The following is a 288,358-nucleotide window of genomic DNA, read 5'->3' as shown; positions in this document are numbered from 1 at the left end:
TCTACAGGTAGGCACTTCGCAAAAAACACCTCTGTTTTTTTCCAAAATTTAGGATGTGTCCACGTTGCGCTTTGGGGTGTTTCCTGTCGCCGGCGCTAGGCCTACCCACGCAAGTGAGGTATCATTTTTATCGGGAGACTTGGGGGAACGCTGGGTGGAAGGAAATTTGTAGCTCCTCTCAGATTCCAGAACTTTCTGCCACAGAAATGTGAGGGACATGTGTTTTTTTAGCCAAATTTTGAGGTTTGCAAAGGATTCTGGGTAACAGAACCTGGTCCGAGCCCCGCAAGTCACCCCTCCTTGGATTCCCCTAGGTCTCTAGTTTTCAGAAATGCACAGGTTTGGTAGGTTTCCCTAGGTGCCGGCTGAGCTAGAGGCCAAAATCTACAGGTAGGCACTTCGCAAAAAACACCTCTGTTTTTTTCCAAAATTTAGGATGTGTCCACGTTGCGCTTTGGGGTGTTTCCTGTCGCCGGCGCTAGGCCTACCCACGCAAGTGAGGTATCATTTTTATCGGGAGACTTGGGGGAACGCTGGGTAGAAGGAAATTTGTGGCTCCTCTCAGATTCCAGAACTTTCTGCCACAGAAATGTGAGTAACATGTGTATTTTTAGCCAAATTTTGAGGTTTGCAAAGGATTCTGGGTAACAGAACCTGGTCCGAGCCCCACAAGTCACCCCTCCTTGGATTCCCCTAGGTCTCTAGTTTTCAGAAATGCACAGGTTTGGTAGGTTTCCCTAGGTGCCGGCTGAGCTAGAGGCCAAAATCTACAGGTAGGCACTTCGCAAAAAACACCTCTGTTTTTTTCCAAAATTTAGGATGTGTCCACGTTGCGCTTTGGGGTGTTTCCTGTTGCCGGCGCTAGGCCTACCCACGCAAGTGAGGTATCATTTTTATCGGGAGACTTGGGGGAACGCTGGGTGGAAGGAAATTTGTAGCTCCTCTCAGATTCCAGAACTTTCTGCCACAGAAATGTGAGGGACATGTGTTTTTTTAGCCAAATTTTGAGGTTTGCAAAGGATTCTGGGTAACAGAACCTGGTCCGAGCCACACAAGTCACCCCTCCTTGGATTCCCCTAGGTCTCTAGTTTTCAGAAATGTACAGGTTTGGTAGGTTTCCCTAGGTGGCGGCTGAGCTAGAGGCCAAAATCTCCAGGTAGTCACTTTGCTAAAAACAGCTCTGTTTTCTGTGATGTGTCCACGTTGTGTTTTGGGGCATATCCTGCCGCGGGCGCTAGGCCTACCCACACAAGTGAGGTATCATTTTTATCGGGAGACGTGGGGGAACGCTGGGTGGAAGGAAATTTGTGGCTCCTCTCAGATTCCAGAACTTTCTGCCACAGAAATGTGAGGAACATGTGTTTTTTTAGCCAAATTTTGAGGTTTGCAAAGGATTCTGGGTAACAGAACCTGGTCCGAGCCACACAAGTCACCCCTCCTTGGATTCCCCTAGGTCTCTAGTTTTCAGAAATGCACAGGTTTGGTAGGTTTCCCTAGGTGGCGGCTGAGCTAGAGGCCAAAATCTACAGGTAGTCACTTTGCTAAAAACAGCTCTGTTTTCTGTGATATGTCCACGTTGTGTTTTGGGGCATATCCTGTCGCGGGCGCTAGGCCTACCCACACAAGTGAGGTATCATTTTTATCGGGAGACGTGGGGGAACGCTGGGTGGAAGGAAATTTGTGGCTCCTCTCAGATTCCAGAACTTTCTGCCACAGAAATGTGAGGAACATGTGTTTTTTTAGCCAAATTTTGAGATTTGCAAAGGATTCTGGGTAACAGAACCTGGTCCGAGCCCCGCAAGTCACCCCTCCTTGGATTCCCCTAGGTCTCTAGTTTTCAGAAATGCACAGGTTTGGTAGGTTTCCCTAGGTGGCGGCTGAGCTAGAGGCCAAAATCTACAGGTAGTCACTTTGCTAAAAACAGCTCTGTTTTCTGTGATATGTCCACGTTGTGTTTTGGGGCATATCCTGTCGCGGGCGCTAGGCCTACCCACACAAGTGAGGTATCATTTTTATCGGGAGACGTGGGGGAACGCTGGGTGGAAGGAAATTTGTGGCTCCTCTCAGATTCCAGAACTTTCTGCCACAGAAATGTGAGGAACATGTGTTTTTTTAGCCAAATTTTGAGGTTTGCAAAGGATTCTGGGTAACAGAACCTGGTCCGAGCCACACAAGTCACCCCTCCTTGGATTCCCCTAGGTCTCTAGTTTTCAGAAATGCACAGGTTTGGTAGGTTTCCCTAGGTGGCGGCTGAGCTAGAGGCCAAAATCTACAGGTAGTCACTTTGCTAAAAACAGCTCTGTTTTCTGTGATATGTCCACGTTGTGTTTTGGGGCATATCCTGTCGCGGGCGCTAGGCCTACCCACACAAGTGAGGTATCATATTTATCGGGAGACGTGGGGGAACGCTGGGTGGAAGGAAATTTGTGGCTCCTCTCAGATTCCAGAACTTTCTGCCACAGAAATGTGAGGAACATGTGTTTTTTTAGCCAAATTTTGAGATTTGCAAAGGATTCTGGGTAACAGAACCTGGTCCGAGCCCCGCAAGTCACCCCTCCTTGGATTCCCCTAGGTCTCTAGTTTTCAGAAATGCACAGGTTTGGTAGGTTTCCCTAGGTGGCGGCTGAGCTAGAGGCCAAAATCTACAGGTAGTCACTTTGCTAAAAACAGCTCTGTTTTCTGTGATATGTCCACGTTGTGTTTTGGGGCATATCCTGTCGCGGGCGCTAGGCCTACCCACACAAGTGAGGTATCATTTTTATCGGGAGACGTGGGGGAACGCTGGGTGGAAGGAAATTTGTGGCTCCTCTCAGATTCCAGAACTTTCTGCCACAGAAATGTGAGGAACATGTGTTTTTTTAGCCAAATTTTGAGGTTTGCAAAGGATTCTGGGTAACAGAACCTGGTCCGAGCCCCGCAAGTCACCCCTCCTTGGATTCCCCTAGGTCTCTAGTTTTCAGAAATGCACAGGTTTGGTAGGTTTCCCTAGGTGGCGGCTGAGCTAGAGGCCAAAATCTACAGGTAGTCACTTTGCTAAAAACAGCTCTGTTTTCTGTGATATGTCCACGTTGTGTTTTGGGGCATATCCTGTCGCGGGCGCTAGGCCTACCCACACAAGTGAGGTATCATTTTTATCGGGAGACGTGGGGGAACGCTGGGTGGAAGGAAATTTGTGGCTCCTCTCAGATTCCAGAACTTTCTGCCACAGAAATGTGAGGAACATGTGTTTTTTTAGCCAAATTTTGAGATTTGCAAAGGATTCTGGGTAACAGAACCTGGTCCGAGCCCCGCAAGTCACCCCTCCTTGGATTCCCCTAGGTCTCTAGTTTTCAGAAATGCACAGGTTTGGTAGGTTTCCCTAGGTGGCGGCTGAGCTAGAGGCCAAAATCTACAGGTAGTCACTTTGCTAAAAACAGCTCTGTTTTCTGTGATATGTCCACGTTGTGTTTTGGGGCATATCCTGTCGCGGGCGCCAGGCCTACCCACACAAGTGAGGTATCATTTTTATCGGGAGACGTGGGGGAACGCTGGGTGGAAGGAAATTTGTGGCTCCTCTCAGATTCCAGAACTTTCTGCCACAGAAATGTGAGGAACATGTGTTTTTTTAGCCAAATTTTGAGGTTTGCAAAGGATTCTGGGTAACAGAACCTGGTCCGAGCCACACAAGTCACCCCTCCTTGGATTCCCCTAGGTCTCTAGTTTTCAGAAATGCACAGGTTTGGTAGGTTTCCCTAGGTGGCGGCTGAGCTAGAGGCCAAAATCTACAGGTAGTCACTTTGCTAAAAACAGCTCTGTTTTCTGTGATATGTCCACGTTGTGTTTTGGGGCATATCCTGTCGCGGGCGCCAGGCCTACCCACACAAGTGAGGTATCATTTTTATCGGGAGACGTGGGGGAACGCTGGGTGGAAGGAAATTTGTGGCTCCTCTCAGATTCCAGAACTTTCTGCCACAGAAATGTGAGGAACATGTGTTTTTTTAGTCAAATTTTGAGATTTGCAAAGGATTCTGGGTAACAGAACCTGGTCCGAGCCCCGCAAGTCACCCCTCCTTGGATTCCCCTAGGTCTCTAGTTTTCAGAAATGCACAGGTTTGGTAGGTTTCCCTAGGTGGCGGCTGAGCTAGAGGCCAAAATCTACAGGTAGTCACTTTGCTAAAAACAGCTCTGTTTTCTGTGATATGTCCACGTTGTGTTTTGGGGCATATCCTGTCGCGGGCGCCAGGCCTACCCACACAAGTGAGGTATCATTTTTATCGGGAGACGTGGGGGAACGCTGGGTGGAAGGAAATTTGTGGCTCCTCTCAGATTCCAGAACTTTCTGCCACAGAAATGTGAGGAACATGTGTTTTTTTAGTCAAATTTTGAGATTTGCAAAGGATTCTGGGTAACAGAACCTGGTCCGAGCCCCGCAAGTCACCCCTCCTTGGATTCCCCTAGGTCTCTAGTTTTCAGAAATGCACAGGTTTGGTAGGTTTCCCTAGGTGGCGGCTGAGCTAGAGGCCAAAATCTACAGGTAGTCACTTTGCTAAAAACAGCTCTGTTTTCTGTGATATGTCCACGTTGTGTTTTGGGGCATATCCTGTCGCGGGCGCTAGGCCTACCCACACAAGTGAGGTATCATTTTTATCGGGAGACGTGGGGGAACGCTGGGTGGAAGGAAATTTGTGGCTCCTCTCAGATTCCAGAACTTTCTGCCACAGAAATGTGAGGAACATGTGTTTTTTTAGCCAAATTTTGAGGTTTGCAAAGGATTCTGGGTAACAGAACCTGGTCCGAGCCCCGCAAGTCACCCCTCCTTGGATTCCCCTAGGTCTCTAGTTTTCAGAAATGCACAGGTTTGGTAGGTTTCCCTAGGTGGCGGCTGAGCTAGAGGCCAAAATCTACAGGTAGTCACTTTGCTAAAAACAGCTCTGTTTTCTGTGATATGTCCACGTTGTGTTTTGGGGCATATCCTGTCGCGGGCGCTAGGCCTACCCACACAAGTGAGGTATCATTTTTATCGGGAGACGTGGGGGAACGCTGGGTGGAAGGACATTTGTGGCTCCTCTCAGATTCCAGAACTTTCTGCCACAGAAATGTGAGGAACATGTGTTTTTTTAGCCAAATTTTGAGATTTGCAAAGGATTCTGGGTAACAGAACCTGGTCCGAGCCCCGCAAGTCACCCCTCCTTGGATTCCCCTAGGTCTCTAGTTTTCAGAAATGCACAGGTTTGGTAGGTTTCCCTAGGTGGCGGCTGAGCTAGAGGCCAAAATCTACAGGTAGTCACTTTGCTAAAAACAGCTCTGTTTTCTGTGATATGTCCACGTTGTGTTTTGGGGCATATCCTGTCGCGGGCGCGAGGCCTACCCACACAAGTGAGGTATCATTTTTATCGGGAGACGTGGGGGAACGCTGGGTGGAAGGAAATTTGTGGCTCCTCTCAGATTCCAGAACTTTCTGCCACAGAAATGTGAGGAACATGTGTTTTTTTAGCCAAATTTTGAGGTTTGCAAAGGATTCTGGGTAACAGAACCTGGTCCGAGCCACACAAGTCACCCCTCCTTGGATTCCCCTAGGTCTCTAGTTTTCAGAAATGCACAGGTTTGGTAGGTTTCCCTAGGTGGCGGCTGAGCTAGAGGCCAAAATCTACAGGTAGTCACTTTGCTAAAAACAGCTCTGTTTTCTGTGATATGTCCACGTTGTGTTTTGGGGCATATCCTGTCGCGGGCGCCAGGCCTACCCACACAAGTGAGGTATCATTTTTATCGGGAGACGTGGGGGAACGCTGGGTGGAAGGAAATTTGTGGCTCCTCTCAGATTCCAGAACTTTCTGCCACAGAAATGTGAGGAACATGTGTTTTTTTAGTCAAATTTTGAGGTTTGCAAAGGATTCTGGGTAACAGAACCTGGTCCGAGCCACACAAGTCACCCCTCCTTGGATTCCCCTAGGTCTCTAGTTTTCAGAAATGCACAGGTTTGGTAGGTTTCCCTAGGTGGCGGCTGAGCTAGAGGCCAAAATCTACAGGTAGTCACTTTGCTAAAAACAGCTCTGTTTTCTGTGATGTGTCCACGTTGTGTTTTGGGGCATATCCTGTCGCGGGTGCTAGGCCTACCCACACAAGTGAGGTATAATTTTTATCGGGAGACGTGGGGGAACGCTGGGTGGAAGGAAATTTGTGGCTCCTCTCAGATTCCAGAACTTTCTGCCACAGAAATGTGAGGAACATGTGTTTTTTTAGCCAAATTTTGAGGTTTGCAAAGGATTCTGGGTAACAGAACCTGGTCCGAGCCACACAAGTCACCCCTCCTTGGATTCCCCTAGGTCTCTAGTGTTCAGAAATGCACAGGTTTGGTAGGTTTCCCTAGGTGGCGGCTGAGCTAGAGGCCAAAATCTACAGGTAGTCACTTTGCTAAAAACAGCTCTGTTTTCTGTGATGTGTCCACGTTGTGTTTTGGGGCATATCCTGTCGCGGGTGCTAGGCCTACCCACACAAGTGAGGTACCATTTTTATCGGGAGACTTGGGGGAACATAGATTAGCAAAACAAGTACTATTGCCCCTTGTCTTTCTCTACATTTTTTCCTTCCAAATATAGGAGTGTGTGTAAAAAAGACATCTATTTGAGAAATTCCCTGTAATTCACGTGCTACTATGGTCACCCCGGAATTCAGAGATGTGCAAATAACCACTGCTCCTCAACACCTTATCTTGTGCCCTTTTTGGAAATGCAAAGGTTTTCTTGATAGCAATTTTTTACTCCTTATATTTCAGCAAATGAATTGCTGTATACCCGGTATAGAATGAAAACGCACTGCAGGGTGCAGCTCATTTATTGGCTCTGGGTTCCTCGGGTTCTTGATGAACCTACAAACCCTATATATCCCCGCAACCAGAGGAGTCCAGCAGACGTAACGGTATATTGCTTTCGATAATCTGACATTGCAGGGAAAAGTTACAGAGTAAAACGTAGAGAAAAATTGATGTTTTTTTCACCTCAATTTCAATATTTTTCTTTTTCAGCTGTTATTTTTTGTAGGAAACCCTTGTAGGATCTACACAAATGACCCCTTGCTGAATTCAGAATTTTGTCTACTTTTCAGAAATGTTTCGGTTTCTGGGATCCAGCATTGGTTTCATGACCATTCCTGTCACTGACTGGAAGGAGGCTGAAAGCACAAAAAATTGCACAAATGGGGTATGCCCTAGTAAAATGCCAAAATTGTGTTGAAAAATTGGGTTTTCTGATTCAAGTCTGCCTGTTCCTGAAAGCTGGGAAGCTGCTGAGTTTAGCACCGCAAACCCTTTGTTGATGCCATTTTCAGGGGAAAAACCACAAGCCTTCTTCTTCAGCCACTTTTTCCAATTTTCTTTGAAAAAAACGAAATTTTCACTGTATTTTGGCCAATTTCTTGGCCTCCTTCAGGGGAACCCACAAAGTCTGGGTACCTCTAGAATCCCTAGGATGTTGGAAAAAAAGGACGCAAATTTGGCTTGGTTAGCTTATGTGGACAAAAAGTTATGAGGGCCTAAGCGCGAACTGCCCCAAATAGGCAAAAAAAGGCACAGGAGGGGGAAAAGGCCTGGCAGCGAAGGGGTTAAGACTCGCAGGGTCAGTTTATGAACAGAAAATACAGTTTGAATAACCACAAGTTCTTTACCATTAACAACATGTGCACAACATAACATCTAAAAGTTTGCGCTGCATTCTAACATTTATTAGCAGACGTAAATGTACAACACAGGGTTACTGGTTTTGTTGTTTTTCTTGGCTGCTATTTATTAAAGCAAGAAAAGAAGGCATAATATGAGCCTCTGGTCTTGTAATAAAATCTCGAGTCACTGGTGGTATCATAGAATTATAACCATTAACTTTGGTCTGCAAAGTGCTTTCAGGCCTCAACAAGAGGTACAAAATCACTATACAGGGAGTGCAGAATTATTAGGCAAATGAGTATTTTGACCACATCATCCTCTTTATGCATGTTGTCTTACTCCAAGCTGTATAGGCTCGAAAGCCTACTACCAATTAAGCATATTAGGTGATGTGCATCTCTGTAATGAGAAGGGGTGTGGTCTAATGACATCAACACCCTATATCAGGTGTGCATAATTATTAGGCAACTTCCTTTCCTTTGGCAAAATGGGTCAAAAGAAGGACTTGACAGGCTCAGAAAAGTCAAAAATAGTGAGATATCTTGCAGAGGGATGCAGCACTCTTAAAATTGCAAAGCTTCTGAAGCGTGATGATCGAACAATCAAGCGTTTCATTCAAAATAGTCAACAGGGTCGCAAGAAGCGTGTGGAAAAACCAAGGCGCAAAATAACTGCCCATGAACTGAGAAAAGTCAAGCGTGCAGCTGCCACGATGCCACTTGCCACCAGTTTGGCCATATTTCAGAGCTGCAACATCACTGGAGTGCCCAAAAGCACAAGGTGTGCAATACTCAGAGACATGGCCAAGGTAAGAAAGGCTGAAAGACGACCACCACTGAACAAGACACACAAGCTGAAACGTCAAGACTGGGCCAAGAAATATCTCAAGAATGATTTTTCTAAGGTTTTATGGACTGATGAAATGAGAGTGAGTCTTGATGGGCCAGATGGATGGGCCCGTGGCTGGATTGGTAAAGGGCAGAGAGCTCCAGTCCGACTCAGACGCCAGCAAGGTGGAGGTGGAGTACTGGTTTGGGCTGGTATCATCAAAGATGAGCTTGTGGGGCCTTTTCGGGTTGAGGATGGAGTCAAGCTCAACTCCCAGTCCTACTGCCAGTTCCTGGAAGACACCTTCTTCAAGCAGTGGTACAGGAAGAAGTCTGCATCCTTCAAGAAAAACATGATTCTCATGCAGGACAATGCTCCATCACACGCGTCCAAGTACTCCACAGCGTGGCTGGCAAGAAAGGGTATAAAAGAAGGAAATCTAATGACATGGCCTCCTTGTTCACCTGATCAGAACCCCATTGAGAACCTGTGGTCCATCATCAAATGTGAGATTTACAAGGAGGGAAAACAGTACACCTCTCTGAACAGTGTCTGGGAGGCTGTGGTTGCTGCTGCACGCAATGTTGATGGTGAACAGATCAAAACACTGACAGAATCCATGGATGGCAGGCTTTTGAGTGTCCTTGCAAAGAAAGGTGGCTATATTGGTCACTGATTTGTTTTTGTTTTGTTTTTGAATGTCAGAAATGTATATTTGTGAATGTTGAGATGTTATATTGGTTTCACTGGTAATAATAAATAATTGAAATGGGTATATATTTTTTTTTGTTAAGTTGCCTAATAATTATGCACAGTAATAGTCACCTGCACACACAGATATCCCCCTAACATAGCTAAAACTAAAAACCAACTAAAAACTACTTCCAAAAATATTCAGCTTTGATATTAATGAGTTTTTTGGGTTCATTGAGAACATGGTTGTTGTTCAATAATAAAATTAATCCTCAAAAATACAACTTGCCTAATAATTCTGCACTCCCTGTATAATTGCTGCAATCCAATAAATACAGTATTCACCTTCTAAAAAATCAACATGCCTCCGTACCGTTGAATAGGGTCGCCTTGTTTGCAAACCTGCTGTAACATGATCCTAAACCGGTTTAGCATTCATGCACTGTATTAAGATCACTTTAATAAATACCAGACTTCACCCTCATTCTAAGGTAGGACCGGAGGCTCACATTATGCTTCTCTTTCTTTTCTACTCAAATTTACAGCAGCCAATCAAAACACAGAAAATACGTAACTACATTTCCCATCATGCTTTATACACCATGTCCACCAATCACATGCCTCCCACCCTATTAGAGTCCATAACACTAAGTAGAACTCCTCTTTCTTTGCTGCTCATCGGCAAGATAAGTGCTCACTTTCGTTTGGGTTATCCTTGTGGTTGCTAATTCGTCCATTGGGATTCCTGAAGAGGGATCTTTGATTGGGCTGCTCGGGTGACGTACTGTTGCTGCGGCGCCCTTAGTGTTTTGGTTCGTGTCTATTTTTTGACAGTTTCTCTTCACAGGTTTCACGATCGGGCGGGGTCGCCTTGTCCGCTTGACACGACTGCTTTCGCCGTCCTTACAGGTAGGCTCTTTCTCTTTTTCTTGGGGTTCTGGCCCTTGGGGGTCATTTTGCCCTGTCCTGGTGGTGCTTTTGCACTTGCCCGGTGCCTCCCCTTGTGCGGCCCGGCGCGGAGAGCGGAGTTGGAGCACGTAGCCCAAATCCCAAATCCTACCAGAAACAACTGATTGAGCTACGGGCATTCCGTTGTCAGTTTCTCCTCCTCCCGGCGGTTGACAGCACATCAGAATCACGCATTTTTTGCATTCCTGACGTGCCTTCATCTGAGTAGACGCCAAGCTCTGGCTGAAAGAACGGAGCAAGCCCTGCAATTTAGCGGTGTGCACGCCTGGTGGAATATATATATTTGACGCTGTTGGAGGCTCTCCTTGATGCCCTCAGAATCCATTTGGGGGCTGCAATAATTTTCAACAGCTGTGGCTGAGGAGCCCTGTTAAGGACTTTTTCTCTTGCACCTGGGTGGCCCCCCCTTTTTTAGTCCAGTGTCCGACTGGGTTATTCTATAGCTGTTTACTCAGTAGAATATATGACTTAGTGGATGCCCTTTGAGGAGGAGGAGTTTGGGCAAGGTTATGAGGAGGCCCTCGGTCCTCAGTTGGGAGAAGGTCTGTCTGAGGTTATTAATGCCTCAGTGCAGCAGTCTCTCAGCAGGGTGTTGGTGGTTTCCAGATCAATCAAGCTGTGTTGGCAGCCTTGAAGCACCTCATGCAGCAATTTGAGTGTTTTTTCTCAAAAAACAAGGGTTGTTTCCCTTAGCAGACGATAAGTGACGGAGGAAGTTCCTTCGGTTGCGGCTAAACCAAAACCTCAAGCTCCCTCGTGGCCTCATGATGGAGCCATGTTGGCCTTGACCCAGTCTTCTGCTTTGGGTCATGTGTATTGCTCCCTTCCTTCTACTTCTAAAGGGTCCCCTGTGGAGGTTGAAATTTCATCTGTCTCGTACTCAGCCGCTTCCGACTCCTCTCATTCCAGTGGCTCCTTGCGTAAGCGCAAGAGGGCAAGGAAGTCAGGTTCTTCCCACATGAAGGAGAGGTCCAAGTCTCCTCCCAAACTGATTCAGTTTAACCCGGAGGATATAATACATCCTCGTTCAGCGGATTGGGCCCCGGCGCAAGCCGTAGCGGATTATTTACATGATAAGTTACCGAAGGGTTTTGACAAGGAGGTGCGTAATAGGTTGCGGACTGAGTGTCCTAGGCCAGAAATTCCTAATAAAGTGGCGGAGATGCCGGACATTGATCCTAGTATGCTCACCTTCCTCAAGAAGTTCGCCAAAGATCCTAAAAAAGGCATTGATAGGGCTTGGCGTTCACGCCAAGACAAACTATTGGACCTTTCGGGCCCTTTGGCTAAGATTTTGGAAATGGCCTTAAGGGCTAAGGAAACTGGCGCTCCTATTGATCCGCATATCCTGGACGCAGAGGGCGATGTGCTTGTAACGCTAACTGTGCCATATCTACGGAAAGACGGAAGTCTCTCCTTATGAGAATAGACACCACCTTGACTGAGCTAGCGGCGGCGGACGCAGGTCCCCTTGCGGAAGGTCGTCTCTTTGGCGACAAGTTTGTTAAGGATATCCCCAAGTATGTGACCACACTTAGGCCCATATTTATACTTTATGACGCACAACTGCACCAACGCAGTTGTGCGTCAAAACTTTTACCGCCGGCTAACGCCATTGCAAAGCGCCATGCGGGCGCCTTATTTATTGAATGATGTTAGCCGGCGCTGCGGACTGGTGTGCGTCAAAAAAAATGACTCACACCAGGCAGCGCCGGCGTAGGGGAAAATGGAGGTTGGGCGTCAAAAAATGGTGAAAGTCAGGTCTGAGGCAAAATTCAGGCCTCAACCCGATTTGAGCCATTTATTTTGACGCCCAACCTCCATTGACATGACTCCTGTCTTAGCAAAGACAGGAGTCATGCCCCCTTGCCCAATGGCCATGCCCAGGGGACTTATGTCCCCTGGGCATGGTCATTGGGCATAGTGGCATGTAGGGGGGCCCAAATCTGCCCCCCCTATGCCACAAAAAAAAAACGGGAAAAAATACTTACCCCAACTAACCTCAACTTCCCTGGGATGGGTCCCTCCATCCTTGGGTGTCCTCCTGGGGTGGGCAAGGGTGGGAGGGGGTGTCCCTGGGGGCATGGGAGGGCACCTCTGGGCTCCTTCTGAGCCCACAGGTCCCTTAACGCCTGCCCTGACCCAGGCGTTAAAAAACGGCGCCCATCAGGCTGGGCGCCGTTTTTTAAGGCCTGCCCCCTCCTGTGCGTCAAAATGACGTCAGAGTATAAATATGGGGCACAGGCCTTAAAGTCATTTTTTGGAAGGGAACGCCTACCTTGCATATAATTAACGCAAGGCTGGTTCCCCCCTCCAAACAGTGACACACATGGTGGAACTTTGACGCCCGCGGGGTCGGACGTCAAAGTATAAATATGGGGCAGGGTTTGCGCTGATTGTGCGTCAAAAATGTTGACGCACATTCGGCGCAAACAGAGTATAAATATGCCCCTTACTACTTTAGACAAAGCGCAGGCGAACTTAAAAAGGTATTCCATTCGGGCCTTTTTGGACGGGCGAGGCAAGGGCCTCTCGTCAGGCCGTTCGAATTTCCAAGGCTCCCAGAGGGGCTCCTTTAGCCAAGGCCAGGATTATGCCAGATGAGGCGCTTTTTTCTCCTCCTGCCCCCGCTTCCTTCGTCGACATGGACAGAGAGGTGGTTCAAGAGCCAACATCCAGTCCAATTTGTCCACAGGTGAGACTTACAAATTGCTCTCTCATTCAGTTGGGGGATCGTGTGCAGTATTTTCTCCACAACTGGTGTCATTTGACTCAAGATGCATGGGTGTTGCAGACTGTTCAGGGTTTTCGTTTGGAGTTTTATCCGACCCCACAGCAGGGGAGTCTTCCTCCTCCTCTCAATTGTTCCCTACAAGACGCCAGTGTGATCGATTCAGGCTTTATTCCAGAAAAGAGCAATTGCTTTCTGCGAACCCCATCCTTCCGGGTTCTGCAGCAACATTTTTCTGGTACAAAAAAGGGGAGGAGGGGATCGGTTGGTTTTAAACCTCTGAGAGTTCAACTCCTTCATCGTTTACAGGCATTTCAAAATGGAGGGTCTTCATCTGTTTCAACACAAAAGGATGATGGACCGAGTGCTTACAATGCAAACACTCATCCCCAGTCACAGATCTGGGTTTAATCCATTGTTCTTCTGCTCACCATGCCACCCCAGTTTGGACCCAGCCATATGCAAATCAGTCTTGACCCTGTTCCTCATGGGAACAGTCCAGCCCGAACTGCCAGGCCAGGTCCTCCCTGGACCAGTAACATGCGTCCTGGGACGGTTTCAGGTTGGATTAAACCCAGATCTGTGACTGGGGGTGAGTTTTTGCATTGTTCAGCACTCCATCCATCATCTTCTTGGGTCTTCATCTGTTGCCAGATCTTCTTCAGACGGGAGACTGGTTGATGTGATTGGACCTCAAGGATGCATATCTGACTATTCCCATTTGGCATCCTCACAGGCGATTCCTCCAGTTCAGGTGGAGGGGCAGTTGGATGGAGTATATGGTTCTGCCTTTCGGGCTTTCCTCAGTGCCTTGGTACTTCACCAAGCTGCTCAAGCCAGTGGTTCCGCATCTGAGCGAGAAAGGGACCCACCTGATCATATATTTGGACGATATACTGATCATGGCGCAATCCCAGGAGTTGCTCAAACAACAGTTTCACGACGATCTCCCTTCTCCAGGATCTGGGGTTTGTCATAAACTAGACAAATTGGAGGCTTATGACCTCCAGGAATGTAGAATTCTTAGGTTTTGTGATCAATTCAGAGAGGTCCCTATTGGTCCTTCCCAAGCCCAAGCTTCGGGACATCAAGAAAGAGCTTTGGGTAGCATTAGCCCAAACCTTGTTGTCCCTGAGAAATATTGCACGTATTGTGGGCCTGCTGGCCTCATCAATTCAGGCGATTTTTCCGGGGCCCTTTCACTACAGGGCCTTACAGAGGTTCAAAATCTGCCATCTTCAGAGAGGCCTGACTTATTCCGGTTTGGTTCCTCTGACGGACGAAGTTCGGTCGGAGCTCAATTGGTGGTTGACGCAAGTCGATGCATGGAATGGCAGGGCTATATTCAGCTCCCAGCTGGAGACTGTGATAGAATCAGATGTAAGCCGATGGGACTGGGGAGCGAGATGCAGGAACATCTTGACAGGGGGGAGATGGTCACAACAGGAACTTCAGTTACACATCAATTTGCCTGGAGCTGTTAGCAGGGTCCTTTGCAATAAAGACTCTGCCTCCCAAGAAGGTTTTGTGTTCCATTCTTCTGCAGATGGACAATATCTCTGCAGTCAGATACATCAACGAGTTGGGGGGCACCAGGTCGTCTGCCCTGGCCGAGATAGCCAAATATTTTTGGCATTACTGTTTGAAACACAAACTTCTGGTGGTGGCGGAATATCTTTTGGGTCAGGTCAATGTGGTAGCGAATTAGAACCCCAGGTATCTTCAGGTACCTCAGGGATTACAGCGACTAGAAGCTTCTGCCTCAATTATTCCATTTGACTCAACAGCTGTGGGGCAGTGCAAGATAGATCTATTTGCCTCTCGTTTAAACAGGCAGATAGAGGATTTTTTCAGCTGGAGGCCGCATCCGCTGGCGAGGGCAATGGATGCTTTCCTTCAGGATTGAGCAGGGTCCCTCCATTATGCCTTTCCCCCTTTCACCATGATTCCGAGTGTGGCGACTCAGATCAAGCTGCAGAGAGCATAGGTAGTACTGATTACTCCGATTTGGAGAGCTCAGCCTTGGTTCCCGTTACTTCTGGAGCTGGCGTGCGACTCTCCTCTATATATTCCTTAGTCTCCAGACATGCTATTGGGTCCGCAGGGCGAGAGACATCCTCTGGTACTGGAGGGACAGTTGCAGCTGATGGCTTGGAGGCTTTCAGGCAACAGTGGCAATGCCAGGCATTTCAGGATCAGCTGCAGAATTTATCAATAGAGCATGGGCACTGTCTACTAGAAAGAGGTATTCCTCCGCTTGGAGAGTTTGGAGAGGTTGGTGCCTGGAACGGCATTTGGATCCCGTGGCAGCTGGGATTGCCCAAATTGTGATTTTTTTGTATCAGAAAGCTGAGGAAGTATTGTCATACAGGTCAGTAAATCATATTCGTTCAGCCATTTCAGCTGGCCATGTCAAGGTCGATAGCGTTGCAGCAGGCATGCACCCTGTGGTGACTAAGCTTCTTAAGGGTGTGAGAGTTTCCAATACTCCTGCTCCTAAGTATACGTTTATTTGGGATGTGAATTTAGTTCTTGTTTGAGAACTGGCCAGACAATTCAGTTTTGTCAAGGAAGCAATTGTCAGCCACGTTAGCAATGCTTTTATGCTTGGCAGCCTGTCGAAGATCTTTGGAAGTGAAGGCTCTGGATCTTGCAGGTAGAGATTTTACACCAGAAGGTGTTTCTTTTTCTATCTTTAGGAGGACTAAGACAATGTCTACGAGTATTGAGTATTTTACATTTCCTTTTTCTAAAAAGTTGTGTGTTGTCGATTGCTTAAAAGTGTATGAATAGGGTACTAGATCGCTCAGGTCTGATCTGACAGGTCAATTGCTGATTTAATTGCTTAAGCCTTATAAGCCTGTTTCCGCAGCGACCATTGCTAGATGGTTGCACGTTGTAATGGTCGAAGCGGGCATTGATATGCACTTATTTGGAGCGCACTCGGTTAGGGGTGCGATAGCATCAAAATCTGTGAATTTGGGGGTGTCTGTGCAAGATATTATGAAATCAGCTGATTGGTCCTCGGACTCTACTTTTAAACAGTTTTATTACAAACCAATGGGTGATTTTGCATTTAGGGTTTTTCATGCAGCTTTGAACTAGCATAATCTGAGACTCCGGTCCTGCCGGAATTATAAAATTTGATAGCATTCGCGCCAAGATTTTTCAATTCTATTAAAGACACAGAGGCGAGGATTATCCCGCCCAGGGTATTTATTTGCTGGGTCATATGATAATCGCAGGCTATGTTTTAATGTGCCCTCCCGAGTTATGAAGTTGGTGTATAGGATTGCCATGCTATTATTATTTTTCAGTTTCTTTCTTAGGATATGAACAGAAGTCGCAATAACAGGAAAGTATTTTCCAGCAAAGAACGGTGGGATATGTTATCTACGGTGAATGTTTGCCTTCAAGCAGTTGAATTTCCTTTGTCGATGTTTTTCAAGTTCTTGGTTTAACAGTTCATCGTGTTGCAGTTCAGTGGAGCAATGAAAAAGGAGTTCTACTTGGTGTTATGGACTCTAATAGGGACGGGAGGCATGTGATTGGTGGACATATATAAAAATGTACTTACGTTTTTTTGTGTGTTTTGATTGGCTGCTATAAATTTGAGTATTAAAGAAAGAGAAGCAGAATCCTCGCCTCGTGTCCTTAATAGAAATGAAAATTCTTGGTGCGAATGCGAGCAAATTTTACATTCACATGCCAACAGGTTGACTGGTTCAGCTTCACATTTTGCAGCTTTAAAGGGTAGTTCTGAGCTCTTAGAAATCTTTCTTCTGTTTTGTGGAGGAGTCTTTCTTTGATGTTTGAGGGGCATCCTTTGCGATACTGAAGGAATTATTTTTATGTCCATGACCTCGAAGTTCGTCATCGTTCTATTGCTTGTATATTTCATCAGGTGAGCGCACTGTGCCGCATTGCCTGAACGAGGTTAGCTGCTGTGTCCGAGTCCGCCCACGCTTTATTGCCTCACGCCTCGTTTTAAAGTATTCATCTATTGCAGGAGTCCATATCGAATTGCAGCATATTCCCCAATCCATGATGGCTGAACATGGGTGGCATTTCCTTGCTGTTGATCCACGCCTCTTTTTTCAGAAATTGATTTCGCAGCTGTACATTGGTCGGCTGTCAGAAATACCCCGCCCCTCCGTGAATGGGGACGTCCAGGGGGCGTGGCTGCGCATGGGTGTTGCTGATGTGGCTCTATCGTGCGGGGTTGCTGTGTTGGTGACTGATGGCTTCTCCGGCGACCTCACCTGGTGTCCTCCGTCCCGGATCTCCGGCTCCTCCGCTGCCTGCCCACATCTTCGGTCCCGAGGACGAGGCGTCAGATGGCAGTAGCTCGGAGGGCGAGGGGGATGGGCCTGGGGGAGGTGAACCCGACCTCAGTTCCAAGGTATTGGAGGGGGAGGGGCATTCGGGGGAGCAGATGTGAGAAATACGAGGGGAAGTTGATAAAATGGGGGCGTTGGAGAAAGTCGTGGAATAGCACTAATGTGGGTAAGTTGATAGGAGAGAGAGTGCCGTAGAGAGAAGTTATGAGGGGATACAGATCAGGGACCTGTTCTGCGCTCCAGGGCATGGAGGAGGGAATGTGTGTGGAAAGTAAAGAGGGGGAAATCATAGCAGGGTAAATGGAAAGTTCTGAGAGGAAAGTAATGGTACCAGAAGAGAGGTGGGGACGGTGCAGCAAAAGTTTTAATAGAGGTGCTGGCTAGAGGGAGAAAGGTTGATGTGAAGCAAGTTTATCTTTAAGGGAAGGAGGAGAGAGATTCAAAGTTAGCCTGCGATCCAAGTGTGCATCTCTGCAGCCGAGAGAAAACACTAGGAACAGACTGGAAAGACCAATGGGGAGATAAGGGTGTAAACTGAGAACATAAACCCCACTGTGCGTGGCTCTCACATGTAGTGCCGTTGGCAATTAGTAAAACAGGAGCCGAAATGGTTAAATCTGTGCGGCAACAGTGCACCAGCATCCCGTAGTTTTGATAAAATGGGCCCTTTCGGAGTCGTCAACTGCTTCACATAAGCAAGGCAAGAGAACCGAGGACAGCTGGAAGGAAACCACGTGGAATGGAGCATTGGTGCTTGAAAGTTTGCAAGCTGTGACAGGTTAATCAGATGTATGGGTTTTGTAAGGATGCACAGCACTGGAAGTTGAAACTATAGTTACGCACGTGCCTGCGTGCAAATGTAATCTGAAGTACCACTTGTGGAATGGTTCAAACATGGGAAACAGGTGCATTAGAAACTTAACTGCAGACTTTACAGGCTTGCCTCTGATCTCTTAGGCGGAATTGGAAGCCTTGACATTTTTAATTTTTCCATGGCTACAACACGTGGAGTTCTCACAATTGTTATGCACATTCGTCAATTGCATGTGGAACTTGCAACACTGTCGGCACGTCCTGGGGTGCACATACAGCATATGCTGTACTTGTTCGATGCAGGCCGCTTCACAGTGGTGTTAAAAGCTTGACTCCTAGATTGACCTTACTTCTAGGCCGAGGATGGGCTTAGAAAGAGGGGGTGATAGGTCATTATTTTTACCTTCTCTGTGTCTTCAGACATGTCTAACTACTGCGTCTCCCATTGTTCTGGTAAATAACTTCTTTTGTTTCCCTGTATTGTTGTCCCCCGGGATGATAAGGTTAACCCACTAGGGGTGAGATGCGGCATTTCCATTTGAATAGCTACCTCTGCCTTCTCATCCACCAGGCTGTTAACCCACATTTGCCTACAAGAACAAGCGTTGGCAAAGCCAATCGGTCTCAGGAATCCGAGAGCTATAGGCATTGTCAATGTTAATGTTTTTTAGCTATGTGTTTGATATTTCTCAAGTTGTGTTTACATTTTTGGTGGCCGAAAAGCAAGAGCTGGCGAATTTGAACGAGGAACTAGGTTCTGGTACCCATTCTTGGCACAACATCCTGTGATTATGACCAAATCACTTCATATGTATAAATATATATGAGTTAGTAACCTGGTGCTCATGTAAAACATTCTAATTCCTTACGTTCGTGGCACACAAAACTGCTAAAAAAAAAAAAGCCTAGCATTTAGACACAAGTCAACAGGAAAATAAGATTGCAGGTGTCTGCCAAAAAAAACAGTGGCCACGGTAGCCTGCTCGCAATACGTTTATAACTGTGCTGGAGTCCCACCAACCCTATAGTGATGACATGGGGCACCTCAAGCTGTGTTGGCCACTCTCCAGCGGCGATGTATCTGAAGTTCGCATTCTCCCTGATCCCCAGTTCTTTGCACACACTAGAGTAAGGACTTCGAGAGACCCAGTAAAACTCCTCCCACACATAGTCCATAGACCAAGAAGAAAGACAATCTACTCCATATAGGACTACCATCTTTTACTGGTGCTAATGTCTTGAAACAAAACACCAGTGACTATACTTTACAATTCAATAACCAAAGCGTTTTTAATCAGTCATTCTGAAATTTGAAATATTATTTAAATTGGCAAAAAAACTGTACTTTAGAGTCCTACGGTGTATCATTGTGTTGTGTTTATTTATTTTTTATTTTTTTATTTATTTTTACTACAAAAATATGTGTTTAAATAAAAAATCTAAAATGGCTATTTAAATAATTAACTTATTTGGGAAAGACAGTATAAGCGTTTTAGGTTTACCCAGGAATCGTTAGTTGTCTGGTAAACAAACTAACTACAAGAAGCAATCATGTGATAAAACAGTCCCTGCATGACCAAAAGAGGAGTGCTTTTCTTTATCTTTGTTTTTTATTTTTTTATTTTAAAAGTCCCGCAATCTTGTCAGAAGTGTAGGTTTTCTTCAGTTGCTTTAAACATCATTGCTTTATTTCTGTTGTTTTTGGAAGTTAACAATTTTCCATTAAAACAGTTGGTAACCTGCTGACAATTAGGTCGGCAAAGCCATTAGAAAAAACAGAACTCTGCATGGTTATTTAATGACAGTTAACTGTGCAGTGCAATTGGGAAAAGCAGGCTGTGTGGTTACTTAAGGACAACGCACAGAAAAGGACTCGGCAGGGAAAGAAAAGAGCAAGGCCTTTTGTAGGGAAGAACAATCCGCTTGGAGGGAGAAGCAACATCATTTCCCTCCCTCACCACAGGCTGAGGAGGATCTTGAAGCCTATGTTTTCTACACTAATGCTGAACACTTTGTGTGGGAGCAGTGAAACTAGCACGTTAAATGAGGAGCAGAGGCGTTGCAGCTGTGGAGCAGTGCGTTTAGCAGTGATTAGTCGATCTGCGTTTTGTTTATTTTCTTTCATGATGGAACGGGCACTTGTGTTTAGTGCTCTTTAACAAAGAAAAAAAGTAGTTCCTGAAACATATCCTAAAATGTGAGCAGTGGAGGGATAGTATAATTGGTCCATGGTTTTGGGGAGGGCTAAACACAGGAAGAGGCTGACAAATGCATGCCATGGAAAATAGGGAGAAAGAATATGAGAGTGACGATGGAGCCAGCAAATCAGAAGCAAATGGGCGGGCCGAAGCCCACAAAGTATATACAGCATGTTTCTTCGAGAGACCGCGCATGCTAGCCGAGACCTAAAAAAGGCAGAAGGCCAGAACTCCATTTTGTATTGCTTCTCGCAAACTTGTCCCTTGGCCCATGACAAGGATATAACCATTTTTCTTTTGTTGTGTTTTTGCATGTTGCATTATGGGGCCTGTAGTTTTGTTTTATACAGTTCCATAATGGGTTCAGAACCCCAGTATACAAAGTGGTGTTGGCTAAAATTATGGGCACTAAAATTATGATTTTCTGCAGCCTTTTTTTTTTAAATACATGATTTGCCGCATTTTCTGCATAAGCCATAATAAGCTGAAATAACTGCAGATTTTAGCATGATGATTGTAGAAAGAGGCACAGTGAAGAAAAGTAATTGCATAGGGTCACGCTGTTTGGTAATGGTTGGAAGCCAGAATGCAAACAACAATTCCTGATTAGACATTGTGCAATGCATATCCTGGATGGATATGGCATTATTTACCTCTTCTGCCCTGTTCACAATTTTATTAGTGACTGAAGAGGCACGTCAGTTGTCTTGTGCTGTCTATACAAGAGCTTTATTGTTGTTCTAGATGGAGAAACATTACAGTCTATTAAAACAATATACAAGAGAGGCTAATATACAGTGCACACCCTGATCGGAATTATTTCAAGGTGCTCTCAAATTAGATAATTACAGAAAAGGAGGCAGAAGGAAGAAAAATGATTTTCCAGGGTTACACAATTTGGTTAAGTAGGAAAGCTGTGATTGAATCTAGGGTCTATGGGTATGCCTGGGCAAATTATGCAAGTACATTCAAACATCCCTTGTCATAGAAGAGGTACGCCTTTGGTAGAAACAGTACAAGTTCCCAAATTCACATGACCGGTACAAATTTTGCAGCAGCAATGCACGTTTTATGTCCCCACAGAAGAGAGACAGAATGGCAATAGCAAACCAAGCTTCCCTTTCTCACAAAGGCAATATGTACAGTATCCAATTCTCCACAGAACAGATCCAGAAGGGCAGACTATAGCTTTAATCTCTGACAGAGCATGAACAGTTAAGGTATGAGTTACATGTAGGTTACAAACGGGTATCTTGAGTGGGTATTTAACTCACTGAGACGAATGTACAGCAGGGTGAGTGACGGAATACGCAAGTTCTGACACCATTCTCGCTTAGGTGATATTCCGAGTCAGCATCTGGAGAATCTTGCTGCTGTCACTTGCAGATCTTCAGTCTATGTTGATTCTTCTGTGTTCCACGTAAGGAGAAGTAGCTGTCACTTAGTAGGGTCAGCCTTATTTGGAGCAGCCTCATCACAGGTAACTAACTATACTGTAGAAAGGTAGACAGGTGCCAACCTTTTTAAAGAGATTTTGAAAGCACCCACGCAGAGTGCTGTACAATGTCCGCTATGGTGTTGCACTTATTCAAAATATTGAGGTCCCCCAATGATTTCCAAGTGAAGTTAGCTAGTAGAACTTGAATTTTGATTTATTGTGTCATTTGAGCTTTGAGGCAAAATGTACTCACAGGCGTGTAAATTGGTAGCATGTTAAACATAACCTGTCGCTCTGTAAGGCTCCGTAAGTGTCCTCATATTGTACGTGAGTGGAATTTTCAATATAAAGTTGTTTTCCTGTCATACATGTAACTGCAGTATAACTTTGCACTCTTGTACGTGGTGCTGTTTGTTGCTTGCCTAGACTACATTTTGAAGAAATACATGTATTTGTGGACTTCACATAAGTATGCATATCAGATCTGATACACGTGCAAGACCGATAATATGGTAGCACACCTCTGGCATACGGAACTAAATAATAAATAGGGCTACCGGTTTTATTGTATTTTATTTCTTGGCAGTTCCATCTGTTTTTGTCAAGATTTATTTTGAGTTTTGTGAAAAGAATTGAGCTAAAACCATTTAAATTACGTATCTATTTAGCCGACAAAAATAAACTCAGACTTTAATGCTTGACAAACTTTAAGAATATGCATATTCATAATTGATAAATACGTGCATTTAAACAGGTGCACATTTTATATGCATCCTTGTGCGCATCTGCAGCTGCTTAGACCTTTGGAAACTTTTTCCGTTTTTTTCTTTTTAACTTCCGCACCTGTCGGCACAGCATTGTCATGACAGACAGCATTTGATATCAGTTATAAAAAAACGAATTTACGGTTTTATCTATATTTAAAAATGATTACTGGCAGAAAACATAGATGGTTTTCTGTATGTATTTCCGAAAATCAGTAAAAAGACAAAACTGGTAGCTTGATACATTTTATTTGTACACGTCTTTTTTTTTTAATTTATTTTTTTGCTTTTGGAAATAGCATAAGGTACTCCTCTGCGGATCCTTATGTGCAACTAATATTATGAAGTGCACGTCTGGATGTGGTGCTTTGTAAATGTTAATATAATTGTACACTTAATTGTGGACCTGGCACGTTTGCAGCTCGCATTATAAGTGGGGGGGGGGGGTTCCTGTTCATAGATGTCGCTTATGTAACTCCTGTTATGGAGTTGTGAGCTTGTTTCTGAATATTGCGTGTGAAACATTAAATTGTACATCTATCCAGAGATTTGTTTGTTACATGTGTAACTGGCATAATGCTGTACACACGTGTTTGTCATACGAGGACTTTGTGATATAAATGTGTACACATCTGTGGCTCTGTTGCATGCAGAACTATATTCTAGAAAGAGTTTTCAATTCTGTGCATGTGTTGTGCTTATGAAACTCTTGTGATGCATACACATTTGACCGAAGCAACATCTGCACATCCCACAGTCTGTCTGCAATTTGTTTGTTTGCGTTTCTAGTTCCCCTCCCGTCACACACATTGGTGCAGACCTAAGAAGAGCTCCCCACATGCTGGGCGTGACTTTGCCACCCTCTGTGCTAATCTAACACTAGGTCTTCAGCATTTGGGTATGTCGAGTAATGATGTGTGGAGATAGACTGCCCTGTCCCAGGTGGTACTTTAGTAGAGACCAGTGGGTTTGACTGAGAATATTCAACGGCGTTGGAGACGTTGTTGATCTCGCCTGGGCCTAAACCGTCTAGACAGACTGCTGCTTGTATGGGCCTGGCTCTTTACAAAAGGCCTCACTTGCAACTGAAGCCAGAACACTGATCTCGCATACTCTTCATTTGGTTGTGGTCTCTCACTGCAGCACACGTCTTATCTCCTTGCCAGCTCTGTGGCTCAGACTGGGTGTGGTGTCTTGTTAGACCACTGAAGCCGGTTTGCTGAGACCCATAGTTATCGTTAGAATCCCACACGGGTAGCAGACCTCATCTTTTCCTGAGTCCTTTGACTTGAAAACCAGCTGTGTTGGTTTCTCGGATGGTGGGTAAGTCACGCCAGTACTGTACAGCAGAAGTGTAGAAGTGGCCAGGAAGAAGGGACTACAGATGCAGAAGAGAATACAAAACAAATGGACGTGTAATGTTAGTTGTTTTTGTTGTCCTTACTCTGCTTTTGGGTAGCTTTGATGAGGTGAAACTTGTAGCATTTGAGGTAACTAGGGAGTACCACTGAAACTAGCATGGGTGCAGAGACTTAAGCATGTCCTATGGTCTGGATGGCCACAACAAGCTTGCCCTCAAATGAGACAGAGAACTACTATTACTGGCATATAGGATGATGGTCGTAGTAACCCGTATTTTAAGGATCAGTAGTGTGACCAGACCTTTTTATTTGTATCACTGGAGTGGAAGACTTCTGTCCTCGCCTGTAAAGTTCTGCTTCTGTGCGCTTGCTCAGTCCCTTGTGTTAACATCCCAAATGTATGTTTAGTGTGTTGGTTTGTGTTGCCTCTGTGCTAGATGCTTAGCGTTGGTGAGACAGTGTGTATAATCGTGGCCAGTGGAATCCATTTTGGATGCCCCGGCCTGGCCTTGCCCAAGATGGAGGCCGGGGGCTGTGCTCCTGGAAAGTGAAAGTGTATTGCTCACATCCTCTACACAAAAAGGAGGGTACCAGACAGCCAAGTGAGGGGAGCAGAGACAGGACCCTTAGATATTCTATGGGGCTTTTAGTTAGCAAGGATCTGCTGATCAGTCTTCCTGAACCCTGCCATTTGGTGGATAGTAGGAGTGAAGCAGTGAGACTTAAGACTTTGTGTGAAAGGTGAGGAAGCCGTTAGGTGAGGCCTGCCCTTCTGTCCTTTGCTTATTAGTCCTTCAGATGGGCTGATGACAGCCAATGGAGATACCTCACACCTCTTTGCTTCTCTCTTGTGGGTGCTCGAAGATGAGAATGACCCTGGAGATGGAGATGACCCTATGCTGAAAAGCATCACTACACACACAGGCTGTGTCTGGATAACAGCCTGGAAAGAACATTTGAAAGAAGGGCCATCCTAATCCAGATCTACAGTGTGAGACAGTGGATCCTTATTGTCTGGGTGGCAGTTGTGTGTAAATGTGAGATCCCAACTACCCCACTTTATTCCCATTCCATGTCCTCTATGACCAAGGAAGAGTGATCAGGAGGGTACTTGGATGGCTGCTGTGCAACCGGATCTAGTGTCTGCCTGACAGCCAGTCTTCTTTAGGTGGGGGTGACATAAGCTGAAGTCTCTGTGTCTAGCAGGAGAAGCTGTGTTCTGTTCTAAAGCATCTACAAGGAGAGAGAGAAGAGAGAGAAAAGAAAGCAAGACTGTCGAGAGATCCTGGAGTGCGGGGGTTGCAAGTTTCACAGGCCCCTTTAACCCCACCCCTTGGGGTCTCTTAACTGTTTCAAGGTGGAATTACAAAACTGTGACTGCCGAGTTGTGGTTGAGGGTCTGCTTGCGTCTTGCTAACTGGCCAGTGTGGGGCTGCATCTGCAGAATCAGTGACTAGCCTGTACATGGCTGTAACTACCCAAGTGTCAGCGGACCTTTCTGGGGCTATACCTATAGTCCAGTCGGCATCTGCTGAGTATGAGGACCCCATAGGTCTACACTTACTAATATTCTGAGCAGGACCACAACATTGCAGATGTTTGGCTGTCTGTTAAGAAGCAGAGTGTCTGTTCCACTGAAAACAGCCGTTCACTTTAGATGAAGGATAAAAGCCTGCCGGTGTGGCACTCTTCTCACGAGTGTACAGGCGCCTTTTCTGAGCAGCGGTCAGGCTGATAGCGACCCTGAGAGGACTGACTCGTTCTGTAAAGGGGTAAGAGACCTGAAACTGAGTCCACATACACATTGAAGTGTATGGAACAGCACTTATGCCATATTGACACTACTCCCATATACCCCTAGAGAGAGGGCAGAAGGTCAGCAATGACAGCCTGGGGACAATGGAGAGGGAGCAGGGTGGGTGTAGAACTTCCATAGTAGCACCCAGAAAACTAACTTGTTTTGATTATTGTAGTATTGAGTGCAACTGTGTGATTAAAGGTATGCACTGGGCTGGTCATTCACTTTATTGGTTCTGTTGATTGATTGTTGAGCTGTGATCTCGAGCAACCCTACATTCCCTCCGTGAGAAGCCTTTCACTGCTCACCCTTGCTATCCTGAGACTGAAGTTTTGAAAGGCGTTGTACTAAAACTGCTAATAGCTCTAACTCGGAGAAATGCGAGACCCGTTGCAATGTAAATGCTTGTTTTGTTTGCAACTTGTGCTGGAAATTTGCCTGTCAAAGTTTTCCCAGTGCTTTCGTTTCTCATTGGCTTGTGTTTTGTATCGCGCACTGTCAGAACTACCAGGACAGTACTTCCTATTACAGTAGCTTTCAGGTCTTGTAGAAGTATTGCTTGTTTTCATATTATTATTATTATTATTTTTTTTTATAAATACCGATACCGCTTCTGCCCACCTGTTTTTTGTAAACAGTACTCAATAGGTTGAAGCATGAGAGCTGCTGCTAAGCTTGGCCAGGCAGTCTTGTTCACCAGTACCTTGACTGATATAATATGCTATCATTCCCCCATTCTGCTTCTGTTTTTGATGGTATCCAAATAGTCCGGGACCGGGCACTGCTCACTTCTTAGCTAACAGAAATGCACTTGCTTCTAGACGCTTCAGCACTCTCTCTTAGTGTCTAATGTTTATGGCTAAAGGTTTAGCCCAAGCTGCCCTCACTTGGGCAAACTGTGTTTGTTTGTTTTTTTGTTTTTTGTTTAATAAAAAAAAAATATCAAATTATATTTAATCACAGCATAACTCGGATTTGCTCAGACAAAATTGGGAGCACTTCGCTGCTGAAGAGCGGTATTGATGATATAATGTCAGCATATATGTGTGACGGATACAAAGTTAAATATAGTTGAGTCTTTACATGATATTACCGCTTTTTACATCACATCAAAATATGCTAATGTCGATGGTTTCTACTGCTGATATTTTAATACACTGATCTGTTATTTAAAGACAGTACTGATTTCCCACAGAGGAGTAGCTCCTCCTTTGTGCTCCCCCCCCCCGCCACACCCTCGTTGTGTTTCCTTTTTTTTTTCTTCCCCTATTGGGGCTCACCAAGCTCTGGCTATTTTGCTCCTTTACAGCTAGTCCTTGTGAGCCCCAGCGGTGAGCAGTATGACAGTCTCCTTCGGCAGCTCCGTGATCGGATGGACGAGGGACGGGGAGAAACCATCTATGTCCTGGGCCAGGGATCTGGTTAGTCATTCCGTTTCTTCACATTTCTGCAAAGGCCTAAAAATTGTCTAAAACGAAATTCCTGTTGACCACAAAAGGGATTGCCTTGTTTGATAAGTGTGTTGGTTCCCCTTCCCTTTCTGCCTGTTTCTGTTTCTAGCTGTGGAAGTTGTTTCCTGCACAGAGTACTGTCTGGAATCAGCAGGATTGGCAGCCTAGAGTGGATTTCCAATCATGATCCTAAATGCTTAACACAGAATTCAGGATCCTTGCCACCTAATTGAAGAGCAGGCATCCATACTTTCACTTCTGTGGTTGCCAACAGTTCTGAATTGTGCCTGCTAAAATACTTAACAATCATACGGGCGGCTGTGTAGTAACACTTTCAGGTACCAATGAAACATTGCCTTTTTTAGTCTTGACCTTTCAACCGGGTTTCACTATCAAAAATGGCATGCCAATGGGGAGTGAACTGATGAGCAGATTGACTACACTTTTACCCTACTTTGCTTACATGGTTGTGTGTGTGTGAGTACAGAACATTTGCACCTGACAAAATAACAACAGTAAGCATTTCCTTTATTATCCCAATGTGTACCTTTCCTTAGAGTTTGAAGATATTTTGAAGACTGGAGATCTTGAAAATACTAAATCTTTTAATTGGGATAGAGCTGGCTGGTTAAAAGTGAAGGGGCTGAATTCTCCCTCCTGTGTTAATTTGTGATTGTGTACAAGAGGGGCTTGGACTACCAGACACTTAAGGCTTTGGTGAAAGAACAGCTTGGTTCCTTGGGACTGGTCTGACTCATTATTATTTTTTTTCCTCGGACCTTCCCTACCCCCAACTGCGCAGATGGGACCGAGTACGGACTCAATGAAGCAGACATGGAGGCCTCCATTGCCACAGTGACCAGCATGGCTCAGCAGATAGGGGCAGACCTGATCTTGCTCCGGGAACACCAGGAAGCGGGGGGCAAGGTGCAAGACTACCTTGTTCGCAAGCACGTCGGTGAGAATGACTTCTTGGAAGTCAGGTGAGGAGCAGTGAGGGCAATGAAGGAGTACTGACATTCTTTTAGAATGTTACCACATTCTTTGAGGTGCTTTTATTTAAAGTAAGTAATAGTGTTTGGAAAATGTTTATAACTTATAACCAGCAAATTATGAGCTGGGGAGTACTAATTTCACACCCTTTTTTCCCTTGCTAATCACCAAGAGTAAATGTGAAGATTATGAGTATCAAATTCATTTACGGCTCATACTTTGTCTTTAGTACATTGCACTCACTAAGCTGTCAATTTTCTGCACCACAGGGGTTGTGAGTATTGCATGCTTTAGTATATCAGCAGATCCTTATCCTTCCGTTGTCTTAAATCATCCACTTTAAATCTTCAAAGCAGCTTTCAGGCACTTGCAATCTGCCTGGCAGCCTTCCACTGGGAAACTGTTTACTGTATAACTAGGCAGTGTCTCTGTTTGTGCAGGGTGGCAGTGGTGGGCAATGTGGATGCTGGCAAAAGCACCCTGCTGGGGGTCCTAACCCATGGTGAGCTGGACAACGGCCGGGGCTTCGCCCGGCAGAAACTTTTCCGTCACAAGCATGAGATTGAGTCTGGCCGTACCAGTAGTGTGGGCAATGACATCCTTGGCTTTGACAATGCCGGCCACGTGGTGAACAAGCCAGACAGCCATGGTGGCAACATGGAGTGGACCAAGATCTGCGAGAAATCCTCCAAGATCATCACCTTCATTGACCTGGCTGGCCATGAGAAGTATTTAAAGACAACGGTGTTTGGCATGACGGGCCACCTCCCTGACTTCTGTATGCTGATGGTGAGCTCTCCTGTGTCATTGTCTACTAGGGCAGGGGTGTCCCCAGGGGTCCAGCATGGCATTGTGCAAGATTTTCCAGATATCAAAAGCAGTTATATTTACATGGAACTAATCTAGCCATTTGTTGGACATCGCTATCTTAAGGCCTTTTGGATGTCCCATTCAGTGATATTAATGATGGGAGTTATAAGGGTGAGCCAGTCCATAAGAGTATTTGTCCAAGGATGTAATTTTAGCTATGTGGTAATTTTCCCAGGTAAAAAATGCTTTCTACTGTCTCGGGCTGTCCATCTCTATAGAAGTAGTCCTCATCTATAACATCAAATATATTACCCCATATATACAACTTATTTAACAACTGTAAGACCATTTCTTAGTAAAGATAATTTTACACAAGTCCTTCTTTTTCTTACCCATGAAAGTTGTTCTAATAAGGCTTTTCCGCAAATCCCTGAGCTTAACACAGCCTCTCATTCCCTTTGGCATTTACAAGATCTCTCTCCTTGTGTATTTTGACAGGTTGGTAGTAATGCTGGGATAGTCGGCATGACGAAAGAGCACCTAGGGCTGGCTCTGGCTCTCAATGTCCCAGTGTTCGTGGTGGTTACCAAGATAGACATGTGTCCCGCAAACATCCTGCAAGGTGAGGATGATAATGGATCATAACGTTTTCGAGGTGACCTGTGACCTCAGAGGGTGGGAGTTTGAGAATCAAAGTGTATTCTGTGTCAGTTCAGTGGAACCATTCCTCCTTGAAACATGATGCATACCACAAAGCAAATGGCTGTGACTGGGCACTAGCACTGGCTAATTCCGACACTTTTGTTTTTTTGGAAGAAACTTTGAAGCTGCTGCAGCGGTTACTAAAATCCCCAGGTTGTCGCAAGATCCCCGTTTTGGTTCAAAACAAAGATGATGTAATTGTTACAGCCTCCAATTTCAGCTCTGAAAGGTAAGGTGAAGGAGATGTGAGGGCAGTAGCCTGAGATTCCTGGTTCTAGAACATACTGATTTGCGCAGTCAAGAGTGTCCTCAGCTTTGATGTACAGGTGTCATTAAGTCAATTGAGAACACTGAATTACTTCTTTCTTGCTGGTTTCCCTTCAAACTTCTTTATGGAGCTGTTGGGTTCCTTGCTTGCATGAGTCGGGCTGTTCAGCTAGCAGATTTATTTTACCATGTACTTTGGAGCTATTCTGTGATTTCTGCTGAGGTGGGTGGGGCTTGGTGTCAGTGTTTGAATCCTGATTAGGTTTGTTGCTGCAATGCTGAGTTTTGGGGGAGTAGGACATTGCTTGTCTTAGCAGGTTATCTTTTTTAGTCCTGTGGCATTGTGAAAACTCCCTGGTGGCAGCAGTGGGATCCCGACACTGAATTTTAATGCTTGGACAGACTCCTATTCAAGGCAGAAGCTGGATCTAACACTGTCTGGTCCTGTATAATGCTGGAGAGTGCTCATATTGGTAGTAAAGGTGGGATCTGATACTGTGATGGAAGAAGTGAACTCTGGCACTGTTCTGTTTTAAGTAGGATAGTGTCCATAATGGTGTCCGAGATGCAATGTTGCTGCTGTTTGGTAGTCTAATATATTGGGGTCGTGTTAAGTTGAATGCAGAAGCGCATACTGCAATGTCTAGGACTATATTATTACACTTATGAGTCTTCATATTTGTGTGCTGAAGATAAACATAATACTGCCTGGTTCTGTGTTAATGATGGCAGTGTTTTTTTCTTAAATGTGGTGTCATCACATGAGGACCGATTCACAAAGGGCCTCCACACTTATGGCAGACTCCCCACAGTCATCAATGGACTTACGCAGTGCAGTTTCTCATTGCAGAGCTCCCACCACAAGTGCGAGCCCCGCGCCACAACTGCTGGGCCTCTGCCACAAGTGAGGAGGCCCTTTGTGAATTGGGCCCTTAGTGTGGCTGTGTAATATTGAGGCGAGCATGTAGGGTGTAATCATTATGCTAGGTGGCACTAATTTCTGAGAAGTGCTCCAAGTGGTAGCTCATTTCGAATTCTGTGAAAGAACATCTGGAATGAGGTCAGCTTGATATTGTTCTGCCTCACCTGCTCCTGCTTGCAGGATGTGTCCCATCTTCCAGATCTCCAATGTGACGGGTGAAAACCTGGAGCTGCTGAAGATGTTTTTAAACCTCTTGTCACCGCGGACCAGTTCCCGGGAAGAAGAGCCTGCTGAGTTCCAGATAGATGACACCTATTCAGTCCCAGTGCGTACCTCTGTCTCTTATCAGCTTAGGGGCCATCTGTGGGTGGCTGGGGTAAGGTACACTTGAGGGAAGCTCTTTCTAGACTGCCACCCCATGTGTTTCTATGGGTGGATAGTTGGTGGGGAGGGGGACTGATAAATTATTTGAGCTACAGCTTGTTTCACCCATTTCTCTGAAGCACTCGCACCAAAAAGGCTGTCTCTTTCATATTCACAGCCCGGTTGACAAGATCAGAATTTGACCAGAGAAATGCTTGGAGTGCTGACGCTCATTCATAATTAGCACAATGCTTTCTGTATGTTTCTTTTTTTTAATTTCTTTATTGGCATTTACTCTTAATTCGGTACTCATGTACAAAATCATAGATCATGGGCCTTTAAACATAAACAGCATCACTATCTCCCTTCGGTTGCATCAGATAAGTGTTGATATGTCAGAAAGCCAAAATATAGTGTGAGGGATGAATTTGCATGGTGCATCTGGATACTCGACGGATAAGCCAATAGTTTATATTATTCAATACAGCAAATCAACAATGCAATAGTCTTCCAACCATGAAAAAAAGCTGTCTGGATGGTGTGATTTTTAGCAGGTGTTTCATGTCCTTGTGGATTCAAGACGGTGGGGAGGCAGGGAGCCCTGGGTGCGGGCTGTGGTGTCCGTTGGTCGAGCCCCCTTTGAGACGGGAGGAAGGGGAAGGGCAACAAACAGACCCCAACGCCCATTTGTTCGTATGTTTTGTAGGTAGAGGGTGGGTTCCCCGTTGAGGACATGCAATATATCAGGCCTGTACAAGGAGGAAGGAACGGACCGTTCACAGTGTATCCCTTCAGGCCTATTATTCATCCGGCAAGGGGTGCATTTTATCAAACAGTTTAAGGATATAGTTGTCGCATGTCGAAGCCACATTGTTTCCCCCCATGGGACCTTATGTCGTTTACATGGCTTCCGCTTAGGCTCATTTGTAGGATACCCGAAGCCAACAGTCCACCTTGGGTGGATGGGGTGCTTTCCAATTGATGGCGATCCGTTGTTTGTCGAGGACTGTTGACAGGTCCACTAATTCTAGGGCCATTGCCCACTGGTTTGGGGGCGAGTTCTGCGCCGAAACAGTTGTCCCATTTCAGTTTGCTCCTAATCAGGGGGGCGCCCTTGCCCTTTTTGCAGTTTTGTGTAAAGAGTCAATACTGCCTCATGACCAAGGCCATGTGTCAGAATGCACTACAGACCTTAATGTATGGGTGGGGCGGGGTGTTTTCCCCCATCCTCAAAGGCCATTTATTCGCAATTGTTACCCTGATAGTGGTGTAAGAGAAGGAGAATCCCGCCCCAATATCAAATTGTTCTTGCTGACCCAGAAAGGAGAGCAGGGTCCCATCTCTATATAAGTCGCCTAGGTGGGTGAGTTCAGCTTCACTCCATAGGGTGGGATCAAATGCCCTTAGCAGTCTCTTCATGACTGGTAGTCCCCAGGTGTAATTGTGGTGTATATGGGGTTGGTGTGTACCTAGGGTGAATATATCAAGCCCACGTGAGTTTGGATGAACGCATGAGATTCTCCGTTCCACTGCCTGGTTTGTCTGGGGAGAAAAGCCACTCTAAGAGATCTATGTCCCCAAGTCATCCTGCACTAGGCAACCCTCCATCGTATTATCTCCAGCTAGCCAACGCATGGGCCATTGTAACTCTGCGCTGCAAAATACAGTTCCAGGTCTGGGACCCTAAGTCTCCCTTCCAAGGGAGTGCGTTGCAGGACTGGTAATTGTAATCCGCTTAGGCGCAGATCCCCACATCAGGTATGATTCCAGACTTCGCAATGCATGAAAAAAGGATTTGTCCGGGACCACTGGTAGGTTTACAAATTAATACAACAGTCGCGGGAGAAACATTTTGGCTACAGCCGCCCTACCCATTGGCGACAGGAGTAAGCGTATCCAAAAGTGCATGGATTGGCGAAGTGAGGTTAAGGCTTTCCCATGGTTACCATCTAGTAAATCTTTGTCCGTGTGGTAAATATTCATCCCGAGATATCAGTCTCGAAGGACCAGCGAAGTCTGCCTTCATCTAGCTAGTTCCTGCGTTCATGTTCAGTCTGACGCAGCCGGAATACACAGGACTTACCCCATTTAACCCTGAGGCCTGCCAAGTCTCCAAAGCGTGCAAAGAGGGCATAGAGGGCTGGCAGGGTAGAGACATGGTTCCTCAAATATCAGGACCTTATCTGCCTATAATGATATAATATGCCAAGCTTGCCCCATCTTTACTCCCCACTATGCCCCCTTGGTGCGAAGTACTGCCGCCAGTGGCTTGATGGGTAGGACAAACAGTACCCCGGATAGGTAACAGCCCTGGCAGGTTCCTCTCTCTGTAGGGAAGGAATGTTAAATTTGTTGCCCGGTGTGGACCTGCACCCTTGGGGCAGTGTAGAGGAGGTTAACCCATCCCAGGAAGTTAGGGCCCATCCCAAATGCTGTCAGTATCTGCAGTACTTAGGACCAGCTCAGTGTGTCAAATGCTTCTCACAGTTCAAGGAGGTGACCAGCTCAGTGTGTCAAATGCTTCTCAAAGTTCAAGGAGGTGGTGAGTCGACCTCTTTGTCCAGTGCATCCATAATATGACACAAGTGCCGGATATTGAAATGTGTTGCTCTTTTGGTTACAAAGCCACATTGGTTGGGATGGACAATACCACCCATGATCGGGAGCAGTCTGTTGGCAAGGACTTTGCTCAGGATTTTGTAATCAAAGCTTAACATTGACAGTGCCCTATAAGAGGTCACCTCCAGGAAATCCCTACCGGGTTTCCGGAGAACATCTATGAGGGCCCCACATAGGGATTCCGGGAGAGCACCTTGACGGTGAGCTTCCTGGTAAACCTCAAGTAAATGAGGAGTAAGAATGGCGCGTAATACTCCACTGGGAACCCTTTAGTGGCTGGCTTTTTGCCCTGTACCGTTGGCCATATCGCTAGAGTATTTTCCTCTATTTGAAGAGGCTGTTCTAGATCTTGCAGGTGCAGGGGGTCACGGTGGAAAGAATTCTTTCTTGCTGGTAGTCCCAAATTTGCGGGGGGTTCCACGGGGGGAGAGTGCAATCGTTCATAGTATTTGGCGAATACCTCATTAATGTCTGACTTGGTGTTTTTGGTGTCTCCAGTAGTATCAAGTATGTCACCCACTAAAGTTCTAGGGGGTCTCTGATCTCAGTAGCCATGCTAATGTGCGTCCTGGTTTATCGGCGTTTTGGCGGGCTATAAAAGACTTATAATTCAAGTCCTCCAGTCTTTTCAGTTCCTTCCAGTAGTGGCGACGCAAGGGCGCCAGTTATGGGCGTGCTGCTGGGTTTATCGTCTCTAGTTCTAGTAAGCAGATCTGTTCTTCAAGTTTCAATACACTACGGGTGAGAGTTGTCCGGGTTCCTCATACTGTGGCGATTCAGTGCCCCTGCATTACAACCTTCATGGCTTCCCATTCTGTTCCACAAGATCCAGTTATTCCTGTATTTTCAGCGAAATTAGTGGAAATCTGCATTGCCAGTGTATCTCTATATGCTGTGTTTTGTGGGGCTTCTGTGTAAAAACACCAAGAGGGAATGGGGGGGGGGGGGGGGTAATTAAAGTCACCTCCCCATATTCACGACATTTGTGGTGCGAGTAACAGAGTTGGTGAGAGGGCATCTAAAAAAACGCCTTGGGCATTATTGGGTGCATAGAGGGCTATCAAGTAGAAGGGACGCCCATCTAGGGCGCCCTCCACTATTACATACCGTCCTTCAGTGTCAATCAAGACCCTCAATTTCACAAAGGGAACCTCTGGGGCGATCCAAAAAAAGGACTCCTTACACATAGGCTGAGTACCCTGTACCGTACACATGCCCACCCCACTTTCTGTTAACTTTGTCCAGCTGTCCTATAGTGAGGTGGGTCTCTTGGGACATGCAAACTGAATATGCTGACTTCTGAGGTAGGCATAGATCTTATGTCTCCAAGCTGGGGTGGCTATACCGCAGATATTCCACTTAAGCACATTAAATGTGGTGGACACTTAAGTTATTTACCCTGCTCCACCCCCTCTAGACCCCCTGCTCCGGATACCTTCATCCCATGCAGCTTACTATAGTGTGAGGTAGTGAACTCCTATGGATCCCAACCCCCCTATTGCTGTCTTGCCCTCTGTCGGAAGGCACCTCCGTACATCTGCAGAACGTGGAGTGATTTTTGGAGCCGGTTGGGCCCTGGCATTAGAGTGAACTACTGGAGTCCGGTCCGGATCCTGATAGCTACTCAGGGCATAGGGCTGCAAAGGAGTTTGTGCTGTGGAGAGAGGCCTCCGAGGCTGCCCTGGCCTGCTCAGCTGCCACCTGGTCTTTAGTTGGTTTTGCCGTGAGAGATCTCTTCTTAATCCGCTTTGGGTGTTAACCAGCTTTCAGTCTCCGAGGTCTCTGCCTGTGTTCATAATAGGTTCTTAACATGAAGCCAGGTCAATGCATCCTCTGGCAAATGGAAGAAGTGCACCATGTCGCCATCAGTTACTCATAGCTTCACCGGAAACAGCAGGGCATATTTCAGATTCAGTTCGCGGAGGTGCTGTTTGACTTTGGCATAGGAGTTCCTTTGACGTTGGACCACCATAGTGAAGTCTGGATAAGCTGTAATCATTGCATTCTCATATTGCCAAGAGCCTTTGATGCAAACCCGCAAAAGCAGTATGTCCTGGTCCCGGTAATTAAGTAGTTTGGCTATTATTTGATGTGGCAGGGCACCTGGCAGAGGCGGCCTGCCTGGTGTGCCATGGGCCCTCTCAATGGAAAATAATTTTTTTACTGTATCATCCAAAACTGTTTTTGTGAGCCAGTTCTTGAGGAATAATTCCATGCTAGGGCCTTCAACATGCTCAGGGAAGCCCAAAAAGCAGACGTTGTTACGTCTCAAGCATTCCTCCGCATCCTCTGCTCTGCTGTGTAGAGTGACAACTTTGGTTTCTACCTGTTTCAGTCGATCCTGTAAGTCCTGTACTATCGGTCTCACTGTGGCGAGAGTGGATTCTGCTTTCTCCACACAGTCAACCAGGTGACGGTTATCAGCTCTTAACAGATTCACATCCAAGGATACAGTGTTGATTAAATTTTCTAGAGGGGTTTTAGTGTCCATGATGGCTTGGAGAACCTTGTCGAATTGAGTAGAGTGCGCCTGGAGGGTCGTTTTAAGGTGCTGAAGGTTGTTGAGTGTTTTGTCTAAGGGTGTGGAGAACATTGGTGCTCTGCCCGTGCCTGTAACACTTGTCTTCAGAGTTCTGCGCTTCCCAATCATTGTAGCCGAACACAGGCAGGTTGAAGGAAACGCAATGGAGCTTGGAGCAAACAGATCGGCAATAGTGTTAAAGAGCTTCAGCCCAAACAGTCAAGGCCTGGGGGCAAAAATTATCAGTGGAGGCCAATGCACACCACACAATGTTCACAAATACAGATGTTTTACTTCAGGGTGAGCAAAGTCACCTTTATTGGGCGCTGAGTTTGTTGTGTGCAGAAAGCAATTTGTGGAGCACAGATGGTGGCAAAGGCTCAGTGTGGGGCACCTTTTCTCATCAGGCGGCAGAGCAGATCAGGCCTTCATCCCTCATTGAATGTTCACAGGTCCCCTCTTGTTATTAGCATAGCAGTTTGGTCTCAAAAAGCCACTATCCCAGTGTAAGCAGAGGCAAGCGGTCAAGTGATGAGTGTTGCAGCTTACAGTTTCCTAGGGGTCCATTTCATGGCTTACTTGAGCCGGTTTATAGGTATTCAAAGCAAATGACTGAGACCTAGAGGGCCCCCAGGGCAGAGCATGCCCACCTTGAGTCATAGGTTCCCAACTGTGGATGCGGGGTCCATCGGCAGCTGATTTGTGAAAGCGTGGTCTCCCCGCATGCCAAACAGGCCCCCATGTGACTGCACAGGTTGCAGGGCTCTTACTCCCCCAGGTCTGCCCTCACCGCATGTGTGGCAACGGTGGAACTCAGGTCGCCTGCAAAAACCACACCCTGTGCCGACCAAAATGAGAGAGCCGGGCCGTGTCCATCTAGGTCCATTGTGGCGCCGATGCCCAGTAGAAGCCATGCCTCACAGCAAACACCACAGGGCTGGGGGAGAACCCACAGGCACCAGCACAGGCGAGGTCTCCAACTCTGGGAGCCCCAGGGCCTTCTGGAGCGGGTGCACCCGCAGCTGTAGTCCAAATGGGGACGTTCAGCCCTGTACTTCTGGCCCCTGGTGGCCCAGTTGCTCCTTCGCTGCCTCTCACTGCCGTCCTTCAGTCTCTGCTGCACTCTTTGTCAAATTATCTGCCCCACAGTCAGGACGGGTCAGAAATGTGCATTCCTGGGCTGGATGCTGCCGATTTTATTGTAGGATAATTGTTAGGCTCACACAGAGCACTGCTATTGATCGTCTAGTTCGGCCACCATCTTGGCCACATCCTACCCGCCTTCTATATGTTTGTTATTGTGTTTGCATCTGTAGGAAGTTGGAATGTGTGTGGTGGGTACCTAAGGTACTTGCACCTTATACCAGGTCCAGGTATCCCCTATTAGTGTTGTGTAGGCATTACCTAGACGCCAGGCTCTCTAGCTGTGGATGAACAGTCAAGGCTTATCTAGGAGACACGCAGAGTTCATGCAATACCACTGTAGTCACACAGCAGTTGCACACATGAAAGAAAACACTCTGTGTTACAAAAATAAGGTACTTTTATTTTAGTGACACAATTACCAAAAAGTACTAGAGGCAACCCTCCAATAGGAGGTAAGTAACACACTAGATACGTACGCTAGTAATCAGAAATAGGCATAGGAAAGCAGTGTAAATAGCAGTAGCCAAAAGTAACCCTATGGGGAGCCCAATCCATATGCTAAAGAAAATGGAATGCGAATGCAGGACCCCCACCTAGGTAGGCAGAGTGTGTAGAGGGGGGGAGATGGGGGAACTAGGAAACCCCAAAGGTAAGTACCACAGTATTCCCCCCCCCTCCCCACCCCCAGTGACCAGGAAGAAAGGAGTAAGTTACTAGATTTTCCCCAAACCACCCAAAAGGATTAAAAGGAAGAAAATGCAACACCAAGACAAGACTGCAAGAAACCAGCGGGGGATTCCTGAAGAGGAAGACATGTGAAAGAAGGGGACCAAGTCCAGAAGTCGCAGGAGTGTCCGGTGGTGGCAGGAGCCAAAACTCACCAGTCTGTGGTTGCAGAAGTTGATCGCTGCTAGGACGAAGACAGTCAGCAATGCTGGAGAAGAGTTGATGGAGGATGCAGTCGACGTCCCACGCCGGATGGGAGATTGCCGTCAGTCAGTGGCGTGGAAAGGCCACCAACAAGCCTTGGCAAAGGCAGAAGTCGCAGAGAAACACAAGTGGAGCTGCCAGGGATCAGCAAGGTCCAGAAGGACTCCACCCACGAGGGGAGTCCTGGGCGGGTCCCTCCAGTAAGGCCACAGAAGAAAAGGCAGCCCTCACAGGAGACGCACTGGAAGAGGAACCAGGAGTCTCAGAGGAGCCCACACAGCACAACTAGAGAAGGGTCCCACGCTGCAGAGGAAGCATACAGAGGGCTGTGCGTAGCAGGAAGGAGTGCTGGCGGCTGGGGCTACACAGAGCCTGAAGATCCCTTGGAGGAGATGCCCTTCAGGGGAGTGACTCCTTCACTCCAGGGGACATTTCTTCTTCCTTCTTGTGCAGACTGAAGACTTGCCGCCCTCAGAGGATACAAAGCTGGGGAAATGTTGCAGAAGCGTGAAGGAGCTGTGGAAATATGTTGTTGTTGTGGATGCAGATTGTCTGTCCTGTAGGGTCCAGTCGCAGTTCCAGTGGCTAGAAGTCGAAGTTGAGGTTGCAGAGGATTCCTGCTGGAATCTTGCAAGCTGAATCTGAGGACCCACCCCAGAGAAAGACCTTAAAAAGCCCTGAAAGGGGAAACAGTCACCTAGCCAGGTGACCACCTATCAGGAGGGGACTCTGACGTCACCTGCCTGACCCCGCCACTCAGATGCTCCCAGAGGCCTCTGACTACCCTGGATTCAAGATGACAGAATCAAGAGACCCTCTGGAGGAGCTATGTGCACCACCCATGGGGTGGTGATGGACAGGTGCGCGGTCTCTCCCCTTTCCTTTGTTCTACCTTACTGGGCTTTAGCAGCCCGGAAAACCGAGTAGGAGCAATGCTGCTGGTCCTCTAACTAGCCACCAGAGTGCATGGAATCATACAACTAATACTGGCAACAGTATTGGGGTATGATTCCGACAGGTTTGATACCAAACATGCCAAGGTTCGGAATTACCATTATGTAGCTGGACAAATGTAGTGACCTATGTCCAGCACATGCGTAAAATGGCATCCCCGTACTCACAAAGTCCATGAAAATGGAGCTGGACTTTTTGGAGGCACCTCTGCTCATGCAGGGGCTCCCCCAGACACAGGTACTTGCACCCTCGCGTCTGGGCTAGGAGGGCCTACCATAAGGGTGACTTAGAGTGAGCTGGTGCTGTGACCTGTAATGAAAAGGGTGCATGCACCCTTTCACGCAGGCTGCAATGGCAGGCCTGAGATACACTTTGTATGGGCTCCCCATGGGTGGCATAATACATAATGCAGCCAATGGGGGATCCCCTGGTACCCCAATGCCCTGGGTACCATATACTAGGGACTTGCATGGGGCACCAGTGTGCCAAATGTGGGGTGCACTTTGGCACACTGACAACAGGCAGAAAATGGGGGTAACCATGCCAAGTAAGAGGATACTTTCCTACAGCATCACAACACGCAAAGAAAATATCTGGTCCAAATTGTTAACTCCTCGGTATTTATAGTGTGCAAGTCATACACTTTAACAATCATAAATGTGTGAGCAATTCCATTACAATGGGCAGTGCTTTTCCCAGAGATTTAAAGTAAGCTTGCCAACAGATCTGAATAGACGTATGTGAGTGAGTGGGGATTGGGGTAAATAATTATGGGTTAGGCCGGCCTAGCAGTGTTTGGTCATACAACTAATCATTTCTTCCCCTGCCTGCAGGGTGTGGGCACTGTGGTGTCGGGCACAACTCTCCGGGGCCTGATCCGCCTGAATGACACACTGCTGCTGGGGCCCGACCCTCTGGGTAGCTTTATGCCTCTGGCTGTCAAGTCCATCCACCGCAAGCGCATGCCTGTTAAGGAAGTGCGAGGTGGGCAAACGGCCTCCTTCGCTCTTAAGAAGGTCAGTGGGCCCTTCCATGTGTCATATTCTCATCTCTTGGTTTGTGTTTTATGATTCGCTGTTAAATGATTCACTGTTTACGTCCTTGCAGATTAAACGGTCATCCATCCGCAAGGGCATGGTGATGGTGTCTCCGCGGCTCAGTCCTCAGGCATCCTGGGAATTTGAGGCAGAGATTCTGGTGCTGCACCACCCAACCACCATCAGCCCCCGCTACCAGGCCATGGGTAAGTCATGACTCCTAAAGGATGGTCATAGTCACTGGTACAAGGGAAGCTTCGGAGGTGTAAAATGTATCGTCTTCTTTCTTTGGTAACTTAAAATCTTCATTAAGCTTTGGTAGTATTCAAGGCACCTAGCTTTTTGGTTTAGGCTTCCTTGGGTGTAGGAGAACTGTATACTGAAACCACATTTTTGCCCAGTTTCATTATGCTGTTACACTTAATTCAGTGTGCCAGGGCCGGCGTCCTGTGTGGAACCCAAAGGGCTTGATGAGACTCAATGTTTTATAGATGATTGTTTCCTTAGACCTGCATCACAGTTTCTAGCTTCTATCATAGTTTGGCTGATAGGTGTGTCTGTAGAACCAAAGTCTCTGCTAACCCATAAGCCAAAGCAATACAGTAATTAGCTACTGTCACTGTTGAAGTACTTGCTGTATCACTGCTGTAAACCTTCTGTTGAAAGTTATAACCAACAGTCTCTCCAATCAATTTGTGCATTTCACAGTACACTGTGGCAGTATCCGCCAGACAGCAACCATCCTGAGCATGAGCAAGGACTGCCTGAGGACAGGTGACAAGGCCACTGTGCACTTCCGCTTCATTAAAACACCAGAGTATCTCCACATCGACCAGCGACTTGTCTTCCGGGAGGGACGTACGAAAGCCGTGGGGACCATCACCAAGGTCGGGATGCAAAGTGTGTCATTTGGGTCAGGTCGCACAAAAGCTGCTTGAAAGTCATTGGGTCAGGACACATGAAAGCTGTCTGGGTACAATCATTTGGGTCAGGAAGCAGAAAAGTCTTTGGGCATAATTGCTTGGGACACGATGTGTATAAGCCGTGCGGGACAGTCTGCTGAGACAGGATGCGCGAAAGCTAAATAAGGTCAGGATGTGCCCTTGCTCAGAAAACAACCACGTATGCCAGGAAACAAGCAGAGGATTTGGTCAGGATGCCTGAAGGTGGGTGGGGAGGAGTCACTAACTTTGGTCATGATATGCACAAAAATATTGCATGTCACTTTGGTCAAAGTAAACTAAAGACAGGGACCCTCGCATGGGTGGGGTCTCACAGATGCCGTGGAGACCATCATTAATGTAAGAATAGACATAATCCTTGCAGAACAACACTTAGTTCAGGAGAGCCAAAGCCATGGGGACATTTATTGGCATGGAGCTAAACTCTAATTGATGTAGTTATCTGAACAATCCACAGACAAGGCTGGAGTTTGAACATATATATCTTAGAGTGGGATAGCTGTTAAAGTTTTTGTGTTCAACCACCACAGTTCCTGTGTATCCTGTCCAATCTCTCACCCTAGTTTACTTTTCCTTTAGTGTATAAACTTACTTGCAGCTTGTTTTTTTTCGTTCTGCAGCTTTTACAGACCACAAATCACTTGCCACAAAACTCGAAACCTCAGCAGATCAAGATGCAGTCGACCAAAAAAAGCCTCCAGACAAAAAAAGATGAGGTGGCAGCAGCGGTGGAGGAGGTGCCGCCACAAGTTGCTGCTGCTTGTGCCTTACAACAGCAGGTAATAGCGCAGCATTCGTGCTTCAGTGCCGCGCACTGACCCATCCTGTTATCTTATTTGTTGAACTCCAACAATTAATTGCTGGTGCCTTCATTCACTCCTTGATGCTGCCTTTGTGTTCTTTTTGCTGATCTAAACAATGCTTCTCCAGTTCCCCTGGACTCTATGTGCCTCTTTTATGTCTTTGTTTTTACTATTTTCATCTTTGATTCCTCCTTCTTTGTGGTGTGGATTTCATTTTCTTATCTTTGTTACTTTCATCTCCGTGGAAGTGTTAACAATATGTCTTTACTCCCTGGTTGGCCACTGTGTTGACGGTGCCTCCATTATATTCCTGCTCCACGAATTGATCTTGGCAGTACCTCTGGTTATTTCATATCAGTCAGTGTTGTGATCTGCATTTTTGAGGGCTTCACACATCTATAATAAGATGATACAAAGCTGATGTGTAAAAACCGTGCGTGGCCATCTCCCAGGTTGATTTTCAGCCCTGGGTGTGGTCAATTTTTCACAAGGGGCAGGGCTGCGTGGCCCCCGGGGCCTAGCCTTATTAAAGAAAAAGATCCTTGTACCAAAGCCACCTGGCCCAAGTCTGGCCATTGAGAATCACATATGCCTTGTGATAACTTCCTTTGGATCAGCTTTTGTATTGTGTAATGGATAGGAAAGCATGGCAAAGGTTCAAAGTAGACCCTGCACCACTCCTTAAATGATGATCTTGAGAAATGCAAGGATTAAAAACTATTTGTATTCTCTGTTCTTGCTGGAAAAAGATTTAAAAAGATTAATGTTCAGTGATCCCCATGAGTCAAACACCTGGTTCGTAACCTCCTGCATCACTTCTCATTTGTGACAGGAAGATGAAAGACCATATAAAAGATCCACTGTCATTTGCTTCTTTCCAGAAGAGCTGGTGACTGTCCTGTGTGTCTACAGCCCGATGCCATTGCTCTGTCCAACTCTGTCAAACCTACGCCACCCTCCTTTTTCAGGTAGCATATCACACTCTTTCAGCTCAGGAAGAAAAACCCCAATGCCTCCCAAATAAAATCCCCTGCAGAGGAGAGACCCATAATCTTGGGATGACAATGAATCATGTAAAGCTGTCATTCAAAGTAGTGTAAATGAAGACTACCACCATTGTAGGTCTGTGAATAGTAGTAGGATCAAGGGCAGTCAGCCCCTTTCTGATGTCTGTAGTACTGGATGTGTTGTTGTGGAAGGCACCATTGTAATGGTCTCCTCATTAAGTGTGTTTCAAGAACCAAAGAGGTGCAAGTGATCACCATCCCTAAAGGGATAGAACCGCACTAGTTGTGCAAAAAGGGGACATATTACATTTTTAAATCATGTTTACACTTGTCAGTCTCTCTGGATGTGGGTATGCTCACAGTTGTTGAGTACCCAGAATCATACCTATGGACTGAGGACTTTGGCTTGAGACCAGCCATGACCTGTAGCAGGGGAACTCCATAGCAGCAGAGGAACGGAAGAAGCTTATGGAAGTCTGTTGTCTGGGTTTAGGCAGACAAAATGATCCCGACAGTGAAGAGGAGATACCAACACTTCAACCATCACCCCAAAAACTTGGAGTTTAACCCTGTTAAAAAGGCTGAACCACAAAGTGATACCATTGGTCTCTAGTTTCATGAGCAGATAAGTGAAAGTATGCATCCTGGAAGCCCACAGAAATCAAGTTGTCCTGCAGAGCATGTAGAACTTGCTGAATAGTCAGCATCTTGAGTTTCTCCTTGAGTGTAGAGTTCATTTGTGTTTAATTCTGCAATCAAAGTTGTTTTCTACGTGGCATGAAGTAAGTGGACTTGCAGGAGACATGCTTCATGAAATCTGATGATTTGATCTGATGTAAAACATTTTTAGTTTAAGCTCCGATCGCATGGAAGAGGGCGCATGTGAAAAGTGCTCAAGTGATCGCAGTTACACTGATTACTTCTGAAAATATGAATGTCTGGGCGTGATGTGCTAGCTAGCAGCAGGCCTATTCAAATTCTGCCTTTTCAAGAAAAATCCTTGACAGGCAAGCCACAAGACTAACTATTGCAACAGTACGTGGAGCAGCATCCCTTCCTTCATGGCCTCTAATCAGGATGCAGACCCATGAGATACAGTAACTGTGGAAGCCAGCAAAAGAGAACACCCCCTCTTCTTTGCTACCAGTAACCCACTGGACTGCAGATACTACAGTACACCTGTTGTGTAATTAGATGGATTAACAAGTCTAGTGGTTCTTAACCTTTTGAGTTCTGTGTACCCCCACCGAATCACTACCTGAATCCATGGATCCCCCCTGAGTCATTATTGAAAGTCGGGGACACCCGGCCTAAGCTATTTCTATGATTTTGAACCATAAAACAACACACAAAAATGATACGCCAAACAAATGCTCAAATATTGAAATAGTTTGTTTAATTCACAATCAAAAATAGAAAAAGTTATCATATTTTCAAATTTGTTCCTTTAATTGTATATACTATATGAATTTTAATATTTAATTTTGTAAAACAGTTGCGGAGCCTCTGAATAGGCCTCAAGGGACCCCCTACGGGTCCTCAGACCACAGGTTAAGAACTACTGAACTAAGAAATATGAACATTAAGTGATGTGAAATAGCCCTGTGGCAGTCCGCAGCTGACATGGAACTGTGACTACTGGCTAACCAAAGTCTACTTATTACTGACAACCTTGTAACCGGATGTCTGTAAAATTACCTGTAGACTCAACTACTTCCTGCCACTTTATCTTTCTTAACCTCCTGCCAATGCCAACCCACGTTAGTATTCCAACTCACCTACATATGCTTGAGTGTCTGACAGGTGATGCCTTGACATGATAGTAATTATAAGTAATCACAGTTTTTGGGGTGTCCTGTTCTCTCTGCAACTAAGTGGGTCTTCTTCAATTACTCCCATTGCGCGAGCTCTTGTCATCATTGCCCACCCTCAGTCTTTGCACAGTCGCGCCTTTGTTGTCCATGCCTTCCTTTAACATTACTATCCTATTTCTCCTGTAATCACTATGTTTAGAAGGTGCCACGTTGTCTGTTCTTTCTCAACTGTGAGCTCTTTGGAAGTACCTCCATTGCATCTTATGCCGCCCCCCATAAGATGCATGTACCCAGTTGGGGTGGGCTCCAGTGCTTCATTTATTTCCCTCTTACTGCACACTGTATTCTTGCTTCTGTTTTGTCACTGCACCTCAGAATTTCTGGTTTAATGTGATTGTATGGCCTGCTCTTGTTATGTTCTGGTCTGTTTGCTGCCTGGCATGCACTTTGTGACCATACTGTGTGTGATCGCCCACATCTGCTTTCTTCATCCACTATTTCCCTGTCTCGCTGAGCCTTTCTCCTAGGTGGGGATAGCACTTGCTGTCCAAATAGTCACTTCTATATACTTTTTTGCCCTTCATTCGTTCAGGCACGTCTGTCTACCTGGCTAGCTCACTGTCCCATCTACTGATTGCCCTTCGGTCTTTTCTTTCTCAAGGCAGGATGCCTGCCTACGATGTTCACTCCCTATTCATCAGATCAGCTTCCCTTCTACGGCCAGTGGGCAGACTGCTTGCTTGCCTGGTTCGCTCCCTCCCAGTCATCTCCATTTCACCACTGGCCCCTTTTTTTCATCTTTCAGATATTTCTTAGCAAAAAGCTGCCTGCCCACCTGACTCTCGCTTCCTCCTCGCTGTTCTCACTTTATTTTCTCTCTCCTTTCTGCTGCTTGGGCCCCAGCCTGCATCTGCCGCTGACGATGAAACCCTATCTAAGGAGGGAAAGAAAGAGAATAAGGTATTCCCAAAACTGCAGTGCCAGTTTGGTGAGAGAAGAAAGTAGGCATGTGCCCTTTATCACATGGGTTGTCTGTTATTGTTCCTTTTAAAAAAATTTTTTTATTAACACTGCCACGACTCCAGTGACTACTCCTGAAAAGTGTTCTGAAGGGCTAGAAATGTGCTCTGTGTGGAGCCCTGCTGGCAATGCGTCCAATTATGCTATTATCGGAGAAATCAACTGCATCCATACTCCTTAACCCAAAACCAGATGCATTGTATTGTAGAGCTTCATGTATGTAGTGCTTACTTACACTATGTGTTGGGCGCTGAAACATACACCATGGGCATTAGCAAGTTAGGACTGATTGTGGAACTTGGGACTGATATATTTTCTTAAATTGTTGTAGTTTGAGTTACTGCCTCTCCCAGGTGTAAGAAAAGCCTAATTTCATACTAAGCTGCAAAACTGAAGGAGTTTAAAACAATGTCTAGCTTTGACAAGTTAATTCTCCAACCACTTGTTGAAAATATTTTATACATACATCTTTTTAAAGTACAGGGATTGGCAAAGACTGAATTAAACATTCTGTGATTTTACTACTAAGAAAATGCATTCTTCTGAGTAAAGATGAGGCGGGGTAGACCCAAGACAATCATTTTGTCTTCCTAAGTCTTGTTCCTGGAAGTTACTTTGGCAATTTGGCAATGGTTGCTGTACAGTAGTGATGGGGATAAGAGCTGGTTATTTTGCTCTTCTCATGGTTTTCTTCTCTCCCCTTCAATCCCTCTGCAGGTTAAGGTCGGAGGTGGAGGCCGCCGCAGAGGAGGCCAAAGGCATAAAGTAAAGTCACAAGCGGTCTGCATGGCGCCTTCGAGCGGCTGTTGAGTCCGTTGATCTCCTGTCTTTATGAAATAGACTGCGTTGTCATGAACGCCACATCGGGTTTGTGATTGGCTCCTGTCCCCTCCACAGTCAGAAATGTGACTATGTTTCAGAAGCACTCTTTTCACTCCATATCAGACAAGATGTCGCCTGTACTTCATTTCCAGGTTGCCAAAGGGGCTGCGACCATGGGCATAAGTTACTGTGAATCTGTAACAGTCTTAATTTGGGGGCTAGGGCCTCCTTTTATGTTGGCACATTTCACATGTGCAGGAAGAAGCATGACTCAAGTCCAGCAAATTACATTCTTTTCTTTTTTTTATGTGGTAAAGACTGCTGGCCCATAGAATTTCGTCAGGCCACATGTATAAATTAACTGCAGAAGACAACTGCATTTATCTCTAAATATGATATCCACATGGTACTGTTTTAGGGGTTTTTGTGGGGTTGGGGGCGGGAGGCTGTTGGGATGCTGGTGTATATTTCTGACAGGTTCCCGCTCCCCTCCTTGGGTCCAAAACAATCCGCAAAATCTATACTTTTCAAAACAGGTTTTTATGGTTTTCAAGACTTTCTCTGGCAGCTTGATCAAGAAGCGTTATGGCAACAATATATATATTTTTTTGATTCTTAAGTCTGGAAATGCGTACCAAGTACTAAACGATTGAAGTATGGCGACAGTCTTGTCAGTGGTACAGATCTTGGGGTTGAGGTGGAATATCCATCCAACAACGTGGTCCTTGGTGAGAAACACCAGTGCTACCAGAGCATTCTTGAGGGAGGAGAGATAGTATCCGGTAGGATAAATCCTGCAACCTGCGAGAGACGAGAGGAGGTGTGACCTATTAAAAATGTGGGTGAAAACAAGGTGTCTATTCAGGGAGGTGGGGATCACTTGGTGAAGTTGTGACCCTCCCTGCCCTTGCATCCAGGGTGTTTGGGAGAGCTCCGTTACCTCTAGGTTCTATCTGCTCTGCGGTGCAGAGAAAACACTTTTTGGAAGTGTGATTTTTTTGATGTGGAAATTGGAGCGGGCCTCTGCAGAAATTGAGTGAGAAGGAAAAAAAGAAGCTCCAGGCTGCATTAAGCCTCATTTATGGATAGAAGCACGCATAGTTTTATTCGTTTGATTTCTGGTTTTTGGTTCTGATCAGAATACTTTTTAATTTTGAATTTCAGTTTTAAGTGTGAGTAAATGTGCATGCCGGCCTTCGGTCCAGTGTGGAGAACAAAACATGAGTCACGAAGGATAGCCATATGTTTGTATTAAAACAGACCACTTCCGTTTTTAAAAAATTTCTCCAGCTCCGTATTTTTTAGGGCAAACATCCAACAATGAAGTTTTCAGTCTTGATGTTTATTTTCTACAATTGATAGATCCTATTTTGAAATTTGTCCTTATTAACTGGCGAAATGGCAGTTAGGATCAGCAGCTGTTCTGCAATGAAAAGTGGGTTTACTTCTAAAGAGTTTCAGTGTGTCTTCTAAAGAGAACTGTTAGCGTCCTGGGTAATTGTGCGATTTAGTTGCCTGTAAAACATGGAGGCCCAAATTCCAGCTTCCCCACTAGTCTAAATAGTGACCGCTTTGCCTTACCTAGCGAACATTGGGAGCGTTTTGAAACTCTGATATTGGCCTAGAAATCGGTGTTATTTAACAACCTGGTATTTACCTAGGAAGTGCATTGCTTGTACTCGCCGTGTTAGGGTACAGTAGAGAGATCGCTTTGTCTGCCCAGATCCTGAAAGTTTAAGCTGATAGACCACATCCCATCTAGGGGAATTGGTATTTATATATCTGAAGGCAGCCTGTGTTCTTACTGAAATTAAACTATACCACCCAGGGATTCAGCTGTGGCTAATTGAAATGGCTGACAGGACAGTGGTAGTTTTCACTGCAAGCCTCGAGTTGAAGGCTCCAGAAAAGGCAGTGTGTTGTGGAGGGATATTCTTGTATTAAATAGACATGAGATCTTGTATTATTTCTGTTTCCAGCTGGTAGTCTCAGGAGCAGCCACTTGGTCTTCTTCATGCACCCACCCCCGCCCTTCACTTTCTTTAAAGTGACTCAATGGAAGATGAAACCAATTGATCCTGAAAGTATGAACCTGTTCTTTATATTTAAAAGCCATTTGAGAATATTGAAAGATGGTATCTGCCGTTCCCACATTCCCATGATGAAAACAGCGTTTAACGTCTTTTAAATCATACTCCTTTAATCTTCATTCCATGTCCATGTTTCTGGCTGATGTAAAATGCATGCATTCTCCACAGTCTGTGTTGAACATGCAGTGGATCCCCTACAGATGAGGGTGCCTGGAGTCTGGGTTAGTAAAGGGAGTAAGATTTATTTCCCTACAGTGTCCACAATTAACTACTTAGCAGAATGTTCCTTAAATACGTGGGAACCAGAGAAAGGAGGTTGGACTGAAATAAGATCATCTATTTTAGTTAGCATGGTTGGTTCAAGAACATGATGGTGTTTTGCTCAGCAGCTCTTGTGGACTGGAAAAGAGTTTGCAGTCTCATGCATTCATTTTATGTAAAATCTGCATTTCACGAAAGTTGTCTCCCGGTCAAAACACGAATTTGGGAGATGCTGTTCTTTTTGTGTTAAGTATATAGCAGTGTCTCAAAGGGATTAGGTTGCATGTAAGTGTCTGTGTTGATTTAAGATGGTTTATGGACGTTTGCTTTTCCAGCTGAATAAATTTAGACAGGCAATGTTGGCTTAACATTTCAAGTTGACACACATTTCATTGCTAAGCAAAACTCCAGGATGTTACCTTAAATTGAACTCTTGAGTGCCCTGTTTGGGGATAATTCCTGCTGCAGTCCCAACTTCAGACCTAACAGGAGAATACATTGAATTTATAAGATTCGTGGTGGGAGAGACCACTTCTCAAGAGTCGAGGGGAAGGCACTGTGAGCCCCAGTAGATTTGAGGGGCAGGCACAACGAGACCCAGTACGTATGGTTACCACATGTGTTAATGTGACTCCTAAATCTGTTTATCAAAGAAGGTTGTGGGGAAGTGTGTTCCCTGGTTAGGATTTTCTGAGAATTTGTACCTGCCCAGAATAAAAAAAAAAAAGATTTACTTTACAGTAATTGGAGTTTTTGCCATTGTTTAAAATAAATGAAATTAAATTCCTACTAAGAAGACTGGGATTTGTTTGTTCAGATGCTGAACTCAAAGGGATGCAGCGATACAGCTTTATGGCGAAGACAACTAGCTTCTCTGCTCAATCATTTTATGGCTCAGAATGGCAGAAAAATGGGCAAAACTTTGGTCCTATGTCTGTACGTGTTGTGCTGAACAAAGGAACTGATGGTTAACAGAAAGGGTGGTAATAAACTTGCAAGAAAGGGGCCAAGTTGACTAGAGACAAATAGTTTGAGGAAAGGCATATATGTTAAACAAACAGTATCTACAAGGCCATTAGGCTGGTGTGTTTTTATACTTTCACAAGTATCATCTTTACTTTCAAAAGCAGCCAACATTTATTTATTCTTGAGTTAACAACCTAACCTATATAATTGCGCGGATAATAAACCTTAGTTTGAACTATCTTTTAAACTGCTGAGGAAAAAAACTAGACTGAGGGAATATTTGCACTTTATTTTATTCCTAGAAGTTTCCATTCAAATTTGTGACGTGCTATACCATTTTCCTTTAAATTCACATTTTATCAACTCCTTACAGTCCAATAAATGCAGGCAAACAAGGTTTATTAAGGTGATGTCTTTTGGAAGAAATTTAGATTCTCCTCTTTGGTAGATTTACCTTCCCTTTTGTATTTTCCGGTGTATGTCTGGAGATATGGATGTTTCTTATTTTAACACAATCTTATTTTCTGCTGCATCCAGTTTTAAAACTTATTCACCTTTAAATGTTCTCATTTAAAAAAATCACAACCTCGATTTAGAGGGGGTATGTAGAAAAGAGTCAGCAGCTTTAAATGTGGCAGAGGGAAGATGTCGGATGGATGATTGCACCTTGAAATGATGGCCTCCTCGAGGTCAATGCAATGTATTGCACTACAGGTTTTGCTCCTTGTAGTTATAATTTTTCTCTTGAACAGTGGCTTATGTGATGCAGTGTATGTTTTTTGTTTTTTTGTTTTTTAGCCTTTCCCTAAGCCTCTAACAAAGGTCAAATTAATAGTGTCTGTTTCGAATATACGACCTGGCACATAGGTTAGCTGGTAAGTTTATTATTAGCAAACTTCTAGCTATCAAATGGTAATTTGTATATTTTGATCTGCGAAGATTGCTTTTCCTCTCGGAACTCTTGCCACAAATCTCGTACCAGCAGTTACCTGGACCAGTCATGCTGTACTATAATAAAGGTCGTTCTTCTGTACTTATGATGTGCACCACATAGTTGGTATGGTTCCTGCAAAGCTCTTATGAAAGCCATTTCTGATAACACCACTAGGTTGTCTGCACAGATCGATGAGATCGAAAACGCAGTAGACTAAGTCTGAGTCACTTAAAAAAAAAAAAAAAAAAATGTATGCCCCAGACCAGAAAAGTAACTTAACTTCGGTAACAATTTTTCTGGTGAACACAATTTCTACCTGCAGATCCTCACCTCTTGATTCTCCTCCAGATGCTAGACTAGAGCTGGAAACTTGAAATAGATCTCTTAGACCACCACATTGCATTTAATTGTTTATATAGTTGCAGCTGTTTTGTCCTGGTAGAGGCTTGTAGTGCCAGGAGACCATTATGGCGATAGTGCGCTCTATAAATGTTTTAAATAAATATGTGGCACAATGTCTACTTAGAGGCCTATTCTCCAGCCCCCCGCTCCCCCCCAAAACCGGACATCATGCAGCCATATATGTTGCTTCCCCAGTGCACTATTTGTTTGCTCTTCATGCCCTTAGTAGTGGAGACAAGTCTGATGAGAAGGACAGTCCTTGCAGTGTACCCAAACGGGCCCTTATTAATAATCACACAGGCGCTCCTCAGAATGGGTAGGCAGGTGTAGTATCCACCAGAAGGATACTTCTGCCTCCAGATTCTTCACCTCTTGAATCACTACCTAAGCAGCACCCCCAGGTTGGTGGGGTCGGAAGAAATGGCCTGACTAAAAAGTCCTGCCACACAGATTAGGCACAATGGCAATTCTTAAAGACTTTAGTGCTGAGGCAGTAATGCCTGTTAATGTGTGGACCGAATATCACGTTTCAGCCCGGCAGTAATCTGGGACTGAAACACCCCTGGATTTTGCTGAAGAAGCATCCTTCACCCTGGTGGAATGTGACTTGTTGCCCTCAGGAGGCTCTTTATTCAGAAGACGTACCAGCTCTTGATACACAGGACACTATGTTCCTCTTTTGAATAGTCTTGCCTTTCTTGGAACTAGCAGAGCCAAGGAAACACGCATACATGCCAACATTTGAAAAGTGGGAGACTTTGGGGGGAAAAAAAAATACAAAATCAGGGGCTTGTATTTTCCCCATTGACGAATATTGAGGTGGAGGTGATTTCAGAGCCCTAAAATTAATCAGGAGCCTTCTGTCTGAATCTGGTCTGTTGGCATTTATGAAAGCTAATCCTAAGTCTGGTACTTGCGGGTCCTGTAAATGTAAAAACTAAGGCTCCTGCAAGGATCCAGGAGGTGCAGTCACTCTGCTTTGGTAGGATATGAGGCAGGTGGAGTGTTGTAGAGTGATGCCTGTCTCACTTGAAACTGGTCCTATGAATCTTGACTGGGAAAATGTCGACACAGTATTTACAGTGCACAGCCCCCAAAGTCCATACACACAAAGTCTACATCCATCAAAACATGAGCAGCGAGGTAAGGCCCCACTAAGGCATGACAAAGAGAGAAGGAGAAAAAAAATTGAGTTACCGCTTCAGGAAGCACGTTAACTATAGAAAGACGTACACAAGAACAGCTGGTCTGGTAAACAAAAAGTCAAAATGTCCAGCAAATAGCCCTTAAAAGTGCTCACAGTTAACTTTTCTGGGCCACAGAAAGTACAAAGCACAGCACATCAGCAAAAGGCTCCGTGAGGGGGGAAAATTCTGTCTGTGCACACCAAAAGACAAAATTGGGATCAAAGCCCAGAGTAAACGCTCAGTCTGTGGCCGAAGGGTACAGAGAGAGGCGGAGAAGATCAGAGTACCACGCTTTTTGTGGCCAATCAGATGCAAATAAGATCATCTGTGCATGGTCTTGATACAGCTTCCATAGAGCGCAAGGAATTCGTGGATGAGATGAAATGCATATTGAAGCAGATAGATAGCATGACCCACAATTACCAACATCACCTTTTGTGAAGAATAGTTTGCTGATATTAGACCTAACTGGAGTACTGCAAATGGATGGTGAGTGGAGCCCACCACAAAACAAGTACATCCTGTGCAACTGCAGCACCAGAAAATGCAAGTACGCATCACCACGTAGCGAGACATCATCTAGCCTTTTAGTTTCAGAGCCAAAAGCACCAGTCTGAGGCAAAACAATTTGATTTCTGAGGATCAGATTTAGAATATGAAGGTCTAAAATAGGTCAGAGGCCACAATATTTCTTAGGAATAAGAAAATAACAGGAAAAGCATCCCGCCTGATCTCTTTCTTTAGGAAAAATTATACAACCATCTTGCTCAATAGAGAGAACCTAGTTCTGGGGTATGCAGGTATCGTCATTGGAGGTGACATATGGAACAGAAGAAATGGGATGTGGCATCTCCTGGAAGAGAGGTGCATAGCCGACTTTGGCAAATCTATAACTTCAGACCCATGGGTTCACCAAATTGTCAGTGTTCCAGGTTAAACAATACTCTCCACTCCTACACGCCATTAATGATCCCTCAAAGGCGGATTAAAGCAATGTTGTGGGAGGTGCTAGGGATGAGGAATAGTACTGCTACTGCTTTTTCAACGGCCGGTGGAGCCACCATGTCCCAGTAGCTACAAAAGAACTTGCTGAGCTGCAGCTCTGGCTGTGAGTGCTGGTGCTTCCAAAAAAGGACCCTCAAGAATATTCCCTGCACATCCTGGACTGCTCATTAAACTAGTGAGCAGGGGAAGCCAGCCCAACCTTAAAATGCTCCAGCACTAAATCTGATTTCTCACTAAAGGGGTGCGCTTCAATGAAGGGCATCTGTAAGACTCACCTGGCAACACCCCAAAAGGCTAGCGGAAAACAACTTTGGGTTGTGCAAGCTCATGGACTGTGTCCAAGCCAGAGAAAAAAAATCTTCTTGGCTGCATTATGCCCATCATCCATTTTTTGCATAGAGGTCATGCAGATGATCTGAGCTTTTTGGGACAACAGTTTGTGCCACCTCCAACAGGGCAAGAGAGTAATGGGCCAGGGTGTAGGTTGCCATTGTTGACTGAATGGCAAAGTTACCCAAAGAGAAAACTTTCTACCTCATTGCCTTTATCCTTTTCGATTTCCTTTCAGTGGGAGTCAAAGGAAAGGAGTCGGGGTTTTGTGTTGAGGAAGAAGCCTGAGTTGAAAGAAGGGTAAACAGTAAAACAATATGTATCCTCAGGGGTTGAGCGGTGGGGGCAACTTGGCGGTTCACTTCAGGTGCAGACAGTGGTTTGCGCCATGCAGTCAAAATGGGGTCCACCTATGCCTCATTGAAGAGGAGTCCCGATTTAACCAATGAGGATGCTGGCTGTTGAATTTCTATGAGGAGATTAGGAGTTTAGCCATGTTTACCTCTGCAGGCAAAGTTTCCTCAGTGACTTGTGAAGAACCCCATAAATGAGGCAGTCTCCTCAGTGGGAAGCTTCAGAGGTCACTCCAGGTCCACCTCAGGGGAGGTATCTAAGTCACTGTCATTCTCAAGGGCCTTGAACTCGCCACAATCCACATTCGTCTTAGTGGAGGTAGTCTCAATGTTATCTTTGTCATGGTAGCTATTGCTTGACATCTGAATGGGGTCTGACTCAGAGCCAAACAACCACTCCAACCAGCCAAAATCTGCATAGGGAGAAGACCTTTAACGAGGCCTCCTCCTCGCCAACTGTTGTGCTTTGCATCCGGTTCTGACCAAAATGTCTTCCATCTTCAGAGACTTGAATGTGTTATATTAAGGATCTAAAGTCTGTACTGGTGGTGCTGGAGATCATGACAGAGCAACCAGCAAACCCTTCATCAAGTAGCGGTGTTGACCTGTGCTGGAGCAGCATCCGGAACAGCAAGAGTTGGGTTGATTGGCATTGCAATGGAGCAGTAAAGGCCAAGATGACTTCTTGGGGCCTAGAGGCATGTCTGAGATGAAGAGGGACAGCAGATGCCTGTGTGAAAGCAAAACTATACCAAGAGCTGAAGGCTCTGAATCCGAAGCTAAGCATAATCAGGTACTGGGGTCCTTGACCAAAATAGGCTCAGAGGATGGTGGCAGGGAATTTTGCTGCTGACTAAGACCTACCCCTTGAGGAAAAGCAACATCTGCTTCTCCCGAGAGGACCTGTACTTGTCCTCTTTGAGGACTTGCTGGTTGAAACAGCTTAATGTTCGTCCTGGGTCCTTGTTATCAAGAGTTTGGTCTTTTGGCCTTGATGGCCTTTGCCTGTAGGAGACCACACTTTGTAAATGGCTTTGAGTTGTGCTTCGGTCTCAGACGCCAGACTAACATTAAGGGGTGGTGTGAGAGTAAGATCTTGTTTTGGCAAAGAAAACAAAGTTTAAACCCTAAATTATTGAGGGGGATATCTGAAACACTACAGAAACACATTTATGGAGCAATTTTCCAAGGAAAGCAACTCTGGCTCTGCTTAGAAGGGTGGAAGAAAGGAAGGAACTGCAATCATTGTGTCACGCCATATGATTCTCTGATGGCATGTCTGGGGTTCGGTACCAGAGTTTGAGACAGCCATGGTGGCCATTTTAAACGTTTATATAGCACCTATTAGCACAGGTCGAGCTGTCTCAGATTTCTAACACCTGGAGATTTAAGAGATGAGGAGTCCGTAGGTAGATGTATCCCATCAGGATAATTGTTTTAAAATAATAGTTTATATTTGATGGAGTTCACCATAGGTTTATGGTAAAAATGCCTCATCCCCTTTGAATGTGTATTTTATTTTCGAATGAATGGATGTTGGTTCCTCTGCAGATTCCTAGCTTAAACCCTGTCCCAGCAGCCTGGAGCTGGGAAATGTCTAAAGCATCACCATTCTTGCCTTGAGCACCTGGTCTTAATCATGAATTGTTCTGAGGTCTATGCTGTAGCATGCTGTAAAGATGACCAAAATCGCTGCTGTTAGTGGCATTGTTGGGGTCCTCTTCTACTGCTTCTTCAAACATTAAAGCTTATGTAAGACAGGCAACAAAGGATTTAGTAAGGATGGGTGGGGATTGTCTTTTTGCATTATAACCAGTGAACACACTGCATGATCCCTTTTGCCCTAACCACAGAGCACCCTTTTCAATAATGTCCACATTTATGTGAACAGCTTCTGAATTTAATTTTGTCATAAACTGCTATTTTTCAGTTTATTTCTCGTATTTGTGTTTGGGTGAAGCGACTATTCAATAGTTTTCTTCTCATATACAAAGTGAATCTGACAAAACCATTTCTTGTCTGATATCATATGTTACCCAGGTTCTGAGGGATACAGGGTTACCCCATAGTTGATAACAGCCAGGTTGAGAGATAAGCCCAGTGTCTGGAGAAGTATCCAGGCCACTGGTATCTTACAGCCCATCATACTCGTCATCTACATAGGGTTGAGCAAATGTGTCTCTGTCATTATAGTGGCTGTTATCAAAGCCTTTGCTAAAACCTTTGTGGATGATCTGGGCCTTTCCTTGAGGCAAGGACAAAGTATCTTTAGTACAAATGTTTATCTGATTGCTGTGGTCCAGTGGGATCAGGGCATGGCTTCAGTCAATGTCAGCTCAGAGTTGAAGAGCACTATAGGCTGCTCTTGGTCATCCAGCATCAATACCCCATGGTCTGGCATGGGTTGTGGAACAAAGACTGACAGCTGTGCCAAAGCTGATGCAGGGCTCGTAATCGTTCCAGAGGTTTGAGCTGGCACTGAGGGTGGATCCAACAACAGGGCCCCGGGAGAAAGTCCTTGCAGTTCTTTGGAGCTCAGAGGTGTGCCAGAAAGAGCTGGTAGCATACAGGAAGAAGACACACAAAAGTTCACAGAATCTGTGGCATTGCTGCAGGGTTTGCTGAGACCCAAAAAGTTGGGTTGCTCTTGGAGGAGAGTCTAAATCAGCTCTGAAGGACATCAAATTTGGGGGCTAGACAGTGGCACGTTTACACACTCGTGCCTTCTCAGGAGTAAGAGTGGTGGGAAGGATCCAAGCCTTGCTTGGAATTCTTGTGCTTCTTTTTCTTCTTACTCAAGTGATTTGACCATGACAAAGATTTGCTGCAGAAGTGACATTTGGAACAGGACCTTCCTTTTGAGTGGTAGGGACATGGTGTCGTCTGGTACTTGGTGACATACAGCTTCACTTCAGGGTCCTAAATAGCCTTCAGATTTATCAAAACATATTTGTTTCATGTCTTGCTGTTGTAGTCTGACACCAAAGGCCAATTTGATGGGGATCTGTCACAGACATTTGTTTGCAACAGTCCCTATACATTTTGAAATCTGTAGTTGTAAAGGGCGACGTTTCCATTGCACACTGATAGTTTCAAGTAGATTTTGAAAAAAAGAGACTGGTGAGGAGAAGAGGAGTAGCTCTGGATTTGTATCTGGTGGCATGGAAAGAAAGGAATTGACATGCATGACTGGTGCTTGTATGCAGCTCTGTATGTCATTCCTTGAGTGGTAAGATGCTGCATGATTCCACCAACAGCGCACAGTTGTACTGCTAAAGATTTTTTGGACACACAGAAGGAGATCAGAGGAATGTTTCCAATAAGTCTAACCACTGGCAATCGACCTATTGTTCTTTTGCCCACCATGCCACCCCAGTTTGGACCCAAACATATGCAAATAAGTCCTAACCCTAATCCAATCAGAACAGTCCAATCCAAACTGCCATTCCAATGAACGGAAACACAAGCAACCCTGTACCTTGCTGACAAGCCCTAATTAGGGCAAAACTAGTCCTGGGTTGCTGGAGTTTCGGTTCAGGGAGGACCTGGCCTAGCATTTAAAGCTACACTATTCCCATTGGAGCAGGTGAAGACTGATTTGCGTATGGCTGGGCCCAAAGGTGACATGGTGTGAAAAATGAAGATAGACTGGGATGTGGCCAAGAGTGATTACCAGTGGCTGAGATATCGTCAAGCATTTCATCCTTTATTGTGTTGTCGTAGCAGGACAGGTATGCCCAGACGTGGGTCCTGTGAACACTCTTATTAAAACCAAGCTATACCTTGCAAATAAGTCCTAACTAGGGTGAAACCAGTCCTGGTTTGCTTGTGTTTGGTGTGCAAAATAACAATGGACTGAGAGGTGGCCCAGAGTAATTACCAGTGGCAAAGATTCATTGAAGCATTCCATCCATCACATTTTGTATACTTTAGTCTGTTGCCCTAAGTGTGATGGGTATGCCCAGACATGGGTCCTGTGCACACTGTCACTAGAACCAAGCTATACCTATCTGATGAGCCGTAACTAGGGCAAAAGCATTCCTGGGTTGCTTGTTTTCTGGTTCAAGGAGGACCTGGCTTGGATCTTCAGGCTGGTCTTTTCCCATTGGAAAAGCGTCCCAAATGATTTGCATATGACTGGATCCAAACTGAGGTGGCATGGTGTGCAAAGTAATGATGGACTGGGATGCAGCTCTTAGTAATTACCAGTGGCTAATATTAGTTCCAGCATTACACCCGTCACTTTTTCTATATATTAGTGTCCCCGTGAGTGGAATGGGTATGCCCAGACGGTGGCCCCATGCACACTGTGACACTGGAACCAAGCTATACCTGGCTGATGAGCCCTTAACTAGGGTAAAACTGGTCATGGACTGCTTGTGTTTTGGCTTAGGAGGACCTGTCCTAGCAGTTTGGCCATGACTGTTCCCACTGGAGCAGAGCAAGACTGATATACATATGCTGGGTTCAAACTGAGGTAGCATGGTGTGTAAAATAACGAAGGACTGAGATGTAGCCCAAGTAATTGAGTGGTAGATGTAATTCTAGAATTAATCTCAATCACTTTTTCTAATACATTAAAGATTTTTGCAGAGCCAGTCTGATGCCTGGGAAATATCCTAAAAAAGGAGGAAATGTCATGGGGAGAGGATGTAGCAATATGGCCAGAGCTACTGATTTTAGAACTGGGGAACCAGGTTCAAGTCTGAGTTGGATTAACAGCGTGTAAAGACTCTGGGCAAATCACTGGATCTCCCTGTGCCTAAAAAACAAACTAAGCCAAACAATGAATATGGCCTTGTATACTGTTGCTTCTAAAACGCTTCAATACCTTAAGGTCCAGTTTACACTATTTAACAAATCTGCAACAACAACAAAAATGCAGTAATGGCAGCTTATTTACGAAGAGTGTATACTGTGGTGTAACAGTATCTAAATGGTTTGAACAAATTTCCACTCCAAATCTTTTGTTAAAGAACTCGAGTTCTATAGTCACCTTTTGCATGACAGTTTTTCTGAATGGTAGGAATTCATTTTAGGTTGTAGCTAGATAGATTTCATTATAGGTTGTAGCTAGGTAGATTTGTCATATTGGGTTGATTGTGAAAACCAGCGTTTAAGGGTCTTTCCTCAATTAGTGTTTTGAGAATTCAGAATACTACCTTTTTTAATTGGAAGGACCCAGGTTATCCAACACAAGAGACATTGAGACTCTTGGACCCGAAGGCTTTCTACATCTTATATGTGCCTATAGGCTCCACTACAGATAAAATGTCTTCACGGTGCTTTACACCTTCATTGGATCCAATATTATGGTGACTTGAAAGGCAGGATCCTTCTGAGCTGTAATGTGATTAAAAACTTGCATTGGTGAAAAAACTCAAATCTTCTGGAGGATAAGAATTTTCAACCACTGTATCCAGATCTGATGGTAGTAACCAATGCCTCACTTCAATGGAGTTGGGTAGATTTGGAAGGCCCTATGGACTCACTGGGACAGTTTGTTACACACCAGCCTTCCCGAACTGAGAGCAATATAGCTAGCTTCTACAGTTTTACTTCCTGCGCTGCAAGCCCCAATCTAATCCTTCAAGCTACTGCTGTGTGTTGTCTGAATAACACTATGAGAGTGGGGTCCCACTGCCTCTGCAAAGAGACAATGAAGCTCTGACAGTGAGTGGTAAGCCTAGCAATTCTTCTGTCAGCAGCTCATCTAGCACAGAACTCGAACAAAACAGGCTCTGCTAAACAAACCATGTGTGGTAGCTACTTTGGAATGCGACTCTCATGACTTTTCATATTTGGGGCTTTCCAAAGGTGGATTTCTTTGCCACTCAAAAGATCAGTGTGTGCCAGTGTTCGTGCTCTCAGTTAGGTCCGTGTGTTGGACTCTGGGAGATGCTATCTGGAATGGAATTACAACATCCATTATGCATTTCCTCCCGTACCACCTCTAATGTAGAGATTAATTCACAATATTAGAGCCTCATGTGCTTGTGATTTGTCATTTCCTCAGAGTGCCCCTGTGGTATCTGGTCACTCTGCTTCTCCTTTGTGCACCTCTGACATCGTCGTGTGATAGAAGACCTTTTCACAAAGTACAGATTTTTTTTTATCAGCCTTCATGCCAGGAACGTGATCCCCGCCTCATCGCTCCCATCTATAAAAATCTATTGTAGCAAAATGGCTGTGTTTGGGTTTAGATTTTCTGCACAATCTGTTGTGATCCTGTTTATGCTCAAACGGTACATATTTTACAATTTCTTTCCATTGCAGAAAAAAGGCCTTAATGGAGACACAGTAATGGATTATTTGGCATTTATTTCAGCCTCTGCATTTTCTCCTGCACAAGACTCTTTAGTCAGATTGCCTGCAGTAGACTTGCAGAAAAAGTTTCATCAAATGCCATGGGCCCTCAATCTGTTTCTTTTTTAAATTTTTAAGTGTCCCCATTTGAACCACTGTTTTCCTCTTATGTCAAGTTCCTTTCTTGCAAAGTAGCCTTTTGGTGGCAATTACATCTGATAGAAGGTTAAGAGTGCTTTACACTCTCATCAGTGTCCTTTACTAATTTCTATAAGGACAAGATGTGTTTTCAGGGGGGAAACCATCTTTCCTTGCAAGGCTGGTATCAGACTTTCATATCTCAGTCTCTTTACCACCTTTCGTTTCTCCTCTGTCGAAGAACGAAATCCCTAGAAAATTTAGGAAAGAGGACAACCTCTTTGGTTCCTTTCAGAATCTTAGACTAGACATAAAGGTTAAGAAACAAACCACTTTTCATGTAGTTGCACCATCAGCTACTTTGAGAGGATTTCAGTACAGTCAGTTTGTAACAATGCTACTTGGTCATCAGTTCATTTTTTATGAAACTTTACTGGTAGACAGTCATGCTTATTACAATTTGGCAGAGCAGTTTTACAGTCTTTCTTTCTACGAGGAGTGCTTATATCCTCCAAAAACCTCCTGGTTGTACTCTGGGAATGTTCACGTAAGGAGTATTGAGGAGCTTTCAGACATTAGAAAGGCAAGTTACTTACCTTTGATAATGTTGTGTATAACCAATATGACAACTCCTGTAGATTCCTCCTTGTATTATGAGCATATGGGCCCTTAAATGTGTAGGTATAAGGAAAATGGATGGAACTGACATCACTGGTGCAAGTGGCACCATATACAGTAATCAACTGAGCTAGAAGTCACATCAGTTAACTCCACATGATGCTGGTGAATAGAGATCACAGCAGCAAATTTTCCAGGTCCAGTGTTGAGCCTTAGAAGTTTTTCAAATGCAGAATCTATACAAGTCATATCAATCAGAAGTAATGCTATCATTAGTAAGTTGTGCTTTAGAACATTGACCTTTTGTATAAGTTCAGGAAGCTATAAAATGGACAAAGTCCCAAGGTATGTAGTAGAAATCTAAAGACTGCTTCTATAAAAAAAAATAAAAAAAATACTGCCACACAAAAGTCATTTACACTCATGAAGTGTTTGCTACACATTATGATACTCCAAAACTAGTTGCAGAGCAAGCAGATTTGCAGGACAACAATTTATCTTTGCCTAGTGATGCAAAGTACTTTATAAGCAAGACTAGGCAAGGCAAAATAAAAAAGTGGGAAAGTAGCATTATAATATTATAACGAAACAGCAACCATTTAGAGCGTGAGGGATGCTCCTTCCCATTCTTTGTAAGCCAAGTAGTTGCATGGTTCATTTCGGGGTTTAATGAATAGCATTCTTTACTTACTGTCTATTTCAAGAATGGTTCGATCTCCCAGTTGATTGTCTGTAGCAAATATTGATATACAGTTGGTTGCATACATAGTTGCACAGCTAATGACATCTGTGCCACCAGAGAAATTGCTCTCTTAAATAAGCATTTCTGTCTGCTGAGATTGATAAACAGTTTGACAGACAAGTGTCTCAGCTCAAAGTAAAGTTTAAAAAAAGGAAAACTGCAGCACATGACCCATTCTGGAATCTTCTAGAATTTCATAAGGGTCCATTCTGTACGGTTCATGGTCAGTTGAGCTCCTGACCATAGACACACACAAAGATTTCAGATCACTGCAATGGATCCAAATTCGAAAACCCATATGATAACAGGTGTACAGTAAGGGTACTTATTATTCTGCAAAACAAAAGCCTGCACCAAACTGGTTGCTTTTATAGCTGAAAGGGAAGGCCAACAATGGTGGTATAAGAGGAATGAGAAGATCTTTTCTGCTCACTTATCCTATGAAATGGCTTGGGTTTGCAACCCTTGGAAAACTTTGACAGTGCATCTGATATCTTAAGCGAGGCAACGGAAAGTTTAGCTTCCCATTCTCTGCTGGACTTTAGGTGCACCCACACATTATATATGTAAAGATGCTTCCGTACACAGCTCTTAGTTGAAAAGTGATTTATCGAAGCAGATTCTGACCCGACAGGAAAGGGTGTGACAGACACCATACAGCAGAACAGCTTCCCTCGATCTGCTCCAACATTCCATGCACAACCCTTAAGTACCCATTTGTTTTGCTTTTCGCTAATGACCGAGCTGAAACACTCATGCACTGTCAGAAATCTCTGGAATGCGCTTATTAGTCCAAAGAAGACATTTATTATTTCTCTGCTCAAGGTTCCTAAAAGGAGATTAGCATGTTGAAAGCACGTTTAAAAACGGTCACAGAAATGAAATGAAAACATAGATAAATGATTCTCCACTGCAATATACACAGCAAATATATGTATCTATATTACAATGCAAAGCAAATAAAGGGCCTGTCAGGTGCTTCATGTTTCTCCTGCCAGCAAGCCGATGACCCTGTTCGACTATGAGAAAGAGAGATCTCTACCCTTATGGAAAATATATCAGGCATTTGACGTCTAGTATCCTGATTGAGGTCTCTGATCTCCTACTGTTGATCTGGGTCTCTTTTATATTTAAAAAAAAAAAAAAACGAAGAAGGAGCTTTCTGGAAAAACACCTCTTGCTTGGGCAAGAAGTATTCAAGAATGCTGGATAGTTTAGGTGAGCTTTGAAAATAACCCGTTGGGATTTGGCCACAATCCCAAGTTGTCAAGTCAAAGCAAGGCCGTTCCCTGCCGTCTGAGTACATTCTTATCAACCAAAGCCCTTGGTGGGAAGAAGTACGAAAACAAGACTGAATGGAAAATCACTTGCAGCTTTTAACATGGCAGTGTCTAATGCGAAGATAAAGTCAAAAGGCAGAATGTAGCTAAGGCTAATCTGAATACAAGATGGAGTCTCTAACAGGTGAACACTGAAAAGCTAAGCCAGGTGCAAAGTGGTGCAACACGAAATCAGTGGTCAAAACACACATTTCAGTACACCGTTCCATGGTGACCTCATACCAATTCACATTCCAAACTATCCACATCACAACATGTCTTCCCAATTTACAAAATTAACTAATTTAAATACTAATGATGAATTACATTCTATAGTGAGAAATAAAAACACAACGCATTTACACAAATAAAGCCCTATGCAATCTGATAAAGACAAGTAATAACACAATGTTAATAAAAGTGTATTATGTACATAGAAAACCTTTGAATCTCAAAGGCTGTTGGTTTTTTGCTGCCAAATGTCCCAGTTTTAACATTTACAGGGTCCTGAATGTGTTCTTCAGACCTTCTTTCTCTTTCTCTCCGATTGCACTCCCGAGATACTTTTGGTCTATTCATGTTTCCCCCATTTTCATACAAATCTTCACACAGCCAGTCTTTATTGTTATATTCTATACCATTGTATGTCAAAGGTAGAGTAATAGACCAATGCTTGCTTTTGCCTCTGTAAAGTGATACTTAAATACAATACTTTTCCATCCTCCAACAAAACACAATTGCAAAACAACTTTGCTACTCTTCAAGATCATAGAACCTGCCTTCACCCTTCTTGTCTATGCCTGGTTTCTTTATCCTTAACAAATCTCCCACCTTCACATGAATCTATTTACACCTGTGTTTCCGATCATAAATTGTTTTATACTTTTCTTTCGCCTTTTCCAAATTGCATGAAACAATATTTGGTGTTCATTCACTCAACATGGCTTTGCTCATCCACCCCACATTGTCCTTTCTCAATGGAAATCTTCCTCTCATGAGTTCCAACGGCTGAACCCTGTAGCCAAACAAGGTACAACTCTGTGTGCCCAGAATGTTTTTCATAGCTTTTTTACCCAACACTTCCCAGCACTCTTGTTCAGTTGCATACTACCTTTTATGACACTATTAAAACACTCCACTGCACCATTCCCAGCAGGAGATATTTAGCCGTTTTGTTGTGAACAATGGCATTTTCTATGCGAATACTTTTCAAAAACGTCTCCAACGAATTGTGGATCATTGTCTCTAATGATACATTTAGGCACACCTTCTCTTAAGAATATGCGATCTGTAAAACTCACTATGCTACTGACATTTTGGTGACTACTTCCGCCTCTGCCCATTTAGCAAAATGATCATAACACACTAGTATGTACTTCTCTTTGGTGTAGTCTGATGCCGATATTGGTCCTACTATGTCTAACCCCACCAACTACCAAGGCATTTCAGGAGTTGTAATGGCACCAGGGTAGGTTTGTGTGTAATTAATGTTTTTCAGAATCATTGCACAATTCACACTCCCTTACTTTCTTCTCTATTGCCACATCAATGCCTGACCACCAATAACACTCTTTTACTCTCCTTTTGTTTTTTGTAATACCAAAATGGCCTTCGTGGCATATTTCCATTACCTCATCTCTTCGGGCATTAGGTGGAATCATCCTACCATCGCAAAATCACACAGCATTCATGATCGTTCATTTTCAATTCCCCAAACACACGTGTCCTCATCCATCTTATTTTTCTCAAACCAGCCACATGTGTTTCATTCACACATTTTTTGCAGGACAGAATCTTTTCCTATGGCTTCCCGCTAGTCATCCTTCATCACACCTCTCACCTCCTCACAAATATCAGCTACACAGAAATCTTCAATTCCTCATCATTACTTAACTTCCCCTCAGAGGTTTTTTCCATTATTGGCATACGACTTAGAAAATCAGCCATTTTAGTCTTGATACCATGGACATATTTGACAATATAGTTGTAAACTAACAACTCTACTGACATCTGTGCTAATTGAGGAGAAGCTTTATATAGATCCTTGCTAGTTAGTACCTTTGTGAGTGGCTTGTGATCATGATCTAATTCTACTTGTGATCCCCAAATGAAGGGTCTGAAATGATGTACGCTCCAAACTTATGCCATTGATTCTCGTTCTATCACAGGTGGAGATAAAGAACGTGAAGCAATTGCAATTAATCATTCAAACCTTGTGAATCATTCTGAGTGACCACAGCTCCCAATCTCTTGCTACTTGCATCTGTAGTAACTACGCTTTGTAAACTTGGATCAAAGCCTTGTATTGAGGGGCACTGGCTATATCACCTTTAATGGATATAAACGCTTCATTAAATTTGTTTGACCACAAAAATTCCCTTTTTGCTTTAAGAAGCTGCCTGATGGGATACATCTTGCTTGAGAAATTTCGAACATATTTTGAGTAGAACTCGGCTAGGCCAAAGAATGCTCTGACAACTTCCTTGCTAGTGTGAGAGGGAGCATCCAGTATTGCCTTTACCAAGGAAGCTTTCGATACAATCCATCTACTGCTGATTTCATAACCTAGATATCTTCTGTCTTAGCTATTTTGCACTTGCTATACTCCACTGTTAATCCTTTTTCCTTCAATTTGTCCAACACCTCAATCAATCTGGTATCAAGTACCTTCTTATCTCGCCCCATTATCAAAATGTCATCCTGAAAGACCAACACATTTTCCAGGTCTTTAAATAATAAATACATGAGGCACTGAAACTTGACAGCAGCAGACCCTAGCCCAAAGGGAACCCTGATGGAAGGGAAGCATCCGAAGGGTGTAATAAAAGCTGTGAGCCTACAACTGCTCTCATGAAGTGGACTAATCAAAGGTGATACTCAATCTGAAGATTCAACAGATTCTATTATTCCAGCTTTTTTCAGCTTGTCCAGTTCAGAATTTACTTAATCTCTGATGATTGAGGGGAATGTCTAACTTTATGCCCACATGGTACTATTCTTGAGAATGATTTGTGTTAGAACTCCTTTAAACACCGCAATTTATCAGAAAATACCTTGGGGTATGCCAAAACCAAATTGTAATTATTTTGCAGCATCAAGTCACTTATAACCAATACTGACTCAAAACTGTTAGGATCTAGAATGATGCAGAGATCTCCTTCATCCCTCCACCCTCAAAACAGAGGGCTCAATTTTCGACACATAAAGCTTACACAATGCTTCTCTCTCTTTAAAAACAAAAGGAAGTTCTCTGTAACCTAATATATCAATGGAATCCCCCGTAAAGCTCTTAGGAGCAATGTCTGTTGGTAAAAGTTCATTCCCTAACACAGGCATATATTTCTTGTCCCAGATACTCTTGTTTATAAACGTATATGGAGAACTAGAATCAGCTGCTATTAACAGTTCGCATTTGGGCTTGTTCCTTTTTGCCTTGGTCATCCCACTGGGTTCCACACTCAAAACACACGTTAAATTTTCATCCTCATTACTGGAGTGTGACTCTTGACTAGAATCCTTTTCTAATAATTTTATCCGCCCACTCTTGACTTTATTGCAAACTTTTTTTTAAATGACCCACAAAGCCACATGCAGCACAACGTTGATTTCTAGCAGGACACTTTTGTCATTGGCAAAATGCCTCGAGAATCCACACCTGAAACATTTCACATTGCCTTTGTTAATAGTTTTCTATTTTATTCCTAAAAAACATTTTTCCCTTTTTGATCCATAAAAACATTTTTCGTAGGCACTCTCTTTGTTTCTTATTTTGTTTGATAACGTGCATGACTTCCGGAGACTTGGCTAATTTGTCCTCATTGTGATCCTTGCTACCCTCAGCAAGGACCACTTTGGCGCACCTACCTGTAAGCTCAGCACTTTCTTGAAAAGGTGATTTGCCCTTGTCCCACAAATGTTCTTGAATAGAAGGATTTGCAGATTGCATGACGATCTGATCACGTATCAGTTCATCACCAAAACAACATGTTAAGTGCTACATTTAAAAAAATGCTACATAGTCGTCAATCGATTCACCTTACCTTTGTTTCCTGTGAAAACATATGTATCTGTTTACACCTACACAAACACTCGGAGTGAAATACTTATCTAGAGCCTCTAAAGAGTTAGCAAATACATCTGTTAGTGCTGATCTTTTTTTCAATTACATTGTATATTTTTAGTCCAGAAGGACCTAGACAATGTAATAACATTTTTTTTTTTTCCTTTTCTGGTGTAAATTCTTCATAGTCTGACGTGGATGTATAGTTTATGAAGTATTCGTGCCATTCTTGCCATTTCAGTGAGCAGTAACCAGTTTTAGGAATAAAAGGTTGAGGTGGCATTAGATTCAGAGGATTATTGTAAGCCAACTTCAAAAATCGTAGAGTTAAATACAAGTGACTGTTTAAAATGCCTAGTACATGTAAATAACCTCCTTTTTTCTTTAAAAAAAAGTATATTAGAACTTCACCTGCCATAATGAAGATTGAAGCATTCCTTTAGTTACCATGCAGTGTATAGTGTTTTGTATGTCAAAACACACAAAACAGGCTTTGCAACTTGAAGCACTGAGTATGTAAACGTGCGTATCACAGGTTGTAGGTTAGAGAATGTCCGCACCATGACCCATTCAGTAACGCACAAGAGAAGAATCACTGTTTAAGCATGCGGATCGCTGCATAAGCGTGTGCGATGCTAGAGAATCTGAGACGCACTATGGAGCAGAGGCGTGTTCCTTGTTGTGCACTGCAAGGCCCCAAGTGTGCTGCTTCACAGTAGAGTGTGAGCGGCTGTTATCATGCGTGTTGTTTCTACGCCTGACGTGGAAAATGCTGGTGCTGATGTCTGTAAACCAGTTGTTGCTATGCTTAACATCAAAGGGATTGCTATACGCGTTTAGTATACTGGATGCGTGTGGAAGTGCAACAGTTATCAGCTGGCCGGCTTGCTTTAGGGCAATGAAGACCAGTTAAATCATGTAACAAAAAGTACTCACAGTTACTCGTCAGAATGTGAGAGCCAGTTCCTGGCAATCTAGGCAGATAAACGTTTTGACAGCGTCGTGGAGATGAAAGCTCCGTATGGTTGTCCAATAATGACACACAGCGAGGGCTTGGCGTTAGGGCCAAGTCGTCACCAAAAAGTGATTTTTTGAAGCAGATTCTGACCAGACAGGAAAGGGTGTGGCAGGCATCACACAGCAGAACAGCTTCCCTTGATCTGCCCCAAAATTCCAGGAAAACCCTTAAATACCCATTCCATGCTGACCTCACACCCATTCACATTCCAAACTATTGACATCTCGACAATATACTTAATATGATGGCATTTAAAGTGAGAGGCCCAAATAACAAAGACATTACTCACATTTGTTTTCAACACCTTCTACAAGCCAGGAATTTTGAATTCTTTGGGCGGAAACATAGGCCCAGATTTACAAGAAATGACAACGCTGCGTTGCGGAACCGATGCGTCAAAAAAAGTTGCACCTTAGTAAGACAGAATCCTATGCCATGGATGCATCATATTTACAAAACGGCGCACCATGGCGTAAGGTTTCTGCCTTCGCCAACACAAATGAAGCATCCCAGTGCGTCATGTTGTTAACATTTCCGACGCATCTGCTGCAAAAGTGGCACAGGCTCAACTTGTGGCACATAAAGTGATGCAAATGGACCCTGTGTCACTTTTGTCTGTTAAATGCAACAACAAAAAGTATAAAACTGATGCATACGCAAATGGAACTTTTCAAAAACACTTCAGAAGACAGAAATGGAGCCGTCAGTAGCAGCAGACACACCAGCCAAGATGTTCAGGCAGAGTCACAGGGGAAGAGAAAGTGTTACTTCAGTGATGAGGAGAATAAACTATTGATCACGGAGGTGACACAGCACCAACATCAGCTATTTGTTCGGAGCCGAAAAACTCCTCATATACAGAGGAACAAGGACTTTTGAAAAAAAATGAGAGAAAGCCATAAAACCTCTGAAGAAGAGCCTGACATTGAACCCATTTTACAAATTATGGATGAGAGACAATCTAGAATACACATCCATAAAGAGACAAGAAGAATTGTCACTGCACCGCCTTTAAAAACAAAAAGAAAGCTGGCTTTCCAAGAAGAACTGGACTCAGTACAGCCACCAGCGAAGGTGCAAAAACAAAAGGAGAAGCCAATACCTCTTCACACTTCTCCTCATTCTCCACAATTATCTGTCTCACCTCACACCAGCCCACCACCAATACCTTCTCAAACACATTCACTATATTCACAGGGATATACAGCAGACCCATAGGATCTTTATTACCCTGATCTCATCCCAGATAATGACCCAGATACGTACTCTTCAAAACCATCTCCACCAGAAGATACCACTGCATACAACCAGGTCATATAATGGGGTAACCATGCATTCAGAGCCTTTAGAAGAAGATTTTTTTATTTAATACACTATCTTCTACACATTCCAAGTACCAATGTCTCCCAATGTTACCAGGCATGGTAAAACAAGCAGACCACATTTTTAGCGAGCCTGTTAAAGCTAGAATTATCACACCCAGAATCGATAAAAAAGTATAAGCCTGCACCCTCTGACCCAGATTACATTACTCACCAGGTCCCTCCAGATTCAGTGGTGGTCAGTGCAGCAAGAAAGAGGGCAAATAGCCAGTCTTCAGGAGATGCACCTCCTCCTGATAAAGAGAGCAGAAAATTTGACGCAGCAGGAAAAAGGGTTGCTATAGAGGCAGCAAATCAGTGGAGAATTGCAAATTCTCAAGCACTTCTATTTCACTATGATAGTGCCCATTGGGATGAAATACAGTATGTTATACAGCATCTCCCAAAAGAGGGCACAGCAAGTAGTAGAAGAGGGACAAGCCATTAGTAATAATCAAATAAGAGCTGCTCTTGATGCTGCTGATACAGCTGCAAGGAGCGTAAATACTGCCATCACAATTAGAAGACATGCATGCCTGCGCTCCTCTGGTTTTAAACCAGAAATTCAACAGGCTGCCCTTAACATGCCTTTTGATAAAAAGCACCTCTTTGGCCCAGAAGTGGACACAACTATTGAAAAACTGAGAAAGGACTGAGATACTGCGAAAGCAATGGGCGCTTTGTATATCACCCCATATAGAGGTTCATTTCGCAGGCCACAGTTTTGAGGAGATTTTAAGCCACAATCCTCAGAGGCTTCCACCTCCCGAACAAAGCAACCACAACAAACCCAGTATCAACGAGGTGGGTGTAGAGGATCCTATAGGGGTCAATACTTTAGAAATAGAGGTAAATTCCAAACCTTTAAACAAGCCTCAACACAACCTAAACAGTGACTTCCTTCTCTCCCTTCCAGTCTACACATTTCCTGTGGGGGGAAGACTACAGCAGTTCCACTATCATTGGCAGAATATCTCCACAGACAACTGGGTATTAATGGCTATTGCCTAGAATTGATAACCACCCCTCTAAACATTCCGACAAAATATCACAAATTGTCCTCCGGACATACAGTTCTCTTACAACAAGAGGTACTATCTCTACTGTTCAAACGAGCAATAGAATTAGTTCCACAGTCCCAACAAGGATCAGGAGTATACTCACTATACTTCCTAATTCCCAAAAAAAGATGGCACCTTCAGGCCCATATTAGACTTCAGGCCCCTCAATCTACACATCTTGTCAGAGCATTTTCACATGGTAACTCTGCAAGATGTTATTCCACTACTGCAAAAACAAGATTTTGTGACTGCTCTAGACCTCAAGGATGCATATTTCCACATACCCATCCACCCAGCTCACAGAAAATAACTCAGGTTTGTCATAGCAGGAAAACACTACCAGTTCAAAGTGTTGCCATTTGGCATAACAACAGCTCCAAGGGTGTTCACAAACTGTCTAGCAGTAGTAGCGGCATACTTAAGACGACAACACATCCATGTCTTTCCATATCTCGACGTTTGGCTAATACAATCAAGCAATCTTACACAATGCCAAAAACATGCTTGTTTGTGATAGAAACTCTGCACACATTAGGGTTTTCTATAAACTACCAAAAGTCACACCTTCAACCAGCACAAGTACAACCGTATCTAGGTGCTATCCTAAATACTCAAGTACTTCTAGCTTATCCAAATATACAAATGATACAAGCTTTTCAAAAATTAATACCACTCATACAGCCAAATCATCAATACACTGTAAGATTTATCATGAAGATTCTAGGAATGATGGCATCTTGCATAGCAGTAGTCCCACATGCAAGATTAAACATTAGGCCCTTACAACAGTGCCTTGCACAACAATGGTCACAAGCACACTGTCAACTTCAAGATCTAGTGTTGATAGATCGCCAAACATGCATGTCTCTTCTGTGGTGGAATTCCACAAATCTAAGCAAAGGGCGCCAATTTCAAGACCCTGTGCATCAGACCATAATTACAACAGATGCATCAATGATTGTTTGGGGAGCTCACCTAAACAATCAGACAATTCGAGGGCAATGGAATGTCAAAAAGAAACAGCTACACATAAACCACTTAGAATTATTAGCTGTGTTCCTTGCCCTAAAAGCATTTCAACCTCTTCTCAAACAGAAGAATATTCTAATAAAAACAGACAACATGACAACCATGTATTATCTCAACAAACAGGGAGGGACACATTCATCTCAGCTGTCCCTTCTAGCACAAACAATTTGGAAATGGGCAATTCACAATCAAATTCATCTACTAGCACACTATATTCCTGGAATAGACAATCAGTTGGCAGATCTCCTCAGCAGAAATCACCAACAGACACACAAATGGGAAATTCACTCCCAAGTACTTCAAAAATACTTTAAAAAGGTGGGGAACACCAGACATAGATCTATTCGCAACAAGTGAAAACACAAAATGCCAAAATTTCGCATCCCGACACCCACATCCCCTATCCAAGGGCAATGCTCTATAGATCAGTTGGTCAGGGATATTTGCTTATGCTTTTCCCCCTCTCCCACTCCTTCCATTTCCAGTCAACAAATTGCGTCAAACGTCACTCAACATGATACTCATAGCACCAACATGGGCACGTCAGCCTTGGTACACAACACTATTAGACCTATCTGTAGTACCGCACTCCAAACTCCCAAACAGACCAGATTTGTTAACACAAAACAAAGGTCAAATCAGGCCTCCAAACCCCAATGCTCTCAATCTAGCGATTTGGCTCCTGAAGTCAGAGAATTTGGTTATTTAAATCTTCCATCTGAATGTATGGAAGTAATTAAACAAGCATGAAAACCTACTACTAGACAGTGCTATGCAAACAAATGGAAAAGTTTTGTATATTACGGTCAATCTAAACATATTGACCCTCTTAACGCATCAATACAAGATATTGTATGCTATTTACTTCATTTACAAAAATCAACTGTAGCATTCTCTTCCATTAAAATTCATCTTACTGCAATTTCAGCATATTTACAAAATATACAACACAGCTCCTTATTTAGAGTTCCTGTTATTAAAGCTTTCATGGAAGGTTTAAAACGCATCATTCCACCCAGGACACCTCCAGTCCCCTCTTGGAATTTAAACATAGTGCTTACACGACTTATGGGCCCACCATTTGAACCCATTCACTCGTGTCAAATGCAGTTTTTAACATGGAAGGTTGCCTTCCTAGTGGCAATTACGTCTTTAAGAAGAGTAGGTGAAATTCAAGCCTTCACTATTGAAGAACCGTTCTTCCAGGTACACAAGCATAAAGTTGTACTAAGAACAAACCCCATATATTTGTTCCAAAGGTCGCATCGCCTTTTCATATAAATCAAACAGTGGAACTACCAGTCTTCTTCCCACAGCCAGATTCTGTGGCAGAAAGAGCTCTACATACATTAGACATTAAAAGAGCTTTAATGTACTATATAGACAGAACGAAACCATTCAGAAAGACTAAACAAGTGTTTGTAGCCTTCCAGAAACCTCATACAGGAAACCCCATTTCAAAACAAGGGTTAGCAAGATGGATTGTAAGATGCATCCAAACATGCTACGTTAAAGCCAAAAGACAACTCTTAGTTACTCCTAAAGCACATTCTATAAGGAAAACGGTGCTACAATGGCTTTTTTAGGTAACATACCAATGGCTGAAACATGCAAAGCAGCTACTTGGTCAACACCACATACATTCACTAAACACAACAGTGTAGATGTTTTATCAAGACAACAAGCCACAGTAGGCCAAGGTGTACTCAGAACATTATTTCAAACAACTTCAACTCCTACAGGCTGACCACCGCTATATTTATGGGAGGACAAACTGCATTGTAGTCTATGCACAGCATGTGTATCTGCAGCTACACATGCCACCGAATGGAAAATGTCACTTACCGAGTGTACATCTGTTTGTGGCGTGTTCCACTGCAGATTCACATGCACCCTCCACCCTCCCACCTCCCTGGGAGCCTGTAGTCGTTTAAGTTAAAAAAACATTTGTACATATGTATATATAGATTTGCAGTAGCATGGACATCTCTTTCCTTTTACCTATATACTCTATCACTCCTACCATACCCTTTGCGGGAAAACAATCTAACAATGGAGTCGATGCCCATGCGCAATGGAACCGAAGAGGAGGAGTCACTCGATCTCGTGATTCGAAAACACTTCTTCGAAGAAAAACAACTTGTAACACTCCGAGCCCAACACTAGATGGCAGAAGTAATGCACAGCATGTGAATCTGCAGCGGAACATGCCACGAACAGATTACACTGGGTAAGTGACATTTTCCATATATATATATTTATGTTCGATGGCATGTGTAGCTGCAGATACACATGCTGTGCACAGTCCGCCATCTGGTGTTGGGCTCGGAGTGTTACAAGTTGTTTTTCTTCGAAGAAGTCTTTTCGAGTCACGAGACCGAGGGACTCCTTCCATTTCGAGTCCATTGCGCATGGGCGTCGACTCCATCTTAGATTGTTTTTTTTCCCGCCATCGGGTTCGGACGTGTTCCTTTTCGCTCCGTGTTTCGGGTCGGAAAGTTAGTTAGAATCTCGGAAAAAAACGTCGGTATTGTTTGCGTTCGGTATCGGGTTAGTTAGAACAAATCGACACCGAATTCTGAAGAGCTCCGGTGGCCCTTCGGGGTTTTTTCGATCCCCCGTCGGGGCCTGGTCGGCCCGGCCACGTGCGACTTCAAGGCTCATGGAACGGACCCCATTCCGCTTCTGCCCAAAATGCCATCACAAGTATCCGTATACGGATCACCATCTGGTCTGTAACTTGTGCTTGTCCCCCGAGCACAAGGAGGATACTTGTGAAGCCTGTCAAGCGTTTCGGTCGAGGAAGACGCTGAGAGACCGAAGAGCCAGGAGACTGCAAATGGCGTCCACGCCGACAGGTCAAGAACGCTTCTAGGAGGAAGAAGAAGCTTTCTCCATCCGCGAGTCGGATTCTGAAGAACTCGACGCCGAAGAAACACACCAAACCGTGAGTAAGACGTCAAAAATCAAGACTCCCGAGAAGTCTACAAAAGCCCAGGGGACGCCACCGCCAACAGGCCATGGCTTAACCCGAAAACTAGGTGACCCATCCAAGGCATCGAAAAAGGGCATGCTAGTGTCGAAGTCATCCGACTCCGGTCGAGATACCGCCACACAGCAACCTCGGAGCCGAGACAGCGGCTCCGAGAAACTTCGGCACAGAGACAGCGGCACCGAAGAATTTCGGCACCGAGACACCACGCCGAAAACAAAGAAGGTTTCGTCTGAGCCTAAAAAGACTTCCGAAAAGGTTTCGGTTCCGAAACAGTCAGCCTCGGAGCCGAAAACTAGTTCCTATACAGAGGAACAAGGATTAACCTCCCAATTACACAGATTTGGAGAGGAGCTTCAAGCTGTAGAGCCTGACTACACGCAAAGAAGGCTTCATATTCATGAGGACACAGGGAAGATAACCACTCTTCCCCCAATCAGAATAAAAAGGAAACTTGCCTTTCAACAAAAGGACAAGCAACCACAAGCAAAGGTGGCAAGGAAAACAACCCCACCACCGTCTCCACCACCATCAATACATGCATCACCAGCAACAACTCCACCACTGATGCACTCACCAGCTCATACCACAATGAGTCAGGATGATCCCGATGCATGGGACCTCTACGATGCTCCAGTGTCTGACAATAGCCCAGACTCTTATCCTACAAAACCATCACCACCTGAGGACAGTACATCCTATACACAGGTGGTCGCAAGGGCAGCCGAGTTTCACAATGTCTCCTTATATTCGGAACCAATTGAGGATGACTTTCTCTTTAACCCCCTATCCTCCACCCATAGCCAGTATCAGTGCCTTCCCATGCTCCCAGGAATGCTAAAACATTCAAAACTAATTTTTCAGGATCCAGTTAAAGGCAGAGCCATAACTCCAAGGGTGGAGAAAAAATATAAGCCACCGCCCACAGATCCAATATATATCACAACACAACTAACAACGGACTCAGTAGTTGTGGGGGCAGCTCGTAAGAGAGCCAACTCTCATACCTCAGGCGACGCACCAGCTCCAGACAAGGAGAGCCGCAAATTTGATGCTGCGGGAAAAAGGGTTGCAGCACAAGCAGCAAATCAGTGGCGTATTGCCAATTCACAAGCACTTTTGGCAAGATACGACAGGGCTCACTGGGATGAAATGCAACATTTCATCGAACACTTACCCAAGGAGTTCCAAAAAAGAGCGCAACAGGTGGTGGAAGAGAGACAAAGTATCTCAAATAATCAGATACGGTCTTCCATGGATGCAGCAGATACAGCTGCAAGGACAATAAACACTGCAGTCACAATACAAAGGCACGCATGGCTGCGCACTTCGGGGTTCAAACCGGAAATCCAGCAGGCTGTGCTCAATATGCCGTTTAATGAACAGCAATTGTTGGGCCGGAGGTAGACACTGCCATCGAAAAACTCAAAAAGGACACCGATACAGCCAAAGCCATGGGCGCACTCTACTCCCCGCAGAGCAGTGGCACATTTCGGAAAACACCTTTTAGGGGAGGGTTTCGAGGTCAACCCACAGAAACCACAACCTCACAAACAAGGCCTAGCTACCAGGGTCAATATCAAAGGGGAGGTTTTCGGGGGCAATTTAGAGGGGGCCAATTCCCCCAAAATAGAGGAAAATTCCAAGGCCCCAAAACCCCTCAAAATAAGCAGTGACTCACAAGTCACACACCCCCATCACATAACACCTGTGGGGGGAAGACTAAGCCAATTTTACAAACTTTGGGAGTTAATAACAACAGACACTTGGGTCTTAGCAATTATCCAGCATGGTTATTGCATAGAATTTTGCCAATTCCCTCCAAACGTCCCACCGAAAACACACAATATGTCAAAACAACATATAGATCTTCTAGGACTAGAAGTTCAAGCATTGCTACAAAAGGACGCAATAGAATTAGTTCCAATTCCACAGAAAAACACAGGAGTTTACTCACTGTACTTTCTAATACCCAAAAAGGACAAAACTCTGAGACCAATACTAGATCTCAGAACACTAAATACCTACATCAAATCAGACCACTTTCACATGGTCACGTTACAAGACGTAATCCCACTGCTCAAACAGCAAGACTACATGACAACATTAGATCTAAAAGATGCGTATTTCCATATACCAATACATCCTTCACACAGGAAATACCTAAGGTTCGTATTCCAAGGAATACATTACCAATTCAAAGTGTTGCCATTCGGAATAACAACTGCGCCAAGTGTTTTTACAAAATGCCTGGCAGTAGTAGCTGAACATATCAGAAGGCAGCAAATACATGTGTTCCCGTACTTAGACGACTGGTTAATCAAAACCAACACGCTAAGACAATGTTCACAGCACACAAACTACGTCATACAGACCCTTCACAGGCTAGGTTTCTCGATCAACTACGCGAAGTCACACCTTTTGCCGTGTCAAACACAGCAATACTTAGGAGCGACAATCAACACAGCAAAAGGGATTGCCACTCCAAGTCCTCAAAGGGTTCAAACATTTCACAAGGTAATACAGGCCATGTATCCAACACAAAAGATACAAGTCAAAATGGTAATGAAACTCCTAGGCATGATGTCTTCATGCATAGCCATTGTCCCAAACGCAAGATTGCACATGCGGCCCTTACAACAGTGCCTAGCATCACAATGGTCACAAGCACAGGGTCAACTTCTAGATCTGGTGTTGATAGACCGCCAAATATACATCTCCCTTCTATGGTGGAACAATACAAATTTAAACCGAGGGCGGCCTTTCCAAGACCCAGTGCCACAATACGTCATAACGACGGATGCTTCCATGACAGGGTGGGGAGCACACCTCAATCAACACAGCATCCAAGGACAATGGGACATACATCAGAGGCAGTTTCACATAAATCACTTAGAACTGTTAGCAGTATTTCTAGCGCTGAAAGCATTTCAACCCATAATAACCCAAAAATACATTCTTGTCAAAACAGACAACATGACAACAATGTATTATCTAAACAAACAAGGAGGGACACACTCGACACAGTTGTGCCCTATGCCCGACGCCCAGGACATCTTGTTTGGGGTCAAAGGCAACAAGTTTTTATGTTTATTTTGTCCTTGGGACAAGTAGGCCCAACCCTCTGCAGCACAAACCCTTTGGCTGCCTGTTTACAGAGAGTGGAACTCTCTGCAGTTGAGATAATGTGTTTCCAAAAGATAATGCTGTTCGAACTTGTATTTATGGTTCATTATTTGAAAGCTTTCATTATTAGGGTGAGTGCTGTAAATAAATGTTTTAAGGTCACACTTCACTACTGATGTTGGTTCCGGTACCAAAAAAAAAAAAAAGTGTATACACATGTTTGAAAAGTTTAGGCTATGAGGCTAAGTATAATGCTCCCAGAATGCTCTCTGATTAGATGCAAATGAAGTGTCATTTAGTAAAATGTGTTGATGCATGCTAGTATTTCCCAAAAATATTTCGAATGGAAAATCAGTGTAACCATTTTCAACACGATTATGGGAAGCATGAAAATAAACAAACACTGACAAAGCCAACTGATCTGACATATTTTTATAAGTCTTTTAGTTTCATCAATGCGTGTCTTGTTTTGACATGGCTTGTGTAACACTTTATTGTTGTGGGAGCTACCAGGCCCTCAACATTGTAACAAACACTGGCAAAAAAAAAAAAAAGTTTTGGAACTCTAAAAGCACACATTGCCACCAGTGGCATAACAAAGGCCCCGCAGCCGCCCTCCAGGGGGCCCCTTCCGCACAGCACCTGCCCTGAGTGAGTCTGGAGAGGGGGCTCCTCCATGTTCTTTGCAAAGGGGCACCCTCCAGTTTCGTTACGTCACTGATTGCCACTGTAGTTCCTGACACTGAACAAAACTACTCTGTGTGCCAGTATGCTCCTTGTGGAAGAGCAGAATGCGATCACTCACAGTAAAGCCAGCCGAAAAAGAGAGAAATAGAAGTTTAATAAAAACAAAATGTCTTTGTTAACACCAGACCTAATTAGGGACCAAGACCCACATGTAGGTAGCTTTTTGCATGTCGTAACCTGGTTACCGAATCACAAAACGGGTTTGCGACTCGCAATTAGGAAGGGGAGTTCCCTTCCTAATTGTGACTCGCAGTGCAATGTAGGATTGTTTTGTGACTGCAGGCGCAAACCAATCGCAGTTTGCACCCATTTCAAATGGGTGCTAACACTTTCGCAAAAAGGGAAGGGGTCCCCATAGGACCCCTTCCCCATTATGAATGTCACTGTAAAAAAAAATTCAGAGCAGGCAGTGGTCCAGCGGACCACTGCCTGCTCTGAAAAAATGAAACAAAAACGTTTAATTTTTCGTTTTTGTAATGCATCTCGTTTTCCTTTAAGGAAAACGGGCTGCATTACATTAAAAAAAAACAAAAAAAACTGCTTTATTGAAAAGCAGTCACAGACATGGTGGTCTGCTGTCTCCAGCAGGCCACCATCCCTGTGAGGGCCGCCATTCGCAAGGGGGTCGCAAATTGCGACCCACCTCATGATTATTCATGAGGTGGGCATTTGCGAAGCCCTTGCGAATCACAGATGGTGTCAGGGGCACCATCCTACATTCGGATTTGAGACTCGCAAATTGCGAGTCGCTCTGACTCGCAATTTGCGGGTCGCAAATCTGAACCTACCTACATGTGGCCCCAAATTCTTAAAGAAAGTCACAAAAGTGCACCCCTATAAAATATTTGTGAACTGTATTTTAGCATGGGTAAATACGCATGTGTAGATTTGCTCATGTGAAGATCTATTGAGCATTTGCAAGTTCATTTTCCCTCCAGCCACTTTCTTCCCAACCCTGGAAGAAGTTCTAATTCTGCCATTGTCAGGAGTAAATGTCCAACCTTTCTTATTATGGGAAAATATTAGAGAGAAGCTGGTGAAGATCTTTAAAACATGCAGGTTAGTAGGTTTGCAGACTCAAAGGCATTCCAGCCCTGGAACTATTGCTTACTGCTTCCTCCAGCCCCAGTATGCAGATCTGCAGAAAGGTGTCAAAATAAGGAAATTGCTACAGTAGGGATTGAAACTGCAAGTATTCAAGCCCTACTATGGTAGTAGCCCTGGCATAAATAGAGAGGCTATTATCAGAGCTCTTACATAATGAGATTGCTGACATAATTTGTCGCCACACTACATGGCACCAAATGGACAAGTAGATCTTTTTACAGGACAAGTAGATTTGAGAAGCAACCTGTCCCCTGGACAAGTAGATATTTTAATAAATTCCACACCCCTGCTCCTAACACAAAAAATATGGCATTGGGCGATTCACAACCACATTCGCCTAATAGCACAATTTATTCCAGGGATTCAGAACCAGTTGGCAGACAATCTCTCTCGAGATCACCAACAAACCCACGAATGGGAAATTCACCCCCAAATACTAAACAATTACTTTCAAATTTGGGGAACACCTCAAATAGATCTATTTGCAACAAAAGAAAACTCAAAATCCCAAAACTTCGCATCCAGGTACCCACAAGATCAATCCCAAGGCAATGCTCTATGGATGAACTGGTCAGGGATATTTGCGTACGCTTTTCCCCCTCTCCTTCCATATCTAGTAAACAGGTTGAGTCAAAACAAACTCAAACTCATACTAATAGCACCAACATGGGCAAGGCAACCTTGGTACACAACACTACTAGACCTATCAGTAGTACCTCATGTCAAACTACCCAACAGACCAGATCTGTTAACACAACACAAACAACAGATCAGACAACCAAATCCAGCATCGTTGAATCTAGCAATTTGGCTCCTGAAATCCTAGAATTCGGGCACTTAGACCTCACACAGGAATGTATGGAGGTCATAAAACAAGCTAGAAAACCTACCACTAGACACTGCTATGCAAATAAGTGGAAAAGATTTGTTTATTACTGCCATAATAATCAAATTCAACCTTTACACGCATCTGCAAAAGAAATAGTAGGATACTTACTACATTTGCAAAAATCTAACCTAGCTTTCTCTTCCATTAAAATACATCTTATGGCAATTTCTGCTTACCTACAAATTACGCACTCAATCTAATTGTTTAGGATACCAGTCATAAAGGCATTTATGGAAGGCCTAAAGAGAATTATACCACCAAGAACACCACCAGTTCCTTCATGGAACCTCAACATTGTCCTAACACGACTCATGGGACCACCTTTTGAGCCCATGCACTCTTGTGAAATGCAATACTTAACGTGGAAAGTTGCATTTTTAATTGCCATCACATCTCTAAGAAGAGTGAGTGAGATTCAAGCCTTTACCATTCAAGAACCATTTATTCAAATACACAAAAATAGAGTTGTTCTACGGACCAATCCTAAATTTTTACCAAAAGTAATTTCACCGTTCCACCTAAATCAAACGGTAGAATTACCAGTGTTCTTCCCACAACCAGATTCTGTAGCCGAAAGAGCACTACATACATTAGACATCAAAAGAGCACTAATGTACTACATTGACAGAACAAAACTAATTCGAAAGACAAAACAATTATTTGTCGCCTTTCAAAAACCTCATACAGGAAATCCAATTTCAAAACAAGGCATTGCTAGATGGATAGTTAGGTGCATTCAAACCTGCTATCTTAAAGCTAAAAGAGAACTGCCTATTACACCAAAGGCACACTCAACCAGAAAGAAAGGTGCTACCATGGCCTTTCTAGGAAATATTCCAATGAACGAAATATGTAAGGCAGCAACATGGTCTACGCCTCATACATTTACCAAGCACTATTGTGTAGATGTGCTAACTGCACAACAAGCAACAGTAGGTCAAGCTGTATTAAGAACATTATTTCAAACTACTTCAACTCCTACAGGCTGAACCACTGCTTTTGGGGAGATAACTGCTTACTAGTCTATGCACAGCATGTGTATCTGCAGCTACACATGCCATCGAACGGAAAATGTCACTTACCCAGTGTACATCTGTTCGTGGTATTAGTCGCTGCAGATTCACATGCGCCCACCCGCCTCCCCGGGAGCCTGTAGCCGTTTAGAAGTAGATCTTAAACATTTGTACTTTTGTAAATATATTACTTAAAACTTTATTATGTACATACGCATTCACTCCATTGCATGGGCACTATTACTAGCATACACAACTCCTACCTCACCCTCTGCGGGCAAAACAATCTAAGATGGAGTCGACGCCCATGCGCAATGGACTCGAAATGGGAGGAGTCCCTCGGTCTCGTGACTCGAAAAGACTTCTTCGAAGAAAAACAACTTGTAACACTCCGACCCAACACCAGACGGCGGACTGTGCACAGCATGTGAATCTGCAGCGACTAATGCCACGAACAGATGTACACTGGGTAAGTGACATTTTCCATGTGAAAAATGTAATTTAACCCAGTGTACATCTGTTTGTGGCATGTGTAGCTGCAGATTCACATGCTATGTATAGCTCTTCCGACATTTAGTGTTGGGCTCGAAGTGTTACAAGTTGTTTTCTACGAAGAAGTCTTTTCGGAGTCACGGGATCGAGTGACTCCTCCTCTCGGTTACACTGCGCATGGGCATCGACTCCATTGTTAGATTGTTTTCCCGCAAAGGGTGAAGGAAGGAGCAATAGAGTAAAGAATATAAATAGATGTCCATGCAAATATATCTACTTATGTACAAAAGATAAAATGTCAACGACTACAGGCTTCCGGGGAGGAGGGAGAGTGTATGTGAATCTGCAGCACTACATGCCATGAACAGATGTACACTGGGAAAGTGACATTTTCCATTCAATGGCATGTGTAGCTGCAGATACACACTCTATGCATAGACTACAAAGCAGTTAAACCTCACAAAAAATAGCAGTGGCTAGCCTGTAGGAGTTGAAGTTGTTTGAAAGTGTTCTTAAGACAGTCTGGCCAACATTGGCTTGTTGCTTTGAAAATACATCTACACAATAATGTTTTGTAAAAGTATGAGGAGTAGACCATGTGGCAGCTTTACATATATCAGCAATTGGTATGTTTCCTAAGAATGCCATAGACACACCTTTCTTTCTTGTAGAATGTGCTCTAGGTGTGATGAAAAGTTGTCTTTTTGCATTAATGTAACATGTTTGTATGCATCTAACAATCCATCTTACTAATCCTTGTTTAGAGATAGGATTGCCTTTAAATGGTTGCTGAAAAGCAACGAAAAGTGGTTTTGTTTTCCTAAAATCTTTAGTTGTATCAATATAGTACCTAAGAGCTCTTTTGAGATCAGGAGTATGAAGGGCTCTTTCTGCAACTGAGTCTGGCAGTGGAAAAAATAATGACAATTCCACTGTTTGGTTTATGTGAAAAGGAGATACTACTTTTGGAAGAAATTTGGAGTTTGTCCGAAGTACAACTTTGTCTGTGGACTTGAAAAAGGTTCTTCAAGAATGAATGCTTGTATTTCACTAACTTTTTGCAATGAAGTAATAGCGACTAGGAAGGCAACCTTCCATGTCAAAAATGAAATCTGACAAGAATGCATGGGTTTAAAAGGTGGGCCCATGAGTCTGGTAAGAATGATATTTAGATTTTAAGTAGGAACAGGTGGTGTTCTAGGTGGAATAATGCGTTTTAATCCTTCCATGAAGGCTTTTATAACTGGAACTCTGAATAAAGAACTGTGTTAAATAGTCTGCAAGTATGCTGATATTGCAGTAAGATGAATTTTAATGGATGATAAAGCTAAAGTTGATTTCTGCAAATGAACTAGATAGCATACAATACCTTGTATTGATGCTGTAAGTGGATCAGTGTTTTTAGATTGACAGTAGTAAACAAATATTTTCCATTTGATAGCATAACATTGTCTAGTAATGGGTTTACGTGCCTGCTTAAGCACTTCCATACATTTTAATGGAAGTCTTAGGTATCCAAATTCTATGACTTCAGGAGCAAAATCGCTAAATTGAGAGCACTGGGGTTTGGATGCCTGATTTGACCTTTTGTTTTGTGTTAATAAATCAGATCTGGTAGGGAGTTTGGAATGAGGTACTTCCGACAGGTCTAGGAGTGTCGTGTACGAATGTTGACGTGCCCATGTTTGGGCTATGAGTATCATGGTCAGAGATGTCTGACATAGTTTGTTGAACAGAAAGGGAAAGAGTGGGAGAGGGGGGAAAAGTGTAAGCAAATATCCCTGACCAGATCCATAGAGCATTGCCCTTGGATAGGGGATGTGGGTGTCTGGATTCGAAGTTTTGGCATTTTACATTTTCGAATCTATATAACTGCGAATAAGTCTATTTCTGGTGTTCCCCACTTTTGAAGTACCTGAAAGTGAATCCCTCATTCGTGTGTCTGTTGGTGATTCCTGCCTAGGAGGTCTGCCAGCTGATTGTGTATTCCTGGAATGTATTCTGCTAACAGATGAATGTGATTGTGAATTGCCCATTTCCATATGGTCTGGGCTAAAAGGGACAGTTGAGATGAATGTGTCCCACCTTGTTTTTTCAGGTAATACATGGTCGTCATATTGTCTGTTTTTATCAGAACAATCTTGTGTTTGAGAAGGGGTTGAAATGCTTTTAGGCCAAGGAACACAACTAATAATTCTAAATGGTTTATGTGAAATTGTTTGTGTTTGGAATCCCATTCCCCTTAATGGTAAGGATGTCGAGATGAGCTCCCCAACCTATGATTGATGCTTCTGTTGTTATTGTGGTCTGAGGCACAAGGTCTTGAAATGACCACCCCTTCATTATATTGCTGAGATTCCACCATTGAAGGGATGTGTGTGTTTGGCGGCCCATTAACACTAGATCTTGCAATTGACCTTGTGCCCGAGACCATTGTCGGGAGAGGCATTGTTGTAAAGGCCTCATATTGAGTATTGCATGCAGTACTATTCCTAGAATCTTCATGATAAATCTTACAGTGTATTGTTGATTTGGCTGTATGTGTGGTATGAGATTTTGGGAAGCCTGTATCCTTTGTGTATTTGGATATGCTAGGGCTTTTTGTGTATTTAAAATAGCACTTAGGTAAGGTTGTACTTCCTAATGTATGTAGGGCCCCTATTACGCACTAAGCATTTTGTTGTCATTGTGTAAAATTGCTTGATTTTATTAGCCAATCGTCTAGATATGGAAAGACGTGAATGTGTTGTCTTCCTAAGTAGGCTGCCACTACTGCTAGACATTTTGTGAACATTCTTGGAGCTGTTATGCTGAATGGCAGAACTTTGAACTGATAAAGTTTTCCTGCTATGACGAACCTGAGGTATTTTCTGTGAGCTGAATGGATGGATATATGGAAATACGCATCTTTGAGGTCTAAAGCAGTCATGCAGTCTTGTTTCTGTAGTAGTGGAATGACATCCTGCAGAGTTACCATGTGAAAGTGTTCTGACAGGATGTATAGATTCAGAGACCTGAGGTCTAGGATGGGCCTTAGAGTGGTATCCTTTTTGGGAATAAGGAAGTATAGTGAGTATACTCCTGTTACTTATTGAGAATGTGGGACAAATTCTATTGCTTGTTTTAGTAGTAGCGATTGTACCTCTTGTTGTAAAAGAACATTGTGTTCTTGGGATAATTTGTGGTAACGTGGGGGAATGTTTGGAGGGATGGAGATCAATTCTAGGCAATAGCCATTGCGGATAATTGACAATACCCAATGGTCTGTGGTGATATTTTGCCAATGACAGTGGAATTGCTGTAGTCTTCCCCCACAGGAGATGTGTGGGGTTGAGGGATGGTAAATAAGTCACTGTTTGGATAGTGTAGTGGCTTGTTTTGAGGTTTGGAACTTGCTTCTGTTTCTAAAATATTGGCCTCTATAAGACCCTCTAAATCCCTTCTCTGATATTGTTGCTGCTGTTGTCCCTGCTTTGCCTGGGAGGTAGAGGCTTCAGACGATTGTGGTTTGAATCCTCCCCTAAATTGTTGCCTGCGAAAGGAGCCTCTGTACGGTGTTGTGTATAATGCTCCCATTGCTTTGGCAGTGTCTGAGTCTTTCCTCAGTTTTTCTATGGTCGTATCGACCTCAGAACCAAACAAATGTTTCTTGTCAAAAAAGGCATGTTGAGTATTGCCTGTTGGATTTCTGGTTTAAGCCAGAAGAACGTAGCCATGCATGCCTTCTCATAGTAATGGCAGTATTGACACTTCTGGCTGCTGTATCCGCTGCATCCAGGGCAGACCATATCTGATTGTTGCTTATGGCCTGTCCCTCTTCTACAATCTGTTGTGCCCTCTTTTGATGTTCCTTTTGGAGGTGCCGTAGACGTTCTTGCATCTCATCCCAGTGGGCTCTGTTGTATCAGGCTAGAAGTGCTTGCGAATTTGCAATTCGCCATTGGTTGGCCGCCTGTGTGGCCACTCTCTTGCCAGCAGCATTAAATTTTCTACTCTCCTTATCAGTGGGAGGAGCATCCCCTGAGGACTGGCTATTAGCCCTCTTTCTAGCCGCACTCACTACCACTGAATCTGGGGGAACTTGGTGTGTGATGTAGTCTGGGTCTGTAGGAGCAGGTTCTTGTCAATACACGGAGTAATTACTCTAGCTTTGACTGGCTCACTAAAAATTTGGGGCCATATTTATACTTTTTTTAGTGCCGCATATGCACCACCTTTTGATGCAAAAACGGCGCAAACTTACAAAATACAATTGTATTTGCAAGTTTGCGCTGTTTTTGCGTCAAACAATGACGCAAATGCGCCGCTAAAAAAGTATAAATATGGGCCTTGGTCTGCATGTTTGACCACTCCAGGCAACATCGGAAGGCACTGATATCTAGAGTTAGTGGAGGACAGAGTGTTATACAAGTAGTCCTCCTCTAGGGGTTCAGTGTGCATAAGCATCCCATGATAAGCAGCTGCCCTGGAAACAACCTGCTGTATGCCGAAGTGTCCTCTGGCGGAGAAGGCTTGGAGGGGTACAAGTCAGGGTCATTATCAGGAATAGGATCTGGGTCATAAAGATCCCAAGGATCCACTGTATCCCCATGTGAGTACTGTAAATGCGTTGGTGAAGGCAACAGTGGTAGGGTAGTGGGTGGAGGTGAAAATGAGAGCTGTGGTGAATGAGGAGGAGAAGTAGGGGCAGGTACTGGCTTCTTCTGCTTACACATTTTTGCTGGTGGTTGAACATTGTTTAATTCTTCCTGAAAAGCCAGCTTTATTTTGGTTTTCAAAGGAGGTGCAGTAACAATTCTACTAGCCTCCTTGTGGATGTGGATTCTGGATTGTCTTTCATCCATAGCCTCCAGGATATTGATTTCGAACTCTGTTTGAGACGGCTCAAAAGTCTTTGTTCTTCTGTATGAGAAGATTTTTTGGTTTCCTAAGTTTGGAGCTTTTTCGGTACCGAAAATGGAGTTGGTTGTTTCGGCTCCGAAACAGGCTGTCGACGCTTCAACTCCAAGGAGTGAGGACTCTTACTCGAGTCTGAAGCAGAACTCTTTACAGATTTATTCGACTCCGATGTTGACGGAGGAGTGGCCTTTTTCGGTGCCGAACCCGAAGGTCAGTCGACGATAGTCTTTTTTCGGGTTGACCCATGGCCTTCTGGCTTTTTGTATATGGGCGTAGGGGCAGATGTACTCACGTGCTGGCCAGCAGTGATAGGCCTATCTTCTTCCGATCCTTGCTCAGAGTCGGTGTCTCGGATGGAGACCGCTGTCTGCACCTGTTCTTCTTCCATGACGTCGAGATGTTCTGCACTTCAGGATGCCATCTCTAACCTTCTGGCTCTCCGATCACACAAGGTCTTCTTGGATCGAAACGATCTACAGGCCTCACAATCCTCTTCTCGGTGGTCCGGAGAAAGTCACAGATTACAAACCAGGTGCTGGTCTGTATAAGGAAACCTTGCGTGGCACCAAGGGCAGAATCGAAATGGAGTCCGATCCATCAGGCTTCCACGCGGTGGGCGCGAACAGGCCCAAGTTGGGTGCAACGCCCAGAAGGGCGAAATCTAGATTCCGACTGTACTATCGGTTTGAGGCTATTTGGAAAACGCGATCTAAACAATACCGACGAATAAATACGTTTTCTAAGGTTTCCGATTCGAAATCTCAGAGCGAGAGGAAACATGTCTGAACCCGACAGCGGAAAGAAAACAATCTAACAGTGGAGTCGATGCCCATGCAGTGTAACAGAGAGGAGAAGTCACTTATTCCCGTGACTCCGAAAAGGCTTCTTTAAAGAAAAACAACTGGTAACACTCCGAGCCCAACACTAGTTGTCGGAAGAGCTATGCATAGCATGTGTATCTGCAGCTACACATGCCATCGAACATATATATACATATATATATATATATACACATATATATATATATATATATATATATATATATATATATATGGAAAATGTCACTTACCCAGTGTACATCTGTTCGTGGCATGTTGCACTGCAGATTCACATGCTGTGCATTATCCTGCCATCTAGTGTTGGGCTCGGAGTGTTACAAGTTGTTTCTTTTCGAGTCACGGGACCGAGTGGCTCCTCCCTTTCGGCTCCATTGCGCATGGGCGTCGACTCCATCTTAGATTGTTTTCTTTCCGCCATCGGGTTCGGACGCGTTCCTCTTCGCTCCGTAATTTGAATCGGGGAAACTTAGAAAAATCATCGAAATTCGTCAGTATTGTTTGCGTTCGGGACCGGTTTAGTATCATCACATCGGCACCGACAACAAGACCGCTTCCGCACTTAATCAAGGCCTGGTCGACTCCATCTTAGATTGTTTTCCCCGCAAAGGGTGAGGTAGGAGTTGGTAAAGTAAGGATACTAGAGGTGCCCCAGCAATGGAGTATTAATGTATGTACATATTGTGTATCAAAGGAATGTTTATTTACATATTTACAATTTACATGCAACTAAAACGGCTACAGGCTCCCAGGGAGGTGGGAGGGCGCATGTGAATCTGCAGCGCAACATGCCACAATCAGATATACACTGGGTAAGTGACATTTTCTGTTCAATGGCATGTGTAGCTGCAGATGCACATGCTGTGCATAGACTACAAAGCAGTAATCTCCCCAAAAGCGGTGGTCAGCCTGTAGGAGTTAAAGTTGTCTGAAATAATGTTCTCAGTACAGCCTGTCCTACTGTGGCTTGTTGTGTTGCTAACACATCTACACAGTAATGCTTAGTGAATGTATGGGGCGTAGACCAGGTGGCTGCCTTACAAATCTCTGTCATTGGTATATTTCCAAGAAAAGCCATTGTGGCGCCTTTTTTCCTAGTGGAATGTGCTCTTGGAGTAATGGGTAATTCTCTCTTAGCTTTAAGGTAACAGGTCTGAATACATTTGACTATCCATCTGGCAATGCCTTGTTTGGATATAGGGTCACCAGCGTGAAGTTTTTGGAAAGCTACGAATAATTGTTTTGTTTTTCGAAATTGTTTTGTTCTGTCAATGTAATACATTAGCGCTCTTTTAATGTCTAATGTATGCAGTGCCCTTTCTGCTATTGATTCTGGTTGTGGAAAGAAGACTGGGAGTTCCACAGTTTGGTTTAGATGAAACGGTGATATGACTTTTGGTAAAAAAAAAATGATTTGTAGAACCACTTTATGTTTATGTATCTGTATAAAGGGTTCTTGGATAGTAAATGCCTGTATTTCGCTAACTCTTCGTAGAGAAGTGATGGCTATTAGAAAGGCTACTTTCCAAGTCAAAAATTGGATTTGACAAGAATGCATGGGTTCAAATGGTGGACCCATGAGTCGTGTTAGTACAATATTAAGATTCCACGAAGGTACTGGTGGTGTTCTTGGGGGCATGATTCTTTTTAGTCCCTCCATAAAGGCTTTGATAACTGGGATTCTAAAAAGCAAATTTGTATGTGTAACCTGCAAATAAGCAGATATTGCAGTGAGATGGATATTAATGGAAGAAAAAGCAAGATTTGCTTTTTGTAAGTGTAGTAAATAACTTGTTGTGGGTTTTCTTGCTTGTTTAATGACCTCCATACACTCTTTTGAGAGGTTTAGATATCCGAATTCTAAGATTTCAGGAGCCATATTGCTAGGTTGAGCGATGCTGGATTCAGGTGTCTGATCTGTTGTTTGTGTTGTGTTAACAGATCTGGTCTGTTTGGTAGTTTGATGTGTGGTACTACCGAGAAGTCCAACAGTGTGGTGTACCACGGTTGGCGAGCCCACGTTGACGCTATGAGTATTAGTTTGAGTTTGTTTTGACTCATTTTGTTGACAAGAAAAGGAATGAGCGGGAGAGGGGGGGGAAAAGCGTAAGCAAATATCCCTGACCAGCTGATCCATAGAGCATTGCCCTTGGACTGAGGGTGTGGGTATCTGGACGTGAAGTTTTGGCATTTTGCGTTTTCTTTTGTTGCAAACAGATCTATGTTTGGTGTCCCCCATTGGTAGAAGTGATCTTTTAGAATTTGGGGATGTATTTCCCATTCGTGAGACTGTTGGTGATCTCGACTGAGATTGTCGGCTAGCTGATTGTGAATGCCTGGTATATATTGTGCTATCAGGCGAATGTTGTTGTGAATTGCCCAGTGCCAATTTTTTTGCGCTAGGATACACAGTTGTGACGAGAGCGTCCCCCCTTGTTTGTTTAAATAATACATTGTTGTCATATTGTCTGTCTTGACAAGGATATGTTTGTGGGCTAGAAGGGGCTGAAAGGCTTTTAGTGCTAGAAAGACTGCTAGCAGTTCTAAATGATTTTTGTGAAGTTGTTTTTGCTGATTGTCCCATTGACCTTGTATGCTGTGATTGGTGCGGTGTGCTCCATACCCAATCATGGAGGCGTCTGTTGTGATAATGGCGTGAGGTACTGGGTCTTGAAAAGGCCGCCCTTTGTTTAAATTTACAGGGTTCCACCATTGAAGCGAAGAGTGTGTTTGGCGGTCTATCAACACTAGATCTTGGAGTTGACCCTGTGCCTGCGTCCATTGTTTTGGTAGGCACTGTTGTAAGGGCCGCATGTGTAGTCTTGCATTTGGGACAATGGCTATGCATGAGGACATCATGCCTAGTAGTTTCATCACAAACCTGACCGTGTATTGTTGGTTTGATTGCATGCTTGATTTTATATTTTGAAACGACTGGACTCTTTGTGGACTTGGAGTGGCAATTGCTCTTTTCGTGTTGAGTGTTGCTCCCAAGTACTGTTGTATTTGGGATGGTTGTAAATGTGATTTTTGGTAATTTATAGAAAACCCTAGTTTGTGCAGAGTATCTATTACATATTGCGTGTGATTTTGACATTGTTGATGAGTGTTGGCTTTTATTAGCCAATCGTCTAGATACGGGAATACGTGCATGTGATTTCTCCTTATATGAGCTGCTACTACGGCTAGGCATTTTGTAAATACTCTGGGGGTCGTTGTTATTCCGAATGGCAACACTTTGAATTGGTAATGTTTGCCTTGGATTACAAACCTGAGGTATTTCCTGTGAGATGGATGGATGGGTATGTGAAAATACGCATCCTTTAGATCCAGTGTTGTCATGTATTCTCCTTGTTTTAGTAAAGGGACTACATCCTGTAGTGTTACCATGTGGAAATTATCTGATTTGATGAAGCGATTCAGTGTTCTGAGATCTAAAATAGGCCTTAACGTTTTGTCTTTCTTTGGGATGAGGAAATACAGGGAGTAAACCCCTGTTCCGCTCTGGTGATAAGGTACCAGTTCTATGGCTTCTTTTGCTAGTAGTGCTTGGACTTCTATTTGTAATTGGTCTAAGTGCTGTATTGACATTCTGTGCGCTCTTGGGGGAACATCTGGAGGGAATCTTGTGAACTCTATGCAGTAACCATGTTGTATAATTGATAGAACCCACGTGTCTGTGGTAATGTGTGTCCAATTGTGGTGGTATTTTGTTAATCTCCCCCCCCACTGGTGATGTGTGTTGGGGAAGTGTGACATTGAAGTCACTGCTTGCTACCAGGGGTCTGCTTGGTAGGCTGGAATTTTCCTCTTCCTCTTGGGAACTGTCCTCTGTAGGAACCACAAACCCCCCCCCCCCCTCTCTGGTACTGAGATTGGTAAGTGGGTTTTGTTTGGGAGGTAGATGGTTCTGATGGTTGCGGTCTAAACCCTCCCCTAAATTGTGGTTTCCTAAATGTTCCCCTGTATTGAGAGGAGTAGAGCGCGCCCATGGCTTTGGCCGTATCCGTGTCCTTCTTCATTTTTTCTATTGCGGTATCCACTTCCGGGCCGAATAGTTGATGTTGATTAAACAGCATATTCAATACCGCTTGCTGTATCTCTGGCTTAAACCCAGAACTTCGCAGCCATGCATGCCTCCTAATTGTTACTGCTGTATTTACAGTTCGTGCTGCTGTATCAGCAGAGTCTATTGCAGAGCGGATCTGGTTATTTGATATGGCCTGTCCCTCTTCAACCACTTGTTGGGCACGTTTTTGATGCTCTTTGGGGAGGTGCTGGATGATGTCTTGCATCTCGTCCCAATGTGCTTGGTCGTAGCGGGCAAGGACGGCTTGTGAGTTGGCAATTTGCCACTGATTGGCTGCTTGCGATGCCACTCTTTTCCCAGCAGCATCGAATTTACGACTTTCCTTATCAGGGGGTGGCGGATCCCCTGATGACTGCGAATTAGCCCGTTTTCTTGCAGCCCCCACAACCACCGAGTCCGGAGAGAGCTGTTGTGTAATAAACACAGGGTCTGACGGGCGGTTTATATTTTTTCTCGACCTGGTTCTTGGAAAACCTGTTGTGCATGTTTAAGCATGCCCGGTAACATTGTCAGGCTTTAATACGATGCATGCGTGGATGCCAGAGTGTTAATCAGGAAGTCGTCTTCCACTGGTTCTGAGTGCATTGTTACATTGTGAAATGTTGCTGCTCTGGCCAGTACCTGCGTGTAGGACGTACTGTCCTCTGGTGGCGAAGGTTTTGTCGGATAACACTCTGGACTATTGTCCGAAACTGGTGGGTCGTATAGATCCCAGGGGTCCGCATCATCTTGAGTCATCCCAGTATGTGTGGGTGACTGTGCCATTGGTGTACCCACTGGTGAAAACTGTGGAGATTGAAGTGGGGACGTTTGTGGTGAGAACTGTGGGGGTGGTGATCTTTCTCTAACCACTTTGGCCTTTGGTTGCATCTCAGTCTCGTGAAAAGTCAGTTTTCTTTTGGACTTGAGCGGAGGGATAGTTTGTATCTTCCCTGTATGTTTCTGGATTTCTAGCCTTTGCTGAGTTTGATCATACTCTTCTAGATCCAGTTCCTGCTCAAATCTGTGCTTTTCTTTGAGCTGTAGAGAGAGCCCCTGCTCTTCCGTGTAGAACGCCTTTTTCGGCTCCGAAGCCGTTTTTTCCGGGAATCGAAACCCCAATAGAGATTGTTGGTTTCGGCTTAGAGTGGCTTTTTCGAGGTTTACTCGATTCGATTATTCGATGCCGACTCTTTTCGGTGCCGGTTTCTCGACCGGAGTCGGAAGTCTTCGGCACTGATTTGGCCTTTTTCTGTGCCGATGTTACTTGGTCACCGTCTTTTCTGTGGGTTGAGCCATGGCCTTCCGGCAGTGGCGTCCCCGAGGCCTTTTGTTTCTTGACCTGACCTTGGGTGTGGGACGGGGCAGGTGTACTCACTTTTTGTGCCGCCGTCGGTGTTCGATCCCCGACGGAGTCATCTGAGTCCGAACCCTGGATGGATATCCGCATCTCTTCTTCCTCGGCGTCGAGATGCTGCGACTGTTTCAACGCCATCTGTAACCGTCTTGCGCGTCGATCTCTTAAGATCTTCTTGGATCGAAACGCTCTGCAGGCCTCGCAAGTATCCTCTCTGTGTTCGGGCGATAAACACAGGTTACAGACCCGATGCTGGTCTGTGTAAGGATACTTGGCGTGGCACTTCGGACAGAAACGGAAAGGGGTCCGGTCCATTAGTTCTTTGTCGATGGGTGTGGTCGGGCCGACCAGGCCTTGATTAAGTGCGGAAGCGGTCTTGTTGTCGGTGCCGATGTGATGATACTAAACCGGTCCCGAACGCAAACAATACCGTCGAATTTCGATTATTTTTCTAAGTTTCCCCGATTCAAATTACGGAGCGAAGAGGAACACGTCCGAACCCGATGGCGGAAAGAAAACAATCTAAGATGGAGTCGACGCCCATGCGCAATGGAGCCGAAAGGGAGGAGCCACTCGGTCCCGTGACTCGAAAAGACTTCTTCGAAGAAAAACAACTTGTAACACTCCAAGCCCAACACTAGATGGCAGGATAATGCACAGCATGTGTATCTGCAGCTACACATGCCATCGAACATATATATATACAGGGAGTGCAGAATTATTAGGCAAATGAGTATTTTGACCACATCATCCTCTTTATGCATGTTGTCTTACTCCAAGCTGTATAGGCTCGAAAGCCTACTACCAATTAAGCATATTAGGTGATGTGCATCTCTGTAATGAGAAGGGGTGTGGTCTAATGACATCAACACCCTATATCAGGTGTGCATAATTATTAGGCAACTTCCTTTCCTTTGGCAAAATGGGTCAAAAGAAGGACTTGACAGGCTCAGAAAAGTCAAAAATAGTGAGAGATCTTGCAGAGGGATGCAGCACTCTTAAAATTGCAAAGCTTCTGAAGCGTGATCATCGAACAATCAAGCGTTTCATTCAAAATAGTCAACAGGGTCGCAAGAAGCGTGTGGAAAAACCAAGGCGCAAAATAACTGCCCATGAACTGAGAAAAGTCAAGCGTGCAGCTGCCACGATGCCACTTGCCACCAGTTTGGCCATATTTCAGAGCTGCAACATCACTGGAGTGCCCAAAAGCACAAGGTGTGCAATACTCAGAGACATGGCCAAGGTAAGAAAGGCTGAAAGACGACCACCACTGAACAAGACACACAAGCTGAAACATCAAGACTGGGCCAAGAAATATCTCAAGACTGATTTTTCTAAGGTTTTATGGACTGATGAAATGAGAGTGAGTCTTGATGGGCCAGATGGATGGGCCCGTGGCTGGATTGGTAAAGGGCAGAGAGCTCCAGTCCGACTCAGACGCCAGCAAGGTGGAGGTGGAGTACTGGTTTGGGCTGGTATCATCAAAGATGAGCTTGTGGGGCCTTTTCGGGTTGAGGATGGAGTCAAGCTCAACTCCCAGTCCTACTGCCAGTTCCTGGAAGACACCTTCTTCAAGCAGTGGTACAGGAAGAAGTCTGCATCCTTCAAGAAAAACATGATTTTCATGCAGGACAATGCTCCATCACACGTGTCCAAGTACTCCACAGCGTGGCTGGCAAGAAAGGGTATAAAAGAAGGAAATCTAATGACATGGCCTCCTTGTTCACCTGATCTGAACCCCATTGAGAACCTGTGGTCCATCATCAAATGTGAGATTTACAAGGAGGGAAAACAGTACACCTCTCTGAACAGTGTCTGGGAGGCTGTGGTTGCTGCTGCACGCAATGTTGATGGTGAACAGATCAAAACACTGACAGAATCCATGGATGGCAGGCTTTTGAGTGTCCTTGCAAAGAAAGGTGGCTATATTGGTCACTGATTTGTTTTTGTTTTGTTTTTGAATGTCAGAAATGTATATTTGTGAATGTTGAGATGTTATATTGGTTTCACTGGTAATAATAAATAATTGAAATGGGTATATATTTTTTTTTGTTAAGTTGCCTAATAATTATGCACAGTAATAGTCACCTGCACACACAGATATCCCCCTAACATAGCTAAAACTAAAAACTACTTCCAAAAATATTCAGCTTTGATATTAATGAGTTTTTTGGGTTCATTGAGAACATGGTTGTTGTTCAATAATAAAATTAATCCTCAAAAATACAACTTGCCTAATAATTCTGCACTCCCTGTATATGTTATACTTACCTCTACTTCTTACCATGCATATGCCTTTACAAACTATGCCATTACTACAAACTTTTCATGGTAAAACATGCGAGGTAAAAACATTTTGTGGTAAGTGCATGCATGGTAATGACCATGCATTGTACTTACCGCTTTGTAAAGGCATGCGTGGTAAGTGCATGCGTTTTTCCATCATACATTAGTAAATTTCAAGTTCTCATAAGCAGTGACCGTTCTCAGCAGTTATCTTGACATTTTTATTTTGCCTGAAACTGCTGCATGCACAAGCCAATCAGTAACTCAGAACACATCATTTCTTTTTCACCACACACACCCATGTGAATGCATTGGTCACACAAGACCCACACCCACACTGAGTCAGGTACTATTAGGCCAGGGGCCCATACACAGTGTTTTGGATGCCCCCAGGAGCTTGCTATTGTTAAACCACTGCGCATTTGGTACAAAGGCACACAGGATAACTTTCCATGGACTCATTTATCTCAATGGAATACTGTGTCTCAGCATAGCGTAATGGAAATGGACACTCCAGCAGTACTGACTTATTTTGTATGAGGGCCACAGTAATTTTAAAGCTCCAAACATGTGTGAGTTATGGGGTTGTATTGCACCTGCACCATGTGCCAATTCACAGGTATGAGTGACATGCGTGCTACATATGCACTGCCTCACTAACCCAACACATGTGTCTCTGTTCAGCTAAGTGATTTTCTGTTATGAGTGCTTGTGGTGTACTTACCAACCAGTAGGCCACTTTTATATGTCCCATTCTGAAAGCGATCATTGCTAATGGAGTGCCTGAAGATATAGGCATCATGTGCACTACCCAGGTACTTTGCCAGCACATTGATAAACATCCCCAGATGGTCCACACTTGCCTGTATATTCATTGAATATGTGTGCTTCCGTTTGCAGTAGAGGTGGGCTGTTGCAGCAAGAGATATCATTAGCACGTGTGCACTCCATTACCCCCAACACGTGAAAAACCAGCATTGGCGTAGAAGCCCTGCTTGTTTTCCAATTGTTTCTGGTGTGTGTTGGGGGAACTTGAGGTACTGGGGTATGAAGCATATGATGGCATCCAGGACTGAGAGGAGGGAAGCAGAAAATGATGCATGTGAGATCCCTGCCACTCTGGCTGTGGTGTTTTGGAAGGACCCAGATGCCAATGTGCAATACCTCCATCAGCTTAGACTGCAGAGAGATGTTGGTGCACCTCTGAGATGTTTTCTGCAGGCTTGGTGCTATCTGATGCAGGAGCCAGACAATAGACTCTCTTGAACCTATAGTATTTGATGAGCTCCTCCTCCTCCTCAGGTCAATGAGGGTAATCCTTTGCTGGTAGGAATGCTCCTTTCTCATGCGCTGCCTCGGTGGTGGTGCTGCCTGTCTTTGCCTTGGTGCCAGCTGAAGTAGTAGTAGGTGTGATTGAGCTTGCAGGAGTGCATGCTCTACTTATATAGTGACACCAGTGTGTCATTTGTATGTCTAGGTTTCTGATGCACAGGAATTTTGATGCATTTTAGAGTCTGTGCGTCATTTCCTTGCGATGCGTCACTTTCCTAAAATCTTGTAAATAAAGATGTCAGTTCTGCGTTGGTTTTTGAATGGGAAGCCTACCTTGTATCTTATTAACTTAACCTGATGCAACCATTTGTTGCACAGGATTAAAATGACGCATGGGTTAGAAAAGTGACACATTCAAGGGAATGCGTCACTTTGTAAGTATGGAGCAGGGACTGCACCACCACTGCGTAAAATAAATGACACAGCGACAGCGCAAGCTCCTTTTGAAAATCTGGGCCATAATGTCTCCCTCAAGGGGGCGGGGGAGGGTATGGAACTCACAAACTCTATATGTCGTTTCTGAAGACACATGGGGGTGGGGGGTGCTTTACTTGCATCAGCTACTCCCGTGGCACCTTACGTGTGTTGCAGTCTCTATTGATAGAGACAACACTGTCAAATGCCTCACAGATATTCAACTGCATGAAAAGTTTCCATATCCAGTGTGGCACCTGAGGGAGAGGTTTATAAGAGGAATCAGCAGTAACCAATAACCCTTAGAAATTGATATTTCAATGAAAACTATTTGGGGGAGAACTTTCCATTTGTAAAATACCTCAAACGTTTGAACTATTTTGCAAACAAAATAATTTCACGCCCAGCCCATAACATTAACTGTAGCCTGAGCTCTATTCCCTTATTTCACACAGACGTCGATCTAGCTCATTAGCCGAGCACAGCATGGTGGCAGAAATAGGATCTTGCTGGTAGTAAATGCCTCTTAGCAAAAATGAGAGGCACAACGGATTGCTGACTTTGTAGAAAATATTAATAATGAGCAAAGCTTAGCTTGGCACCTGAGTTAAGTTCACAGCCTACATGACCAAATCAGTTTTAAATGCCACCTCTGTCTGTACTTACATAATTACCTCCAGCTCTTTAAGTACTAATAGGAGAGCTTTGGAACAATACAAGTAATTTGGATTCCTCCTGGCACCAAAGCTAAGAATGACAGGGTTATACATCACCAAAGAAGTCCCCCTCAAAAACAAACTTCAGTTACTCTCACCTGCTAGTGTAGCAAAACTGGTTGATGCATGCTCTGCTGCAGGGAACTACTCAGGCTCGCAATGTAGTGGGGCTGCACTCATTAGTACAGAGATTCTAATTCTAAACTCTTTGAACATTGGAATGTTGAGCATTGTTGACAATGGAGTAGCTCTAAGCTACTAAAGGCTGGTATAAGCCCGGACCTCCAACATTCTAGTGTTCATCTTTCACAGCAACAGCTGTAGACAAAGGCCTCACGGAGCTCATGGGGATTTCAACCCCATTGGGCTCCCTTAGGCCTTTGTTTTACTAGTTAGAACATTCTGCCCTGATGGGGTGGGTGTAGTGTTCGAATAGATTTATAGCCTGCAGCAGCTCCCTTGTTCGAGCGCTCTCGCTGAATGCTGGAGTAGGCCTTTAATGTCCGGTATAGCCCTAGCTGAATGCTGGAGTGGGCCTTTAATTTCCAGTATAGCCCCCTGTAGCGGACTATAAAGCAACTCTATACTGTTCCTAGCACACCTTTGAATTTACTGTACAAACTTTGCACATTTACTGCGCTTAACATTTTGAATGCCATTATCTTTATGTTAGTCTGTATCTCTGCTTGAATTGAGAATGTGTTAACCACCCACAGAACAAAGCACATGCTTTTTGCGAAGTGTTTCGATATGAGTTTTAAATTTTCAAGTCAGTTACTTTGGAGCTCCCCATCCCCCAGAACTGGATCTGAGTTCAGCTAGCGATTTGTTTTCAAATAAAATATGGACGTTTACATTCACATAAAGGTGAGACAGTGGGATTGTGATCCGGGTGTTATACCCAGCAGTTCAAATTTATAAACAAACAAGTTACTTACCTTTGATAACATTCTTTCTGGTGGATACTCTAAATATAGATTCCTCCCCTTTAGAATATCACCAGGAGCGACATTGCATCAGGAAGATTTAAACTGTAGTATTCCCAGGTGACAGTAGGTGGTGCTGTGCTGCTTCACATCAACTTTGTTCCACCCTGGAAGTGATGAATGCCCGCTGACTGCAGTTTCTATTTTGACTCCTAAATTGAGACCTTTTAAGATTGGAAAAGAGGCAGTTCCACACAACAAGGGGTGGGAGGGCAGTGAGAAATCAGAATTTAGAAAAGATACCAAAGCAGCACCTCCCAAGTCTATGGATTGGCTCTCTTCCGTAACATCTAGGGGGGAAGACTAAAAGAGACAGTGATCAGCTCCTCAGCAATAAAGAACATCACCTGATTGTCTCGATCCTGGTGGGAAGACTGAAAGAGACATTGATCAGCTCCTTAGCAATAAAGAACATAGACTGTGAAGGCTGAAGGTGCTACTTGGGAGGTTGATGAAAAACCGAATATTGCAAAGCAACGACACGGAGGGCTGCACGTGATCCAACATCACCTGCGACAAGCACATCTTCAGAAGTGAGAGATACAGGAATACAGAAATCTTCGACCAGTGAAGATGTGCAGCAAGCACCGAAAGAATCTTTGTAAAGGCTTGTGGGACAGAACTTAACAGAAACAACAGGACTGCAAATTAATAGTGGGTGGAGTCCACAGGCATGATCAGCATATGAAAATGTGTCTTCTTTCAGAGGATGGCATTCAAAACACAAAGGTCCAGAAAGGGATGAGATCACTGTCTTTCTTTGGACCAAGAAAAGTAACAAGAGTACCAATCCTACCTGATCTCATTCTATGGAACCAACCCACAGCCCTTTGCTCAACAAAGTGAGAACCTCCTGCTGAAGATTGCAAGCATGATAGTCTAAGTGGACCGGGGGGTGAGGGCGGTTGCGAGGGGACAAGTCCTTGAAGGGAGGATCGTGCCTTGTTCGACAATCTGAAGAACACAATGGTCATTTACCGCCAGCGTGCCAAGTGAAAGAACACCCTCCACACACTGACCTCGCATGCTATCTCAAGTGCAAATTCAAGTGGTTTTGCAGAGGGGAGGGTAGAAAACAAGAGGAAGGTTGCGGATGCCCTCAGCTTTCTGAGCAGCCATACCCCCCCTGTAGCTGCAGAACGATTAATTTGACGGCTACAAGGGCAGAGAGGACTAACACCACCAAAGAAACCAGGCCTATACAGTATCCCCTGACCAAGCCGTACTGTTGGTGAAACTGGTTTGCAGGGTAAGCAAGATCCAAGACTGTAGCCTGGTTTTGCTTGAAGCTCTCCAGAGCAAAATCAACCTTCTCTTTAAAAGGGTGAGCTACATTGAAAAGACATAAACATAACAGTCGCTTAGACATCCTACGAGAGAATCTGGTGGAACACATTGAGGCGCGGTGGTGGATGTCTATGGCAGAAAGCATGGCACACACTACTGAACTGAAGGACTTGTTTAGTCCTCTCTTTCCCACAGTGGTTGGGCAAGTTTGAGATGACCCTGTTCCATCACTAGCAAGGAATGGGAATACCAGGCCAATAGGCAGGTTGTGTTGCAGAGCAAAGAGCAAGGATCTCCAAAAAGAAAACCTTACTTAATACCTCAATCTAATATGACTAAGTCTGCCGAAACGGGGTGGGCAGGGGCAGGCATGGAGAGTCCGGGTTCCGCTTAGAGGAAGACTGCCTGAACAGGTTCTTTGGTGAGGGGTGAGCAATCAAATATTTCTAGTCTGCAAGCAACTTGGCAGTTCACCAAAGTATCAGAAACTTTTTTGATTAATTTGACAAGAATAGGGTCCATGAACTTCTTGGGAATTCTAGTGGACAAAAACGCTGACACTGCATTCTAGGCTGTGATAAAAAGACTGAGCTAGGGTTCTCCCTATTTCTGGAAAACGCCCTATGCCACTTCCAGGATTTAACTACGGTTCATAACCCACAAATCGACGGTGACTGAGTTTGCTCGCCCTGGAGTTTAGAGATTCTGGCAGGTAGTTCACAACTAGAGAAATGGCCTGGTGAGGCAGCCCTTTCCAGAGGTGCAGAACCTCCTTGAAGAGGACCCAGAAGCCCACTCCATACAGCTTGTTGCAGTACCACATGGTGTAGTGTTGTTTGAGAGTACTTGCACTAGGCTCCCTTTGATGGATGGTAGTAAGGCCTTCAAAGCCAAGCAAATCACCCACAACTCCAACAAACTGGTGCAGAGGCTGGTTTCACTCGGAGACCAAAATACCGAAGTCCTCCTATCTACATCTCCCCTTGATGGCTTCCCCAGTCCAGTGGTAATGCATCCATGACTAGCGCATCTCTGGGTTGGGTAAGAGGGGTTTGCCACTTGTCCAATAGAGAGAGGTCTAGCAGCCACCACTGCAGATCCTTTATAGTCTATTCCGAAAACCTTGATGGAATCCGATAGGTTCCCCTGGTGCTGCTCCCACTGAGACTTCAGGTTCCACTGCAAAGCCTGCATGTGCCATCTGGCTTGGTTTGCCAGCAAACTACATGAGGCCAATAGACCCAGCAGCCTCTATCCCATCCTCACTGAGATCTAGGGCAGAGACTGAAACAGAGCCCAAATGTCCTGGACTCTCTGGGGGAAGCACACAACTGCCCGTATCCAGGAGGGCTCTGATGAACTGGAACACCAGCAGAATCTGGTGTGAACTGGCCATGTTGAAAATTAACTCAAATGATGTTAGGAGGATCGCCATCATCTTGAGGTGGTCTATGACTGCCGGGGGGTAAGCCCACCTTCAACAGCTAATTGTCAAGGTAGGGGGGAGACTGGAACACTTGAACTTCAAAAGTGTGCTACGACCAACGCCATCCTGTATGTGGACACCAAATGGGTGCTGGTTAGGTGAAAAGGGAGCACTGCAAATGCTCCTAGTTGCCTCTTCGGTATACAGGGTTACTGTATACTTCTTTTACACTGGCTCTGGCCCATTTGGCACAGCGAAGTAGGTAGGTGCAGCCCCTCCTGTTAAACGGGTTCACAGCTCAATACTGCACAAGGGTTACAACCTCACAGCACCGCAATCTCCTTAGGCCAGCTACTCGGTATGCATGGGCTCCAGCCTGATCAGCTCAGTGATGCACAAGGCTCAATTCATGGCAGCTCTCCTCTAGTATGAGGGTGATGACTTCGTCCTGCTCACGGGCAGGGACCCATCAATGCAGCAGCTGTCTCCTCATACCATGCAAAGCGAGTCTCATTTGACATGGCTCCTCAGTGGACCTTGCTCCCTCCAACGTTCTCTTCTTCACAGGCCACATTGGTCTTGGCAATTTGGCAGGTGCTGGTGCCATCAGGGCAGATGGTCTTGGATTTCCTGTGTGATGTCCCCTCACCCAGCAGGTAGACTAGCAGGGCTTGATCCCCAGTCCTGTCCATAGGCAGAAGTCTTGCAGAGCTTTCCCTCCTCACACAGCCCTTCTGGCTGCTTGGCAGATGAGCTTTTTGGGGTCTCATCTCCCCTTCATATAGTCTATTACCACACACAAAATGTGATTTAGAGTGTGAGTCTTTGAGGTTTGTATTGTCAGGCTGCCTCTTTTGGAGTGCTCACTCATCCTCTTGAAAGCAGTCCGTTACAGCAGAAACGACTCCAAAGCTGATAGCACTGTTGATGCGGGGGACCAGGTCACACCTGGATGTCAGCCACAGTATGTGTATTAAAAGGTTACCCCAGGGTCCCAGCCCTACTCTTTATGATTCTCTAATCAGCCCCCATCTCCTTCCTGAGATGGGCCCAGGACCCTTCTTTATGACCTCTCACTGAATCAAAGAGCACCCTTTTAAGTGTATGGGGGAAACCTGGCTCTCCCATGTGTGCCTCACCCAGCTTACATGAATGCAGCAACACACAAATCTGCCTGGGGGGTTCCTCTACAACCTCTTCTCATGTTTCACCATGCATGCCTGGGTCTCCCAAAGTGGAACCCAGGGTTCTCCAATGTAATATACCGTTCATACCAAGTGCATGTGTAGAGCATATACACACACTGCACAACACTGTGTCGTTCATGTACTGTACCACTCATAGGCACACATTTATCTGGCACATGGTTTTACTATACATGCACTGCACAGCACTACATCCTTCATGTATTGTACCACTCACAGGCACCCAAACATCAAGCACATGCATTTATTGTACCCTTCCCAAGTACACATACATCCAGCACGGATACACCAGTCATGCGCTGTGCAGCACTACGGACAAAAGCAATGTAGGCTAAGCGTGAGTTAAGCACACAGCCAATGATCGTTAAGTGAGTAAGCATGTAGGCCTAACTCCAGGTTAAAAAGGACCAGTTCAGTCCAACTGATCACTACACAGTATGCTGCCACCACTACGATCATGCAGCTTAACTCCTGGTGAAGGCAGTGTCCTCTCACTGCTATGAAGGTAGCGCTTTGGACACCCCTCTGGGTCCACTAACAAAATAATCAATGAGACAGGCCTATGTCATGGTGCACATGCTTGATCAGTGTTTGCCTTTGACAGTAAAACAAAATCAGCATCTGGGTTCCAGCCATCAGTAAAGTTTGGACACATTTTCTGTACCAACTCCAGCATTCCTGTATAGGGTGGGCGAAAGACGCCCGTTGGTCCTTGTTGTATTCTACATTCAAGTAATTTTCTTATCATTTGTGTTCATTTCCTCTGCGGTTTACTTTTGCATACTAATCCACTTGCTGCTTTTAGAATGTTGTCGTGAAGCGTCCAGCTTTGTGTTAGCATCCTTTGCTCTGTTTTGGAACCTGATCTGCTTGCAACAATAGTTGGTGGTTGGAAGAAGAGCAGATGAGATGCAGGCTTGTGGGCTTGCCTTATGTACTATTTCAATTAAAGAAGATCACTCCTTTCCCCTCAACAGTTATCAGAGCCTCTTTATTGGTAAGCCATTTCACAACTACAATCCTCTGAAATAGCTGCCAGGATTTGACCTACCATATCCCATAAAGCATGACTGTAGTGACCCAAGAGAAAGATGGCATTGGCGGAACGTAAAGCATGATTGATAGAATAGAACAAAAGAGTCCATTCATTTGGATTCAGGGCAAGAAGGAGGTCACAGAAAAACAGTTATGGTTTAGTCTGCTGGTGGATGCGTCTCCCACCAGATTCTCCAGTATCAGGTGTTAAGTGAGGAATTTGGATTTGTCCAGTGACAGGCTGCAGTGACAAGCTACCTCCCCATTGATTAGGGGCCCAGAACATGGTTTGCCTAAGTGGGTATTTGTTAGGGCCTCATTGAATGGTAGTAGAGGTTAAGTAGTTGTCTTGCATCCCTGAAGAACTCCTGTCACGATGTTAGTCTTTACTTCCATGATAGGGAGCTACAAGTCAAGGACCTCCACAGACTGTCTTATGACCATGGCAAAAGAACCATTATCCTCAGGACCAGGAGGAGCAAAAATCCAATGTTTCTGTGGCGATATCTAGACCACTGGCATTCTATACTTCTGCATACCAATTGTCCTCAACATACTGTAGGACACATTTCTCATAGTTGTTATTGTCTAAATGATGGGGGACAAAGGCAATGTATTGGAGTCGGAATGGTAGGCCATGGGCTGCGGTCTGGTGATATTGCAACACAGCCATGGTCGAGATGGGGCTGGCTGGGAGTAGGAAATCACTATGGGTTGGTCATCCTCTTGTTGCACCTGCATCGATGTTAAGGAAATCAGTGCAGAGAGTGGCGCTGGAACTGAAGTCAGCACTAAAACCAGGGCAGAACAAGAAGTGGGCTTGAGAGGCACACACAGCACAGAGGCAACCCCAACATCAGTACATTGACTGGAGACCTTCATGGATCCTTGGGGTCTGCACCAAATGGAACCGGAAGCATGCTAAATATGTGCAGCACAGCCTCCCTAAAGGCCTCAATTTGTTGCGACTTCACCAATGAACTTGGAAATTCATGTTGCACGAAGACCAAATTTTGCATCAGCTCTTCAGGAGTTTGGAAGTAAGACCCAAAGGCATGTTAAAGACTATTATAAATACTACTTAACTCCCGTTAAGGTGTTTATGAAGTCATTTATTGACAAGAAGGATTAACAACAGGCTCCAGCCACCACCACTAGTGAGAGTTTCTCCTTATTGCTAACTGTCACAGCAACGGTAATGGAATGCTGATAGGAACCAACTGGGAAGACAAAGGAAAATGGGGGAGGAATGTAATGGTACCCTTGGGAAACATATGGGCAGCCGTGTGCAAAATGAGAGGAACAGGGAATTAGGGAATGTACATATTATAACAAGTCATTACTATGTTACGTTACAATAAAGACCTTGCGACCTGTCTGGAGTTTGAGAGTTTTTGGAAAGGGCAGATTCCCACTTGAACATCCTGAGCTTTTTCTTTAACTTACCCACAGACTTCAATCATGACAATGATCTGCTGCAGGAATGACTGACTACGGGAATAAGATTGTCCATTCGACTGATGGGTTGCATGTTGTGAGCATTGGCTTAATCTGGGAGCAGTCAGGCATACCTTGTGAGGGTCTGTTTTGGAGGTGACACATTTCCCTTACACACTGGAAAAAAAAAAAAGAAAAAAAAAAGAATTTTGGAATTGAAATCATCGCAGCTTGGTAGCACTTATTTGCAGCCCCGCATGTCACTTCCAGGGAGAAATGTCTGTGCAGAACCACACCATGCCACCTATCTGCGTGCATAAGTACTGCTTTGAGTGTCCGGATCTAATCTGACACCTGGGAGAATATTCAGAAGGTGAGTAATCCGTAGTTAGAAGTATCCATCACAAATATAGTTCTCTGATAAGGATATTTGCCTGGCAGAGGTTATATACATCTGGTCAATATTAATCAGAATTGAGTCCTTGAAAATCAGTGAAAGAATCAAGCCAAAGTTTAGGTAACTAAGGAAAGAGCCACCACCTGTGGTCAAAAATAAATTAAACAAGTACATATGTATGGAAAGCACTGCAATAAGTTACAAGTTTCTCATAGGCGCCTAAAAGCACCGCAATAAATGATTACAGGTTTCTCATAAGCACTTTATGCGGGGGAGAGCGCAAAAAAATAGTCAAGTAATTTAAGAACTGGTCAGTCCCTTCCAAGAAAACGAGACACTTGCAACATGAGTCCATTATGCTCTCTCTTGAAGAGAGAAGTTAAGGTCAAGCGGACAAGTGGAATGCTTAGAAAGTGCTAATTGTTGATGTACCTGGGGGACAAGGCACCATTTCGTTAATACACATAGCTTAGCTCTTTGAACCTTGACGCATTTCGTCCCTGTGATAGGTTCTAGTATGATCTTATCAGGATAAATGAAGGAATGTTTTATTATGTTAAGTCAAAGACAAATTACAAAAACATAATTAATCTCTGGTTTAAAGTTTAGGTGGTATGATCATGTGACACCACATGTGATATGGTGCAAACATACCTGTGTTTCTGCACAGTTGGAACAGAACTAGTGCCATAAAATCAAAAAGATTCAATTTACTAATTTCATATGGAAGAATTTATAGGGAAAATCTGAACATTCCAAAGTTCATCAGTACGTAATGGGTATCTGCAATGTGAATGTGCATCTCGTAAAAAGATACTGTGGCCCATATTTATACTTTTTTAGCGCCGCATTTGCGTAATTTTTTTATGCAAAAACGGCGCGAACTTGCAAAATACAATTGTATTTTGTAACTTTGCACCGTTTTTGCATCAAAAAGCGGCGCTAAAAAAGTATAAATATGGGCCTGTGTATTGTAATCACTTGTAGTACATTAAACACAGTGGTTAACCATGACCTCACTGAGTCTACCTCTCAATAGCGATATGGTGGTGGGGCCAAGCGGTATTTCTGCAACTGATCCGAAGAGCCTGGATTACATGAACCCTGATGGTGTGGTGATGTCATCAAGTTATTACATTTATCCGCAACGCCAGCCTATTGCCTGGGTGATCGGGATCTAGTTGAGCCTCGCTCCGTACTAATACAAGTGTAGCCCAAGTGAAAATTGCAACTTAATTGAAGGGAAGTCTTGAAGGACACTCCTAAACCACCTCAGGGGAGGTATCCATGCCACTGCCATTCTGCAGCAGCAGCAGCATCTAATACTTGCAGGGGTCGAATCCAGCACTGGGCAGATTGCCACCAAACTAGGCTCAAAGGATGATGTTTAGCTGGAAAGTCGGGGAGGAATCCCAGTCATCCCGAAAGAACTAACCCTTGAATGGAAGACACATCAGGAGCTAAGGAATCCTTCTTGTGGTGCTTCTTTCTGGGGAACTTGTCCTTGCTCTTGCAAGCGGCCTCCTTCTAAACTTGCTGGTTGAAGATGAGCTAGAACATACTTGACATGGGATCTGGAGCATGGACAAGCCCAGCATTTGTTTTGGACACAGACCATAAAAAGCCTAGTTTCACACTCCTTCGAGGCCTTGAGGTGACACACAAGTTCTTGCAGGTACAAGAGTGACATCTTTTTGTTACAGAAATGGCATCTGACATTTGCAGCAGAGACATCCTATTAGTAAAACTGCAAAAACATTTTCAGAAGAGGCTGAGTATGAATCCACTTGACAGGTGTGAGTATTAAAAAAAAAAAAAAAAAAAAAAAAAAAAAAAAAGCAACTGATGTCTCTGTCATCGCATTGAAATTATTTCAATTTTTTGTTTTAGATCAGGTCTGGTGTCTAGAGGAGATTCAAGAGGTGAGGAACCTGCAGGCAGAAGTATCCATCAAAAATACCTTTCTAATTAATTTATAACAAATTCTCATTCCTGTGTAATATTGATGTTGTCCTATACGTGTTTTTTCAAATAGCACAAACAAAATCAATAACAGCCAAACTATTCTCTTTCTTGGGATTTTATTTTGCTTGCATAGGCATAAATGCTGTCTTAAACATTGCAGTATTCTGGCAGTTTTAGTTAAAAACAACCAAGTTGCATCCTAAAAAAAAACACAGTGATGAACTTTTGTTTCAATGAAGGACAGGGCCCTCACCTTAGAAAGGCTTGCTGCTTTTAATGAGGGATGCTGAAGCCGTATAAGGTGAAGATGTTCATGTATAAAGGAGGGAGGGCGCTATTACTTCATCTGTGTGTGCCTCGTGCAGGAGGGAGACGTGTTGGCTCTCCAAGGGTGAGATGCTTAGGATTTCTGTGTAAAAACAGTGGTGATTCCAGGAGCCCTGTGTGAGGATAACATGCTTGAGCTCCCTGTATGAAAGATGCACAGGGTCCCTGCGTAGAGGTGAGATGCATAGCCTTCTTATGTAAGGGGGTGGGGAGGCCTAGGATTCCTGTCTTACGGTGAGATACCTCGGAGGGGTGGGGGGGTGGGGCAGAGACTCTCGTGGTCTCTGTGTGTGAGATGGGCCACCTTGCCGCCCCCCCCCCCCCACCTCCCCCCTTATATTTCAGATCCTGGAACTCCTGGAGTGGGTTTGTGACTGATAGACCCCCTTGGGTAGGATGTGCAATTATTATGCACGAGGAGGCAAATGCTTCGGCTCGCTGTGTGAGAATGTGATATTTGAGCTTTTATTATGGGTGGTGTTCAGGTACCCTGTGTAAAGAGGCAACTACCAAGGTCTCAGAGGTTCTCACTTGCCCTTTAGAAGGAGGTACCCTCCAACTCCCTTTGTGAGGGAGGCCACTTGGATGTTTTGACTTAGGATATGAAAAGACACTAGGTCCCTTATTTAAACTTTTTTAGCGCCGCATTTGCGCCGCTTTTTGACACAAAAGCGGCGCGCACTTACAAAATACACTTGTATTTTGTAAGTGTGCAACGCTTTTGTCAAAAAATTACGCAAATGTGGCGCTAAAAAAGTATAAATATGGGCCTAGGTTCCCCATGTTATGTGAAAACTGTGTAAGGGTGAGATGCCTGGGCCTCCTACGTAAGGGGATGGTGCCTAGGCTCTCTTTATGAGGCTAAGAAGCTAGGTTCTCGTACACGAGGTAGCGACACGTAAGCCTCATGCTTGAGGAGAGAACACGCAAAACAATCTGATTTCATAGTAACAAAAACTTCTCTATAAGTATAAAATCGGCAGTGGTGAAAGTCCTTTTGCATTAAGTTGAAAAATCTATTTACAGACTTTTTGTGAACGCCTCGGAAAGCTAAGCCAAGTGCAAATGAAATGCGCCAATATAATACTTTAAAAACAAGCCCTGCTCCAGTGGAGGAAGGGACAGATAAGGGAGAGGGGAGAGGGAAAGTCACATGGTTCACGAAAAATGGATGACTGACTGGAACTGCCGAAACAGAGAAATGGAGCGGTGGTGCGGAGAGGAAAGGAGAGCAGTGCTTAATTTGAGCCAGTGGTTTCCGGTGCTCATCACTGGCACTTAATTGCCAACACCGGTACTTATGCCAGTCTGCCATTGGTGCTTAATAATGACAAATGTAATAGTAGTAATACCGGTTTCCCAAGCCAGTCTCATAGTTTGGGGGCTGGGAATAGTCTGAATTGTCACTCTTATTGGAGCGTGAGGGTAAGTAGTTGTGTTGGTACTGGCATTGGCTGGGTTGGCAGGGGCAATGGGTGGTGCGAGCCGCAGTGAGCACTTGACAGTGCCTGGCACCTGTTTTCCCCCCAACAAATTAAGCACTGGAAGACAGGTACTGCTGAGGAGGGGAATGAGTGGCGCAGAGGGGGGCGGACAGGACCAGCTGCCGGGGGAGGGAAAGCGGGGGAAGAGGAACAGCTGAAAGTGGAAGAAAAATCAAGAGCTGGAGACAGCGGACAGCAGGGCTCCTAGAAGAACTCAGTGGCACACCAATAAAATAAGCAAGAATTATACACACTTTAAATAATATCACACATAAGAATCAAACAGAGCAAAAACAGCGAGGGAGAACAGCAAAACAAACAACTGTCCTTTCGTTACACGCTCTAGATCATACTTTCAGCACAAGTGGGTGTGTGCATTACTGTCACTGGAAGGGGGTACATACCTATAACACTGCGACCCCCTCATTCAAACTTTTCCCTCGCAGTGACAGCTGCAGACCCCGTTATTTATGTGCCACTGCCCGACAAATATACGTGCTCTCGGTTGTGCTGCACTAACTTCCCTGAGCGAAAACGCCTTCTTACCCAATGGCGCCACTTTAACATGGACTTCGGTGTCAGATCAATAAGGTCTACAGAGGCAGCGATCTTACTTGCAAATTGTTCATGTTTTTTTTCCTCCGGTTTTTGAGGTTGAGCTGTGTCCGCCGCCAGCCGCAAGCCTTCTTGCTCTGCCCCCTTGTCTTACATTTTGTTGGTGCCAAGATTTTACCTTCTTAAGCCTGGTGAGCTTCCTGAAATGCAGTACTATATGCATCTTACTAAACTCTGGCATGAGAGGTATACTGTGAGGGGGGCAGCATTCCTTGCTCCTACTCCGGCGGGGTTATGGCTTGTGTAAGCCAGACACAGCACACGCACCTGTTTCTAGGTAAAAAGAAAGATCCACCAGGGAAAGAGAAAACCGCATCTGATACCGTCTAGTAGCAAGCCTGGTTAGTTGCCTCAGCATTTATAAACAAGGCAGACTTGCTTCACAAGGTATACATTTAACAGTATGAAAACAGGGCCCTGAAAAGTCATGCGGCCTGGGGAATAAATGTCCCTGTGGTCGCCCACCATTTCGATGGACCCGATGCACCCCGAACAGACTGTGCGCAATGAGATCAAATCTCTTTCAGGCCCAAATAATTGTGTGCGGGTCCTCGCACAATTTAAGTGGATACAGGCCGATATAATCTACCTTCCAGTTTGTGGGCCTGCTTCAGTGGGGTCAATATAATGCTGTTCTTGCCATGTTGGGCTATTGCTGAGGTAGAAGCCAGTGTCAAGCAAGAACAGTTGTTACTGATCAACAAATCATGCGAGTGGCTTAATAAAATGGATACAGTTACCAGCTAGCTCTATTAATGTAAAGCATTGTATCAATCAGCTGGAGGCAACTTTTTTCCGGAAGGCAAAGCTTAGCAACTGTGGCCAGAGGACCTGACTAGAGCACAAGATCAGAGGCCGGGCCGTGCTGCTCCATGGGGATCTGACATTTACTTCTGGGCAGTAAGCTCTGTGGCGGTCGCCGGTTCGTACCTCGCATGATCCCAAAGCTTAATGTCTAGACATTTTGCAGCCGAGGAAGGCCCAGGTGGTCCGCTGCCCACTTCTCAAGTGGGGAGGGACAGAAAACAACACTGAAGATTGCTCTATACTGCTATTCAATAACAGAGGAGAGTAAAATAAACACGGAACAACTTCCTGCTACTTCAATACAGAAATAGTCTATAAAAAAATAAATACGATCTTAACACTGAATTAAAGCTTTAAAATATAAGCATAAAAATGAAAGGGAATAAGCAGAAAGACTTGATTCTGCCCAGCTCCCTCCCCGATGTGCTTACAACACACCATACATCTTCACAATTGATATGGTAAATATTTGCCCGCCTCCCACCAACCCGAAGTTTTCTATTGTCTTCTATTTTTTTAAGCTGTGGTGGCCTATGTTCTACCCTTTGCCCACAGACCTGCACCTGTGGATCTCTGCCGCATGGTAATCTGGACTGGACAGTGAACGCAGGCTGCGGTCAACACGCTGGACAAATCTTGGTGCGCACAGTACATTTTAGTATATGGCTAGGAGCTACGACATCTCTAATGGGTGCTTCTAAAACACTAACCAAACATGGCCTCTACCAAAACTTTTTTTCTTCCCATGTCCTAGATAGGAAAAGTTGCTCAAATCCCAGTTCCCCGAACCCTCCCAACCTTTAACAATTCTCCAGGCATTATCAGTGCATTTTTCGAACCGCTTTTCCACCTCCAAAAAATATTCCCACACAGTCTCTCAGCCGCGATTCCTATCCTGGTCCGACGGTTCTGCGTACCATAGGAGTCGGGTACTATTTTGCTCTCACTCCTCTGGCTCTCCGTGCACCCGGAAGCGGTAAATACACGTATACTCAGGGTGACCCCAGTTACTGAGGATTTTCAGCTCCACTATCTGATATGTTGCTAAGGGCTCCTCCTGCAGAAACAAAGTCAAAAATAAAACAAAATTTATTTATTTTATTTACCTAGGGATTCTATAAAGTGCTTCAATTCACCAAGATACAACAGAGATGGGTCTAGATGAAATGATGGACAATAATCCTAGACCACGTTCTCATACCTATGATAAGCAGTTGATAACGTGTCAGAGGGCTGGTGGGGGCTGGATTTAGGTGTCTAACAAGTCTGGGTTGGGCACTGGTGCAGGCAGCAAAATAGGTTAATATAGGGATGTTTGAAAAGGTGCGTTTTTAGCTGTTTTCAGAATATGTCCAAGTCAAGCCTTAGATGATTTGGAAAAGAGTTCCATAGGGATGATCATGCACATGAATAGTCCTGCCTCCAAACTTCGTGTATCGGACTAATCAAATGGAGAGAAGGTTGTGGTTGGCACATTTTTGGCTTTTGGATGGGAGAACAACTTAGACAAGTAGGCCAGTTATCAGCCATACAATTAGTTGAGGATGGCTCATAGGGACTTGATGTTGGCTCTTTCATTCAGAGGGAGCCAAAGGAGGTCCTGTAAAGTTGGTGAGATTGTCAGAGCAGATTCAGGCCAAACAGGACATCATCATTGTGATTCTAGGCCCACTTGATCTTAAATATAGATTAGGGAGGCCGACGTAGATGCTGTTATAGTAGTCGATGTGGGATTATAACCACTGTGAATATAATGGTGATTTTCTGGGTAAGGTGAAGGAGAGGAAGGATACTTCGAAGTAGGAGCAAATGGTGAAAGATGGGTTTAGTCACAGCACTTATATGAGGAACGCAAGAAAATCTACAGACTTGTTGAAGCCTTTTTCCACAGGCTGGATATGGGTTCCAATGGACACAAGGGCAGGGCGGAGAGGGGTGGGTTAGAAAGACAGATCCCACTTGCAATATTTAATATCTCAGTTCCTCTGAGAATAGAAGCACATTGGATCTGCAGTAAGATATGTTGCTTGTCATCTTTGGAGCTGTATAGTCAAGTTAAAGATTGAAACAGAGAAGATTCTGGTTCACCTCTACAGCTGAATGGAAAGACGACCAAAATGAGTGAAGGCCCACTGTCTCATCCCCACCATCTGGAGACCTTCTGTCACATCTCTGCTGTTGCTTACCTGAAACCAAAAAGTTTGAATTGGTTCAGCATCCTGATCGTACGTGAACTGGCCCAGGAACGTCCCCTCACGCGGCGCCTCCTCCTCATGTCCCTTAAGGAGACAACAGTGGGGCAAGAAGGCATCACATTTGGCATTAAGAGAACAGTCCTATAGCAAACAAATTAAATCAAGTCTTTCCCTCCACCCCCAGTACATAGAAGACAAGAGTAATGATAGTAACCAAGTCATCTAGCTGTGTGTAGCAACATTACTGAATCTGCGATCCTACCCCTCTGTATAAACTGAATAATTGTATTCCTGCAATGCCTCACTCAAGCTGAACATCCACTTGGCAGCCGTTGTGATTTAGGAGTCGCCACGTTCTACAGCAGATCAGCATAGTCCTCTCAGGTGCACAGCCAGGCAACAGTTGTGTTGGATTGAGAGGTTGCCCCTTTATTAGAAACTGAAGGACCACCAAGTTGGCAATGGCCCAGTCATCCACTTTGCAGTATTGCAGCAATATTGGAGTGGTTATTAGTCTCAAAACACGAAGAGAATATATACTGTGAAGATAATATGCTAACTAGCTATCTGTGAACGTGGCAGACTCAGACTGAGGTTCTCCCAAAACAGAAAGATATGAAGGGCTAAAGTTGCCAAGCTCGTTATACATGCTTGTGACACCGTCCAAGCACGTTATATATACACACACACACAAACACAGGCGAAAAACACTTGCCAGCTATGCATAAAAAATGTACACACTGTAGTGTAGAGATTTCATATTAGTTGTGATTGAACTGAATGAATAAAAAATTTACCTAGGAGAGAAACACAAAAATGTTCTGGAAAATAAGATGATTAGGTGTTGCCCAGACTGTGAAAATAAACATGAGCAAGTAATGAGACTTCAGTGGGACAACAGGTGTCATCTTGGATTGATTTATTTGGCAATATCAATAGTTCTGTATATGCCTATTGTTTGAGGAAGTAGAGTTAATAGAAGTACTCCCTGTTTGTTTGTGGATCTAGATCTTTGAGCTGCAAAACAAGAACGTCAAGTTTTACTTTGGCAATGTTTACATTCCAGTCATCAGCTTGGGAAAAACTGGTATACAGCACCTTGATAAAGTAGTGAGAAGTACGAGAAGAGTCTTGATGAAGAACGACTTAATATGTAGTACTAGCAGTTTCTCTCTAGTTAAAAGAGGCTTAGTAAACATGTCTGTACTAACAGGAAACACAAATGAGTTTGGAGTTGTAGGAAAGTACCCTCTTTCTGGCATGGTTAACCCCACTTTTTGCCTGCTGTCACTGTGTTTTGACTGTGTTCCCTGGGATCCTGCTACCCAGGACCCCAGTGATTGTGCTCTCTCCCTCTAAATTGGATTGCTTAGGACTTAGCACACCCCACAATTGGCATGCCGGTGCCCTCATTTAAGTCCCTAGTAAATGATACATAGCTACCCAGGGCATTGGGGCACCAGGGGTTACCCATGGGCTGCAGCATGTATTATGCCACCCATGGGAGCCCATGCAAAATATGTCTGCAGGCCTGCATTCCAGCCTGGGTGAAAAGGTGCATGCACCCTTTTACTACAGGTCACTGCTCCAGGCTATTGTAAGTCAACCCTATGGCATGCCCTCCTAGCCCAGAGGGCAGGGTGCAAGTACCTGTATATGAGGGCGACCCTGCATGAGCAAAGGTGCCCAGACAAACTTTAGCTCCATTTTCTTGGACTTCGTAAGTGCGGGCAAGCCATTTTACTCGTGTACTGGACACATGTAATGTCCAGCTACATAACGGTAACTACAAACCTGGGCATGTTTGGTATCAAACACGTCAGAATCATATCCAAATACTGTTGCCAGTATTGGTTGTATGATTCTATGCACCCTGGGGGCTCCTTTAGCATTGTAGTTTTCTGGGATTTTCCAGGCAGCCCACACTGCTGCGACCCCAAAGACAGGTTTCTGCCCTCCTACTTCTTAGCCTGCTCAAGCAGAGCAAGGCAGAACAAAGGATTTCCTTTGGGAGAGGGTGGTAACACCCTCTCCCTTTGGAAATAGGTGTTACATGGCTTGGGAGGGGTACTCTCCCTAAGCCACCGGTATGCTTTGAAGGGCACATCTGGTGCTCTCTTTGCATAAACCGGTTTACACCAATCCAGGGGCCCATGGTCCCTGCTCTGGCAAGAAATTAGACAATGAAAAGAGGGCTGACCACTCCCCTGTCCATCACCACCCCAGGGGTGGTGCCCAGAGCTCCTCCAGGTGGCCACTTGATTCTGCCACCTTGAATCCAAGGTGGGCAGAGGCCCCTGGGAGCATCTGAGTGGCCAGGTCAGGCAGGTGACGGCATGCCACCCCCTGATAGGTGGTCACCCTGCTAGGTGACCAATACCCCTTTGTGGGCTATTAAGGGTCTCCCTCCAGGGTGGGCCTTCAGATTTGACGTGCAAGATTCCAACAGGAATCCAACAAGCCTTGGCAAAGGCAAAATACGCAGATCAAGAGTTGCAGAGCTGCCGGGGACTAGCAAGGGCCAGGGGGACTCAACCTAAGGAGGGGAGTCCCAGGTGACCCTCAGCAGTGAGGAGAGGTGGAAGATGAGGAGGCAGCCCCCATAGGCAACTCACAGGCAGCAGGCACAGGAGGCACAGCCCACTCAGCACACCTGAAGAAGTGTCCCACGCCACTGGAGTAGCAGGCAGGAGACTGTGCATTGCAGGAAGTAGTGCGCGGGGGGGCTACACAGAGCCTGGAGATACCTTGGAAGAAGAACCAACAATCCTTGGCAGCTGCAAGAGTCACGGTGCACAGGGGTACTGTCCTACAAAGAGAGGCAAGGGCTTACCATCTCCCAAGTTGGATAGCTGGTAGGGAGGACCAAAGGGACCACTCCAGACCACCACCTGTGATGCAGGATCCACACCCCTCTAGAGGAGAGAGGATAAACTCAGCTGGTTATCATTGCAGCAGGTGCCTGCGGATGCAGGGGAGTGACTCCTTCACTCCAAGGGAGATTCCTTCTTATTTCTTGTGCAGGTTGAAGAATTGTTGCCCTCATAGGATGCACAGCCATGGAAATGTTGCAGTTGCTGGAAGGAGCCGGAGAAACTATGTTGCAGAGCAGAGTTGTTGCAGATTGTCAGTTCCTGGAGGGTCCAGTTGCAGTCTCAGTGGCCAGGAGCTGAAGTAAATGATGCGGAGGAGTCCTGCTGGAATCTTGCATGTCAAATCTGAGGACCCACACTGGAGGGAGACACTAAACAGCTCAGGAAGTGGACCGGTCACCTAGCAGGGTGACAACCTATCAGCAGGGGGCTGTGACGTCACCCGCCTGGCCAGGCCACTCGGACGCTGCTAGGGGCCTCTCCCCACCTTGGATTCAAGATGGCAGAATCAAGTGGTCACTCCCCTTTCCTTTGTCCAGTTTTGCGCCAGAGCATGGACTGGGAGTCCCTGGACTGGTGCAAACCGATTTATGCAAGGAGATCACAAACTGTGCCCTTCAAAGCATACCGGTGGCTTAGGGAGGCTACCCCTCCCAAGCCATGTAACACCTATTTCCAAAGGGAGAGGGTGTTGCCTCCCACTCACTAAGTAAATCCTTTGTTCCTGGGCTTGAGCTGGGCAAGAAGCAGGAGGACAGAAACCAGTCTGTAGGATGGCAGCAACGCGGGCCACCTGGGAAAACTCTGCAAACTGGTAGGAGCAAAGCTAGGAGTCCTCTAAGGAGCCCCAGAGTGCATGGAATCATACAACCAATACTGGCAATAGTATTGACGTATGATTCCGACATATTTGATACGGAAAAGGAGCTGGAGTTTGTAGGGGCATCTCTGCTAATGCAGGGGTGCCCTCACACACAGGTACTGCCGTAGGGCCTGCCATAGGGGTGACTTACAATGACCTGGTGCAGTGACCTGTAGTGAAAGGGTGCATGCACCTTTTCACGCAGGCTGCAATGGCAGGCCTGCAAACATATTTTGATGGGCTCTCATGGGTGGCATATTATATGCTGCAGCCCATAGGGAACGCCTGGTGCCCCAATGCTCAGGGTACCTAGGTATCATATACTAGGGACTTACATGGGGCCACCAGTATGACAATTGTGGGGTGTACTAAGTCAGGAACAACCAAATTTAGAGGGAGAGAGCACAGTCACTGGGGTCCTGGTTGGCAGGATCCCAGTGAACACAGCCAAAACGTGGGGGTAACCATGCCAAAAAGGGGATACTTTCCTACACCCTACATTGCAACAATTAAGCTCCCAAGGATGTGGATAAGGTAAGATGTAACAATTCTAATACTGCAGGCCAGCATTGAGACTAATACTGTGGTTAGTTTGAGGGTTAGTGTAAGGTCAGTACAGTCACTATAAGGTTTAGCTTGAACTTCAGTTAATGTGATGCAAAGCATTGTGTTCCTTCATTTTCGTAGTTGATTACCGAGGTACGGTCTTCTAAGAAATTTATTTTCTATTTTTTTTTAAACTGTGATTTACAACAGTTCTTAGGCACCAAAAGTAATACCACACAAGCACTTTTGAAAACATGTGATGGTGGTATATCCCCAACACCTGTCTTGCCCCACATATAGAGGAACGTTTGATCTTTGACCTTAAACCAGTTTACCCAGATACTCTTACTTTTTGCTTTGCTCATACTCACATAGATTGCAAAGTCCTTGGGAGCGCTGGGGATGGAGCCTTTGGGTGACAGTGACCGGGGGATGTGTTCCAGGCTGACAGCTGTGGGGCGGATGCGACTGGATAGCCGGACAACAGCAAAGCCTTGGGAGCCACGGAAGGCCCAGCAGTTTCCAGGGTTTGAATCAGGCTGTGGAAAAGGAGAACAGAAATAGAACACACAACAGCAATAGCCTAGGATAGGGGAGCAGGCAAGCGATCTGTTACCTTTCCTCCAGACATTGCAAAGCCATTCTATTTCAAGGATGCAGCAGAATCCTGGGAATCTGCCAGAAGTGAGATAATATTACTATCCCTGCTTTGCCTTCAAGGGCAATCCCACCTGCAGAAGGTAGATACCACGTGGTCTATTCACTAGAATAGTATAAAATGTGGCAGGGAGGTTAATCTCGTATAAGTGACAAGCTCTCATGGGATACCTAATGATCGAGAGATACCACAACACACTCTTCATCCAGGAACATAAGAAGACTAAAGAGACACAATGTCATTTTTTCAACTGCTCTCCATGACTTTGGTAGCAGCGTGGAGTAGAAGTTAAGTTTGGTAATCATCGTACCTATTCCACAGGTTTTAGGTCAATAAACATCCACCTCTGCTGTGGACTAACCCTCCAAGGCTCCATAGAAGCAGGGAATACCATTGATTTCCTTTACTTGAAGCACATCTACCACCATACAGCTGCTTGCACAGTGCCCAAAGTAAAACCCTTAAAATGTACCATAATGAAGTTGCATGACAGATTATATATCCAGAATTGATCCCAGATGCTTGTATTCTTAATTTCAAGCACAAATATTTCCAGCCATGCTTCCTCCTTATTTAGCAATTCAAGAGACTTGTCAAACAGTTCACCCTTATAAGTGCAGTTAAGGGATCTGTGCATGTGAGGGAAGCTTGCAGTACTGCTGCTACCTTTTTTGTGAGAAGGAAGGCTTACATTCCTGATATGTTCTATCTATTCTGTGTGCAAGAAATTTACACCGCACATGCAGCAGAATTGCATGTTATTTGTGTGCTGGAAGCATGGATGCTTCCTGCACCTTTCTTGTGGGTAAGGGATGCTTGCACTACTGTAACCTGTGCTGTACTGCTTCCGTGTGTGAAGAAAGCTAACACTGCTTTTGTCTGCAATACTGATTCTATGTGAGGGAGTCTTGCAATGCTGCAGCTTGCTTTATGGCTTGTGTGTGTGTATGGAAGAGGACATGCTGATATATCTGCTTGACTTCCTTACCTGCAAAATCACACGAGGGGACTGGGACTGGTACCACAGGGGAATACCAAACAGACTCAGCAGGGCAGTCTTAGTCTCATAGGTTTCCGAGCACCGTGTGCTGAGGACGCTCGCTCCTGATAAAGAGCAAAACGGGAAACGCGGTCAAGGATAGGCCACATGTCTCATCTGTTCACTGTAACCTCAGAAAGCATCTCATTGGCAGCAATAGGTGCTAAGGTCTAGGCAGCTGTAATGGTACAATACAAAGCTCTGGTGTTCGGTCACAAAATGTATTAGAAATCATCAATGTAAACAATAGTCCAGTAACCGTTTAACATGTTGCCGGGAACCACTATTTTTTATGTTGTTATTCAAAACGGTGAAAAGCCCTTTAGCTGCAGATTCCAACCTGGGTCCTTCCCCCTCTCCAATACTGCATTCTTGCCACCAATCTACAATCTATGGCATCTCTACAATGCTAAGCAAATGTTTTGTAAGAGCAGTCCAAATGATCTTTAATGCATCTACACTTCCTGGTGTTTTTGGAAAGTAGAGTAGTTCGGCAGTACTCTCAATGTTTTAGATTGTTTCCAAGGAAACAGGCTGTCATTATGCCTGGGCTGACAGCTGTCAAGCAGGCCTTCTGCTTACAATATATATAGAATGGGTTATGGGTCCACATGTTTCAGCCACTACCTTTGTCCGACCAGCTTCTTTCAAAAAATGACTTGACGCTGTCAATCTCGGCGTGGCTAAACTCAGTTGAGTATTCATGTCTCACCTAACGCTACTGGCAGTTTGGGTGTATGCTTCCATTGAACTGCACTTCAAAACAGAAACCTTAATCTGCGCTTGCTGGCTCCCATGCCTTGCTTCCTTGTGCAAATACAGGACGCTTTAGCACATTAATCCCAGACCCACTGGCTTTGCCAATGCTTCTGATTTGGTTTACGGCAGACTTTTTTTTTTCTTTCTTGGGCTGAAACATGCTCTTTACTTAATTCCCCAGATGCTCCTCTTACAGAGTGTGTGTAGAGCTACAACAGTGAGCAAGATCGGGAACCAGACTGAATGCCTCAGCCAGCATCATGACCAGGACCAGGAGGTGCACATGGGAAACAGCAAGGCAGTCCGAAAGAAAGTATGCTACTACTCTGTTGCTCATACTATACTCTTATGTCTTCTACTGTGTCAGTTTTTTTTTTCTTTTTTTTTTAAACACTGCCACCTGCTGTCTGACACAAGGTCGCTGGCATGAACTAGTGTTAGATCAAGCCTATCATTTACTTCCCCACATTACTCCACCACGAGTGACTGACTGTGATAACATACCTGAAGACTCCAGTGCGTAATCTACAAGTCCGATGCGGTCCTCGCTAAACCGGCTCAAGGCACGGTTTACTATCTGATGGACGTCCTGAAAAGAAACGAGAGGTGCATCAATCTAAGGACCAGTATTAACAGACATCAGGGGTGAGAGAGAGTTATACAGGTAACAGGGAAAGGCACACAAGCTATAGATTGAGATTTACAACAACAACATTCATGAGAGAGTGGAATTAGCAGGTTAGGGGGTGGGTGCATCAATCTCTGGACCGACATGACCAGGGTCAACAAATGTAAGAGTGCGCTGTGCAGGTTAACAGGGAGAGGTGCATCCATCTATACACTGACATTACTAGGGGCATCACGTGTAGAAAGGGGCCGAAGCTGGTTGTAATGGGGCTGGTGTATTAATCTACAGAGCAGTAGGAACAATGCAGCAAACCATAGGCATTATTATGGCAGGTCAGTTATGAGAAAGTGGCACACGTAAAAGGGATGCTTGTTTGTATTTGATCGCTCACCTCTTCCGTAACACCACTGAGTGCTCCTCCTTGCAGCACAACCCCCACACGAGCAGAGGCATGCTGTGGTGACCTTTTCTGCTCCTCCTTGGCTGCAGCCAGAATTCGGCGCTCAAGATCAAGGAGCTGCTCCTGCAGCTCGTCACGGCGCAGGAAGACACCAGAGAGTGACCCGGTTCCAGAAGTGCCCACTGGTAAGAGGAGACGCTGAACCCATTCTGGAAACTGCTGCTCTATCTGGACGAGAAAGGAGCAGAAGTGCAAGACATGAAGCTACAGTGTAGAACCACTGTGTGTTGGAGAGCTGAAAACAGAGTGCACATGCGCACCAAGGTGACCCAATGAACAGACATGCAGCAAACAGCTAAACATTTGAAACTACTGCAATGAGAAATAATGATCAATTACTTACCTTCAGTAATGTTTATTATGGAAGAGAATCTAGCTGCAGATTCCCCACCTTTTGAATACTTCCCAGACACCGGATAGGATCCGGAAACCTTTTAGTAGTATCTTGCCGTGCCGTCAAGTGGCACCGTAGAGCTCTGCACTGATGCCGTTCCACTCTGGAAACTATGTGCGAGGCCCATACAGGCACCAACCTTCCTAACGTCAGTTGATTTTGAGGCTTTCCACTCCTCCAGACATTGAACCCCAAGAGCAGTGCTTAAGTTGTTAAGGGTGCCAGGAACCCTTGCCAAGAAGCCTCTGCAGCTTGCACCACCAGTTGACTCTTCCGGAGCTGCCAATGACCACACCAACACCTTATTAATCATCAGTCTCTTAAACATGTGACAATTCCAGGCCTTCAACACTAAAAACAAATGGCCTGGGTGGTAGGTATTAGTATTTTTTTTTATTGCGCATTGAATTAATAAACAGCTGTTGTCCTTATCTCTAAATTCGACTGACAGCGCCATGGTGAACAGACTGCCATAAGTGCCAGTGCTGACAATTAAGTCTCGGTGCTTAGCACCGGAAACCACTGCCTCAATTTAAGCACAGCCCAAGAGTGAAGTGAGCGTGAGCAGTGTGAGGATTCCTAGACTTGGGATCTTCATAAAGAGTAAAGTCTGAAAGAGCATAACCTGGCTGTGCCAGTGTGCCTCTTAAAACGTGAGAAGAACGGGTGGTTTTTCTTTTTGTAATGTGTAAAATGAATTGTTAAATGTAGTGCACTGAAATATATCAGTAAATGTGCACAATAAAGTTAATGTTTCATGTATGCCATACTTAATCCTCATTTCCAAGAATGTTAATGTTATGGTATTCTAGAAAGTTTATTCTTTATCATTTTATATTCGACAAGTATAATTTTTAAAGCATATTGAACTGAAAGTACATTCATGTTCATTTTAGCATGGTCAGAGTGAAGGGCGCATTCTTTTTTGTGTGTTCTAATCTTCAATGTGAAAGCTTGTTTTTCCGAAGTTGCAGGTGCCGAAGCTAACAAGGAGCTTGTTGTGCACGAGAGATAAGAGAGTCTGAGAGAAGCGCTGCAGGACAGAAGGAGTTTCCTGGCACTGGCAGCTATAGCTTTGAGAATCCTGAATGTGAGGGTGTATCAAGGTTGAGTGCCGAAGGCTTCAGGAGACCGAAGTGTCAATTATAATTGATTTGTGGTTTTGTTTTTTAAATGAGAGTTTTGGTTATGATGCCATCACAGCTGGAAAACCAAGATTTAAGTGTGGTTTAATTGGCAAGAGATTCAGATTCCCCTTGCTCAGAGAGGACCTTTCTGAGTTACAGGCCTCATACTTTTTGTGGCTTCATGCCACCACACCTCTCGAACAGAATCTTCTACTGAAGTTCTGTTTGCTAACCTTTCCCAGATATTCCTTTAGTATTAGAAAACTTTAGGAGCTAGGATCAATGGTTAGGGAAGAGAACTTAATTTTAGACTACAGACATCACATACTTGTCCAGATTTTCTGCATTGTCGCTATTGCAGTCCTGGCCTTCTATATGATACTTAGATTTAATATTGTGCAACACCTGAATTCTCCATAGGTGATAATATATATCTATACTATGGTTTTGAGACTCACTTATGTAACTTTGGCCTTGAGTCTGTAATAGAACCCTTTAAAGAGTTAATGTGGACTTTGAGGTTTAATGCATGACTATGGATTTGCACTTTAATTGATTTATATAATCTGGTAAATTCATTTCTCCATCCCTCGGAACACAGAAGAAAGTTTCATTGGAAACCAGAGTTAGGCCCTGTGCTGGATCAGATGGTAGCAGAGGACAGTTCTCTTTCTAATGTAGAGAAACATGGAACCGTACACTCAAGCAGTTGGTCCCCAGAGCCCAAACCCTAGTGTCCATGTCCAAAGTTGGAGACTCTGAGAAGTTGTGGAGATCGGAAGAGAATTGTACTGGCAGCGGAAGAGTGAGTATTAATAGCATTGAAGAGTGCGGCGTTTTTGTGTTTAGCTTGCGCTGATTGTGAAATTAGATTGTGTTTTGCAGAGATGTTTTTGATGTTGTGTGAGTGTGGGGATTTATAAAGACTTTAAAATGGTAATTGGGTCCGACATGGCCTAAGATTCCTGGATAGTTTAAAAGGTGTAGAAGACACAATTTTATAATGTCTGCTGAGTGGTTGTGTTTGTTGTGAGACGTGGTCAACGGTACGGTTATAATAGTTAGTTACTTTGCATCTGTGTGAGACAATTCGTATGCTGGATCTTAATGCACAGAGAGAAACTGTACTGATTCAGATGCTATGTCGACCTGGCAAGTGCACCCACTTGCCAGGCACAAATCTTCCCTTTTTGTACATGTAAGGCAACTCTAAGGTATGCCCTAGGTAGCCCCATGGCAGGGTGCAGTGTGTTTAAAAGGTAGGACATGTACTGGTGTGTTTTACATGTCCTGATAGCGAAATACTGCCAAATTCGTTTTTCACTATTGCAAGGCCTATCTCTCCCTTAATTTAACATGGGGATTGCCTTTAAATATCTTTTAAGTGTAGTTTGCTATTGGGAGCAGATGGAGATGTGGGGTTTGGGATCTCTAAACTCACAATCTAAAAATAAATTTTTTGGTACAATTGTTTTTAGATTGTCTGTTGAAAATGCCCCTTTTAGAAAGTAGGCATTTTATTGCCTAACCATTCTGTGCTTCTGCCTCCCAGTGGAATCTATGTCTGGGTCAGACCGACAGTTGGGCTGTTTGTGAATTCCCTCTAAAAAGTGACACAAAGGGAGTGGAGGTGTGTCCTGCATATCCTGACGAGTCTTCCTCGGCTAGAGTGGGAGGGAGGAGCTGACACCTGCACCTGAAAGAGCTGTCTCCAACACCCAGGAGTGTTTGGGGCCAGGTCTGGGATCTTGTGAACAACAGAGACTTTCCTTTGAAGTTTGCCTACTTCAAAGGCAGAATGAGTATAAGTAGTGGACCCAAGACCCCAGATTTTTAGAACACTTCTGGATCAAGAGGAACCTCTGCCAAGGAAAAGAACGGAAGAGCTGGAGGAGTACTGCCCCTTTGCTGTGTGTGCTTTGCTGGGTTGGTCTGCAGTTGCTGCTTCTGCCTTAAACAGGACAAAGACTGGACTCTGCTGTGTATTCTTCTGGTGAAGTTTCTCCAAGGGCTTGAAGTAGAGCTTGCCTCCTGTTGAAGTCTCCAGGATATCAAAGACTTCAGGTTCATCTGCCTCTAGCACTGGGAACTGTGTTTTTTGTGCAGCAACAGAAGAAAAACCACCACAATGCTGTCAACAATGCCACTGCCTGCACCATGACCCAATGCTGCCGCATGGAGCCGTGCCCTGCTTCGCACTGCAACCCTGGCCTCACCAACGCCGCCACCTGACGCCATCACAGAGACGCTGCTTGCACCGTGACCTGTGGGTCCCGCACTCGACATTGCCCTGCTCACAACGCAGCCGTGGGATTTCCGAAGCCGCTCTATGCTGGCAACGACTCCGCTGCCTGCACCGTGGCCTGAGGACACCGCTCGTGAGGTACACAAAACACCGTTCCATACCGCAGCCCCGGTCCACCAATGCCAGCATCATCGACTCCAGCAACGACGCTGCCTGCACCTCGACCTGGAGACACCACACGTCGCACCGCTTTACACCGCAGCCCTGGTGTCAACATTGCAGGATGCCATCACCGAGCCACTGCCTGCACAGTGACCTATGGGCACCACACATCGCATCGTCCGGATTCGCACCGCAGCCCCGACGGCATCAACACCCATGCTCCTGACTTCGTCATCATCCCGGAAATCGATCTGCAACGCATGCACCTTCAAGGGCCTGATGACCCATGCACGTACCTCCGGAACCAACGCCACACCGGTTCTCATCGCAAGGACCACAACACCCTATATTTCCATTGTACTGTTTGCGGCTTTTTCTGACACCATAGCTGGCCCGCGAACCTGTGGTCTGCATGAACTGTTGGATTTGTTGTTCACAACGCTGTGATAGCCCCAGACAGAGCTATCAACTTCAAGGAACTATATTTTTACAATAATTCTTGCAAAATTCATAACTTTATTATTGTATGCTGGATTTTTCTAGTTTTGGTCTTGCTTTACACAGATAAATACTGGTTATATTTCTAAAACTGGTGCGGTGTCCTTTTGTAGTGCTTTCATTGTATTACTATGTATTGTGTGCAAATTGTAGGAAGCTGCCCTGGTGTGTGGCGAGTACCTAAGGTATTATCACCTTATCTCAGGTCCAGGTATCCCCTATTAATGAAGTGTAGTCAGTGTCTAGGAAGCCAGGCTCTCTAAAGGTAGCAGTGGATGAGCAGTCAAGACTTATCTAGGAGACATGCAAAGCTCATGCAATACCACTGTAGTCACACAACACTTAAACACATGGAAGAACCACACAGTGGTACAAAAATAAAGGTACTTTATTTTAGTGACACAAATACTGAAATACTATATAGGCAATACCCCAACTGGAGGTAAGTAATGAAAATGTCACTTACCCAGTGTACATCTGTTCGTGGCATCAGTCGCTGTAGATTCGCATGTTTTGCATAGCTCGCCATCTGGTGTTGGGTCGGAGTGTTACAAGTTGTTTTTCTTCGAAGAAGTCTTTCGAGTCACGGGACCGAGTGACTCCTCCTTTTGTCTCCATTGCGCATGGGCGTCGACTCCATCTTCGATTGTTTTTCCCCGCAGAGGGTGAGGTAGGAGTTGTATTGTAGTAATAGTGCCCATGCAATGGAGTGACTAAGTATGTACCTATTTAAGGTTAAAATAATATATATACAAATAGTTGAAGGTACCTTCCGAACTGCTACAGGCTCCCGGGGAGGCGGGTGGGCACATGCGAATCTACAGCGACTGATGCCACGAACAGATGTACACTGGTAAGTGACATTTTCAGTTCGATGGCATCTGTCGCTGTAGATACGCATGTTTTGCATAGACTAGTAAGCAGTTATCTCCCCAAAGCGGTGGCTCAGCCTGTAGGAGTGGGAGTAGTCTGAAACAATGTTCTTAATACGGCTTGACCTACTGTGGCTTGTTGTGCGGATAACACGTCTACACAGTAGTGCTTGGTGAATGTGTGAGGCGTAGACCATGTGGCTGCCTTACATATTTCTTGCATTGGGATGTTTCCTAGAAAGGCCATGGTAGCACCTTTCTTTCTGGTTGAGTGTGCCCTTGGTGTAATGGGCAGTTGTCGTTTAGCTTTAAGGTAGCAGATTTGGATGCATTTAACTATCCATCTGGCTATACCTTGTTTTGATATTGGGTTTCCTGCATGAGGTTTTTGGAATGCAATAAATAGCTGTTTAGTTTTCCTGATGCTCTTTGTTCTGTCAATGTAATACATTAATGCTCTTTTGACATCTAAAGTATGTAGTGCCCTCTCAGCTACGGAATCTGGCTGTGGGAAGAACACTGGAAGTTCCACTGTTTGATTTAGATGGAACAGTGAAATAACTTTTGGTAGAAATTTAGGATTAGTCCTTAGGACGACCTTATTTTTGTGTAGCTGTATAAAAGGTTCTTGTATTGTAAACGCCTGAATCTCGCTTACCCTTCTTAGAGAGGTAATGGCGATGAGAAATGCAACCTTCCATGTTAGGAACTGTATTTCGCAGGAGTGCATGGGTTCAAAAGGTGGACCCATAAGTCTAGTTAAGACAACATTTAGGTTCCATGAAGGAACAGGTGGTGTTCTTGGTGGAATAATTCTTTTAAGGCCCTCCATGAATGCTTTAATGACTGGTATCCTATATAGGGAAGTTGAATAGGTAGGCTGCAGGTATGCAGATATTGCTGCAAGGTGTATTTTAATGGAAGAGAAAGCTAGGTTAGATTTTTGTAAGTGAAGCAAGTAACCCACTACATGTTTTGGGGTTGCGTGTAATGGTTGGATTTGATTAATATGGCAGTAGCAAACAAACCTCTTCCATTTACTGGCATAGCAGTGCCTGGTGGATGGCCTTCTGGCTTGCTTTATGACTTCCATACATTCTTGGGTAAGTTGTAAGTGTCCGAATTCTAGGATTTCAGGAGCCAGATTGCTAGATTCAGCGATGCTGGATCTGGGTGTCTGATCGTTTGGTTGTGTTGTGTCAACAGATCCGGCCTGTTGGGCAGTTTGATGTAGGGTACTACTGATAGGTCTAGCAGCGTTGTGTACCAGGGTTGCCTTGCCCAAGTTGGTGCTATTAATATGAGTTTGAGTTTGTTTTGACTGAGTTTGTTTACCAGATAAGGAAGGAGAGGGAGAGGAGGAAAAGCGTAGGCAAATATCCCTGACCAGTTGATCCATAGGGCATTGCCGTGGGACTGCCTGTGTGGGTATCTGGATGCGAAGTTTTGGCATTTTGCGTTCTCTTTTGTCGCAAACAAGTCTATTTGAGGTGTTCCCCAGAGCGTGAAGTAAGTGTTCAGAATTTGGGGGTGAATTTCCCATTCGTGGACCTGTTGGTGATCTCGAGAGAGAACGTCTGCGAGTTGATTCTGAATTCCTGGGATAAATTGTGCTATTAGGCGAATTTGGTTGTGAATTGCCCAACGCCATATCTCTTGTGCCAGCAGGCTCAATTGCGTTGAGTGCGTCCCCCCTTGTTTGTTTAGATAATACATTGTTGTCATGTTGTCTGTTTTGACGAGAATGTATTTGTGAACTATTATTGGTTGAAAAGCCTTTAGTGCTTGAAAAACTGCTAGCAGTTCTAGGTGATTTATATGCAGTTTTGTTTGATGTACGTTCCATTGTCCTTGTATGCTGTGTTGATCGAGGTGTGCTCCCCACCCTGTCATGGAAGCATCTGTCGTTATTATGTATTGTGGCACTGGGTCTTGGAAAGGCCGCCCTTTGTTTAAATTTATATTGTTCCACCATAGAAGCGAGAGGTAAGTTTGGCGGTCTATTAACACCAGATCTGTAAGGTGACCCTGTGCTTGTGACCACTGTGATGCTAGGCACTGTTGTAAGGGCCTCATGTGCAGTCTTGCGTTTGGGACAATGGCTATGCATGAAGACATCATGCCTAGGAGTTGTAATATCATCTTTGCTTGTATTTTCTGTGTTGGATACATGCGTTGTATGATGTTGTTGAAATTTTGAATTCTTTGTGGACTTGGAGTGGCTACTCCTATTGTTGTGTTTATTATGGCTCCTAGGTATTGTTGTACCTTGCGCGGCAGAATGTTGGATTTTGCGAAGTTGACTGTGAACCCTAGTTTGTAGAGGGTTTGTATGATTTGATTTGTGTGGTGTGAGCACGTTATTAACGAATGGGTCTTGATTAGCCAGTCGTCTAGATACAGGAATACATGTATTTGCTGCCTTCTGATGTGTGCAGCGACTACTGCTAGACATTTGGTAAAGACTCTTGGTGCGGTTGTTAAACCGAAAGGCAGTACCTTGAATTGGTAGTGTATTCCTTTGAATACAAACCTTAGGTATTTCCTGTGCGATGGATGTATTGGTATATGGAAATACGCGTCTTTGAGGTCTAATGTTGTCATGTAGTCGTGTAGTTTCAGCAATGGTAACACTTCTTGTAGTGTGACCATGTGAAAGTGGTCTGATTTGATGTATGTGTTTAGTATTCTTAGGTCTAGGATTGGTCTTAGCGTTTTGTCCTTCTTTGGTATTAAGAAGTACAGTGAATAAACTCCTGTGTTTATTTGTGTGTTTGGTACTAACTCGATTGCGTTCTTTTGCAATAGTGCTTGAACTTCTATCTCCAGGAGCTCGGAATGATGTTTTGATAAATTTTGTGCCCTTGGTGGTATGTTTGGAGGGAATTGTAGAAATTCTATGCAATAACCATTTTGGATAATTGCTAGAACCCAAGTGTCTGTAGTGATTTCCTCCCATGCTTTGTAATAATGACCTATTCTCCCCCCCACTGGTGTTGTGTGGAGGGGGTGAGTGACATGTGAGTCACTGCTTAGTTGTAGGGGTTTTGGGGCTTTGAAATTTTCCCCTATTCCTAGGGAATTGCCCTCCTCTATATTGGCCGCGAAAGCCTCCCCTGTACTGTCCCTGGTAACTGGATGGTGTTGCCTGTGAGGTGCTGGCTTGTGTGGCCTGACCCCGAAACCCCCCTCTAAAGGGTGTTTTGCAGAAGGTGCTGTAATTTCCTCTGCTCTGCGGGGAGTAGAGTGCGCCCATGGCTTTAGCAGTGTCCGTGTCCTTTTTAAGTTTCTCAATCGCCGTGTCCACTTCTGGACCGAACAGTTCTTTTTCGTTGAATGGCATATTGAGAACTGCCTGCTGAATCTCTGGTTTAAACCCAGACGTTCGTAGCCATGCATGCCTTCTGATGGTCACAGATGTATTTATTGTTCTTGCAGCTGTGTCTGCTGCGTCCATGGATGAGCGTATCTGGTTGTTTGAAATGTTCTGTCCTCCTTCAACCACTTGCTTTGCCCTCTTTTGTAGGTCTTTGGGTAGATGTTCAATGAGATGTTGCATCTCATCCCAATGGGCTCTGTCATAGCGCGCAAGAAGTGCCTGTGAGTTAGCGATGCGCCACTGGTTTGCAGCTTGTGCTGCGACTCTCTTTCCAGCTGCATCGAACTTGCGGCTTTCCTTATCTGGGGGTGGTGCGTCCCCAGATGTGTGGGAGTTGGCCCTTTTCCTAGCTGCTCCTACAACGACAGAATCTGGTGGCAGCTGCGAAGTTATGAAAATAGGGTCTGTAGGAGGCGCTTTATACTTTTTTTCCACCCTTGGTGTGATTGCCCTACTTTTGACCGGCTCCTTAAAGATGTCTTTTGCGTGCCGAAGCATACCAGGGAGCATAGGCAGGCTTTGGTAGGAGCTGTGGGTGGCAGAGAGGGTGTTGAATAGAAAGTCATCCTCGACCTGTTCTGAGTGGAGGCTTACATTGTGGAATTGTGCTGCTCTAGCCACCACCTGAGAATATGCAGTACTGTCCTCTGGTGGTGATGGCTTTGTAGGGTATGCCTCCGGACTGTTATCTGACACAGGGGCGTCGTATAAGTCCCATGCGTCCTGATCCTGGTCACCTTGGCTCATGGTGGTGTGAGCCGGGGAATGTGATGGAGTTTGTGCTGGCGAGACGTGAATTATAGGTGGAGGAGAGGGTGGTGGAGTAACCCTTTTCACCATTTTTGTTTGTGGTGTTTGGTCAGTTTGAAATTCCAGTCTTCTCTTTCTCCTAATAGGGGGAAGGGTGCTTATCTTTCCTGTCCCCTGCTGTATAAAAATAAGTTTCTGCGTATGGTCTACATCGGTGGATTGCAGGTCTTCCTCAAACCTATGCTTTCGCATTTGGGAGGTCATTGATTGCTCTTCGGTATAAGAGCCTGAAACTGGGTCGGTTGCAGGTTGTTTAGGCACCGAAACCCTGTCTGCATCTTTTTTCGGCTCCGAGGTGGCTTTTTTCTTTTTCGGAGTCGAAACATCTCGGCGTCGATCTTCATCGGTGCCGCTGTCTTGGCGTCGAGCCGTGTCTACACCGCTATCTCGGTGTCGATGTATGTCTCCAGCACTTTCTTGGTCCCGAGAAGGCTGCGTGCCGGTGTCTCGACCGGAGTCAGACGGTCTCGGCACTGATTGGGCCTTTTTCGGTGCAGACGGTCGGTCACCGAATTTATGGGTGGAGCCATGGCCTGGTGGCAGTGGCGTCCCCTGGGCCTTGACAATCTTCTTATGAGTGCTTTTCGACGTCTTACTCACGGTTCGTGGATCGTCGAATTCCTCGGAGTCCGATTCGTGTATCGAAAAGGTTTCTTCCTCTTCCTGTACCTCGAACTCTCGGTGCGCTGTCGGCGTGGACGCCATTTGAAGTCTTCTTGCTCGACGGTCTCGGAGTGTTTTTCGGGACCGGAACGCACGACAGGCCTCGCAAGTGTCTTCACTGTGCTCAGGTGATAGGCACAGGTTACAGACCAAGTGTTGGTCTGAATAGGGGTATTTTTTGTGGCACTTGGGACAGAAACGAAACGGGGTCCGTTCCATCGGCGTTCTTCAACACGCGGTCGGGCCGAGCAGGCCCCGACGGGGATCGAAAACTACCCCGAAGGGCTCCGGAGCTCTTCGATCTTCGATGCGGTGTTGATTCTGACTACGCCGATCCCGAACGCAATACCGACGAAAATCTTCCGAAATTTAGCTGTTTTTCCGTTCCGAAACTCGGAGCGACAGGAACACGTCCGAACCCGATGGCGGAAAAAAAACAATCGAAGATGGAGTCGACGCCCATGCGCAATGGAGACAAAAGGAGGAGTCACTCGGTCCCGTGACTCGAAAGACTTCTTCGAAGAAAAACAACTTGTAACACTCCAACCCAACACCCGATGGCGAGCTATGCAAAACATGCGTATCTACAGCGACAGATGCCATCTAACACACACTATTACATGTACAGTAGCAGTCCTGAATTATCATAAAAAGGCAAACAGTGAAAGCAATAGAGGAATACTGAAGGCCTTGGGGAGGACGAAATCATATACTAAGAAAGTGGAATGCGAAAGTCGGGCCTCCAACCAAGGAAGTGGAATTGGTGGAGGGGAGCTGGAGGAACTAGGAAACACACAAGGTAAGTAACGGAGTGGCCCGCAGCGACCAGGAGAAAAGCGATAAGTAACTGGTTTTCCGCAAGCCCCACCAAAAGAACTTCAGAGAAGGATATTGCAAGACCCAGACAAGTCTGCAAGAAACCAAAGGTGGATCCTGGAAGAGGATGACCTGGAAAAGAAGGGGACCAAGTCCAGGTCACGGAGTGTCCGGTGGTGCATGAGCCACTACCAACCTGTCTGTGGATGCAGGATCTGGTCGAAGGTGAGACGAAGACGGTCAGCAATGCAGCCCTGGAGCAGCTGAAGAGTTCCTGGGTGATGCAATCGACATCCCATGCTGTAGGAGGAATTGCAGTTGGTCTATGGTGTGGTCAAAAACACCAGCAAGCCTTGGCAAATGTCACGAATAAAGAAAAGTGGAGCTGCCAGGGATAAGCAAGGTCCAGGGGGACTCAATCCACGGAAGGGAGTCCCGGGTGACCTTCAGCGTCCAGGAGTCTGAAGAGGCAGCCCCCACAGTTGACCCACAGACAGCAAGCACATGAGTCGCGGTGAGGCCCATGCAGCACACTTGGAAAGGAGCCCCACGTCACTGGAGAAGCATGCAGAGGTCTGTGTGTCGCAGGAAAGAGTGATGGGGGCTAGAGCTACACAGAGCCTGAAGATCCTTAAAGGAGATACCAACAAGCCTTGGCAGCTGCAACAAACGCAGTGCATGGCGGTACTGTCCTGCGTGGGGAGGCAGGGACTTACCGTCTCCAAGGGAACCACTCCAGACCGCCACCCATGATGCAGGATCCACGCAGCTCAGGAAGAGAGGAGATCCACACAGCCAGTTGTCATTGCAGTTTGTGACTGCGGATGCAGGGGAGTGACTCCTTCACTCCAAGAGAGATTCCTTCTTGCTTCATGTGCAGCTTGTAGACTCGTCACCCTGCACAGCTGGGGAATAGTTGCAGTTGCTGTAGGGAGCCGGAGAAACAATGTTGCAAAGCAGAGTACATGCTGCAACCTATGTGGAATGCCCTGGGTACCATATACCAGGGACTTATACGGGGACACCAGCATGCCAAATGTGGGGCGTGTGAAGTCCCAGCAACCAAATTTAGAGGGAGAAAGCACAGTCACTAGGGTCCTGGTTAGCAGGATCCCAGTGAACACAGTCAAAACATACTGACATCAGGCAATAAGTCGGGGTAACCATGCCAAAAAGAGGGTACTTTCTTTATTAACCCATCCTCCCCAAATGAAAGAAAATAACACTCACCTTGGCCAGAAGAGTCCTAATTGTCTAAGTGGACCTCTGCATTGGAGTGTTTTCTCCCAGTATTATTTTCCACTGTATGACCCCCTTCCCTGTGGGGAAGTGGACCACCCTATCAGTCTGTGTTTTTGTCCTGTCATGTGCCTAACCCATGGGCTCTCTAGTTCCCTTGTTAAAGGTTGTGGACTTAAGGGTGATAGAGCAGGGCACGATGGCTGTCCCTGGAGAACTATGGTACGGCTGGATTGCTGCCCTAAGGGGTGCAGAGCAGGACAAGGATGCTGCCCTAAAGGCTCTAGAGGTGGACAGGATTGCTGCTCTAAGTGGAGTAGAGAAGGACAGAAGGGCTGTCCTAAAGCTCCTAAAGGACAGGATGGCTGTCGTAAATTGTCAGAGGCAGTGCAGAATTACTGCCCCAAAGTTCTCACTGAAGGTCAGGAGGGCTGTTTTAAGTTTTCTAAGATAGGGCATGGTTGCTGTTCTACCTTAGGTTCCTTCCAGAGGGATTCTTTTACCCATAGGAGCTAAGCTGCTATAGCTTTCGGTTCCTGTGCTACAGGTTTCACCCTGGGGTCGTTTCCTCCCTTAGAGGAGTGGGCTCCTCAGTGGGAGTGTGTACAGGAGGTAACTCTGTATCCTGCCTGTCCTAGTTTTACGACTGTCCAGGGCTCCTTTGCCTCCTTGCTCTTTAGCCTGTGTTGAGGTTAAAGTGAGGAGGTATTTAGGGATGCCCAGCATGGCTGCATGGGCCAGTAACTACTTCAGCCCCAGCTGAGGTCTCCAGGTCATTACTTAGGAGGCACTCTACAGGTAGGTTAGGGGAGCCTACCACCTGTTTAGGGTCAGTAACTCCACCCCAGCTAAATCTACCGTAGCTATGGGGGAGGCACTGAGTGGAATTATTCACATGAGTGACTTGGTACATGTGACCAAGTAGGTGTTGTTCAGGTGACACTAGGTTTTCAGTAACTATGGTGACATTGGCACCTGTGTCCCTGTAGGCCTCAGCCTCAAGCCCATTTACCAGGATATGCTGCTTGTACTTATCCATGTTAACGGGGCAAACAGCTAGGGTGGCAAGCCCAGTGCCACCCTTAGAGACAAACGTTGTCCCAAGGGTTTCTATACCTACCCCAGGTCCCACTACAGACCCAACTACACTTTACGGCTGACTACTGCTACCACTGTTGTTGCTACTACTAGAGGTTCTAAGGGTAGTAGTGGTAGTAGCAGGCTTGGTGCTATTTTTGGGTCAAGTGCTCTCAAAGGCAATAGAAAACAGTGAAAGCAATAGACAATACTGGAGGCCTGTTAGGGTGGGGGGGACTGAACCATATACTGAGAAAGTGGAATGCGAAAGTCAGGCCCCCCACCCAAGGAAGTGGAATCGGTGGAGGGGAGCTGCAGGAACTAGGAAACCCACAAGGTAAGTACCAGAGTGCCCCCCAGCAACCAGGAGAAAAGAGGTAAGTAACTGGTTCTCCCCAAACCCACCAAAAGGACTCAAGAGAATGATATTGCAAGACCCAGACAAGTCTGCAAAAAAAAAAAAAAAAAAAAAAAGAAAAAAAAGGTAGATCCTGGAAGAGGAAGACCTGCAAAAGAAGGGGACCAAGTCCAGTTCACATTGGACTTTCCGGTGGTGCATGAGCCACTACCCACCTGTCTGTGGATGCAGGATCTGGTCAAAGGTGAGATGAAGACTGTCAGCAGTGCAGGCCTGGAGCAACTGAAGAGTTCCTGGGTCATGCAGTCGACGTCCCACGCTGCATGAAGAATTGCAGTTGGTCTATGGTGTGGAAAAAACACCAACAAGCCTTGGCAAAGGCAAATGTCACGAATGAAGAGAAGTGGAGCTGCCAGGGACCAGCAAGGTCAAAGGGGGCTCAATCCATAGAAGGAAGTCCCAGATTTCTCTCAATGACCAGGAGAGTCTGAAGAAGAGGAGGAGGCAGCTCCCACAGATGACCCACAGGCAGCAAGCACAAGAGTCACTGTGAGGCCCACGCAGCACACCTTTAAAGGAGTCCCACGTCGCTGAAGAAGCACACAGACAGCTGTGTGTCACAGGGAAGAGGGCTGAGGGCTAGGGCTACACAGAGCCTGAAGATCCCTTGGAGGAGATGCCAACAAGCCTTGGTAGCTGCAAGAGACATGGTGGGAGGTAGTGACTTATGTCCAGTACATGGGTAAAATGGCTTCCCTGCACTCATGAAGTCCAGGAAAATGGAGCTGGAGTTTGTGGGTGCACCTCTGCTCATGCAGAGGTGCCCTCACACACAGGTACCTGCACCCTGCCCTCTGGGCTAGGAGGGTCTAGCATAGGGGTCACTTACAGTGACCTGGTGCAATGACCTGAAGTGAGAGGGTGCATGCACCATTTCACGCAGGCTGCAACAGCAGGCCTGCAGACACATTTTACATGGGCTCCCATGGATGGCCTAATACATGCTGCAGCCCATGGGCAACCCTTGGTGCTCCAATGCCCTGGGTACTATATACTAGTGACTTGCATGGGGACACCAGTATGCCAAATGTGGGATGTGTGAAGTCCCCGCAACCAAATTTAGAGGGAGAAAGCAGTCACTGGGGTCATGGTTAGCAGGATCCCAGTGAACACAGTCAATACTTCATCAGGCAAAAAGTGGGGGTAACCATGCCAAAAAAGAGGGCACTTTCCTATACAAATGCTTTACACATTGCTTCTGAGATAAGCCTGACTGCTTGTGCCAAGCTACCAAGGGGGTGAGCAGGGGTTATCTGAGCTGAGTATCACCCTTACCCTGACTAAAATGAGAGCCCCTACTTGGGCAGGGTATAAACTGACTGGCAACTAGAGATCCCATTTTTAATTGGTATCACAAAAGCAAAAGGGGGAAACATTGAAGCCCTTTAAAACATTGCACAACAATTGGTGACTTAAACAAGGACGGCTGACATGGCAACTACAAGATGAGTGAAAGGGCAGAAGGATAGCCTTTAACCATGACCTGAGCAAAGCCTTGTCAGGCAAGAGTAAATACAAGCAACAGAACGTCAGATAACTTGGCCTACAGGAAGTCAATCTGGCATGTGCAAAATGTAACCACAAATTTGTCCCAATTACAGGTGTATACAGTTTTCATTGAGGGACACCTGGCTGCCAAAATGACCTCAACTACCTCTGGAAGAAGGTCAAAGATGGTCAGCTGTCGCCATTCAATATCCAAGCATGAAGGTAAAGGTTGCGAAGGCTGGAGTGCAGAACCCTGCCCTGTTGCTGTGACAGCAGGTCCTTCCAAAGGGGCAGCCTGATTGGAGGACAGATGCTCAAGGCTAGGACTTCTCAATACCATACTCTTCGGATCCACTAGGATGAGTTGGGCACTGTCGGTTGTGATCCATATGAGAACTTAGGGCAGGAGTGGTATTGATGGAAAGGCAAACAGGAGTCCAGAGTTCTGCTAGAGCGCATTTCCAAGGGAGAGACGCCTTGGAGACACCAATTCGCAGAAGTGGAGACCCTGCACATTCTCTGCAGTGGCGAATAGATCTAGCCAAGTTTCGTCCCTTTCGCTGAAGAGATCTTGTGCCATCTCCAGTTGTAGCTGCCATGTCTGATCTGCCGGGTGTAGACTGCTGAGCTAATCCACACTGGCATTCAAGGATACTGCTAGGTAGTTCACCACAAGAAAATTTTCCTGACGGCCCAGCCATTTTCAGAGGAGCAAGGCCTCCAGACACAGGGTGCGTGAACCTGCCTTCCCACCAACCACCTTGTTAGTTGCAGTACCATCCGGCGGTTGGTCTGTGAGCACCTGTATCAGCCTCCCTTTGGTGGACAGAAGGAAGGCTTTGAATGCCAAGCAAATGGCCCTCAGCTCCAACAGGTTGCTTTGGAGCTCGGACTCCGCAGGATACCAGATGCAACTGATCTCCACCCCTCCCAAGTGGAGGCCCAACCCAGAAGTGATGCATCAATAACTAGAGTTTAGTCTGGGTGGGAAAGGGAGAGAGAGGGGTCTGACCTAATAGTGGTCCAGCAACCTGCAGCTCTGTTGCAGTAGTCTCCTCTAAAATCTAGACACGTCGGAGAGGCCCACTTGATGTTGGGCTCAACAGGACATCAGATCCTACTGCAGAGCCTTAATATGCCACCTAGCATGCTCTTCCAGAAGGATGGAGGAGTCCATCTGATCCACTAGCCTCAAAGTCAACCTCGCTGAAATCCAGGATCAAGCCTGAAAGATCAGGATCATACCCTGAATTTCCTGGACCCGCTTTCTCGGTGAAAGGCACTAAACCGGACCACGTCCAGAATGGCACCAAAGAAAAGGAGCTTCTGAAAAGGGTCAGGTGTGAATTCCGCACATGCATGGGGAAGCCAAAAGACAACAGGAGGTTCACTGTAGTCTGGATGTGAGTGACGACTGTCTGGGGCAAACCCGCCTTGAACAACTAGTTGTAAAGGCAGGGGAAGATTGACACCCTGATCTTCGAAGGTGAGCTGCCACCACCTGTATCACTTTCTTGAATACCCGAGGGAAACTAGTGAGACCAAAAGGGAGCATGCAAACTAAAAATGCTTTGGCCCCACCATAGACCGCAGGTAGCACTGGTGGGCTGGCAAGATGGGTCCAACTGTGCCATCCAGTCTCCAGGTTCGAGGGCAGACAGTGAGAGAGTGCCGGTCTAAAATAGGCTCCAGGCCTCCAGCTTTCTAGGGCCCCAGAATGTAGCAAGAATTACAACCACAACCCACTTCTTGCACTAGCACCCTCTCTATTGCTCCTTTGGCCGAAAAAGCTCGCACTTCCTCCCGCGAAATGGAGAGAAGGTCCTCAGTCAGTCACGGGGAGATGGTGGAAGGTGCAGGGGAGACATAAATGAAGGGCATGGCATAGCACCAGAGGACGATCTGTGAAATCCACCTGCTCGAAGTTATTTCTTGCAAACCTGGGTTGAATCAGTGGATTCTGTCACCCACCGAGTCATGGTGCCCCTGAAAGGACACGCCAAAGAGATTTGACTGGTGAGGCTGCAGGGGAGAGCTGTTAACTGAGCGGTCCGTGAATTTAGCCATGGAGGCAGTGGGCACCTTGGTTCGGCAACAAAACTGTTCGGTTTCTTGAAGAAGCTAACGGTGTTGGGCACCTCAGGCAAATCCGCAAAAACAGCAGTGGAATTGTTGAGGTTATTGAGGTGGGAAGAAAGGTATTTTTCCTTGTCCCCGAACAGCTGAGTCCCATCGAAAGGCATGTCCATCAAAGAGGACTGGACATCGCCACAGAACCCAGTCGCTCACTGCCACGCATGGAGGGGAATGGCAACACGGGTGCCTATGGCCCGCCTGTTGGAATCAGTGGTGTCCAAGCCACAACGAATTATGAATTTGGCTGCATTAGGATGATCTTGAATCGCATGAGAGAGAACAGGTCGAAAGTCTTTGGGCACACCAGTGAGGACATGCATTACACAATCCCAAAGGGCATGTGAGCAGCATCCCTAAAAGCAGCTGGTGTTAGGAGACCAGAGGGCCAGATTGGTGAAATAATGTACACACTTGCCAAACGTTTCCACCCGCTTAAATTTCCTGCAGGGGCGAGTGATAGTAAATGTGTTGGGATTAGATCGTCTCTTGGAGGCTTACAACACTAGGCTCTGGGGTGCAAGGTTCTGCGAGAGAAAAACAGTGGCCTGGAGCAGAGTGATAGCACCTGGCAATATGTTAATTAACTGATGGGCCAGAACAAGGTTTGGCCCAAGACCCCAATAAATTATTTGTGAGTGCCTCGTTAAATTGAAGGGGCTCAGAAGAGGTTTACCCTGATTGGAGAACGTCTGTCAAGACATTAGTTTTACCTCCAAAGTGGGGAGCTTGATGTTAAGCACTTCAACCACCGTATGCACTAACTACCAGGGCGTATGAAGCGGATTACTCCGACTCATCCAGGGAATAAGAGTAGACTAGTTTCCCGGGGGGTATCGAGACCACTAGCCTCCCGCAAGTCTGTGTACCAATTATCATCCTGGTTGGAATGTTTGAACTCATCACCCAGGGCAGAGTAACTGTCAGAATCAGTACCAAAAAGGGACTGCAGAGTATGTTGCCTTCCTTGTAGATGTGGAAAATCAGGCGGGGAAGGAGCTCCTCCAGCAGGACTTAGATTGAGGTTGGACTAGAGCAGACTCAACATCAGAAAGCTATCAGATCCTCTTCCTCTTGGATCGATGGAGTCGGCATTTCCATTGAGGTACCTGGGGCTGGCATAGGTTGTGGAGGTGGAAGCAGCGTCGGAACTGGCAAAATAGGCTCAAAGGGTCCAACTGGTGCCGAGGGAAAACCTGAGGGCGGTTGTCCAGAAAGAAGGCTCTTGGGGACCAAAGATGCCACAGAGGGTGTCAGTAAGGATCCAAAGAGCCAGATCATGCCTGCATGGAACTCTGATGTGATGTGGAATGGTCATCGGCCTCAGGAATGTGAAATCTGCCAGTACTAGTTGTGGAATTGGCTCCAAAGTCAGTTGGCTTTGGGAGCGAGATAAGTGGCATCACTCCTGCTCAGGCGAATGAGAGTGGCACGAGGGAGCGTAATCCTGCTTTGTCTTTTCAAGCTTTTTTCAGACTAAGCTGAGGATCTGGACTGTGACGGAAACTGGTGTCTCGAGAGACCAAGGTTTGGACATGGACTGCAACTTGGTTTGGCCTCGATGAGGAGTCTTTTTGTGCTTGGTGACAAAGTTTTGCCCTGCAGCCCATGAAGGCCTTCAGATTCACCAACGTGCAGTCGCTGCAGGCCTTGGAGTAGTCAAACAACCCCATACCCCACAGCCATACCTGGTGGTGTATCCATCACAGACATTTGTTTGAGACTGCCCCTGTAGGAAAGTACCCTCTTTTTAGCATAATTACCCCCACGTTTTGCCTGATGTCAGTAAGTTTTGACTGTGTTTACTGGGATCCAGCTAACCATACCCCACATTTGGCATACTGGTGTCCCCCATATAAGTCACTTGTATATGGTACCAGGTAATTGGGACACCACGGGTTCCTCATAGGATGCAGCATGTATTCTGCCACCCATGAGAGCCCATGTAAAATGTGTCTGCAGGCCTGCCATTGCAGTCTGCATGAAAAGTTGCATGCACCCTTTCATTTGAGGCCACTGCACTGGGTCACTGTAAGTCACCTCTATGGTAGGCCCTCCTAGCCCAGAGGTCACGGTGCAGGTACCTGTGTGTGAGGGCACCCCTGCATGAGCAGAGGTGCCCCCACGAACTCCAGCTCCGTTTTCCTGGACTTCGTGAGTGCGGGGAAGCCACTTTACCAGTGTACTGGACATAGGTCATTACTTATGGCCTGCTACATAATGGTAACTCCGAACCTGGGAATATTTGGTATCAAACATGTCGGAATCATACCCCAATACTGTTGCCAGTATTGGTTGTATGATTCGATGCACTCTGGGGGCTCCTTAGAGGACCCCCATCTTTGCTCCTACCAGTCTGCAGGGTTTTCCAGGGCAGCCCATGCTGCTGCCATCCTACAGACAGGTTTCTGCCCTCCTACTGCTTGACCAGCTCAAGCCCAGGAAGGCAGAACAAAGGATTTCCTGTGGAGGGGGAGGCACCCCACTCTCCCTTTGGTAATAGGTGTTACATGAATAAGGGAGGGGTAGCCTCCCCAAGCCACTGGTGTGCTTTGAAGGGCACAATTGGTGCCCTCCTTGCATGAACTAGTCTACATCAGTTCCGGGACCTCGAGTCTAACCACTCCCCCGTCCATATCCACCCCAGGGGTGGTGCTCAGAGCTCCTCTAGGTGGCCACTTGATTCTGCCATCTTTAATCTAAGGTGGGCATAGGCCTCTGCGATCATCTGAGTGGCCACGTCAAAGCTCCCTCCTGATAGGTGGTCACCTTGCTAGGTGACCAATCCCCCTTCGGGGGCTATTTAAGGTCTCCCTCTTGGGTGGGTCCTCAGATTCAACGAGCAAGATTCCAGCAGGACTCACCTGCAAAGTTTACTTCGACTTCTGGCCATTGAAACTGCAAATGGGATTCACAGGAACCTACAAACTGCAGCTACGGCGACGACTCTGCTCTGCAACATTGTTTCTCTGGCTCCTTCCAGCAAGTGCAACTTTTACCCGGCTGTGCATCCTCTGAGGGTGACGAGTCTTCAGTCTGCACAAGAAGCAAGAAGGAATCTCCTTTAGAGTGAAGGAGTCACCCCCTGCATCCATTAGGCACCAACTGCAACGACCGGCTGCGTGGATCTCCTCTCCTTCAGAGCTGTGTGGATCTTGCATCACAGGTGGTGGTCTGGAGTGGTCCCCTTGGTCTTCTCTACCAGCTGTCCAACTTGGAAGACTGTAACGGTAAGCCCTTGCCTCTCCACGCAGGATAGTAGCCCTGTGCACCACATCTCTTGCAGCTACCAAGGATTGTTGGCATCTCCTCCAAGGTATCTCAAGCACTGTGTAGCCCCAGCCTCCAGCACTCTTTCTTGAGATGCACAGCCCTCTGCATGCTTCTCCTCGGACGTGGGACTCCTTTCAAGGTGTGCTGTGTGAGCCTCACCACAAATCCTGTGCTTGCTGCCTGTGGGGGCTGCCACCTCTCCCTGTGACTCTCCTCACTGGTGAGGGTCACCCGGGACTCCCCTCCGTGGGTTTAGCCCCCCCCTGGATCTTGCTGGTTTCCGGCAGTTCCGCATTTCTTCATCCACAACATTTGTCTTTGCCAAGGCTTTTTGGTGGTTTTTCCAAACCATTGACCAACTGCAATCCTCCTTCCGGTGTGGGACATCGACTGCATCACTCCAGGAACTCTTCAGCTGCTCCAAATAATGCACTGCTGACTGTATTCGTCCACCGTCGACCTCGTCCTGCATCCACAGATGGGTGGGTAGCGGCTCCTGCCACCACCGGACACTCCCACGTGAACTGGATTTGGTTCCCTTCTTTTCCAGGTCCTTCTCTTCCAGGCTCCACCTTTGATTTCTTGCAGTCTTGTCTGGGTCTTGCAATATCCTTCTCTAAAGTCCTTTTGGTGGGTTTGGGGAGAACCAGTAACTTTTCTCCTGGTCGCTGGGGGGCACTCTGGTACTTACCCGTGGGTTTCCTAGTTCCTCCAGCTCCCCTCCACTGACTCCACTTTCTGGGGTGGGGGCCCGACTTTCGCATTCCACTTTCTTAGTGCATGGTTTGGTCCCCCACTAGGCATCAGTATTGTCTATTGCTGTCACAGTTTTCTATTGCATTCTATGCTAATTCCTGACTTCTAATGTACATAAAATAGCGTGTTTACTTAACTCCAGTTGGGATATTGCCTATTTAGTATTTTGGTATTTGTGCTATCATAAGTACCATTATTTTTGGTAACACTGTGGTTCTTTCATGTGTGTGAGTGCTGTGTGACTACAGTGGTATTACATAAGCTTTGTATGTCTCCTACATACGTTTTGGCTGCTCATCCACATCTAACTTGAGAGGGCCTGCCTTCCTAGATACTGACTACACCTCACTAATAGGAGATACTTGGACCTGGTATAAGGTGATAACACCAGAGGTTCTCGCCACACCAGTCCAGCTTCCTAGAGCTCCTACAGGACTTGAAACCTGTCATAGGACTTGCACACTGAAGACATTTTGAGGTAAAATGTCTGAAAGAGAACTGAAGGGAGCTCTGGATCCGCATCTGGTCGTGTGGAAAGAAAATAACTGATATTAGCACACAGGGATGGCGCCTATTTGGGCCCCACTTGTCATTTCAGAAGTGGAAGTGAGTAAGTGCCAAGCTGCACAGCGCCACCTGATGGCACACTGAGGTACTGCTGAAAAGTTTCCAGATTAAGGGCCTGATTTAGATATTGACAGATGAGTTACTCCGTCACAACAGTGATGATATCCCATTCACAAATATCTAAATCCCATTACATACTATGGGATTTAGATATTGGCTGACGGGATACCCATCACCGTTGTGATGGAGTAACTGGCCTGCCAATATCTAAATCAGCCCCTAAGTCTGACACCTGGAAGAATATTCAAAAGGTGAGTAAATCTGTGGGTAAAAGTGTCTTTCAGGAAGTAACTTTATATATAAAAACATAGGGGCCAATTCACAAAGCATGTTATGACCATAAATGGTTCCTTCTACTTCAGATTGCTATCCCCCCCCCCCAAAAAAAAAATAAAAAAAAATAAAAAATAAAGATACCGATAAGGCATACATGATTTTACTACTGTGTAATTCTCTGCAATGAATTTGCAGAGTTATGCAGTAATAAATCTCATACTAGGAGGGGAGAGTTGGAAGAACTAGGCTTGGTTTGCCTTGTAAATTTGTGAGGGTTTAGAAACTCGAATCCGACCCTTTCTAATCCTGAATATCGTAATATTATGCTAGCAAATGACCCGCGTGGCTCCCCTTCTACAAAGTTTAAGGGTGATCCATTCCCTTTCAAACCATGGAACAGTAGGGTTTTTTTCTAAGAAGAAAATAATTGCACTGAGGAAAAAAATACGTGCATTTGCACAGTGCTGTCTTTTCATGATGCATAATTGTACACAGTGTTCAATTCTGCACTGTGGAAAAAGCAAGCTTTAAAAATGTAAATAAATGAAAGTTGTGAATAAGTGAAAATAGTAATTCTACACAAGTGAGGAAAAGACCTTCAACAAAAGCAGTTTACGATTCCCTTCGCGAATTGGCCCATATTCATTAGGTTGGTATTCCCAGGATGTGACATTTGTGGTTGACTTACATTCTATTAGAAAATCGGAAGGCAACTATTTAGGGGCCAAAGTGTGCTCTAACGTAGCCCCTTCACTGTGGGCCCTACCCCTTCTGCTCCATTATAACGTCCAATAAGGAGAATTTGATATGAGAGCAAATGGATTGTGAAGGTGGTGCTGCAAAAGTCAGGTAGGGAAGGTGTAGAAACAGCCAGGAGTTCGTTGTCATTAGCAATTTGGGTTGAAACACCGTAGTAAATACTGGTTTTATGCTGCACTGTCCCAATGTGCAAAACTTACATGGAAAATATATAGGGTAAGATGCAGAGCAGCTCCTGGAAAGGAACCATCTAGTCTTTTGTTTGACTTTAATGATGGTAATGGGAAGGCCTAAGCACAGTGCAAGAAAATAACCTACATTAAATAAGGTTAAAAAGAGTGTTAAATCATTTTGGTGATCTCCATTCTTAAGAGTTTGTCTATTGAGCCAAGTGAAGTCACTGATATCGAGAGAGTTATCTTAGTAATTGATACCATCTGGGAGGTAGAAAGGACAATGGTGTACTGAAGTAGGCCACTAATAGAAGCAAGCTGATTATGTTCTGTTCTTTGCACAGAAAATTACCTTATCTTCAAAAACGTACGTTTAAGTTGCATGGCGTGGCTAGATACCCATGAAAAGTTACTTCAAGTTATGTGCAGTACATACTGCCCTTTGGTAAATACATTTAGCCCTCAAGGAGAAGAATTCTGTTAGTAGAGAAATTATGAGGAAGATAGAGTGAAAATAGTTGCCTATAAAAATTTGCTTGCCTTCGTTAACGCCTTATCTTGTAGAAACTATCTAGCTGCAGATTCCATACTTTAGAATAATCCCCAGGCATCAGAGTGGATCCAGAAAAGTTTTATGAGTAGTGTCCCTGTGTGCCGAACACTTTGTGTGGCACTGTCAGCGTCGTCCATGCCTGAAGTGACTTATGTGGTGCCTATGTAGACATTACCCCAATGAGCTGACGTCAGTTTCTTTTCACAACTTTTCATGTCAGGAGTGTGGAGAAATGAAGGACACTGACCACTGCTGTGGAAATCTGGGGCCTTGAAAGGGGAAATGCCTTGACCCTAGAAATATGCTCGCAGAATGGGAGGATGAGAGAGACGGTAAGGAATCTGCGGTTAGACAGAGTCTTTAACAGATAAGGCGTCACCAAGGGGAAGTAACTTTTTCAACTGCTAGAGACTTGTAGTCGCAGATTCCTTATCTTAGAATATATACCCAAGCAATACCTCCCCAGAGGTGGGTTTGCGAAACTTTCACACAAGAAGGTCCTGCAGGACTGAGCTGGCAAAGTGCCCATCCCGAAGTATCTGACTGTCCAGGGAGTAGTGCTTGGTAAACGTCTGCAGGACCTGAAATCCATGTGCTAATACAGCAGTTGCAGCCTTAGCTTTGGTGGAATGAGCACACAAACCCTCATGGGTTTGCTTTGTGTTCAGTGCATAGCAGTTTTGAATGCAGAACATGATACAGCGACATACCCCATGAAGAGTTGGTCATCCACCCGGAAATCTTTTGTGCTGTCATGGTAGAACAACAACACTCTTCTTGGGTACAGACGATGGAGTCGTTCCTCTTTCTTAGAGGGATGCAGAGAAGCATAAAACATAGGTAGGGTGACGGACTGGCCCGCATGAAAGGTTTCGACGACTTTTGACATAAAGGAAGCTCTAATACGATGAGCCAGAAAAAGATGGAGAGCTATGGAGGCTTAGATGACAAAACATGGAGCTCACTGACCCTCAAGGCAGATGTTATTGCCACTCAGAAGCCCATCCTGATGGGAAGGAGCCCAAGAGGACAATTATGTAGCAGCTAAAAGGGAATACACATCAGAAACGTAAATATAAGATTGAGGTGCCACTGAGGCATGATAAAGGGTGAATATGGAAAAATGTTGGAGCCCTGTCAGAAACCTATTTGTAACAGGGGATATGAAGGGAGATGGCTGGTCTGGCAACCACATGAAGGCTGAGATGGCAGAAAGATGACCCTTTAACCCCTTCGCTGCTAGGCCTTTTCCCCCTTGTGCTAATCCTTTATTTGGCTATTTGGGTAGTTCCTGCTTTGGCCCCCATAACTTTTTGTCCACATAAGGTATCCACGCCAAATTTGTGTACTTTTTCCAACATCCTGTGGATTCTAAAGGTTCCCAGGGTTTGTGGATTACCCTGTAGGGGATTGAGAAATTAGCCAAAATATAGCTTCATTTTGTGTTTTTGGGGGGAAATGTGAAAAAAGCACAGCAGAAGAAAGTGTCTTTTTCTTTCTTGCAAAGGGCACCAAGGAAAGATGTGCGCTGCTAAAATCACCATCTACACAGCTTTCTAGAACAGGCAGACTTGATTCAGAAAACCAAATTTTCTAACACAATTTCGGTACTTTACTGACAGACAACCCATTTTTCCTATTTTTGTGCTTTCAACCTACTTACAGTTTATGGTGGAAACAGGTGTGAAACGCATGGTGGATACCAGAAAGCTATACATTTCTGGAAACTAGAAAACATTCTGAAGTCAGCAAGGGGTCAGTTGTGTAGCTCCTTCAAGGTTTCCCCAAAGAAACCAAGTATTGAAATAAAATAATACTGAAAATTAGTGAGAAAACCCCCCCGACATTTGTGACAACGTTTTTATGTGTAACTTCTCATCATGATGGCTGATTCACAAAAGCTATATACCATAACACCTGCTACACCCTGCTAGTTATGGGGATATATAGTGTTTGTGGGTTTTCCAAGAACTCAAGGTACCCAGAGGCAATAACAGAGATGCATTTTGCAATGTTTTTGCATTGTGTACCGGGTATAGAGCAATTCATATGGTAAAAACCAAATAGTGAAGAAGAGATAGCAAGGAAATCTATCTATTTACGGAACAGACACAAGATATGGAGTTTAGAAGCAGGGGTTATTTGTACATCTCTGAAATTGTGGGTACCCATACTAGCATATGAATTAGAGGGTATTTTCAAAAGGACTTCTTTCTTAAACAGTTGGAACGTGCAAATGCAGAGAGATACAATTGGTATTAACAGTTCTACTATTCTGTGTTCCCTTAAGTCTCTCAATAAAAATGAAACTTGGGTAGGCCTAGTGCCCACAACAGGAAATTGCCCAAAATGCAATATCAAATTTTTCACACAAAACCGACCTGTTTTTTGCAAAGTAGGTACTGTGGTTTTTGGGCCCTAGCTCAACTGCATCTAGGAAAACCTAGTAAACCTGTACTTTTTTTTTTTTAAATAGTCATATAGGGAAATCCAGGATAGGATGACGTGCATGGCTCTCACCAGGTTGTTTTACCCAAAATACCTTGCAAATCTCAAACTTTGACTTAAAAAAATAAAAATAAAATGTTTTTCTCACATTTCTGTGATGGAAAGTTCTGGAATCTACACAGAACCAAATACTTTCTTCCACTCAGCATTCTTCTAGGCCTCCCAGCAAAAAGGGTACCTCACTTGTGTGGAGATACAATTGGTAATAACACTTGTTCTACTATTCTGTGCTCCCCTAAGTCTCTCAATAAAAATGAAACTTGGGTAGGTCTAGTGTCCACTACAGGAAATCGCCCAAAAGGAGTAGGATGAATAACCTTTTTACACACAAAAAACGGACCCATTTTTTGAAAAGTGGGTAGTGGGGTTTTTGGGCCCTCGCTTGAAACCTAGACACCTAAAGGAATCCAAGAGGGGGTGACTTGCATGGATCCTGTGAGGTTTTCCTACCCACAAAAACCTGCAAACCTCAATCTGTGCCTGAAATCACACATTTTCCTTACGTTTGTGAGATGGAAACTTCTGGAATCCACAAAATTCCCACGTGTGCCGATAAAAATGCTGCACCACGTCTGTGGCTGGGCCTAGTGCCAGTGGCAGGAACTTATCAAACCAAGGGAAATGGGAGCCCTTACGTGGGTACTCCTAATTACATCAGCTGGATACGTTCCTGTCGCTGGCACTAGGCCCAGCCACACAAGTGGTGCAGCATTCTTATCTGCAAAAGTGGGGCAATACTGGATGGTAGGAATTTTGTGGGTTTCTGAGATTCCAGAAGTTTCCATCACAAAAATATGAGACAATAGGTGGGGTTTTAGTTAACATTTGCGATTTGCAAGGCTTTGTGGGTGAGAATATGGTGTGGGATGGATGCGAAAAACACCACACTGGACTCCCCCAGATGTCAAGTTTACATACTGTCTGGGTCTCGTAGGGTTTTCCAGGTGGCAGCCTACCCAAGCCCAAAAAGTGCAGCTGTTCACCATTGCATTTGGGATGATATTAGGCGTTAGTCAAATTCTCCTGGCCCATTTGTAAAAACGACACCCAAAAGAATAAAATATCCTCTTGCGTGCCATTGGGATTAGGTGCTTCAGTCTGCAATGGGTCAGAGAGACTGTTTACCCATTTTTGAGGGAGTGGAGGCATGGCCATGCCAATGCTGGGCAGCCCCCACCCCTACAAAAAAATACATCCCTGGTATCTAGTTGGGGAGAAGAGAGGGTGGATGGGGGTAATAGCCCTCATATGCCCCCCAGGTGGGCAGAAAGATGTTTTCCCTTTTTTTGGGGGGTGGGGAGGCAGGGCATGGGAAGGCCCCAACAATACAAATAAATAAAAAAAAGTAATCCCTGGTGTATAGTGCCTCCCCCCCCCCCCGGTGGGACAGAAAGACTTTCCATTTTTTTGGGGTGGGGGGGTGGCAATGTCCATGCTGGGAGAGCGCCAACTTATATAAATGAAAAAAAAAAAAAAAAAAAAAAAAAAAAAAAAGAGTAATCCCTGGTGTCTGGTGGTCTTTCTGCCTCCCTGCCACATAACCCCTCCCCGGGATCAGATGGGGTAACTGACCCAATCTACCCCCCAGAGGACATAAAGACTGTTTTCCATTTTTGGGAGTTGGGGGGTGGGGGTACTCCACTTGGGAAAGGTACCATTGGAAAGAGGAGATTCTCTTCTTTCCAACAATACCTCTCCCCTGTGCTTCAGTGCTCTGGGGGCTGAGATAGCTCTCTGAGCACTGAAGCAGTGAAAGTAAAGTGAGAAAATCGTCTCACTTCACTTTCAATGTAATGACATCAGTGTGCCATGCACTCCTACTGTCATTGCAATGTAAGAAAAATAAAAATGAAGGGCAGCAGGAGAAGCTCTTCCCCTGCTCCTGAGGCTCAAAAACAAAAAAAGGAAATCCCTCTGCTGTTTGTGGTCATGTGAGGAGGACTGAATGGTTCCGTCATCAGCATACGACCACTGGTGCTGAACCATTCCATCCTCAGCACCGATGGGGTTAAAGTGCCCAAAGCAGAGCACTGCTGGGCCAAGAGAAAGAATAAATAGAAGGATCTGAAAAAGGGGAGCAGAGAGAGTGTCAACTTGCTTTCCTGAACATCATGGCCCAAACTTGCTCAAGAGAAAGGGGAGCAGAGAGAGAGGGTCAACTTGCTTTCCTGAACATCATCGCACAAACTTGCTCAAGAGAAAGTGGAGCAGAGAGAGGGTCAACTTGCTTTCCTGAACATCATGCCACAAACTTACTCAAGGAGGTAGGTGCATGCCATCTTGGTGGCTGGGACGCCTGGCTGCCAAGACAAAATTGCAATGATCTGGCAGAAGGTCAAACGCTGTTGACTGTCACTTTTCAATATCCACTCCTGAAGGCGGAGCATTAACAGGTTTGTGTGGAGAACTCTCAACCGCTGCTGCCATAGGGGCAGCCTGATCAGAAGAAAGATTGCCATCCTCAACAGCTTGGGATACCATATTCTGTGAGCCCACTCCGGAGCCACAAAGATGACTTGGGTCCAGTCGCTCTTGATCCTCTTGGGAACTCTGGGTAGAAGTGGCATGGCTGGAAAGGCATACAGGTGGCCTGAGCTTGACTCGAGAAGAAAAGCATCTCTGAGAGAGAGCCACCTTGGAAACTCCAGGGTGCAGAAATGCTGACACTTAGTTCTCAGCAGTGGCAAATAGATCTAACCAAGGCTCTCCCCACTGCTGAAAGAGACCTTGCACCACCTCAAGATAGAGCAGTAATCGGTGATTTGCTCAGCATCTTCGGCTGAGTGCATCTACCCTGGTGTTTAGAGAGCCTGTCAGGTGTTGTAACACCAGGGATATGCCCTGACGTTCCAGTCATGTCCAGGGGTGCAGGGCCTCTTGACAAAGGGTCCACAACCTTAGCCCGCCCTGTTTGTTGCAGTAGCACATGGCAGTGGTGTTGTCCGTGAACACTTGTGCGAGCCTTCTATTGATGCAGGGTACAAAGGCTTTTAAACCCAACCAGATCGCCCAGAGCTCTATTAAATTGATGTGGAGTACAGATTCCACAGAAGACCAAAGGCCTTGGGTATCCACCTCCCCCAGATGGATGCCCCCTTCCAGGAGTGATGCATTTGTCACTATTGTCAGATCTGGCTGGGGAAGGGAGAGGAGTTTGCCATTTACCCAATCGCAGTTTGTTAACCACCACTGCAGATCTTTTGCAGTTCCTTCTGAGAGCTGGACCATGTTGAAGAGATTCCCCTGATACTTATTCCACTAAAACTTCAGGTCCCACTGCAGAGCCCACATAAACCAGCGGGCAAGTGTCATAAGCAGGATGCAGGAGGCCATGAGCCCCAGAAGCCACAGAGTCCGTCTCACTAAAACCTGAAAGAGGATGAAATAGTGGTATCATAACCTAAAAATCCTCGTCTAGCCGTTCGGGAAGATAAGCCCGCAACTGCACCGTGTCCAGAACACAACAGATGAAAGAGGGTCCGTCGCAGTCTGAAGGTGGGAGAAGACTGCCTCAGGTGAGCGCTCCTTCAACAGCCAGTTGTAGAGGTAGGGGAATACTGGTAACCTTAATCTCCACAGATGAGCTGCTACCACTTCAATCACCTTGGTGAACCCCCGAGGGGTACTAGTAAAGCCAAAGGGGAGCACGGTGACCTGAAAGGGCTCATGGCTCACCATAAACCGCAAGTAATGCCTTTGGGCAAGCAGGGTGGGAATATGCGACCTGCAAGTCCAATGCTACCATCGAGTCACCCAGGTCAAGGGCCGACAAATACTTGAGCGAACATGAGCATTTTGAATTTCTCCTTAATGAAGAAATTTAGGGTGCAGGTCTAGGATAGGACAAAGGTCTCTGTCATTTCTGGGCACCAGAAAGTAGCAAGAATAACAACCACAACCTACTTCTGCTATAGCCCCCCTCTCTATGGCTCCCTTAGCCAATAGAGCCATCACTTCCTGGCGGAGTAAGGAGAAATGGTCCTCTGTACTGCGGTCACAAGAGGGTGGCATGGCTGGAGGGATTGCAATGAAGGGGAGAGAGTAGACCCTTTGACTACCTGGAAAACTCAACAGTCTGATGTTACCTACCTCCAGTGGTGCAGACAATGGCGGATCCTGCCTCCCACTGTCTGCCCATGATGGTTGGAGAGTGAACTAAGGCGGTTTGGAGGCTGCCTGGGGATGGGTGTGGAGGCCAGGGGGTTTAGGGGCATTTGGGCTGGCCTGAACTCTCTCTGCCCAACCCACAGGGTCTGGGGGGTACTGCATCCTTGGCCATGCAAAGGCTATGAAGCTTGCGTGCTGTAGTAGCTGGGAGGCCACAAAAGGAGCGAAAGGCAGATTGGGATTGATGAAGGGCCTTGAAAAGGCCTAGGACATAGACTTAGCTATGCTACCCTTAAAGCACTCCAGTGTGGAGTCTACCTTGTCTCCGAAGAGATAGGCCATGAGCCCTGGTGTGTGTCTGGGGCCTGGCCTGGGCAAGGCAAAATCTTGTCAACTTTCCTTTGAAATTGAGCAACTCCAAAGGCAGAAAGGGGTATAAGTAGTGGACCCAAAACCCCAGACTTTTAGAATCTTTCTGGATCAAGAGGAACCTCTACCAAGGAAAAGAGATGAAGAGCTAGAGGAGGAGTACTGCCCCTTTGCTGTGCTGCTTTGCTGGGTTGGCCTGCGGTTGCTGCTTCTGCCTTAAGAGAGCAAAAGGGTGAACTTTGCTGTGTATCCTGCTTGAGAAAGTTCTCCAAGGGCTTGGAGTAGAGCTTTGCGCCTGTTGGAAGTCTCAGGGACACCAAAGACTTAAGTTTCATTTGCCTACAGCAATATGAACTGTGTGTTTTGCGCTGTTCAAGAAGAAAAAACACAGCAACGCTGCCAACGACGCTGCTGGCCTGCATCGTGACCTGCCGCCGCCGCAAGGAGTCACACTGCCCCGCTTCGCACCGCAACCCTGGTCTCACCGCTGCTTGCACCATGAGCTGTGGCCCCCGCACTCCGGCATCGTCTTGCTCACACCGTAGCCTTGGCATCCCCGACGCCGCCGCTCCTGCTGACAACGGCATCGCTGCCTGCATCATGGCCTGTGGACACAGCTTGTGAGGTACACGAAGAACCATCCTGCCCCACACCACAGCCCTGGCACACCAACGCCAGCGCCATTGACTCCAGTGTCGTCAACAGATGTACCTTTCTGCACCACAACCCTTGGATGCCGCGGAGCCCTTCCCGTGCTGCACTGCCGACTTGGGCCTACTGATCACAGCGCTTCAGCAACGATGCCGCTGCTGCCAGCACCATGACCTGGTGACTCCGCAAGTCACACTGCCCCACTTCACACCGCAGCCCTGGTCTCCAAGCTGCTGCCTGCACTGTGACCTGTGGGCAACGCACGTTGCATCGTCCCGCTGTGCGCCGCAGCCCCGACTCAATCAGCTCAGAGCTGGATCTGCAACGCGTGCGACTTCGAGGACCCGACAACCTCCTGCGCCGACTCTGGAACCGACGCCAGCAACGCCACTCTCTTGATCTCATTGCAAGGATCGCGAGGCCCTGCATTTCCAAGGTACTGTTTGCGGATCTTCCCGACACCGCAGCTGGCCCGTGATGCTGCGGCCGGCTTGAACTATTGGTTTTGTTGATCACGACACCATGATAGCCCCAGGTGGAGCTATCGACTTCAAGGAACTGTATTTTTAAGTTAATTCTTGAAAAATTCCTATTACTGTATGTTGGATTTTTCTCGTTTTGGTCTTGTTTTACACAGATAAATATTGGCTATTTTTCTAAAACTGGTGTGGAGCCCTTTTGTAGTGTTTTCACTGTGTTACTGTGTGTTGTGTGCAAATACTTTACACATTGCTTCGGAGATAAGCCTGACTGCTCGTGCAAAGCTACCAAGGGGGTGAGCAGGGTTTTTCTGAGCAGGTATCTCCCTTATCCTGACTAGAGTGAGGGTCCCTAATTGGACAGGGTGCAAACCAAATAGAGACCACATTTCTAACACATATACTGCGGCACTGCCCTAAACTGCAGCATTATTGGTCAGAAGTCTTAGCAGACATAGATGGCATCTATGACACCTCTATCCCAAGCTTTCCTAGCTATGTATTATTGGGGCTCCTCAGTGCACTCAGCTACCCCCTTAAGTCCTTGAAAAGGAGGCTATCTTTGTGCAGCTAAACAAACAATATTAGCTAAATTGGGGACAGACGTCATCCATTCAAACTAGATTGGCTTCATAAACTGTGGAGCCTACTAGGCATGGAGAAATTAACTGCAGTAATTGATCAAAGATTGCCACATTTGACAAAGGATGGGACCCATGCAAAAGCTTCCTCTCCCAGCAATTTAGAGAATTGTCTTGCCCGTGCTACTTACACACAGTGACAACAGAGTCTCACAGAAGGAATAGACACCAACCCCAAACTGCCCTGACATAGCTACTGAACACTAAACACTACAAAAAACCGGAAGCGAAGAGCAGTCGCCCACTTAACCCTCTGTTTCATCTTTCCACTATCCTCCGTCTTACCTGAACTCTTTCCTCCTTAAACTTGACCTAGTTGTACCTCACCGGCCAGCGGCTATAGGTGGGAAGTTTTGTACTGCTGATACAATAATGCAAAGTCCTAATACAACGGAATTAAACCTTAAATGTTTGTTTACTTTAGTGCTTAAGATCAGCCTTTAGGAATGCCCACCCTGATGCCCTTTAAAAGTGAGTGAGCTGCTGCCATTGAAGTGAAGAGATCACACATGCTCCTATACAATGCCTTCCGCCTAGGCAAGAACTCGAATAAAGCCAAGGAACAAAAGCTCAACAGTTCCTCCCTGATGGACTTTGGTTGCTGTCTCTTCTTTTGCATTACAGCCCCCACATCTGGAAAAAGGTGGATACATCAGTTTTCATATTTCAATCTTGTTTGAGGGAAGCAGTTAGTTTCAAATAGACTTATTCTTTTTAGTGTCTTGGAGGAACACTATAAACATACCTTCAGCCAAATCTGTGGCAGACACCCTCAAAGGCAGTAAATGTGTTCTCTTCCCCGCAAAGAAGCTGGAAGTAACATTTCTATTAAACAAAGGCTGTATAAACGCAGTTACTTCCAAAGCAGTATCCTAGGCTAATAATCCCAGCACATGGAGGGTTACCTGCGGTCTGTGCATTTTACAAGGCCTTGAATTTGTTCGCCAGACTCACCATGGCCCCGTTATTGAAGTCAATCAGACCTCGCTCTTGCTGCCTTTAAAATCCTTTCAGTAACCTGTTGACTTATTTCTATGAAGCATGTCGACTTTTCATGCCCTAATGCAGTGGACTCAAGCTTTGTTTCCAATATTGATGTCGACTTCTCCACCTTATTCAACTTTCTAGTGTCCACTACATCTGACTACATCCGTTAGTCTTTTTAAGCCAGCTGAAAAGTTTCTATTTTCTGCTGCTGCTTCTCTACTTAGTTTGGCATGAAGAAATCATTTTGATCTCATCAGGACAACTAGCTATTTCACTAGTGCTCGAGCAAATACTACCATCACATTACTATATGGAACAATTTAGCCCAGTCAAAATGCTGCTCCAATGGGGAGACCTTCCACAAGCAGTCCTGTTTCCCAGCCACTGCCGCACTTTGAGGCTTTTCTTTGTCAGCTCCAGTTATGCTAACAGCCACCACAGTTCATCAGAGGTCCTCTTTATTACAATTTACTGGCTTCCTTGCAGCAAGTTCTCAGTGTCGCTTGGAGCAACGTCTTACATCTTGCCCTAGCAATACCTAGGCTCCATCCTGAAGACAACTGGCATTCCGTTTTCAGACATACCTCATAGGATTATCCTCCACTGCCATCAGCTTGGACTCCACCAAACTGCCTAACAGCACCCAACATGTTTCTGACTATGACTATCCATCTAAAATCCAAACGCCCATGATCAGTATTTGAATAATTAAATTGCTTATATCAGTGTCCATTAAATTCCTCAGCGGATCACATAACTCTGCTACAACATCAGCAAATGATGCTCCCCTAATGACTGGGTGGATTCACCCCGAAACACGTTGGAAATACAGAATTAATTTGCCGATATTTAACACATCAATATGTACTAATCTTAAGCAAATAGTTAAGAGGAAGATATTTGAGAAATAAAGAATGTAACAAGTTTTGATAAAATAAGGTTGGCAAATATCCTGGTTTTCGTTGAGGATTTCTACAGAATTCCGAAACCCAGTTTCGGTCGACAGGGAAACCACAGCTCCTCAATGGAGCAGAAATGAAAGAAGCTGTTCTAAGAACACCCAGGATTCGTCCCTCATGGAGACAGAAACTGACAGAAGATACTTTTAAAATAAATATGTTGCTCTGTAAGTTATGACTATTGTCAAAATCAGTTATGATCGATTGAGAAAGTTATCAAATATACATACTTCTTGGAATGAATGGGTAATACAATTTTAAATATTAACAGTAGACTGTAATCAATGCTTGTAATCCACTTTAAAGTTTTAATGTTTGGCTAGTTTGTCCTCCTGTGTTCCATATTTGTGTATGCCCAATAGAGGCCATCTTTGTTCAGTGCCCATGTTTGCTATTCTATAGCCCCTGCCCCACCCACGCTTCATGTTTTGTAGGTATTTACAAGCATTTAAAAACCCTACAACTATCAAAAAGGATTTTCAGTGAGTGTAGCTCACTGCCTGAAAAAAATAGTTATACATTCTAATGTACATTTATTATGCCGCTAGAATTGAACAGACATCTAACTCCCCTAAAGAGATCTTCCATGTACTTAAAGAAATTGTACAGCCACATTCGAATGTGGACCTTATGGAGGCTTCTCAAGAACAAAGCAATCAGCTCGCATTATTTTTTCAACAAAAAATATTAAATATCTATTCGAAATTTCAGATAACCACTCCTCAGGCTTCTGAGTTGATAGGTCAGCAGACATTACATCCGATTTACCTTTTTCAATTCTTCCCCCTCTCCGAGGACATGGTAGTGAACTCACTTGCTACGCTTAAGTCAGGTTCTCCACTTGACCCAGCTCCTCCTCATGTGCTGTCTTCTAGGTGCCCCTGTTATTGCACCAATTATTACTCATCTACTGAACTCCTCACTCTCTAGCAGCTCTGTTCCGGATCAGTGGAAACATGCCATTGTCAGACCCCTGTTGAAAAATCCTAAGCTAGACGCCACCTTGCTTAGCAATTATAGGCCTATTACTTTATTGCCTGCTCTATCTAAAATAATTGAAAAGCATGTTAATGTCCAACTTTCATGCTTTCTGGAATTAATAACATCCTGCATCCCACTCAGATGGGGTTCAGACCTCTTCACAGCACAGAATCAGCTCTGGTTGCAGTCACTTAAGAGTCTAGAAGGCGTCTTGATCAGGGCATAGTGACGGCTAATACCCTGTTGGACCCGAGTGCTGCTTTTGACACCGTTGATTATGACATATTACTTCTAAGAATGAGAGGTCGGAATCTCGGGCGGTACCCTGAAATGGCTCTCCTCCTTTTTGGAGGGGAGATCGTTTCAGGTCCTCGACAGATCTTTTTTCTCTAGTTCTTACAAGAGCGTAAAGAAGAACTCTTGTGTATGTTGGAACCTCAGGCGCAATTCATGGATGTCTCTTCATTCAAATCCTGACATGGTTGAATATTTACCTCATCCTGCATACCCTGGATCTGTCCTGGCAGCAACTCCACCTGTGCGGCAATCCCCCGCTGTGAATCCGCCAAAGCCCTCAGCTCCAGTTGTACTCTGGTCAGTTGTTCCTCCAGGCGTGCAATCTCCTGAAGGAAGGTCTCCTTCTGGTCCTCTTGTGATGGGCTGTGGACAAAGAGGTAGACCGGATTTAAAAAAAGCTTTCACAGAGGCACACAATACCACCAACAATACGATGTGGTAAGGCTGACTAAAATAGGGGTGTTAGCTGTGGTAACGATTCTTACCACCAGAGCACATGCAAGGATTCCTCTCCAACTGCAAGTCAGGAGCTGCAAGAAACTCTAAAGCTGGAAGCTTTAGAGTGGGGCAATGGGTATGACATATTTCTGCCGTTGTGAAAAAACAGTGAGGCTTTGTAGATGGAGTTTCACTCCTTCCTACCAGAGGTCATAACATGCTATCTTTCAAACTGAAGAAGCTGGGAGACTCCTAAACACCAAGAGCCATTTTTCACTACTAGAACCTCTATCATTGACTCACACTTGTTGGAGTTCCACTTTTTACTGCCAGAGAGCAGAGTCACCATCTGTCTGCAACATGTAACACAGAAAGCAGCAGTTCCATTTCTCATGGTCAGGGAGCACAGCACAGCATCTGCCCCACTGCATACAGGGAAATAACAGCATCAGAGGTTTCAGTTCTTACTGATGACAGAGTTTAACATTGCCCTCAATTCAAAGGGGGGCAGAGAGACACTCCGTAGCTGAAGTTACATTTCTCACCATAAGGTGGAAGAATACAACATCTTTCCCACCACGTTCTCAGTAAGAGAAGCCTGGAAGTCCACAGAGCTATGACAGCTTCCAAGATAAGGTATCCCAGAAAAGACCAGTACTTGTGTAAATTTAGTTTTGACCCAGAGAGATATCTATAGAGAATCAAACATTCAAATGTGTTTTAATAGTAGTCAAGGTTCTGGCTATGAGGAGTCCCTGACAAAGGAGAAGAGACGCAACACATGTGTCTGATAACACAGGTTATGGCAGCCCTCAATAAACCAGAACAAACCTTTTCAAAGGTATTTACCTTCAATAAGGTCCCACAGCACTGTGGTAGACAGTCCTGCATCATTTATTTTCTTTACCAGTTTTAATTTTGCAATAAAATACGGGTTAATTTCCAATGTGTTAATCACCTCCTATTTTTACAATACAGTTCAATTTTCAGTAAGGTGATAATATCATGACTATTTGCTTGTGTCAAAGTTCTTCACAGGAACTTTACCCTTCTAAGTGGTGCTCACTTTGAATGCTGCATAACAATTCAAATTGTAAAATACTCAGGTATGTGTTCCAGCAAGAGAGGAAGATCTTGGTGCAGACCAATGGCTAGGTTGCCCTAAGTTTCAAAGAAATGGGCACAGGCTGTGGTAGAGCTCAAACAAAGCAGCACAGACATTTTATGAGGTAATACCTTCACGAAGGCTGCATCCAGTAAGTCCATATAGCATTGTAGCAGTATTTAATATTCAACTTAAATCCCTCAAGGGGCTTACAACAAATAAGATCTGTATATCTGTCTGCCTTCCGGCACTTTTACGGCCTCTCAAAGTTTCATAAACACCTATTGCACTGCAAGTTAGTTTAATGATAGTCCTTCCTGGGTCCTTTCCACGGTGTTCCTATCACCTTCAAAACCCTCTGTAGTCCCTCCAGGCTCCCCATATTTTCTTCCACTTCTTTAGGCACCCATACTTCGATATATCACCTCTTCTGCTCGTTGGCACCAATCAAGGTCTATTTCCCAGTCCTCTACTCTCAGGGGAAATAGTTTGCCCCATGTCTGCGCTATATTATGTTTAGCCATTCCTGCTCCTTCTGATATTTCTGTTCTACAACGTTTCCCATAATAGCAAAGAGGAGCTATTTCACCTCCAAGGGGACTGTCTGTGGGAGTACTTTAGTCGTTACCCTGTGACTTGTGTCTAATATTCTTGAATTTGGGGGCATTCCCAAATAATATGAAAGAAAGTCTTCTCAATTGTGTCCCCTTAAACAGAGCAGTGACGTTGCTTTTCCCATTTTATGTAGTGTTGTTCTTGGGTAATAGGATCTATGTAGTATCCTGTGTCAGACCAATCCCAGTCTGGTTCTAATTGCTATTACACCGGGGCTTTGAATGGCTTATTATCATTCTCTAAGTCTCTTAAGTTGTTAGCCCATGACTCCTTAAGTGTTCCCAGGGGGGCTGGGGTGTTGTTTATTACTTTCCTATGAATCAAAGAAATTCCTTTTTCGGGTAGGGGACCACTAAGGTGTCTCACCTCTAAGGGAGAGGCCTCTGGAAGTCGTTCTCCTTCCGGAACAGGTCTACTGAGGTGTGTTTAGGTTGTAAGTACCTGTGGTAGTCAGTATCTGCCAAGGCATTTTCATGGCGTAGATCTACAAATTTTACGAGTGCTACCCCTCTCCATAGGTCCCTCAGGTGTTCGATTCCAATTAGCCCCAATTTCCACAACCCTTGTAGGTCTCTAACCTCTCGGAGTTGGTCGCTATACCATAGTGGAGTCATACTGGTTAGTTTGCCCCTCCAATCCAGGTTAGTGGTGGCCTCCCCCCAGGCTCTGACTAGTGTCAGCATGAGGGTCTGCAGAATTCTCTCAGAGTACAATATAGGATAGCTTCATGACCCCTCTCTGCTCATTGCCTTCCTGTGTACCTTATAGGCCAGGTCTGCCAGACCCAATCATTAAGTACTATCAGTTGTGTTGACCAATATTATTTACAGATATCTGTTATTGCTAGTTCTCCCTCTTATACTCCTCTCTGTAACTTGGTCAGCGCTATCCTTGGAGCATTACCATTCCAGAGGAGAAGTCAGACTTCCCGGTCTATTCTTTTAAATATAGCAGGTGGAATTATATATGGCGTTTTCTAAAGAGCATATAACAGTAGTGGGAAAGTCATCATCTTATACGATGACGCCTGCCCCCAGTGACAGAGGAAGTTTCCTCCAGTGCGACATCATTGCTCAACCTGGTGGCCTGAGTGCATAGGTTCCTAATAATGAATTCTTGGGTATCCTGTGTCACGTAGATTCCCAAGTATTTAAATCCGTATTGCTTTACCAGTGTGGTACAGCTTGGTGGTAGTTTGGGGATTCCACCAAGCAGGGGGTATATCACTGTTTTTGACCAGTTTATTTGGTATACAGAGCAGCTGCCAAATGTGTTAAAGACTTGGACCACTCTATCAATGGTTAATCCTGGTTTTGTAATATAAAGCAGGATGTCCTCCGCATATAAGGATATGCATTCTTTCCAACTGTCCCCAATCCTAAATCCTGATATCAAGGGGTCTTGGCGCATCCATGCTGTGAGGCTTCCAACGCCAATGCAAAAATCACTGAGGACAGTGGGCATCCCTGCTGTGTCCCCTTATGAAGGGGAAATGTGCAGGACCGAACCCCATCGAGTCTGACCCTCGCCAATGGTGCCTGATGGAGGAGACACACACAGTTACAGAATTGAGGGCCGAAGCCAAACTTAGTCAAAGTAGCGAATACATAATTCCATTCTATACATTCAAACCCCATTTTGGCATCGAGGGACATCAGTGGATGAGACCGGGAAATTTACTGAAGGGCAGGCAGTAGTGTGCCGTATAGTTTCTGTAGATTAAGGCAGGTGCTTCTAAGGGGCACAAAGCCGGATTGGTCTGGATGTATCAGTGTGGAAATGATCCCGCATAACCCAGCAGCTAATACATCAGCAAGCACTTTCGCTTCTATTTTGAGCAGGGAGATGGGTCTATATAAGCTACAGTCTGTCGGGGGCTTCCCTTTTCTATGAATCATTGTTATGATAGCCAACCTCTGATCGGGAGGGAGGTAGTCATCCTCCCGTGACCTGAGAACCATGTCAAGCATGGGCTTTGCACTCTGCAAGCCTAATATTTTATATAACTCCAAAGATAATCTGTTAGGTTCCACTGCCTTTCCAGACTGTAAACCCCAGATAGGTGTGACTAATTCGTCTTCTGTTAAGACTGCATCCAAGGCCTCTCTGGCCCCCTGTATCCACATTGGTAGTGTGATGTCTTTTAGAAGGTCAGTGCAGTCTGCATCCATTTTAAGTGTACTGGAGGTATACATTTCTTCATAGTAGGAAGCAAATGCTTTAGTTATGGCTGTATTAGTCAAGTGTTTCGTGCCTGATCTGTCCTCTATCTTTAGTACCCAGGTCCTGTTGCAGTCTCTTATCTAACCAGGCTAGTAGCTTCCCAGCTTAGTCTCCCACATCGTATAACCAATGCTGTCCTGCCAGTGCATATTGCTTGCCCTTAAGTTCCACTAGTGCGCAGAGTTCCTGTTTAAGTTGTAGCTAGCGAGTTAGGCTGACTGTCCCCTACTTGGTCGCCCGTTCTTCTAGCTGTGTCCGTTCTTTTTTGATTGTTTCAATTTCCAGTCTGTGCGCTTTCTTTGTTCCCCTTATCAGGGCTTGTATTTGGCCCTGTAGCACTGTCTTAAAGACTTCCCAAAGGATGCAGGCTGATCCCACTGTACCCTCATTTTCTTTAAAATATAGTGCTGCCCCTTTCTTGACCTTGTCTTTCGGGTAATTTTCCCTGAGGAACCATGTGTCTATCCAGGAGATTCTTGTATAGTCTTTAATTGCCCCCTGCAGTTATACCCTTACCGGGGAGTGATCCAATATGCCTCTAGGATAGTGTTTCACACTCCCCTGAATCTTTCAGCGGTCAAGTGGTGTGTGAAAATATGATCTAAGCGGGAGAGACATCTATGTGTGGCAAAGCAGTAAGTATATTGTTGTCTATCTGGGTTGTGTTCCCTCCAGAGGTCAGCCATCCCCAGTGCCTCCATAATGGGCTGTAAGTGGCTGTGTGTCCCTTGTTTGGTTGCCGTACTCAATCTGTCAATTACTCAATCCATCACATCATTCAGGTCCCCTCCCAGTACTAATATCCCTGCTGGAGGGGCCAACAGGGAGTTCTCCAACCTCTGGGAGGGTTGTTTTGTGGAGTCTCGGTGGCACATAAAGATAACAAAGGTTGGGTACTTGACCCTCCCATAGTCCCAGGATCGCCACATATCTGCCGTATGTATTGTGCCAGACATGTTGGATCATGAATGGTACTGTTGTCTTAAATAATATTCCCACCTGTCTGGAATCAGTTGTATAGACGGCATGTGCCACGAGCTTATACCCAGAGCAATCTAAAACCTTGTAGTGGGTGCCCCGTAAGTGTGTCTCCTGGATCAATACCAGGTCTGGGGCCTCCCATTGCAAACATTGGAGTACTAATGTTCTTTTAAGCTTGTGCCCCAGTCCGTTAACATTCCATGACCAAATGTGTAAGTCTCTTTTCTGTGTAAGTGTCACAGTGCCTAGTTATTGAGTAGGCATGTCTTATATCCGTGTAAGTAATTCCTGGGGTAAAAGTAGTTATAATGGCTCTCGCCCTGTACCACAGAGCCTCTAATATTCTGGTTGGTCCAGAGTTGGTATGATGCAATAACTCAACAAATTTCAAATACGTTTGAACTATTCCCCGTAACTCCCCCATCCCTGCTACCTTGCGTTGAGAGCTTAGAACCGCCCACAGCCCCAACTTGCAGAGTGCCCGTCGACAGGTATGTAACAACAACTCACATGGGTGGGCCACTCACGCCCCTTCTAATCACCAATCGGTAGGTGACCTTGCCACCTAATGCCAGTACAAACAGCTCACTAGTGGGAGTGATGACCTGTACCATAATACATTTTAACCCTTGGATGGTTGAACATCAGTCCCTCTGGGAAGCTTCGGGCATCCATCAGTTTGACATCCACCCCGAACCTGAGGATATTCCATTTCACATTCCCAGTAGTTCCGGAGTCCCTGTTGTGGCGAAGTTGGATTGTGGGTTGGGGCCAGTGTTGGGACGTTACTCAGTGTGAGGTGGGTTCTGTGGAACTTGATCTTTGTGTAAATGGGGGTGATTTTTATTATTTGCTCTCTTTCGGTTGGTTGTCCTCCAGCCCTTCAACCAGTCCCACGTCTTACCCTCCGCGATTACTCTGAGTTTGGCTGGCAACATAATCATATACTTGATTTCCTTGTCACGAAGCGCTTGCGTGACTTCTTCAAATTTCCTTCTCTGTCTTTGTTCTTGTAAAGTAAAATTGGGGAAAAATCGAGTTGTAGCATTACTGATGCGAAGGTCACCCTGTGAGCGAGCTGCCTGCTGGATTGCGTCCCTATTGAAGAAGTTAAAAATTCTGACTATTATAGTCCTGGGAGGCGTGCCTGTTTTTTGTGGTGGGTCCAGGGTTCTGTGTGCCCTCTCAATTAAGAAGAATTTTGATACTCTTTTGGGTCAGAGCATGTTTATTAGATCCTCCAGAAAGTTTTACACTTGGTCCCTCCGACCCCTCTGGGACACCTACCACCTTAAATGTTGCTTCTTTGAGATCGGCCTTCTTGATCCTCAAGCTTGGCTGCTATAGTTGCATTTTGCTTCATCAGCACATAGACCTGATCCTCTAGTGTCTTGGTGGTAGATTGCAAGACAGTGATTTGTGACTCCGCCGTTTTAACTTTGTCTGACATGTTGCAAAAGTCCACTCTTAAAAGGTTGACCTCTGTAGTGACAGCGTCCAGCTTTGGTTCACTTGTTCTGCGCATGGCTTGGATCTCGGCCATTATCTCAAGTAGTGAGGGTTCATCTGCCGGTTGGCCAGTTCGTCCCTCTAGTACTTCTGCTGGACATGATGTTCCGCCCAGGGCCGTCACTATTACTGTATATTTGTCTACGTTGTTCGTTTGCAAGAATTTAGGGCCTCAGTTTTTGACCATGTCTTGGACGTAGCGGTCCTTGTCTACCATCTTGCCACACAGTCCCCCCCCCCCCCCCCATGCCGGGTCCGGTCAGCGGCCCTAGAATCAACCGGAGACATTGCGATAAAGCAGAGGGGGCCTCGATATGTGCGTGTTGTCCTCAGTTGTAGGATTTATAGGCTTTATATAGAGGGCACTGTTGAATCGCTCCTCACACGTCCCCTATTTTTCCTGCCAGGATTTCTTGCCGAGCAATAGGGTTAGGTGTGTGACTCACCGCCAAATCCACTGCCTCTGTGCTCAACCACTCCACTGGTCGCCGCTCAGAATACAGGCCCCTGGAGCATGGCCGTCGCTCAGACGCCTCATGCTTAGACAATCTTCCCCCACTTCCTGGTGTCGGGTGGCATGTTCCAGGTTATGATGCTCAAGGCCACCCTTGCCCGGCCTGCCGCAATCCTCTCCCTACTCAAAAGTGCTATACATCCACAGGGAACATCAAGAAGGTTTCTCCGATCCTCCCGTCCGCCAGATGGGGCAATCTGCTCTGGCAGGCTTTCCCTGCTGGTCACGCAGAGCTGATGCCATCACCGCCACTAACAGGCTTCCTAAAGGCGGCGGGTCGCACTGCAGACTCACGGCTGATAGGGTTTATTGTGGGTTAGCTTCTGTGAGATAGAGTCATATCTGGAACAGAGGGGATTTAGGCATCGGCAGTTGCAGAGCTAGCTTAGATTGCGGCCATCCTGGTCGGAGGGTAGCACCGCTCCTCCAAAAAACATGAGCAGAATTTACAATACAAGCTCACTCACCGACAGTCCACTTTCTAATCGATTTTTTATCCATATTAATTACATACCTTCAGTCGCATACAATCTCAAATTTGTTGCCCGATGCCCTAGTTTTCTCATTTCTTCCTCAAACTAAGTTGTCTTTTAAAATTAACTATCGCCTCTTATTAAATTGTGTCCAAGGCATATTCTTATTTCATTCTAAATTGTCTCCTCAATTAACTACCAGCTCTTACCATAATATATTTAGAGCATCATTATCAATGGCTGGGAAGGAATAGTTTCTTGCCTGTAACTCCAGTTCTCTCGTATGGGTATTTCCATGATAGTCATAAGCATTGAATAGTTCTGCCCGCCTGCAGGGACCGGGGAGCACTTTTCACAATATAACTTCTTAAGTGTTTGTGTTCGCCTTACTTCAGGAAGGCCTGCAAAGCCACTTAAGAATGTCCATATGCACCCTAAATGAAAGGCTACAGGGTCCAAAATTCTTCATCCAGTTTGCTTTAACCGTTAGGGTGCCTGGGGTGAGCTGGTCTCGTCCTCGGACACGGTTCCTGTGTGCTGGGGACGAGACCAGCTCGCCCTGCACCTGGCCCATGGGGGGGGAGCGCTAGTGCCCCCCCAGTGGGCCTCCCTCCCACACCTGCCAGTTGGGGAAGGAAGGGGAATCTCTTCCCCTTCCACCCCCCTCAGCAATCTGATGACGTCAGTTCGCTCACAGCACACCAATGTCAGCAAATGCTGACAAGGACGAGCTGGAAGCCATTTGTTTCCGGCGCGAGTGGAGAGAGGACGCGTCTACGGTGAGTCCTCCTGGGGGGTGGTTGGGGTTGGAAAACAGACACAGGTGGAAAGGAAAGAGTTTTCCCTTTCCCCCCGGTGCCACCCGCGATCGTGGAGCAAGAATCCACCCTGGGGGCAGAAACCCACTAGATACCAGGGATTCTGTTTTAGATAATGTTTTTGGGCAGCAACCCCTTAGGCAGGGTCGGTATTGGCCATGTTTTTAGCCGATCTCGCCCCCGGGGGTGTCAAAACTCGTTAGGCCCCAGGGATTGTGTTGTGTGTGTGTTTTGTGGGCACCCCTTGGGCAAGAGTCCCGCCCCCCCCCCCCCAAAGGGGGCAAGTTACTGATGGCCATTTCTAGTGCGCAATGATATATGTGTTGTCTTATGTCTAATTTGCTTTTCTTTTTAGTGGGATATCATTGGTGATTGTTGTGTCTGTGCAGAGTAGTTGCTGGTCAGTCTAGCTTTTTCAGGCACGTGAGTGGTATAGTTTTTTTTAGTACATAACCCTTTGTGATAAAGCACTGTTTATTACTTGTTTTAGACAGTGCTGGTGGTTGTTGCTGGCAATACATTTGTTGTAAGAAAGGATCATGGCTAGCCGCAGCGTGACCGCTCAGCAGGTTGTTGGCATGCTTTTTGAGTCATCCTCTGACCATGATTATGAGACTGACTCTGCATCTGAGGCAGAGGAGGAAGTGAGAGATTCTAGCAGTGAGTTTTCTGTCCAAGAGGAATCTTCTGATGAGGAGGCCACTCTGAGTGCAGAGGAAGGGCCTGTTTTAGAGGAGGACACTGATGTGCCAACAGTGCAGCAGCCTGGGGCTGAAAGGTTTCCCTTTGGAAGACCTGACACCTGGGTTGCCCCAAACATGGAGAAGCCACAGTTGCCTGCCTTTCCTGGTTTCCCAGGGTGTAGAGTAAGTAGGAACATGTTTTGCCTGTCAATTTCTTTGAGTTGTTTATGGACAATGTATTTTTGGAAGAGATTGTTGAGCAGACTAATTTGTATGTGAAGCAGTATTTGAAGGACAATGCTGCCTGACTTAGGCTCCCATCTAGAGCTACCAGGTGGGTTCCCACAAATCTGGAAGAGATGAAAAAGTTCTTAGGTTTGACTTTTTTTGATGGGGTTGATAAGGAAACATCACTAGCTTCTTATTGGTCTACTATCCCCTTGATGGCAACGGCTATATTTCCTGCAACCGTGACTCGTAATCTTAATTTGCTTCTTCGGATGTTGCATTTTGTTGATAATGCTTTAGCCTTGCCACAAGATCACCCCGATTGTGACTGTCTTTTTAAGGTTAGGCCTGTCCTTGATCATTTTGTAGATTGGTTTACAGAGGTGTATGTTCCAGGCAAAGAAATAAGTGTGTACGAGTCTTTGGTCCTGTTCAAGGGGCACAGTATGGAATTAAATTGTATATGCTGTCAGAAAGTAGTACAAGATACGTGTATAATTTCCAGGTCTACACTGGTAGGGATTCCAGTATTGAACCCCCTGGTTGTCTGCCCACTTTTGGAGTTAGCAAGAAAATTGTGTGGTAACTTGGTAGATGACTGTTTAATAAAGGTCACCATTTGTACGGAGATAATTTCTACACTGGCATGCAGTTGTTCAAGGAGTTGTTCAGAGTGGACACTGTAAACTTCGCACTTGTATAGCGCACTACTCACCTGTTAGGGTCTCAAGGCGCTGTATGCATACCGCTGTGGAACCCCTCCTGGCTTTTCCCTGTGAGGCACCCACTCCTGGACAGCACCACGGTGAAGCCAGGCATCCAAGCGCTGTGAGGGCCGTTGTGGAGATTAAGCAAGCTATTGCCCAGAGTTACAGAGTGGGACCCATTCATTAGATGAGGCACCAAGGCAAGAATTATCTGGTCCAAGGGAACTGAGCCCAAGACCCGCTGAGGTGGTAATTGATCCCTGGTCCTGGGCCAGATCTCTGCATCAGGGTCTGCCGCTCTAACCATTGTGCCACACTTCTCCACACTGTTGCTTGTGGCACAATCATTCTAACAGGAAAGGCTATCCAAGGGAGCTTGTCTGTAAAAAAAACTTGAGGGGACAGTGCAGTGCCTTGTGGAATGATGAGCTGCTAGCTCTGAAATTTTCAGACAGGAGGGATGTGTACATGCTAACTACCATCCATGATGAGAGTACTTCCCCTGTGACTGTTTGGGGTCAGGTTGCCGAAGTGCGCAAACCTGCGTGCATTCCTGTAGGAAGTTGGCTCTGTATATACTATCTCAAAGTGAGAGGTAGTGTGGCAAAATTAGATAATACTAATGTTCTATTTTGTGGTAGTGTGGTCGATCAGTGGGCTTATCAGAGGGTAGCGTTAAGCATTTGTTGTACACACACAGGCAATAAAGGACAACACACACTCAAAGACTTACTACTGGCCAATAGGTTTTTATATAGAAAAATATTATTTTCTTAATCTATTTTAGAACCACAAGATTCAGAATTCAGGTAAGTACATAAATTGTAAGGTACTTGGCATAGGTAAATATTGACCTTTGAATTAAAACAGTAATGTACACAGTTTTGGCAAAAATTGCAATAAGCTATTTTAAAAGTGGACACTGCAAAAATCAACAGTTCCTGGGGGAGGTAAGTACAAGTTAATTTATCAAGTAAGTAAAGCACTTACAAGTTCAGTCTCAGAGGCATAGGCAGCCCACCTTTGGGGGTTCAAGGGAACCCCAAACACCCAGCACCAGCAACACAGGGCTGGTCAGGTGCACAGGTCAAAGTAGGGCCCAAATAACATAGGCGCCTATGGAGATTAGGGGTGCTCCGGTTCCAGTCTGTTAGCAGGTAAGTACCTGCGTCCTCGGGGAGCAGACCAGGGGGGGTTTGTAGAGCACCGAGGGGGGTCACAAACAGGCACACAAAATACACTCTCAGCGGCACAAGGGCAGCCGGGTGCAGTGTGCAATGTAGGTGTCGGGTTGTAGATAGAATCAATGGGGAGACCCGGGGGTCACTCTGGCGATGCAGGCAGGGCACGGGGTGGGCAACGTTGAGGGCCGCCTGCTGGTCACTCCTGCACCGTTAGTTGGTTTCTCTCAGGCCTGGGGGCTGCGGGTGCAGTGCTTCTTCCAGGCGTCGGGTTCTTTGTTACCGGGCAGTCGTGGGCAGGGAAAGCCTCTGGATTCTCTCTGCAGGCGTCGTCGTGGGGGTGCAGGGAGGTCATCTCAGGGTATCCACGTCATGGGAGTCGCCTGGGTGTCCATGCTGCAGCGTTGGTTTCTCTGGACACAAGCCGGGGGCATCAGGTACAGAGTGTTGGGGACTCACACTTCCGGAGTGAGGCAGGAGTCCCTTTAAAGATGGTTTCTTCTTTGTAGATTAGACAGAGACGCTGTCCACGGGAGTTTCTTAGTCCTTTGGGTTGCAGGGCAGTCCTACGAGTCGGCAGAGGTCGCTGGTCCCGCTGGATGCGTCGCTGTTGCAGGTTCTTGGAGTCTGGAGACAGGCTGGTAGGACTTGGGCCAAGTCAGTTGTTGTCTCCGTCGTCTCTGCGGGGCTTTAAGGTCAGCAGTCCTTCTTGTTTCAGGTCATTAGGAATCTGTTTTCTGGGTTCAGGGTCGCCCCTAAATACTCACATTAGTGGTATGTTTATGGCTGGAGGGCAGTAGCCAATGGCCACTTTCCCTGAGGGTGGCTACACCCTCCTTGTGCCTCCTCCCTGTGGGGAGAGGGGCATATTCCTAATCGTATTGGGGAATCCTCCAAAGCAAGATGGAGGATTTTTAAGGCAGGGGTCACCTCAGCTCAGGACACCTTAGGGGCTGTCCTGGCTGGAAGGTGACTCCGCCTTGTTTTTTCTCATTATCTCCTCCGGACTTGCTGCCAAAAGTGGGGGCTATCTGCGGGGGGCGGGTATCTCCACTAGCTGGAGTGCCCTGGGGCACTGTAACACCAGCCTTGAACCTTTGCGGCTCACCACCATGTGTTACAGTGCCTGCAGGGGAGGTGTGAAGCACCTCCATCATGTACCGGCTTTGTTCCTGGTCACAGAGTGCACAAAGGCACTCACCCCATGTGGAGAGAAACCCATCTGATGTGGTAGGCTGGCAGAAACGGGTCAGCCTAACACTAGTAGTTGGGCTGGTATACAGGGGGCATCTCTAAGATGCCCTCTGTGTGCATTTCTCAATAAATCCTACACTGGCATCAGTGTGGATTTATTGTGCTGAGAAGTTTGATACCAAACTTCCCCGTATTCAGAGTAGCCATTATGGAACTGTGGAGTTTGTGTTTGACAAACTACCTGATCATATACTCTGTAAGTGCAGGGTAGCCATAAAATGTCTAAGAGTTGGCTTGGGCACTGTAGGGGCATAGTGCTCATACAGCTATGCCCTCACCTGTGGTATAGTGCACCCTGCCTTAGGGCTGTAAGGCCTGCTCAAGGGGTGACTTACCTATGCCACAGGCAGTGGGCTGTGGGCATGACACCCTGAGGGGTGTGCCATGCCGACTTAGTCTTTTTCTCCCCACCAGCACACACAAGCTGTGAGGCAGTGTGCATGTGCTGAGTGAGGGGTCCCCGGGGTGGCATAATACATGCTGCAGCCCTTAGAGTCCTTCCCTTGCCACAGGGCCCTTGGTGCCAGGGGTACCATCAAGGGACTTATCTGTTTGCCAGGGCTGTGCCAATTGTGGGGACAAAGGTACAGTTTAGGGAAAGAACACTGGTACTGGGGCCTGGTTAGCAGGGTCCCAGCTCACTTTCAATCATAACTGGCATCAACAAAAGGCAAAAATTTAGGGGGTAACCATGCCAACAGTGGCATTTTTCTACAATTCTGGACTACAATAAGCACATGGGTGGTGTTGATAGAGTAGATCAGAGGTTGGAACCTTACACTGCTTTTCGTAAGTCTTACGTGTGATATAAAAAGTTGGTCATACATTTATTTCATTTGGCAACTTGTAATGCTTTTATTGTGTTCAGGGATTGTTCCGCTGAGTCAAGGATGAAATTTGTTAAATTTCAGGAGTCAGTGATAGAGAGCCTTATTGTGGTGGAACAGGCAAGAGTTCCTAGAGTAGCAGTGGTGGAGGATGTGGCCAGATTGAAGTATTGCCACTTTTCTGATCACATTCCTCCCACTCCCAAAAAAGACTTGCCCACTAAGAAATGTAGAGTCTGTGCCCGAAGAGGTATCCGGATGGAGAGCCGGATGTACTGCCCTTCTTGCCCTTCAAAGCCTAGGCTGTGTGTGACCAGCTGTTTCAGGAGTTACCACACCCAAAATAAATTCTGTGAAATACCACGAGCGTAAACTGCCGGTTTTATATTTTCATGTGTTCAGTTTCATGGTTGGCATTTCTGTCATGTATTCAGTTAGAGCTTTTGCGTTTTTAGTTTTGTACTTATTTATAATTAGTTAGTGGTTTCTTTGTTGTTTAAAAACAAAAAAAGTTACGGCGGTGTGCGTGGGGTGGAGTTTGGCTGGCGGTGTGCATGGGGTGGAGCTTGGCTGGCAGTGCCAGCCAAACATCAGTCCACACACTCCCATCAGCTGGTGTGATTGATGTATCAGGCATGTGGGCGTATGTAAGCGATGGGCCCTTGAGTGGCGGGTCTATCGATGTGAGTGTTGCAATGTGCTGGGACCATGGCTGGTGGCATGAATGCTCTTGTGCATTTCATGTACAAAAGGTGTGTGAATGGACTGTAAAGCGGTTGGTGCCTTGTCGTGGCTTTACAGCTCACGAGTTGCGAGTCATTGGTTCAGTTTTTTGGCCTTTCAGTTATTAACAGTACATTTCATTTTTGTGAAATCTCTTGTTAATAAAATTTGATCTACTGAACCATCCCTCACCCTCGTGCCAAATCCAACCAGTATGTGTGGTAAAAATGACAAAACCTGCTCTGCTGTAAACAGGAGTCACAGCACACCCGTGACATGTTAGGTGTCTCAGGTGGGACCCAGATGATGAAGCATGCCACCAACTTGGTTGGTGGGTGAGGAGTCTTTTTAACATAACCTAAGTGCGTTTCTTTTCACAATTTCAGTGTTTGGAACATCACAGAAGTACGTGGACGCATCAAAATGATCTATTACAAAACTACCTGTATTTTGGGGGTGGGGGAAGGGGGGCACCTATGTTTTTGGTCCCGTGTGCGGCCTTCATCTAGGGAAGCCTACCAAACCCAGACATTTTTTTAAACTAAACACCCCAAGGAGTCCACGGAGGTGTGGTTTACGTGGATCCAACATTTTCTTACCCAGACTCCTCTGCAAACCTCAAAATTTGCTTAAAAAAGCATATTTTCCTCACTTTTCTTTGTAGGATCACTGCTCCAGCACAAATTTCCTAACCTCCAGCGTTCCACTCAGTCTCCCAAGTAATAGGATACCTCACTTGTGTGGGTTCCCAACGGCGAGTCAGGCTAAAGATGTATGAAAGAAAAATATGTGCTTATCAACTCGCTGTGCTACCCCCTCAATCTCTAAAGGTTTTTGGCCTTTTTCTGTTGCAGGCACCTGGGCCACCCACACAAGGGAGGTATCATTTTTACCGGGAGACTTGGGGGAGGGGGGGAACACTGGATGGAAGGAAATTTGTGGCTCCTCTCAAATTCCACAACTTTGTCACGAATTGTGAGGAAAAAAGTGTTTTTTTGGCCAAATTTTGAGGTTTGCAGAGGATTCTGGGTAACAGAACCTGGAGAGAGCCCCACCAGTCACCCCATCTTGGATTCCCCTAGGTGTCTAGATTTAAAAAATGCACAGGTTAGGTAGGTTTCCCTACGTGCCAGCTGAGCTAGAGGCCAAAATCCACAGCTAGGCATTTTCCAAAAAAACACGTCAGATTTCAATGTAAAAATGTGATGTGTCCATGTTGCGTTTCCTGTCACAGGCATTAGGCCTACCCACGCAAATGAGGTACCATTTTATCAGGAGACTTGGGGGAACACAGAATAGCAGAACAAGTGTTATTGCCCCTTGTCTTTCTCTGCATTTTTTCCTTCCAAATGTAAGACAGGGTGTAAAAAAGACATCTATTTAAGAAATGCCCTGCAATTCACATGCTAGTATGTGTACCCTGGAATTCAGAGATATGCAAATAACCACTGCTTCTCAACACCTTATCTTGTGCCCATTTTGGAAATACAAAGGTTTCCTTGATACCTATTTTTCAGTCTTTATATTTCACCAAATGAAGTGCTGTATAAGCGGTATACAAGAAAACTCATTGCAAGGTGCAGCTCATTTACAGACCTAGGATTCTTGATGAACCTACAAGCCCTATATATCCCGCAACCAGAAGAGTCCAGCAGACGTAAGTGTATATTGCTTTAAAAAAATCTGACATTACAGGAAAAAGCTTCAGAGTAAAATGTGGAAAAAAATGGCAGTTTTTTTCACCTCAATTTCAATATTTGTTTTATTTCAGCTGTTTTGTTTCTGTAGGAAAACCTTGTAGGATCTACACAAATGACCCCTTAGTGAATTCAGCATTTTGTCTACTTTTCAGAAATGTTTAGCCTTTCGGGATCCTGCATTGGTTTCACACCTATTTCTTTCACTAACAGGAAGGAGGCTAAAAGCACACACACACAAAAAAAAAATAAAAAATAAAAAAAAAAAAAATTGTACCAATGGGGTCCCAGTAAAATGCCAGAATTTTGTTGAAAAATTTGGTTTTCTGATTCAAGTCTGCCTGTTCCTGAACGCTGGGAAGATGGTGATTTTGACACCGTAAACCCTTTGTTTATGCTATTTTCAGGGGGAAAACCACAAGCCTTCTTCTGCAGCCCTTTTTTCCCCCCTTTTTTTTTTTTTTTTTTTTTTAAATAACATTTTCGTTGTATTTTGGCTAATTTCTTCCTCTCCATCAGGGAATCCCACAAACTCGGAGTACCTCTAGAATCCCTAGGATGTTGGAAAAAAAGGATGCAAATTTGGAGTGGGTAGTTTATGTGGACAAAAGGTTATGAGGGACTAAGTGCGAACTGCTCCAAATAGCCAAAAAACAGCCTGGTATCTGAGAGGGGGGGTGGGGGGGGGGGGGGGGAGAGGGAGGGGGCAAGGCCTGGCTGCGAAGGGGTTAAAAAGGACAAAGCTAAGGCACATGCATTCAAATGCATGAATGAGTTGAACATTTAGCAGAAAAAACCCTTCACAAACCTTTTTGTAATGCAAAACAATGGTGAAGGAGTGCCGGGCAGTTTAGCACATAGGCTGCCATTATAAATGAAGAAAAAGGAGACTGACTTTAAGAACAGCCAGTCCTCCAGTATCCCATCATGCCTGGAGAGAGGCAGCTTCCTCAGTTCTTTTTGTATGCAGTCCTAACTGGCAGTAATGATATACCGGAGATATTATTTTGTCTACTCCACTGGGGTTGAGGGAGGGTTGCTTATGACCATCGTGGAAATACCCCTACAAGAGAACTGGAGGTAAGAAACTATTCCTTCTCTCGTAGGGGATTTCCATGTAGAGTCATAAGCGTTGAATAGAATAGCAAGCCCATCCCATAAACAGTGGAGGAGTAGACAGAACAATAATGAAATACGCTATCAAGCAAAGCGGTTCCTGAGAGAAGTCTGTCCTACTTGAGCATCTGTCCTGGCATCTAATGTTTAGCGAACGTGTGGACAGACCTCCAGGTCGCGGATTCTACAGATGTCCGCTAAGGGAACATTCCTCATCAAGGCAGTCCTGGCAGACTTTCCTCTGGTAGAATGTGTTCTTGGTCTGCCAGCTAGGGTTTTGTTAGCTAGTTGGTAGCAAAAATAGAATACAGGAGACAATCCATCTAGAGATGGATTGTTTGGATGTGGCCAGACCAGTGCGAACCAGACCATAATTAAACAATTGTGGACATTTTCGGATAGATCTGGTTTTATCTAAGTAGAATTTTAAGTTTTAAGACCCTCTATGTCTACAGAGTGGAGAGCCCTCTCTGCTGGAGTAGATGTTTTTTGAAAGAAAGTTGGCAAGGAAATCGACTGGTTGACCTGGAAGTCCAACATAACCTTGGGCAGGAATTTAGGATGTTTTCGCATCACTGCCTTGGAGGAGTGGAATACTGTGTAAGGCCCGTGAACAGAGAGCCTGAGTCTCGCTAACCCTACATGTTGATGTAATTGCGACAAGGAAAGCAGTTTTCCAAGTTAGGTGTTGGAGAGATGCCTTGTGTATGGGCTCAAATGGATTTTGCATAAGGTATAAAAGGACGACATTAAGTTCCCATGGAGGAGAAGGGAGCCTAACTGGAGAAAATAACTTCTTTAACACTTCTAGGAAATCTTTGATGACTGGTATCCTAAAGAAAGAGGATTGCGAAGGACCCTTTCTGTATGCACTCCGAGCTGGCAGATTGACCCTAATTGAAGAGAGTTGCAGACCAGATTTAGCCAGGTGCAACAAGTATGGAAGAAAGACATCTTTCTGGCAAGATGTAGGGTCTCTCATTTTGGAGGAACACCAGATGCAGAATATCTTCCATTTGAAGAAATATGCCGTATGGGTGGATGGCCATTTCGCCTCTTAGGATTTCCATACAACCCTGTGGAAGATTTAGGTGCCCATACTGTACTAACTCTGGAGCCATGCTGCCAAACTCAAGGAGGAGAAATTGTGGTCTCTCATCTGCCCTACAAATTTCATTAGGAGTTTGAGAAGGACTGCTGGGATCAGGGGAATTGGTGGAAAGGTGTACAGAAATGTGTTAGACCATTCTATACACAGAGCATTCCCAAACAATTCTGGATAGTAAAAACTTGGCGGCGAAGTCACAGCATTTTCTGTTTTCCTCTGTGGCGAAAAGTTCAATAGAAGGTGCGCCCCACAAATAGAAGATATCTTGAACAACATCTTCGTTCAGCTCCCACTCGTGGTGCTCTTTGAGAACTCTGCTGAGGGCATACGCTTGTACATTCTGAGCGCCTGAAAGGTGATTATACTATCTTCAACCTCCTGGCTAGGAGCCAGTGCCATATAGTCTGGGCCTCTTGAGACAAGACTCTGGATCTGGATCTGGTTCCCACCCTGTTTGTTCAGGTAATACATGGTGGTTGTATGGTCTGTCTGGACAAGCAAGGTGTCGGTGTTGAAGGACGGGAGAAATGCCTTGAGGACTAGGTGCACCGCACGGAGCTCGAGGAGATTGATATGGTATGACATCTCCTTGGGAGCCCAGAGGCCTTGTGTTCGGAGGTGACCCATATGGGCTCCCCATCCGAGGAGAGAGGCATCCGTCACAATAGTCTGTGATGGAGGCTGTAGACGGAAAGGCATTCCCTTGTAGGAGATTGGTTGGAGAACACAACCAACTGAGGGATCTGATTGTGTGGGTGGACAGACAGATTCTGTTTTCCCAGTTTCCAGACAGTTGATTCCATTGGTCCTCCAGGCACTGCTGAAGAGGTCACATGTGAAGGAGAGAGTTGGGTGTCAGAAAATGCAGGAAGCCATGGAGACTAGAAGTGAGGCGACTGTGCGCACTGTTGGGTGATGCATAGTTTTGAGTGCACAACACTTCTGGAGAATGCAAAAGTGTTTTTCCTTCAAAAGGACACACTTTTGCCTGTAGTCTGCTTATGGTAGCTCCTACGTAGTGCAACTTCTGGACAGGAACTGTCGTGCACTTGAGAAAGTTGACATGAAGCCCTAGCTGATAAAGGAGATCACATGTCCATTTCAAATGCAGTTGGGTATCTGCACAGGTGGATGCCTTGATTAGCCAGTCGTCCAAATATGGGTAGACAAAAGGTTCGGTGCCTTCGAAGATGTGCTGCCACCACAGCCATGCACTTGAAGAAAGTTCTGGGTGCTGACTTGGGACCAAATGGTAGGACGGTGGATTGGAAGTAGGTCTACTGAGCAAAGCCAGTCCCCTTGGTGAATCTGGGGGTATATTTGGTGTAAGGCCAGCATCCTGAACTTTTCCTTTTGGATCCATTTGTTGGCAATCTTCAGGTCTAGAATGGGTCTTATCTCTTTCTTGTCTTTTTTTGAAAGGAGGAAGTACCTTGAGTAAATGCCTTGTATTGGCTTGTTGAGGGTAACGGGTTCTGCTGCTTTCTTTTCCAGCAGGATGGAAACTTCTGCCTTTTGAAGGCTGAGATGAGAAGTGGTCGACTTCGGCGGAATACTCATTGGTGGGGTGGAAAACCTGAGACAATACCTATTGTGTACAATGTTCAAGACCCAAGCGTCTGTTATAATTGGTTGCCACTCTGCCAGGCAATTGGTGACACTCTTCCCCCCCGCCCCCACCAACCAGAGTGGGTAACGGACGCACGGGAAGAAAGCTTTCAGGGTTTTGAGCCTGAAGGTTGTTGAGAACCCTGATTGGGATAATGTGTCGTTCGTCCTCTTTGCTCTTTCTTCTGAGGCTGGTAAGATATTTAGAACTGCTGCTGAGTTCTTCCAGGCAGCCACTAAGGGGTTTGAACGCTCTGAATAGAATAGCGACATTGGAAAGGTCAGAAGGGTTTTCGTTGCTCTTTGGGTTTTTCAGGGCCTACTGCCTTCAATGTGTCTATCTCAGCCTTCATCCTTGCCATTTCATCGTTGGCGTGAGAGCCAAACAGAGTGGAGGCTGAAAAGGGCAGGTTCTGAATGCATTGCTGAGCATCCGGTCTCAGTGACGTTAGATGCAGCCAGGAATGCCTCCTTAGCGTTACCCCATGGCAGTATGTAGGTGCACAGAGCAAGGATGAGTCCGCTGCTGCACTAATGATCTGGTTAGAGACCATGGCACCTTTTTAGACGATCTCTTAAAAACCCTCCTTCTGATCTCTTGGGAGGTGGTCAGCAAATTGGAGTAGAGGGACCCACAGGGCCCTATCATATCTGCCCAAGAGGGCTGTTGCACTTGCCGCCTTCATGGAGGTTATTGCCGAACTACAGATTTTGCAGCCTGTCGAATCCACTCTTACTTTCTTTGTCAGGAGGAGAGGTAGAAGACCGAGACATAGCGTGAGAATTGGGGGCAGCCAGTATTACCACTGAATCAGGTGGAGGATCGGTGCGCAGAAACAAAGGGTCTTGTTCCCGAGGACAATACTTTTTTTAGAAGTCTGGAGGGAGCAGACTTAGTCGCAAGGAAGACTTCCATAGCAAGTTCCAGAAGACCAGGCACTCGAGGTAGCAAAGGTCTGGCGGCTATGTGCTGATGGAGAGTCTACAATATAATCTAAGTAGATGGAGTTGGGACAGTCATCAGAATGTTCAGTTTCACTGCGCCTTGTACTAGAATTTCATGAAAGGTGTGGATATTGTCAACCGGTGAGGAGCGATGTAGAGGTGAATCTGTCAGTGTAGGTGAGTCTCTGGTGGAGGACAAGGAATCTCTATGATGGTAGGCACGTGAGCTGGATCTTTGTCAAGATCTGTGGTGGGAATGTCTTGACCTTGAGTGGCAAGATGACCGATGGCCATTACGAGAATGGCGGCGCGATATTGAGAGCAAGCTGGAGCGATGCTAGGCACTTGAGGCACAGGAGGTGGTACGGGTGCCGGGAGAACCGGAGCAGCCGGCCGCAGTGGAGTCAGACTTCATGAAGGTTGAGTAAGAGGCGTAGCAGCCAGCGGAAGAGAGGTGTGAGCAGAAGGAGACAAAGGAAGAAGCACCAGAGAAGGAGAGAGATCTCTAGAGTGGTGCGATTCCAATGAAAAATAGATCATTCTCCGTTTCTGCCTTCTCGATGTCGAGAGACTTGTCGATGTCGATCCTTCTCTCCAACATCTAGGTGTCGACGTTGTGTGGGACCTCAACATCTAACTGCGACGTAGGCGCTTCTTTCACTTCAACGTCGATTCCAACGATGTCAATATACTCCTCAACATCGTGTGCCGAGTAGCTGGAGTCGTCGTCAAGCGGCATCTTGACGTTGAGCCAGACTTGGACGGCGAATATGTCAGTGCTACTTCTCTCGACGTCAACAGGGACCGAAAGAGTTTTCTGCAATAAAAACGCCTCTCAGACCTTTTATGTCCACTGGAGGCTGAGGGAAAAGCTCTGGTGGAAGACTGACCTTCCCCTCGCTCAAAGGTCCCACTGGCTTCTTGCTAGTGTTGTCTCTCTGCTCTGCCTTGGAGGTGAATCTTCTTGTCATGCAGGGTTTGTCTGGAAAATGACTTGCAGATGGTACAGGAGGCGGGAAGGTTTGAAGACGGCAAGCAGATGATACAATCATGTGAGTCTGTTTTGGCCTTTTTTCTGCCACGTGTTGGGCATTTGTCAAATAGAGAAAGCATTTTTTTCTGGGAAAAATGCCTTAACTTCTGTCAGAAAAAGACACAAATCAAGAAAGAAAGACTAAAGATGTCGAGTAAAACAGTTGTCTGTGATTTTCACTCAAATTTTGAAGAAGAAAAAAAAAATAACTGAGGTAACTGCCTCTCTCTATACAGGATGGAATACTGTAGGACTGGCTGTTCTTAAAGTCAGTCTCCTTTTTATTTAATTTATAATGGCACCCTATGAGCTACACTGCCCTGCACTCCTTCATTGTTTTGCATTACAAAAAGGTTTGTGAAGGATTTATTCTGCTAAATTTTCGACTCATTCATGCATTTGAATGCACATGCCTTAACCTTGTACCTTGTCCTTTTTAAAGCAAACTGGATGAAGAATTTTGGACACTGTAGCTTTCCCTGTAGGCTGCATGTGGACATTCTTAAGTGACTTTGCAGACCTTGCTGAAGTAAGGCGAACATGAACACTTAAGAAGTTATATTGGAAAAAGTGCTCTGCGGTCCCCGCAGGCAGGCGGAACTATTCAACGCTTAAGACTATATACATGGAAATACCCTACGAGAGAACTAACCTTTTCTGTGCGTTTTATTTCAGTCTTTTTTCCCTTGTAATTCACAACTTGAAAAAAACATTGATTAATATTTTAATGAGTTAAAAACAAAATGCAAGTTTCTAGGAAAACACGAACCAAAATGCTGTACCGCCCTACTGAAGGCTGCCTCAATGAAAGTATACACCAGCAAAGCATTTGCCTCTCCTCTCATTATTAATACATTTATTTATTTGTCTTGGTATACTGTTCTACTCTGATTGTTGCTCTGCCTTTCTTTCATTCCTTCAGTCTTTCATTCACCTCTACTTGGCTGTTACTTATTTTCTGAGAACTCCATTGTAAGAGAGACAGGCTTTTGCCAACCTCAGTGCTACGTCAGTGTTATAGTTGAGACTGTTGTAATGTTGTACTATGGCTGAAATTGTTCTGATGCTGTAACTACTGGCTGGTCTTCTGTGGCTTCTGCATTTCTATTTTCTGGCCATTATTGTTTGTGGAAAAAACCCAACAGCCACCCGCACCCTTCACAGAACCCATTAGTCAGTCAAATGACTTAATAATAATAAGCAGGAAAAGTTGTTTAAATGGGTCTCAGGTAGAGAGGGACGGGAGAGGCCAATAATGCAACACCCACACTGCTGGTGGAGTCTACTAACAAATCCTGTATGTCGGAGCACAAAGGCCATATCAGGATCAGCACAGCAACCTACCCAGTAACTAGGTGGTGACTAGCCCCTCCGATAGTGTGTTCACGCTCCTCTTGCACTTTTTACTTTGGCCTAGATCAGAGGTGATTCTGGGCATCCTCTGCAAGTAGCAACAAGGAGAACAAACGCTGTGTTTTTCTGTACCAGTTTATTCTTTGCCTCTGTTCTGTGACTTCCCTTAAGTGATTTGCTCCAAGTTATTTGTAAGAAAGTCGGTCAATGAAAGTTTCAAAGCTCTGTAGCCTTGTTTATCTCGAAGAAACTTCTCAAACCAGTGCAATACTCTCTTTGCAAGAGAAGCCAGAAGGGTAGGTGACTGTGCAGAGACTTTTCAAGTTACCGAGAATTACAGCATGGTCGCACCTTTGATTAGAAACATATCTTGTAGTGCAGGCCTGCTAAAAGTAGCTGGTGTGCTGCGCATCTGTCACACTCCAACAAAAATCTTCTTGCTACCCAGATAACTTGGCAGACTAGTGTCTAGGCTCCCACCCCAAACCTCAAGTTGTCTTTTCAACACATGCCAGCATACCATGCCCTGTTAAAAGTAAAGTTAGTCTCAGGTGTGCCTGAAAAATGAAACACCAGGGTCCCTCTGGAAGGCCCAGAGAAGCATGGAAGAGAGACAAAGTGAACTGAAGTACGTACCTCTTTAACTCAGTTTTCATTCGCTGCATCTGGGACTCCATGTTCTGTTGGAGCAAGGACACAGTGAAAGAGGAATTAGCACTGCATAAACAGCAAAACATGAAGCAATGCCCTATCATCAAGTAATGCCATGTTTTATAGAATTCTATGGCAGCCTCGTTGCTTAAAGGTACTGTGAATAACAATCATTATGGTTACTCTGCTCAACTGTATACAGTGTATTAACATCTGAAGGATGAACAGCTGAATTTATCCTGCTGGGAACTGAACCGGGGACAGCAAATTGCATCTCTGCAGTAGGTGTAACAGACAACTAGTTTAGAAGGATATTAAAGAATAATTCCAGAAAAGTCCAACCCATTTCACTGTGTCAAACACTTTTTCGATGCTAGAGAGCCAATTCACAATGCTACCATAAACACAAGCTTGCCCCCTAACCATTACCAGCTTATCTACTAACAGATCCTCCTTGAGGTGAACAGGACACCAAATATGCCTGCATCAAAAGCCTGCATTCAACTGCAAATCAAGCTTTTATACTGCCTTATGTCCTTACTGAGGTGTCATGCTAACGTCATCATCTCCTACTCAGAGAGTACTGAGGTGAAAAAGAAAGAACGTAGTCCTCTCAAGGACGTCTTGCTTCGCCCGATCCATAAGGTTCTAACTTTCGATCCTACAGTTTATCATCACTGATAACACATAGTTTTTAGTGTGAGGTATGGACACTGGGCCCCAGCCCTGCTGCTGTTAAACCCACCATAAAAAAGGCCATTCCCAACATGCACTCCCCACACAGGACTCTTATGCAGCTCAATGGATCTTTTGCACACCACTGCATGACAACTCCCTCGACCAAGACAAATAAGTCAGACCGCTGTTATTTTCATTTTTCTCTCTTTTTCAGCTGTTACACACTTTGGCCCTCAGTTCATTGGCCAAGAGAATGAAAGCTTGTAATGTGTAGCACCATACTATGTCCAAGACAACAGGTGTTACAAATTCCACATCCCTATAAATGGCATCCATAAGCTTGGCTGAGTTTCTTTTAATATGTCTTTTCTCTCTCAGGCATTGATTTTTAGGCCTCGCCTGTACACAACACTGAGCTCTGTTGCTGAACAACCTCTTGTGACCACACTCAAATTTACAATGGTCTCCAGGCCAGCCCACTTCTTACCTATGGTTGACTTTATTGTCACTCAAATGCTTACTTCTCATTTCCTTTCTCTACTGGGGTTGTACTTCTACCAGCACCATAATCCTTTTGATTGGATACCGTGTATACTTCCACTGTTAGAGGCTCAGTGAACTTGGGTTTTCTTTTTGTTTCTGCACTTCATGGAAGTGCATGAGTTTCCCTGTTCCCTCCTTTACGTGCTGCTTTCCCTCTCAGTACTTGCCCCAATGTGCTCAGTATTGCTGCCTCCAACTCCCACCCCTCCTTAACCATTGTTTCTTAAAAAGGGCTTCTGTTGTTCCCGCACCCACTCCCTGTTGCTTCTTCCCCTCATATTGCATTCTACCCCAGATCCTCTTCTTAGCTCTCCTGGCCTTCCTGTGGCTCTTGTTTTTTCAAATGTATTTTTACACTTTTTGGAGGAACCCCCAAGGCTGCCATATGCTGCTGGGTAACCACTTTTTTCAAATGCACTTTTTGCACATTTAAAAAGTAACAAACAGCTGACAGCCAAATGATTCACTCCTCATCAGAATGAACATAGGAGCTGGAGGCTGAGACTGCCCACAAAATGCAAACATTTACGACCTTCAGTGACTAGTCTAGGCATCTCCTGACACACGAGTATGATTTCTGTCTAAAACTGTGCTGCTGTCCCATGGGGGCCAGTATGCAGTTTGGGGTCTCTAAGAGGTTTCCCGTAGACAAGGATATATTGTTCATGCTTTTATCGATTTCCCAACTAGTAAAACCTACTCCCCATTTAGCTACCCATATCCCAACTGGCAGCGCCTCATGAACAGCAGCCATGTAAAATTCACAAATGGAACCATTAAGTACAGGATGCTTTCCTCACATATAGAACAGGAACTACATGAAGTGAGGTCTTATAAATTCTGACAGCTATTCACTAGGAACTGTATCGAGTTAACCTCATTTCACAAATGCCGTAATGCAGTCAAAGGACCAGGGTTTGAGTGAACAAAGCACATAATCACTATTAGCTGAGTAGTGCTCCAATGTTTATGAGGACAGGGTTCTATTGCTGCACACTTCTTTCTCCCTCACAAATCTAACCGTGTGTCAACACAACTCAATGACATGTGGTCCTGCTTCCTGAGGATTGTCTTCCACATTTAGGATTCTAAGATAACCTATGTTGGGCCACTTAGCAGTCAAGAATCTCACAGTTTCTTTATTGTTATACTGTCTGCCTGGAAGTGGTGACAAAATGCTGATCCTTGGGGATCCTTTTGGATTGTAGTTAAACACCTAAACATAATAAGAACTCTCTCTTTCTCTACTAGTGAGGAGTAGGACTTCAGGCCTAGCCATCAGAGGACAAAAAAACCATTAGGCCAGCCTCAAGCCTAACCAGAGTATGAAAAATACTATACACAATGATGCACGTATAATCATCTTTACCTCTCGCACATGTACACTCATACAAAGCCACTTTCAAGAAAACACAATTTGCAGATTCAAAGGTATTTGGCAGACCACCAAATGTAGGCCCTTCTTTCTGGACTACAATGCTGCTCACAATTAGAAAGAAGTGCATCACCAGATGAAACTGCTAATGCCAAACTCTTCTATGACAGGAAAACTAGCAAACAAGCACCCGGAAGGCAGACCAGTCCATGCTAGAAATAACTTGCAGTCCTAATTCATAACCACAGAAGAGAGAGAAAAAAAAAAATAATAATAATAATAATAATTAACAAAAAAAAAAAAAAAAAAACACACCACAACAGTAGTTCTGCGGACTGGCTACATCTAATTTAAGTCCCTGGAGGATGTTAGTAAAGGGAACTCCACATGCCAATAGTACCAATCCTTGGCCCAGTGGGAGGGCCCAGAGTAGTCCCAGAGGCTGATTTGTGGCCTGTGCACAGTAGATCTTAATGAAGAGCACTATCGCCCTGGACACCGCTTTTCCTTTGCCGCAAAGAATCCCACAAGAAGCTGATAATCCTCCTAATCATCTTTGGTGCGATCGATGTAAAAGCTTAAGGCGTTTTTGAGGTCCAGTCAATGGAGTCTCCTCCTCTTTAGAAGGATGTTGCTGAGCAGAGAACGTTGGGATGGTGATGGATTGCCTAATGTGAAAAGGCGCATGCCTTTTGGTTAAAAAAATCTGCGGAAAAGGTGGAATAAGGCAGTTGCACTGGGAGAGCTTAGAGCTCTCTCACCTGATGAGCTGAAATGATCACAGTGAGGAAGCCGGTTTTAAGAGTCAGAAGACGCAACAAGCAGCTGAGCTTTGGCTCGAAGGGGGAACATGTGAGTAAAGTCAGGACCAAATAAAGGTCCCACTGTGGCATCACAAATGGTAAGGAAGGGAACAATTGGTCTGACAAAGACAAAAAAGCTGACAAATAACCCTTAATAAATGGTGCCTACTGTAAGACCAAAGGAAAATCAACAAACATCTAATAGTCTGACTTATAGGGGGATCTGCACACAAACTCCACAAATATTTCCTAATCCCTGGGGTCAGGATCAGATCCACAACCTCAGGAAGTAGACTGAACAAAGTTAACTACTGCTGCTCAATTGCCACTCATGGAGGTGTAGATTGCACAGGTTTGGATGCAGAAGTCTGTCCTCTGGCTGTGCCAAAAGATCCTCCCGGAGCAGTAGCCCAATAGGAGGAAAAATGCTTGAGCCGAGAAGTTTGGGGTATCACACCCTCCTGGCCAAATCCAGGGCAGCTAGGATGACTTGGGCCTAGTCATTCCTGATCTTCAGAACTTGGGTAGGAGAGGAAGTGGCAGAAAGAGTCCAGTGCTCCACTGTAGCCTGAATAAGTCTCCTAGCAAGCACATTCTTGGGAACTCCAACATTCCGACGTTTTGACACTGCACATTCTGGACTGTTGCAAACTGATCTAGCCAGCACTATCCCCACTGTTAGAAGTCGTCCTATGGCACCTCGGGATGCATCTGCGATTCGTGATCTGCCAGGTGTTGTCAGCTGAAGTTATCCACCCTGGTGTTTAAAGATCCTGCCAGTGGTTCACAGTTAAGAAGATGCCCAGACACTTCGGCTAAACTCCAGAGGCGCAGCAGATCATGGCACAAGACCCCATTCCGCCAAGCTTGTTGCAGTACCATATGGCAGTGGTGTTGTCTGTGAGAACCTGTACTGTCCTTAACTTGATGGAGGGCAGTTACGCCTTCAACAGCAGGTAATTGTCCTGCCACACATCAAGTAATGGAGGTACTGTTCCTATCAAAAGGCAAGGAAGAAAGGAAGGAGGACAGAAAATGTGAATCCTAAAAATATGTCTTCGGCCCCCACATCCTTAGGGATGTCATGCTTCATCATGGGGTATGCTCCTAATAGGGCCGCTGCTACAATGCCCTACATGTCCCCCAGAGGGTTGCTTTAGCAGAAATCTTTTTATTTAAACACCATGTGATGAGATGCCTGTACCACCATAATATAATTCAGTGTAGTATCTCTTAAGACAGTTTTAGTTTCTTTTCACTTTACCACACACTCACTCACTCCATCCCACATATTCACAACACCCTCATACAGACATTTCTCATCATACAGCACTTCCCCATGTCCCTAGAAAAGTCAGTGAACTACATTCACATGCGAAGGTGGAGCAGCACAGTAGTACCCACTGCATGCCCCAAGCACTCAGTGTTCAGGCCATTCCCAATTACACATTTAGCTGCTTCCTGTCTGTCTTAAATGGTTTCAGCCAAAGAGGCCAGGAACTCATCTGGGACCGCCGCAAGATCTCGCTGACCATGTCCAAAATGGCATCTGTAGAACAGCCTAAAAAGCATACCTCACTAACTGACCTAAATGACAAACAGGCAGAAGAGAAAATGCACTTCCAGAACACCTCAATCCTTTTCAACTTCACAGGGTATACATCAGGTGTGACCTTGCTGGTGGAAGCAGGACCACAAAACTCTCAGGAATCGGATGCTCCTTAAAGTATGTGTAGTCCAGCGCCAGTCATGGCACCTGGCCAACCGCCTGTTGACTGGTGGGCAAGAGCAAGCCTTCGCCCAGTTACACATAATACGGCCAGTCAGGGCCTCAGTAAATTGAAACAAGGGCTCAGTTGAGGCAGCCCCAGGATGCAGCATTTCAGTGAAGACAATTGTTTTTATTTTATTTCAACAGAAGACAGCTATAGGTTCATGACTTCAGCTGCAGATGTAATCACCACACTAAATGATGCACTCTTCTCCATAGGGGGGTCCAAGAGGCAAAACCAACCATGTCTGGCAAGTGGTATCCAGCATATTGGTCCCCTTCAAGTCCATTTAGATGTCATCATCAACAGTGTGGGTTAAATCATCCTGGAGTCAAGGTGCAACCTCAGTAGAGTTCAAAGCAGGCTCTGCTGGAGGTCAGACACCAGAGACGGCAAAAGGCTCAATCTCCGGTGACATCGAGATGTGCGTTGGTGAAGAAGGAACCAGCACAGATCATGGAGCAGGGGTGGAAGTTAGCACTGGAGTCATTGTGGAGGATTCAAGAGGCACAGGCAGTGATCAGGACGGATCCACTAAGTAGGAACCTGACTGGAGGTTGCTGAAGACCCTTGGGCCCTAACGTGTGCTAGAAAAAGCCACAAGAGTACCACAAATATGCAGCTTGGTCTCCTTAAAGACCTCAACCTGCTGCAGCATTGCAAATGGCACAGGAAATTTGGGATGCAAAGGGACTAGTTTAGGGACTGGCTCTGCAATTGTCTGGCACCTTGACACCCTTTCGACTTCTCTTTGGACAGAGTGGCAGGATGGTGTTGAGTGCTACTTGAACTTCTTAAGCTTCTTATTAGATTGCAATTTGGACTTACCAGATTAGCTTGACTGTGAACAGTACCTGCTGCAGGAGCAGCTTGAGAGCTGGAACAAGTCTGTGCTTACGACTTAGAGCAGGAGCAGGATTTACGCAAGGTCCATGACTTCTTTTGGAGTCCTGGGTTGCCTTAGGGTGCATTAGCCACATCCTTGGCGCAAATGAGTTGTGCCCCCAAGCACTAACTCCAGAGACCCTGCTTGTGCAGGTCCATCATGAACATGCGTTTCCAACAGTGAAGGCACAGCTGGAACCCTATATTCTTCACACACTGGAAAATAATTTTGGAAGTAATTTGTCAATCAAAGAAAAGGAAGCAGAGCTCCCGATCTGTATTCAAAGGCACTGTTAGAAAATAACTGATGTCAGCGTGCCTACATGCGGGTCCATTCCATCCCTTTTGGAGGCGGAATGAGATTGGCTTGGAGTCACACAACACCACCTAGCAGCATGTAGGAACATTGCTGTAAAAACATCTGTATCCTATCCAGCGCGTGGGGAATATCCTAAAGGTGTGAAATCGGCAGTTAGAAGCACCTTCAGGAAGGTGGATATGTGTTCATAATACACAAACTTAAAATGTTGGACCAATTTGGAGGGTAAGGTATGTGTGTATACACACACACAAAAATTGTTTTGATGGAAAGCTCTCATTCCAGCTGACTCTCTGCCATGGGAAAAACTGTCAGGGCGACCAGCGTTCACAGACCTTTTCAAACTGTGTGCACTATGTTATACGAAAATCATATACATAAACTTCTTCCAGGCAGCACGCTTATATGTAATTTTTTAAGGGCATTTTCATTACATTATGCAGAAGGAGTGGAGTATAGGAAACATCTTGGATTTCCTTTTCACTTGCTCTGTTTGGCCACTCCCTTTTATAAGGGCGCAAGAGCTTACTTTCTCTACACAATTCTCTCAATCCCCGTACCCTATCTGACGTCGCACTTGTTTATACTCTATCTAAACTCATTAAATGCTATCCTGTAAAGGAGCGTCACGGAGAGCAGAATGAGCTCAATCGTCCTTAGTGCTGCCTCCATATGTGAATCAATGTTTATCAAAACTGCATTTACAGGGCACTCACCATGCTCACACAAAGCCCAGCTTGCACTACAATTCATGCCATTTGTGTTTTTCAATTACGTTTTTTCACAGGTTCCCAGTGCCTGAAAAAGCTTTGAAGTATCTAAAAGAGGAAATGCGGACACTATATGTACCTTAAATCTTTACTTGCATTCCTCTTCTTGTTACTTCTCTCCCCAGGCCTCTGAATCAGTCCATCTTTTTTTTCATTCCTGCGTTTCTCCTCAGTGTCTCATCTTTGGCCCTACCCCTACCTTTGTGACCCTCCTCCTTTTGACTGCTTCAGTATCCTCCATTCTACCTTTCATATTTACTTCTGCTTGGCTCTCTGCCTCTTCCTTTCGAATCCACATTCTTTACTTGTATCTCTTTATCAGTGCCTGGCTCTCTACTCTGTGTTGTGTACTCCCACTCGCTACCATCTCTACTTCACAACCTCTGAGCAGGATTAAATCTGACTTGATGCTCCTCAGTAACTTTTTACCTGGTCAGAATCCTTGTATGGTGTTATTTATAGACAGCTTTCAGCTTTCTTTTGTCGAAGACCTATTGTGGACAGTACCAATACTTAAGTGGGTTTTGGGTCAACCCATTGCATGATAATGGTGTGCTTTCTGATCATTCTCATAGGCTTGCTTCTTGTCTGGCTTTCTGTTCTCTTCTTGTGTTTGTCCACCTCCTGGAGCAGATTCTTCACCAGACATTTGAATGGATGACCTGTATCCTTTCACTGCTTACAATCGGGGATTTACTTTTAGCTTGTTCGTTCAGCACTCCATGGAAGTGCATGTGTTTTCTGGCTTTCTCTGCCCTGTGTGTTGTTTCCTGGCATACACTACGCTGCTCGACCCAAAAAAACATTGCCTAGTTTCTTCCCGGCCACACTCCATGAAGCTCGGCTTGCATTTTTTAGTTATTGTTTATTTAAACATTACTACAAGATGGGTGTACATCATCATGGAACCATAATTTTTTTTTTAAATAGTTGCTGTATCAAGACAAATACTCATACATGCAATACATGCATGTTAACCCATTCATGTATATAAGGCATCACAGTTCGGTCACTTTAGCGTCATGAAGCATGTGTGTGCACGCATGATGTATGCATGTGTTTTCACCACTGCACTTTGTGACAATGTTGGTTTACATCAGCAAATACGCAAATGTATTATTTTTGCAGATGTGGAACAGCACTGGCAACACAAATTGGCAAGGCTCAAAGGTCAGGTAATACCACTGAATTGGCTTTGATAAAGCTTGTTATTTGTGTTTTTTTCAAATATTTGTCTTTTTAACAATGGCCAACTAGTTCGCTATTCAAAAATTTCAATTAACAATACATATCTGGGTTCTCGGATATTCCTCAAAAGGTACAGTACTGACAGAGGTCAGTCTGTTTTTGACCTCTCTACTGTATTCACTTGTTGTGCCATCATCGACGAGGTCACTCACTGCCCTTTCGAGCAGCAGCACCACAACATCTCTCTGAAACACTACACGCAAAATAAAAGGGCTGCTCCGTGACCGAGCTTACCGTCGAGAGCTGGTCCATCTGCTTTAGGACACCCTTCAAGTCGCACTGCTGCTCCTCTCGGAGTGTGTTCAGCTCCCCCTGAGGGAATAAAAAAAAATAAACGTGAAGTATGAGCAAGCAAAACATGAAGGAAAACCAACAAGATCGGATTGGGCAAACAGAACCATCAAGTAGTACAAAAAAAAAAAAAAACATACGCCGGTGGGTTCTTAATTTTAAAAAAACTGATTTGCTGTTCAGAAAACTTAAAGGAAGGTTCGAGAAATAAACTTCTTACAGAAATGTGCACACAAAGCCTGGAAAGTTCAGTAAAAACACGCCTGTGATGATGTTCTGGAAACAAACATTTGGAAAGATAACGAACACGCGTCAAACGTTTTCGGAAAAGATCCAGGAAGGTTGGAACAGTCTGTTAAACCATGATGACTTTCTCCGATTACTCACATAAGTATGTTTCAATAGCATGCATTACACTTGTTATAAAATCAATAAGTAATTAAAAAATAAAGCCTTTTAGGTTCGCAAAAGCGCGTTATATTTGGTAAGCAAAAATCTAGGAGTTTCTATTAACAAAAAATAATAAATAAGGCCTATTTTGTTAACAAATAAGCTTATTCCAACAAACCTTTCATCAGCAAGTTTGGTTTACAAAAGTGTAAGTGAGCAGTGCATTCATGGCCAGGAAAACAAATGCAACATGGTCAGTACTGGGACACGCAGTGACAGACGTGCACCCCTGCCCTTAGTGCCCCAGCTGCAACAACATCTGGATCCATGGTGCGGATTTCTGAAGTCCTGGGTGAACACGATTCATACGTGTGTGCTGTGACAAGTCTGTCACGCAAGTTGCAGCCTTGTTGGGTCAGGAGGGGCACCCAAAGTGCTACCTTCATAGCGGTGAAAGGCTACTGTCTTTATCAGGAGTTAAGTAGCACAAGTGCGGGGGTAGCATCATAGCATATAGTGATTAGTAGGAGTGAACAGGCCTTTTTACGCGTCACTGGAGGAAGGCCTACAGGCCCACTTATGTTAAGGTCCGTTGGTGTGTGCTTACCTCACCCACTATAATTTATTTGAAACACTTACAAAGCGCACTTTCCCTTTACAACTATCTTGGCGCTGAGGCATATATACAGACGGCATGTATGCTGCTAACCTAACTAGGGCTTGTAACTAGGATCCTGGGGTTACAAAAGAAAGAGACACATTTTACGTTTTTTTTCTAAAACATACTAGATCCACTTCAGCTCTTAGGACGTCTGGAAACTTATTCCAGCGCTGAGCTGCTCTGACCATGAAGGCTCGATCGCCTTGTTTCATTTTACTTCATTTTGCCACAGAAATTAGGTTTGAGGTTGTTCTTTTTAGTTTTCTTTGTAGGAGGATGGTGCCTTTTCCCCCGAAGTGTCCTAAGAACAATACATAAAGCTCTAAAGCTTTACTGGAAACTAGTGAAGTTCCTTCAAGGCACTGGAGGCAGATGACCTCCAAGGCCTACTCAATGACAATTTTTAAGCGGAGGCCTGAACTTGGTGTAGTCTCTTTAGCAAGTATTCCGGTACTCCAAGTAGCAGTACATTATAGTAGTTCAGCCTACTGAGAATCACTTTGCATAATCAAGGTTTTTGCCTGTTGTGGCAATATTGGTAAAACATTTTTTTAAGCCTCAGAGAAGCGAAAAGCAAGTACTTGTTACTTTATTTCCATGGCTCGCCCGAGATCACTTATTGTCGAAGGTGACTCCTAAGTTACGCACCACTTCTGGTTGTTTTGGTTTGGCTTCTCTAGTCAGTGGCCAGAAATGCAAGGGGAGTTTCATAGGGATTTTTGTTGCTGGCCATAGGAACTCTGTTTTGTCCTCATTGAATTTTAGTGAGTTACTGTTTAGCCAGTTGACTATGTCATAAATGTAGTTATAAAAAGGGACCAGCGCATCCGGATTGTTACTTTTAATACTAGTACATCAAGTAAATATGTAGCTCGGTGCAGTGCGTGGGTGGCTGCATGTGTATGTGTGCCTGTGAGTGGCATAACAGATGGAAGGCTATGGTTCCACTTTGGGAGGCCCAAGGCTGACTGGAGGAGCGTGAGGAGGTAGAGGATTTCTCCCAGACAAATTTGTGGATTGCTGCATTCCTGAGAGCTGGGCGGGACATGTAGTAAACTGAACTTCTTTGCAGATGCCCCCCCCCCTACTTTTTGCCCCCTTCAGAACTACTACAAGCTGTTTTTCTTACTCCGACAGTGCATAGAGTCCTGCTAATCATACCTCAGTGACAATGCTCTTTCACCTAAAACAAGTAAAGTCTGATTGTAACCCCATTGACATTGACTTTAGCATCTCTGTTAGTCCCTGGTAAATAGTACCCCTGGTACCTAGGGCATGGGTACTAAAGAGGGCCCGAGGCTGTAGCATGTTTTAAGCCACCCTAAGGGACCCACACACTAATTACACAGACTGCCATTGCAGGCTGCATGACATGGTACAAACTATATTTGAAAACATGCATGGGCTATATGTAAGTGACCCCTACAGCAGGCCTTGGAGTCCTGAGGCGGGGTGCATTGTACCACATGTGAGGACATGCCTGCATGAGCAGCTATGCTCCTGTAATGTCTAGTACCATTGCTAGATATTACAGGTGAGCAGGGAAGCCATATTAAGGTATCTACTGGGCACGGGTCAAAACGAGTTACCCAGCTATATAATGGCTTCACTGAAACCTATGGTGCTTGGCATCAAACACTTCATCTTAATAAACCCATACTAATGCCAGTATTACATTTTTATGACATGCACCCAGAGGGCACCTTAGAGGTGCCCTATGAAACCCCACTAGCCCTCTAGTGTGCTGGCTGACTGATCTCGACCAGCCTGCCACCACAGACACGTTTCTGACACCCTGGAGGTGAGAGCCCAAGTGCTCAGAGGCCAGAAACAAAGCCTGCTCCACCAGGAGGTGTTATTACCTCCTCCAGAAGGATGGCTAGTAAATCTGCCTACCAAAGCCAGAGACTTCAAAATCCCTGCTGCCTTTGATATGCGACCCCGGCTACCCCCAGACCTGAGAGAGACAACCCTAAGGCCCATTTGGCACCAGTACAGGCGAGAAGTGCGATAGTCAGGGGGTGTGTTACACGGTCAGGCTAGTGACATTCCTCGGGTGGGCTACCTGAAATGAATACGAAAAAGGAGAACTCCACCATCTTGTGTGTGGTGAAATCAGGAACTCCGGGATAGGGTTATGCCCAGTCCTTGCAGGATGTGGTCATATAGGGGCTGTAGTGACCCCAGAGGTAAGCAGCCCATTGACTACTACCTTACACTCCCCGTAATGCCCTAAATGTATTATTTAGGGGGCCCCTGACATCAGGAAAACAGATCAAGTCAAAACTTCGACTACTGGGAACAGAGTAAGAAAGAAGAAGGACCAAGAGAACGAGAACTAAATACCTGCACCAAAGATTGGCTCCAGATCCTGCCAGGCTGCTTATACTTCGACAATCGCCAGGATCAAATTTGCAAGGAGCTTGACAACCTCCCCAAACCCTTGGAGGACTGCCCAGCAACTCAACAACCAGGAAAGATCTCCATAGGAGCGGAGGAGCTGCTTCCCTGCATCTGTAGGCACTGCTTGCAAAGTCCAAAACTCTGTTCCGTTGGCCACCAGGCCCACTAAGGAACAACAGGCCAGGAGAAAATTGTTTGGAGCTCAGCCCCGCAACTTCACCCAAGTCCTGAGATGCTGAGCCCTCCTGGAGCCTCACTGCCCCTTACCCTGGGGAATCTGAGCCCTGCAGAAACCAAGGCTTGTTGGTGGTCCAATCCACACTCCAACTGCCCAAAGACAGACCTACCGTAAAGGGACATCAGTATGCACCAACCCAGCATTGAAAGGGGCTCTGCTGCCCAGTTTTCCCTTCTGACTGCTGCCGGCCGACACCAAAAAGCACCTCTGCACCGGGGCCCCACAGCTCGAGTCCAAGTGAACCAACAGTGCCAAAGTGGTCCAGAGACCCTCTAGAGCAGAGCTCCACCCCTCCCCAACCGGGTTTGGTCTGACTGGTCCCCCAGTCCCTTCCTGTAGCCTCGTTCTGCAGGAAACAAAGAACCGCGAGGAACTACAGCAACGCAACCACACCAGACAAAGCATCAATGCACACAAGCCCCCAGCCTGAGTGCCAGAGACCTGATCCCACCTGTGGGTTCACCCAGACTGGCCTCAGTCTCTGCTTGCAGCCTCTTTTCAACAGGACCATTTCCCATTGCCTTGGACATGGCACCTGACCCTGAAAAGCACCTCTGCACCCAGAGACCCCAGAGTTGACCAAGATGACCAGTTGATGCTGCCTTGACCGTGGCCACCCCTCCACCCCCACTCACCTTAAGTCCAGGCAGAGAGTCCTGTAAGTCGCTGGCAAGTGACCATATGCAGTATATGTTTTTCTCATTACCGCATTGCTCTGCTAACAGTGCATTTTCTTCTCCTTGTAAATTCACTAACTCGAAGAGTGCTTACCCAAGTTCGAAGTTCTTGGTGTTAAAAAAATATATATATAAAAATAAATATTATTGTTTTAAATTGGTCTCGAGTCCCTTCTTGAGTGAGTGTGTGTTCCATTTATTGACTGTGTGTGTTCAACAAACGCTTGACAGTACCCTCTGATAAACCTAAACTGCTCGCCAAAAAGACTACAAAAAGGAACATTTAGGGTTATTACTTTCAGCCTCTATGTACCAACAAGGGTCGTCTGTACTATCTTCATAATGTGCCCCTACATTGGCACAGATAGCTAGCTTCCTACAGGAGACACAATGGAGGGAGGAAAAGCCAGCCTCTTTGGTACACTTCAAAGGGTTCTGAGAGAGATCACTGGAAAGGGGTCTGGGCTCTTTAGAAGCAGAGGAGGATGAGAAGAATCACAGCAGGGCTGGGGCCCTGGGATAACCTTTTGATACACATCACTGTGGCTGACATCCAGGAGTGAACCTGTAGTCAGTCCCATGGCCTGTGCTGTAGGGGGTATCATATCTGGAGCCACTCTTGCTGCAACAGACTGCTTTCTGGAGGAAAGGCAGAACAGAGGAGTGGGTATTTCAAAAGGAAGCACACCCCCAGCAAAAGCTTTAAAGACTCATACCTTAAAACACATTTAGTGCCAGAAAATGGACTACAAGAAGGGGAGTTTAAGGCCCCCTGGACTGTCAAATGTCAAGCAGACAGTCTTGCTGTATGTTGAGTAGGAGAAGCACTGCAAGTCTTCTACCTGTGACTAGGACTGGGAAGTAAGGTCTGCCCGTCTACTGGCTGGGTGATGAGACATCACCCCTGGAAATCCAAGACCATCTGGCCTGGAGCACCAGTGCCTGCCTGTTTACCAAGACCAGTGTGCTCAGTGGGGAAGAGGAGAGCCCTTGCAGGGTGCAGGCTTTAAGTGAGGGGATCCCTGTAGGAAGAAGTGAGGCAGCGGCTGCTGCACCGATCGGACACTGTCCATGTGTGGAGTAAAGTCGACCTCCTCATATGCCTGAGGGGTCTGCCATGAAAAGTGTGTTACTGCCATGCTGAAAAAGCTGTAGTCTATTTGCAGAGTAAAGTCTGCAACCCTGTATGCCAGAGGGTGATGGCTTTGAACAGGGTATCAACTATTGTGCCAATCGGGCCGTAGCTGGTGTTTGCATTGTAAATACCCCCTCCCTGACGAAAATTCCCGGACTGCTCAACCTGCGGTACCACGGAGAGTCAAGTGCTAAAGGGATACTTGACCCAGTTTTTCAGGATCCATAATACCTCAAGCCCCAAAACCATTAGGAGTAGAAGGCCTCAACCTAAGTAGTGGGCCTAATGTGGTTTTTGCACCATGTTGCTGGCAGAATACAAGTGATACACCTCCTTCCTTTTGTATCCAAGTCCAGAGAAGTCTGGGAGTCTCTCACAGCGTTTCTCCTAGTCCTACTTTGTTTAACATATATCTGAAACCTCTGGCAAAATTAAATCACAGCCATAGAATTCATTTCATGAACTACACCAATGACACAAATTATTTTGTCAGTAGATCAATCTAATCCTTTGCCACTCAACTCCTTTCATAACAACTCCTCCTGGCTAGGAATGAATTCACTTAAATTCAATGGGGACAATACAGAAATTCTCCACTGCTTCATTGGTAATGCCCACTTCCTTTTTAAGACAATTTTGGCCTTTACTTTCAAACACTATTCTGGCTTCCTTTCCAGTGGTTTGTAACTTGGGAGTTTATGTGGAAGTAGATTTCTCAATCTCTATTTAAGTGAACAAAACTCTTCTACGTGTCTTTGCTAAGAACAGTAAGCAAAATCTTACTGTTTCTCCCCTCTCAACATTGACCGCAAGTGGTCCAGTCACTTATTTTTGAGTTGTCTGGACTACTGTAATGCTTTGATGTTTGGGGCTTTTGGCTATCTCAAACGGATGAGGGATTTAGACGCCTGCTGCCAAGATTGCTCTGTTCAGTCTTTGTTCTTCTTCAGTAGCACTGGATAAATTGCATTGGCTTCCTGTCTCAAAGAGGATTGAGTTTACGGCTTTGTGTATAGTACACACAGCTTTACATATGTCTGGTCCTCGTTTTTTACTATCAAGATTCCGTCATTACAGACCTTCTCATCTGCTACGCTCTGCCAATGCTAACTTACTTATTGTGACCCAAGTGAAGACATGAAGACTTGTGGCTGCACTTTCTCGATGCAGGCTGCATAGTTGTGGAATTCTCTGCCTACACAATTACACCAAATTGTTGACCTCCTGGCGTTTAGGATATCCCTTAAAACCCGGCTTTATACACTTTAATAAGTTCTGCTTTTGTTTGCCTCAGAGTTTCCCCACTTAGTTAATATGTTTTTTTACTTCCCCGTCTAAGCGCCAGGACATCTTTGAGTAACAGTAGGGCTCTACAAGTAGAAATAATAATACTACTACTAAAAAGGACCCACAGGGTTGGGCCTTCTGAAATGAGTTCTGATAGTCAGTAGACAAATTCCAGGAACGGTCATAAAAGAATTGTCCAGAATGATCAGCATCCGACTTTAGAAAAAATTAAACACACACACACAGGATATACAGCACACAAATGCTCAAGAGACTTCGGGCCTGATTTAGATATTGGGGGATGGGTTACTCCATCACAACGGTGACATATCTATTCCGTCGAAATCTAAATCGCATAGCACATAATGGGATTTAGATTTTAGCGGACAGGATTATCCATCACCGTTGTGACGGAGTAACCTGTCTGCCAATATCTAACTCAGGCCCTTAGTAAACAAGTGGGCCACACATTTATTCAACTGCTACTGGAGATGTTCAGTAAACAAATTCCCCAGATTTTCTGTCTTTGTAAAGAACCATTAGAGACCTTCTGTAAATAAATGCCCCAGATGTTTATTCACATATCACCCTGGATGTCCATTAAACAAATATGCCAGATGGTCAGTTAACAGCCACTGGTGATGCTCAGTACAAATGTCTGGGAAGTTAGTAAAATGGGGCCGAAAAGCAGTGGGCAGGGGTCAACAAAAACCTCAAGAAACAAATGTCCAAGAATTTTAGTTAGCCAGACTGAGTGTTGCCTAGTTACAAAATGTAGTAAAACTCAGGAATTCCACCAGACAGAGCCTGGAATGCAAACAACTGACTACTCAAAAAAGAAACAAATGGAATGGGACTAGGAGAACTCAATTAAAAAAATAAATCCAGATGTGGTGTAGTACAAAATATCCAGGTATTTGGAAAGCATCATCTGGGTATTTCAGAACTAAAAATCAGGGATGTGGGTAATTCTAAAAAAAGAATCATGGACTATGAAAAAAGGCACACATGGATTCCGTAGTCAGATATGCAAGGATCCCTTAAGCGGGTACCAGGGAATGCCAGACACCAGCACCTAAGAATATCGCAAATAGGCAACCAGGGGATCAGCAAAACAAGTGCCAGAGAATTCTGTGACACGTAGGGATTGAGAAAACTAATGTCTGGGACAGAAAAGACATGTGACATTTACACTTTTGAAATTAACCTGTAACACTGATTTTAAACTAGTCCGTTCCTGGCACCAACCTGACCTTCCCCAACAGGGCTAACAGATCACCTTCATACCTTCAGGTGGACAGCACTAGCTCCACTGAGGTCCTGCCTCAGCTCTGCCTCTCTTCTGCTCATCATCTGTTCCAGGAGTACTACAGCTTCCTCATGTGATAAACCTGCACGGCCCGCAACAGCATCTAACAACTGATCTCTAGTTGTCTGGCCAGCGGACTCCTCCCTCCGCCAGGAAGTCGAGTCAGCTGTCAATGACTGGAAGCGGCTCTCTAAGTTTTCCAGTCGTGACATTAGGTGCTGTAAGTAGGGGCGCAACAGGGAAAGAAGTAAAAGAGATAACAGAGAACAATAAGTCACTTGCATGTAACACTAGTATTGTAAGTAGTACCTTTTTTAAGAGTATATTTTGAACACTTGTACCATCTTGTTGTTCAATCTGGAATAAATGTATATTTTTATGGGATCCATCTCAAGTAAACCTCACTCTTCGTAACAGAGCAGTCAAACCCTTCCTCCATGGTCAGGACAATCACAGATTTAGGCAGTGCAGATTAAAGCTGCCCAACTACCCACCATCACTGTCATAACACCAGAGACCTCTGTGCACAAGGGGAACACCAAAGATCAACATTTTAAAACTCTGTTGTCTCTTCTCATTCTTTAACCAGCATTTTCCCTCCGCTGCTTCCTCCTTTCATCACTTCTCTCACGTCATTCTTCTTCCCTCTAAGTTTGCCTTCTGCCTCCTTCTAATCTAGTCTACTTCAGCAATCATGCTTTCCCTTATCAACTTCTTTACACCCTTTCTGAAAGTGCAGCTATCTCAAACTTTGCGATCAATGGAAAAAAGAGTTTTAAGAAGAATTACTAAAAGAGGCTTCGGTTCTTACAAAATGTAAATTTTCTTGGAGTACAGATTTTGATTTGGCAGACGTTGCTTGCTACTGCTGAAACAGAGTACCATTATTGCTCTTTTTTCGTCTTGTGGAAAAGCAGGACTGAGTTGGTTATGGTGACAAGACAGTGACCGATCTTTTAAGAAATATTACCACATAGTCTGTAGGCCTAATGTATGTATTGTTAAAAGCATATATGAAAGTTTAAAGGTCTTTAAGGGTGGACTGCTATTACACAGTTTTAAAGCTTGTAGACAGGTATTTAGTTATAGGGAATCCTACCAAAATCAAATTTATGTAGTAGGCAAATATTCTGGTGTTGTGTACCCCTTGTGACTAACACTCTGGGTACAAAGTTTGCAATTTGAGAATCATTACTATACCGTGTTAGAAAGAGCTTCCTATTTTGTTTTGCCAATTGTAACTTTGTACATATTTGTCATTTTAGGACTGGAAACCAATAGTGGCATTGTTGGAAAGCTTATGGGAACATAGTAGAACAAGTTAGTTATGGTGATAAGTCAAAGATAAAGATTACAGACTTGATTAGAGCAATGGAATGTGTTACACAGAGCCACTGGAACTATGGAGCGGTGAAAGGCCAAACTATACAGCAGAGTTGACAAAATTAAGTGGCAAGAAAAGGCAAATTTTGCAGCATAATGTGGCACATTTTCCGATAGTGTTACTGCATTATTTTGTCATTTTTAGACTTGTTAACACAATGTGGACATAGGTTACACTTCAGTTAAATACCCAGACACAGCAATAAGCAACAGAAAGGTGACCACTGGGTTTTTGCTAAGTACCTTTCACTGCACAGCAACAGGTATCGCTGCGATTTTAACTTTGGAACCATTGGAATTAAAAGCAATATTTATTTAGTTAAAATCTGCAGATTGTGCAGCAGGTGATGGATTATGTGTGCAGAAGATACATAATTATGTGAAAAACCTAGCGGACAAACAATCACACAATTCCAATGGCCCTGATGTTACATCACTGGCCCTAGGTCTAAATCTTTTGCTATGAAAATTTACAACAACATGGTAGGCCTGACTCATTTATTGTGAAAAGCATTTATTAAAGCTAATATACCTTTAATGCAGAGGTTCCCAATCTGTGCGCCGTGGCACCCTGGTGCGCCTCCAAAACTACCCTGGGGCGCCACGACGTAAATATTCAGAGTGTAATTTCTTTCGTTTTTCAAGCTGGCTTTCAAACATGTTTTGCTAAGCTGAAACTCCCTCTAGTACCACTAGATGGCAGTGCAACATGCAAAATAGCACAGGAATTGCTCCTATCTGTCCGAACAGTTAACACAAACTATGAGCAATGCAGAAATAAAAACAGAGGCATGTGTTGGACTTAAGTATGTTTACGGTGTCACTTTTAAGGAAATTGTGGTATTGTTTTAATAATATATTTTATTTAATCCTGAAGGGCACTGTTTTTAGTCTTGTTAATGTTAGTTGGTGGGAAGACTTTTTAATATCTTTTGTAGTGTAGGAAAAAGTTCTTATAACTATGATAGTATGCAACATGTTTAATGCATAAATGTGTTTTTACTTTTTTGATATGGTGTTATGTGGACCTCCATCGGCGTTTTGTACCATAATAAGAACTGAATTGACAGGGACTGTGACACACGACAGTAGTGAGAAGGAATCAGAGACTGCAGACAAATACTGAGGTCTGAGACAGGAGAGTGCAAAGACTCCATCAGACACTAGAAGAGACAGAAGCAGAGTTAAGATAATGGTGGCTGCTGGTACCTTTAGTAAAGTACTTTAGTAAAGTACTTGAAAGTGAAATATAGTAGTGCTGATTAGTGGAGCTGAATTATTATATATCAAAAGTGGCTCCTTGACAACTAGAATGACTTGAAGGAGAGCTCCCTGTGCTGGAGGCAATCTTTAAGGAACAAAATAATAGTTTTAAAGAAAATCATTATGCAGACCACAGTGCTGAAGAGCGTTGTTTATGTCTTAACCAATGAAATGTTTTTTTTATTAAACAACTGTTATATTTTTTTTATTTTGCTACATCTATGATTATAATACCTTAATAGTTCCTAACAAGAATTTTTGAGGGAACAAAATGGAAGAACTCCAGAGGGCGGGCTTATAAGACCCCCACCCCTCTACCCCACTCCCTAAAACAAAAATAACACAGTGGGGAGCCGCAGCCAACTGCCAATAGGTCAAGGGAGCCACGGGTCAAAAAAGTTTGGGGACCACTGCTTTAATGTGATTGTCATTATACTGTGTTTATGCATATAGATGGGAATTTTGTTACACGGATTCTCACTTGTTAATATAGCAAGCAAGGGTTTTGGTTACTTCCTTGGATAAACCCTTGAGGAAGGGCATATGCACTGACATAATTTTGCAATACCCTCTTAGGACAGGGGAATTTGTACGACAGTGATGCTGTACAACCTTTTAGAATTCAAAGAAGGACACCTGTGCAATATTTACTGAAAAACTGTCTTCAATTGTTATTGTGCACAGTATATATATATATATATATATTTGGTTTTGCTCCTCCAAGATCACAAACACATTGCTTCTAAATGTGGCACCCATGTTGGAAGTTTAAAACGATACACTAAGTACAATACCACTGTAAGATGGATGCCCACTGCCAGGTTTAACTTAGTTTTGTATATGAACTACAAGTCTGACAACTTTTAATCAGCTGCATGTTTTCTTTTTTTCCTACTTTTAAGCTTTTAATTTATCGTACATTATCTTATTATGTTTGTGTGCCTCTGTTATCACTTCTGGGTAAGTGGGTAAATGCAAGAACGAGTCAGTAGGTGGAGCAATGGATATATGAGTACAAGGATGAGTGTCAGAGTGCATGTGTGATATCTTGAGTGCTTAAACTCATCAGTGCCTAAAGAGGCACTCTCAGTTGTAAGCCAGACTGAAGCGTCACCAGTGCTTTTTCAGTTCCAAATCAGTGAGTGTTCTTATCTTGCACTTTCCTTCTTGGCCTAGAACTCGCCGTCTGGAAACTCACCTGGTACATCAGAGATGCATTGCCATCCTCCTTCGTCTGTGTACTGACTAAAATTGGAGGCACCACTGCTGGTGAGACAGGCGCTGGTGCCGAAGAAGGCCGGAGGGCACCTAACACTAAGGGGAAGAAATGCCAAGCCCCTGGAGTCGGAAAAAAATAAAATAAAAATCAAATGTACAGTGACTAGTTGACACCAAATAGTTTGTTCACACCAGCCTAAAAAAATCCCCAGAGGCTAAGCTTAAAAGATTCTCTGCAGCATTAGCTAACAGCCACCATCATCAGCTTAATAAAAACATCTATATCACACTCAATTTTACCCAGACATTTTTTCCTCATACAAAAAAAAGACGCTTGCATGACAGCAAAATAGGGCCCTACAGCATGGCACAGAATCACCTCTTTCCAACTCAGCCACAAACTCGCATTTTGGCATGGGCAAAAATTGCCCTTGCCACCTAAACAGAAAAACCACTGTAAAGTCAGCCAAAATATCTCTTCCACCTCAGCCACAAGCAGCCTTTGCCATCTGATTCTTTAACCCCTTGTAAGCCACGGACGTAATGGTTACATCCGTGGCTGCGCCTCTCAGGCGCCACGGATGTAACCATTATGTCCGTGTACCGGCCCTCAGGGGAAGCGCAAGCGCTCCCCCTGAGGGCCAAGGTCAGGACTGGAAAGGGAATCTCTTCCCCTTTCACGCTCGACCCCCCAGCAGTGTCTAATGACCACTAGATGCCAGGGAATTTAAAAAAAATAAATAAATAAATAAAAAAAAAAAATTTGTGGGGTGGTGGCTACCAACCAGTATGGGCCTGGTTATGCCCCCACCCCAACTGAAGGGGGTAACAGTCTTTCAGCTCTCCCCCGCACACAAACATCTTATCCCATGGCAAGCAAGAGGACATTTGATTTTGATTTTACATTTGGGCCATGAGAGCTTGGCTAACTCTCAAAGTCGTCCCACTTGGAATGGTGAGGGCAGCACTTTTTGGACTTAGGGACGCTGCCATGTAGAAAAATCCACAAGACCTAGACACTGCCAAAAACTAAACATCTGGGGTAGTGTGCTTCACATGCACCCGCACCATTTTCTTAACCACAATGCCCTGCAAACCTCCAACTTTGCTGGAAATCACACATTTTTCCCACATTTTTGTGATGGAACCTTCCGGAATCTGCAGGAATCCACAAAATTCCCACCACCCAACATTGTCTATACCAATAAAAATTCTGCGGTACTTCTCAGCCTAAAAATGTTTTTTGTTTTTTTTTCCAAACTGCCCTTTTGGACCCGCTTTGGTTCCCCCTCAATTTCAACATGTTTTGGCTCTTCCCTGTCACAGACACTTAGCCCACCTAAACAAGTGAGGTATCATTTTTACCGGGAGACTGAGGGGAACGTTGGGTGGTAGGAAATTGGCCCGTGCGTGATTCCACACGGGAATGTGGGAAAAATTTGATTTTTTAGCAAAATTTTAGCTTTGCTGAGGATTCTGGGTAAGAAAACAATGGGGGATCCACACAAGTCACACCTCCTTGGTCTCCCTCGGGTGTCTAGTTTTCAGAAAGGTCTGGGTTTGGTAGGTTTCCCTAGATGGCTGCTGAGCCCAGGACCAAAAACACAGGGCCCCCCTCCCCCGGAAAAACAGGTAGTGTTGTATTTGATAATTTTGTATCCAGATAGTGTTTCGGGGCATTTCCTGTCGCGAGCGCTAGGCCTACCCACACAAGTGAGGTACCATTTTTATCGGGAGACTTAGGGGAACGCTGGGTGGAGGGAAATTTCTTTCTGTCACCGAAATGTGAGGAAAAAGTGTTTTTTTAGCCAAATTTTGATGTTTGTAAAGGATTCTCGGTAACAGAACCTGGTGAGAGCCCACAAGTCACCCCATCTTGGATTCCCCTAGGTGTCTAGTTTTCAAAAATGCGCAGGTGTGGTAGGTTTCCCTAGGTGCGGGCTGAGCTAGAGGCCAAAATCCACAGCTAGGCACTCTGCAAAAAACAGGTCAGATTTCAATGTAAAAATGTGATGTGTCCATGTTGCGTTTCCTGTCGTGAGCATTAGGCCTACCCACGCAAGTGAGGTACCATTTTTATCAGGAGACTTGGGGGAACACAGAATAGCAAAACAAGTGTTATTGCCCCTTGTCTTTCTCTACATTTCTTCCTTCCAAATGAAAGACTGTAAAAAAGACGTCTATTTGAGAAATGCCCTGTAATTCACATGCTAGTATGGGCACCCCGGAATTCAGAGATGTGCAAATAACCACTGCTTCTCAACACCTTATCTTGTGCCCATTTTGGAAATCCAAAGGTTTTCTTGATACCTATTTTTCAATCTTTAGATTTCAGCAAATGAATTGCTGTATATCCGGAATAGAATGAAAACCCATTGAAAGGTGCAGCTCATTTATTGGTTCTGGGTACCTAGGGTTCTTGATGAACCTACAAGCCCTATATATCCCCACAAAGAGAAGAATTTTCTGTAGGAAACCCTTGTAAGATCTACACAAATTACGCCTTGCTGAATTCAGAATGTTGTGCACTTTTCAGAAATGTTTAGCTTTCTGGGATCCAGCATTGGTTTCACACCCATTTCTGTCACTAACTGGAAGGAGGCAGAAAGCACAAAAAAATAGTAAAATGGGGTATGTCCCATTAAAATGCCAAAATTGTGTTGAAAAACTGGGTTTTCTGATTCAAGTCTGCCTGTTCCTGAAAGCTGGGAAGACAGTGATTTTAGCACCGCAAACCCTTTGTTGATGCCATTTTCAGTAAAAAAAAAAAAAAAAAAAAAAAAAAAAACTTCTGCAGCCCTTTTTCCCATTTTGTTTCAAAAAAATAAATAAAAAAAAATAAAAAAAACCCACAATATTTTCATTGTATTTTGGCTAATTTCTTGTTCTCCTTCAGGGGAACCCACAAAGTATGGGTACCTCTAGAATCCCTAGGATGTTGGAAAAAAGATGCAAATTTGTCGTGGGTAGCTTATGTGGACAAAAAGTTATGAGGTCTTAAGCGCGAACTGTCCCAAACAGCCAAAAAAAGGCTTGGCACCTGAGGGGGAAAAGGCCTGGCAGCAAAGGGGTTAACAGTTCTGTCCATCTGATCCAAAAATAAAAAATTTTATAAACAGCCATTGTCACCTCAGCCAAAAACAATTATTCCCACCTCAGGCAGAAGCAACCACTTCCAGTGGAGGGAAAAAACACTTCTATTCGAGCCAAAAAACAACCCCTCCCACCTAAGCCCATAACAACCCCTTTCACACAAGCCCAAAACATCCACTCCCACTTCAGTCCAAAACAACCCCTTTCACTTCAGCCCCCAACTCCTTCCGCCTCAGCCAAACAACACCCTCTTCTGCTCTAGCAAAAAAAACAAAAAACTCCTCATGCAGATTATTAGATGGTGGATAGGAATTGGAATTTACTGCCACAAGGGCACACAGAGGATATGCAACTGGGTGGAATGGATTGTGAAGTGATGCAGTCTCACCAAATGCAGTGGCAGCCAAGAGCAGGAGAAGCAGGAGCAGCAGGAGTGCCTTCTTGAGGCCGGAGCTGTTGCTGAGACAAACAAACACTTTAGATAAATTGCAAATCACATGTTTCCTGCACAACTGGGTATCACCGGTACGGGTACAGTAGGACACCTCGCCTTCAGGAAAGGAAGCAAGCATTTCTACTTCTCAAGACATATTTTTTTCCTTTAGACATATCTTCACAACGTGGGTTGAGCAGCAGGACACTTGGATTCTCTCTCCCACTGCAGCAGGCGCTGTAAAACCCACTAAAGATGCAATTCAACATTTCACCATCAGCTAGCAGACAGGGGGCAGACTCCTGTAAAGTGCTGCAAGACCCCCAACAGCTGAAGTTTCATTTTTCGCCACTAGAAGCAGATTATGATAAATCTTCTAGTGCAGGGGGGGATATGAATTCCTATACAACAGTTCCCTCTACCACCCGCTGAGTCCTGGTTTTGTTATCTAAACTACCACCAGCTGTCCTTCATTCATGAAGATCTTCAAATTCCAGCACTCACCGAGTCAGGACAAAGACATCGAGAAGTGACGCAGAAGTAGTCAGTCGGTACCAGGCTGTCCCAACCCACCAGTACAGGAGCCCAAAAAGTTGACCTGTGACAAGAATGAAAACAAAACAAATTGACTGGGACGACTTCTAAACAATGCCAGAGGGAATGGTCTAGACAAGCACATGCGTTCTATCCAAGGGACCAATAGCCCAAAAACCAAAGACAGACTACTGTATGATTCGAGAAAATGCCCTGGATACTGGATGTCATTGCTGCACCAGAGCTTTCTCCATGCAAGATCTCGGCCTATGCAATGACTGCCATCAGAGACGTTATTTCTGCCCTAGTGCTTACTCTCTCCAGAACCTCTGCAGATCTTACACTGCGACGGGTCACGGAGTGCGACTCCAGCACCAGTGTGTGCCTGCTTCAGTGTGATTATGGCTGCAGAGGCCTTTAACCACTCCTGCTTCCACAGACAGAATTCAACTTTTGATTGTTTTTCCTCAGTGTCCTACGGCAAGCTGGGCCTACGATTAAACAGTGGCACGCACCTTAGTTTTTTTTTATGCCTCCGGCTCATATGAATTCCAGTGAAGGCAGGTCTATATTGTACCATATTTCTCTCGGCTGCTGTAGGGTTTTAGTACAAATAAACAATCTATCTAAAGCTTCACTGAACAGTGCAGGCCTGTGCCTATCTCCGAACCGTCACTTCTTTTTAGCTCAGCTTTCAAAAAGTAGACATGTTGTCAGAGATTAGGTTTAGTGCCTTTCAAAACAGGAAAATGTACTGCTCACTTCATATCTTTGGCAAATCATTGCATGCCGTTTACAACTTTGGCGGAACACACTCATTGAAATAAACCTACACTGTGCCTGATGGGATCATTTTGCCTGTGAAGTCTCTCTGCTCTTCACCATTTGGACAGGCCCAAATCTGGTGGTTGGTGGGACCCAGAGGAACGCTGGAGTCCAAGAAGCCCGTCTTTCTCTCTCTGTTCACTGGCTGGATGAGCCTAAGTTTCTTGTAGGGGGAGGGGAGGGGGCGGCATTTGAGCCATTTTCATATCACAATTCTGTGGCACGATGCACCCTAGAGTGTGGCACAAAGCACAATCCTTCAGTCCAACCTCAAAGAGATACAAATACTAGGTAAAAAAGTATGTGGTGTTAAAAATGAAGGCAGAATCTTCTACTCTTCTGGGTATAGCATTGGGGCACATGTTTTATTTATTAAATATATTTAGCACATATCCATATGCACAGAGTGTATTATTCTATTTATTATTATTGTAGATTGCAGGGAGGGGGCATGATTCCCAAGAGGTGAAGCCTTGAGTCAGTCATGATGCCCCTCCCCACTTCTCACCAGAGATGACAAAACGCATACTACTCTCCATGCGTCTGCACAGATAGTTTACGCTATGCTGCGCTTTCATGAAGGTGTGCTATGTGTTCTTAACAAAGGCGTTTAATCAGGTCCAAAGCACTATGTCAAAGCAAAGATCCAAAGCGTGAACAGGGAAGATCAACATTATGATGGTTAAGCAGTGGCACCCTTACTGTTTTAAGGGCATGGAAATGTCAGATTAATAAATATCAGATTTGGAGGTCCATATAACATGTTCTATTGGGCTACATTTGTTTTTACTGGCATGGCATTAATCTACACATTTACAACCAGGGGCGCAACTAGACTTGAACTTTTCGGGTGGGCGGGGGCTAAGACATCGAACAGTAGGGGTGGGGCCATCTTAAGAACTTAATTGAAAAATACTTTTGGGGCCTTCTTTCACTGTTCTGGGTCTATGTGTAATAGTGGGGGGTCGGGCCATTTACCTGGACAATATGTGGTGAACAGTGTATTTTAAAGCAAACCGGGCCAGTAGGAATGATCTCAGCAAAACTGCTTGATAACCTTTACAGGAGGTGTTGGGATCTCCATTAAGGAAAATTAGCAAGATGTATGGCAAACGTTGCATTTTAAAATATACTGGGCCAGTAGACCTGGCAGGATGTGAAATCTTTTTCTAGAGTCAGCATTATCAGTGATTTTTTTAATTCTAAAACACACTAGGCCAGTTGAATATGACTTTAAACATGATTGCAAAACATCTGCGCATCCTTCCCCCAAAGGAGGTTTAGATAAGTGGCGACAGGTAGCAAAGCTTAGCCAAAAAAATTGCTTAAGTATGCTCATACTGCACTTACATGCATAAAATCTCTTTACACTATTTTGAGGATGGAGTGTTAGTGAAGGAGAAAACTTTCTTGCTGTTCTGTGGGAAGGATGCCCCAAGGGCATGAAATAGAAGAAATGGAAAGTTTGATATGTACTCCATGGTACTGCATGGTAACTCAATGTTACACCTTATATCCAGTATTCTATGTTTTGTCTCTCCAGCTTGAAATCTAACCCACATTTGAGGGATACTGGATGAAGAGCCATGCATAAAACACAGAAACCAAGCACAAAGCGTGAGCTTCCATGCTGCTGTTCCACCAAAGAACGTATACCCAAATTTACAACATCCATGAACACTAGTTAAAGCAGAATAATAAATAATAGCACTCTTTGGGAAAATAAGTAGCAGCAGTGCATAAAATAAAATTTGGCTACTAGATGCAACTATTGCAGAATTTGTACATATGGCTTTACAAAAAGGCATTATGAGTGTTTTCAGTCAAAATATTTTGTGAAGCAAAGGGATCATGAAAGAGGACCCTTTTGGAGAAAGGCTCACAGGTAGCATAACAAGTCTTGCAGAAGGAGTGGTGGTGGTGGTGGGGGGGGGGGGGGGAGGTGGGGGATAAATCTGAAACAAAACCAAAAAAGGTTTGGGACAAATTGGAGCAATCAGTCTAAGGAAAAGAGTGAGTCATAAAGACACTGATTTTTTCATAGGTAGAGTTTTGAGAAGGAAGCAAGTACTCTAAAACAGTAATTACATGTATTTGCCATTATCCTTTTCATGCACTATCTGGTAATCTAATCCTTTCCTTTCAACCACTGTAAACCCTTGTAAAAGATTTGCCTTCCCTAAACCTCATGTATTGATCTTTCCAGAAACCAAGTTATCGCTCCCACAACTGAATAGGTCTATCGGGAAGACTCTGTGTGTGGCATGTAGACAGTTTATTACCTCAGAGTGGCTTGATAGAGGCCGACCTTGGAATTCTGAAAAGCTCAATGTGTCTTTCTGTCAAGCTCTGATTCCTCTCCCTGTCACCATGTCTAGCTCCTTTTCCCTCTCATGTTGACCTGCTCTCCTGCTTCCCATTACCAAATTTCCGTGTTGGTCAGGCACTTAATAAAGAATATTTTCTCTGTCAAGTGAGAAACCAGAATGTTGAGGGACGACCACTCAATTCACCATGTTCGTTCTTCATTCCCTCTATCTGGTCTCATCCTCTCCTGGTCTCTTTGCTGGTACTCCCGGTTTCCTCCCCTCCCGATTACCACTATTCCCCCTTTACACTCCCATCTCCCCCGTCAATCTCAATCTCAATATATATATATATATATATATATATATATATATATATATATATATATATATATATATATATATATATATATCTCTCTCTCTCTCTATTTTGTGTCTCGGTTTCTCGTTCTGTATCTCTCGGTCTCACTAGGTTTGTTTTGGGAAGTGTTGAAAGGACATGGTTAGGTAGGGAAAGATATGAGCACCAACAGATTAGGGGGAAGTGAAGTTTTGAGGGGACAGTGTGAGGAAGGGCTATTTGCAGAGGATAGGAGGGAAGGCCGAAGGAAGAAGGGTGGAGAGGGGGAAACGATGAGGGGGGTTGAGAAGGGCTGTCCCTTTCTCATCCGCAGGACACACTATCTCACCGGCATTCTGTTTCTTCCTTCTCTAACTCTCTCTCCTCTTAATTCTCTTTCTCTCTTCACCTGATCCTCAATCTGTTCAGAGTCTCTTCTCTTCTGCTTTGTGCCTCCTTTCCCTCACTACTGCTTGCTTTCACTATCCAGTCTGTCTTGCTAAAACGGTTTCCATATAACTGTTTTCTTTCATTTCCCCCCTCCCCCTTTTTACCTTATGTTCTTACTACTGCTTCTCACTTACATCTCCCCTTCTCTTACTCTTTAATTTTCTCTTCAGTCTCTGTCCCTCTTCCTCTGGACTGCGCTCTCATCATTCTTCTCCTTCTACCAAACATTCTTACCTGTAACTATTTTTTTCTTTTCTATGCTTCTTCCTTCTCAGACTTTCTCGCTCTTTTTCTCCCTCTTACATTTTCTGCATGCCCTGCACATTTCAACCCTTTTGTTCCTGTATCCCCAATTTCTTGCACTTATAATTTTGTTTGTCTGTTTTTACCCTTATTTCCTCCGCTCTCCAACATTTTCTGTTATCTCTCCTTGTCTGCTCTTTTACGTGTGCCTTACTTCTCTTATCTTTCTCTCACTCTTCTTATTCCTTCACATCCCATCACTTTCCTCATTCTTATTCCAACTTGCTATCTATTCTTAAATCTTTCTTCTGTCACTCTCTTCCTTTCTCCTCTGTTCCCTGGCTCACAACCTCTTTTCTTTCAATCGCCACCATTTTTTAGGCTAACTATTTTTTAATATAACTCGCAGTAGTGCTCTCCGAAGCCCTAATTTTCAATGTTCACCAGAAAAACATGACTTGACCGTGCACAATTTATTTAAATGTATTTTATCTGATATATCTGAATTCTTTTGAAACCTTTTTTTAGGTCCGGCGTTAGCCAACATCTTTTGATTTTACTAAAATGTACATATAATACATTTACTTGTAGGGGCTTTCAGAAATCTATCTTCATTTATAGGTCAGTTGTTTCATTCTTATTTCTTCTGCTCACTACAGCATAGAGCATAGAACAGTGGGTCAGCCCACTTTAGACATTGGCTAATTTCACTGCGAGCATCTGCGTTGTGCTTTTTCACAGTACTTCCATTCAGTGCCAGGGACTGCTATGGCGATGTGTGCTTTTGAGACCCAAACATATTAGCTGTTGACCATTTTTTTTTTTTTTTTTAATATATTGACAATTGTCCAGCGGCTCACCCAACAAAGAGTTTCACAAAAAAATGACGAAACAAAACAAGCATTGACAAAGTCCAAAGGCTTGTGGCAAATGCCAGACCGATTTGGTTTGCCAATTATTGTTATGTGTTGTAATCTGTTCCTGTTGCAACCTCAACTTCCGCAGAAACATGTTTCTTGATTGCACAATTGTGGTGACTTGTGCTTTATTTAGCACTTGCTCCAGCAGATTCCTGCCCTCCGTTCACTGATACACATTTTGTAAATGTAAGAAGGATGAAAGGCTGAAGCCCCTGCTGAAATTAATAATTGTGTCCTATAGGGTGTAGACAGATTTCTAGAAAAGTAACAATAGAGGCCCATATACACGTTAGGCCTTTGCAAAACTTTAGTTACATAGATGAACTCTTGTGAACTTCACAAATTTTATGTTTAAGCAAATTTAGCAAATTTCTTGCCATTTCATGAGTGCACATTTGTACTTAATTTGTGTCCACGACACTAGTTTGAGCATAAAATGTCGTACAGGGAGAGCAAAACCACAGTAAAGGTACATTTTTTCTCAAACCAGTCTACAACTGGATTCTTGTGTGGCCCTCGCGTTCAAATTCCACTCAAGATAAAGGGCCAACCATATGCAAACAGTACTTGCTTTTAATAAAATGCAACTGTAGCCACTCCTAACCCACATGTAACATCATACTATGTGTACTAAGTACGATCTAATGCCAGAATGTAAAATATATTTTGTACAGTTCAAGTCAAAACAGTGCCATGAAATAATTATGATTGTTCTTGCATTACTAAAAGAATGCAGACCACTGTTTGAATGTCTATTCTAATGTGACAAGCCCTTTTCTTTATATTTGGAAAGCAAACTTCTTTTCGGAATATTATCATCACTCGCTTTGCCATAATTTCATACCGATTGTAGGTTTCGTTTTCTGCTTTTGTTTTAATAGGAGCATGCAATGCAGGCTACACGGGTCAGTGAAGTCTGTGAAGCCAACTGAGACCAGGAAGTCCTGCAGGACCGAAACAGACAAAATGCCCATCCCAATGGACCCGACTGCCCAGGCAGTAGTGCTCAGTGAGCACGTGCAATGAAGCAAACGTTCAGCTTGATATATATCCAGGACTAGTTCTCCAGAAGCTAACACAGTGGTCATAGTCCTGGGTCAGGTCCTGGATGGCTACACCTGCTGGTTATTTGACATTTGGGGTCACTGCTATTTAAACCTACCCCCAGGACACCTTATGACGCCCAGTGACTGTTTACTTATATTAAAGCGAAACCAGAAAATAAACTAAACGGAGGCCAGTACAACTATAAATGGCTCTACGACTTCAAGAAGGATGAGAGTGACCTTTTGTCCCTCTGCTGCAGCCTAGCCAGCCGCTCTTCCTGCAGCTGACGGGGGTGGGGGAGAACAGGAGGGGGGCTGGAGCCCTTTTAGCTCATTGAGTGTAACCCCCTGTCTACAACCATACAGCTAACAAACTTATTTTGTCAGAAAGGAGGAGTGTGAATTCAAACTGAGTAAATATATACACACACACGATGAAGCCTGGTTTACAATGCTGGGCATGTTCGCAGTGGCGCAGATAAAAAGACTGCCTGGGCCGCCGCCTGAGACAGGATACATCGCCTCCCTCAGGCATGGAGCCAGGCTGCCTTGCTTCTCACCTGGGGAGGTCACCACTTGCCAGAGCAGCGAACCAGCTTTTGAGACAGCTCCGGTGAATCCAGACCCGGAACTGCTGGTCTGTGAGAGGGCATGTCCTACAAGAGAGGGCACAGGACGAGAGGTTCCGTCAGCATCCTCTGCCACAAATACTGCGTCCCCCACCCCCCACTAGACTGGTCTGTGAGGTGTGTCCTGCAGGAGAGGGCACAGAACGAGAGGTTCCGCCAGCATCCACTGCTACAAATACTGCCCCCCCCCATCCCCACGCCCTCCTAGTCTGGTCTGTGAGGTGTGACCTGCAAGAGAGGGTACAGGACGAGAGGTTCCGTCAGCATCCTCTGCCACAAATACTGCCCCCCATCCCCACCCCCTCCTAGTCTGGTCTGTGAGAGGGCATGTCCTGCAAGAGAGGGCACAGGACGAGAGGTTCCGCCAGCATCCACTGCTACAAATACTGCCCCCCCATCCCCACCCACTCCTAGTCTGGTCTGTGAGGTGTGTCCTGCAAAGAAAGGGCACAGGACGAGAGGTTCCGTCAGCATCCTCTGCCACAAATACTGCACCCCCATCCCCACCCCCTCCTAGTCTGGTCTGTGAGAGGGCATGTCCTGCAAGAGAGGGCACAGGACGAGAGGTTCCGTCAGCATCCTCTGCCACAAATACTGCCCCCCATCCCCACCCCTCCTAGTCTGGTCCGTGAGGTGTGCCCTGCAAGAGAGGGCACAGGACGAAAGGTTCCGTCAGCATCCTCTGCCACAAATACTGCCCCCCATCCCCACCCCCTCCTAGTCTGGTCTGTGAGGTGTGTCCTGCAAAGAAAGGGCACAGGACAAGAGGTTTCGTCAGCATCCTCTGCCACAAATACTGCCCCCCCCATCCCCACCCCCTCCTAGTCTGGTCTGTGAGAGGGCATGTCCTGCAAGAGAGGGCACAGGACGAGAGGTTCCGTCAGCATCCTCTGCCACAAATACTGCCCCCCATCCCCACCCCCTCCTAGTCTGGTCTGTGAGGTGTGTCCTGCAAAGAAAGGGCACTGAACGAGAGGTTCCGCCAGCATCCACTGCACCCCTACCCCACCCCACCAAGGCTCTCTTACCTGTATAGTCCTCCTCCGAGGAGTAACCGGAAGATGACCCGTAGGTGTCATAAGTGACTTTGGTGTCAGCAAGTCCGTTCGTGGTGCCAACACTATAAGAATCCCCTGTGACTCTCCGCTGCCGTGCCAGGTCTTTTTCTGGTAAGAGACAAAGCCAAAAAAATAGCCAAAATCAAAAACTACCACAGCCAGTTCTGCATACGATACTAGAATAAGCATGGGGAACATATCAGAGTTGCCCTAATTAGCGTCACAGGGATGTTGTGTGGTTATTATACATATTTTTCTTGACATTTTACAGAGTACAATTATTCAAAGCAAGATTGTTTCATTGCAAGTCAACAACCCACCAGCAACGTTTTAGGTTTTAGCTTCCTGGCACAAAAGTGTAATATGTCATCTATACCAGTTCAGGTAGAACAGGGAGACCTCCTACAGCCGCAGTTCCACTTTCCCCAGTGGAAGACAAAATCTGCGTATTTTATCCACCTCAAGAAGGTTGTGTAATTGTATCGCGTTGTGGCTCCCACTTCTCAGCACCAGCTGGCGGAAAACAATAATAGCTGTTCCTGCAGGATGCCTGGTGAGCCCTTTACAGCTGCAGTTCCACCAATCAAGACAGACAAGAGAACATCATCGCAGCAGGAGGCGTGGCCAGACCTTTTACTAGTGTAGTTCCACCTTTTAACACAAGCAGGCACAGAGTAATATTTCTGCTCACTGAAGAACTAGCAGTGAAACCTTTACAGCAGAAAGACATTTCCGTGCTCAAACCCAATAGTGGAAGACGTTTTTCTAGTAATTACATAATACATGCACAGATACCTTTTTTATTGTAGCAGGACCTACCCCAACATTTGAGGATGCAATAGAAGTGTTCCCCTTTTAAAAAGAAGGGACTTGGAGACTCAAGGGCAGTGTCTGTCCAGCTTGGGATCCCAGCAGGTACTACAAGCATGAGGAAGAGTCTAATGGGAGCAGCGAAGGACTTGGCGTGGGGTGGGATGACAGAAGTAGTATGAGAGGGGATGCAACATTACACCAGAGGTGCCGACTTTAGAACTGGGGAACCTCACCTTGTGTAATGTCAATCTAACCTTGTGTAATGCAACCGGTGCTCATGTATAGCACTCCAATGCCAATAGGACACGTTTGCGCTATATAAAAGTGAAATAAATAATAATAAAAAAGCTGGTTCAGTGGGAAGAACCGGGGGCATAGTGTACGTAACCAGTGGCTGCAGGGGAAAGAGATCAGGGGAGAGCTGGGAATGATAGGAACCTGCATTGCTTCTGCTGGTACAAGGTAGTACGTAGATCAGGGGTGGGTCGCTGCTAAAACTCCAGGCAATGGGGCAGAGCCAGTGCTTGAAATGGAAGAATGGAAGTAAAAGTACCCTATACCAGAGTGCCTAAATGCTTGTGAGAAGTGCCAATACTCTCCAATTCCAATTATTGCACGTCTGCTGAGAAATGTAGGTTGTCTGCATAAAAGTGTATGTACCAACAAATATGCTTTAGCGAACTTTGAAATTGCTTCTAGACTACTGATAAGTCTTTAAAATCGCAAATAAGCGATTTGATAACTAAAGAACATATTAAATACCTTTAGTAAAGCCTTATCTGGTAGAGACTCTGTCCAGTCGCAGATTGCTTACCTTAGAATTATCCTCAAGGGTCAGACTGGATCCAAAAAAATTCAAGAAGTGTCTCTGCACGCCAATGGGTAGAGTCGCTCTGCTCATCAGCGTCATTGTCCATGGCAGAAGTGAATTACACAATACTTATATAGGCATCACCTTTGCGTGGTGGCGTCAGTTAATTTTTGTGGTTTTTCACACCAAGAGTGCAGAGCCACGATGAAGACGGACCACTGCTGTGAGTTGCCAGGGTCCTTTGTAAGTGGAATCTGTAAGGAAACTGGCTTTTTGCAGGTTTCTCCCCACTTTTTGGCCCCATGTTGACTATTAGCTGCTGCTTTTTTGACTCAGAGCGCACAGAAGCCTGCTAACCAGACCTCCGTGCCACTGCTATGACCCCATGCAAAGTATGTGTCGAATTGGATGCACCCAATGGCAAGGCATAACTTACTTATAAGGCCCTAGTATATGGTACAGAGTATGTAAAGCAACGTGTCCACTCAGGGCTGCAGCACTATTTGTACCACTCTCCGTGTGACAAGACACAAAACAACCCCCAGCCTGCCACTACAGGCTGGAAGGATAGTGGTTGACCATCAGTTCGACTTTGCCATTTAAACCCATGGCAAATTGACCCTATCCCAGAGTCTTATGGCAGGGTGTTGTAGTTTGCTAAGACAGACATGTTTTACTATATAGCTTAGCAGCAACACTTCCAAATTCTCATGTTGCTGTGGGTAATGTTGGTAGCCACATTGGCTATACAAAGTTACAGGGTAGCACCCCAACCCTGCTAACTTTTGACTAGGACAACCAAAGTGAGTCACGTAAGGTATCAAATTAATCATGGCATTCATTAAATGCGACTTGATGGTCAGGTCAAAATTAATGTCACTTATAAAAAGGTAAGCAACTTTCACCAAGCTGCTACTCTGTGCCCCAGCTAGTCCAGCGGCCTCAAAAAGGCACTGACACACAGCTTTCTGCCCCCCCCAGGGAGACGTGTAAACAACTCCGAGGCCAAGAAAAAAGGCTGCTACTGCTCTGGAAGTTGTGACCTCCTCCGACAGGATGACTACCTGGGGTATTAACCCAAAAAGTGAGCTTCAGAAGTGAAGCCACCATTGAAGGGATGCTGTGACAACACTTTTGGGCAGGATGCCTTTTGTTTCCTACAGACAGAGTAGAACCAGGGACAGAGGAGGTAAAACCAGTTCACTAACTGGTTTTCTAGGGGCATGTAGCCCAATGGTATCCACACCTCTGGTGGTGGGCTACCAAGGTCCTTATAGCCAAGGAAGGGTTCTGCCATGTTGCTTGTGGCAGGAATGTGCGCTCCGGGGTATTCAGATGCCACACATCACCAGAACTGTTTCACCAGAGAGGAGGGAAACAACCAGTCCCTTGGCTAGTGACAGCGTTGTCCCCTCGGGGCACTTTGCTGGAATATAATGGGCACACCTGGCAACCTAGACCTTAGTACTCACTGGACCTGGAAAGAGGACGAAAAGGAGACCACTCTGCACCCATTGAAAAGGCAAAAACAGAGGGTGCGACGGCAGAGCGGCTGCACCTGCTGCACTTAGGCACGCAGAAAAGGGGCCAAACACCACTAACCCTAACTCAGGAAAACGCTGATACCACGACCCAGTCTGAAGCATAGACTCCAAGGATCAGTTGGCTAACCCCCCCTCAGAACAGAACTGGGGACATTAAATCTGAAGGAGCCCAAGTGGCCCCTCTGGTACCCATCGCAGAAGTCTTGCCACTACCGGACACTAATCACCCCCAAGTGCAATTTGGATGATAGCCAAAAGGTGTACCTGTGTCCGTTGGACCCGTGAGTGTTGGCTGCGACTGGATTCATCACCCGAGAGGGACCCCAGCCTCCACCAAAGATTTTCATGGGGAGTGCTGTGTTGCACAAATGCAAGGTCTGCATTGGCAGACTTTGGACCACTTCAAAGAGGACTTTGTGGGACCCTCAAATCCGTGGCCAGAGTCGCCCCTACTCACCTGTGGACCAAGGACTCAGCCAGAGTTGATCCCTGTGGACCACACATTAGGAGCATCCTTGAGCATCTTTGAGCCTGCTTCTCTCTCAGCATCAGGACCACTCCACTATAGTCTATATTGGACATCCTGTAAAGTGTATAACTTGCTCTAAAAAATGCTGTGGTGGTTAGGTAACTGTCCAAAGTGTCCTCTCTGGCCGCCCTGGACCGCTACCCTGCCGGATTTGGTCACCCAATTCAGGCCGGAGTTCCCAAACTAGCTTTTCAAAACTTTGATCGGTAAGGAATCTGCGACTAGAGTCTCTACCAGATAAGGCGTTACCAAAGCTAAGTAACTTGCTTATCTATCAGAGACTTCTAGCTGCACATTCCTTACCTTAGAATAGATCCCCAGGCAAGGCCTCCCCAAAAGCAAGTCTGTGAACCCAACTTAGACCAGGAAGTTGTGCAGTACCGAAACAGACAAAATGCCCATCCCAATGGACCCGGCTGCCCAAGCAGTAGTGCTTAGAGAGCACGTGCAATGAAGCAAACGTTCAGCTTGACAGATATCCAGGACTAGTTCTCCAGAAGCTAACACAGTGGTCACAGTTTTGGGTCTGGTAGAATGAGCGTGCAAGACCCCAGGTGATGGCTTTTTGGACAGGATGTAGCAGATCTTTTTGCAGAGCACTATCCATTAGGAGATGGTTTGTTTCTGTACAGCCTTCCCTTTTTTGGCCCAGACATATCCTACGAAGAGTTGGTTATTCACCCAGAAGTCTTTTGTGCGGTCAAGATAGAACAACAATGCTCTTTTTGGATCCAGATGTTTAGAGTCCCTCATTTTCCTTAGAAGGATGATGAAAGGCGAAAAAAGGGTAGGCATGGTGATCGTCTGGCCTAAGTGAAGAGGAGTGACCATCTTCGGAAGGATGGAGGTACGTGGCCAGAAAACCACTTTTTCAGGGAAAAAAAGAAGTATACGGCAGGTGCACCGGTGAAAGACTACAACTCATTGACCCTCCTGGCCGATGTAATATTAACCATCAATACCGCCTTTCTGGTGGCTAACTGAAGATGGCAGTTGTGTAACTGCTCACAAGGCATGCCCATCAGGAAAGTGAGGACCAGGTTCAAGTCCCACCGGGGCATGATGAATGGCTTGGGAGAAACTTGTTGCAAACTTGAGAATTCTCATCACAACAGCTGACTTAAATAAGGAAGACTGGTCTGGCAACCACAAAAATGCAGAAATGGCTGAACGATAGCCCTTAACTGTTCCCAGAGCAGAGCCTTGCTGGGCCAAAGAAAGAACAAATAACAGGATCTGTGAAAGAGGAGCATATAGAGGATTAATGTTTTATGATACACACCATGCCAAATGTTTACAAGCAGCAGGTATTTACAGTTTTTGTGGAGGGACGCTTGGCAACCAGAATAACATCACAGACTTCGGGAGGAAGGTTGAAGGCTGTCAAATGTTGCCACTCAATCTCCAGGCATAAAAGTGGAAAGTGTGCTGATTCAGGTGTAGAAGCCTCCCTTGCTACTGTAACAGATCTTCCTGAAGAGACAGCTTACCTGGAGGACCGATGCTCATGCTCAATAGCTCGGGATACCAGACTCTCTGTGCCCAATCTGGAGCCACAAGAATAACTTGGGCTGGTCACCCTGATCTCCTTGAGAACTCTGGGCAGGAGTGGAATTGGTGGAAAGACATACAGGAGGCTGGAGCTCCATTCAAGAAAAATGTGTCTCTGAGTGGGAGAGGCCTTGAAAACTCCAGCACATAGATCTGCTGACTTGCACTTCTTGGTGGTGGCAATTAGTCATATCCACGGCTCTTCCCATTCTTGGAAAGATCCTTGCACTACCTCTGGACAGAGACAGCATTCGTGATCGGCCAAACACTGACGTGTAGCTCACCCGTCCTGTCATTCAGAGACCCTGCCATGTGTTGAACCACAAGGAAATGCTGTGGTGTTCCACCCATGTCCAGAAACGCAGAGCCTCTTGACAAAGGGTCCACAATCCCATCTCACCCTACTTGTTGCAGTACGACATGGCAGTGCTATTGTCGCTGACCACCTGCACTAGCCTCCCCTTGTTGGAGGGTAGAAAGGCCTTCAAAGCCAAGCGAATTGCCCAAAGCTCCAACCAGTTTATATCAACCTCCCCCAGATGGCCACACAAGCCTAGGAGTGACACATCTGACCCAATTGCATTTTGTCAGCCACCACTGCAGGTCTTTTGCTGTTCCCTCTGAGATCTGGACCACGTCGGAAAGATTTCCCTGATGCTGCACCCACTGAAACTTCAAGTCCCACTGCAGGGCGCACATATACCAACAAGCATGTGTTACCAGCAGGATGCAGGAGGCTATAAGGCCCAGCAGGCTCAGAGTCTCTCTCACTGAAACCCATGATAGGAGCTGAAACATCAGTATCATAGCCTATGCGTTTGGGGAGATAAGACCGAAAGTGCACTGTGTCCAGAACGGCTATGTTAAAAGGGAGCCTCTAAGAGGGAGTCAGGTATGGCTTTGTCACACTGATAGTGAACCCCAGCGAGTGCAGGAGATTTGCGGTAGTCTGGAGGTCGGACATAGCTGCATGGGGCAAGTCCGCCCCCAACAGCCAATCAGTGAGGTAGGGGAAGATTGGAACCCCAGACCTCACCAGGTGCTGCGGCAACCACCTGAGGGGGGCTGGTAAGGCTGAAGGGGAGTATGGCAACTGAAAGTGCTCAATGCCAACCGTGAACAGTATCGTCTGTGGGCGGGCAGGATGGGAATATGAAAATATGAGTCTTGCAAGTCCAATGTCATGATCCATTTTCCCGGATTCGGGGCAGAAAGATATTGAGCAGGCATGAGCATTTTGAATTTCTCCTGTTTGAGGAAGACATTGCGAAGGTGCAGGTTTAATACAGGACGAAGGTCTCGGTCATTCTTGGGCACCAGAAAGTAACAGGAATAACAACTTTAGGAAGGCTGGCCTGGTGTAAGATGGACACCTATGGTGTTTACACCTTAAACCCGATCCAGACAACCCTTATTAGTTAGTGACCAGTGTCTAGGAAGCCATGGCTCTCTAGTGGTAGCTGTGGTGAGCAGCCCAGACTTATCCAGGAGGAGTGTAAAGCACTTTTCATACCACAATAGTCACACAGTAACTCATCTCACATGAAAGGAACCACACAGCGTAGCAAAAATAAAAGGCACTTTATTACAGTAACACTGAACTAGATTACTACAGGCAGATCTCCAACTGGAGGTAAGCATACCCTATATATATACATTGTAAGTACTAGGAATAAGCATAGAAAAAACAACAAGCATTGACAAGAAGTAGCAGAAAATAGCTAGGGCCTATGGGGTGGGGGCAAACCATATGTTAAAATAGTGAAATACGAAGTTAGGTCCCCCACCCAAGGATATGAAATAATTAGTAGGAAGCTGAGAAAACTTGGAACCCCAAGACGTGAGTACTTAGATGACCCCAAGAAGAGCAGAGGTAAGCTACCTCGTCTTCCCATAGACTAACAAGGGGACTTGGAAAACAAAGTTTTCAAGAAAAGGACCACTTCAGTGGAATGGAATCCAACAGTGGATTTTGGATGAAGAAGACCTGCAAAAGAAGGGAACAGAGTCCAGTCCACACAATAGTGTCCAGGTGAGGCAGGAGCCACTGCCCACCCTTCAGTGGGAGAAGATCCGGGTCGACGGTGGTAGATGAAGGTCAGCTGTGAGCCCAGGAGCTGCAGACGAGTCCCTGAAGTCATGCAGAAGCTGTCCCATGTTAGTCGCCGATTTGCAAACAGGTTAGTGGTCAGCAGGACCACCAACAAGCATTGGCAAGTGCACATCCAAGCAGAAGGGGATTCGCAGAGCTGAAGAGGACCAGCAAGGTCCAAGGGACTGGACCCATGACAAGGAGTTCAGGCTGACCTCAGCAGTCAGGAGAGCCAGCGGAAGCAATCGTAACCCCCACAGGCAACCCACTGGCAGCAGACACAGTACGTTACAGTGAGGCCCAGTCAGCACACTTGGAGGAGTCCCACTCGGCTAGGGATTCTGTCCTGCAGGGAGAGGCAAAGGCTCACCATCTCCAAAGTTCGACAGAAGGCAGAGAGGACCAAGAGGACCAATCAGAACCACAACCTGTGATGGGAGATCCATGTAGTTCTAGCAGAGAGCAGATCCCAGCAGCCGGACGTTGTTTATTTAGGTGCCTGTGGAGGCAGGGGAGTGACTCCTTCACTCCAAGGGAGATTCCTTCTTGCTTTTTTGCTGCAGCTGCAGTCTTGCCAACCCCAGAGGATGCACTGCCATGGAAATGTTGCAATTGCTGGAAGGAGTCAGAGAAATAATGTTGCAAGGTGAGATCGTCTTGAAGGTTGCAGGCTTGTTTGGTTCCTGAGAAGTCCAGCAGTGGTTCCAGTGGCCAGGAGCAGAAGAGATCGATGCAGAGGAGTCCTGGTGGCCTTGCATGCCGGATCTGGTGACCCACTGAAGTGGGGGGCCCTAACAGGTGGCCGGGTCACTCTGCAGTGTGACCACCTATCAGAGGGGTCACAGACATCAGTTACCTATCCTGCTCCCAGGGGCCTCTGTACATCTTACTTCCAAGATGGCAGAATCAAGTGGCCACCTGGAGGAGCTCTGGGCACCACCCCTGGGATGGTGATGGACAGGGGAGTGGTCACCCCCCTTTCCTTTGTGAAGTTTCATGCCAGAGCAGAGCGGGGGGGTGGGGGTCCCCTGGACTGATGCAAACTGGATTACACAAGGAGGAAACCAAATGTGCCAGTGAAAACAGTCTGGTGGTGCGGGAAGGCTAACTCTCCCCAGCCCAATAACACCTATTTCAAAGGGAAACGATGTTGCATCCCCTCTCCCACAAGAAATTCTTTGTTCTTCCTTCCCTTGCTTGAGCTGGTTAAGCAGCAGGAGGGTAGAAACCTGTCTGAGGGACTGAAGCAGCATGGGCTGCTTGCAAACCCTAGAAGACAGGTAGGAGCAATACTGAGGGTCCTCAAAGGAGCCCCAGAGTGCATGGAATCATGGCACTAATACTGGCATTAGTATTGGGGTATTATTCCTACATGTTTGATATCAAATATGCCCAGGTTCATAGTTACAATTGCGTAACTGAGCCTATAGCCAGTACAGGGGTAAAATGACTTCCCTGCACTTAAGACGTCCAGTGCATTGGAATTGGAGTTTGTAGGGGCACCTCTGCTCTTGCAGGGGGGCCCTCACACTAAATAACCTACACCCTGCCCTTTGGGCTGAAAGGGCCTACCAAAAGGGGTGACTTACAGTGAACTGGTGTAGTGAGCTGTAGTGAAAGGGTGTATGCAATGGCAGGCTTGCAGACACAGTTTGCATGGGCTCCCATGAGTGGCATAATACATGCTGCAGCCCATGGGGGACCCCTGGTGTACCAATGCCATGGGTACATAAGTACCATATACTAGTTGCGGGGTGCAAAGGGTACCATGGCAATCAAACTTAGAGGAGGGAGAACACAATCACTGGGGTCCTGGTTAGCAGGACTGCAGTGAAAACAGTCTAAGCACACTGACAACAGGCAAAAATAGGGGGTAACCGTGCCAAAAAGAGTGACTTTCCTACAGCTACCACAATCTACTTGAATGCCAGCACCCTCTCTATAGCTCCCTTGGCCAAGAGACCTGACATTTCCAGGAAGAATAAAGAAAGATGTCCCTCCATCAGTTGGTTGTAAGTGAGTTGCATAGGTGCAAGAGCAGCCACAAAGGGGATGGAGTAGCACCTTTGCACAATTTGTAGTACAGAACGATCTGTTATTGACCTCCAGTGAAGCATGAAATGGCATATCCTGTCCTCCATTGATGCCCATGATCGATTTAGGGCAAACTAAAGGGACTTGCAAGCTGTGGCTGCCAGGGGAGTGGTGGACTTGCCCGACCTCTAGCTACCTATACCACCTGGTCTGTGGGAACCACGTCCTCAGTCACGAAAAGATGTGGAAGCTTGCTGGCCATGGTGGCTAGGAGAGTATTGACGCAGTTGGAAACGCCTTCTGTGGCCACGAAAGGTAGTCGGGGTGGCGAGGGGTCACAGAGAGACCCAAGGCACCAGCAGTAGCCCTGAAGTCCTTAAAGCGTTCTAGCGCAGGCTCAGCCTTCTTTCGGAAGAGATGGTGGGGGGGGGCATCGAAAGGGATTCCACAAGAGATGCTTGGAAATTCCTAGAAGAGCCAGTAGTCCTCCGGAAGGCATGGCTCCAAAGGGCCACCAATGAAGAAATCGCTCTGCCCAGACCACAATGAATAGTGAACTTTGCTGCATCCCTCTCATCTGCAATAGAATAATAGAGTATTGCTCAAGCCTCCTCTGAGACCATGGGTAGCACTTGTGCAGCCGAGTTCCAGATCGTGTGGGAGTAATGGCCCACAAGGCACACAGTGTTTACCGACAGCAGTGCTAGCCTGGCAGAAGAGAACATTCTGTTTCCAAAGGTATCCAGCATCTTGAATTCCCTATCCCGCTGAAAAAGATGTAGGGAACACACCAGGATTAATTCTGGAAGTTGAGGGCTGGACCACCAAGCTATCCCCTGTAGGGCACTGGGTGAGGAAACTAGGGTCCCTTGGAGCAGGGTGGTGGCAGCAGGCAATAGCACTGTGCCCAGGAGCCCCTATGCAGGGCTTGGACCAGACCTAGAGGAGACCGTTGGTGAGGGCTTCATTAAAGGGGTCAAGGGTTCAGAAGGGGCAGTTCCTGGCTGAAACACCGCTGTCAAGACATTAGTCTTGACTGTCACTGAGGGAAGCCGCCCTATGCACCACCATAGTGAAAAAGGCCCCCTCCTCCGTAGCCACAGTAGGAGGGGAGACAAAGCCATTGTCAGGTGAGGTGTCTAACCCACTGGCATCAGCCAGATCCTCATAGCGGGTGTCCTCTGTATCTTCCAGTGAGTGGCGATATTCATTAGGATTGCAATACCCCTCCTATTCGTCCCCCGTAACAGGCCTGTCAAAGACTATAGGCCCTTGCTCCAACCTGGTAGGCATGGCACCGTATGGCACTAGAACATGCATTGTGCGGCACCATTCCTGCTCCGTGTCAGTCATGGATGATTGGGATTGCATCATTGCTGGGCATCTGTGGTGCTGGTGGTGGTCTCGGCCTCACCAGCAGTGCCAATCAGTCTCCCCCACCGGATCCAAAGGGCCTAACTGGGGCTGAGGGCATAGCAGACAGCCAGAATCCAGTAGGGGTTTCCCCTGAGACCATGGGGCCCAGAGGCGCTCCAGAGGCGCTCCAAAGGGGTCGAGATGCCCAAAAAGTAGGTGCATGGCCTGCTAGAACTCTTGAAGTTGAGTGGGGCCGCTCCGGGGAAAATCAAGGAAGCACGGAGCCGACCCTAATTAGGGCTCCGCGGAGAAGTCAAAGATCGCTTCGACTTCTTAGATTTCTCTTTCTTATACAACTTACTCGAAGACAACTCCGAATGGGACGACGATCATCGGTTGCAGCTCCACGACCTTTACCGGGATCTTCAACATGACTAGGATTTCGATTCAGTTTGTGTCACTGATGGGAAATGTCCTTCAATGAAGTTACACAACAGAAATATACATTGTGCCTTTTAATAGCATATGTTATAACATTAACCATGCTTTCAATTCTGTTCTATGAAATCCACAAAAATATCAAAGCCGTTTTTAAATCCTGCAAGGTCAATGTGCATTATAAAATGCAACATCTGTTACAAATTTATTTAAAATTCCTTTGAGAAGAATGCCCATTATCTTGATAATGATTATTCATAATTCTCAATATGAATTACAGTAATTAGCCTGGCCGGGGTACAGAAAGAGTCAACTTTGCTTTCTAGTTTAATTGATTCATTCATTCAAACGCATACGCAGCATGAGGTTTGTTTCGTAATAGGCTCCGTTGGCAAACTAGAGCACATTACAATGGATCCTTCTATTAACTGGAAATCAGTGCAGCTTAAGCTGTCCCTTGGAGGAACTATAACATGTCCAAACATTCATGGCAAGTCACACTGCCAAATATATACTGAACGCACCTGCTGAAGGGCATTGGATGGCTCACATAATGAACTTCTCCTGAGCTCCCACGTCAGAATCAAGCCTAACATGTAAAATTGGTGTTTAACATATAGATCGCTGCATGTTTTGTATTCATCTCTCAGTATTTTATCCTGATAGACTGCCTCATGTGATATTTGGTGAAATCCGTTAAGAAAACGTCACAGAACGCTGTAATTGATACACATTTCCAATCTGTGTATAAGCATCCATTTGCCAATGGATCAGATTTTTGAAACACCACTTTGATTCAGGGTCTAACTAAAGCCGGTATGTTTACAGAAGGCAGGAATAGGTTATGTCAATAGAGATAAGCCAAACTCCGTATTGCCATGAATATGGCCTCACGGTCCTGCAGGGTTTGAGTATGTTTTATTGTATTGTAGTTATATCTATAGAGTACTTCATACTCCTAATGAGATGCCAAAGCGCATGTACGGAGGGGCAGCACACTACTTCGTGTAGTGCCATTGATGGAACACGGAGTTTGTCATCTGGCCTATATGGGGAGTTTTATGACGTCATGCTTCAGAGCCAGAGTTATACACTTGATAAAGTTTTTACTTTCCTCTGTGTGAATTTGAAGAGAAAATGAGTGAAAGATAGATTCCTAAAGCATTAGATACTAACTGATGGGCAGAGACCGGAGTGCAGCCTGGCCTATGTCTGATTTTTTGGTGTGTCGATAAGGGTGAAACTTCAGAAAGTGTGTCATAAACAAGGATGTAGCTGCACTTACACATGGGTGTAGGAGAGGAATGTGAGGATAGATGTGGTCGCACATGCGAATAACTGCCAGCTATGGACTGTGGTGTGAATAAACAGTTTTGAACCACATAGAATATGAGGCTAAGAAGGGACAACAAGATGATGGGAGCTACCCACAGGTTATGCAGTCTGAGGGACTGAGGCAGTTACGAGGCCAATGGTGCATCCAAACAACTCCAAAGATGTCTCCGAGAAGGGAAAAGCCATAAGAACTTCACAAAACAACTGGACCAACAACCTCCAAATTACACTTTGTTTAAGGCAACACTCATCTGGGATCAGGAAAGCGGTCAGGTTTTGTAGAGTTCTGGGTTTAATTAGAATCATAGTTAAAATGTGATGACCGAATATAAAATTTTCACTTTAGGTTTGTGCTGAAAAATTGCCCGATGTTACGACTGGGTTCAAAGCATTAAAATAAAATAAAACAAAGCAAAGTTACTGCCCAATATGCGCTCTGGGCCTCTCGAGGATCTGGAAAGTGCAGTACAAATGATAAAACAATATATGATAGGCTTTCTTTATTACATTCTGACAGAATTTTGCATTCTCTATCTGTTGCTGAAGTGCGGAGAAGGGCCCTTGCTGTGTACGTGTAGTTGTGGTGGGATGTGGTACCTGTACCTTTCATTTCTGTTGATCTATCCCCGGGCACTTTAAGCACTCCATGGCCTGGATTTCGAGTTGCACACTACTGGCAAGATGCAAACTCCACACCAGTATTTTCCAGTACCATGCACTTAACAGATACACCACAAGAAATTGGGAATTACTTACAGATCCAGATTTACCACGTGGTATTCTGCATGTTATTCCCCGTTCCATGGAATTCAATGCACCCTTTTACCACCTGTTCTGGGTTGTTGTACGGTGGGTGGAGGGATAGGGTGAGGATTATGAAGGAAGAAGTGAAGAATGCTGGCTTGTAGTGGGAAGAATGGGGCATGTGTTGCTACTCCTGTGGCTTGTCTGAAGTTTAAAGTAGGAGTCATGGAAGGGAACAGGGCAACACATTTCAGCTGATAAAATCAAGTTCATGTTTCCCAGACCCAGTAAATCACAGTACAGAGACAATGAACTTCTTATAATTGTGTGGAACTGAATTACACACTGGAATTAGGTTCTTTTCAGTTCCAATGCACGGCACATGTTTTTATGGTCACCTTGGAAGTAGCCCGAATAGGGAGAGAGAGCATGTGACACGAGAAGCAATAAAAAGCAAATAAAGCTTCCTCTATGTGGTTTTTGGGTGACCTCAGGGGTTAACTGCGTGTGTGATCTATTGGGAACAACATTCCAAATCGATTTAATTTCATGTTACCAGTTCCTATACTTTTTGTTAAAAACACAACTGTTTCATAACAGATAATGGAGACCTTCAGGCGTCTCAGGCAGAAGGGGAGGGGAGGGGCTCTTCTATGCTGTGGAGCTGAGGGAGACACACACAACATTACAGGAAACAAGTCTTCTCACCAGGATGCCGGACTACCTGAAAGAAATGTATACACGTGCAATCGGTCAATCAGCAAATCTAAAGGCTGCTTGAGAGCCAGTATGTGGCTTTAATTGGGAGGGGTCATTTGAGGGTTCACTGTGACTAACATATTATTTTTGAGATGTCATCTAGGGATGTTATCATTTGAATTCTCAACTGTGTTCTTCTAATGGAAACGTATAAAAAGAGGTTTGCCCTAGGTATGGTATAATCGGGCATTGATAATATGGAAAATGTAACTTACCCAGTGTACATCTGTTCGTGGCATGAGACGCTGCAGATTCACATGCTGTGCACATCCCGCCATCTAGTGTTGGGCTCTGAGTGTTACAAGTTGTTTTTCTTCGAAGAAGTCTTTTCGAGTCACGAGATCGAGTGACTCCTCCCCTTCGGCTCCATTGCGCATGGGCGTCGACTCCATCTTAGATTGTTTTCCCCGCAGAGGGTGAGGTAGGAGTTGTGTATTATAGTAATAGTGCCCATGCAATGGAGTAAATATGTATGTACATAATGTGGTTTAAAGTGAGATATTTACAAATTTACAAATGTTCAAGACCAACTTAAAAACGGCTACAGGCTCCCCGGGAGGCGGGAGGGCGCATGTGAATGTGCAGCGTCTCATGCCACGAACAGATGTACACTGGGTAAGTGACATTTTCCGTTCGATGGCATGTGCAGCTGCAGATACACATGCTGTGCATAGACTAGTAAGCAGTTATCTCCCCAAAAGGCGGTGGCTCAGCCTGTAGGAGTTGAAGTTGTTTGAAATAAAGTTCGTAGTAGTGCTTGTCCTACTGTGGCTTGCTGTGTTGTTAACACATCCATGCAGTAATGTTTGGTAAACGTATGAGGCGTAGACCATGTGGCTGCCTTACATATTTCAGTCATAAGTATGTTTCCTAGAAAGGCCATGGTAGCACCTTTCTTTCTAGTAGAGTGTGCCTTTGGTGTTATAGGCAGTTCTCTTTTTGCTTTGATATAACAGGTTTGAATGCATTTAACTATCCATCTGGCAATGCCTTGTTTGGATATTGGATTCCCTATATGAGGTTTTTGGAAAGCAACGAACAACTGTTTTGTTTTGCGAATTTGTTTTGTTCTATCAATGTAGTACATTAAGGCCCTTTTGATATCTAATGTATGTAATGCTCTCTCAGCTACAGAATCTGGTTGTGGAAAGAACACTGGTAGTTCCACTGATTGATTTAAGTGGAACGGTGATATGACTTTCGGTAAGAACTTAGGATTTGTGCGCAGAACTACTTTATGTTTGTGTATCTGAATAAAGGGTTCTTGTATGGTAAATGCTTGTATTTCACTTACTCTTCTCAGAGATGTGATGGCAATTAGAAATGCTACTTTCCATGTTAAGTATTGTATCTCACATGAGTGCATGGGTTCAAAAGGTGGACCCATGAGTTGTGTTAAGACTATGTTGAGGTTCCACGAAGGAACTGGTGGTGTTCTTGGTGGGATAATTCTTTTCAGGCCTTCCATAAATGCCTTTATGACTGGTATCCTGAATAATGAAGTTGAGTGCGTAATTTGCAAATACGCTGAAATTGCGGTGAGATGTATTTTAATGGATGAAAAAGCTAACTTTGACTTTTGTAAGTGTAGTAGTTAGCTTACGATGTCTTTAGAAGTTGCGTGTAATGGTTGGATTTGATTATTATGACAATAATAAACAAATCTTTTCCACTTATTTGCATAGCAATGTCTTGTGGTTGCTTTTCTAGCTTGCTTTATGACCTCCATACATTCCTGTGTAAGGTCTAGATGTCCGAATTCTCAGGAGCCAAATTCCTAGATTCAGTGATGCTGGAATTGGGTGCCTGATCTGTTGTTTGTGTTGAGTTACCAGATCTGGTCTGTTTGGCAGCTTGATATGAGGCACTACTGAGAGTTCTAGTAGTGTTGTGTACCAAGGTTGTCGTGCCCAAGTTGGTGCTATTAGTATGAGCTTGAGTTTGTTTTGACTCAATTTGTTGACTAGATATGGAAGGAGAGGGAGAAAAGCGTATGCAAATATCCCTGACCAAGTCATCCATAACGCATTGCCCGGAGACTGATCCTGTGGGTACCTGGATGCGAAGTTTTGGCATTTTGCGTTTTCCTTTGTTGCAAATAGGTCTATTTGCGGTGTTCCCCAACTTTGGAAGTAAGTGTTTAGTATTTGTGGATGAATTTCCCATTTGTGGATCTGTTGGTGATCCCGAGAGAGATTGCCTGCTAACTGGTTCTGAATTCCTGGTATGAACTGCGCTATTAGGCGAATGTGGTTGTGAATCGCCCAATGCCATAGTTTCTGTGCCAAGAGACACAACTGTGTCGAGTGTGTCCCTCCTTGTTTGTTCAGATAATACATTGTTGTCATGTTGTCTGTTTTGACAAGAATGTGTTTGTGGGTTATCATAGGTTGAAATGCTTTCAGCGCTAGAAATATTGCTAGTAGTTCTAAGTGATTTATGTGAAGATGTCTCTGCTGATTGTCCCATTGTCCTTGGATGCTGTGTTGGTTGAGGTGTGCTCCCCAACCTATTTTGGAAGCATCCGTTGTGATTACGTACTAAGGCACTGGGTCTTGAAAATGCCGCCCAATGTTTAAATTTATATTGTTCCACCATTGAAGCGATGTGTATGTTTGGCGGTCTATCAACACTAGATCTTGAAGTTGACCCTGTGCTTGTGACCATTGTGATGCTAGGCACTGTTGTAAGGTCCGCATGTGTAATCTTGCGTTTGGGACAATGGCTATGCATGATGACATCATGCCTAGTAGTTTAATCACTAAATTTACCTGTACCTTTTGTTTTGGGTGCATGGCTTGTATAACGTTGTGAAATGCCTGTACCCTTTGTGGACTTGGAGTGGCAATCCCTTTTGTTGTGTTGATTGTTGCTCCTAAGTATTGTTGTATTTGACATGGCTGTAGGTGTGACTTGTTGTAGTTGAGTGAGAAACCTAGCTTGTGAAGGGTTTCTATGACGTACCTTGTGTGTTGTGAACACCGTTCTTGCGTATTGGTCTTGATTAGCCAATCGTCTAGGTATGGGAACACATGTATTTGCTGCCTTCTGATATGAGCAGCGACTACTGCCAGGCATTTTGTAAAAACTCTTGGCGCTGTTGTTATCCCGAATGGCAACACTTTGAACTGGTAATGTACTCCTTGGAATACAAACCTTAAGTACTTTCTGTGGGAAGGATGTATAGGTATATGGAAATATGCATCCTTTAGGTCTAGTGTTGTCATGTAGTCTTGTTGTTTGAGCAGTGGGATTCACGTCTTGTAGTGTCACCATGTGAAAGTGATCTGATCTGATGTAGGTGTTTAGTGTTCTGAGATCTAATATAGGTCTTAGGGTTTTGTCTTTTTGGGGTATGAGAAAGTACAGGGAGTAAACTCCTGTTCCTCTTTGATGAATTGGTACTATCTCTATAGCCTCTCTTTGCAACAACGCTTGGACCTCCAGTTTTAAGAGTTCCATGTTTTGTTTGGACATTTTGTGTGTTTTCGGTGGGACATTTGGAGGGAATTGTAGAAATTCTATGCAATAACCATGCTGGATAATGCCTAGGACCCACATGTCTGTTATTTCTTCCCAGTGTTTGTAGAACTTGCTTAGTCCCCCCCCCACTGGTGTTATGTGTTGGGGATTTGTGACGTTGAAGTCACTGTTTATTTGGTGGAGTTTTGGGACTCTGGAACTTCCCTCTACTCTTTGGGAACTGTCCCCCTCTATAGTGTCCCCGAAAACCTCCCCTCTGATATTGACTCTGATAAGTGGGCCTTGTTTGTGAGGATGAGGGTTCTGTGCTCTGTCCCCAAAACCCCCCCTCGAAACTGTGATTTCCGAAAAGTGCCTCTGCTCTGTGGGGAGTAGAGTGCGCCCATGGCCTTGGCCATATCTGTGTCTTTTTTTTGTTTTTCAATAGCAGTGTCCACCTCCGGCCCAAACAACTGCTGTCCGTTAAATGGCATATTCAGCACAGCTTGTTGTATTTCTGGCTTGAATCCTGATGTACGCAGCCATGCGTGTCTCCTTATGGCCACTGCTGTATTTACTGTCCTAGCAGCTGTGTCCGCTGCATCCATTGCAGAGCGTATCTGATTGTTTGAGATACTCTGTCCTTCCTCCACCACTTGTTGTGCTCTCTTTTGGAACTCTTTGGGCAAGGGTTCAATGAAATGTTGCATTTCATCCCAATGAGCCCTATCATATCTCGCAAGCAATGCCTGTGAGTTGGCAATGCGCCATTGGTTGGCCGCAACCCTTTTCCCTGCAGCGTCGAATTTGCGACTCTCCTTGTCTGGAGGTGGTGCGTCTCCTGAGGTGTGCGAGTTCGCTCTCTTGCGAGCTGCCCCTACTACCACAGAATCTGGTGTTAATTGCTGCGTGATGTATACAAGGTCTGTTGGTGGCGGCTTGTATTTCTTCTCCACCCTTGGAGTTATGGCCCTGCCCTTCACAGGCTCCTGAAACACCTGTTTGGAGTGTTTAAGCATTCCAGATAGCATAGGGAGACTCTGGTACTGGCTATGTGTGGACGACAGTGTGTTAAATAAAAAGTCATCCTCGATAGGCTCTGCATGCAGGGTGACATTATGAAACGGCGCTGCTCTTGACACCACCTGTGTGTAGTCTGTACTGTCCTCAGGTGGTGACGGTCTCGCTGGATAAGTCTGGGCTGTTATCTGATACTGGTGCATCATAAAGATCCCATGCGTCGGGATCGTCCTGACTCATTCCAGTATGAGTTGGGGACTGCATCAGTGGTGGAGTGGCTACCGGTGATGGTTGTGTTGAGCGTGGTGGAGATTGTGGCGGGGTTACTTGTCTTGCCACCTTTGCCTGTGGCTGCTTGTCTTTCTCTTGGAAGGCAAGTTTTCTTTTCATCCGAATTGGGGGAAGAGTACTTATCTTCCCTGTGTCTTTTTGGATGTGGAGCCTTCTCTGAGTGTAATCTGGCTCCATTGACTCTAGTTCTTGTCCGAACCTATGTCCTTGCATTTGTGAGGACAGTCCCTGTTCCTCTGTGTAGGAACTTGATTTTGGTTCCGAGGCCGGATGTTTTGTTATGGAAACTTTTTCGGCAGTCTTTTTCGGTTCCGACGTCACTTTTTTAATTTTCGGCGTTCCGGTCTCTCGGTGCCGACTCGTTTCGGTGCCGCCCTCTCGGTGCCGAAACTGCTCTGACCCGCTGTCTCGGGGTCGAGTCTGCTCTGTGCCGGTATCTCGACCGGAGTCGGATGCCTTCGACACATGCGTGCCCTTTTTCGGTGCCGATGGTCGGTCACCTATTTTCCGGGTTAAGCCATGGCCTGCTGGCGGTGGCGTCCCCTGGGCTTTAGTGGTTTTCCCGTGAGTTTTGTGTGTCGACGTCTTACTCACGGTTTTCGGCATCTGTTCGGGATCGACGTCGTCCGAGTCCGAATCCTCGATGGAGAAGGTTTCTTCTTCCTCCTCCAAGTGTTTTTGTCCTGTCAGCGCCGATGCCATTTGTAGTCTTCTCGCTCTTCGGTCTCTTAATGTCTTCCTCGACCGAAACGCTTGACAGGCTTCACAAGTATCTTCTTTGTGTTCTGGAGACAAACACAAGTTACAGACCAGATGCTGATCTGTATAGGGATACTTGTTGTGACATTTGGGGCAGAAGCGGAATGGGGTTCGTTCCATTAGCCTTGAAGATGCACGTGGTTGGGCCGACCAGGCCCCGCTGGGGAATCAAAAAACCCCGACGGGCCACCGGAGCTCTTCAAAATTTGGTGTCGATCTGTTGTAACTAACCCGATACCGAACGCAAACAATACCGTCGAATTTTCCGAGATTCTAACTATCTTTCCGAACCGAAACGCGGAGCGAAAAGGAACACGTCCGAACCCGATGGCGGAAAGAAAACAATCTAAGATGGAGTCGACGCCCATGCGCAATGGAGCCGAAAGGGGAGGAGTCCCTCGATCTCGTGACTCGAAAAGACTTCTTCGAAGAAAAACAACTTGTAACACTCCGAGCCCAACACTAGATGGCAGGATGTGCACAGCATGTGTATCTGCAGCTACACATGCCATCGAACATATATATATATATATATATATATATATATATATATATATATATGTTTTTTTAAATACATTTATTTGATCTTCAACACTAAATCTCTTTGCATACTTTGCAGTAGCCTGCATTTTTTAGAATTTTTTAATAATTACTTGCATGTTGACAGCGCTTTTGTTCGCAGGGTGGGACCTTGCAGCACTATACCTATGGATACTGCGCTCTGAATGGTACTAAAGGACTTCGGTGCTGATAGGGCCTCAAACAGGATAAGTGACTGGGGCCATGCCCAAGCACTTAACTGTCAGTGCCGATTACCAAATTTAGGCACAGTTGAGTGATCACGAACGAAGATGGACGGAGCAGCACAGTGCCGATTTACCGTCACAGTGAAGTCATTCACGACCAGAAAGGTCTGAATTGTACCTTCTCCTTATGGATCTCGTATCCATACCTGTAAGTAACATTTATTTATTTATTCCACCTATATATGCACCCGTTTCAGTGCTTAATTTGTAAATAACAAGTGCCGGTGCCCAGAGCCCTCCTCTGAAGCACGCGGCTGCTGTATTTAAATGTGTGAACACGGAATACTGAGGCACTGTAGTCCTGAAGCCATCTCTGGCCTCTTTAATCCATTTAAAGCCACTCCCTGCCCCTTAAGCTCACTCTTGCAGCTTTCTTCTTCCTCCGATTGGGACGCTTTTTCTTTTTTGTCTTCCTCCGTCTTTCCCATATGTGTCTTTTGCTCGCTGCAAATGCTTGAGGCAGAAGACTAAGCGCCGGCCCTCAAAAACAAGTGCCAGTGCTCAGCACCGGAATCAACAAGTACAAATTAAGCACTGACCCGTTTAAGATAAACGATTCAATCATACAATCTCTATCAGGCCCGGCACCGACTGTTCATTAAGTTAAACTGGATCCTAGAAGGTGTCTACTAATCACACCTAACCTGTATGTATGATCGAAACGGTCAAAATGTGGTTGACAAGTAGAACAACCTGATTGGTATCCTGAATTAAATTTGGATGGACATATATTGTTCTTGTTTTATTTAAGTGGTTTTGGGTTATTTGTAAACACAGTATTTTAGTATTCTCCCTTACTTTCTTATTCTTGTGGTTTTGTTTCTTAACTTTGGACAATTTGCTTGCATTTTTTAAATCTATCGTTTAACAAAAACACTTTTTTATAATTCTTTATGGACTCGATATTAAATTGTTTCGCAAAAGAGACTGTGTTGGTCATATTAAGAATAAGCATTTACTGTCCATAGTGGCTTCGCTATATATCTATTTATCTGCATTAATTAGATATGTAGAACCACTGTTCTGTAGAATAATGGTCCATGATAATGGCACAGAAATAGTCTCAGTCATTAGTCTTTCTACCTTGTCTAGTTTGTGAACAGCTCTGGTGTGGGCATGCATGAACTACGTGTGCCAAACTGTCACACACTCACCCCAGTATGTTTCCTTCTCCAGAGGATCCTCAAGGATGGAGTTGTAGTCGGCGCTGGAGATGCCGCCGCTGACATACGTGGTCTCGTGGTAGTAGGAGGATGACTGGTGTGTGTCAGGGGGCATGGTCAGTGTGGATCGCTTCACACTGCCCGACTTCTTACGAAAGGTCCTACAGTGGAGAAAAATGAAACCAACACTCTTTAGTGACTACAAAGCTACCTAAAGACAAGCTAGGCTGCCACTAGTATCAGCATCATTACTTTCTGATGGGGTAACCCAGTGAACCTCAGGATTTGGGTAAAAGTTACTATAAACAACTGAAATCCTGTTGGTAGTCAATTACATAAATAACAAAGAAGAATTCAAGGTCAAACAGAGAACTGAACAACGGCAATGTACCAGAAGAAAGGCAACACAACCAAGGGGAATCAGTTATTTGTAACAATGCGTATATTTTTGTATATTTTACTACAAGTGCATGAAAACATCTGCACAGAATGGATTAGCTGTTGCGCCAAAAGGTGGAAACAGAGTGACACAAGTGCTTGTGTGGAGTGAACATGTGAGGGATAAAGTGACTGTACACATAAAATGTAATAAAACATGCAACACAGTGCTACAACAGCCTGTAAGCTGCCTGCCCAAACAGAATGAAAGAATCCTCATCCAGGGGGTGTTCTAGAAGTTTCTTAAAAGCCCAAGGGAGATTATTGCTTTGGTGCAGGAAATGTATATTGTCGACATTTTGACCCAGATGTTAGTGGTAGTCTGAAACCATCTCCGAGGGTGTTCATCAGGACATGGGGGTGGGGCAACCACCTTGAGTCGCATGAAAAGAGGCCTTCCACGGAATTCCTATATAGGGAAAAAAAGACAGCAACCAAGTTCGTCTTTAAGGAGTTCAGAAACAATCAATCAATATTGTACCTTGGTATAAGCCCTTCAAAACACTGAATGCAAGGGAATGGACTAATGGTGGAACAAAATTCCATAGGAATTCCATGGAGGTCCTCTTTTTATGCGACTTAAGGTTGTCCCGCCCCCAAATCATGATGAAAAGCATTTTAATGCAGATAACACCCATCTAGCGATGGTTCTCTTCTGCACTGTTCGACCTTTCTTCGCACCCACATAAGCCACAAAGAGTTGGTCATCCTCCCAGAACTCTTTAGTATGATCAAATTAGAGCACCAATGCTCTTTTTTGGATCCAGTCCATGGAGTCTCTCCTCTTCCTCAGAAGGATGTGGGAGCGTCTAATAAGTGTGTAAGGTGATGGATTGGCCTACATGAAAGGGTGTGACCATGTTAGGTAAAAATGAAGCCCTGGTACGAAGCACGACCTTGTCAGGATGGAAACGAAAGGTGGCTTTGAAGAAAGGGCCTGCAGCTCACTCGCTCAGAGAGAAGAAGTGATGGCGACCAGGAAGGTTTTCTTTAGAGTGGAAAGCCGAAGAGGACAGTCATGAAGTGGCTCGAAGGGAGCACACATCAAGAAAGTAAGAACTAAGTTCAAGTCCCATTGAGGCATTATGAACGGAGAAGGAGGAAACATATGGGTAAGACCCTTCAGGAATATAATCTCTGGAAAGCCGAGAAGGCAGACAATAACCCTTGAGGATGCCCAGAGCAGAGCTCTGCTGGGCTAGAGAAAGAACAAACAGAAGGACCTCAAAATGAGGGGCAGAGACAGGGTCAACAAACTAGTCTGTACACCATGCCAAAAATGTGTTCTATCGACAGGTGTACACCGTTTTGGTAGAGGGCTGCCTGGCTTCCAAGATACCGCTACAGTCTTCAGGCAGAAGGTCAAAAGCTGTCAAATGCATCCGCTGAATCTCCACGCAAAAAGGCAGAGACTGGACAGGTCTGAGTGGAGAACCTTCCCGTGTTGCTGCGACAGAAAATCCTCCTCAAGAGGCAGTCTGATCAGAGAACCGATGCCCATGCTCAATAGCTCGAGATACCAGTCTCTTTGTGCCCAAAACGAAACTTTAAGGATTACTTGATCTTCTTGAGAACTCTGGGCAGAAGTGGTATGGGCAGAAAGGCGTACAGGAGACCTGAGCACCCCTTGAGACGTAAAGCATCATCAAGCGAGTGTTGCCTTGGAAACTCTAATGTGCAAAACCGCTGACATTGCACATTCCCTATAGGGGCAAAAAGATCTAACTAAGGCTCTCCCCACTGGTGAAAGAGACCCTGCGCCACCTCCAGGAGGAGACGCCATCCGTGATCGACCAGGCACGGTCGTCTGAAGTAATACGCACTGGTATTCAGAGAGCCTGCCAGATGCTGAACCACCAGTGATATGCCCTGCTGTTTCAGCCATGTCCAGAGGCGGAGAGCCTCTTGACAAAGGGTCCACGACCCCACCTGCCCTGCTTCTTACAGAACCAATTGGCCATGGTGTTGCACATGAACACCTGCACCACTTTCCCTTTGAGAGAGGGAAGGAATGCTTTCAATGCCAGTCTCTATTGCCCAGAGATCCAAAAGACTGATGTGGAGCCCGGAGCCTCAGACGGAGACCAGATGCCTCTGATCTCCACCTCTCCCATGTGGCTGCTCTATCCCAGGAGTGACACAATTGTCACTACTGTCAGATCTGGTTGGGGAACAGAGAGGGATCTGCCTGTGACCAATTGCGGTCTGTTAGCCACTACTGCAGGTCTTGTGCAGTTCTCTCTGAGAGTTGGACCATGTCGGAGAGATTCTCCTGGTGCTGCACCCACTGGAACTTTAGGTCTAACTGCAGAGCCCACAAACGCCATCTGGCATGTGTGACCAGCAGGAGGCCATGAGGCATCGCAATCTCAGAGTCATTCTCACCGAAATACAGGCTAGATGCTGGAAAATCAGTATCACAGTCTGAATATGCTGAACTTGCCACTAGAAAAGATAGGCCCAAAACCGCACTAAGTCCAAAACAGCTCTTGTGAAAGGGAGCATCTGAGAGGGAGTCCAGTGTGACTTTGGCATGTTTATAGTGAACCCCAGCAAATGCAGGAGAACCACTGTAGTCTGGAGGTGGGAGACGACAGCCTGGGTCAAGCCCACCTTCAACTGCCAGTCGTCGAGGTAGGAGAAGACTGAAACCGCTGACCTGCGTAGATGAGCTGCAACCACTGCCATCACTTTGGTGAACACCCGAGGGGCACTGGTGAGGCCAAAGGGGGGCACGGTGAAACGGAAGTGCTTGTGGCTCACCTTGAGTAATGTCTGTGGGTCAGCAGGATGAGCATTTTGAACTTCTGAGGAAGAGACTTAGGAACCGAAGGTCTAGGATACTGCAGAGGCCCTTGACCTTTTTGGGCACCAGAAAGTAGTGGGAAAAGCAACCATGACCTACTTCTGGCACAGTGACCAACTCTAAGGCTCCATTAGCCAAGAAAGCTGTAACCTCTGTACGGAGAAGTGCCAAACAATCCTCCATCATGCAATCGTAGTATGGTGTAATGGATGAAGGGGCAGTCTCAAAGGGGAGGGATTAGCCCCTCTTGACTATTTGCAAAAACCATCTATCTGGCGTGATGGGGTGCCAGCGAGGCAGGTGAGGACGAATCATGCCTCCGACTGGCCCCTGATGGGGAATCGTCACACTAAGAAGGTTTGGAGACTGCAGCTAAGGGGAGGCAGTAGACTGGCTAGACCGCTGGCTCCCTGATTCACGTGGACGCTGGATCCCACGTCCCCAGCTATGCATAGGCTGGGCTGCATTCGGCAGGGTGGCTGGCGGGGAATGGATGCGGCTGGGTGCCCCTTCCCTAGCCACGAAGGGACGAAAAGCAGACTGAGGGGGGGTGAGGGGCAGCTGCAAGGCCTAGTGACCGGGCTGCAGCCCGAGACTCCTTAAAGCATTGGAGCGCAGAGTCTGCTTTGTCTCCACAAGTAAGATGTCAAAGGGCATGTGCATAAGAGTGGATTGGACATCCCCTGAAAAGCCAGATGTCCTCAACCAGGCATGGCGTCTCAAGGCCAGCTGATCTGCCTAGAGATTCTGTTGTATCCAACCTACATCGGATTGTGAACTTAGCTGCGTCTCTCCCATCAGCAACAGCTAGTGAGAGAATGGCCCGGGTACTCCTTTGGAACCTATGGCAGCACTTGCATAACTGTGTCCCATTTCTAACACCTTTCATTTTAGATGGCAGTTAGTAGCAGCAGCAACTGCTGCACTGGTCGGACCATCCATTAGCATGAGCAGGATAAAACCATGCCTCGAGTTCTGACCTTATCTATGACTAGAATAGACAGGTTACCCAACTGGATGGTATTGTGCGGTTCCCAAATTGTTTCAGAATGCGATCAGACCAAGTCAGAAACAAAAGCCAGCTATATTAGCCAACTAAACCTGAAGTATCAGTCTGCTTGTTCTCCAGTAAGTGATAGCTACTGGCCCCAGATGTTCTTTGAGTCTGCCTGGTGTGAAATGTTATCATTTATTAATGTAAATAAGTGCACAAATATTTAAAAACAAAGCAGCTAATAAGTCGTTCAATAGAATTTTAAGAGTTAAGGACATACAGGGGGAGCATAATCAAAGGAAAATATTAGATCTCTTCACAGTTAAGGCACATTCCTAAATGTAGCCCCTCAATTAAGGACTGAAATGCAACAGTTAGTCTCCAAAATACCACTGCAATGTTCCTTTAGGAATATTCAAAACAATTTGGTATAATTTAAGCATCTCTCAAGGAGGCCATATTTTCTCCCATTTTCTTGGGTAACTTTGTGCTTCATTTACAGATTTTTCAGGAGTTCACACATCAGTCTATTCCTGTGCCTCTTACAAAAGATTCCATAACAAAGCCTAACCCGCTTGAAAGACGCCTCAGATAGCCAATAAGGGGAGCGAGCGGTAGCTTGCTTCAATGCAATTGGGCCCTAACCCTTGTTATTTATATGCGCATTAGGCTTCTTTACTAATATTAAGACATAGATGTGCTGGAGGGCCTATGGACTATTTTTTCAATTGAAATAGTGAGGATGTACACAAATTACTTCAAAACCCTAAACACAGAGCTGGGATTCATGACAAATAGAATTTTGTCCAGCCTTCACTGCCATCACTACACCAAAACATCTAAACAGAAGGTGGTTCCTTGAAATGGAAAGATTGCTGTGTCCCCTTCAAAACTTGAAATATTTATCACATTGTTCTGGGGAATCTCAAACCTCACGTCATATTCACTAGTGAATTAAGCCAGACTTTGTCAGTACACTGTAGCAGATCTAAGGCTGAAGATGGTTGGGGCATTGCCAACCACCAACCAGGGTGCATGGAGCCCTGACTCAGACTACCTCAGAGGAAGAGGTTTGTAACCTGGCTGCCCTTAAACCTTAGTTTACAGTTGCCTACTACACTGGGGGCTGTGAGATTAAATCTGTGACGTAGTCTCAGCTATGTGAGGACAGGGTCTGCTGTTGAGCTTGAGGCTACTCTTGTGCAATGGAGCTGGCTGGGTTTTCTATTTCTCTGATGAGCAAAGACTGTTGTTGGATTTAACATAACTAGTTCAGGTAAAGAGTTTTAAAACTCTACCTGAAAGTTGCCAACTTCAGCTCTGTAGTGCCCTTCTCTGATTGGCCAGCCTCTGGTAGCCTGGCCAGGCTGCCTTGATGAGGTGTGAAGTGGCCTGGGCTGAACACAAAGGATGTGCCTGGGGTAGGAGATCTGCCTCAGCAGATGGTGAAGCAGGATTGGGGGTGGGGGGTGGGGGGCTGCACACTTGGGCTTCACCACTGAAGGACTTTGCCTATCTTCTACTACTTCAAGAAGGGACTCCGTTAAGAAACGGCACGATTCTCAGTTCATGTTCCAGGTATTTCTATTAAACTTCAAGTTTGTCAGAAATAGCCACCACAACAGAGCCTGCTGCATTCTTCCAACTCCCCTTGTTGCCTGGTTGCAGACATTCTCTGTGATGTACCCAAGAATCCATTAGGTACATCACAGTTAAAGTCACACCACAACACATCCTCCCCCAAACGAATACTTAAACATTTTATAATAAGGACACTAAGTTTACAACAATACAATTGGCTGAAAACATTACCCACATACTTTGTGTAAAATATAAAAGTACAACACAATGTGGAAAATCATGATCACACATAGGGCCTGATTCTAACTTTGGAGGACAGTGTTAAACCGTCCCAAAAGTGGCGGATATACCACCTACCGTATTACGAGTCCATTATATCCTATGGAACTCGTAATACGGTAGGTGGTATATCCGCCACTTTTGGGACGGTTTAACACCGTCCTCCAAAGTTAGAATCAGGCCCATAGTCTTTGAGATACTCTAGCCTCAGAGTGCGAACTTCCCTGGGTGACAAAGCAGAATTATGATGCTGTAAGGTTACTCCACTGTCACCAAGCTCCTCAGCACACAATTTGGCTTCCACCAATTTAGTATTCCAATCACACCTAGCCAGTCTAGACATGCTCCAAAATTCTCCATTCTCTAGGATCACTACATTCTTAAGTTCCTTAATGCGAAATGGCCATATACATTTAGACTCCCTTTGGCATGACCACCTAGGTTTCTTTACAAACACCAATTATCCTACTTTCCAGTTCATGACCACTGCACCATGTTTGTTATAAAATTGTTCTTTATACCTCCACTGAAGTACCCAGACTCTGCGGCCATCCGCACTCTCACCATTACCATAGCGTCCTAACCACTTGGGGAACAACTTAAACCCTGCCACTCGTCCTCTCAAACACTGAAATGGAGATTCCTTTGTCAAAAAATTTGGAGCAGTGTGATGGGACCACAGTTTATCCCTCAAAATATTTCTGAAATCTCCTCTATTTGTCATGGCTAACTAAGCACAATCTCTTATAAGTCCATTCATTTTTTCAACTAGACCATTGGCTTGTGGAGCATAAAGTGCTGTACACTGATGTTCAATTGACAAATCCATCAAAAATTTCAGTTTTAATTTCATCAGAAACAAATTGAACCCCATTATCTGTAACAATCACTTTGGGAATGCCCTCCAAAACGAACACATCCTTCAAGAACTCTATCCCAGTCTTAGAAGTAATTGATCCAACACAACAAGCGCACACCCACTTAGACTTATAGTCCACCAGAACCAATACATCTCTCTCATTCGGTTTTAGCAAATTGAAAGACCCCACTATATCCAATCAAGGTTTGGACCAAGGTTCCTCAGGCACTTCCGTGGGAGATAAAGGTGCTACTCTCACCACTTTGGTTTTGGCACACAACCAACAATCCCTCACTACAATTTCTGTTTCTTTGTCAAGCCCAGACCACCAAATTTTTCTCGTAATTAGGCTTTAGTAAGATTCCTGCCTAAATGTCTTTCATGTGCAAGATTCATTATTTTATCTCTCAACCCTTCAGGTGGAACCACACGGTCACCTTTAAACACTTGATTATCCAAAATGCTTTATTGTACTTCCAAAATCAAATCCTTCTGATCATGGCCATCCATTCACTATCATGCACTTTATATCTGCTAAGACAGCATGCTTCTCACTTTCAACACCACTCCTCCTGAGGTAAAGCTGACTCAATCACCCACAACACTGAAGCACTCTGCTCCATTGAGTCATCTCCTTCAACAGGTACTCTGGACAAACAGTCTGCAGTGGCATTCCTCAGTCTGAGTAAGTATTCAATCTTGAAGTAAACTCCAGCACACTCTCCAACCATCTTTTAATCCTGAGTGGCCTTATCTGACCCCTTACATGCGAAAATCTGCACTAATGGCTTATGAGCTGACCTTAGTGTAAGAGGTAGGCCCCACAAAAAGAACTTAAAATGATGAATGGCCCACACACAAGCAAGTGCCTCTCATTCAATGACTTTTCTTCCGCTCCTTTCAGAGAACGAGAGGCAAACACAATAACCTTCTCCTTCCCATTGTCTACCTGGCTCAAAGCTGCACCTAACCTTTTCAGATTTGAATCAGTGGTGAGAATTTTCTTTTAGTCACATCAAAATGGTTCAAATTTGGCATATTGCCTATGATGTTCTTGACACATACAAATGCCTTCTCGCACTCAGACCGTACAAACTTGCAACCTTTCTTGAGCAACATCCTTAGTGGCATAACTATACTAGCAAAACCTTGAACAAATTTCGAATAGTATTCTGCTAGACCTAAAAAGGATCGAACGACATCCTTGTCAACAGGAGCAGGCGCCTTTACAATTGATTCATTTAGACTCATCTTGGGTTTAATGCCCTCCCCAGATATCACATGTCCTAGATATGTCACTGTGTTAACTCTGAATTGACACTTTTCTCTTTTTACAGTAAGGCCATTATCTCTTAGTCTCTCTAAAACTTCTTTTAACGTTACATCATGAGTAAAATAAATTTTCACTATAAATGAGAATATCAACCTGCAAAAACAACACATTTAGAACCCCTTCCAGAACCTTCTTCATCAATCTCTGGAAACAAACTGCACCAATGCTAACCCAAATGGCAATCTTTTGAATCTGAATGCTCCCAGTGGTGTCACAATTGACATGAGATGTTTGGAGTCCTTGTGCAACCTCACTTGGTGGTAGGCTGCTGACAGATCCATCACACTGAAATTTTTTGCTCCCTTAAACATGGATAATGTCTCAGCTATGTTGGGAAGAGGCTGTCGATCCACCCATATACTTAGGTTCAAATCCCTCAGGTCAACACACATCCTGATCTTAGTGCCATTATCCTTTGGTCCCAAAACCACTGGGGCCAACCATTCTGAAGATTCAGTTTCCTCAATGACATCCATCCCTTCGAGTTTGTCTAATTCCTTCCTCACTTTATGAGCAACAGGCGTAACATTATTCTTGAGGATTATCTTGTGTTCCAAATTCTTTAGCACTTCAAGTCGATCCGTAAACACGTCAGGGAACTCTCTGATTACATCCTCTCTATCATCTACATTTCCTACTAACATGACTTTATCAGTGGCATTCAGATTTAATATGATACCCAAATCTTTTTGGTGGCGCCAACCCAACAGGTTACCTCTTTTAGCCACATAGACTTTCCCTACTGTCTCTCGTCCCTTGAAATGGATCCTCATAATGGTATATCGAATTAGGTCAATCTTGGTTCCTCCATAGCCTCCTGGATTACTGTTTTTTTAAAATTGTATATCCAATTCCCAAAGATGCGCTCCCAATTCTTATCTCCCACCAAGGTATATAGTGAACCTGAATCTGCAAGAACTGTGACTTCCTAGCCATCCATAGTAACCTGGCATTCTGGCATTTTTATATGACCCACACTCACATCATTTCCCTGGATTTCATTGGCATTATCCTGCGATATGCATAAAACAGTGTGTTGATGCACATCACGTAAGTAGACATTACTGATCTTGAGACTCCTGAAAACTTTAATAATGTGTCCCTTTTTTCCACACCCTTTACATGTTAAGTTCCGAGCAAAACAAGCAGGACTATTCAAAAAATGGGTTGGATTACCACATCTGTAGCACTTGGTTTTGTAATTGTCTTGCGAGTCTTTAGTTGCCTTTCCTTTCATTCTGTCCATACTCTGTGTGTTCCCGACGTTTAGCATCTCCACTTGACTGGTAAGATCATACTCATCATCTACTACACTGGTCGTGTTCAGCTACATAATCACTAAGGGGTTTCTCAAGCATCTCTCGAACCCAACCAGTGGTGTGTTCCATCCCTTCAACGATATCCACTGCTTCCTTCAAAGTTGGGTTCTTCGCTAGTAGCTTCTCTTGTACTCGTGGATTGTTAGTGCAACACACCAATTGATCTCTTATCAATATGTTCTCCAAAGTCACATGTGCATGCCAAACTTTTTAAAGATGCTATGTAGTTTCCCCACTTTCTCGGTCTTTCCTTGAATTATTGAACATATATGTCGTTCCATTACTATATTTATTTTTGGGCCAAAATGTTTTTCCAACATCATCGACATCTCAAAAATATCACAAGGTTCACCTTCAATTGTTCCTATAGTAATTTCATCAAGGCTGTCCAAATATTACGACCTTCAATTCCTAAATTGTGTAGGAGGACTCCTTGTTTCCTTGCTGGAGAGAATTTCCCTGCATCTAATGCTATAATATAAGAGTCTAGCATGTTCCTCCATCTCTTCCATGGTAAGATCGCTTCCCCTGCATCAGACAGGAACTGTCGAGATGGTAACATGCTCTCTGCTGCCATTGCTACTATTCAATTTTTTTAAATAATATTTAAACATTTAAAATGAATGGTGGCAGTAAACTGTTTTATTCTGTTGTGGTGGCTGTGAAAACTTCTTTTTTTATTCTAATTGTTTTGTACCCACTGGTTCATGTAATTCTCTGCTGTCCCTTTATATTCCTTTGGTTTGGCAATCTTTTTACTGTTTCCTTTGCTGTTTGGTTTATACCCACTGGTATATGTAATTCCTTCTGGTCCCTTTTCTATTCTTATGGTTTTGACAGTCTTTTTACTGTTTCCATTGCTGAGTTTGTGATTTTTTTTTTTTTCATGATGCAGCATTGTCGGAGGTTTCTCAACGGTGACTGCATCGGTGGAAGCGTTCGCAGTATGTTTATTCTCCTACTTTTTCCTTTTTTTACAAAAAATGCTTATACACGCATATAAATGGGTGTAGGACCACACCCGCTAAGAAAGGGTGTCAGCGCCCGTGTATATTTTAATTTAATCACACGCATGCTTCCGTTTATCCAGTTTATTCAATGGACGTGGTAACCACAGCACGGTATCCACATGCACGCTCTGCCCTACTTAGCAACAGAGCTCGTGCACATGATGTCTGCCTTGATGCGATATCGGCCAAGAAAAGGAAATATTTAGGAAAAAAAAAAAAAAAAAAAAAAACAGGTACGAAAGTTCAACAAAAATGCTTTGTCAAAAATAATTTGACTCACCGGTGAGCGGAATGCGATTAAATCTTCACAAAGCTGGGTCCTTTGTCCTGATGTAGTTGGTTTCCACTCGTCGCCAATTTGTTAAGAAACAGTGCGATGCTCAGTTCATGTTCCAGGCATTTTTATTAAACTTCAAGTTTGTCAGAAATAGCCACCACAACAGAGCCTGCTCCTGCTGCCTTCTTTCAACTCCCCTTGTTGCCTGGTTGCAGACATTCTCTGTGATGTACCCAAGAATCCATTAGGTACATCACAGTTAAAGTCACACCACAACAGACTCCTTGGTTGCTATAGGTACAAAGGAGCTGCCCAGAGTCCCCTGCATCAAGTCCTGCAAGAAGAGCCCAGCTGACCAGCGTCCAGTGGTCCTTTGATGATTGAGCAGGTGCCCTCTGGGAATTGTAGTCCCAACTCCCAAGGCGCAACTCAGAGCTTATGGAACCTTGGATCAACTTGTGAACACTTCAAGGACCCAAAAAGGACCTCTGGACGTTTGGAGCAACTCCATAAGATGAAGAGGTGCACAGTGGGAGTTGTAGTCCCAGACCCCAATAAGCAAAACCAGAGCCTCTGAACCCTTGCTTGGTGCTGTGGACCACTTTCCTGAATCAAGAAACACTTCTGAAAGTAAGTGTGACAGTGTTACCTCATGGGCGACCTGAACTCTGGACTTTGTCTCTTTCCAGTATGATCTTTTTTTTTTTTAACCCTTTGAGTGCTAGTTGCTTCAATGTGCTAGAAAACATTAATTGTTTAAAACTTTATACCTGTGGTTCCCCTTATCCGATTGTAATTGTTTTGGTGTCATTTTAAAGATAAAAATATAATCTATTATTATAAATTGGTGTTGGATTTTTATTGTGTTTGTGTTTCACTTATTTACTGTTTTGTGATTTTTGAATGCTTTTTGCAATGCTTCTAAGTTAAGCATTGTTGCTCATTGCCAAGCCACCAGGGGTTGAGCTGGGTTTAATTTATTGAGACCTAACTAGACCTAAGTGGAGGTTAGTGGCCTATTGCTTAGTGTAGGTACTTACCTGCCCTTACCAGTAATCCACTTTCCAACAGCCAAATACAGAACAGAAAGGGACTCGCTATTTCTAAAACCAGTAGAGAGGGTGGATAGCATTCTTGATCTGCATAGTTATTCCCTCTAATTAGGTGTACATCACTGGGAACAGCTGACTATTTCTTGGCTCCATAGATAAATGACTATTTGCTTAAAGTTTGGGATTTCAGTTTGGAGTCAGGCGGGAAAGGGGGGTATTAGGTTAATACAGACCGTTACAGTGAATGACAGAGCAATCCTCCCTAATTCTATGGACCCTTTTGGCTCCCTACAGGTTTAGGCCTATAGTAAGGTACTTCTTTATAGGGAACGTCAACGCCCCCACCCCCCTCCCCAAAGGTAGGGCATATGGGTTTAGTTAAAGTTTGAGCAACCCCAAAAAGGTTTGTTTGGTGGTCCCATACCTAAACAAACACTAAACAGATGTGGCCATCCTGCAAAAGATCCACCTCGTCTTGGGTCACTGCTCTACATTCACTTCTAGTTTGGGCCAATTTAATACTTTGCATCCTGGAGCACTTACTCTAGGAGTGCTGTTATACTGATTTGATGCTACATACATTTTGTACCAATGAGGGCCCACAGATATGCCAATGGCAGGTTTATTCTGTTACACGGACCTGTAAGTGATGACACTATCACTTTAGTAATATCCCAAAAGCAGACTCTGGAATACTTCGACCACCTGCTCTCAATTTGCTATAAGTATAATGCCACTAATTTATCATTGTACGGAGGGATGGATTTCAGCTTGATGTTAGATCACTTGACAGATCCAGGGTCAATACTACCCACACCCTTGGGAAAGTTATATCGCTATTATAGATGTGGCAGGCGACGGGGCCCACAGTGAGAGTACTCCTACTAATATTTGGCGCACAATTCCTTTTCGTGTGTTGCATCAAAGAGCATATCATCATGGATAAGGAACATGGTATACTTACCAAGTACTTTATCTGACCACTCCCCAGTATTACTGAAGACGGAAATTCCCATTACTCTTAAACAGCATTAGTTCTGGAGGCTCCCATCAGCAGCTCTAAGCAACTGGGTGTTTAATACAGATATTTGCACAGCTATTACTGACTACATCGAACTGAAAGTAAAGACTATCATATTATAGTATCCTTTGGGAAGCTTTTAAGGCCTAAATTTGGAGCTTCACCATCTCAAAACATACTGGGGAACTCAAAGCTTTCAGACACCAGCTGTCTCAGATGTAGGCACACACAGTTTGTCGATTGGGTGAATACAGCAATATTTCTTTTTCAGTGAGGGAGACCTAGAAGAACATTAGTATAGCTTATTTCATACAGCAGGGCCAAAAACATTACCAGTATTCATAAATAATTGGGTAGTAAGGTAAGCAACACAAGAGAGAATCCTTAATCAATTTGTTGTGCTCTACACTAACTTATATATGTTCACTGTGTAGACAGATGTATTGTCAATTGTATTATCTCTTGAAGCTATAGCCCCTGAATGACTGAGCAGGGAATATTAGGGAAGCATTACTGAACCCATCACTATCTTCGAAATCAAGAGCGCAGTAAGACAGTTTGACTCGGAGTTCGGATGGCATTGACATATGAATTTTATAAAATGTACAAAGACTCCTGCCAGACCTTCCCCAAAGGACTCAAAGTCTATCGAGAGGTGCTAGAAAGGGCACTACACCTGCCTCCTACTGAAGAGGCTACCATTATGGCACTACTTAATCACAGCAAGTAAGAAACATAATGTCAATCCTATTTTCCATTTTCACTGTTTAATTTATACAATATAATACCGGCTAATGTAATTCCCTCTAGTTTGATACCACAGATGGAAAAAATTATCCTCCCGGATAAATCGGATAAAGCCAGGTGTAACCCTAGTAGTGATGCATCTCACAACCGCTGTACTATTTTCTCACTGATTCATCGGGTTATATCAGAGGTGTGGGCATTTTTTAAATGCTATGAAGAATTCTGATGGAGTGGCATTTTCAGTTTAAGGCTAAGTGTAGGTTGGGCCAAGGACCTTACTTAACAGACTTGTTTAAGCTCCTGTACACTAATGGGTGTACACCAGAGTGGTGGCACCCACCACTGATGTCCCATTTCATCTATACTCTTTGTCATGGCATTGGAACCACTATCCTGCAGATTGATGGAGTGTCATGCACAACAGAAGACTGGTGTTTCCCATCAATATGGATAATAAGCTTATATTTATTAAAGGGGGTAAGACTAATGTTTCACCACTGAGATACAGCGATATAGCTGGACTACCGGTGAACTGGCATACATATGAGGTGTATTACCTCACCCCACAACCAAGGGGCCCTCTGCCTGGAATTTCAGATGTGATGCAACAGCGACTCAATTGGACATTTCAAGATTTATTTACATAGGAACAGGGAGACTGATTAGGCATAACTAAGGCCCAGCTGTTGCTAAATTATGCATGCAACTGCAGTGGTGGATACCCCAACCACTGGCTATGGAAAAGAGAAACGCTATTTTAAAGATGGTAATCTTGCATACATTTCTATATTTTTCATAGATGTACTAATCCCACTGATTGAGGCTTTCTTTTGACAGGCAAGATAATTGGTCTTATAACTAATCTGGCCTCGTCAGCAACCAAGGCCAGGTTGGTGAATACTGACACTACCCCGCTTTTCAGTTTCAGAATTTAGAGGCATACAACCTAGTAGCCCAAGCACACTTTGTAATCTACTGGTCTCATATAAACCTCGAGGTACCACAATGAGTTACTGAAGAAAAAAAAAACAAAGAGTTGCATATGTTACAGATAGCTCTGAGGACACATTTTGCTAAACCTGATGACTTTAAGCAAACAATGCATTGCATGGTGTAAGCCTGGAGGAAAATTAGTCCAGGGGCTAGATAGGCTCAGCTATACTTTTTGCCATGCCACTGCACAATACTCTTTTTTCCTCCCAACAATTGGGAGGTTGGTAGCATGCTGCATAAACGAGAGAGCTTACGTAGGTGGGACACTTATTTGTAGACAGTGTGCTCATAACGTTTGACATGTACAGTGAGAAATGAGCAAGCACGCTATTAAATGTTTTTACCTACCTTATAGGCTATGAATTCGGCTTTTGTCACCTTCCCAACGGAACCACTGGAGTGTGTGCCTTTAACCCAATTAATATTGAGACACTAGATAATGGGTTTCTAAATTCTAAGGCTTAATTACCAAAAGCTTACTTATAGTTGACAACTGGTCCACATATCATGGAAAGATATGTAGATACTATTGGTGATGAGAATTCCTGGAAATACTCACACTGAGAAAGCCCTAATAAATTACAGACAAACGCCTACTTATTAAGTTCCTAAGCTGTATGCATCTTTCCCCTGCACCACTGCACAAATCTGACTTCTCTCACAATGGTACATGCCATAGGTGTGCAGATCCCTTGCTAATTCTATTAATCTGGCATAGCAATGCCAAGTATATGGGCTCATTGTAGAGAAATCTCAGTCACTGAATCAAACAATACACACTTTCACACTGAACACCAAACCAATGATGATGCCACTGGTATATATGGTGGATGTTTCCAAAACAGTTGCAGTAACTCATTTCTGCTTGCGAATCAGGGATTGGCCATGACTTCGCTGGATGTGCCTATGCCAAAAATGAAGGTCTGGATTAAAGACTCAGCCTCCTGTAATGATGAAGCAGAGTTATTTTCATCAAGGCAAATAAAGACCTCAGGCTAAAAAGACATTCAGTGCTTCATGTTTGATTACTTGTTGGCTCTGAATGCAGATTGGTGGGGGAGCATTGTTACACATCTGCTAGATTTTTTACTGCTATGGAGTACTTTGTATGGAATAGTTATGACTCTTTTGTTTAAATGCTGACTCGACCCTACACACACGTGGAGAAAAGGCTGCACCTCTTCAATACTGACGCCTTAGGAAATGTCCGAAGGCTTGCCTCAGGCACAATCCTTATTTGGTCTGTAACTGGATGTTACTCGGGTCACTGTTTCTTGCATAAGAAAATCAAAATGAAGTGTTTATAAAAAATAAAAAATAAAAATAAAAAAAATAAAAAAGGCAGCTGCTTAAATAACTCCACGGGGCGACCATTAGGCTTGGGAAATTTACACATAGCTGCAGCTTGCTTACAGCATTCTTGATTACTGCTACAGTAAAGCCCTACTCTGGGTTAACTTTATCCAATGTTGCTAACTAGTGACAGGATAGTTAACTATTCCAAGAACAACTCATTACCAGTCCCCTTAAGTCCAATTTAGGTATTTATGGTATTCCATGGTCACCTGGCTCTGTTCATCATCATTTACAACTACACTCTGGGTTCCTTACAGAGCTTATTCATCTAGAAGCCTCCTCCTGCCCACTCAACTACACAATTAATGTACCTGCCTTACTGCCAGTCTCATACAACCCGTAGCATCAACATCAGGAGTAAAGAAATAGCCTACCCCTGGGAAAGTGACCCATAATATTGTCCATCTTCTCTATGTTTCCACCACCACACATCCCCCAGATTCACTTTGTTTGCAAATAATGCCAGTCTTATCATCCCTACCTGTACCAATAGGCTTTACCCATCATGGGTAACAACCCTTATATAACTGAAATCCTCCCCAAAACATGGAAAGAACCACGTTTATCACCCAGCAGAGAAGTCAGTTTGGTTAAGAATTGGTGGGGCATAAACATCCATTAGTGATCCAACCACCACAGAGATAATACAAGGGAGGGATTTGCATATGTATATTGCTAATCCCCCGGACCCTCTTTTGAAACTAACATAACCTGCTAAGGAATAATTTTCTTTGTCCACAATTTGGCATTCATTTCCCATAAAATGGGTTTCATGGAAAACCAGGCTGGAGCAGTGCCTTGTAAAAATTGGGAGGACTACTCTCTTTTTTTTTCTTTTTACTGTAGCCCATTAATATTCCACAATATACACCCAGTCGTTGATCTGCTCGAAGTGTTCCTAGTTAACATCATCTCACTGCTTTTCTGTTCACCTCATTCATTTCATAATAACCCTCTCTTCATTGCTATGAAAATTTTTCACAGTGCCAGCAACCACTGAAGCCATAACATCTCCCCCTCCCCCTACTTAGTGGGCCTAAAACTGCCCACTCTCCAAATGCCTGTTACATCAATTTTGTAATAAAACTATCAATTTATCAATTAGGAAGAACAATTCCAACAACACGTAAAATTGTCAGTGTCCTTGAGAATCGCTGTCCAGTCGCTTGAGTGCTCATCAAATTAGAGCTATATTCACTGACTGACAGCACTACCATGCATTGCTCTTTCAGGGTCCATGCTTCATGCCTCCTGAGAAATGCCCAAAGTCAGTAAGTACCCGTGGAACATCCTTTCACCTACCCTCCATGCCTAAGTTGCCAAAGGATCCCCAGCATTCAGTTCATGTCCTGATATCGCCAGTACCAGATGTCTTTTGGCAGCACACAGTGCTGAGATTTCCCATCACCAATCACTCTAAGCTTGCCAGGGAAGAAAATTTAATATTTGAGGTCTACCTCTCTCAGTTTCAACCTCATGCTGTGAAAACTCTTAATCTGTTTCTGAAGAGCTTGAGAACAGCTCATAAGGGACCAGGCCCCCATAACTCCCTGCTCCTACAATAGCAACACAATAACTGAGGTACATGGGTATGATTGCGCATGAATGGACAACTGGTAGAGGAGACAGAATCACAGCTCTATGTGCCCTTTTGACAATGGAAAGAGAAGCTCTGTGCTGAAGGATATTTGTGGTCCATTCCTCTATAATAGTTTCATAAAAGCCTTTAAAGCCTTTTCTGGAATACTCATAAAATTAACATTATTTCTGCAGGAGCTCCCTTCAGCTCTGTGTAGGAGATCACCAGAATTCGCAGTAAGACTCATTTTACAGGCTTTAAGTTGCAGCCAGTCATGCCTCCCTAAAGGAGGGTTAAGGGACCAGGTCGCCAGCGTTATTAGCATCTGTCTTATCACAAATCTGAGAAAGGTGTATTCATCCAAATCATTAGTTTGGTGCTGTCTGGTTCCCTTAAATCGGATCATAGAAAATGAGGTAGAAATAGTCGGCTGAGGTTGTGATCACTTCAAGACTGATCGTAGTGAGCCAGTGTTCCCCGTTACCCAGTCTCTTTAGGTGGGCCGCAGACACTGATCAGGTGGAGACAAGTGCACTGCATATCAGTAGGCAGGGACATAAATGATCACCTCCAAGTCTTACTGTTTCCCCGCTCCTGATACATGCAGTCACTATACCAGAGCACTTCTATGTGGGTAAAGGGAAAGCAGAAAAGAGAGGAATAAGGTGAAGACGGTGGGGTTCAGAGCCCTGGCTTCCCTCCCCAGCTCCAGTCGAGTCAACTGATCAACTTTGTTCTGTGTCTGGATGCCGTCTGAGGGTTGCCACTACGAGGTATTTCCCTCCACCTCCAAAACACTGTGGCATTCTTCTGCCCTTCTCCACGCAACAGGATTCGGGTCTTACCTCGCTATGCCTTCCGCTAAGCCTCAAATTCTGCCAGGCTCGCAGCACTGCATTGTGGCTCTAACCCCGGTCGGCAGAGCTGGGAGTTACAAGAGTTGTTACTAGAGCCACAGAAGTTCTCCAATGGCATTCCTTTGTAAAAGCAAGCTATACGGTGAAGGTCAGCTTACTCTGTTTTGGTGGACTGATCATCATTGCCCCCACAGGTCGGGTCTCAGCAGGAGTGTCAGTTGTCCAGGAGCTCAAAAGCTAGGTGCCAATCATGTGGGTCACCAGGTCATGCTCTCCCACGTCAAATTCATAACATAGCAGCTGGGGTCAACTTGATATCAAGCCTGAAGAGTACAGAAACATGGTCGGTCCAATCTAACGTTTCATAAAAGTTTTTGGCTGATCCTGGTCATACAGAATAACAACCAACCCAGAACATGCCACTGATTATGTGTTTTGGTGCTTATGCGTTGTAAGTCCACCATGTCTTAGCTATCTTCAAACCATAAATTCATAACGCCAAGTTTTTACATTAGTGTGTTAGAAATCCTAGTACCTCTTACATGCCCTATCGCTTCAGCTTCAAAGTTTTCCATTTGGGAGGTGTACACCAAGATAATCAATGATCTATCCTTGCAAGATAGTTCTAACTCGGCCACTAAATACCCAATGATAGGTTGTTTTTGGTAACTGAGCAAATGGGTATGGCCAGCTTATAAAAAGTGAACACCTCCCCACACCCTCTTGCTGCTTTGTCTAAGTACTCGAATACCTCTGGAATCTTCTTGGACAACAATAAACAAGGCAGGTCCCAAAGAATGACCAAATCAGCTTTTGGTAATGAGAAGCCAGTAAATAACAGAGTCAATCAGAAAGTCAGGAATGGCAGAACAATGGGCATTAACAATTATCATAACACAGCTCTAGACCAATGGCAAATTCGACCTGGTAACAGAGCTGTGTGGAATGTTTCCAGAAGGCCTCTTTAGATGAGGCTGCTCACAGTTACCATCACTGACATAAAGTCCATCTACCCCAACTGGACAAGAGTCTATGTTATAACATGACTGGGGGCAGCTCATGCATGATATTTCATCCGCCCTCTTCCGTCTTGTTTGCTCAGGGACCGTATATGCATTCAACTGAAGTATGCTTAAGTGGAAACCCACTAATCTCTTCCATGCTTTTCTTAGTTAAGTTACAGTTGCACATGGAACCTGCTCACAAAAATCTGGGAAACATTCAAAGAAAACACTGAGAGCTCCGCATCTACAGAAGAGCTATTGCTGTAGGCAGGGAAGAGAAGGCTTTGGTGTTGTGAAAATGGAAATGGTCCATCACGTGAAATAGTGAAGCATTACAGCAAGAGTGATAATGAATGTTGGCACTTTTGTCTCCATCTGTGACACTAGACTCAGAAGGGAACTTTAGAGTTTGCTACATTAGCCCAGGACTCAACTATTAAGATTTGCTTCAGTTTGCTTAGTGTGTGCTTACTTTAAGTCAATGTGGACATCCCTCCCTTGCTTGGTGATATAGTGCTGGGTGCAAGGCTTTACTTAGAAAGAATTAAACATTTGTATGTGAAACTAGTACAGTTCAAATGAAAATAACAGAGGATCCATGCTGAAACATTCATATGGAAACCAAGAATATGGAAAGGGAGAAACACATGGAATATTCACATGTAAATCAAATGTGTGTCAAACCTGCAAAGAGTGATTGTTAAAAGTTTTAGGTCCCTCACTGAAAACATCTCAGTGAATGAATAAGATATACAGGGGCTAGATTTGCAGAGGGCTATTGTTGCCCTTGCACACAGGCACCTGGTGGAAGCTCCAGCAGGGAACAAAGAAAAAAGAGGAAGGAAACCAGACCAAGGTGAAAAAAAAAATCTAACTGAGGTAGTAGCACAAAAAAGTCTAGCTTAGAGCTACAGGAAGTAACAAACATTTGAGGTTTCTGTTGAAAAACAGACCGTTTTTCAACTGAGCACAAAGAGAGGGAGGGAGGGAGGGAGGGGAGTGAAGCATCAACCCTGTGTGAATTGTTGGCTAAGTGATGTAGCACAAACCGCCCAAGAAATATTACAAACCTGAAACACAAAAAAAACAAATCAGCCGACTAAGAACCATCAAATAATCTATGATGGAAAGCTTTTACAAAGATTGTGACACAGTATTTTCAAATGTGATGTAACTAGTACTATAATCTGCAAACATAGTTTAAGTCTTGCACTTAATTACCTTTGTGGTACAGTTGTAGGGGACACACTGTGACTAGAGAGACCCAAGAAGCCTCTTGGCAAGTGATCCCCACCTCATAATCATACCCTGTGGGTAAATAAGAATGGTTCATGGCTTTTTCTGCGTTTAGATATGGTTCACTTGTGTTGTAAGAAATCATCTTTTCTGTTAAAACGTTAGGTCTAAGGGGTTTTTAAAGCATGGGGCCACTCCTCCAGATTGTACCACAACTCTAAAGCTCTTTCAGCAATAAACCCATGAAGATACAAGCTACGTATGGAAATGAAGAATTAATGCACAATAGCACAACCAGCCACTCGTGTATCAGTGCCATGACAAATCTATGCTAATTTCTCGAGATGGCCTAGGAGAACTTTCCTGTCATCAAGTGAGGAGTCAGTTTCTCTCATTGGTGCTGCTATGACCTGCATGTCCCCTTGAGTCAGAAGGGCATGATTTCCTGATGGAATACCCTGAACAAAGCCTCTCTTGATGCAGCTGCACTCAGTTAGAACACAATTACAGTGCCTGGAGAAGCCCAGGCAGGGCCCAACACTTTTTTTGATTTCTGCAGAAGCCAAACTTCAACCACATCTGGACAGAGAAAGATTACCTTTTCTAGAATTCAACACTGAAAAGTCAAGCCTAGTAGCCATTTACAGCAACGGGGATGGACTAGAATAAAACCTGAAAACACAGAGGATATGGTTGCAATGAGTTAGCAAGAGAGTTAATGCCTGTAACACACTGTTATTCCAAAACACACAGGCATCCATCCTCTCACACAGAAAAGCTAAAGTACCATATGACACATAACCAGTGGTGCAGCAGAACATGGGTCAGGGAATGAAAACATTACACATATCACATACCCCTAACACTGGCTGGAATCACATGCACACAAGATCGCTAATAAACAGAATGACATGCTGCCACCACAAATTCATCCTCACCACTTGATGGCAAAACAGCTTTGGGTAAGACCGTATTCGCTACTAGGTAATGGGTAGGTGCAATGACAGAGTGAAGTTCACTCTTTTTAAGAATGAGATCGATACGCAGATAGGTGTCTCAGTATGATGATGAATGTTGCCGATGGTGGTAAAAGGAGGCGGTCAGAGCCTCCCGCTCAGTTTCCGTTCATCTGACAAATGCAGGAAGTAAGCAAAGTTTCCTGTCCACACTAAGCAGTTTCCTCTTAAGACTGCAAGAAAGGCCTACAGTAGTGCACAGCACTCACCTGTCAATTGCAGCACAGATCCGAGCTCACTAGATTTCCTAGCAAAGGACATAACTGACACAATATCATACAAAGAATACAGACCTTACCTAGAGAAGATCAGAGCTCATCCACCCTCCCAGTTTAGGACACCTCACCAATTGGTCCTGGGTAAGAACAGAGCTCATATACTATCCCTTTGCTGTACAGGGGTCATCCATTGTAACTGACAAAGTGCAGTGTGCATACTCCCTGGCACAGAACAGAGCTTTTCCAATATCCCGGGCACATTACAGACCTCACAGATATCCCCACAACCCCTGTTTAACTGGAGCTTTCCCACCACTGATGGTGAAGAACCAAACTTACATTAAAACCGTGGCATAATATAGAACTCATCAAATATCCATATAGTAAAAAACAACTTGCAAACCATTTGTGGCATAGTAGAGGACTTATCCATCATACTCAACAAATATTCGAGTTCATAGAACAAGAGATGGGAACACATTATCCCCAAACAGCTAGAGAACGTGCCCACTATCGTGGCTAAAAACAGTTCTTGCCTCCATTTAGTTATAACAGAGCTCACATACAGCCCCTGGCATAGTACTGAACTCCAATATTATCTCCGGCCCAATACACAACACACCCAACATCCCTGGAGAAGAACAAATCACATAAGATTCTTGGCACAGTACACAGCTGACACCCAATAACTGACACAGTAGTGAGCTCCCCAGTTATTTCTGTACCATACCTATGAAGAACAGAGTTCACACCATATCTGTGGAAAAATACTAAGCTCATCCACTACTTCCTCCGAAAGGAGCTCACACCATATATGTGGCACAGTGCATATATCACCCACAATCCCTCACTATCCCTAGTAAAGATAAGCGCTCAATTACTATCTATGGCAAAGGCCAGAACACACACACGGCCCATGACAAAGAACACATCTCATCCCCCCCACCTGGAGAAAAGCCGAGCTGTAATGCAATTCCAGGCAACTCATTTGGTTACGAACAGAACTCAGCTCACATTCCACACCTGGCAAAGAACAGAGCTCACACAACATTTCGGGCAATGTACAGTCTTCACTCCACCTTGGTCGGAAACAGCATCTATGGCATGATAGAATCTGCGAACACTTGTCCTTATTTACCTATAGCTCACTAACCTTCTCTGGTAATAAAGATAACTCACATCTATCCCATGGCATAATTGAGTACTACTCACCCACAAGACACTACCCATGAAGAAAAACAGATATCACTTGCCATTCTATCCTAGTCATTGACAGAGCTCACACAGTGTGCAGGGCACAGTACAAAGTTTGCATCCTATCCCTCTCTCAATACAAAGGTCAGACAAAATCCGAGCAAGTTACGAAACTCACCCACTATTCTGTCTAAAGACAAAGCTCTCTCACCCACTTGATTAAGAACAAAGCTCATGCACCAGCCCTGGTACACTGCAGAACACACACACTACCTCTGGCACGGTTTGGAACAACCCCGCTGAAAAATAAATCACACCTGAAATATCTGGCACAGTACACAGCTTACAACCAATCCCATGCACAGTATGAAACCCACACACTATCCTAGTTTAACAAGAGTTCTCAATTTTCATCCCTGTACAGAACAGAGCTCACACCCAAGGAGCGCTTCCATAATGCCTTGTGGAAAAAAGAGAGCACTAAGACTATGTGTGACACCACAACAATTTCATTCACTACACTTGGCAAAAATCAGAGCTCAAGCTGAACCTTTCTTGATGAACAGAGCTCATCCACTATCCCTGGCCAAGATCAGAGTACACACAGTACTCCTGGCAAAGATCAGAGCCACCACCATCCCTGGTCCCCCCGGACCGTTTTTTCTGTTATCAAAGGGTCTCGGCTAACTAAATTGTGCACCTGCTAGCAAATACTTCCTAAAGGGAACCCAGTGACTCAGCAATCTTTACAAAAGTTTCAAAACTGGTTTACTAGTCACTTCAGCTGCTGTTTGGAAAGGTTCGGGGTGATTTGTTAAGTGGGAACCAAGAAAAAGAGGGGTCCCAAAACACGACGGAACAACACCAAATTTGGTAGACAGATAGATCTTGGTCCAGAAAGAGCCATTTGTGTAATTTGGTGCAAATCCATTCAGTACTTTTGGAGTTATTTAAGAAAAAAAGAAACATAGGTATCTATGGACACAGATGGTCTGCAGATGCAACAGATCTCATGGTGAGATTTGATTGGCTGCCAACAATTCAACCAGGAAGTGTTGGCAGCTATCTTGGGACTCAGCGGAATCCCAAGAAAAAAGTTGAAAAGAAAAAAAGAAGGGGGCAGGGTAGGAATAGCCGGACACCCTAAGGCCTGGTGGTGAGGTACTACAGGGACCCCACGGAGGCCCAAAAACATTTTTTTGCTGCCAATTCACAAAGGATCTGATAATCAACAGCAAAAATGTTAAAAGAAATTCAAACAAACAAAGAAACAAACAGGAAAAAAACAAGCGCGGTCTCCTGCCCTCGTTTTTTTAGATTGCCTCCCCGTGCCCCCACCTGGTGAGCCAGGTCCCAGAAGGTTGTATGTACTAATATTATTAGGGGTGGGGGTGCATGTGGCCCCCCTCCTCAGGCCGATATCGGCCACGGGGACCCAATCCCCCTGTAAAGTTTGACTAGTGGGAGAGGCTGGGGGGCCCCCTGCCGCGCCCAGTACGGCCCCCAGAGAACCATCCCCCGGAGCCTGGCTGTTTGAAAAAAATGGGGAAGTGCAGCTGTGTAATGCAAAGGGAGGGGGGCACCCTCCTGCAGCCATAAATGGTCCTGGGGCTGGGCTCCTGCTATGTCACGAGGAGCTCACCGTCTGGGACATAGTAGTTTTATTGCCCGCGAAACCTCTGTTTGCTCATGCTTGGCGGGAGCCATTTAAAACTCCCGCCAGGCAAGAGCAAACAGTATGTTCGCTTCCTGATGGAAAAATTGCTCCTGCACGCAGCAAACCCCCCGCTGAAGGCTGTACGTGGCACGGGGCTGGGTGCATGCGGGTAGTTGGCTGCAGGCCCTGCGCCCGCCCTGCCCCACAGCCTCACTGATGTGGTACCCTACTGAGTCCTTGTCATTACCAAGACAGCTGCTACATGTCGGGTCTGGAAACATGGATCCCCCTCATCCTACTGTAAATGAGCAGCTTCTTCTAAAGAAGAGGATAGTTGTCCTCCTTCCACCTGTGGGCTTCAGTCTAACCCTAGATGTAGACCCTCTGCCGGAACTGTTGCTGCTGTTCTCCTGCCACTAGTCGGTGGGATAAATCCTCTGTGAACACCTTCTCTGCCTGCTCACCACCAATACACAATGCTGCCCCTGCAGCCTCTCACCCATACCTCCTTTGTATAAGGTAGGCAACCTTTTCTTGTAAACCAGATCTCTCTGTGGGTCTGGCCAGTTATCTTTGCCGCTGCCTTAAGAGTCTGGCTGATGGGCCACATCTATTGGAGGAAAATGGGAAACCATTTCAAAGCTTAACTGTACTGAATCTGTTCTTAGACAGAGCCACCCCTCCTCCTAAGCGCTGTTGCCGGAAAAGTACAGTCAAAGGATTAATCTTCCTTGTTTCTAGATTTGCACGCACTTGCCAGTGGGTGTAGAGGGTAGCATCCCTTTGAGGGATGTGCCCATAAATAACAGTGACACTTACTTTGATCTATTCTACCATGAGCATTGAATGCCAGAGTGTACTGGCATAGCCCTTAGCTCTTATCAGGGCATTGAAAAGTTTAACAATCCTTCCAACCTGAACATGCCAGACGTTACTTATCCTGCATTGACTGGACCAAGATTTGGATGTGAGCACTGTAAAGCAACTGTCTCTAGTGTTTTTGCTTAAACAGTAAATATGACATTGTTGTCCAAAATGTTACTGCCCCTTATGAATTCCGTATTCCCCATGCAATGTTGTTTCACAAATGCCATCTGCAGGCATGGCTATGCATACTTTATTTGTGGATCTTGTGGCAATTGCCAGCTTCCCTTAGACTGGACAGAAATTTGTTATTCAGGATATATCATGCCTGCTATAAGACATTTTGTTGATCACTATTTGTAGAGGAGGAGGGGTAGACCAGCTAGCTACCTATACTACTTCTAGATTCATGTTGCTCTAATTCCAACATATAGTGTAACAGGTGCTTTAGATGAAGTAAAAAAAAAAAAAAAATGCATAAATCAAAAATCAAGGAAACAAAATGCTAACTCCACTGCACTAGGTAGATCAACTAGACGCCTACAGGATGACTTGGATTACTTATTAGCAGCGATAAGGATTGTTATATCGTGGGATCTGATCGCTGCACTCACCTGCCCAACACTTCACTCCGCATACACAAACAAATAGATTATATAATAGATAGCAAAATTAAACTACATAAATTACAGAACAGACTTGTTTTTAACTTCAGTGGCATCTGGACCTGGGTGGGCAGTATTTCTGGACACTGGAGAACGAAAATATTTGAAATAATCATTACAATTTTTTTAATTATGGTTGTTCTGCATATTTTAATAAAAATAAGAACGTCAGTCATCCTACACACTTCAGGAAATAATGGCACTGCCAATACCTTTCCGCTTGCTACCTTTGAGGATGATCAGGATAGGAATACTGACTATGTGAAAGCTGAAGTATTGAGACTTTCCACGATTGAATAGGTGTGAAGAAGTGATCTTGTATTTCTTTTTCTATAGTTTCAATATTTCTCTGTAACTGGACATTACGACAAGCACTAATATGTTTTATAATCAAATATAAATATAATTTGCCTATTAATCTGAGGTGGCTTTTAACCTCAACATATTCACTAAGCATCATGACTTTAGTAGGGGTAGGAGCTGTTTTATTCAAGGTAGCCCATTTGCACATTTCCTTATCCTTGCAGTAAGGCTTAGGTTTGTTTTCAACATTGGCAACCAGAAGCGTGATTTAATGAAATAATCAAGTCAGAAGTTTATGTATTTCATCTTTCACATCACGATCGCCTTGCATTTTTTGTGCGAGAACCTGCCACTTGCTTATTAGAGAGGTTTCACTGAAAGTAACAGGTTTCTGTAACAGATTTGTACTCCATAGACTTCTATTGAGGAAAAGTATATACATTGCTCAGTTTTGCATGCATTTCGCATTACGTGTTCCAACTGGCCGTTTTGAGCGAGAGCTCCGGTCGGCTGAAATCACAGTTGTCTCTTGATTATTTGCGGTAGTGCTTGCTATTTTTGCAGGAAACACATGCTAGAACTTTTGCTTCCTGATGTGTTTAACACTTATTTGTCAGGTGAAATAATTTCCGGTTTAGCTAGAATCATTAAATTAAAGTTTTGCTTTTGTTCTAACACTAATAACATTGTTTGGTCTTATGCTATACTAAAAAGCATCATCATTGGTGTAAAACGTTTATCCAGACATCTATCCTACTCAAAAACGAAAGGTATTGTAACCACTACACTTCATATGACCTAATGTCCCTTGTTCTTCCAAACATCGAGAACATTTGTCGGATGCTTTAATTTCAATTTTAGACACTCTTTTGGGACACTCATTTCAAAAACTAATCCCAAGAATGTGTCTGTCACAACCCTTTTCAAAGGGCAATGGGCAAGCAAGGGATTGAGACCCAACAGGGGGTGCTGTGGCCTTTTACACCTGATATCCCAGGACCTGGCCTACTTTAGGTCCTGAACAACTGGGCCAAGTGCTACCCCATCCAGCAATCGACTCTCAGTGGCATCTTGGGTTAACCACTCCAAGACTATTGAAGGGGAGGTAAACACAAGTGCCAGACTCGCAACACAAACAGTGCCTCCAATAATCTGACTGTCCAATTCAATATTTACTCTTAGTACAATAAAACGTATTTATTACACACTCAACAGTATAATACAACTCTCTAAATGACAGACTACGGATTCTCAGGGTGAGTGCTCTCTCTCTTTCTTAGGCAGTGTTTCTCAGGCCCTCCCTCTCCATCAGCCACACTATCAAACATGTTCCTCGTGGTTTACTCAAGATGACCCTCACAGGTGTTGCTTGCGCTAGCAATGTGCAACACAGTCCCTCTTTTGCCACTGAAGTTCAGCTAGTTATGGTGCTAGTACAGAGTATTGCACCTTTCCATAGTCAGCGGGGGTGGTGCGCTGAGGTGATCACAGTTGCGATGGCTTCCAGGAGCAGCAGACAACTTCTCCTTTGTGGCTCATCCAGGTAAGGCATTGGGGCAGAGGCAGTGATGCCTGTTGGCTTGCTCAAGTCCTTTTCATGGTCAAGGGGACTCCTCCAATATGGGCGACGGCCCCAATTTTCCTATGGGCCCCTAGTTGTTTGTTGGGACAGGCGACTATCCCAATGATGTTACTTCTACTGACAACAGCCCCAAACGTCCTAGTGCTCTCCTTCTGCCATATGACGGGGGAGGGTCAATGGCGACGGACAAACAATATTTCTTCCAATGACGATGGCCCAGAACTTCGCAGCGGCCATACAGAGGTCACTGACTTTTGTGATAAAGAGGACAGCTCTCTTTCTCGCAACACGAGTCTCAACTGGACTGGATGCCCTATACTTCGCTCACTGGGATCCACTCACCAGGCTCCTTACAGGCTTCACTCCCTCTAGACTCTCGACTCTCGCCTCCTTCTCACAGGTCTTGGCAAGCAGGCAGAAGGCTGGTGCTCCAAGCACAGGGCAAGTATTCTTGGCTTCCTGGATGATGGCCCCTCACCTGGAAGAACAGCAGATCTTTGGCCCCAGCCCTGGATGCAGTAGTTCGAAGTCGTGGTGATCTTGTCTATGCTGATGAGCCACTTGTGGGTACTATGCTTCACTTTTATAGTCCTTTTCCAGACACAGCTTTGATTTAATCTCTGGTCCTTTGAAATGTGTGTTATGAGAGTTAATCTTTAAAAATCCCTCTCTTCTGTGTAGTCCTTTGTCAAAAGAACAGTCTGTCACAACATGAACATCTGCATATGTCGACTGACCCACAACACAGGCTGAGGGAGTAACCAGGGCTCACACTTGGCTGTCAGCCTCAACTGATAAGTCTCACAAAAGGTTCAAAGGCTTAAAACTTTCCCCACTATTATGATTTCCTGTTCCTTCAGTGTCAGCCTTTTCAGAATCCACCATCTTGCCTCACCAAGATCCCACTCCCTACTGGCCAGTAACAATTCCTGGAGTCAAGGAGAGCTTTAATGTGCACACCCGGTGCTTTGACCCCATTCCCCATCTTCTTCTACTATGTTTGGTCTACCCCAGCCCTACGGAATGTCGGAAATCTGCATCTCCTGTCAGGGGTTGCAGTCTTCACCTCCAACTAGCCTGTGCTTCAAAATGGAACCCACAAGCCTCTATTTCATACACCACACATAAAACACAGCATGCACAGATCACACACTGGATGGAGCTACATATAGTCATCATGCTGGGCTAGCGTGACTGAAGTACATAATGTCACTTTAAACGATTGGGCCAATAGGCATCACTCCAGTGACACAGGAAAAAAATGCCTGTTTACACGAATGACTCTTATGAAACGCAAAATGGATATGCTGCCACCACTGCAGTCATATCACTTAACGCCTGGCAAGGGCAGTAGCCCTCGACCACTATGAGGGTAGCCTGTGGTGTGACCCTTCCACACCGAAAAGATTACATTATCAAGAGACAGGCCATGGTCATGGTGCACATGCATGATCCATGTTCACCAACAACCAAATATCAGGATCATGAATACTAGTTTTCCATGCAGCTGGGGTAGTCAGGGCAGGGATGCGCTCCATCACCATGCAGGGGATTTTTCTGTCCCACCAGGGTCTACTAACCCTACCTTCTTGTTTATTCTGCCTACTCTTAACACATACAATGCTGTTGTCATTCCACTGTCACACAGGTAAGAAGTGGGTATTATTTCCCCTTTCCTTTTCACCCTCATTCAATCTCTTAAACTGAAAAGTATTTTACAACGCTTATTCATTTTATAACATGTTAATAACAATGATAGTTTTGTCAAAAAAGTGACCAACTCCGGTTTATATCTCCAATCAACTGTTTCACAATCCCAAAACCTTTTACTAAGAGTACATCTGTGTATAAGGAGTTTGAGGAGTGTTAAACATTTTGGATTCTGATTAAAGTGCAGGAATGGTAATCAGTTCATTAATTCTCTTTACCAATTCACTCTGCAACCCACCGAAAGACAGGATTTTCAAATGGGGATTTCTACCTCTAAAAGGAGAGGAGTGGATCCTTTATCAACCACCTCTCACCCCCTTACCTGACGGGGCTCTCCTTGTAGAGGGCCTGACTGCCCCCCAGAAGGGAGCTGCCAGCACTGCTGGTGCTCGCACGGTCATCCTCATCACCCTGGTAGTACCGGGATGTCTGCAAGCGCGTGCTCCTGCGCGACATGGTGCAGGTGGTAGAAGGTGGTGTGGTTGGTAGTCGATATGCAGCACCACTGGAGAACCTGGGTAATGCAAGAAAAAATGTGTAAAACAAGTTCAGTCTTGTATCCATATTTGAAGTATTGCATCGAGTGTTGCCAGACACATTCACCTCATAAATTAATGCAGAATCAACTATTGGAAGAGGTTGGCAATTAAGGCTGTCTCAAATTAATCTACAGGACACAGTGTTAACCTCAATTAAGTCCTCATCTCGAACATTCTCCACCTCGCCAAGAATAGCCAAATAGCGGCAGTGAGTCAACTGCAACATGTTCTCGTCCACTGCACTGTCCCCCTTCCTATTCAAATTCTCATAATGCCACAATAAAACGTTCTAATCCAATCCAGCATGGGTTTCTATTTAAGTAGAAACCACAGACCCTTGATCTTTCAGACATCAGATACCTTCATGTAAACTCTTGCAACAAGAGTAGTTCTTTTCCGCAAAACTTTTATTATTAGGGATAGCTCTTTCCAAAGTGCGTCTTTTGCACAGGAGGAAACCGGGGAATTGAAAAATTTAAGAATGTGCACAGGATCACAGAACACGCTCAGTTTAGGAAGCAGGGATTAGAATGAATACCTCCTCAGTCCACAGACAACAGATTAACCACAAGGTTAACATTTAATCACAGGATTCAGACCTAATGTTGAAAAAGGACCTGCAAGAGTGTTCCAAACAGTTAAAAAGGCAACCTATGGTTTGTATCTCTCCCATATCAAAACTACAATGCTTCTTCTCTTAAGTCATAATAAAAAAATAAAAAATAAAAAAAAAACACAACATCAACAAATCTATAAATTTGAAAATAAAGTGGATGAGCACTAACCACAAAAAACTTAAAGAATTTGTTCAGCATCTTTATCACAGCTCTTCCATTCTGACTACTGAAAGTGGTTAAGCAGAAGTCATCAACCCTTGAAGCAATCATTGCAAAACTTTTCCCGAGTGCTCAGGGTTAAAGCAGACTGCACGGAGATACTACATGGGTAATATCATATCATACAGACAATACAACAACGAGGGAAGCCTCCCTTTAGGAATGTTTACCATGCCCTTGGCAAAGACAGCATCCACATGCTTTACACATACTCGAAAACTCACTACAAGCAGGAGACGGAACATTTGTGATGCCAGGACAATTTTACAAATAGATGGTATATAAACTCTTCTCCCACAGCCAGTGCCACTTATTATAATCTCAGATGCCCTCAAATGCCATTCTCCATATAACTCGACAGCCACCGCCCTTTCCTTGTTGACGTGGGGTTTAACAATAACAACATGGAACGCCTCTAGGGTGTTCTTTGATGCCAACTCCACTGAAAGAAAAATACAAGATCAAGCAAAAAAAAAAAAAACTGGGATGGGGTGGCACTACTGTTCTCATGTGAAGGGAACTGTATTACTGTGTGCCTTTATCTCTTTAAAACAAATTACACCTAGAAGTTCCCTCTTCCATGGACTTATCCCAGGTAGTTCTACATACAGGGTGTGAAGTTCAATGAACTGGTACTTCCTCCATTACCTAGGGCATGCGTCAACGTCAAGTAGCCCACCACCAGGTATAAATTATTCTTAATCCTCATAATCTGCCATTCAGGGGCATTTCTGGGTCAGAATGTTCCAATAACCAGTTCACCCTGCCATTATACTCCTTTGCAGACAGCAGCTTCGGGATTGTTCTTGTAGCACTCCTCTTCTTCTTCTGACTCTTGTATTAGTGGTCTTTTTGACTTTTCCTGGGCTGAAATGGTTTGGCGGAAACATTGTGCTTCTGGGGCACCCTGGAGTGTTCTATGATCCCCTCTAGTTTTATAGTACTCTAGTTTGCCACTGCTTCCAGCTCACGCTCTCTCTTGACGTGCCAGTCGTCAGCTGACTCGTTTAGATGTCTCACTGCCAATTTCTTAAACGACAGATGAACTCCAAGAATTTCCTTGAGCATTCACTTAGCTCCTCCCTGTGTATTCTAGATTACATAAGGCCTGTTTCTCTAATTGTTGTTGCTGAACATTGCCCACTCTGCATACCCAGCCCATTTTAATGCCAAATGCAAAAGATCGCTGGTGGTGGCTCCTTCAGCTTGGGTGTGCCACTCAGTCCCATTACCAAAGTCTGCCTTTCTTTATGACAGAAAGAAAAGTTTTTTCATTTAAAAAATACATTTAGTAACACACTGAGGTTCAATAGTTTGAATGCAGACCAGTCAACTCAAATGATGAGGTGATGTATAAAATGATATTGGCTTTGTTCCCTTGTTGGAGACAGAGTAAGCTGGAAATACCTGTGCAGAATGGGTTTACAGTTCCTGTGTAGAGGGTTTTGCAAACTCCTCAGGACATCAATAGCAGTACGAGAAGAGGATTTAAAAAAAAAAAAAAAAAAAAAATTGTGGGTAGGTTGGGGAGGGGGGTGCGGAAGGGCTGGCTCTCGTCAAATGGTCTCCTCAAAGCCCCGCCCTCACCTTCAATCTATATGTCTTGCAATCCGTCGATGATAGCTATAGCTGGCTGGATTCAACTCCTTTTGCTTGAGCTCATGCCTCCACTTACACCTCGGTAGCTCTTGTTGTAGGCCTCAGTTCACCGTTACTTCCACAACTTGACAGACTCCTCCAGGTGCACTGGGTCCCAGTCTTCAGTGCCTGATCTCTACTCGAAACTGTGAATGTAGGCATCTTGCACATGACCTCGCCTCAATGGTGGCCGCCTCTAAATGAACTTCCTTAAGCTGGTTTTCAAATCACATCATTGTTACATTCCCTCACATGAATCCACCAAAACAATTAGAAGAATGCAAGGCGGGGAGAAACAAAGGAATAAGAGGACAAGTTGGATCTGGCATGTGTGGGGGGGGGGGGGAGGGGTGGTAGAGTAACGTAGACAGAGACACATGGGTGAACAATAGGGCAAAGACATCACCCCATGCCCAATGGCATTTCTGATTTCTACAGCACAAACATACAATAATTATCCCAAACACTCTGTTAACCACATACTTCTGTCTGAGTATCTCCAGTGGCAAGTAATCATAGCACACCCATGGTTATATACAAAACTACAAAGCCACGTCAATAGCAGAAGTGTACTGTACAAAAGTCTATTAGCACAGCATATGTACAGGGTGAGGGCAAGTCACTATCTGTGACTATTAATGAAAGAAATAATTATACAAGATTGCAACTATATTATATTTCAGTAGGTAGACATTCCACAGAAGTATATTTTCTCAGAGCCAGTTGGGTGGGTTTGGACAGCCTTTGCACATGTGAGAAAGCAAGGAAAGTGATTGTAGGAAGCTGGCTCTGTATATACTATATCAAAATGAGATTGAGATATAGTGTGCACAGAGTCCAGTGGTTCCCCAGAGACTTATAAGAGGCAATAACAGATAATACTAATGCTCCCGTTTGTGGTAGTATGGTAAAGTAGTTAGGCTTCTCAGAGGGTAGTGCAAAGCATTTGTTGTACACACACACAAACATTAGAAGAAGCACACACTCAATGACTTGACTCCAGACCAATGGTTTTCATGTATCAAAAATATATTTTCTTAATTTATTTTTAGAACCACGAGATTCAAGTTGCAGGTAAATACTTCTACAGATTCGTATTTTACACATGTATCAACAGTATTTTGTTTGAAATTGATAAGTTATACAGTTTTTGAATGATTGGCAATAATCTGTTTTGAAAATGGCCACAGTGCAATTTTCAGAAACAGTTCCTGGGGAGAAAAAAATGGTAGTTAATTTTGCAGGTAAGTACAACACTTACAATTTCAGTCTCTGGGTTTTAGGAAGTCCACCGGTTGGGGTTCAAATTAACCCCAAACACCCACCACCTGCAACACGGGGCTGGCCGGGTGAAGAAGTCAAAGATGAGCAAATTTAACATGGGCTCCTATAGAGGCTGGGGTACTCAAGATCAGGCCTTCCTGCAGGTAAGTACCCGCGGCTCGGAAGGCAGACCACGGAAGATTAGAGGAGGACTGAAGGGGCCACAAGTAGGCACCAAACGCACACCCTTAGCAGCACAGGGGCGGCCTGGTGCAGGGTGCACACAGCATGTCAAGGTTCCAATGCTACTCTAGGAGGGGACCCCAGGGGTCACTCAGAGGGCTGCAGGCGAGGTCCAGGGGGGTGTCCCGGGCACCCCAGGTTGGACAGGGAGGAGGGCTGCCTGCTGAACGTGGCTGCACTGGGTGCTGGATTCTCCAAGGCCTGGGGTCCCTGAGGGTGCAGTGTGTCTTTAGGCATCGCATATCTTCATCCGGAGCTTTGCGGCCAGGGGGATCTTCGGGATTCCCTCTGCAGGCGTCATCATGGAGGGGTCAACCCATGGTGGGCACTTGCTCACAATCGCCTGGGGACCCTCTCTAGCTGGGAGGACCACCTGGACACAGGCTGTGGGCATCGGGTGCAGAGTGGTCAGGACTTATGCATCCGGAGTGAGGTGGGAGTCCTTAGTTGTAGGTTTTTCTTAGACAGGGCCGCTGTCCTCAGGAGTTCTTTGTCTTTTAGGGTGCAGGGCAGTCCTCTGGAGCTTGGGAGAGGTCACTGGTCCAGAGGGATGTGTCGCTGTTCTTTTGCAGGTTTTTTGAAGCAGGAGACAGGCCAGTAGGGCTGGGGCCAAAGCAGTTGTAGTCTTCCTTCCGCTCTGCTGGGGGTTTCAGCTAAACAGTCCTTCTTCTTGTAGGTCGCCAGGAATCTGGTGAGTTGGGTTCAGGGAAGTCCTTAAATACAAGAACTAGGGGTGTTACAGGGGTCAGAGGGCAGTAGCCAATAGCTACTGTCCCCGAGGGTTGCTACACCTTCCTTGTGTCCACTCCCTATGTGGAGGGGGGGCACATTCCTATCCCTATTGGTCCCAATCCTCCAAACCAAGATGGGGGATTCTGCAAGGGGGGGGCGGGGGCACATCAGCTCTGGACACCTTAGGGGTGGTCCTAGCTGAAGTGGTCACTCCTCCTTGTTTTTCCTATGTTTCACGCCAAACTTGCCACCAATAGGGGGGCTTTGGCCAGGGGGTGGGCATCTCCACTAGCCGGAGTGCCCTGGGGCACAGTAACATGAGGCCTGAGCCTTTGAGGCTCACTGCCAAGTGTTACAGTTCCTGCAGGTTGGAGGTGTGAAGCACCTTCACCCAAAGCACGCTTTGTTTCTGGCCTCAGAGAGCACAAAGGTCTTCACCCCATGGGGTCAGAAACTTGTCTGCTAGTGGCAGGCTGGCACAGACCAGTCAGTCCTACCCTAGAGGATTGGGTAAAATACAAGGGGCATCTCTAAGATGCCCTCTGTGTGCATTTTTTAAATAAATCCCACACTGGCATCATTAGGAGTTTTTTTTGCGCTGAGAAGTTTGATATCAAACTTCCCAGTATTCAGTGAAGCCATTATGGAACTGTGGAGTTCGTAATGAGCAATTCCCAGACCATAGACTTAATATGGCTACACTGCACTTACAATGTTGAAGAATGGACTTAGACACTGTAGGGGCATATTGCTCCTGCAGCTACGCCCTCGCCTGTTGTATAGTGCACCCGCCTTAGGGCTGTAAGGCTTACTGGAGGTGGTGACTTACCTATGCCAGAGGCACTGTTTTGTGGGCATGGCACCCTGAGGGGGATGCCATATCGACTTTGCCTTTTTCTCCCCACCAACACACACAATCTGCAATGGTAGTGTGCATGTGTTTGGTGAGGGGTCCCTTAGGGTGGCATAACACATGCTGCAGCCCTTAGGGACCCTCCCTGGTCACAGGGCCCTTGGTACCACTAGTACCTTTTGCAAGGGACTTATCTGTGTGCCAGAGGTGTGCCAATTGTGGAAACAATGGTACATTTTTAGGGAAAAACACTGGTGCTGGGGCCTGGTTAGCAGGATCCCAGCACACTCTGTCAAGTCAGCATCAATATCAAGCAAAATGTTTGGGGGGGGGGAGGGGTGGGGGAGGAGGGGGTAACTGCAACAAGTGCCAGTTTCCTACACAAGCTCCTCTCCCTCCCCCAGCCCACAGGCCATGAGACTCAGCCAAACCTGAGAGAGTCTTCCTAGTCTGTCAGGTGAGGAAGAGTAGGGAAGCAGGTTGTTGGTTGCAGGCCCTACTCTGCCTTACATCCTCCTGACTAGGTCATTCCTCTGGGGAATTTACCTACCTCAACAGTGATCGGACCGAATCTGAATTGCTTCTTGTCTGGTTTGTTAGTGTATTCACCCATCCTTTTTATCTTGGGACTAGAGGTATCCACCTCTGCTAATCCTGTCTTAGCCAGGGTCACCCACAGCTTACCCAAAGAGGTTACCAACAGCTGGAGTAACCTCACCATGACCAACAGGGTCAGGGGGCCTATCTAGCTATTTGGCATGGGGTCAGATCACCATGCAAGGACAGTGCAGCTATAAAGGCTAACACCCAGCAGAGGCCACTGACAGCTGTCTGTACCCAGAACCACAACTTTAGCTCTTCACCAACAAGGGAAGGGGCTAAGTTACAGGCTTCTTTGGTGCCTGTCTATTGTGGTAGAGTGGGGGTTGCTACATTTTGTAGTAAACACCCTCCTTCCGCTCTTTCGTCAGTTAGCTCAGGAGCCACCCACTCATGCTTACCAGTTGCCTGACTAGTCAGGACTTTGTGTGGGTCATGTTGGACTTTCAGTGCCACTTCTGGAGTCCTTTTCTATTGGAGCAGATCTCCTTGGCTTACTGGAACCTTAGCTAAAGGTTGTCCACCTTTGCTGCACTGTTTTCTCTTTTTTCCCTTTTGGGGTCTACCTTTAAACACTGCAGAGGCAGTACCTCCAGGATCCTTGTGAGAGGGCTGGTACTGGACCATCTCCTCTTCTGGGCTCTGACTAACCTCTGGGTATTCATTTCCAAGGAGACAATCAAGGGCGTGGTCTGTAATGACTATCACCCTCCTCCAGCTAAAAGTCCCACCCACTTCTAGGGGCACTAAAGCCACAGGCCTATTAGTGACCTTTACTGGGCTAACCCTTACTCTGGCAGTCTTACCTGGGATGTACTGGTTTGAGAGCACCAGCCTGTCATGCACAATAGTGTGACTGGCTCAAGTGTCTCTCAGGGCAGTGGCTGGGATTCCATGCACCCCAGTAGGTGGTGGAATTGTCTACTCCCCTCTGGAATCTCCAACTCACCTGTTGGGCCCATATTCCAGTTGAAGGCTATGAGGACCTCCTCATCTGAGGAGTCACCCCAAATGGCTACACTGGTCACTCGTGGGGTTTTGCTAGGGGGTTGGTGTTTGGGACAAGAAATGTCCTTGGTGTGGTGCCCTGTCTGTCAACAGCAGTGGCACCATGCCTTAGTGGCATCACAGTTACTACCTGGTACCCACTTTTGTTTTGGGGCGAGTCTTGGGGCCCACCCACTTGGGCAGGTTTTTGGGGGCCTACTGAGGAAGTTTTCTCTTTATTTCTAGGAGTGTCACCCACTTTCTCCTGGTGAGGCTGTGTCACCCACAGTGGAAGTCTTGGTTACCCTAGTCTTGCCCCAGTGGTCTGCCTTCTTTCCCCATTCTTGGGGAGAAATTGGATCTAGGTCTACCAGACATTGACGCAACTTTTCAATGAAGCAGTTACTTAAAATGTGTTCTTTCATAAACAAGTGATAAAGCCCATCATAGTCATGCACGTCATTTCCAGTTACCCAGCCATCCAGTATTTTCACGGAGTAGTCTACAAAATCAACCCAGGACTGGCTCAAGGTTTTGTGTGCCCCCCTGAACCTAATTCTATACTCCTCAGAATCCAAAGCCCTCAATCAAGGTAGCCTTCATGTGGTCATCGGATTCAGCATCTGCACCAGCGAGTGTGAGGAGCCTATCCCTACATTCACCAGTAAACAGTTCCCAAAGGAGAGCTACCCAATGAAATGTTTTTAATCTTCTGGTTCCACATGCCCTCTCAAAGGCTGTGAACCACTTGGTGATGTCATCACCATACTCATTTTTGGGGACAATAACTTTGGGGATTTTAGGGGTGTCAGAATACTCTCTATCCCTAGTTCCTATGTTGCTGTCACCACTAATGGGTGCTAAACCCATTTCCGTTCTCTCCCTTTCAATAGCCAAGAGCTGTTTCTCCAAAGCTAATCTTTTGGCTATCCTTGCTAAAAGGAGGTCCTTTAGATGGAGGCTGCCCTCAATATTCCCAGAGGAACTGGACTCCCCTCTGGGAGACCCAGATCCTAAGAGTACTATCCTTGGGGACAGGGACCTTGGGACCCTGTTCTCCCTAATTAGGTTGGGGGGGGGGGGGGGGGGGGGGGGGAAGGAGGGAAGCGGGGGAGTTCATCCTCCTGATCCATAACTTCTTCCCCACCTGAGGGGAGGTCTTCCTCCTCAGCAGGGTGGTCCCTTGTATACTCTGCCAAGAGCTCCTGAAGCTTGACCTTGGTAGGGTGGGAACCTGTTTTGATTTTCTTGAGGCTGCAGAGATTCCTTAACTCTCTCATCCCAAGATGGAGGTAAGGGGTGAGATTGAGTTCCACCACCATGTCTTCTGAGCTACTCATTTTATTACTAAAGTTTGGGGCTTACTTTTAGAACTAAATCTACTTCTAGTTACTAAGTCCCTAACTTACAATAACTTTTAAATCTAAAAAGAAGGGCTAAGGGAACTTAACCAAGGTCCTAGCAGGACTTTAAAAATTTAGAAAAGTTTGCCAAATTCAGAAATCAGTTTCTAAAGGCAATTTTGGAATGTAGTTGTGTGATCATGTACTGGCTGGTTAGTCCAGCAAACGCAAAAGACGTAGACCCCACAGCTGATCTACCAATGTAGGAAGCTGGATCTGTATAACCTATATCAAAATGAGAAATAGTGTGCACAGAGTCCAGGGGTTCCCCAGAGGCTAAAGTAGATAATACTATTGCTCTTGTTTGTGGGTAGTGTGGTCGAGCAGTTAGGCTTATCAGAGGATAGTGCAAGCATTTGTTGTACACACACAGGCAATAGAAGAAGCACACACTCAATGACTTAACTCCAGACCAATTTGTTTTATGTATCAAAAATATATTTTCTTAAATTATTTTTAGAACCACAAGATTCAAGTTGCAGGTAAATACTTCTACAGATTCCTATTTAACACATGTATCAACAGTACTTTGTTTGAAATCGAAAAGTTATACAGTTTTTGAATTATTGGCAATAATCTGTTTTAAAAATGGACACAGTGCAATTTTCAGAAACAGTTCCTGGAGAGAAGAAATGTTAGTTTGTTTTGCAGGTAAGTACAACACTTTCAGTTTCAGTCTCTGGGTTTTAGGAAGTCCACCGGGTGGGGTTCAAGTTAACCCCAAACACCCACCACCAGCAACACGGGCCGCCCGAGTGAAGAGGTCAAATATGAGGAAATTTAACGTGGGCTCCTATGGAGAAGGGGGTACTCGGAATCAGGCCTGCCTGCAGGTAAGTACCAGCGGCTCGGAAGGCAGACCGGGGGGGGTTAGAGGAGGACTGGAGGGGCCACAAGTAGGCACCAAACACACACCCTCACCCGCACAGGGGCAGCTGGGTGCAGGGTGCAAACAGGACATCAGGCTTCCTATGCTGGTCTATAAGGGGACCCAGGGAGTCACTCAGACGGCTGCAGAAGAGGTCCAGGGGGGTGTCTCGGGCACACCACCAATTGGACAGGGAGGAGGGACGCCTGCTGAACATGGCTGCACCGGGTGTCGGTTTCTCCAAGGCCTGGGGGCTGTGGGTGCAGTGTGTCTTTAGACATTGGTTATCTTCGTCTGGAGCTTTGAGGTCAGGGAGGTCCTCGGGATTCCCTATGCGGGTGTTGTGGAGGGGTCAATCCAGGGTGGGCACTTGCTCGCAATCACCTGGGGACCCTCTCTATCTGGGTGGACCACCTGGACACGGGCCGTGGGCGTCAAGTGCAGAGTAGTCAGGACTCATGCATCCGGAGTGAGGTGGGAGTCCTTAGGTGTTGGTTTTTCTTAGACAGGTCCGCTGTCCTAGGGATTTCTTGGTCCTTTTGGATGCAGGGCAGTCCTCCGGAGCTTGGCAGAGGTAGCTGGTCCAGAGGGACGTGTTGCTGTTCTTTTGCAGGTTCTTTGAAGCAGGAGACAGGCCGGTAGGGCTGGGGCAAAAGTAGTTGTCGTCTTCCTTCCTCTCGGCTAGGGGTTTCAGCGAACCAGTCCATCTTCTTGTAGGTCGCCAGGAATCTGTTAAGTTGGGTTCAAGTAAGCCCTTAAATACATGAATTAGGGGCATTACAGGGTCAGAGGGCAATAGCCAATAGCTACTGTCCCTGAGGGTGGCTACACCTTCCTTGTTTCTACTCCCTTTGGGGGGGGGGGGCACATTCCTATCCCTATTGGTCCCTATCCTCCAAACCAAGATGGAGGATTCTGCAGGGAGTGGGGGCACTTCAGCTCTGGACACCTTAGTGGTGGTCCTAGCTGAAGTGGTCACTCCTCCTTGTTTATCCTAAGTTTCCTGATGAACTTGCCACCAAAAGGGGGCCATTGTCCAGGGGGCGGGCATCTCCACTAGCTGGAGTGCCCTGGGGCACTGTAAAATGAGGCCTGAGCCTTTGAGGCTCACCGCCAGGTGTTACAGTTCCTGCAGGGGGGAGGTGTGAAGCACCTCCTCCCAGAGCAGGCTTTAGTTTTGGCCTCAGAGAGCACAAAGGACCTCAACCCCATGGGGTCAGAAACTTGTCTTCTAGTGGCAGGCTGGCACAGACCAGTCTGTCCTACCCTAGAGCATTGGGTAAAATACAGGGGGCATCTCTAAGATGCCTTGTGTGTGCATTTTTTAATAAATCCCACACTGGCACCAGTAGGGGGTTTTTGTGCTGAGAAGTTTGATACCAAACTTCCTAGTATTCGGTGAAGCCATTATGGAACTGTGGAGTTCGTAATGACAAACTCCCAGACCATATACTTAATATGGCTACACTGCACTTACAATGTCGAAGAATGGACTTAGACACTGTAGGGGCATATTGCTCCTTCAGCTATGCCCTCACCTGTGGTATAGTGCACCCTGGCTTAGGGCTGGAAGGCCTACTAAAGGGGCGACTCACCTATGCCACAGGCAGTGTTTTGTGGGCATGGCACCCTAAGGGGGATGCCATGTCGACTTGCCTTTTTCTCCCTACCAACACACACAGTCTGCAATGGTAGTGTGTATGTGTTTGGTGAGGGGGCCCCTTAGGGAGGCATAACACATGCTGTAGCCCTTAGGGACCCTCCCTGGTCACGGGGCCCTTGGTACCACTGGTACCTTTTACAAGGGACTTATCTATGTGCCAGAGGTGTGCCAATTGTGGAAACAATGGTACATTTTTAGGGAAAGAACACTTGTGCTGGGGCCTGGTTAGCAGGATCCCAGCACACTCTCAGTCAAGTCAGCATCGATATAGGGCATAAAGTGTGTCTGTGTTGGGGGTGGGGGTAACTGCAACAAATGCCAGTTTCCTACGGTAATCATCAAGCTAAATACACTGTAGGCAGAATGTGTAACTGTTAGATGCATCTGTCTAGCCGACCTAGGATGCAGGTTCTGTCTCTGTGCATGTGGTTTTTTTTTCAAGTTCACTATATTGATTTTCCAAGTCAGCGTGTTGGCATGACAACCTTTAACACTTGTTTCCTCAAAGTCTAGTAACAGACAAAACATCTAATATCAGTGAATGAGAATTTCTCAAATGTCTGTAAGCTCTCCTACCCTTGTGTGGTATTTGGGCCACAGTGTGATTTCAGACACCGTATTCAGAGGTTCAGATTCCTTTTTCTGGAGAGGCCGTATAACTTCAAACCTGCGATTTTAGAAGCCATTCTATTTTGTATAATTATGCTCTAAATACTTCTTTGCATAAAGATTTGGAAGTACGTGGCTTCCAAAATAAATAAAAAAGTTACGAGATAGAAGGCAGAATCCTCTTGCGTTATGTTTTTCACTTGAGAAGGAAAGCCCCAAAACAGAGCAGCCAGTAGAAATTGGCAGTTTTAATCTGGGCACTGCAAGTGAACGGAGAAAGTCCGAAATCGACAGGAAAAAAACTGAACGCCTGCTGATTGAAGGGTATTTAAGATCATTATTTTGGAACTTATTTTACTGTACTTATGTTTCATTCCAGATCTAGAAAGGGCTTTACTTGCAGCATTGAATGAGTTGGTCAGTTGGTCCTGGTGCTAAGTCGACGAAATCTTGCCGCTTCTAATTATGTGTTCTACCCTCAATTAATCTTCTAAATGTGACTGGATGTGTTAGTAAACAAACAGAAGGGTTATTCTGTACCTGCATATACCCAGAACTTCGCTAAGTTAAAGTTTGTTAACCTCAAGTTTCACAACAGGTCTCCCAAATACTTTACTACGCTGACTAAACTCTGGAGGTAAACAAAATGCATTTCTCATTGCTTATATTTGGCATAAGATGTAATCACCATGTTACTCTGTAGGAAAGTACCATCTTGCCTGGCATGTTACCCCCATTTTTCACTGTATATATGTTGTTTTAGTTGTATGTGTCACTGGGACCCTGGTAACCCAGGGCCCCAGTGCTCATAAGTGTGCCTGAATGTGTTACCTGTGTAGTGACTAACTGTCTCACTGAGGCTCTGCTAATCAGAACCTCAGTGGTTATGCTCTCTCATTTCTTTCCAAATTGTCACTAACAGGCTAGTGACCATTTTTACCAATTTACATTGGCTTACTGGAACACCCTTATAATTCCCTAGTATATGGTACTGAGGTACCCAGGGTATTGGGGTTCCAGGAGATCCCTATGGGCTGCAGCATTTCTTTTGCCACCCATAGGGAGCTCTGACAATTCTTACACAGGCCTGCCACTGCAGCCTGAGTGAAATAACGTCCACGTTATTTCACAGCCATTTTACACTGCACTTAAGTAACTTATAAGTCACCTATATGTCTAACCTTTACCTGGTAAAGGTTAGGTGCAAAGTTATTTAGTGTGAGGGCACCCTGGCACTAGCCAAGGTGCCCCCACATTGTTCAGAGCCAATTCCCTGAACTTTGTGAGTGCGGGGACACCATTACACGCGTGCACTACATATAGGTCACTACCTATATGTAGCTTCACAATGGTAACTCCGAATATGGCCATGTAACATGTCTATGATCATGGAATTGCCCCCTCTATGCCATCCTGGCATAGTTGGCACAATCCCATGATCCCAGTGGTCTGTAGCACAGACCCTGGTACTGCCAAACTGCCCTTCCTGGGGTTTCACTGCAGCTGCTGCTGCTGCCAACCCCTCAGACAGGCATCTGCCCTCCTGGGGTCCAGCCAGGCCTGGCCCAGGATGGCAGAACAAAGAACTTCCTCTGAGAGAGGGTGTGACACCCTCTCCCTTTGGAAAATGGTGTGAAGGCAGGGGAGGAGTAGCCTCCCCCAGCCTCTGGAAATGCTTTGTTGGGCACAGATGTGCCCAATTCTGCATAAGCCAGTCTACACCGGTTCAGGGGACCCCTTAGCCCTGCTCTGGCGCGAAACTGGACAAAGGAAAGGGGAGTGACCACTCCCCTGACCTGCACCTCCCCTGGGAGGTGTCCAGAGCTCCTCCAGTGTGCTCCAGACCTCTGCCATCTTGGAAACAGAGGTGCTGCTGGCACACTGGACTGCTCTGAGTGGCCAGTGCCACCAGGTGACGTCAGAGACTCCTTCTGATAGGCTCCTTCAGGTGTTAGTAGCCTATCCTCTCTCCTAAGTAGCCAAACCCTCTTTTCTGGCTATTTAGGGTCTCTGTCTCTGGGGAAACTTTAGATAACGAATGCAAGAGCTCATCCGAGTTCCTCTGCATCTCTCTCTTCACCTTCTGCCAAGGAATCGACTGCTGACCGCGCTGGAAGCCTGCAAACCTGCAACATAGTAGCAAAGACGACTACTGCAACTCTGTAACGCTGATCCTGCCGCCTTCTCGACTGTTTTCCTGCTTGTGCATGCTGTGGGGGTAGTCTGCCTCCTCTCTACACCAGAAGCTCAGAAGAAATCTCCCGTGGGTCGACGGAATCTTCCCCCTGCGAACCGCAGGCACCAAAAAGCTGCATTACCGGTCCCTTGGGTCTCCTCTCAGCACGACGAGCGAGGTCCCTCGAATCCAGCGACTCTGTCCAAGTGACCCCCACAGTCCAGTGACTCTTCAGTCCAAGTTTGGTGGAGGTAAGTCCTTGCCTCACCTCGCTGGGCTGCATTGCTGGGAACCGCGACTTTTGCAGCCACTCCGGCCCCTGTGCACTTCCGGCGGAAATCCTTTGTGCACAGCCAAGCCTGGGTCCACGGCACTCTAACCTGCATTGCACGACTTTCTAAGTTGGTCTCCGGCGACGTGGGACTCCTTTGTGCGACTTCGGCGAGCACCGTTTCACGCATCCTCGTAGTGCCTGTTTCTGGCACTTCTCCGGGTGCTACCGGCTTCAGAGAGGGCTCCTTGTCTTGACGTCCCCTCTCTCTGCTGGTCCAATTTGCGACCTCCTGGTCCCTCCTGGGCCTCAGCAGCGTCCAAAAACGCTAACCGCACGATTTGCAGCTAGCAAGGCTTGTTGGCGTTCTTTCGGCGGGAAAACACTTCTGCACGACTCTCCACGGCGAGAGGGATCCGTCCACCAAAGGGGAAGTCTCTAGCCCTTTTCGTTCCTGCAGAAACCTCAGCTTCTTCTGTCCAGTAGAAGCTTCTTTGCACCCGCAGCTGGCATTTCCTGGGCATCTGCCCATCTCCGACTTGCTTGTGACTTTTGGACTTGGTCCCCTTGTTCCACAGGTACCCTAGATTGGAAATCCACAGTGTTGCATTGCTGGTTTGTGTCTTTCCTGCATTATTCCTCTAACACGACTTCTTTGTCCTTAGGGGAACTTTAGTGCACTTTGCACTCACTTTTCAGGGTCTTGGGGAGGGTTCTTTTTCTAACTCTCACTATTTTCTAATAGTCCCAGCGACCCTCTACAAGGTCACATAGGTTTGGGGTCCATTCGTGGTTCGCATTCCACTTTTGGAGTATATGGTTTGTGTTGCCCCTATCCCTATGTTTCCCCATTGCATCCTATTGTAACTATACATTGTTTGCACTGTTTTCTAAGACTATACTGCATATTTTTGCTATTGTGTATATATATCTTGTGTATATTTCCTATCCTCTCACTGAGGGTACACTCTCAGATACTTTGGCATATTGTCATAAAAATAAAGTACCTTTATTTTTAGTATAACTGTGTATTGTGTTTTCTTATGATATTGTGCATGACACTAGGTGGTACTGTAGTAGCTTCACACATCTCCTAGTTCAGCCTAAGCTGCTCTGCTAAGCTACCATTATCTATCAGCCTAAGCTGCTAGACACCCTATACACTAATAAGGGATAACTGGGCCTGGTGCAAGGTGCAAGTACCCCTTGGTACTCACTACAAGCCAGTCCAGCCTCCTACATACTCCAGCCCTAAAGACATTTCAGGGGCTACTGATCAAATAAAGTCGACAATTTAATGATCTACGAACAGCCCATGAGAATCTCCTTCCCTGTGGTTCTCTGTTATCACGCTTTCAAAGGTGGGGTCCCCCCTGGCTAGCCACCTGTTCAGGCTCAAAAGATTCAGAGGAAGGGTTTTGCATTGTAAATAGGTGTGAAGCAAGGTATTTATGTATAATGTCAAATTGTATTTTATGTTGTCCCAATTGCGTGCTATCAATTCCATGACTCCGAGATCCTTGCTTTTTGTAACCTGGTCTCAACCACACCATCCGGGCACGCAACACAATGCCATTCCTTGTAGAATACCTTATGCATGAAATGCTCTTTTCACAATAAAAATGTTGCTGTAAACCCTTCTGCCATCCGTTGATGTTAGGTCAGCAAATTCTTTATTGAAGAAAATGCCATGCATTCTCCCTCATGCCATTCTCTGGTCTCTCCTGTCCTGTGCCCTTCGCCTTATATCTCTCATCCAATGCTATACAGTTTTCCCAGGCCTTTCTCCTCCAGAAACTATGCACCCATCTTAGTGAGACCTGAAGAATTAAGACCACTTACAGAATAAGAGCAGAGGCTGAGTTCCATCTGTCCCTAAAACACTCCATATGCTGGCAGTTCCTAGCCTTAGAACATATATTTTTTTAATTAGTGTGCAACAAAAAAAAACAAAAAAAGAGAAAAACCTCCCTCCGGGGTCATGTGCAGTTCTTTAAATGGGCCAGTACGAAGTACCGGCACTTATTTATTGTTAGTGGAAGAGTACCTGCACTTCTCAAGAAAAAAAACAATAGTTTTTATTGGAGACTACAGGCACTTCTCATAAATAAGCAGGTACTCTGGTACAGAGTACCTGCACTTACGTTTTTCCATTTCAAGCACTGGTCATGTCTAACAACCTAGCAGAGAGGTCCAGGTAAGGTCTTGTTAGATACAATAACACTGCAAAATTCCAATACCACATCGTAAAAAAGTCAGGGGTGTGGAATTTATTAAAATATCTACTTGTCCAGGGGACAGGTTGCTTCTCAAATCTACTTGTCCTGTAAAAAGATCTACTTGTCCCTTTGGTGCCATGTAGTGTGGCGACAAATTATGGCAGCAATCTCATTATGTAAGAGCTCTGATAATAGCCTCTCTGATTATGACAGGGCTACTACCATAATAGGGCTTGAATACTTGCAGTTTCAATCCCTACTGTAGCAATTTCCTTATTTTGCCACCTTTCTGCAGATCTGCATACTGGGGCTGGAGGAAGCAGTAAGCAATAGTTCCAGGGCTGGAATGCCTTTGAGTCTGCAAACCTACTAACCTGCACGTTTTAAAGATTTTCACCAGCTTCTCTCTAATATTTTCCCACAATAAGAAAGGTTGGACATTTACTCCGGACAATGGCAGAATTAGAACTTCTTCCAGGGTTGGGAAGAAAGTGGCCGGAGGGAAAATGAACTTGCAGATGCTCAATAGATTTTCACATGAGCAAATCTACACATGCGTATTCACCCATGCTAAAATACAGTTCACAAATATTTTATAGGGGTACGACATATACCATGGGTGCACTTTTGTGACTTTCTTTAAGAATTTGGGGCCACATGTAGGTAGGTTCAGATTTGCGACCCGCAAATTGTGAGTCGCAAATCCGAATGTAGGATGGTGTCCCTGACACCATCTGTGATTCGCAAGGGCTTCGCAAATGCCCACCTAGTGAATAATCATGAGGTGGGTCGCAATTTGCGACCCCCTTGCGAATAGCGGCCCTCACAGGGATGGTGGCCTGCTGGAGACAGCAGACCACCATGTCTGTGACTGCTTCCTTAAAGGAAAACGAGATGCATTACAAAAACGAAAAATGAAACGTTTTTGTTTCATTTTTTCAGAGCAGGTAGTGGTCCGCAGGACCACTGCCTGCTCTGAAAAAATGTTTACAGTGACATTCACAATGGGGAAGGGGTCCCATGGGGACCCCTTCCCTTTTGCGAAAGTGTTAGCACCCATTTGAAATGGGTGCAAACTGCGATTGGTTTGCGCCCGCGTTCGCGGTCACAAAACAATCCTACATTGCACTGCGAGTCGCAATTAGGAAGGGAACACCCCTTCCTAATTGCGACTCGCAAACCCGTTTTGCGATTCGGTAACCAGGTTACTGAATCGCAAAACTGGGTTTGTGCATCGCAATGTGCTTTTTGCACGTCGCAAACAGCGAAAGTCGCTGTTTGTGACATGCAAAAAGCTACCTACATGTGGGTCTTGGTCCCTAATTAGGTCTGGTGTTAACAAAGACATTTTGTTTAATAAAAATTTATATTTCTCTCTCTTTTGGCTGGCTTTACTGTGAGTGATTGCATTCTGCTCTTCCACAAGGAGCATATTGGCACACAAAGTAGTTTTGTTCAGTGTCAGGAACTACAGTAGCAATCAGTGACGTAACGAAACTGGAGGTTGCCCCTTTGCAAAGAACATGGAGGAGCCCCCTCTCCAGACTCACTCAGGGCAGGTGCTGTGCTAAAGGGGCCCCCTGGAGGGCGGCTGTGGGGCCTTTGTTATGCCACTGGTGGCAACATGTGCTTTTAGAGTTCAAAAAATGTTTTTTTTTTTTTGGCAGTGTTTGTTACAATGTTGAGGGCCTGGTAGCTCCCACAACAATAAAGTGTTACAAAAGCCATGTCAAAACAAGACACGCATTGATGAAACTAAAAGACTTATAAAAATATGTCAGAACAGTTGGCTTTGTCAGTGTTTGTTTATTTTCATGCTTCCCATATTCGTGTTGAAAATTGTTACACTGATTTTCCATTAGAAATATTTTTGGGAAATACTAGCATGCATCAACACATTTTACTAAATGACACTTCATTTGCATCTAATCAGAGAGCATTCTGGGAGCATTATACTTAGCCTCATAGCCTAAAGTTTTCAAACATGTGTATACACAGCTGTTTTTTTTTGTACTGGAACCAAGATCAGTAGTGAAGTGTGACCTTAAAACATTTATTTACAGCACTCACCCTAATAATCAAGGCTTTCAAATAATGAACCATAAATACAAATTCGAACAGCATTATCTATTGGAAACACATTACCTCAACTGCAGAGAGTTCCACTCTCTGTAAACAGGCAGCCAAAGGGTTTGTGCTGCAGAGGGTTGGGCCTACTTGTCCCAAGGACAAAGTAAACATAAAAACTTGTTGCCCTTGACCCCAAACAAGATGTCCCGGGCATAGGAATTCCACATCCCTGAAAGTGATGGGTGGAATGCTTCAATTAATCTCAGCCACTGGCAATTACCCATCCTACCCCAGTCCATCGTTATTCTGCACACTATGGCACCTCAGTTTGGGACCCAGCTATATGCAAAACAGTCTTGACCCTGCTCCAATAAAGGTGAAACCCTAAGTAGCTTGCCTTCTGATCCAGGGAGCACCTAGCGTGGTGGTGGTCAAAATAAATTAGCAGTGGCTGAGATCAATTCAAGCATTCCATCAATCACTTTTTGTATATTTTCGTGAAAAAATGCAGCAGTCATGCAGAGAAAGGTACTGGTGTAGCCTCGTCAAGAGTACAACAATTATGCTAGGAAGTGCTGGCCCATTAAACGTACTAAAGCCATGCTGAAAAGTACTTGTACTCGCCCATTAAATGTACGTCATCCAAAGAAGAGTGTCAACTACCAAAAGAGAAATAAAGTAGCCCTGGTGAGGAGCGTTGGTACTGGCCAGTAAAAAGTGAGGTGGCCCTACAAGAGCTGATGCTATTAATTAGCACACCACCCTTGCTGAGGAGTATCAACATTGCCTGGTTAAAGATGCAAGTCATGCTATGAAGCGCTACTACTGTCCTATTAAAAGGGACGCAGTCTGGCTGATAAGTGCTCGCACTGCCCCGATTCAAAGTGCAAAAGCCATGGTAAAGCGTGTTTCTATCATAAGCATCTGAGCCCTGATAAGAACTGTCCGTGCACACCCATTGGAAGTACAACAGCGCCTCTGAGAAGTGCTGGCATTAACCTATCAAAAGAACAACAGCCTGTATGAGAATCAACAAGTAAACATATTGTGATCAATAACATATATTACTTATTGTTTGTTTTATTAATGGAACCAACGAACTGAGACCAACAGAGTTCTTTGTCTCACTCTACCGTCATCACACAAACTAGACCTTATGTTCATCCTCTGTACTCTAAAGTAACCGGAAGGCCAAATGCAGCGATATATAAATGCCCATATGGTTGAGTCGTTGTATTATACCTACCTGGGTGGTCCCACTTACCTCCTGCGGTCCCCCTCTGTGCGCAGCAGAGACGTCACAGAGCCGAAAGTACTGCTGAACCAGGTCTCTGCTGTTAGAGGCGTGTCACACTACTTCACCTTCCAGGCTTGACTGAGCTCTTTCTCACTCCACAGATCCCTACGACCGCCTGCCGTGGTCACTAATCTAGCCTGAGATATATGACATTGCTTAAGTCTCCAGACAGAACACCCATCCACGTTAATAGGCTCCCGATACTTCCCGATCTCACAGCCACTCCCGAGATGCCTGTCTGCGTTTCTCGTCACTTCCAGACTTTCGAGCTCTTTGGTCGAGCTCGCTGTCACGGGCTACCCTCCCTGCCCTGGGCTGACTTCACTGTCACTGGCTAAACTCCCCGTTCCAGTCTGAGCTCCCATGACGTGCTCACTACCCCTGCTTGAGGTCCTTTCCTAGTCCTAAGTCCCTGACAATACCCCAGGATACGATCACTAACACTTCCCCAGCCTAACCTGTCCTCACTGTCATATGACCTACCTGTCTGTACACCTATCAGTGCTTCAGCTGTCACTGCACGCCTCCTGTCACACAGAGCGGACTATTGTGCACAACATGGCTAGCCCTAACCTGTCACTCAATAATAGCCCTGGGCGCCCATTGGGAGGTTTAAAAGGAAAGCCCCGCCCAAAGGAACAAAGGGTGCTAAAATGGAAAGAGAAGACGGAATCTGCGTGGGAACAGAAGTTAAATGAGCGCTCATCTTCGAATGGAAGAGATTCGATGTCTCTGTCCCTTTTAGGAAGAAAAGTGACTAGTATGCGTCAATTACACATTTTCATCAATGTAGCAGCGAGGAACAACAGCTCTCATGAACACAGAAGAGGCACTATGAAAAAAATGTAATTTTTAAAACTAGCATCATACCTGTTATTTAAATTTCTTACTTATAACAGTTGTTAACTAACACAACCTTAGAACACCTAAAAAGTGCCTTTCGCTGTTTTCAGACGCCGCCTCTAAAAACCGGGACATAAGGCACATTTTGCAAAAATTTTCTTTGACAGCTGAGGTAAAACCGGCATTGTCCCGGCAAATCCGGGACGCATGGTCACTCTATGACTACACCTGTGTAGAATACGGTGACGGTGCCATTTGGGGGAGAGCGGTCGTCTCCAGACCTCTTACTGGGGTGTTTTATGTATGGCTTGGTCATTAGAAAAAAAGTAGTCGCGCCTATGCGCACCGCAGGGAAAGACGATATCAACCGTGTGACTGAAACAAACCGAGCCCCCACACCTACGAATTAGACATTTGCGCACTTAGAGAGGTATGTCAAATAAACTAGACGATGAGTTAACAATATATATTAGCAACGGTTCAAGCAGCCCGCTGAAAACGTGATCACAAGGTTTGAGAGATCACTACAAGATGGCCGCCATTCTGAGTTTTTAGACAACGGGGTGGGCCATGAATTTTAGGCAATTGTCCTTGTTTTTTTAATTCGCCCTGTAGCGGACATCTTAGAATGTGGTGTTTCAGTTCATTTCTGTAATTTACACTGGTACACAAAAGAAATATTAACGCCTCAGAGGTAAAACTAATGTAGAAGAAAACTTTTTCCCAGATTTCCCAGGCCCACGTGTGACTAGCCTCGCCAGTCCCATTTTTTCCTACAATTATAGGACATAAAGTAATTGTTTTGTGCTAAGTGAAACGTTACTACAGGTCCCAGAATTCAAAGAAAAAAAGACCCCATTGCCCTAAGTAGTCACGAATGGACAGGGGAAACGACTGCTATGAGCTTAAAATGTGTGAGTGTTAGCAATGTGTACTGAGTGGTGTATGCACCACTGCATCGCGATAGGTGCTGTTGTGTTTGGGACACTGGATCGTCCCATTAAATTAATAAAAAAGGGGGGAAAGTAGAGGATAACCCGTTGTGACATGACCTCACAGCATAGGCCATGATGTGATGGCAAAGGCAATAAAAGGACCAGATCCAGTACCTCGTGGTCCAGAACAGTAGTTTAAACCTGGTGTCGGCTCCAGTTCTTTTATGCCCGTGCTCCTAGCTCAGACTGCGAACCAGCATACAAAAAATTGGCGACAAGCAGGAATTTCATGTTGCCCCTGGTATAGACCATGACGTGATGGCGAAGGCAATAAAAGGAACCAGGTCCAGCACCTCGTGGTCCAGAATAATAGAAGAAACTTGGTGTTGGCTCGCGGGAGTTTCAAGTTTCCTCTGCCTGTACATGCTCCATTTAGCCAGCATCTTACCTGACATGTCCTGTGCCCATCGGGACCTGCGGTGCTGCCTTTTGATAGCCGGCAGCTGCAGAGCGTTGCCTGCCACTCCTGTGCTTAGCAATAGTGCAGCTGCTCGTGCCGCTTGGCAGGCTGCCGGTCCGTGTGTTTGGAAGTGAGGCAGCTGCTCTTGCCTGAGAGGTGGGCTGCCCGACTGTGCCTCATTTTGTATGTTTCAGCGTGACACCATTCACAGTGATTCGGCCGCGTGTAGACCTACCAACTCACACAGTGCCACCGTGTGTCACACGATTTCTGCTCCCTTCACATGATAACCCGGTGAGGAGCTGAAATCACACATTGGCAGGAAATGTGAGCTGGAAACCACTGCAGAGAGTGGATTTCCAGCTGGTCCTTTGAGGCTGCAATCAGGTGATGTCCATTAAGTGTTGTAAAAACACTCCAGGACATCACCAGCAGACTCAAGAACATTTTGTTTTCCGTCTTTTTTTTATTAAATGGAAGGAGGAGGTCGCTGGGGGCAGGGATATTCTCAGCATAAGGCCCTGCCCCTTCTAAGACCACACCCCCTAATCACACAGCCAATTATAACTGTCACACGTGGCCCAGTGAGGTTGGGCACTTACTTGATCAATAGATCACCCTCTACAGTCTGCTGCCTGCTTTTCAAAGGGGGTGAGTTCGCCTTCGCTATCTGCCCTGCCTGTCTGCTGTCTCTAGTAATCTGGAAATGGGTGACCCCTGCCAGTCGTGGATGGAGCTGATTGCAATGTCCTAAGCTTGTGCTCTATGTCTAAAGAGGTAGTTATTGTCTTGCTCTGCCTGGCTAGCGTATTTTCCTCCACCATCTTCCTTCCTGCACATTGGTTCCCTGGCTAATCTGTGATGGCCTATGTACCAGCCCATGAGCCTTTTGTCGTGGAGGGCCCACTGTCTGTGCAGGTAGCACAATGGAAAGACTGGGTCAAAAGGCCGGAAAACTATTTTGCTGCAGTAGCGCTGAAGAATGATCGCCTTCTCCCCATGCTCTTACATCTCGGGTGCCACAATTCACAAGCTAGTGAAATCAGTAGCGGAGGAAGGCCCACCATTTGCATATGCTACTCTGAAAACGTGCTGTCACTGCACACTTTAAGCCACTCCCAAATCCCGATTACAAACGCTTTCTGCTGCGCAAAGCTAGACAGCTTCCTGATGAATCAGTGGACATTTTCTATGCATGATTAAAAGAAC

At 45.2% G+C, this 288,358-nt stretch overlaps 2 protein-coding genes across 7 annotated transcripts; one reads left to right on the top strand and one right to left on the bottom strand.

The window, feature by feature from the left end:
• The first annotated feature begins 17,005 nt into the window (after positions 1–17,005).
• Positions 17,006–49,554, top strand: GTPBP1 (GTP binding protein 1). 3 transcript variants are annotated; one of them, XM_069231312.1, is made up of 12 exons: positions 17,006–17,256; positions 26,876–26,987; positions 27,820–28,000; positions 28,451–28,799; positions 29,319–29,442; positions 29,637–29,751; positions 30,892–31,036; positions 40,078–40,260; positions 40,352–40,487; positions 40,990–41,168; positions 41,864–42,022; positions 45,771–45,887. In XM_069231312.1, the coding sequence occupies exons 1-12, from the start codon at positions 17,095–17,097 to the stop codon at positions 45,870–45,872; spliced, it is 1,947 nt and encodes a 648-aa protein (XP_069087413.1). In that variant the 5' UTR covers positions 17,006–17,094; the 3' UTR covers positions 45,873–45,887. The 3 variants fall into 3 exon arrangements, with proteins under 3 accessions (XP_069087413.1, XP_069087414.1, XP_069087415.1); XM_069231313.1 differs by lacking the exon at positions 45,771–45,887 and adding an exon at positions 46,605–49,554 and having other exon boundaries at positions 17,008–17,256; XM_069231314.1 differs by lacking the exon at positions 17,006–17,256 and adding an exon at positions 17,286–17,360.
• Positions 49,555–108,001: 58,447 nt separating this feature from the next.
• SUN2 (Sad1 and UNC84 domain containing 2) lies at positions 108,002–285,496 on the bottom strand. 4 transcript variants are annotated; one of them, XM_069231309.1, is made up of 18 exons: positions 284,879–285,496; positions 264,967–265,158; positions 234,686–234,855; positions 213,158–213,295; positions 212,061–212,156; positions 205,341–205,434; positions 204,792–204,862; positions 201,291–201,430; positions 197,425–197,664; positions 189,290–189,367; positions 180,648–180,691; positions 157,070–157,235; positions 121,087–121,323; positions 120,572–120,656; positions 119,258–119,373; positions 117,983–118,150; positions 113,322–113,414; positions 108,002–112,192 (listed from the first exon to the last, which is right to left on the bottom strand). In XM_069231309.1, the coding sequence occupies exons 2-18, from the start codon at positions 265,098–265,100 to the stop codon at positions 112,079–112,081; spliced, it is 2,184 nt and encodes a 727-aa protein (XP_069087410.1). In that variant the 5' UTR covers positions 265,101–265,158; positions 284,879–285,496; the 3' UTR covers positions 108,002–112,078. The 4 variants fall into 4 exon arrangements, with proteins under 4 accessions (XP_069087410.1, XP_069087409.1, XP_069087411.1 ...); XM_069231308.1 differs by having other exon boundaries at positions 285,395–285,489; XM_069231310.1 differs by having other exon boundaries at positions 204,792–204,856; positions 285,395–285,487.
• Between the last annotated feature and the right edge of the window lie 2,862 nt (positions 285,497–288,358).

This window comes from Pleurodeles waltl, chromosome 4_2 (assembly GCF_031143425.1).
Source record: "Pleurodeles waltl isolate 20211129_DDA chromosome 4_2, aPleWal1.hap1.20221129, whole genome shotgun sequence".
NCBI classification, from domain to species: domain Eukaryota; kingdom Metazoa; phylum Chordata; class Amphibia; order Caudata; family Salamandridae; genus Pleurodeles; species Pleurodeles waltl.
This window is presented reverse-complemented; position numbering and strand designations above follow the sequence as displayed.

Coding starts and splice junctions, on each gene's coding strand:
- GTPBP1 (XM_069231312.1), top strand. CDS start 17,095: ATGGCTTCTCCGGCGACCTCACCTGGTGTCCTCCGTCCCGGATCTCCG. Junction 26,988..27,819: donor TGTCCTGGGCCAGGGATCTG/GTTAGTCATTCC, acceptor CCAACTGCGCAG/ATGGGACCGAGTACGGACTC. Junction 29,443..29,636: donor TCCCGCAAACATCCTGCAAG/GTGAGGATGATA, acceptor TTTTTTTGGAAG/AAACTTTGAAGCTGCTGCAG.
- SUN2 (XM_069231309.1), bottom strand. CDS start 265,100: ATGTCGCGCAGGAGCACGCGCTTGCAGACATCCCGGTACTACCAGGGT. Junction 234,856..264,966: donor TACAAGGAGAGCCCCGTCAG/GTAAGGGGGTGA, acceptor TCTCCACTGTAG/GACCTTTCGTAAGAAGTCGG. Junction 113,415..117,982: donor CCAAGGACTTTGCAATCTAT/GTGAGTATGAGC, acceptor TGTCTCCTTAAG/GGACATGAGGAGGAGGCGCC.